The sequence below is a fragment of the Takifugu flavidus genome, chromosome 11 (assembly GCF_003711565.1).
Source record: "Takifugu flavidus isolate HTHZ2018 chromosome 11, ASM371156v2, whole genome shotgun sequence".
NCBI lineage: Eukaryota > Metazoa > Chordata > Actinopteri > Tetraodontiformes > Tetraodontidae > Takifugu > Takifugu flavidus.
The window spans coordinates 14,206,336-14,485,680 of record NC_079530.1 but is presented as its reverse complement, the minus strand read 5'-3'; the positions used below and the strand labels follow the sequence as shown (position 1 = coordinate 14,485,680).

At 46.0% G+C, this 279,345-nt stretch overlaps 20 protein-coding genes and 1 long non-coding RNA gene across 36 annotated transcripts in view; 6 read left to right on the top strand and 15 right to left on the bottom strand.

The window, feature by feature from the left end:
* Window positions 1-6,223, bottom strand: part of marchf8 (membrane-associated ring finger (C3HC4) 8) — a 36,657-nt gene extending 30,434 nt beyond the window's left edge. Inside the window, exon 1 of one of the 2 annotated variants that reach the window (XM_057047187.1) lies at window positions 5,731-6,223. The gene's annotated coding sequence lies outside the window, so the exon portion shown is untranslated. The remainder of the gene's footprint in view (window positions 1-5,730) is intronic. The other variant, XM_057047186.1, reaches the window with a different exon arrangement.
* A 1,087-nt stretch (window positions 6,224-7,310) lies between these two features.
* zfand4 (zinc finger, AN1-type domain 4) lies at window positions 7,311-13,440 on the bottom strand. Of its 2 annotated transcripts, XM_057047169.1 has the most exons (10): window positions 13,083-13,439; window positions 12,143-12,456; window positions 11,825-11,900; window positions 11,450-11,517; window positions 11,173-11,359; window positions 10,921-11,065; window positions 9,648-10,772; window positions 9,443-9,494; window positions 9,011-9,128; window positions 7,311-8,157 (listed from the first exon to the last, which is right to left on the bottom strand). In XM_057047169.1, the coding sequence occupies exons 2-10, from the start codon at window positions 12,324-12,326 to the stop codon at window positions 8,022-8,024; spliced, it is 2,091 nt and encodes a 696-aa protein (XP_056903149.1). In that variant the 5' UTR covers window positions 12,327-12,456; window positions 13,083-13,439; the 3' UTR covers window positions 7,311-8,021. The 2 variants fall into 2 exon arrangements, with proteins under 2 accessions (XP_056903149.1, XP_056903150.1); XM_057047170.1 differs by lacking the exon at window positions 9,011-9,128 and having other exon boundaries at window positions 13,083-13,440.
* Window positions 13,441-13,576: 136 nt separating this feature from the next.
* On the bottom strand, window positions 13,577-23,491 carry washc2c (WASH complex subunit 2C). The gene is given in 32 exon segments (XM_057047641.1): window positions 13,577-14,394; window positions 14,483-14,651; window positions 14,736-15,377; window positions 15,449-15,658; window positions 15,990-16,049; window positions 16,149-16,211; window positions 16,300-16,404; window positions 16,491-16,619; window positions 16,706-17,122; window positions 17,252-17,366; window positions 17,827-18,005; window positions 18,096-18,203; window positions 18,307-18,408; window positions 18,495-18,587; window positions 19,208-19,315; window positions 19,390-19,532; window positions 19,607-19,623; window positions 19,625-19,784; window positions 19,874-19,927; window positions 20,093-20,183; window positions 20,300-20,433; window positions 20,554-20,613; window positions 20,736-20,820; window positions 20,901-21,002; window positions 21,092-21,148; window positions 21,227-21,288; window positions 21,365-21,458; window positions 21,563-21,736; window positions 21,822-21,890; window positions 22,036-22,200; window positions 22,358-22,489; window positions 23,344-23,491. Coding segments are annotated over 31 exon segments (4,227 nt in total). The 5' UTR covers window positions 23,344-23,491; the 3' UTR covers window positions 13,577-14,266.
* A 422-nt stretch (window positions 23,492-23,913) lies between these two features.
* slf2 (SMC5-SMC6 complex localization factor 2) lies at window positions 23,914-32,290 on the bottom strand. Of its 3 annotated transcripts, none has more exons than XM_057047015.1 (19): window positions 32,125-32,290; window positions 31,248-31,276; window positions 30,473-31,005; window positions 30,314-30,353; window positions 28,402-29,860; window positions 28,228-28,326; window positions 27,971-28,138; window positions 26,943-27,048; window positions 26,769-26,856; window positions 26,542-26,683; window positions 26,368-26,452; window positions 26,082-26,258; window positions 25,877-25,971; window positions 25,682-25,781; window positions 25,494-25,604; window positions 25,339-25,419; window positions 25,158-25,244; window positions 24,629-24,697; window positions 23,914-24,525 (listed from the first exon to the last, which is right to left on the bottom strand). In XM_057047015.1, the coding sequence occupies exons 1-19, from the start codon at window positions 32,157-32,159 to the stop codon at window positions 24,190-24,192; spliced, it is 3,840 nt and encodes a 1,279-aa protein (XP_056902995.1). In that variant the 5' UTR covers window positions 32,160-32,290; the 3' UTR covers window positions 23,914-24,189. The 3 variants fall into 3 exon arrangements, with proteins under 3 accessions (XP_056902995.1, XP_056902996.1, XP_056902997.1); XM_057047016.1 differs by having other exon boundaries at window positions 30,314-30,350; XM_057047017.1 differs by having other exon boundaries at window positions 30,473-30,999; window positions 31,251-31,276; window positions 32,125-32,283.
* A 345-nt stretch (window positions 32,291-32,635) lies between these two features.
* On the bottom strand, window positions 32,636-35,387 carry LOC130533524 (phosphoglycerate mutase 1-like). The gene is made up of 4 exons (XM_057047018.1): window positions 35,095-35,387; window positions 34,409-34,683; window positions 33,813-33,993; window positions 32,636-33,646 (listed from the first exon to the last, which is right to left on the bottom strand). The coding sequence occupies exons 1-4, from the start codon at window positions 35,231-35,233 to the stop codon at window positions 33,477-33,479; spliced, it is 765 nt and encodes a 254-aa protein (XP_056902998.1). The 5' UTR covers window positions 35,234-35,387; the 3' UTR covers window positions 32,636-33,476.
* A 2,876-nt stretch (window positions 35,388-38,263) lies between these two features.
* Window positions 38,264-39,847, bottom strand: marveld1 (MARVEL domain containing 1). The gene has a single exon (XM_057047019.1). It carries the CDS (start codon window positions 39,643-39,645, stop codon window positions 38,857-38,859), a length of 789 nt encoding a protein of 262 aa, XP_056902999.1. The 5' UTR covers window positions 39,646-39,847; the 3' UTR covers window positions 38,264-38,856.
* A 315-nt stretch (window positions 39,848-40,162) lies between these two features.
* avpi1 (arginine vasopressin induced 1) lies at window positions 40,163-42,079 on the top strand. The gene is made up of 3 exons (XM_057047020.1): window positions 40,163-40,356; window positions 40,942-41,264; window positions 41,335-42,079. Exons 2-3 carry the CDS (start codon window positions 40,942-40,944, stop codon window positions 41,561-41,563), a joined length of 552 nt encoding a protein of 183 aa, XP_056903000.1. The 5' UTR covers window positions 40,163-40,356; the 3' UTR covers window positions 41,564-42,079.
* A 20,807-nt stretch (window positions 42,080-62,886) lies between these two features.
* zgc:171482 (zinc finger protein) lies at window positions 62,887-93,188 on the bottom strand. Of its 2 annotated transcripts, none has more exons than XM_057047985.1 (7): window positions 92,606-93,188; window positions 85,310-85,426; window positions 82,597-82,617; window positions 77,471-77,645; window positions 74,747-75,001; window positions 70,173-70,269; window positions 62,887-64,363 (listed from the first exon to the last, which is right to left on the bottom strand). In XM_057047985.1, exons 2-7 carry the CDS (start codon window positions 85,418-85,420, stop codon window positions 64,342-64,344), a joined length of 681 nt encoding a protein of 226 aa, XP_056903965.1. In that variant the 5' UTR covers window positions 85,421-85,426; window positions 92,606-93,188; the 3' UTR covers window positions 62,887-64,341. The 2 variants fall into 2 exon arrangements, with proteins under 2 accessions (XP_056903965.1, XP_056903964.1); XM_057047984.1 differs by having other exon boundaries at window positions 82,525-82,617; window positions 92,606-93,181.
* On the top strand, window positions 80,130-80,645 carry LOC130534095 (uncharacterized). The gene is made up of 2 exons (XR_008952795.1): window positions 80,130-80,251; window positions 80,439-80,645. It is a non-coding gene; the product is annotated as an uncharacterized LOC130534095 (long non-coding RNA).
* A 19,714-nt stretch (window positions 93,189-112,902) lies between the features above and the next one.
* Window positions 112,903-122,944, bottom strand: sfrp5 (secreted frizzled-related protein 5). Its single transcript, XM_057047996.1, has 3 exons — window positions 121,909-122,944; window positions 117,042-117,119; window positions 112,903-114,501 (listed from the first exon to the last, which is right to left on the bottom strand). Exons 1-3 carry the CDS (start codon window positions 122,465-122,467, stop codon window positions 114,173-114,175), a joined length of 966 nt encoding a protein of 321 aa, XP_056903976.1. The 5' UTR covers window positions 122,468-122,944; the 3' UTR covers window positions 112,903-114,172.
* Window positions 122,945-137,753: 14,809 nt separating this feature from the next.
* LOC130534053 (golgin subfamily A member 7B-like) lies at window positions 137,754-149,003 on the top strand. Its single transcript, XM_057047926.1, has 5 exons — window positions 137,754-137,912; window positions 142,457-142,582; window positions 142,704-142,856; window positions 145,188-145,289; window positions 146,174-149,003. Exons 1-5 carry the CDS (start codon window positions 137,901-137,903, stop codon window positions 146,258-146,260), a joined length of 480 nt encoding a protein of 159 aa, XP_056903906.1. The 5' UTR covers window positions 137,754-137,900; the 3' UTR covers window positions 146,261-149,003.
* Window positions 149,004-150,591: 1,588 nt separating this feature from the next.
* On the bottom strand, window positions 150,592-164,408 carry crtac1b (cartilage acidic protein 1b). Of its 6 annotated transcripts, none has more exons than XM_057047924.1 (15): window positions 164,055-164,247; window positions 161,251-161,441; window positions 160,377-160,573; window positions 159,926-160,062; window positions 157,919-158,075; window positions 156,641-156,775; window positions 156,418-156,560; window positions 154,646-154,782; window positions 153,809-153,891; window positions 153,512-153,612; window positions 153,258-153,426; window positions 152,756-152,898; window positions 152,452-152,494; window positions 152,224-152,367; window positions 151,688-152,036 (listed from the first exon to the last, which is right to left on the bottom strand). In XM_057047924.1, exons 1-15 carry the CDS (start codon window positions 164,202-164,204, stop codon window positions 151,921-151,923), a joined length of 2,046 nt encoding a protein of 681 aa, XP_056903904.1. In that variant the 5' UTR covers window positions 164,205-164,247; the 3' UTR covers window positions 151,688-151,920. The 6 variants fall into 6 exon arrangements, with proteins under 6 accessions (XP_056903900.1, XP_056903899.1, XP_056903902.1 ...); XM_057047923.1 differs by having other exon boundaries at window positions 153,512-153,622; window positions 153,810-153,891; XM_057047920.1 differs by lacking the exons at window positions 152,452-152,494; window positions 164,055-164,247 and adding an exon at window positions 164,258-164,408 and having other exon boundaries at window positions 150,592-152,036; window positions 153,512-153,622; window positions 153,810-153,891.
* A 9,172-nt stretch (window positions 164,409-173,580) lies between these two features.
* loxl4 (lysyl oxidase-like 4) lies at window positions 173,581-189,764 on the bottom strand. The gene is made up of 15 exons (XM_057048161.1): window positions 189,664-189,764; window positions 188,390-188,725; window positions 187,471-187,772; window positions 187,181-187,395; window positions 183,469-183,507; window positions 183,123-183,336; window positions 182,873-183,050; window positions 179,892-180,046; window positions 179,647-179,814; window positions 179,368-179,530; window positions 179,043-179,286; window positions 177,983-178,098; window positions 177,754-177,890; window positions 175,830-175,941; window positions 173,581-175,748 (listed from the first exon to the last, which is right to left on the bottom strand). Exons 2-15 carry the CDS (start codon window positions 188,706-188,708, stop codon window positions 175,678-175,680), a joined length of 2,433 nt encoding a protein of 810 aa, XP_056904141.1. The 5' UTR covers window positions 188,709-188,725; window positions 189,664-189,764; the 3' UTR covers window positions 173,581-175,677.
* A 2,746-nt stretch (window positions 189,765-192,510) lies between these two features.
* Window positions 192,511-199,638, bottom strand: zgc:123010 (uncharacterized protein LOC641500 homolog). Of its 3 annotated transcripts, none has more exons than XM_057046974.1 (16): window positions 199,390-199,638; window positions 197,162-197,250; window positions 197,003-197,083; window positions 196,835-196,891; window positions 196,564-196,740; window positions 196,377-196,490; window positions 196,147-196,186; window positions 195,855-195,945; window positions 195,643-195,784; window positions 195,461-195,565; window positions 195,169-195,262; window positions 194,996-195,029; window positions 194,829-194,906; window positions 194,630-194,732; window positions 194,374-194,495; window positions 192,511-194,300 (listed from the first exon to the last, which is right to left on the bottom strand). In XM_057046974.1, exons 1-16 carry the CDS (start codon window positions 199,445-199,447, stop codon window positions 194,165-194,167), a joined length of 1,521 nt encoding a protein of 506 aa, XP_056902954.1. In that variant the 5' UTR covers window positions 199,448-199,638; the 3' UTR covers window positions 192,511-194,164. The 3 variants fall into 3 exon arrangements, with proteins under 3 accessions (XP_056902954.1, XP_056902956.1, XP_056902955.1); XM_057046976.1 differs by having other exon boundaries at window positions 197,162-197,233; window positions 199,390-199,562; XM_057046975.1 differs by lacking the exon at window positions 199,390-199,638 and adding an exon at window positions 197,311-199,362 and having other exon boundaries at window positions 197,162-197,233.
* Window positions 199,639-200,484: 846 nt separating this feature from the next.
* pyroxd2 (pyridine nucleotide-disulphide oxidoreductase domain 2) lies at window positions 200,485-204,679 on the bottom strand. 4 transcript variants are annotated; one of them, XM_057046968.1, is made up of 16 exons: window positions 204,404-204,679; window positions 204,186-204,205; window positions 204,019-204,112; window positions 203,828-203,901; window positions 203,574-203,729; window positions 203,346-203,499; window positions 203,191-203,252; window positions 203,023-203,120; window positions 202,774-202,915; window positions 202,563-202,697; window positions 202,403-202,475; window positions 202,090-202,243; window positions 201,504-201,655; window positions 201,273-201,379; window positions 200,783-200,903; window positions 200,485-200,691 (listed from the first exon to the last, which is right to left on the bottom strand). In XM_057046968.1, exons 1-16 carry the CDS (start codon window positions 204,510-204,512, stop codon window positions 200,621-200,623), a joined length of 1,722 nt encoding a protein of 573 aa, XP_056902948.1. In that variant the 5' UTR covers window positions 204,513-204,679; the 3' UTR covers window positions 200,485-200,620. The 4 variants fall into 4 exon arrangements, with proteins under 4 accessions (XP_056902948.1, XP_056902950.1, XP_056902949.1 ...); XM_057046970.1 differs by lacking the exon at window positions 203,828-203,901 and having other exon boundaries at window positions 204,404-204,678; XM_057046969.1 differs by lacking the exon at window positions 204,186-204,205 and having other exon boundaries at window positions 204,404-204,678.
* Window positions 204,680-206,811: 2,132 nt separating this feature from the next.
* On the top strand, window positions 206,812-212,011 carry slc25a28 (solute carrier family 25 member 28). The gene is made up of 4 exons (XM_057046977.1): window positions 206,812-207,301; window positions 209,210-209,438; window positions 210,063-210,119; window positions 210,472-212,011. The coding sequence occupies exons 1-4, from the start codon at window positions 206,957-206,959 to the stop codon at window positions 211,014-211,016; spliced, it is 1,176 nt and encodes a 391-aa protein (XP_056902957.1). The 5' UTR covers window positions 206,812-206,956; the 3' UTR covers window positions 211,017-212,011.
* Window positions 212,012-217,197: 5,186 nt separating this feature from the next.
* Window positions 217,198-218,667, bottom strand: nkx3.3 (NK3 homeobox 3). The gene is made up of 2 exons (XM_057047518.1): window positions 218,237-218,667; window positions 217,198-218,096 (listed from the first exon to the last, which is right to left on the bottom strand). The coding sequence occupies exons 1-2, from the start codon at window positions 218,469-218,471 to the stop codon at window positions 217,642-217,644; spliced, it is 690 nt and encodes a 229-aa protein (XP_056903498.1). The 5' UTR covers window positions 218,472-218,667; the 3' UTR covers window positions 217,198-217,641.
* A 2,282-nt stretch (window positions 218,668-220,949) lies between these two features.
* nkx2.3 (NK2 homeobox 3) lies at window positions 220,950-223,610 on the bottom strand. The gene is made up of 2 exons (XM_057047517.1): window positions 222,950-223,610; window positions 220,950-222,132 (listed from the first exon to the last, which is right to left on the bottom strand). The coding sequence occupies exons 1-2, from the start codon at window positions 223,326-223,328 to the stop codon at window positions 221,510-221,512; spliced, it is 1,002 nt and encodes a 333-aa protein (XP_056903497.1). The 5' UTR covers window positions 223,329-223,610; the 3' UTR covers window positions 220,950-221,509.
* A 5,501-nt stretch (window positions 223,611-229,111) lies between these two features.
* Window positions 229,112-232,837, top strand: got1 (glutamic-oxaloacetic transaminase 1, soluble). Its single transcript, XM_057047516.1, has 9 exons — window positions 229,112-229,455; window positions 230,214-230,395; window positions 230,467-230,590; window positions 230,786-230,898; window positions 230,979-231,083; window positions 231,164-231,314; window positions 231,514-231,679; window positions 231,755-231,897; window positions 231,980-232,837. Exons 1-9 carry the CDS (start codon window positions 229,347-229,349, stop codon window positions 232,117-232,119), a joined length of 1,233 nt encoding a protein of 410 aa, XP_056903496.1. The 5' UTR covers window positions 229,112-229,346; the 3' UTR covers window positions 232,120-232,837.
* Window positions 232,838-232,882: 45 nt separating this feature from the next.
* Window positions 232,883-242,408, bottom strand: LOC130533810 (metal transporter CNNM1). Its single transcript, XM_057047514.1, has 10 exons — window positions 240,968-242,408; window positions 238,627-238,770; window positions 237,900-238,040; window positions 237,640-237,809; window positions 237,455-237,554; window positions 235,927-236,081; window positions 235,264-235,507; window positions 234,656-234,760; window positions 234,463-234,564; window positions 232,883-234,236 (listed from the first exon to the last, which is right to left on the bottom strand). The coding sequence occupies exons 1-10, from the start codon at window positions 242,406-242,408 to the stop codon at window positions 234,157-234,159; spliced, it is 2,682 nt and encodes an 893-aa protein (XP_056903494.1). The 3' UTR covers window positions 232,883-234,156.
* On the top strand, window positions 242,371-277,803 carry hpse2 (heparanase 2). The gene is made up of 15 exons (XM_057047515.1): window positions 242,371-242,508; window positions 243,131-243,229; window positions 245,005-245,226; window positions 245,322-245,596; window positions 247,134-247,288; window positions 247,976-248,137; window positions 263,994-264,167; window positions 264,954-265,125; window positions 266,825-266,872; window positions 270,325-270,418; window positions 270,572-270,678; window positions 270,836-270,950; window positions 273,338-273,483; window positions 275,248-275,394; window positions 276,636-277,803. The coding sequence occupies exons 1-15, from the start codon at window positions 242,371-242,373 to the stop codon at window positions 276,796-276,798; spliced, it is 2,217 nt and encodes a 738-aa protein (XP_056903495.1). The 3' UTR covers window positions 276,799-277,803.
* Window positions 277,804-279,345: the final 1,542 nt, after the last annotated feature.

Here is a 279,345-nt window from a genome sequence, read left to right as displayed (position 1 = left end):
ACTTTGACGTGAAAGAATTCAGGATTCCGGCTGTAATTGCAGAAGACAGAACACACAAAGCAAAAGCTTTCACCCTCAAAGTTCAATTAGTGGATAATTTGACACATAGGAGTGTTTTCATTTCAGTTTAGTTTGCAGATGATTGTTTATCAAGGGAACGGTGCTAAGAAGGAAACAGCAACTGTGACACAGACAAACTTCCTCATTTGGGGAGAAAATACTGCTAATTTGCAGTAAAAGTTCATTCTCAGTTCTGCTGCCCAAGAAGATACAATCCTATTGTTTTTGAGAAACGCCCTGTTGGAGTTAAATAACTCACTGGGTCAGTGATTCCAACCATTCTGAGCGGACTGAGAGGAGCTGCGGGAATCCGAGCCGATAGAGAAAGAGCAAACGATGCGACACATAAAGGAGGCGCACCGTAAAGGCTTCAGAAGCGTCGCTGATGCTGCTAAATGAAGATGTGCAGGCTGAAGCCAAAGCAAATAAATAGAGGAGAATAAAGTAAGAGACCTCCAGAGAGCAGCTTAATTAAAGTCCGTTTTCAATGAGATGAACGACTAATTCAGTAGCAAAACGGCTCAAGCGGCCGACGCACTAAATAAAATTAGAAGCTTATGAAAATGTTTGTTTATCAGTGCAGAAACCCGCTCAGAACCTGGCGTGATGAGCCGCGCCGCCGTCGGCCTTCCCTGCTGGTTTAGTGGGACCCTGGCGGGGGGGGGGGATGTTAAACTGTGTGGCGGACCACAGCCAATTACAGTAGAAAGAGGTCCGGACCCGCCGTATCCGGGTCACTGACCACAGAACACACGAGGCTGGCGGTGCTGAATTCTCCTCCTTTGCATATATGGAAATTCTGCACGGTCCAAGATGGCGTCTATCAGCCGCATGTGTGAATATCGTTGACGATTGTCTTGGCTAAAATCTGCTAGTATCTAATTAATTAATCGCTGTCGTTCATTATAAATACGGCGCATCTTGTAAAACAGGCATTTTTGGAGGAAGAGAACCTGTTTATAAGAGGAACTGTAGAAGTCGGCATATGATTTTTCTCAGAATAGTTTGGTTGGTCTTAGATCACCACCACATAGAAAACTAAAATACAGCAAATTCAGCACATGCTTGAAAAAATGTCTCAGTTTTCATTTAAAGTTACAATGGATTTAAAGTGAAATTTGGGCCAAAGGTCTGGGGAACGCGTCGTGTCCTGACAGAGATAGGAAAACACACGAGTTTCTGCTTCTCATACTTTGCGGCGTGAACAGACCGTCAGACGGTATTGAGAAGGAAATGCTGAGCGAACTACAGTCCCGCAGTCTTTCAAACATCCAGAAACAGGAAGTGGAAGTAAAAAAAACCCAACCCATCAACAGGACAGCGACGCACATCCATTACGGTAACAGTCTGTCAACATAAAAGTGAAGTAAAACACGAGACAAAGAGGAAGCATGAGCCCCCAACACACACACACACACACACACACACACACACACACACACACACACACACACACACACACACACACACACACACACACACACACACACACACACACACACCACACACACACACACACACACACACAGAGTCAGACCGCCCAGCACATCCTGTGAGCATCCAATGCCGAGGCTGGTGGCGTTCCACTTCGGTAGCTAAACACCGAATGCACTCTCGGTCTCACTCTAGACGTCACTTCTGTGAACACTTCTGTCACACACATGCACACACTTGCTCGCTTCACATCTGGGTGGTTTTATTTCCTCGTACGTGCTGTTGCACAAGATGATTAAGTCTTACCCACAGGTTTCGAGGGAGGATTAAGCAGCATATGATGCAGGAGGAGAGAAGTCCCCCCCACATTTTAAACTCGCTTTCTGAGAAACTTCTGCAGCACTCAGCAGAAGAGAACCTCCCGAAGTTTTAACAAGGTCAGGTCACCCTCCGCTCTTATTTCTACACCTCTATCGGGGCCTATGTCTTCATTAGGAAGCTGTCTCTGGGTTCCAAAAGCTGTGGCTTTGGCCCCGGTCCGCTCCAGGTCTCCCTCCGCCCAAAATAAAGTTAACTGTGAAGTCTGGAGTTTCTCTGCAGAGTTTCAACAGATTTTAAAGGCTGCAGTCACATAAAACAGTTCATTTCAGTGGATTTCGCTCGTATTTGCCTTGGCAGTGGTCTACAAATGCCCCCGGGCAAATTTTGGATTTGCGTTTGTCTGTTTGAGGGATTACGGGAAAAAAATTAAATCCCAGGAGAGGAAGCAATGACACTTAGTGGGAGGATGCAAAAAAGGATCCAGGAATTTTAAATTTAGGACCTCGCGGGGCCTTGAAGGAGGTTTGCAATCAATTAATTTCAAGTAATGTTCTTTATCAACTATTGCAACTAAAAGCTGCTTTATTGGAATAAAATACATCAGGTTCCTTCGCCAAAGATTTTAGCTTTAAGCACAGTCTGGGACCAAAAAAAACAATATTATTCAAGGCCAAAAGTGCTTCGCCGTGACTGTACATGCGAGGTTTTCATCGCACATCCTCCGAACACATCAAACCATGTCTGGATTTAGACCCTCATCTTCCTCCTCCTCCTCCTCCTCCTCCTCCTCCTCCTCCTCACAGGAGCTACAGTGCAACAGAACAAAGCCAGATGTCAGGCAGACGCACCAACCTCCACATGTACTCGGGTCTCAGTGCGACGTGGAGGAGCGGATCGAAGGAACCCACTCGTCCGTCGGTGCGTGTGCGTGTTCCACGGCAGACACGACGCCGACGGCCCAGCGGCTTCAAAGACGCTGAGCCAAACAGGTATAAAAGCTGCACTTACACAAGCGTAAGCATGAATTCCCCACCTCGGCTCTGAGAGCGTCAATGCAAAGTTTTAAATTGGCAGCCAGCACCTGCAGGTGGAACGGATGATTATGAAAACGGCGCCGCGCTGGGCCCGCTGGGACTGCCTCCTCGTGTTTCTGATGTCAGACTGGAGATACGGATGGAAATTGTCCATCTGAGGAATCAGTTGCCCTCCGCATCGCTGATTTATTCACCGACATTTACAATCATCCCTTCAGTCAGCTTGACATACGGAAAATACTTCGTTCCGAGAAGCAATTTTCATTTGCAGCGAGCAGCTCTGTTGCTATTAAATACATAATTAGTCCACCCCTGCAGGAAACTCTAATCATTCAGAACTGAACGTTCTGAGCCCTCTCCTGAAAACTTTACCAGTTTTACAGTTACGTTCAGGCCTTTTCAGACCTGATTGGTGGAATCTGCAGAGCTCCACGGAGTTTGCCGTTTTATTATCCTCCATCTAACCCAGGCATGTCCAAACCCAGTCTTCGAGGGCCACAATCCTGAAGGGTTTTTTATCCCACTGAATGCATTTTCAGCCTGGTAGGACAGAAAACCCAGCTGGATTGTGGCCCTCGAGGACTGGGTTTGGACATGCCTGATCTAACCGAAACGCGAGCGGCTAATCCAATAACATGAGCAGGTATCAGCGGTGTCCCATTTCCAATATCTGCACTGTAGACAAAATGGGATCACATGTGCACTTATAGAGTCGTGTGTGTGTGTGTGTGTGTTGGGGGGGGGGGATGATTTGTGGCCCTGAGCGGGCAGAAGCCTTGAGAGACCGTGAGGTCCCTCTAATGACACCATCAAGCACGACCCAGCGGTGCCGTCCCACCGTCGGTTCAGCCGAGTCAGCGCGTTTGCCCCCTGATGCATGGTGGCTGTCCACCCCTCCCCCTCCGCGTGAAAACTTCACCGCGCCCACGTGCACACAAACACTACAAAACAGACGACGCACATCCAGAGGAGGAAGTCATAGGATCCGATCGATACCCTGATGGCTGCAAGGTTGCTCGCCGCGGGACATCAGGCCCAGGTTATTAAGTTATTGCATTAGACCCCAGCCAGGCGCCGAGCCAGCAGGCCCAGCAGTGGACGCCTCCCTCGCATCTCTGCTGGAAGCTCATATGTGGACAGATGCGGAGGCCGGATTCTTTTAAGTGGACGAGCTTCCTGTCCCCGCAGAACGCAATTAATATTATTCGAGTAAGCAAGCGGGACAGAGCGGAACGCAGCCTCGGTCTGAGTCACCCAGCCACGTCTGCAGGTGCCATTTTGGAGCAGACTGACCACAAACATAGAAGATAACGGACTCAGAAGGAAAGCGATTCACTTAAACCACGTCACATCCGACTGGGATGAAACATGAGCCATTAAGGATAGAAATATGCCCTCAGGGTGTTTGTGTGCGAGATAAACAGACCTTAGATCTAAAAAGAAATGCAGAATGTTAAACTAAACTGGCCTTGCTGACAAAAATGTGCGCCGATACGCTAAAACAGGCAGCAAGAGTCAGTTTGTGCGGGGGAAAAACCAGCCTGAGGTCTCGATCACGACAAGCTTAAGCACGAAAACAAAACAGGACAAACTTCAAAAAAACAACAAGCGGAAAAGAGGCTTCTGAGTCTCTTCCACCTTAAGCATCTTTCAAATGCCAGTTTGGTTTAGAAAGGGAGCCCTTGTCTTGTCCCTGCATAAAAGAGGCTGTCAAACTCCTGCAGAAGGCACATTGTCCCGCACAATAATGGCAGTCAACATGCAGAACAATGCCATCGTGCTTCTGACTGCAGTCTCTCCACATGAAAAAGACCGAAGAATCAGTTCAGGGTGACAGCTGCCGTCTCCTCTCGACAGCTTCATTCCGCCCTGCAGTCGTTGACTCCAGGGGTCAGCTGAGGGCTCGGCGGCATCATGGGGAGACCCATAATTTGTCAGATTATGAAGAGCCTCAAGCTGAAGGTGGCAGATGGTGAGGAGCGGGATGTCCATCTCCGACAAGAAAAAGGTGGACAATTCCACAGAAAATTGCTGTGATTGCTGACGGGATGCACTTTAAAATAAAAAACAGGGGGCCTCAATTGCTGCTGGGATGGAGCGACTAAAATATCTGTAGTGCAATTACATATTTTACGAGATGGCTGAGGATGACAGCATGTGGCAGCTCTGGACGCGGCTGGTTGACCTTTCAGCACTAACTGCCAGCTGGATCGTGGAGGAGAGCTGGAGAAAGCGCACGGCGCTGTGGAGCAGACTCTGCTCCACATTGAGCGGGGTTAAACAGGCTGCACCTGCCCGATGTGGCTCAGCAGGACGCGAGGAAAGCTGAGCCTCTGATCACCGTAATGGGAGAGCTGCTGTCACAGAGTTCCAGGTTAACCTGACTGCAAGGAGACCAGAAGCAGAAACCTTAAATGGGCAGCGGGCTGCGTGTAGGGAGCCATGAACGCGCCGAGGCAGAGACCAAGCTGCTGCCGCCACACAGCCAGTCATTGAAGCCATCAGTAGAATCTCTATTCACAGCAGAGCAGCACCAGAATACGCATTTTTGCACAACACCCCCCCCCCCCCCCCCCCCCCCAAAAAAACCAAGTCATATTCCAGAGTGCTAGGAGGGAATTCTAAAAATGCGTTTTAGGAAAAAATGGAAGCACAACAACTGATTCCGTCCCAAACAAAAGGTTTAGAAAGGCGACAGGAAAAGCAACAAAGACGTGCTGGGAGACACGGAACACGGCTCCCACTGAGCCAGGAAGAATGGCCCGACGCACGTAGTGACGGGACTTTTAAAAGCGGACATTTCCGCACTGGAGCGTCGCCGTTCTTCTCCCGTTGTGCTGCAGAGCGCACGACCAACAGACGTTCAGCTGAATTCACATACCTGACTGTTTCGGGGCTCCAGGACACGTAAAATAAAGAAAATTCTGACACATTCAGATCCTAGTGCACATCCGTCCGACCGTCAGCCGCCTCCGTTTGGATCAGACGCGGCGAGAAACGCAGCGCATCCGCTGGAGCCACAGCAAGAATACTTCAGGGGTGTGTGTGTGTGTGTGTGTGTGTGTGAGGGGGGTGCTCTGCTATCACACACATATGCAAATGCACACAAAGAAAACACTCACCAAAAGACGAGGTTTGATGGTTTGATTGCGCCCGCAGATCAGCTGCGCGTCTTGATGCGTCACTGACTTCCGCGTTCGGATGTTGGCTGGAGGAGGATCGGACCAAAACAAAACCACCGAATAGAAGAGAAAGGCCCCGAGAAGCCGAATGACAGGCTCGGGCTTCTGGGGATGAGGAGGTGGATGAAGATGACGGCAGTGGATGCTCGAACACGGTCTTTCAAAGCTGTCAGCAACTGCGCCTACGTGTGTTTCACTGTTGTGTAATTTATAATGCCCTTGGGAAAATTAGCAGCACACACATTACAACAGGAAAAAACCTGTCTGGCAGCATCTGTGGGGCTCAGACATTGTTCCTTTTATTTATCCTGCATGTTTGACTTTGCTCATTTCTTCTATATTTTTCATTTATAGCTTTATTCTTGAATTTCAAACCATGTCTGTGGCCATTTTGCACAGCTCACGCCTGCATTGGAGTCCTGAACTGTGCAGCTCTGGTGAGCCTGGGCCCAGTTTCAGTGTGCTCACTTCCCCAGAAATGTGAGATATTGTGTCAATATCTGGGATGAAAAGTGATGATTTTTAAACACTCCTCTAAACACACACACACACACACACACACACACACACACACACACACACACAGGAGGAGAGCTGGTCGTGCAGCGATCACCACTAGAAACGTTACTGTCTCAACTGAAGTGAATCAGATGAGCAACAGCGTCTTCAGGCCAAAATGAGATTCTTCCTCTGTGAAACCATCATTGTGTTTGGGCTTATTATTCATGCAACTGCATCCTCTGGGCGGGACAAGGCCTCCTCTGTGCTCGCGCATGCGTGTGTGTGTGTGTCAGACAGCTGCAGCCTGTTTGGGTTTGTGGTGGGTTGAGACTGTTTTTTGCAGCCTTCTGCAGAACCAGGAAACTGAATGGAATATAATTGTGTCTATGTCACCTGCTCTCAGGCTCAGCTGAGCCTGAGAACATTTAGTTTTATGTTTTTATGCACTTATTTATAAAACCTGAACCTAATTCTAACATCACACTCAAAATCTTGCCTTCCAACAGCCATTTGAAGTTGACTACCAGTCAAAATGTCCTCACTTCCTAGTAGAATGAGTAGTTTGCTGCTCAGTTTGAGCAAATGCCCGTGCTGAATGACTCACCATCACAGGGCCGGTCTGATTACGGGTGCATCAGGATATTATTAGCAGATGTTTGTGTGTCCGAAAACCTAAAGAATCAAACGGTGAACCGTCCAGGACAAATGCTGCGTTGACACACAACTGGCCTAAATGTGGAGCGATATATCATCTAGTAAATAAAATCAGTTTCGCGCCTTTTGACAATATATATGGAAGGAAACTTTATTAGATCAAACCCCTGTAGATACTGTAACAGCAGTTTTTGCAATAGTTAGGAAATAAAAAAGGACATACAAAAGTTCATTTTATGGCAACCGCCTTAATTGTACACACACATTTTAAATACGAATCCAATTCCTGAAACACTTCACTTAGTTACAGATCACCACTGACATTCACACCAACACACACATCAGAATTTCTATTTCAAAACAAATCTCCACTTTAAATATTCAGGAATAAATACTAAGCATTTTTAATCCGTTTATGGGTGTACTTATTTTTTTGTAGTGTTTGTATTTGAGATAACACTTCCAAAGACGATCATGAAAATAGAAGATATGATAGTTCTAAAGTGCATCTGTCAGAAGCTGAGCATCAGCGGCCCCCACTTCAAAATAAAAGGGTGACAAATGTTCAAACACGGAATGTGCAGCAGATATATTTAGCAAAACCTACCTACATACATGCACTAATGTCTCATCCTCTGGTTAAACAATTGGGGGGGGGAAGTAACAGATTCAATTCATAATCGGTCGTTCTGTGTCCATTCATACCCTCGATTCTCCACATGATCATAATCTAACTTGGCTGAGATTTAAAAAAATAAAAGCACGCAGTGGTGAAGCTTTTTTTTTGTTTGTTCTGATATCAATGACGGGTCCAGGTGACATGTCGCTCTTCGCCTCAGATCTTGGGCAGCTTGGGAGCGCTGATCAGAGGGTTGGCCTCCTGCAGGAGTCGCCTCCCGGCGCTCTTGTAGTCATACGTGCAGTCGTGAGCCTCGGCGTAGCGGTGGGTGGCGCAGAAGTTGTGACCACATCTGAAAGAGAGATTTTCACCACGTCAGATCAGCCGTCAGACCTCGGCCAGATAACCGCCCTCGACAGACCCCAGACCAATGAAAGTGAATGGAAATATAACACTATTAATATTTAAGCAGAAGAGAGCGGGTCATTTCCCCACATATTGGATTGCAGCTGTTGGGAGCGTTGCTGCCGCCCCAAATCTGCAACACGATCCGATTTGATCATGAGCAAACGGCAGCGCAGACACTCGAGCTTCAACATAAGATCTGAGCCACAAAGCGGATTCGCTTTCACAATGAGAGAATGAGCTCCCCGGACCTGCTGGGTAGAGGACACATATGGGGCCGTGAGGGGAATTGGCACTGATAGGAAGTTGGACACGGATGGGTTCATTCCTGAGAAGGCAGCAGGTTTCAGAAAGGAACACGGCTTCAAAGGTTTCTCGAGAACAGCACGTGACGGCTGTTGCTGCCTTTGTGGTCGACATCGCAGCACATCTTCAGGAACTCCATTTAAAGCGGCAGGGCCAGAACAATATGGCGACAACGGTTGGCTCGCTCCAGGAAACGCTGCACAGGCTTAAACAAGATCTGGAAGAATGTAGACACGTCCCAAAAGTAAAGGAGCAGATTCAAGGTGACGTCCCGCTGTAGCTCAGGAGAAACTCTGATGAGCTGAGAAGCTCTGAGGGAGGGGGTAAAGGTCCAGGATGCTGATGTAGGGAAGCTTAGGTACTAAACAGAAGAATGTCTCCACATGAAAAGCTAAAAAAGTAGCATCAGGTCCAGTGAAGGCTTCAGCGCGACCTACTGGGAGCTAAATTTAGGAGTGTGAGCCAGTGGGTGCAGGTGGAAGCGCCGCCTCTACCTGCACTCGTAGCTGCTGGCCAGACCGGTCTTCCTGCCACAGGCGAAGCAGTGCTTTGAGCTCTTCTTCTTGCTGCTGGTGGGAGCCTTGACTGGAGGTAGGTGGTGTAATGGAGCGCCTGTGGACGAGTGTGGGAGATTTACACATGAGAGGTTCTTCAAAGCTGGGTGAAACATATCTGCAAGGTCACCAGTGGCTGGTGTCTTCTGATGTTCTCATAATGATTATTTAAACACCTCGGGGCGCCTTGGAGAGCCCATTCAAGAGTTCTCACATAACGTAGCGCACTGAGAGCTCTCACGTTACCTCCGGAGCAGCTGAATCCTGCTACCGACTGTTGGGAGGGTTGGATAAATTTGGCCGAGTATGATAAACTAAGTCTTTCCCCTCTGGTACGACAGGATCAGCATCGCTATAAAGAATCTGGCTTACCCATTTTGGTAAATGAAGCCACGACTCCATCAGACTCGACGGCGTCGCTGACCTACAAACAACGTCCGAAGTTATTGCAGAGCCTTTCATTTATAGGATTGAAATAAACATTTTAGAGGCTTTAAAGACTCCAATAACGTTGAAACGGTTCAAACAGACACTAAAAGCTGTTTCTTGGAGTCACCACCACAGGTCTGTGTCTCACCATGTAAGAGGCTGCTGCCTGGTGGGACTGGGATATCTGTCGTGAGAGATCGTCCAGAAGGAGCCTGCTGTTTGTGTTGGAAGGCCTCCTGGAACGGAAGGTGTCCTGTCCTAAGGTGATAGATGAGGACAATGAAATGGCGAGCCCCAGATTCTCTCTGAGGTTGTCCCGGTGGCTGCTGCTGCTGTCCGGAGCCCTCGAAGACAAAGAAACTAGGAGGTCAGGGTCACTGACCGACCCCACTGGCTCCTTATAGGCCTGGTTGGCTATGATGGTGATGCTCCTTGCTTCTCTCTGAGAGATGAGCTCAGGCCTCTTGCCGGGCGACTGCACTTTAACGCCACGGCGCTGCGCGGAATGAAGTGAAGGCGTGGTGGAGGAATGAGGAGACACGCTTCCTGCCTTGGTTCGGGGGGAGGACGGAGGCTGGAGACTGGGCTGTAAACACCTGGCAGGCGGTGACAGCGAAGGAGAGGGGGGGCTGATGTGGAAGGATGTGCCGAGTAGTGTCTTATCAGTTCTGCTGGTGAGATTATCACTGGTCCCGAGGGTCCAAGTGCTGATAGCGGGAGGGGAGTGGGACAACTGGTGCTGAGCCCCCACCTCCAGAGAGTGGTGGCCTCCGTCTGGGACGCTGGTTGCGTCTAAGCTCAGCGGGTCTGAAAGCTCCCCAAAAGGAGCTGCAGGCTGGGGTGGCACCACCAGCCCTGAAGCTTCTTCTAACAAACCCAGGCCTACTGCCTCTGCTGCAGGGTCACCCGGGTCAAAGGTCGCTTCTGGTGGACCCCTGATACACAGGGGTGGGAGCTGGGGGTAGACGCAATCCCTAACCAACCTTGTGCTGCCAATGTCCAAACGGGACACTTTGGGAGGGGGTCGGATTTTTGAAAACGGAGGACATGGGGTCGGAGAGGAGGGTGGAGGTCGTCTGGGGACGGAGGGGTGGGCAGACGTCCCGGCCAGGTCGTGAGAATTCCAGTCTGCAATTGGAGGTAGGTGTGCACTTGTCTGCCAGGGGGGGTGGAGGTGGGGCACTGAGCGGAGGAGGCGGTGATGGTGTCGTGTGCTAGACGGTCCCAGAGAGCTGCCGGGGGGGCGGGGCTTAACCTTGGCTGACTTCTTGGGCTGGAAAACAGATGCAATAGGATTTTAAGAGCACTTTGGCTTCAGATGTCGATCTTTTATCACACACAATTGTCTCATAAGCCGATACTGATGTTCCCAGAATTATTTGGTTTGATTTAGTAAAATAAAGATTTATTACGACTTCTACCTTTTTGTTCAGATTCATGTCCTCCATCTTGGCTTTGAGTAGCTTCATTTTGTTCATTGTGATGGAATTTTCCAGACTTTGCTGGGAGGCTGCACAATTTTCTCCATCCTCCTCCTCCGTACACACGTTGTACAGAGAGTTGCCACTGAAAGAAAGGAGAGAACTCTTACTGGTGCTCTCACAAAGCTGCCTGGTTAACTGCAGGCTCTGTGTGGTGTGACTGCATTAAAAAACAAAAAAAGAAAATCTAACCTTATTGACTCAGACAGTGGGGTCAGAGTACCATCTCCTCTGTCTAACACTCTGAAGAAGTTTAATTGGTCACCTTCACGATAAACCACAAAAGTGACCTGCTTGTTGGCCAGGCTTTTCTCCCAACCTTCCTCCTTGGTGTTCTCCATCATGTCAGCTACCTCCTTAATTGGATCCTCCATCGTTACTGAAAATAAAACAAGAGTGCCGTCTGATTAAAAAGAGTCTTTAAAAAAAAAAAAAAGTTTATTCCAGGTCTATATTTTTTCTTTCCTACCTCTCCTGGTGTTTATGGGGCCTCCCCTGAGTGCCAAGACGAGTTTCAGAGTGCATCCTTCTGCAATACTGCAGACAGAGCAATGATTGTCTCATCAGAACATTCATGGAGATACTAAAAGCATGCTGCAGTGTGACAGGAGCCTGCTACGATGACACCTAGCAGCAGGCCCTGCTGTGTCCATCTCATAAACAAGCACAGAGGGGGAGAAGATGTGGTAAATATTAAATGACCAGAAAGTTTCTTGACTCTCGTCTAATCCCCTTTAGACAATATTCTGAATTAAAAATACAGCAGGCTATTTGGTCAAATGAGTTTTTAAAATTTCACTCTCCACACTGGAAGGACAGAAACAGTAGGGAGCAACAGATTTACCCATAGTCGTGCAGACAATGCTCATCATCCAGCTCCAAATTGTTCCAGATAAGGTGTTGCTGGGCAACAGGGATACCTTACAAACAACATGAGAGAGTGGGGCAGAAGATTAACAGACATGAATATGCTTGAATTCCAAGGATGGCGTTCACTGATTAGTTGTGCCAAAATGGAAAATGACTTGAGTTTGCCCCCTACAGGCAGAGGCATGCAACTGACAGGAGAAGTGCGACTTGAGGTCTTCAACATCAAAGAAAACAATGGAAATGGCTTTGATGTAATCAACAAATTCACAAGACACAGTAGCTGACTCTGTACCTTCCAGCCTCTGGATTTTCGCCTTGACTGAAATGACAGCCTCAAAAGGCAGCACCCGCAGCTCAAAGCAGGTCCCGGTCAGGGTCTCTATGAAGAGCTCCATCGTGTCATAAAAAGGCAGCTTATAGTGGAAGGCTCGCATACTCTTGTCATTAAAGAAGGGCGGCTCCTTTTTATTAGACATCCTGGCAAGTTGCAGCTCAGACTATTGGAAGAGATGGTTAAAATGGGCAACCGGCCCAAAATCTGCAAGGGAGGAACGGGCGCTGATCACAGACATCGCAATTTTCAGACATCCTGTAGGGCGACCACAGCTGTAAGAAGAGATACAAGCAAGATATCAGTCTTCCCTGAATTTCCTACAATCTTAAACTCAACATACAGTATCTGCTTGCAGTTATTTGCAATTGAAGACACTGGACTTGAAGGAGATTGTGGAAGATGTCTTATCAAACATTCAGCGGCGCATTAAAGTCAATGGCCAAAGTTCAAGCAGGTCTCCTGTGCCACTGGGCAACTAACCACCACCTGGCAACCTTTACCTTGCATGGAAAGCAGGTTCTCCAGAGGTGACCACGTTACTCCAGTTATAGCAATGCAAATATGAAGAGGGATACTTCACTATGTTAACTAGACAGTAGTAATGTAAGGGCATTATTATTTAAACACCGCCATTGAAGAATACTACGTGGGGGTATGAGAAATATATTTAACTACATATCTGTTTGTTCAAATACATCGTTGATAAATGTCACTTGTTTTCCAGGTTGGCAATTGGACAAGATTAGCAACCGTTAGCTTTCCAAAAAGCTAGAGATGAATGAAGTCAACACTGCCTATTCAATTCACACAGTTAACTAGCAGGAAAGGGTCACACTGAACGCTTATAATCGACTTAAAACGTTGCTTAACCATAGTTTCTAGGCTGAATTCTACATACCTTCCATTATCGTCGGAAAACCCTGCAGTGAAGCCCTCCTAGCCGATGCTGTTAGCATTAGCTTTTGTTGCCATGTTAGCCAAAAACTCAAACAATGACCACCTTTCTCCCAAAAAGCTAGCTAGCGGAATGCTAGGCTACATCCGCCTTCACCCGCCTCCGTTAAGTCCAGTCCTCTGTAGTATTCCGTCACATTATGTGGATAATCCGCCCACCGCCGAGCTGCTTTTCACAGTTTAAAACTATCTTTAGACAAGGAACCGACGGTCGGATACTGACAGTCGTCGTTGTCGTCTTGACGGCGACATCATACCTGTCACAGAGGGCTGAACTGGACCTTTGACACGGGAGCTGATTGACAGACAAAGAGACCAATAGGCTTTGTTGGCACTGGGGTGGGCGGGGCCTGAACGGTCACGTGATGGTGCGTTTCCTGTGACTACGACCGTGAAACCATTAAAAACATAATAAATAGCATCTTCAAACACTAAAAGTAGGCAGCAGAAGATTTTTTGTTTTATTTCAATAATACTGAACTCAACAAAAACACAAATGCTTGATTTTGCAAAAATGAAACGTAAAATAATAATTACAGAACTCAAGACTTGTTTAGGCTTCCTGTGTATCAGACGCTGTTCTAAAGTTTAGTCAAAACATAAAAACAAGACATGAAAAAAAATGCATAAAATGTTCTTTTAGTTATTAAAAAAAATTAATTTCTTTTCCATAGCTGCAAAAGTTAAGAAAACAGATGGATTTCTTAATAAAAACATTGTCAAAATGCCTAAAGGCAGTAGATAAATCAGGATTTTTCTTGCCTAAATTATGGCACACATTCGAAGGCATGGAATTTCAACATGGAAAAGCACAAACATTTTCAAAACAAAAAAATTACTGCAGGCTTTGAGGCTAAGCAAACATTATGCTTATAAAGTGCTATCATGAATTATAAAAGATTTACGGTATATAATAATTGATAGATAATCTGAGCCAATACTGAGAAGAGTTTGGATGAACACAAGTGGAATAATTTAAGATTTTATCTTCCAAAAATATGCCACAATATTTATATGAATCTGTACGAATAAATACTCTCTCCACAGTGTGTTCAGTCCTTCAGGGATCCAAATGACAAAATAATTCATCCATATATGATACAAATCAAGACATTCGGACACAACAGTTCAGTTCCCACCACCAGCATTGAGAGGGTCATCAAATATGCTGCTGGAGTCTGCTGCTGTACTGGTTTTCTTTGCTTTGCTGGAAACCTTTGTGACTGGTTTTATTGTGCTTGAAGAAAAGATGTCATCTTCAGAGGACAGAGAAAGGGACATCAGACTCGTTGATGGCTACATTGAAGCAAAAGAATTACTATGTGTGTTTGTGAGGCAGCTTACCCATGTCATCATCGAATATTGACTTGGGCTCCCCCTTTGTCTTGGACTTCTGTTTTGGTTTGACAGTATCAGTCAGGTCAGCAAATATGTCTACGTTATCATCAAACAAGTTCGCATCCGTGGCCTTTTTGTGCTTCTTTTGAACTTTAGGCACAGCGGTTACTTCGTCCTGCAGACACAGAAAACCACACGGTAAAAACGGGAAACTTTGTGAACACTGCAAAGATCATTAAATAAAAATCTCTCCATATACCTGGAAGATGTCCAGCTTTGAATAACTACTGCTGTTCTTGAATTCTTTACTGCTCGTGGATGTGGGGGTGGAGGCGTTGCTCACTCGAAAGATGTCCTCATCTTCATCCTCTTCCAAAAAGGAAGCGGCCTTGGCCTTCTTATTGGTCAGCCTCGGCTTGGACGTTTGGAAAAGGTCGACAGAATTGTCCTCAAAAATGGACGGAAATGTGCTGCTGTCTTTGTCTTTCTTCTGACCTGCATCACCCACAGCCTGTGTAGTCTTTACGGTCTGTCTGGTGGGGGGTGCGTCTACGGCTGACGTGGACCCAAACAGGCCGTCGGAGGCAAAAAGGTCATCTTCAGACGTCTGCAGCACATTGGTGCTGTTGCTGCCTTTAGAGGACTCGTCAATTCCAGCATTTTTAGTTCCCGGCAGTGTCACTGTAAGAGGAGGGGGGGTCACTTTGGACAGAGAGGAATCTGAGGCAGCAGGCAAATCTGTGGAGACAGCTCGGCTCGATTTATCTTCTGAAGATAAGACGAAACCAGACGGTTGAGAAATTGGCAGCACAGCATTTTCTTTTGCTGCAGATATGTTGGCTGCCTGTTGCCTTGCTGCTCTGGACTGGGGTCTACGCTGTGCAGAGATTTTGGCACGAGTCTGCGGGACAGAAGATTCGCACCAGAAATCTAGGCAATTAAAACGAAAGCACAAAGGAATGTGGACCTCACCTTATGGGCACTCGGTAGTGTTGAGACTTGGACTGGAGCATCAAAGCTCACTCCTTGCTCTGAGCCTGTCTGGGCCCCCACCGGAGGGAAGACAGAGCTCAAGACGCCAGAGGAGGATTTAGAGGCTGTGCCTGGCAATAAACCTACAGCCCCAGGCCGTCCGGGGGCGGCCCCAGGGAGCAATGCAGCAGGGTTGATCGTCAGACTGGCCTGAGTGATAAAAACAAAACAATACAGTCATTTATCAAGAAAGATAAATACAACGATTGAAGATCACCAAGAGGAAAATAAGCCATGACTGCTGCTGGAAATGAAACAGCTGCAAGATATACTGAAACAAAGCCTCCTAGCTTGAAAAGTCTTTAGGCAATACAAGCGAAACTATGCTTGCCATGCTGTGTTGCATTCCAGCTTAAGTGTGAAAAAGCCAAGATTAACGATCGTTAAAAAGGAGCATGCCAGTACAAATAGAAAAGATTTTTCCAGGAAGAGTCAGCATGAAATATCAGGAATGAAGGCATTTAAGTCATTAAAATATTACTTGAAGTTTCCCAATCCTTGTTGAGGACTCTTTAGCTTTTACTGGACTTGATGGGAGTTTCTGCGAGGTTAAATCACAGCAGATCCACATCACATCACACCGTAGTGTTAAATATCAGCTCAAATACAAAAAAAACAGTCGCTTCTACAGCAGCCTCACCTGTGGTAGAGAATCTACACTTGAGCCACTGCTATCAGGTTTATGGGGTTTATCTGATACTTTCTGTGGAGAAAATGAGAGGAAATTCCACTTTCTTGGAAACCAGAAATACAGAATTACAATCATTGCAAATACATATTCAGCTTTCTACCGGAGGAGGAGGTGTAGGCTTGACAGAGCTGAAGAGGTCGTCCTCCTCATCCTCATCTGCAAACAGACTTTGTGCTGCCGGCTTCGCTAGGCTGACCTTGGAGCTCTAGAATTTGAACAACATCCCATTTGCTTAGACTCCAGTGATGCAGACAGAAACGATAAAGGAACACAAACATTGAATCGACTGACTGCGGCTTTCCCTGAGGTGGCAAAGAGGTCAACATCTGGGTCGTTGTCCCTCTGCTGCGTCTGACTGAACAGGAGCTCCTCGTCCTGAAACACCCCTGTGCTCTTGGCCTGTGGTTGCTCCTCTGCAGGCTAACACACGTCAAAAACATCACACAACTTTAAAGGCAGCGTAAACGCCACACCGGTGCAGACAAGCTAAAAAGGTCTTCACAAACCTTCACTGTGGTTTTAGTGTTGGGTTTACTGGGAGTAAATTTTGGTTCATTCCAATCAGACTCATCTTCCTCGTCGTCATCAAACAGACTAAAAGTGTTTCTTGTAAATTTGTCTTCCTTCTTCACGTTTAGCGGTGGGCTGTCCCTGCCGAGGAAACCATCACCATCGTCGACTTCGTCCAACAGCTTTGTCTGCTTGCTGCCGACCACGTCGATCCCTCCAAAAAGGCTAACGCCTCCCACGGGTTTCTTTTTACTTCCACCACTCTCAGACAAAGGTGATGAAGGGACTGTCTTGGCGCTCTTTGTTGTCGGCTCGTTATGTTCTGAAAGCCTCTCCTCTTCAGGAGCCCAAGAAGCTGCAGTTTTTTCAGATTTATCGACCGGGGAAGATGTCTGAGAAGACACAGCAGGGGTCTGAACAAAATCCAGCAAAGTAAAGAAAGAACAAAACAAGTGCGTTAACTTAAATATCATCCCTGTCCTATGTGCAAATAATAAGACATTTTTTATAAATGGTATTTGAAAATAAGTTAGCACACTCACATGAGCAGCAGGAGCAGCGTTTTTGTTGACAGCGGACTTAATCCCAAAAAGGGAGCCGTTATATTCATCATCCTCATCCTCAAACAGCAGAGAGACCCGCTGAGCCTTCTTCTGACTATGATGCACAAGAGAAGAAGACGATGTCAGAGTGAGCTCGATAAATCATTCTGTTCTACATTCAGTGATGTAAAATGAAAGTGAACAAATGAAGGCCAAACTAGCAGTTTGTTGCGGTCTCCAAACCTGAGACTGAAACACAGTGGAACCTAGACAGTAGGTGACCTTTGTGGCTTTTTGCCGTTTCCTGCAAGCAGAAACTCGCAGCCTTGGAAATATCAGTGTGAAGGGGCCAGCGTGTGCTTGCTATGGTAATAATGGACTCTATATGAAGCGAGATTTGTGCCAAAGTTTGTCACTCCGGAGCAGATTTGCTCGGTCCAGTCATGTCCGTAGGCGACTGAACACCCCCAGCTCTGCTTCTTGAGAAGGCAGCTGGCTGAGCAACAGCTTGTGTTTGAAGGCCTTGAGGATGAATATATCAGCGCTGTTGGTTCTAAAAACTGAGGGCCGAATACCTCGACTCTTGTTTTGGAGAAAAGAGGTCGTCATCGTCTTCATCATCAGCATCAACAAAGAGGCTACTGTGAGATGATTTGGCACTGGGCAGACTGGAAGGAGCACTGGCGCTGGGCTTCATCCCCCCTGAATTGACCTCTGGTTTCCCAGCGCTACTTTTGGAGGTCATCCACTGGTCCTGTTGTTCGAGTATTTACAAAAGGAACATATAATTTAATAAGAACTCTGCCTGCAGCAGTAAAAACATCTAACGTTTTGTTCATTGTACCTCGTCATCGCTGAAGAGGGAACTGGACACAGCCTTGGTGGGTTGTGGTGTGGTGGCCTTAGCCTGATTACTTTTTGGATTAGATTTTACTGCGGTTGCAAAAAGATCCTGCAATGTAGGAAAAATCGGTTTGATGCATCTTACGCCGTCATACAGTTGCGTACCAGTGTGGGAGATATTATGATAAGCATTATGATACTGCTATTATTACCTCTTCTTCCTCATCATCAAATAATAAGCTAGCTGCCTTGCTGGTTTTGCCCTGACTTGTAGGTTCTGGTTTAGACAGACTCTTGGGGATGGCAGGAAATCCCTAGAAAACGCAGCACAAATACATAAATATTATTATAAATACCCAGCATATTATTAACTTCTCCCAGTAAAATTTGAGGGCTTCACCTGTGTGTCTTCATCATCAGAGAAAAGGCCTCTTGTCTGTGGTTTTTGAGGCAGCTTAACAGCAGCTTTCCCAACACTTGGAGTGGGACCATTCTGAAATATATACAAACATAGAGCACAGAATTCTACGTTGTGAATGGTGGCGTCTCCTTCGCCTCAGGTCTCGGTGCCCAGCCATGTCTCAGCTTGTCTCGGCTTGTTTGTGTGTGTGGGTGTGTGTGTAAGTGTGTTGTATGCATGTGTGTGTGTGTGTGTCCTTTTTCTTGATTTTCTTGTTCTCTTTGCTGTTTTTATCCTTCATGAGGCACTTTGTGCTACCCAGTGTATGAAAAGTGCCATATAAATAAAGATTGAATTGAATTGAATTGAAGTTGTATTGAAATGAATGTTATAGTGCAAAAAGTAAAGCATTTTTTTGGTGTGAAAGGCCAGAAATCTATAAAGATGTGTCCTCATGGCTGCCTGCATGTACGTATTCTCCGCATACTCTACTTCAGAGCAGAAAAATATTTTCCTACTGTACACTTGATCTAATGATTAAAACAAAAAGTAGTGACACCTATAACATCCAACCACGTGAGTCAGAGCACAATTAGACTTAGTCTGGTCTCCGCAGGCTGTTGTGGTCACATGTGCCCAACAAACCTTCCTGTTAGAATGTAAAAGTACTCTAAATGTGATTTGGTATGTATTAGTGAGTGATGTTTTCAAACCTCTGATTTCTCTGACTCCTCGCTGGTGGACGGGCGACGTTTTTTCAGTCCCTCGCGGAGCAAGCTTTTAGTCCCAGGACCAAACATGGAGATTGCCCCAGCTGGCATCTAAAATCAACCAATAATCAGCATCGGGACTGTTTCCAGACCATCACACTCCCTCAAAACTAAGCTGAATTTACCTTCTTTTCAGGATGTTGGCCCGACTCCGCCGCTATATCTTTCTTGCTCTGAGCTGGTGCGCTGAACTTCTCACTGAAAATGTCACCATCCTCATCATCGTCAGCAAAAAGGTCAATAGGTGTCTTGGTCTTGGCTGGCCCAGCTGAAAGAGAAGGCAACCAACAGGCAGTGAAAGGAGGCGTGAGGATTCCACTACAATGACTTACACACACTCACCAGAGTCAGACTTCTTTGCTGCTCCCACCGAAGAAGTCGTCATCATCTTCATCATCCTCGAACAGCCCACCTCCAGCAAACCCAGCACCGGGGGGATGTGGTCTGGGGGGAGCCGGAGTTCCGTTTTCTTTGCTCCCCACTGAATCGGAGTCATTCCCTGGAATGAAGAGGTTGTTTTCTGATGAGGATAAACAGAGGTTTGATGAGCAGGTTCATAAAGACAGCTTATAAAGTATCAATTTAGTTTTTTATAAATACATGTTATACCTGGGAAAACTGAAATGCCGCCTGCCGGAATCTTCTTTCCAGGTTTGTCAGATTCTTTGAGAAAAAAACAAGTGACTGTAAGCATCATTAAACCAGGACCTTTTTTTTTTTTCTAGAATTATCCTCTGACACAATCCATCCTAATCATCTCTTCGACTGCGGCTGTTTTCATTGTTATAAATTCATCTTCAACTCTCTGCCGCCGAGCGTCGCCGTTACCTGCAGCCTGAGCTGTGCTTTTCACGCTTTCATTCAGCAGGTTCTTGTCCTCGGACGCTGGCGGCTTTGGCGCCTCAGCGAAGAGATCTCCCTGTCACCCATAAGCAGGAAATGACACAATTCACACGCCGTCTACAGAACAGCCTCCGCACAAAGATGACTTAGACTGAACAAGATGGCAATCGGGGGAGATTCCGTTTAAAACACCTCGTCATCGTCGTCAAACAGGCCTCTCCCGCCACTGAAGAGGCCGCCCTTCCCACCAAACGGAGAGAAGTCGTCATCGTTGTCGTCGTCGTCCATCTTCGGAGGCTTGAACATGTCGTCGTCGTCTTCATCAGCTGTGGATCAAGGGCAGTGAGGGGGCATTGGTATGGAGATAGGAAAGGATGCAAACGAAAGACAACAGGCTGACTGTCACTGATGATGATGATGATGATGATGATGAATGAAGTTCATACCCTGCGGCTTCGAAGGCTTTGGCTCTTTCCTGCCTTTACTTTTCTTCTTAGATGCCAACGCTTCCCAGAAAGGACATGGTAGAAACAAAAAAGCATGAGCATGCACATGCACGGATGGCACTCAACATGGGAGGGAAACAGATGTTCATATAACAGGATTATCCATCGCGGCAGTGACTTACAGGCACGATCTCCCTCCGCTTTGATGGCGGCGTCTCCTTTGATCCGGGCTGCCAGTTCCTTGGCAAAAGATGACGAGCGGGTGTTCTGATAAGAGGAAAGTAAAATCAGCTTCTGAAGTCAAGGCCAAAGGGGCAAATATTCAGAAAAAGCCCGAGACGATATACTTCTGTGTTGTCTTCTTCGTCGTCGTCATCATCATCCCTGTCTGATTCTCCAAATATGTCCGAGTCTTCATCCTCTTCATCATAACTCACCATAGAGGATTTCTGTGTCACAGCAGGAGGAAAATTCCAAGAACTGTAACGTTATTCAGTTTAAATGCATTTGATTACGTGTATATTTGCAGACGCGTTACCTTCTTTATATTATTGTGACTTATTTCTTCCTCTTGGTCCAAATCCTCATCTGATTGCTGTTGAAAAATAAAAAGGATATATTTTTTCCCCACAAATAAAAAAACAACACTATATTTGCTAAAAATCCCTCTTACAGTCACTTCTTTGCCATCTTCACTCTCAAGAACGCTGTCTCTGTCACTGTCCACGGACACTTCTGGACAATCAGACATGAACGTGAGGGAGAAAATATAATGTTACAACACCCCGAGAACCCATGATTAAAATTTTACCGTCGCTTGAAAGGTCCCCAAGTCCGACGTCATCTTGTTCCATGAAAGTCCGAGAACCAATCAGGTACGGGAGCGGTCTGTCCACGTAAAGATCCTAAAAGACAACACTTACAACTTACACACATGTTGGTGCATTTAGGTGAAGATATGTCCTCATTTCTGCTATAGATTAAAGCTTCTTCCGCATTCTAGGCACACCTTAGGCTCCAGAATGGCCTCCACTTTGTCTGTGACCTCCTCGTCCTCTGAATCGGAATTTCCAGCTTTAATATCCAGATGCTCAAAGGCAGAGTCCAGTACTTTTAGGCCGTAGTTCACAGCTTCCTGCATCTTGGGGATCAGCTCTGCCTCTTTCTGCTCTCGAGTCTTTTCCTAAGATCCAAACATTACTTGCTGAGGGCAATTAAGGGCTGATTTGTAATGAATGGAAAGGCAGAAAGGCGACACTTCTTCATACCTGCTCAGGCTGCTTCTCTGGCCCATCAGTCTTAGGGATGTTCTCTTCTACCTCTTCATCGTACACTCTCTGCAACAACAAAGACTGTTTGACTTCCCTGCAAAATTATGGGAAAAGTTTTCCGCAGCACAAAAGAGTCGGTTGCAAAGTTGCACAAACAACCAAAACCTCATAGAAATATGAGAATAAAAACACTTTCAGTGGTATACGTTACATTTTCTATAAACTGTGTGTTGGAAAGCATGAGGAAGTCATTAAAGACAGAGTGCAAGCGGCTGTCTGTGGCCTTCGTGTCGCGGATCAGACTGTCCAACTGCTTCTCAATCTCGTGCGTCTTTGACAGCATTCTCTGGGAGAAGTCTTGGAGGGAGAGGAAAAGCTGGAAAAACAATTGGGAAAAAAAATATAGTAGAAAACATACTTGAGGTATACAGATGAATAAACGTACGGCACTTAAGTGGCAGCTTGGAAGAAAAAAATAAGGAAAACTTGCTTAGTGGCCCATTTTAGAGCTAGACGAGGAGGTTCGGACTTACCCCCGAGTCGGCTGCCAGGGACCAGTTTGCACTGTTCTGTCGCATCTCCTCAAGGGTCCAGGGTCTCTCCCACATCTGAGCATCTTTCTGTGAGCTCGGGCCATTTGTGATTCCCTCCGACAACCCGCTCATCTTCAGCCAGATCACAGTTTGGTATTGATGCAAGTTAATAATTCAGAAATGCTTTTGAAAAGTTGTAAACAAATGGTTAAAAAGAAGGCTCTTCTTGAGAAATAGTGCGTTTCTGAATATCTCAACTACATTGGCGATGTTGGAGTGAAAACCCTAAACAGCAGTGGCGGCTTTATCCTCGTGGAACACCTCCAATGTGACACCATAGTTCTGTGATATTACAGCACCATTTTTTTCCATTTACTCCAAGCAAAATAACACAAAAATCAAAAAGAAACCTCGCCGATGGCTGTGATTGAAGCTGGCAGAACAGTGCTGTCGTCTGATCAAGGCTTTAAATCTCCTCACAGTAAAATAAACTAATAGGCCATCGTTTGTTTGACTGCGGGTCTTTGCTCATGTGATCTTTGCCTGCATCTACTTACAAAGCCTCATATAACCCTTCCTGACGACTGTTCGCGGACTTGCAACTTGCATCGATCGCCTGTTTTTCCTCGTAATTTGGGGAGTTTGTGCACATCGTTTGAAGGATCGAAATCGCGCAGAAGCGGTGCGAGTAATCACATTTTTGCTGCACTTCCGACTCATGACTGCCACAGCTGCAGTAGGAGACTCGGGCTTTCGCAACAACAAATTGCGAAAGCGAACTTGCAACGTTTGGGAGCCACAATGAAATTCCTTGAATTTCGTTTCCCCCTCGGCAGCTTTGAATTTCAAACGAGACTTGTCATCTCAGGGAGACAGCGAGGACTGTTTAGTTAGCAGCTACTTTGACTTAGCTAGCTGGCAGCAGCAGCCCTCGGAACCGCGGCTCCTGGCAGCAACAAAACAATTTAAAGTGTTTCCAGGCCTACCCTGAAGTCCTCCGGTCAACCTCCGTCCACAATGGTCACCTGTAGCCCCGAACGGCGTAGAAAACGAGATCGATTATGCTAAATTCGGCCCTTGCCTCATTGGTCTTCTGACAGGTCAGCCATGTTCTGTCTGCAGACAGTCACCTGACTACCGTTGCCATGGAAACCAGTGAAAGGGGGGCGGAGTGGAACGGACCGAATATTCAACCAAAAGAGAAACCTAATCGATTAGATGAGGATTCTCCGATGGATATTTATGTGAAGTATTAAAACCACCGTAATAAGTCTTTTTCTTGACAGCTAACACCGTCCCTAAATATAAAAAGTTATATATTTTTTTAACAATAACCGAACTTTATCCACCCGAGCGGAAGCTTTAAAATGTGATATTGAACTTGGTGAACCGACACTTTCTTCAGATAGACATTTGAATTCTGCATTGATTTCAATCAATGACATTTATAAAAGGAAGGAAAATGACCTTAAGAAAAGCCATTTAGCCTTCCCTGAGAATGCAACAAGTGCAAAAGCATTTTGTTCATTTACGAAAATAAAAATCGAATCGTCACGCATATTTAAGTCAATTTATTTCCAGTGAAAAAAGTACAGGCTTCTTTATTATAAACATCTTTAATTAAAAAACAAATAGAAAATATAAACACTGCAAACAAGTAAAACTCTGATAAACAACATATGTAAATATAGGGTGTTCAGTGGAACAGTTAAAAAAAATATTACCTTTGCCCTGAACAAACCCAAAGGTTCTTCAATTTAAAACCATACAATTAAAATATTCCCCGAGCATCTAACCTAGGGGTGGCAATACACAGGCTGTTGCCCGTTAACTCAGGAATAGGGCAACGGAAAATCACGGTCAGCCTCTTCTGCACTCATCTGCCCCGGAGAATCCTGCCCTGCTGTCCACCCTTTTAAATCTGCTGCTCCATCAGCTTTGTCTGACTTTGTGTCATCCTCTGTCTCTTGACTGTCACTCATGGCGTCTTTTTCTTCATAATTGTCATCCTCAGAGTACACATCTTTCTCTTCACTGCTACTGCTTTCTTCTTCGTTTCCCTCCACGGACACAGGCCCCTCTCCATCGTCACTGCCGTCCACTTCCTGCTCTTCTTGGCTGTTATGTATATCTCCAGGCAAAGGTTTCCAATAATCGTACAGCTTTCCCTGTGGGAGAAAAGGAGAGTATTCAGTCAGGGGACTGCTGAAATGTACATTTTATAGCAAATCTAAAGAATTTTTTCTGAAAGAATCAAAAAGACCACTTTACATCGAGAGGTTTGGTCCTCTGAAGGAGGATCTGCCACTTGGTGTACATTCTGGCAACAAGGTCCTTCACCTGGAGGGAGACCAGAGCGGAAACAGAGGAGAGGACTGTTATGAATACAAATACTGTTAATGAAATATAGATAAATATGTAGCGACCGCTGGGAAATGAGTTTGATGCATTTTATGCAGGTCATGGTGTTTGACTCCACTTGCTTACAAAAAAGCAACTAAAAGAATTGATGTTGAGCCAAAACTCAATCCGTTCACAGAAGTAGCTCCTTTGTAGTAGCTTATTCTGGTTCTGTCTGGTTAACTCAGAAACTGCTGCCGACTACGGATTTCTCCTGTTCATTGTCACTGTTGTATTATGTGATTAATGGGTTTGGAACTTGACTGCGTGACAAAATTCCTTCCGGATAAAAATCACAAAGCTCTGGATTTGTCAAGGCTGCACGACATTTTAACTGAATCTAAATGAAAACACACGATTGCACACAAACACCAGCTGGGCTTCTTGCCGTGGCGCTCACCTTGCTCCGGTAGAGACATTTCCCGCTCTCCCTGATGTTACACTTGACGTGAGTATCCAGCTCGGAGCAGAGGAGCTGGACTTCCATCTATGACCCAGAAAGAAAAGCAACATCACGATGGGACGGATGATTAATCGGCCACACTTCAAACTCCCAGTAGAAAGAGTAAGACCGGGCTGACCTTTTGATTGGCTGAGAAGATTAGCTGAGAATTGGTCGCTTCATTTGCCAAGGTCAAAAGGCTGTAGCAGAGGTAGTAGGCCTAAGATGGTGGATAAACCATTCAGTCATAACAGCGTCCAATGAAACAGGTCAACCCAAAATAAGGACCTTTACCTCCTGGTCGAGGGTGGCCGGATCTTTCTGAGTCCTGCTCGAGGAGTTCTGCAATTGTCTGAGGAGCAAGGAGGGTCGCATCAGGGGCAGATACGGCCTAAGCTCCGAGAGCTGTGTGAGGGAGGGAGAACTAACCATTATTGGTGAACAGAGGAAGCCAAGAAAGCTCTCCTGGTGAAACAACAAACCTTGAACTCTCCCGCTACCGGCCTGTACGTACAGTGTCCTTTCAGTAGCTTGGAGATCATAGACAGACTCAGGTGTTGGCGCAGCTGCAACACCTCATTCCTGACAGAAATGAACACCGTTATTATGTATATGAAAGACGGCGCAGCATAACCGTCCAGAGGGGAAACCCAGAACATAGGAAAATAATGGCGTACTTTCTGCGCACGGTGTGAGGCAGCAGTTGGACTATCAGGCACATGTTGTGGTGGTCATCTGTCAGATTAGTGAGAGCCAGACAGATCCGAGGCAGCTGGAAACATGACACATTTAAAAAGAAATATATAATCAACACTTAATGGAGGATTTTTGCATCGCACCAGAATTTGTTGGAAAAAGGGAATAAGAGATATATGGACTGACCATGGCTCTCCAGTCTCTGATATTATACAAGATTTTGTACTGCAGAGGGTACAGGTCCACGCTAGGTTGCACGATGAGCTGCGTGTCCAGGCTCACTGTGTTCACCACAGTGAGCAGCAGGAGCAGCTCCTCATCACTGTAGGCTCGTGGACAGAGGGTCATACAGTAGGACAGGTACTGCAGAGGGGAACACAGAGCAAAGAGCAGCTGAATGATGCTTTCCTGTCCCGTGTGCATCTCCCAGAGACGCCAGGAAACAATTAATATCACTTATTTTTGTTCATACCTTCAAAATGTTGTCGTAGTTGTATTCAGGGAAAAAGGCCTGGTCCCCGTCAACGGAGCTCTCGGTTGTGATAATATTCTCCTCCCTGCAAACACAGATCAAGTGTTATCGGCCTTAAACTTAATTATAATGGCTCGCACACTGAGGCGTCGCAGAAAGGAATCAGTTACTTACAACAAGTCTCTCTCTGTGAATGAAGGCTGCAAATTCTCCAAAGGGAAAAGAACAACAAAAGCAGCTCCCATATTCATCAGGGCCAGTGCAATATCGGCTAAGGTGGGCATCCATACTTCAAAGTTCTGTCTTCCATTTCTCCCTGAAACAGGAAAACCATGCTGAAATCCCCAAACGGGGAGTGAGGAAAATCCAACAAGCTAATGCGCGTGCTATGGGACACTGACCTATCTGATAAGCAGCAGTGCAGGCAATGTCACACAGAGCCTTTAATGCCTTTTCCGATACCATCCTCTCGTTATGGACCGACATCAGCTGATGAGATCAAGACAGAATCACTGCCAAAGCTTGAGGGAAGGGGAAAAAAAACCTGCCAGCATTTTAAAGGGTTGATGCGGTACCTTGAATAAGAACTGGGAAACCTGTGATGGACAGGGTAAGTGGCTATTGAAGACGTCCTGGAACATACCGACACAAACGTGCATCTTCAGCTGAGCTGGGCTGGATCTGAGGGGAAACAAAAAGACCTGCCATTTGCTGATCTTTAGCTCCAATTCTTATCTGCTCCTCATTCTGTTTAATCAGTGTAATAATGATTCTTTATTTCACTATAGTAATACATGCCATCTGTACAAAGATCCTTTTGTTCTTCATATAAGGGAGTATATCACTCATTGTCACTGCAGTGCTGCAATTATTGTTATATAATTATTAGGGGTTATAGCCTTCACAGCTCAGGGTCACAAAGCCCTTTACAGGATATAAGCAGCAACTCCTGCAGACTCACACTGTGGAAACTTGTTTGCGTTGTAGCTCTTTTATTTCATTTTTATACTCTTACAAAAGAATGAAGTTATCTCTTATTTGGCTTTTCCTCGTTATATTCTTTATTCTTGTTGTATTGTTTCTCATTACTTGTTAATGCTTAATGTTGATGTGTGAGCTTGTAACCCTCTATATTCAGGATGACAGGGTGCAGCTGCTGTAAGGAGTATTAGGAAGTGACATTGACTGGCGACAGCGCTGCAGAGCATGACGCAGGACACAGAAGCAGGAGGATTTATTCTTTTATGTGTCTGTTTATACCATTTATGGAAGAACGTGCAGGATGCGAGCCAAGATAACTAACCGGTGAAGGCCTACTCATATACTCACCACTATGGTTTACATTCTTTGCTTTGTATGGAATCTTGTGTTTCCCCCTCCCCTTAGGCACATTTGAATTCTGTGTAACTAGGGACCTTCTAATCTCAATAAAAGAAGGATGGCGGAAGATGTGTCTCAGGACGTGTTGGAGATCTGTAACTGAGCACATCTCTCCATCCTCCTTGCTGCAAGTAAAAACTTAAAGCTGTTTGTTTCTCTTGTGTTTTAGTTTATTCGAGCCTAACACACTGTTAACCTAACAAGATCTTAACACAGAACTTACATCAGAAGAGCTCTCTGTGTCCACTCCTTTAAGTGACCAATGCACGTTTTGAGCTGCAGCGTTTCCTGGTTGAAGATCCGGCCAAATCTGTCCAGGTTAAACACCTTCTCTCCCGGTGGAACGTCACGGAATGCATTACACGTCAGTGAGTAATGCTGGAGGAATTCTCTGAGAAACAAATTGCAACAGTAAAACACCAAGTGAGGTTCAGGGACAGTGGTTCAGCGACAGGGTCCGCTCGCTTTATTTTGCCTTACTGCTGCTCCGTGTTGATCTCCTCAGGTTTTTCACACTCGGCTATTTTCAACAGGCCCTCTTTACACTCCGTTAGCAGCTGTTCCTCAATCTCTTTAGCTCTAATTTAAAGGGATGAGAAATTTACTCCTCACTTGCAAACACCAAGAAGCACCATGCCTTTTTCAGCAACATACCTCTCAGTGGATTTCTTTTCTTGTAGCATGTGATCAAGGGTATTTTTGTAGATGCCTGGTTGTGTGACAGATGGCAACGGCTGCTGCGGAACATCTAAACAAGGTTTTTTACCTAATAGGGGTGAATGACACATTTGTCCTGAGGAGCTTACAGTCTTTGACTGGCTGGGATGTCCATGTGTACTAGGCTCCGAGGAGATTTCCTTCTCTTGTGTATCAAGTGGCTTTGCAGCACAATTCATCATCTCATCTAAAGACAATAGGACCTCCTCCTCGCTGCTGTTGGAGCTCTGGCTTAGATCCAAACCTAATGCAAACTGCAGGTCTCGGTTCAGCTCCACATCCAGAGGATACTCATTACTCTCTCTGTCTGCTTGGTTCTCCTGGGGTGGAGTCTGAGAACAGTGAGCTGGAGATGCTTCCAAGATGGTGTCAGATTCTGCAGTGCAAGTTGTCACATCCAGATTCGACATCTGTTTCTCTGTAGAATAAACAATCTCCGTGCTTTCCCGCTCAACTGTGTTTTCAACATGCATCTGTTTTAAGCTATCTAACCCTAACCCTACACTGGGAGAGGAGCTTTGGGGTATCAAAGGGGAAGCTTTTTGTCGCGATCCAGTACCTGGGCTCTCTTTTCTGATTTTTAAATTTCCCGTCACTTTGTTACTGGAGATGGACACAGGTTTGGGTGATGTGACAGGACGGGCGACTGTGGAGGAGGATTTATTAATAGTTCCATTCGATTTTGGAGTCGGAGGTATAGCCACATAGGTCAATGGGTCCGGGGTGAACAGGTCCCCTATATCATCAGGGGGCCCAGAAGACCTTCGTGAGGAAACACTTGTCTTCCTTTTTGAAGCTGTTTTGGCAGAGTTACAGCGCGTCTCCCCCACCGCGTCACCCCTGCCCGAGTTCTTTGCAGACACCGATGCATTATGTTGAGGACCAGAACTGTGGCTTCTACTTGACTCCAACTGCTGTGCGCTACCAGTGTCCTTCTGGGAATTCTTGATTGAAAACGACGTGTTTGCTTTTCCAGAATGATCCGTTTCCGGACTATTGAGTTCTGCCATGCATCTGTTATCTGAATTTGGCCCAATCTCCAATAATGATATACATTTATTTGGAGTCAGCCTTATCAAAGCTTGCAGCACACCCACTGCTGGTTGTTGAATTGTGCACGAGTTCGGTAACGCTGACGAGCAAGATGACTCTGTGCTCTTACATTTGGGTGAAGGGTTCAAGTCACAAAGTGGTTCTTTGCGAAGCTGATTACCAGTGGTTCTGGAGGAGAATTTAGGGTGATGCTCTGGTGATGCCACAGATGAGCTGCTGCTTGAGATGCCAGGACTGAGTTTTGGTGCGACAGTTTGCTGGTTTTCACTGCACAATTTTTTGGCACCGGCGTCACAAAGCTCATATTCTCTGTGCCTCTTCTGAGATGAACGGCTGAAGCTGACTGTAAAATAACAGACAAAATAAATTAGCAAATGTAATGCAGGTAGAATATCAATATGCCTTTTTGTAACAAGAAATAAACAATTTGTCTTGCAACAAAAGCATAATATCACTCTCCACCGTGAGCAATATTAATAAAAGTTTTAATTTAAAATTCTCCATTGATCAAAAAATAACGATTCAGTAGGTGTGACCCAAAAAACCCGCAGCAGACATGTCTACTATGCCTCCAGTAAAGACACCGTGATCTCTCAACCCTGAAACAGCCCAGGAACAACTTCAACATCATTCCTTATCTTTTAAAAAAGGACAGAGATGAGTTGTTCAGTTAGGATTCCAACATTTCTTTCATATCCTATTTACAGAGTAAAAGGTGCTTATAAAAAATGTTTTTTTAAAACTTTATTACTGAGAATGATTAATCCAGATCCACTGGCCTGAACATCTTTATTACCTGGACTTTCACTGGAGCGCAACCTCTTATCTCGTATCTGCTAAAAGAAAAGCATACTGGCTTTAGTGAAGTGAAACTATACAAGAATGGATGGTTTTAAGGAAGGAAAATAATGTATACGCAATAAGACAACATATTAAGATTGAAAGAGACAAATACCTTATGTGACTTGTGTCTCTGTTTCTTTACATTTTTGCTTCCAGAATAGGAGAAACTTTCTTTGGATTTGGTCTTTGAGTTGTTCCTGATGTGTGAGGGCATCGAGTGACGTTTTACATCTTTGAATTTAATTTTAGGAGACGTAGAACTCAAAATCACGGACACAGGGGCCTGTGATTTGTGATTTGCATTGTTATTTCTTGGGGAGCCAAGTGTAAATAGTGAGTTATTCCCAGAAGATCCAACAGACTGATGCAGAGGAGTCAGTCTGTGTCTTGGGGTGGAATGGAGCCCATTTATGGAGGGAGAAAAGCTTTCACAGCTGCTTGGACCTGAGGCTGAAGAACATACTGGCTGCTGCTGAAGAAGAAAGTGCACGCTCTTGCTGCACAGCTGAGGGCTCTGAAGAGTCGTCATTGTCCCCGGGGATGGAGGAGGAACCTTATCGGGGACCTGACAGTGCTTCATCGTAGTTTCCCTGAGAGAAGATGTCATATGGGGTCGAGATTGTTTCAGGAGTCCAACATCTTTCACTGGAAGAAAAAAAACCCATCAGCCTTTCCAAAGGTTAAATAGCACTGAAAGCACCAAAGCAAAAAGGTTCATTTTTGTGCTTATGGCTTCCAGACCACTGCTTGTTTTGCACAACAACGGTTATATTATCGCATTATTAACTAATTATACACAATTACTAATCTCCATTTGAAAATGCTATGCGAAATGAGTGATGCAGAATAAATAGACTGTATGTTGACGTGCTGGGGCTCAAACTCACCACTAGTCCTCGGACATTCTTCTTGAGTTCTGAAAGAAAGCAGGACAGAAGCAGAATGACCACCACCATTAACCAAACTCCGTAGCTTATCAGCTACACAATTCTAAATAAGAAAATTCATGATTTGAAGCAGAGGAACGTTCTGGAACTGCCAAGACGAGGAGGAGATCTGCTAATTGGGGCTCGGCTGCGATTCAAAGCATGCAAAGTGAAAATACCGGCTCAACGGCAAATATGTTACACATCAGGCAATAGACTAAATCTTGTTTCATATAATATCAAGGCTGCACAGTGTTAAAATGTCTGCACTAAACGCGGTGTCACCCCCAAATTATCTCATACAAAGATTTGAACTTTATATGGCAACAATAACTGTAGATGCAAGTAAAAACATTGGTGATCCAAGGTCTGTCAACTGGACTGGGTTTCTTCTCTTGAAGACGTTTCGCCTTCTATCCAGAAGGCTTCTTCAGTTCTGAAATCGCTGGGGAGAGAGCTTGAAAATATGGACCATTAGCATGCTAATGGTCCACAGGGGACCATAGAAGAGAGAAGAAACCCAGTCCAGTTGACAGAGAAAACTACCTTGGATACAATGACCTGGATGACTGAGAATTTACACAGACAAACATTGGTGATGTAAACTTGTTCAAAGACTATAACAACTTGCAACTGTTATTCGTTAGAGTCGGGTAGTTCGGAATATCCTCCCTTCTTTGTGAATATATCCTTTAACCCTTGTAGTTTAAATAATTTTTCAGTAAAAACGTTAAAGCTAAAACATAGAAGTTAGCACGGCGCTAATCTAGGAAGCGCTGATACGACTTGCCTCTAAACAAACTCAAACTGATTTTCAAACAAACTTGTGTTTTATTACCGGGTATCGCCTAGATTTTCCGTTTCTCTTATCATGCTGAAGGTATGGTAGGTCGTCCATAAACGGTGACATTAATAATAACGGGGATAGAATCGAAACTACAATCATCTCTCCCGCCTACAACTGGAAGAACATAGCGCTATTAAACGATCAACGAAGAAACGAATAGGGCGCAATGCATCATGGTATTCATTTTCTTCTTCTTTGAGTTTATACTGTGGAAGCAAAGACGCCACCCTGTGGGCTTGATAGTAACTGCAATACCTTACAGTCTGATTTTTAGATAATATACAATAACTTTCGCCCATCAGGGAGTTGGAGATAGAGGTCCAAGTTGTACTTTTAATGGAGGTTGTAATTTTAGTTAAAATGTTCTATTTCTAAATGCACAATGTAATATATATATAAACGAACTTATCTTGGAGATGTTTAAAGTATCTACTTATCTGTCTTTGAATGATCACAACTGATACTCGATGGATGAATGCTCGTTTTTTCACAAAAACATGACTTGCTTTAACACTCCATTTATAGTCTTTATGGTGGAAACAACAGCAAAAGGCACTGAAACACAGATGACAACAGAGCCAAAAAATAACAAAAGTTGACAAAGTTCACGGCACTACAGTAAAACCAGGGGACAGAAATACAGAAAATAGTTTAATTGCTTCATCACAATCCACTCTTTATTACTGTTAACACTGAGCCAAACTGAAGGAACAAACAACAACGATGGCAGTAGGACACTGACAAACAACATTTATGGAAAGTTCCACCTTGTTCTCAGGAGGCTGCTTAATCACATCTCATGGGAATGCATCCTACAGAGGCTAATACGGAAGCATACGCAATACGTTTTCAGAACTACCTATCTTTATCATAAGTAATGGTATATTGGAAAATTTAGGGATTATTTATGAATGTCTTAGACTGTGTCCATATGAAATCAGATTTGAGCAACTGTCTCCTGACACCACTGCCAGGATTTCATCATTTATGACTCTTGCACAGTTGTTTGTAAATTGCACTTTTAATATAAAGTCATATAGAGTTAATGGGTAAATTTGTTTTTCACTTTCTATAATGTATATATATAGATATATATTAAGTTTTAAAATTGAGTGAGCAGATTTGTAGCTAAAATAAAATAGATTTACCCTCTCTTAACATTAACATTAACATTTTGGCCCTCAAATATAAGTGGTCCACCGTCTTCTACCTCCATATGTACTGCAGGTCTTTGACAGTCATGTACAGTGCTCCCAACATGTGTTACAGTGCAAAATAAATCTGCTTTTAGGAAATACTAATCTTGGGCCAGCAACTCTCTCACACGCAGACGGATTTGCTCTCTATTTCTTGGCCTTTCCCTGAGCAGCGACAGCTTCCATGGCTTTGCGCACGGTTTCCTCGTCGCCCAGGAACTGCATCGGCTTCACAGGCTTCAGGTCCTTGTCGAGCTCGTAAAGGATTGGGATACCAGTCGGGAGGTTGAGTTCCATGATTGCTTCATCTGTCATTCCTACACAAGAGAGTGCCGATTATAACGATGCAAATTGTTTCTGTTTTTCCCCATTAGGGCAAGCAAATGAACAACTGGCATGTAAACAGTGGGAGCACTCGTTACTCTCAACACTGAGAAGTCCTCAAACATCCGAACATTTGGGAGATCCTACTGTGCCACCCACCCTCAAGATGCTTCACGATCCCCCTCAAACTGTTTCCATGGGCAGCAATGAGGACCCTCTTCCCCTGTTTGATCTGAGGGGCGATCACATCGTTCCAGTACGGCAACGCCCGGGCGATGGTGTCTTTGAGGCTCTCGCAGGAAGGAAGCTGCTCCTCCGTCAGGTCTGCGTAGCGACGATCCTGCAGCCAAAAACAGCCCCAGCGAGTGAACAGTTGGGCCCGTCATGTCGTTTGAATGTGTGAATAAAACGAGGTACCTCTGAACTTTGAACTTAAGCCCTTGCAGCATACCAGTCATACATTAACTCACCTTGGACGCAGTATTGGGTAATAACAGCGGGTTGCACGCTCCCAAAAAAGTCAAAGCTCTCTCTTCATTGTGCTATGTGCCGTGCAAATATATTTTCATCCTTTCATAATCTGACCCGACTGTGCTGAGAAGAAAAGCACCACCTTAAACGTACACGTTTCACAACCTATGCTGATCTCATTCATTGTGCAGATTGTTGGTCAATGTGTGCAGAAGTGTGTTGTTTTATCCAGAGACCAACAAAGATCTTTGGTTGCATCCTGCCGTACAGATATCTTATCGTACCTTGCTGATGATTGCATAGTAGTCATGTTCCGGACCCATTTGGGGAGGTGGGATGTCAAACGAGCGTCTCCAAATCTTCACTTGGGCCTCCCCGTGCTTGGCGGCGGTTTCAGCCTTGTTTAGCCCGGTCAGGCCTCCGTAGTGACGCTCGTTCAGCCGCCAGGTGCGGTGAACAGGCACCCACATCTGGTCAATGCCGTCCAGGACCAACCACAGCGTCCTGATGGCCCGTTTCAGGACAGAGGTGTGGCAGATGTCAAACTCAAACCCAGCATCTGAGAGAGTTAGAATTATGACAAAAGGAAAGTGTGTGAACATGTCTGCTGCAAAAAGAAACATTAAGCAAAATTAAATATCTAAATTAAGCACAATCCTGAATTGCTTAGTCACTTAGCTTTGACTATTTTTTCCCCATCTGTTGAGTCGTCTATTGTCAGAGAGGAATCACATAGAGAGATCCTCTTACTTTTACAATTAAAACAATAATTCGATTATAGTGCGCTGGAGCTCTGCGGTAGAACTGCCCGACTCTTCGAATTGTAAATGCATCATTTTGCACATCATCCATTCATGACGAGCCCATGCCTGGATGCACACTGGACTCTTGCATAATCATCAGGAAAACGGGGATCCTATTATTGCATTGACATTTCCGTTATTACAATGTAACGCCAGTTCCTTCTGACCTTTCAGAGCCTGTCCTCCCCTCTTGGCCTCTGTGACTCCGGTTTCGCTCAAATCAGCATCGAACCAGCCGCAGAAACGGTTCTCCTGGTTCCAGTTACTCTCTCCATGACGAATCAGCACTAATTTGTAGGCAGCCATGATTGAATACGAGCCGAATTGTCGAGAACTAAGAACTCGCTGCAACAGCTAGCAAAACAGTCCGCTGCTGTCAAACTGATGAAGGGTTTTCAACGCAGTAGGCGGGTTCCTCTTCGATTTCCGGGTTCTCGCATCCAATCAGAGTCTCCAATCTGCGCATGCGCCTTTCTCGACCAATGAGGGCGTGAGGCGTCCCCTGACCTTCAGACTGGACAAGTGCAGGTCTGGTCAGTGCTGCCGGCCTGTTCCTGGGTTACACCATAGCTCCGTCAGAACTCTGAATAAGAAGAGAGACAAAATTAATTTGCAATTCATTTTTTTAGATGTACTTTGTGAAAGACTTCACGTGAATCTTAAATTTGTTAGCGCAAATTTGTGAATGCCTTGAAACAAGCCATTATATATTTAGTCTGCACGGATATATTTATGGGGATCTGCTCTCATCACATACATTTCAGCGTTCGTCTACTGTACTTAATGTTTGACATACTGTATATGAGGTCCAGGTACGCCGCCTAGTGGACAAATGGCGTTGTGACTGGTCGATGCATGCACAATACATCTGGTTTTTTTTTATAACTTCACAAATGCAGTCGCCATATTTCAGCAGAGGAGCAAGTATTTTTTTAAACTCATAAGCTCACCTTATTATTTAAGATGTTTTTAGACATTTTCTTCTCCATCTGAGAGTGTTTCTCCTCAACTTGTGGTGGCCTGAGAGCAGCTATGACGTTTAACATTTTAGTGTTCTGCTTCAAGTGAGGAACAATTATAGCTGATGGAGGAGTTGCTAACCTAAGTGTCTCACTGACTAAACATTCCATAAATGACAGACAGGAAGTGAGTGAGATCATCCAACAAGTGATCTGAGTAACCCTTGTCCCTCCTTTACCTCAGACTGTCCCAAACTTACCCATTCTGCCACGCACACCCACCCTGGTGGACCTGCAGAGTGAAGGAAGCAGTGGTATTTTCACAAGGCTATAAATAGCAGCGTTTCCAACCAGTGCCAGATATCGCCTTCTACATCATCTGCTGGTTCCAGACTGCACATTAAAGCTGCTGTTGACAGATGTGAAATCATTGTGGTGGCATCGCCATATTAGGAAACTATAAACTGTCTCCACGGCTTTTACAGAGATTCCATCCTGCCGCAGTCAGGATACGTGAATCTGAGACTTATCTTCACTTCTTTCCTGTCGCTGTGTCTCCCCCTCTCATAGATCTGACTTCCCAGTCCTCCCTTGGTTCCAGTAAAACCCCGCATCCCTGACTTAGCTCCTTCTTTTGCTCTCCTTTGCATTGGAATGTACATCTCAGCAGTATTTGATGAGAGTGTGGTTAACCGGGCGCTGCGGCACGTCTGCGTTTTCGTGTTTCATGTTCACACAAGTCGCCACCCAAAATGAGTCAGGGTACGAGGGCTCTGAGGGAGGAAGAGGCAGACCTGCCTGGGGACTGGGCATTTCCCACACAGCCTGTGGAGGCAGTTATTACATGTTCAGTACACACCTAGGACAGCAAAAACAAAACACCTTCTCTTGGAAAGTAAAGTACAGCGCTCCCAAAGTGTATCTTCCCTACCCAGTTCCCATCTTCTTAAGTGTGCTTTTAACAAACTACCCTGGGAGTAATCAAATCTTTCATTTCTTGTTTTTGGTTGTCCTTTTGCTTTATTTCCTTTTTAACATATCATAAACATTTGGAAGGATCTTAAATCAGCTCATGGTAAAATCCTGCACTATAAAGAAGGCCCATGGGCCTTTGGAAGGGGCTACAACGTTACATTAGTTAATTGGCCAATATGGTGCTTTGAATGCGTGCGTGTCATTGATGTCACGAAGTGAAGAAATATGATGACGTCAGTCTCCATGTGTCCAAAACAGATCTTTCCTATTTAATTTTGGTATCAGGTCTTATTATCTTCAGGCGCTGACACGTGGACAGGACGGCTTTTCTCCAAAAGGGGGGAAAGCTGTTTGGGAGGGGTCCCGCTCCTTAAGAAGTGTTAAGTTTTAATCTGGATATGCAGCTGCTTTACGTTAACCCTTCTGCTCCTGTACCTCTGGCCGCACATATCAACGCCACAAACATGGGTTCTAATGGTTTCCCACGGCTCAGAGAGGTGGGGAAGCTCTAATATTCACGCGCTCGTGCAGTTTTCTGCTCCTTTGCTCACTTTCTTCTGCCCACACCACCAGTTTCCAGTGTTGCTGTCACTTTAATGGTAAAATCTCAAGCGTTTTCATTGCCACACGTTCATATTCGATTGTGCATCTGGGAACTCTGACAATACATTTTATATTCAGCTGGTGCTTGTAAAAAAATAAAGCAACCTGCAGCCTTTAGCCACACAAGTGCACCGAGTATAGAAACCAGCCGACAGATGTGGAGTTGCTCTGCATCAGCTGTGGTGCTTTGCTGCAGAATGCATGAAGACATCCAGAACTTCATCTATTGAATCATCTTCTTACATTTCCATTGGCTGAACATTAGCCCACCTCCAGCACCCCAACAGACTGTTCCGGTAAGCACAAGCCCCTTCCCTCCCCCCCACATTATAACACACACACACTCTCTGTGGGTGAAGAGGGAATTTTTGTCACACATCCTCATATATCGGCTCCCAGATGCTCGTTTGTTCAACATTGGCCTCATCTGCCTGATTATCCTGGTTCCCAGTGAGCTCGCGTCCAGCCGAGTTTACCATTCATGTCCCCGGTGTGGTCACAATGTGGTGGAAATTGTTCCCAGAGAACCACCTTTTGGATTCTACAGACCGGTTTGAAGAGCTTCTGCGTTAGCTTTTATGTGGTAAAGTGGCATAGCCTCCAAAAGCACCCTGCTGAATTACAGGGGCTCCCCCACCCCGTTTAATCCTCCAACAGGAAGTTCCTGAGGGCTTTCATCGGCGTGTCTATCTAAAGCTGGGATTCATTTGGGAAAAGCCACTGAAAAACAAAATATGTGCACGCGTCCCAGCCCCCCCCTCCCCACCAACCGCTTGACAAAGCCTGTCTGGACACTTCAAACCCTTGAAAACATCTCAGGGTCTTTATTTGTTCGCTCGTGGGGGTTTACAGGAGAGAGACACACACGTTTTAGTCTGGAGCACCATCACATCTGCACCGTGTTGTTGTTGTCACGTCACTACGAAAGCAGCATTCTTGCGCGCTGATCTAATCACAGGTATTTCAGCGGCTCATGCGTTTGGCAACTTCTGAACAGAAACATAAAAATATAGATTTATAAAAGTAGCAAAAAGAATCCACTGTTTAAAAAATATAACTCATGTGGAGTAAAAAATACATGTCAGGCAAACAAAGTACTGAAGTAACACTGATATAGCGTAAGTACACAATATTGGGGATTTTACAAAAGATTACCAAGTGAGGGAAGGTCGAAGGTAAAAGAAGTCATTAACAATATTCATCCTTCCAGTCGAGCCCCCATCCAGGACCTTCTGGGGAAGAGATTTTTCTTTTTTTTAAAGATATTGGGGCGGCAACAAAGAAATGAAAAACGAAATAAAAAGATCAAAACAAAACACAGTGAAATGAACTATTCCTCATCTTGTTGTGGACAACCTTGCAGTCCCTCCCACCCTTTTCTCTTCAGCTTCTTCAGTTGACTGTTTGTTCTCCCCGGCACTTCCTGCACCCCCCGTAAATGACCGACAGGACGTAAGCCAGGCAGCACAGGCAGGCGAACACGGCGGCCGCCAGGTAGACCCTGTACAGGCAGTGGTGCTTGTACCGGTCCACGGTGCAGTACGCGTGGCGATCCGTCTTGTAGATCATGACCCCGATGGCCGGCAGGTAAAGCGTCGCGGCGGCCACGTCGTGCGCCAAGTTGGTGCACAGCCAGCGCTCCCCTCCCAGGAGCGGGACCAGGTCCTGCTTCCCCAGGAGGGTCAGGAAGAAGAGGGCGAGGGTGAGGAGCCAGAACAGGACCGCCACGAACAGGACGAAGTGAATATATCCCTCGTATTTGTTGGCGGCGATGGTGACCCAGAGCCCGGCGCCGAAGACGATCTGCAGGATCCGAACGATCCCCAAAAAGCTCCTGAGGAACCTCACGACATTCCCCCTCACCTGCGGCTGGGTCGGTTGAGGTGGCATCTCTCTCCTCCTCCGGTCACGGTCGGTCCCTTTTCCCGGACAGGGCGGGTGCTTTCTGCCAGCTGCAAACAGCTGGGAAAGACAGATGCAAGGAAACCCCCCGAAAAAAGAGGAGAAAGTGAAGTGAAGGGCCGCGCTCGTTGCTGTGCACTGCTGGACAGAAGAAAGGACTCTCTGTTCTTTCCGCAGCTCCGGGTTTTTGAAATGAAAAACCTTCTTGTAGGCAATGTTTCGTCTTTTCCGTTTCCTCTGTTGAATGTAGCATCTGTTTGGAGGGGCTGGGTGATGCATAGGGGCTGGCCTGTAATTCAAACCCGGGGCCCCTCCTCTGCTGGACTCATCCACGGTCACTCACTCTTATGCTGATGTATATCCACGTACTTTTCCCTCATGGGAGTGTGACCTTTCACCTTCAGTGAACCCCTCCCTTAACTCGGCATTGATCGATGCACTTTAATCCGAGTAAAAGTGGCGTCGTTATACATTGAAACAATCAGAATAATGGTGCAAAACTAAACCCAAAGAAGTCACAGAAAGAATGTTTTATGGAAAATGTGCTTTTGCGCAGTCGTGCTGCGTTCACGGACTCTGATCAACCGCATTCTAGCCTCTAAATACTTACAATTAATCTAACAAAAGAGCCTTTGCCTGTTTATCACCCGGATCGCGTGCGTCACTGCGTGCGCGTGTTTTACGTCTGCCACTCGTCTCGTGCAACTGGGACCCATTGACGTCAGTGGATTTCTGCGTCCACACCCTACGCGGTTGAGGGGCGGGGCGAAACGCTTTGGCCCCTCCCCACGTCCGCCGTGATTGGTCGGAGCGAGGCGCTCTCCAGCGCCGGTCGGGAGCCACCAGCGGGTTTCTGCCGTCTCTGGACGTCTGTCGACATCGATTCACGATCGACAGATGATCCGAGGACACAGCGATCAGAAATAAGGCCTCGTTCCGTCCATCCTGGAGGGAAATGTTGCGGATCTGGGTCAGCTGAAGGCGGATCGGGTAAGCGGGCGTTCTCCGTCTTTCCCACCTGACAATCACAAGGTTCTGGTCCACTGTTCTGGAGCAGAGGGCAGCCGAGCACCGCAGTTTACGCTGCAGCCGGCGGCGTCGCGGTGGTTTTCCAGAGTTCCGTTATTTCTGCCCCGTTTGCTGCAGCGCTTTGTATAACAAGGCGACAAACTGACCCAGTTCTAGTAAACAGCTTTGCAATCCAGGCTGTTTTTTTTTACCATTTTATCTACGTGCACGTACGTCCTCATATAGGACACAGCAGGCTAAGGCTTTAAGATGACGTCACCATTGACGCAACAGCCAGATGAAAGAAAACAAAGGCAGTAGAGGAAATTAAAAATTCTTGGCGTTCTGGTTGGCCTATGACTTCACCTGTTGATTTATTTATTTATTTTTTAAATAAAGATGAAGAAGTGGCTGATCTAGTTTCCTCAGAGATAAAGAGGCCACCTGTAGCTTAATAGGCTTTCACATTTGGCTCGTCACTAACTTCTTCAAACAGGATTAAAGAATTAGGACTGTTTACCAGCTGATTTATGAATGAGGCACACCCGCTCTCTTCTTTCTCCTCAGATGGATACCAGACCGGCCACCCCCCCTGCCTCCGTGGTGGCGGGGCCTTCATCGCTGTGGCGACTGGCTGACCGGCGGGCCAGGAAGGCCGGCTCGGCCAACATTTTCAGCAACGTAAATCTGTGTCAGCTCCAAAGGCTGTTCAGGGCGGCGGGGGACCAGGATGCCGAGCAGAGGGCACAGCTCATTTGGGGCCATAGTGACGAGACGGAGCTGGCACAGGCGCTAATCGGACTGAGGGCGAGGAGTCACAAGAGAGGGCCTCGAGGCAGCAGGAGAGACGCACTGGGCTCACACTGGCTACAAGCATTTAATCACCTCAGGTAGATCAAAACACAACCCAGAACTTTAGAATCGAAATATTTATCATAACAATTTTTATTCGTGTCTCAGGATTGGTGAGAATCTGCCAAACAACCAGAAAAAGGACTCTCTCGAAGACAGTGATTCCGAGGACGGAGCCCAAAACAGGCCGGATCCACACCAACACAACTCCTCGATGGTGTTAGCTGAGAGCCGAGGCCCGGCGGGGACCTCAGAGAGGCCGGGGAGACCCAACTCAGGACTGAGGAGGGGGGGAGAGAACGACCCAGAGAGATACCTCCACAGAATCCTCCACTGAACTGACCAAAAACCACCATCTCTGCACCAAACAGCCTGCTTGTCTCTTCTCAACACACTACCGTAGTGCTCAGAGCTAAAGAATACTAAAACAGACAATCAGAAGACAGCAGGGTGAGATCCACATGTGCAGTGTATTGTGTTAACGGACAAGACAGATGTGTGTGTGTAGAGTAGACACACATCGCTGCAGAGGTAGCTCTCTTTAAGCTGCAGCATTGTGAGTTTAGAGAAAGGCGCAGGTTTATTTTTTGTTCGTAACAAAGGGGCAGGTGCTCATGAGATTAGACATAAAGAAACGACACCAGCCGAGGGCCAAACTCATGGGCATCAGTCCTTTACTGAGAAACTTGAAACACTAACGAGCTTTACAATGTTGATGGTACTGGCGTGAAAACAAACTGTGCCTCTCAAAGCTGCCGTGGAGTTTTTCAGAGTTCTGGAAGATTGTTGCTTGTTTGATACAATGTGTTTTTATAACCCTGTATGTTAATAAAGAAACAAGTCTTTATATTGATCTCATGTTTATTTTGTTTATTTGTCGCACAAGTATTGCTTATGGGAGCCTTTACTCCATGTATTTTATTTTTACCACAGCTAAAATACAGCGTTTAATCGTTGTATTCTCAATATTTTAAACTCTCACCTTACAAAAGAGAAAATGCTTCCACCTAGTGGCCACATGGATCAAGTGCATGTAATTCCATTATTTGACGCTAGGTGGTAGAAACGTTCCGGTAGTGGAAGGAAAAAACATCTCAAGCTCAGATAGTTTATTATCAAATATTATGAGCTGTGTGGCTTGAATTTGACAAATAACGTTTTATTCACTGGTCATTTTATTGTTTTCTTCGTCTTAACCTGTTTTCTTCGTCTTAACCTGTCTTAAACTGATAATAAACTGTCTTAAAAACATTTAAACTAACAAGATCTATTAAAATGACTGATGCTTTGGCTTAGTTATGCCTCTGTTAATGACTGTTTTCCCTCTCTGCTGAGCACTACATGGCTGCTGGTTGAAAGACCAACAAAAGCATTGTCTGAGGCGAATCAGTGACAGATATTTGTCTCTGTCTTCTGTGGCCTGACTTGACTTATATTTATTTTCATCAGTTCCGATGCTGGCATTTGAAACTGGCCTTTACACCCATGTGCAGGACCTCTGGTACCAACAGAAAGGTTATTATTAATAATAACTCTCTGAACCCAGGTTTCGCAACACCAACCAAATGTCAATTTTTCTCCATTGCTTTCACATTTTGAGTCAAAGCACCCCTAAATGTCCCTTCTACTGGGTGATATCAGGTTGGCGCAACAGAAAACTGACTCATGGTAAAGAAGCCTCACTCAGACTGAGCAGCAGCAGCCTGAGATCTTTATGCTGCTCTTCTCACCTTTTTGTGTAAACAAGCTTATTGCACAGCTAAAAGTAATTTTCACACCTGTATTTACTGCACATAGCTCACCTTTGCCTTTCATTCACTCGGTAAATATTGGCACTACCGATGAGAGGGGGGGGTGATCCAAATACTGCTGCAGCTGGAGAGAGCTGTGGAGGGATCCCTCCGTCGTTACACAATTATGGTCCACGGCTGGAAAAGAAGCACAAGCACAAATTTTCCCAAGACTGCAAGAAAGAATTAAAGTGCATTACAAACGTTGCACTGGGGCAAATTCAGGCTGAAGTCTAAACTGCAGCGTTGCAGAAAGACGCCGACTTTTGTACTCGTGGCTGTTCTGTAAACAAGCATGTGCGAAATTCCTTTGTGATGCGTTTGTTGCCTCTGAGGCACCGCACACATCTCCGCCCTGCTTTTAAATTATGTGCATATCAATGAATGTTTTTACACTCTCACAAATTAGCAAAACTGACAGAATTAGACTTTTCTGTGGGGATTTGCATTGGCGAGGTGTTTGTTTGGACATGGATCTCCCGTGTGCCTTAAATTCAGAGAGTGTGTGAAGCCGGCTGGACACGCATTACCATCCCATGACTCTACAGACGCATCCGAAATTTCAATTTGGTTTTCAAAGATGACTTTCCAGACTTTAAAGTGGGGTCAAGACAAAGCAGATGAAGGAGAGAGGAGAGACTTTCAAACAGAGGAAGGAAGAAGTGAACTTGTGTTGGAGGAAGTTTAATTACTGAAGTAATATAAAGGGCACGCACACACGCACACACACACACACACACACACACACACACACACACACACACCACACACACACACACACACACACACACACACACACACACTTTAAAATCAGACCTCAACCCTCAAACAGCCCTTTGAAGTTGTGAAGACCCGAATGTCCTCACACTCCTAGTGAAATGCATATATTGCCCCCACTATGTAGTACAGGAACACACACACACACACACACACACACATACAAGCACACACACACACACACACACACAACACACACACACACACACACACACACACTACATTTGCTGTCTTTGTTGGCAGTGGAATCTCATAACACTGCGGTGCAGCACTCTTTGTTCCCTCCTCTGTATCATTGGCTTTGTTCTTCTCGCCGCTGTGAAGCTCAGACTCTCGCCATCTTCTGCTCTACACACTCGTTGGATCCGGCCAGAGCGGCCCGCTGACCCGGGTCGGTGCCGTCCACGCAGAGAGAACCACCTTTTCTCAAATTGGGGCGGACGAGCGGAACCCCGGCGCCTCCAGTCTGCACTCACAAGGTCAGACTGCCTCCCACATCTCAGGGTGCTCTGCCTTCCTGCCTCCAGGATGCTGAACTGACTTCACATCACATTACATTAACGTTGCTGAGCCCCAGACGGTCTCGGGGGTGGGGACATAAAAAGCCTGCTCCATGGGCTTGGTGAGGGTCCCATGTCAGGTGACCGTGGCTCTCCATTAGTCTCCGTCCTCTCTCTGAACGCCTGCTGCAGATACTTCTGCTCTTTAAATTCCCAATCTTTCGCTGCGTGCGAATATTTTTTATTCTCTTAATTAAACTCTGGTAAAGCGGCTGTGAAAGAGCAGAAGAGGAAATGTCACTTTAGGTTAACTTGGGCAGTTTCCTCGCTGGTTGTTTTTATGCTAATCTGAGAACATTTAACACATCTGATCGTGTGTGCAAACATGCCAGCGAGGACAAACACTGCAACCAGAAACCAGCAGAAAACTCTTCTGCTCTAATTTCCTGATGAGTCATGCGGGTTGGTTTGCTCAGAAATCTGGTTGCAGAAGCTTTTTGATATTATCATCAGGAATAGGAGCTCATCGCCGAATTTAAAGTGGGAATAATTCCACAATAACGATGTGCGCCAGTCAGCTCGGGCCTGGTGCACATATTTATCTTCATCTGACTCTCATCTTAGCATAAGCAAAAAAGGAATCGATAAAAATATAGAGGTCTGAAAATAAATCAGGGCATCCACTTCCTGTGGCCGGTGAGCGTCCTCTCCCTTCCTGATGGAGCTCTTGTGAGGGCGTTTCATATTTACTCACTTAGCCTTCATCACATCCAGCAATCTTAAAGTGTGTTCCACATGCACGTGAGGAGGAGGAGGAGGAGGAGGAGGAAGAGGAGGAGGAGGAGGAGGAGGAGGAGGAGGAGGATGCTGCTGATGGCAGCGGCCCCCAACACCTTCTACCGTGTCACCTTATGACCCGCCAAAAAGATGGAGTCTGCATTTAGAAGATGGAAGAAGATATTTACATCTAAATGCATCACGTAGCAGTAAAATTGCTTTAAAATAAGCGTGCCAGTAGACGTGCACGGTCGGTGTTTTATTCGTATATAATGCATTTTTTTGTGCTTTTATTCTGAAGACGGGACATTCTGTGCATCATGATTGATGGTCGTCGATCCGACTGGTTTTATTCCGTATTAGTTTAGTTTATTTCTGCTGCTGACTACAAAAACAACAGATTTATAGTAATTGCATTTGCAGTCCAGCATTATAGAAATGGATGCATAAAAATAAATGATGTTAAAATAAACAACACAAGTGGGTGGAGCCATAGTTCAGTTCCTCATCTGTAAGTGGTGACTAATTAATTAGATTTCCAACGACCATTTTCTCTCTTCATTTAAACTAATGATCCAAACAACCCTTTTGTTGTTGTTAATGTGCAGTATGCACACCTCCATCCAGGCAGCGATATGAGTAGGACCTTTAATGGAAGTGGGCCCCTGAAGTCCTCTGGTCCTCCCCCGTCCAGACACACGTGCCCGTGGTTGGAACTGAAGGAAAAGGTCACGGGTGGCGGTGCAAAAAAGTGGGCAATTACACCACAGTCTGTCAGAGTGGTGGTTTTACTGGGACTTTAAGGAAAAAGTTCAAGTGCTTCAGAGATGTTGAACCATCTATTTAAATCTGTCTCATTTGGCCAATGCCGATATAAAGAAGTCCTGCTGCCCATCTTACTGCCGTGTGTCTTATTTGTGCTGCTGTGATGCGCAATGGCAGCTGGGGATCGCTCTAATGGATCCTTGCATTAGTCATGGCGATCACTTCATCATCCCAGCTTTCAGCATCAATTATTGGGCTCAGAAATCAAGACGGCAGCGGAGAGAGAAGAGGACGGCGGCGGTGCTTTTAAGGTTAGCGGCTTTGCTGCGGACCGGACGTCAGTCTCGTCGCTCCTCTGACTTCGAACCCGGGGAGGTTTCGCAGCGGCGTTATGAGCTGGCTCCTTTAATTGTGTTTGGGCCAACTAAATCAATGACTGTCACCCTGCCTCACTCCAAGGAGCGCCAAAATGTGTCCCTCCGCTGCCGCCATTTCAAGGCTGTTTAGAAATCGGATTTCATTTTCCCGAACCTGTGAAACTCGGCGCTGTGCTGCTGACGTCCCTCCGATGCTCTGAGCCACAGCGCTGCTGAGAAATGACGCTCGGGGTGATCCCGCCTCAGCGTTATCGTCTCATCCTGACGATAGGAGGCCAGAACGGAGGCATGCGGAGGCCAGAACCGTTTCAGAGTGTTTCGGCCTTCTCCGGTTTCTGGAAATTCTCTCACGATCAAACATCAGCGAGGGTCGGAGCTGCGGTACACGCTCCTATTTTTATGCTCAGCGTGTTGGCCGGGTGTTTCCGGCTCGGTGCTCAAGGGTCGATTATCCTTGACTTCCTGCTCTTTCCTTAAGAGAAGCAAACTGGGACTTTGTGGTCAGAACCCCTGACACGATCTCGGAGTCTGACACCAGGCAGCCGGCAGTAAGACCTGAGGTAAGAGTTGTTGCTGTGTTATAATTTTATAGGGCTGGGACGTGGGACCATGCAGCTCCGGGTGGTTACGGGCGCTGGTGCGGCCACTGACGGAGATCCGGCCCAGCGTGAGGCTCAGGCAGGCCACACTGATCTCTGTGGTCTGGCCCTTCACCTCGGACCGATCTGGCTTGGGAAACCTTTCCAGGGTCAGACCTAAAAACAGCTCCTCAGGTCATTAGGCCGCTCAGAGCCCCCCACCATGATAATGCTGTTGCTATATTTCAACTTACCTTTTAGTCATAAATGCGGCGGGCACCTGACACCTAAAATAAAGGACTTTATTTATTTTTTCTCCGCTCTCCTGCAGCTCCAGCAGCCTGTGGGCTGATGAGATTGTAAATATGGATGAGACTGTTTGCTTTCTCTGGCTTGTGTTGAGCATCAGTCCCCGGCGGCACCCCGACTGCCAGTGATTCCATGGTTCTTCTGTGGACTCTTCAATTATTCAGTCTGCTTCCACACTGACAACGAGCAGACACGAGGCAGGGGGGAGGGGTTCCGTGGAACCCACCACTGTGGTTAGTTTCAGTACAGGAAAGCACAGGTGGCGGGCCCGGAACGGGGCCGACATTTAGCCTCATTTAGCATTCAGAGTCAAAGTTAATGTGGCGGAAATTCCTCTCGCAAAAACTTTGGGCTCAGCTGACGCGTCCTACTTTCACCCTCCTCCCGGTTTGTGTTTCCGTCCACTCTGGACACACAGGAAACACAACACGTGTGGAGCTGGATTGAAGGTCGGCGTTATCCCGGATGGAGACGCCTTGTCACGTTTGAGCGGAGCTAGCAGTGAGTGATGGTCCAGATAGTGGCGCCGCTTCATGCCCAATCTGTGCAGGAACATTTGTGCAGCCCTCGGAGAAGCGCCGATAAAGAGGACTAAACAGATTAAACAAGGTCGACAGCCGAGTGTATTTAGGAACAACGAAGAGCCACAAGGACCGGCTTAAAGCTTTCACTTCACCCTTTGATTTGGAGCTGAAATGGGCAATCTGCTTTAATGCTGCAGTGGCAGCGCTGTTAGGCCGTCCGACAATGACGGACACCCAATACCACCGGTGATTTCCTGCCATTAAGAAACCAGAAATGGTTTGTTCCCCTATCAGCGATTGTGACTGACAGCCGTGTGTGCTGGCAGCGTGATATTGCCTCATAACCCCCCTGGCGTTTGCCACCTTTACAGGTGACGGCCCAGGTGAGCCGAATCAGCCAATCAGACGGGCCGGTGGAAAACAGGAAGTAGCAGGACACAATGTTCTGTGTTCTTGCTGCAGCTTGAGGGCTCAATGTTACCCCGCACGGTGGTGAAACCACAGGACACTGTGTGTGTGTGTGTGCGTGTGTGTGTGTGTGTGTGTGTGTGTGTGTGTGTGTGTGTGTGTGTGTGTGTGTGTGTTGTGCACAGCAGCTCTGTTAAATGTGACGTATCTGCTCTTTCCCCTTTACACTCAAGGCCATCAGATCAAATGTGACGTGCACAGTGCGGCCACGCACATCCGAGCTGGCTTCTCACTTCACGCCGATGTGCACGGGGCTCGTCACAGGGCAAACACTGCTGTCTCCCCGGGCGACGGCGTGACGCGCGGACACACGAGCCTCCTCCGTCGCCACACACCCAACATGAACATGAGTTTTAAGTCTCTGTTTTTATGGTGTGAAGACCGGTAGATACAATATCTTCCCGTTGCTTCCCACCTGACTCTGTCCAGCTCTTCTCGGGGGACCCGGCGGACCTCCGAGTCCAGCTGACTCCTTCAGAGAACCCAATCCTGAGTCCTCCAAACCCGAGATTTCTGAGCTACGTCCTGATGCGACCTCCCTGCTATCATCTCTATCACAGCCCGGGCCGGTTTTTTTGTCTCTTCTATCATGACCACATAGTCGCGGACGTGGATGACCCTTGACCTTTGATTCCAAAAGACAATTCTGGTATGTCGCGAAAGGCTAATCGGCTAATTTAGGTCTATGAGGATGATGCTGAGAGAATGTACGACTGTTTTCTTTAAATTGTTTTCTTTAAATTTCCATTCTTTTTATTTTATTTTATTTTATTTTATTTATAAAATGCTAGTTGGTGTGTGTCTCCTTTGTAAATGGCAGCATTATGAACGTTGGACAGGTTTGACGGGGGAAGGTTGATCCAGAAGGGGAAAAACCAGCACATATTTGGAACATCATCAACTAACTGATGGTGATTGATTCACTCATGCGACGCGGATGCATCTGTTTTAATTGAGCATCCTAATTAAACTGTTTATCAAATTAGCCTCGGTAACAATGCGTTCGTCCATCATTCATCTAATGCGTCTGCCCTTTTTTTACACCACATATATGATGACATCTCCTTTTTAATTGATGTCATTTATTTTTAACGACATATTCAGGATGCTCGTGTCATTTATCGACCCCTTTTTATAAGGCGTGCATGTTGGAACATGAATCATTTAAATGGATTATTATTTAATTAAATACTTTCTCAAGGTTGCCTTATAAGATGATAAAACTTCATTCTGTGGAAAACAGAGTAACACAGAACACATTAGACGATGCATTTTCTATACTTATTTACCATAGACACTTCCACTTTAGTGTGCATTCATTTCATTTTGATGTGATGTCGACTGAAACTGAAAAGTTATTTCCCTTATAGCCATGATCTGACACCATCTTGACAGTTTCTAGCCACTGTGAAATACCCCCCCCCCCCCACCACACCACACACACATACTATAATATAGAGTATAGTATAGAACTCTGCAGTTCAATACATCTGTTTTAAATATATCTTTTTCAGGTCACTCCAGTCTGCAGTGCATAGGAAAGCACATTCCATTAAATCTGTTTCTGAAACGCCACTCTGAAGACTTTTTGGTAAATCTTCTTTGGTACTTACAAGTATGGAGTCAAGGAAATAATTTATTTCTCTGCAAGTGGGTCACTCAGCAGAAGAAGGTGAAATGTTGGAGCTGAATTGAATCCTGGCCAGCAGGTTGGGAGCTTAAAGGAAATGTCTGAGTACACTGTACCTGTACCTGTGTGTGTGTGTGTGTGTGTGTGTGTTGTGTGTGTGTGTGTGTGTGTGTGTGTGTGTGTGTTCATTTGCTTGAGTTACATATTTCAGTTTTTAATAAGTTAGGGAGCCTGGATTCCAAGTTTAATTAAGAGCTAGAGAAAAAATTATGCCTCTCAGCAACCAGCAACATACCACGCGTGCACACACACCCACCCACAACACACACACACCAGTACTTCTATGTTTGTGGGGACATTCATACACATAACACATAGCCCAGTTCCCTACCTCAACCCTAACATCACAACTACGTGTCTGACCTTAACCCTAATCATAATCTTAGGATATACTCATTGTCCTCACCTCCCAAAAATGTCCCCACTTTGCTAGAAAAGTGTGTATTTTGGTCCTTAATATGTAGCACATACAAGAACACACGCGTGTTTAAGAGGGTGGAATCCGTCCTCTACGACTTCTGTCTTTTTTGCAGTTACAATTAAATTGTCATAGTTTTTTATGTCATGGTTGTTTAGTAATTCAGTTTTTCTCACATCAAGAAACTTTATTTGACTGTAGGTGTATAATAGCATCCTCCTCCTCCTCCTCCTCCTCATCATCATCAACAACAATCATGATGTGGGTTATCTTTACACATAGTCACGATACCATATTTAAGTGAACCCTCAGAACCATGATTAGTCCCTGATACATACTCGACCCTCTAAATACTACAGCACATTTACACGGGTGTAAAAATAAGCTGCAGCGATTCTTCTCGTGGACTTTCATCAGTCCACTGTGGGTTAATTCAGGCTCATGGCAATATTAAATACCACCCATGCAGGTCCGGCTTTGCACCTCTGGACCACCAGCAGCTCAGATTCAATGTTTGTGCAGTGAGTATTTACGCGTGGATGCAGCTGTGTTGGAGGTCTCGTGGTCTCAGCACTCTTCACAGAGGGTTGACTTATCGATTAAAATGACACGCTTACCGTAGTCCCGCAGAACTTTTTAACTCTCTCATCAGACATTCTGCGAACCTTTGTCGTTCGGTATGGTTGGATTTTGTTGGCGCCAGCTGCTCAGCCTCATCACCCTTATTCCAGTGTGCAGTTATTTCAGTGGTATTGTTGTGATGAACTCTGCACCTTGACTCTATTTTCAGCAGAAGAGCACACAAGAAATAGATCCAAAGGCAAATTCAATGTCACAGACCTCAATTACGTGTGGGTGCAATCATCAGTTTAGATGGAAATAAAGGAGAAAGGGTCATTTTGTTTTTTATTTTGACCACTCATAACCATCATCCCAGCACATGATATCATATTGGTTTAGTGCTCCTTTGATATTGTTTAATGATGGCTGAGAGGTTTAGAGGACAAACTCTACCGCTGGTCATGCATCTGTGCTTGTAACTACACCGTAATTACCAGAAAAGATCACCACAGTCCTGGGGTGACACAAAAATAAAGGCCTTAATCTTGAGCTAGACAGAGGACTGATAGGATTTACAGACAGCTGCATTGTGAACCCCTGAGATTTACCGTGCTTTGCTAGTGCCGCCTGTTGCTAATCTACCCCTCCCCGCCTGCCCCGTCCTCGCAGGGTTTCCACAAACAATTGAGTTGGAGGATACAAGCTCTAATATTGAGCATAAAAAATGACAATGTGATGTTTGTAGCAGGGGTAATAGCCAAGCCAGGAGTTTAAAACCCCACAATCAGTCGTTACAGCCCCCACATGTTCTCCCCTTTACAAAGCCTTTAATCTTGGGCGGACATGTTTTGGGGAGCTCTGAGCTCTGAGCTCTGAGCGAGTGTGACGAGGCTTTCCCACTCTGCCTGGTGTCAGAGGAAGGTTCTCTAAGGTGCATATGAAATCTTCTGTTTTGACAGGCGCTTGAACGGGGATTAGAGCAGACGTGAGCGCCGCATCAGCGGGAGGATCCATCCGCCGTTGCTGTTCTCACCGCTCTGACTAAATATACGACCAGGAGCCCGAGCGGAATCTAGAGAGGGTCTGTGGTCTCCTGTAAAATATTGAGGGCCATACATGATGCATCTGTGTGTTGTTCATGAAGGTGGGGGTGGGGGGGTGGGGGTGGGGGGGGGGGGCTCGGTGGCGAGTGTGTGAGGACTTCAAACGTCGCTCTCCTTTAGCTCCAAATGCAGCAGCCGAGAGGCAGATGGTATCTCCATCTTTTGTCTACTCATCCATCATCTTGGGTCACCTCTAGTTCTTTTTAGCACCTCCACACCATTCAGTGTGTGTGTGTGTGTGTGTGTGTGTGTGTGTGTGTGTGTGTGTGTTGGAGCTCATCTCACGCTCTAATTCAAATGATATTCCTCCTCTTCAAATTAAATTATTCAGCTCTTTCATTCATTTGTTTTATCATTCCTTTGTTCTCCGTCCAGCGGTCTCTCCCCGGCCAAAAACCTGCGCTGACAAAAGCCCTGACCCAAGAATAGCCCCACCTGTGCGGATCTGCTGGGGGCAACTGTGAGTCCATGAGATCAGGGTGACCTTGAGTCGTCAGAGAGGGATGAGGATAAAAATCATGTAGTCGCAGAGTAAAATAACCCCGAGAGGGAAATGTTGGGTTGCTTCAGAGCTTCTTCTTTGTGTCCCCAGTAAAATAAAAAAGAAGCTTTTCTTTCCTTTACCTATTATTGCTGAGCTTCAAAAAGTCTCTGAGGGAAAGTCTTTATTTTTAAAATCAGTTATCAAACGACAGTCAAATCAACCTTGAAGGAAAAAAAAAAAAAAGAAGCAAAAATCCAATCTCAGTCAGACGACTCACGATAGACATTGGCATTAAAACTCCTCCACTCTGCTCCCCGCAGATATATTTACATAAAGAAATTGCTGAGCGCACATGTGCAGAGACATTGAACGCCCCACGGTTGGAACCACCAAGGGCAGGGATTGTTGATTGGTTTTTGGGGGTGAGAAAAAAAACAGGAAGCAAACTAGATGCGGCACTACGATGGACAAGAATGGAGCCAACTAGCGACCAGCGCTGAAGCTAACCTTACAGAAGGATAGTTTGGGGATGTCTGAGGGTTTGAGGGCTAGTGGTCAGCTTCCGATGTGGACCTTAATGGTCCTCCCTTCCCAGCTCCTTTGATATGCACATGAGACTTAACAAGTTTAATGAATATTTCTGATCGTGCTGTGACGGTGATTCGCATTAATCAGACTTACCATTCCCATTCCCTCAGCAGTTACGGTAAGCTAGCCGAGAGAGACACTGTTGACCCGAAGCAGTCGGGCGTGTTTTTGAGAACTTGATCGGGAGCTGAGATGAGCGTCCAGATCCAGCTTTTTGCCTCCAACTGGGCTTCATTTGTCAAGGCGATCAGCCTGTCGATTAAAACCTAAAGTGTTGGCTTAGTGGGCTGAAGGATCCCCTGGATACATCACTTTTAGCTGTGCTTCACTCGGTACTGCAGGAAGCAATTACTGAAAATCTTGCCAACATCTACCTCTTTTTAAAAAAAGCAGCGGTGGTGCTTTTATATCTCCTGGTGACAGTCATACCCGGTGCTGCGGAGGGCATTTCAGGGATCAGGAGCTTTAATTGACTAATCCAGTCCCGAGCCAGATGAGATTAGCAGCTACTCAAACCGGGGAGCGGGGTGTGATAGCGTTTGACCTGCGCCACCACACCGGCTCTAAACCTCCGACAGGAAGGAAAACATGGGATGGGAATAATGAGAGCTGACCCCTGCAGGACGCTGGCGCTGATGCGGTGGTCTTGACGGGCAGCGCTCCAGTGGCGCCGCCGTCCTCGTCCTGCAGGAACGCTCTTGATCGTGTGCCTCCTCCCTGCTGCCATATGCCACTTTGGGTGTTTTCATTTTAACATGTTCCCAGTAGTGAGTCCGCCTCAACGAGAATATGGATGTGTTGATGCTGTCCTCTTAATCCTGGCAGTAAATTGAAGGGGAGGGGGGGGGGGGTTATTTACTTTGACGCACGCACAGACAAGTGCAGGAAAGTGAGCTCAGACGAACACACTTTGAAAGCCGTGGCAGCGTGTGCGTGACACACTTTTTCTCCTCCTTCAATCCTCCATCTGGCTGATGCTTCATCCTTCTCTTTCTTCTGCTGCCGATGCCTCATCCTTCATCCCTCCATCCCTCCGTCCCTCCATCCCTCTCTGGCCTCTCTTGCCTACACTTACAGACTTTCACACAATGCCTGCTGCTCACAGTGTCTCCATCTGTGCCAGGCGGAGGGCTTTTGGGAGCTCTGTAGCAAATACAAAGATTAGCCCCACACCCACAAGATTTACACCAAAACGTCCCGAGCGAGGACGTCTACCACCGCTAGTTCCCGATAATGAGGGAGGCAGGAAGGGGCTGCGGTGGGGTTAATGCCCTATAATAGTGAAAGCTGCTTTGCTGACAGAATTTCCATTATCACAAACTGGTCAAAGGAGAAAGAATTCAGCTGGCGGCTGGAAGGAGCAGCCCTGCGGATGGTGTCTACCCCCACCTCCGTTCACACATGCTACAGCTACTCATACATGCAAAGGTAATAGTTCAAATCAATGTGTAGCGTGTCGAGACCATATCAGCTCTTGCTCTGCACCACATCACCATAAAAACTCAGATGAGGGTCATTTTCAAGCAACCCATAACAACCTAAAATGACCTTATTACATCATTCTGACCTTTGAGGACAAAGATCCCTACACTCAGAATGGATATACAGTATTTATATTTACTTAAGACTTCAGATCCATGTTTACCTAGCAGACAGAACCTGGAACATACACTCAATATACACTGTGGGGCTCTTCCCCTCCTGCCTCGGTGGTTACTCACAGTTATATTTCACTTATATTCATACATGGCCTCCAAACCACATATGCACATTCAATACGTCACGACGGCTGCTGCCGAGCAATGCGCTTTTGTCTCAGGCTGCTACTGTTTCCGGACAGGAAACCACAACCGCCAAGCGGTTTCAACCTGACAGGACGCGCTGGCCAGAGTTCGTCATCTGGCCCAGATGTTGGACGAGCCAGCAGTCAGATAAGAATTCCGCCTGCAGGAGCCAAACAGCCTCTGCAAAGCTGCTTAATGCACAGCATTACACTTTCAGCCAGCGTGATGACGCCTTCCACTCCCTTCGCTTGGCAAACTTGGCATTTGTTGGCAAAGAGAAGCTACAAAAACTTTTTGCTTTGTGTTGTTATGTTTCAGCTGGAAAATTGAAAAACCAAATCTATGATTCCTATTCATTTTTAAATGTCCATTAATATTAGCATCCTTATTAACGGTTGTATTTCATGGTCATAATTAGCATATGTGGAGTAAAGAAATATCATCACATTTGCAACATGAATATTAATAGATGGCGCAAGTGGAGCCACTTTAATCAGGAGGAAATTCAGATTGCCTGTATTCCGGCTTTACTTTGATTCGAATGTCAGCAGTTTTAATAAACCGAGTCGGATCAAAGCCTGACATTCGTCTCAGCCCCCCCTCGGTTGACAATAGGTGGTTTTATATGTGGGACGCCTGCGAGATAAATGGAAGTGTTCGCCTAGGCTATTACTCCCTCTGTTAGAGCGAAGCAGCATGAGAAGTTCACAGCTCATCTAAATCAGTCTAAATTTACCCCGGGCAGATCGGACCGAGGTCACTGAGGCTTGGCCATGGCGATCACGCCCTCCCCCTTAGTACCAGAATGGCTCCTTTTTAACGTAAATAGTAATTCAACATAAAAGCACAACTTCACAGATGAATGTATCCTTTCCTAAACGACCAGTAATAGATAAATATGTGGGGTGGATTTTAAGCGTTAACTACCCTCCCACTGTTGTCTACCCAAATCTGGTGTCGCTTCCTATTCATTCTCCCCATTGATCCACCTCAGGTCCTCTCTGGCTCATCCATACTGGACACAATGCATTTTCCTCAGGAGGCTTACTGCTCCTTTCCTGACCTATAGAGCTCATAGAGCTCCCAAGCTTCCCAGCTCTTTCACCCGCTCTCCCTCTCTTTCTGTGTGTGTGTGTGTGTGTGTGTGTGTGTGTGTGTGTGTGTGTGTGTGATGTTTTGACATTGAGAGAGCAGTCCACTAATAGAAAGTCTATTGACTGGACCAGTCACTCAGCGCTGCTATAATAGCCGCCGGGCCCCTCCGGATAGTAGTCGATAAAAGTGGCTCCTCTCGGTACGAGACCTTTGTGTCAGCACTGGCAGAAAATTACGTATTTGATCGACCACCCTTAAGATGCAGTTTATAGCCTGTGTGTGTGTGTGTGAGAAAGGCTGAGAAATTGTGCATAAGTGTGCAAGGAAATCAAAGAGAAGGAATGTAGGAGCAGCAGGTTTGACATTGCAGTAAATCCCTTTTTCATCGTCTGTGTGTGTGTGTGTGTGCGTGTGTGTGTGTGTGTGTGTGTGTGTGTGTGTGTATGTGTGTGCTCATGCAAGAAAATGTGTGACCACTAATTCCCAGGAAGCGTCTGTATGCCTGGACTGAAAGCAGCTGGCACGCTGGTCTCCGTGTTGTCACCGTTCCACCAACACACACTCGTGCCAACTCACCCAAAACAGGTTTTGGCAGCGAACATTTGTAAAGGAGGAAATGAAACAAAATTAACATGAAATTTAAAAAAAAAAAAACGGACGCATTAAAAATAGACGAGTGCGTCGGGACCTGCGGCGGAGAGGGAGGGATGAAGTATTAAAAAACTGGGAAGTCTGAGATGACGGAGAATGGTGAGTGTGTGTCAGAGTGTGTTTGTGTGTGTTAACATGTCACCAGTCCACACCTGGGACGGACACCTGCACCCCCGTGTGGTAAAAATAAATCTGTCCAGAGACATTACCAAAAAAAAGGGGTTGAGGCGTACCATCCCAACCGCTGTGTGTGTTGTCACGCGTTCCTGTTACATAGTGAGGACCGACAACTGCAGCTCACTAGCAAAGTGAGGACATTCCCAGAAAGTGGGTGGAATTTGTTGGTCTGGGGTTCAGACTTGGTTTGGTTAGTTGGGTTGAAATCAGCTGAGGATTCAGCATTTAGGAATGATTTTTAGGGTTTGGACCTGGAGATCGGGAAAGTATCAGGTCAATGAAAGTCCTTACAAAGATAGAAGTGCAAGGATGTGTGTGTATGTGTGTGTGTTTTGATTGACAGCACTGGCTGACGTAGGGCAGAGGTGCCAGGCTGGAATAATCACTGCAAGGTCACTGTCAGGGTAAGATAAATATGGCCAGACCCTGGTAATCATATCTCTGCCACATAGTGAGATTTATACTCGTCATGTCCGAGGCCACGAGGCGGAGCGATGGCGAAGTGGAGCCCGCCGTGCACCGTGAGCAAAATGCTTCGCCTTCCCCCTGAGCCACATGATCGTCAGGGGTAGGAAAGCATCGCAGCTCCGTGCAGCCAAATGTCGCTCATTTACCCCTGACCTTTGACACCTTGCTCACGTTGTTACTAAGAGTCCAGTGGGGACGTGTGGTAATCCCATATGCGATGTCAAACGGCGATCCGGTGACGCTGGCTTCTAACAACGCGCTTCAACACACTCGGACAACCTTTAAAAGTGGTCTTGTCAACACTTGAGCTGCTTTGTCAGGAGGATTAATCACTGACATCACCGGGAGGAAACGCGCCTCTAATTCTGTCCCACATTTATGCTCCCGGCACATGAAGGGGGAGAGCGGCTAATGTGATTATGGCTAATTTCTGCCAAACTGCTGGTAATGCAGCTCTGGGATATAAACATGCCCAAATGCGCAGGCATAAAGGACAAACACACACATACACATGGGCGCGAGCGTGCACACACACACGCACACACACACACACACACACCACACACACACACACACACACACACACACACAGAGGAAAGGCAGTTTCCTCACGGAATTAGCATAAATAATTGGCAACTTTGCTAAAGACGCGCTGCCCTCCTGCGGGCAGTAACCAGATTAAGTCCATACCTGACTGGAAACAAAGACGCGGTGACGTGCGGCGCATGTGGCTAGTGCAGATTGTGATGGTGAAGCTGGCACGAGGCAGCTGCCAGATGGAGAGTTGAGGGTGAGTAAGGGTTTCGCTGAGTGATATCTGCAGGGCGGGAAGCGCGGCATCTGTCATCTAATAGAAAATGTGTGCGACCAAACCTGAGACACGACAACGCTCCTCTGCCCTCCTCTGCTGCTGCTTGTACCCACAGCTAATGCGTCTAATCAGCAGCACTTCCTCCGTCCACATCCATTTGCCGCCGTGTCACCTGTCAGCTGTGATGAAATTTCCCACAATCCCGCGCTCTGCTCGGAATCTTAAGTAGGCGCCGGCTGCAGAAGGTTTCCTGGCGGATTGTCGGCAAACATTTATCTTTAAAAGAGCAAATTAAATGCTTCAAGATTTCCGCAATTAGACCTTTTTTTTGACCCAACAAGAGCGCGTAATCATTTAAAATCATCCGCTGACACGCCGAGGACAGTCAGAAATCCGGCGAACCACCCTGGACAGCTGTTGCGTCCAAACCCGCTAACCTCGTACCTCGGCACTCGAGAAGCCCCTGGAGATTTGTCATCTTCGCTCCAAACACCAGCTTCAGGGATGACATCACCCACTCTGGGGGATCCAGGATACGTTGGCATCCTCTTCCAACCCCTCGCAGTTGTTTTCCATCTCGCCGTGGCTGCGCTGACAGCCACCCTCTGCTGGGTGACCTAAAAGATTACGCATCCGTCCTCGCGGGAGCGCGGGCCGCTCACGTCCTCAGACTCTTACACGTGCCGGCACAAACGATGATGAGGCCGCGTTCTGCTCAGACGCTTTGCTCCCTTAATGGATGCAAAGTGCTTTTTAGTGTTGAAATGGCTCTGCATTACAATCCTCCGGTACATTTACGCAACATCGACTGATTAAAGGCAGAGCGGGCAGATATTGCAGGTTAAGTACGAGACATGTTGCATATCATTAGCGAGTGGGCCGCATTGACTCATTGTAGTGATTAAATATTCATTTTGTGGGACTTTTACAGCCTTAAACTTATAAACCGCATGTTTAAGAGCTCCATGCTGGCTTTAATTACTTATTTTAAAGTGAATCTGCTACAGCAGCTCCGGAGGACGGATTCGTTGTGTCTTTAGGTATAAACTCATACAGAAGCTGCAGATAATGTTTTTTATATTAAACTCAACCGGGGCTTCTCTCTGCTGACATTCTCTTTCCTCTTCTCTTCCTGCTGAAACTGAATTTCTAGACATTTTTCTTTCGGCGGGGAGGAGTGAGTATTCCCTTTTTGAATCGATCTTTCCACTTTCTACTTTGCACCAAGTAAAAAAAAAAAGAAAAACCCATTGGATTCTGACCCAATTCTGTCTTTAGTGACTTAAAACTCCAAAAGTCTCATGGTTAAAAGGTATAGCCTGAGATGATTGAAGCTAGCAATGCATTTAGCGGCTAATTAAAGCTATAAGCTGTGGATGAATATGTGCTGAGGAATGAAAAATATTATGCTTAGTGAAAAAAACCATGAAACACGGGTGACACCTTTGTTGTGTGGTGTGGCTGTCGTCCCCGTATCTGGGATGTATTTAAAAAATATGAAAGTCTTGTGCATAATTAATGTTTCTCCGAGCCATTAACACCATTGCAGCATTTCTAGATACTGACAATCAGCCCGCAAAGTCTGACAACCTGATATCAGCCGCAGACACTCCTGATTATGTCTGCCGGTTCCATGGTTCGGCTTGTGCTCTGCTGGCGGAGGGCAGGATGTGGAGATGACAGCAATCGGGGGGGAGGGTGAGGGGGAAGGGGGGTGGTTCATCAGATAGCCGTCAGCTGACAGATATACTTATCTGACTGTCTGCACCCCTCCTGAGTGGAGGCCCAGATACACACAATATTAGACCAAATCTTGCCTCACAACCTAGTTTTTAATACTGTGGGTTGCCACATTCCAACACTTGATGTGTGTGTGTGTGTGTGTGTGTGTGTGTGTGTGTGTGCTACAAATGATATTTAAATCAGTCAAACAGATATATAAATATGTAAATGATGTGTGGGCACATGTTCAAACATCTGCTGCTAATCTCAACACACACCAAAGCAGCTGCCGGTGAGGCAGCAAATTTGTCAGTTGTTTTTTTTTGGTTTGATTTTTTTTTTTAAATTAAAGCCGCTCCGGCCAGCCACAGCATGGGAACAGCGAAAAGCTTTTTAGCACGGGAGCGTTACATCACTCGGCAAAGCCTCGTTTGAAAACCAGCGAGCGACAGATTTGGATTATAGCAAAAGCCAAAAACAATGTCTCAGCTTGACGGGAGCTGCAGCCTTGTTCTCTTTAGCTACAGACAAGGTCAGAAGTAAGCTCTCAGCCAACTCCTGGGACAGTTTTTGTATTGTGCAGCACAAATATATCAGATTTATGCCCCCCCCCCCCCCCCTGTAGGTTCAGAGCCCTGCAGGGGCAACAGGGAGTTCCTCCAGTGTGTGTGTTGGGGTTCCCTCCAGGTACTCTGGCTTCCTCCCACAGTCCAAAGACGTGGACGTTTGGTTGGGGGGAAGGGGGGGGGGGGGGGGGTTCTAAACCAACCTGGGGTGTGAATCTGAGTGTGAATGTTGTCTGTCTTTGTGTGTTTGCCCTGTTTGTCCAGGGTGTATTGCCCAAAGGCAGCTGGGAAGGGCTCCATCCATCTCCCTCAGTGGTAGCAGATGAAGGGACGTATTTGTCTCCTGCATTAAACAAACCAAATTGTAAACAAAGCTCTTCTGGTTCTCCTATTTAGAATAAAGGAGGTAAACAAGCTGAAGGGTGGATGCCTCCTCCCCTGCGCGTCGATGCCAAATTCTGTTTGAGCTGTCATGTCAAATTTGAAGCAAATCCTGAAAATCATAGATTATTAATGACTAAAACATCACCGTCCCGTTGAGCAAATCCTTTCATTTCAGTTCTTTAAAGGGATCCTCCTTTCATGCGACGCGTAGCCTATCAAATATTAAATTTCTGTCAGCTTTCTAATGATAGCGTTTGTCATATAACCAGCCTCGCTCGGCCATTTTCCATCTGCATTCTCACACATTATCCCTGGAAAAGGCCAGTTTATGTCAGCCTGTCGCCTTGAAACAATAAATCATCCTCTTAAAGCAAAGAACTGTGGGGGAACTGAGCACCAGGAGTACACGTGTGTGCCGGTGTCACCTGCCAGCCTGTGATCCGCCGCTGAAGGATGCCAGCAGGGCTGCGCATTGTCGCGCTGATAACGATTTTTGACGGGAAGCCTCTGACAGCCTTGACAACGAACAGCCTGAGAAGCGAGGCGGAGTGGAAACCTGTTCTGGGGCCGTCTGGGGTCACATTATCACAGGCGCTGATGCGGCGCTCCAGTCAGGAGCGAACAGACGCAACACGTGGAAGACGAATCCACTCGGGGGTTGCAGCTATTTCCGATTTCCGACGTGCGCCGAGACGCACCGAACGTGTCCTTGATGTGTCGTAACAGCTGGTGAAAGTGGGACCCTTTCCCACCCTTTGAGCTGCGCGGGGGACGTCATGTTGACGTATATGCAGGACAGCGTCCGGCTGAGGTTTTGATGAGTAATAACGATGAGAAAAACCTCCCAAACGCATCTTTGTCTTGATCCGAGTCCATAGGAGGGGTCACAGGAAGACGAGGATGCGGCGTCCTCAGCAGGAAATGGTGCAAAAGGACGCGTGTTTATGTCGGCGTGATGCTAATAGAGAGACGAGGCAGCGCGGCGGTGAAATCCCCACTTTGTCTCACCGCTCTGACGCGTGCGTTCTTTAAAATGTCACCCGGGTTTACGCCTCGGTGACATTTCCACGAGCTCTTCTCGTGAAGACGCACGGAAGGAAACAGATTCCTCAATTCCTCCTCCTCTGCGGTGACGCGGCGGCTCGTTACACGCGGGGCCCAGTGAACTCAGAAGTGAGGAGAGCTCGCCATTAATGTTTCACACGGAGGAGCTCTGGAATGGGTAGAAGCATGAAACACGGGGGTGAGTGTGGGTCGTGAATGTAGATGCTGCAGTTGGAGCGGTCTTCTGGGGGTCTCCAGTCTCACACCCATTCACTTGTGGTGCATAAAGGTTGGCTGGCAGGCTGGGAGTGATATAATCCAAGCTTTAATGTTTCATTTAGCTCCCGTTTAGCGTCTAAAGTGGACCATTAAGCGGCGTGCTGCTTTCCTGGCTGGAGCTGGTCGCCTCTCCTGTGTCACTTCATCTCCTGTCGCCGTCTCGGCCCATTAAAACATTGTTCTTTGTGGTTTCCACCAACAGCCGGTTGCAAGAACATTTTTTTTGAATGAAAAGGTTGTAACTCTGCGTGTAAAGCCGTCCACAGGTGTTTAATGGAGCTCTTTTGGGCATCTGTCTTTACGGAGCGATGTTATATGAAGTGCTAAACATTTTAATGGAATGGTGCTTTAGAAAAATGCTGCTGAAATGGTTTTGCTTTGTGGTCATGATGGATCTGCTCCTAACTTGCTGACTGGCCGAAGGGATGAGGGGGCTTTATTAGACATCTGCGACTCCAGTCAAACACCTCAGAGATGCTCAAGAGGAACAGATGGTCACCAGAGCTACAGGTCAAGGGTCAGAGAAAGGGTCTGAACACAGAGTTCATGTGATGCTTTCATTCAGGGTTCATTTAGATTAATGAGACGTTGACGAGTCAGAGTTGGTTTTGTTGGAAATGTGATGGATCCAGGCAGGAACGGGAAGAAGGGGAGGAAAAAGGACGCTGGAAATATGGCTCTCATCCTTATCTCAACAAACGTCTCTATCACGTGGCCTAAAAGAGATCACAGGATCCAACAAGATCCAGCAACACAAACACAAACTGCCTTCAAGGTTTTGTCAAGACGTGTCAAATCCTCATAGTTGCCGTCCTGCATCATTGTTGTGGCTGTTTTATGGATCCCAACAGTCTGTCTTTATTTTTTAATCTTCTCCGTCTGGCATAAGAAGATCGGTTCTGTCCATCATGGCCGATTGAATCAATCATCCTCGCTAGATTATCTTTAAAGAAAGACAAGTCAGACGTCATTTCAGTAGCAACGTATTTGTATTTTAAACTCTCTTTCACGTCCCGTATCTCCACATCAATGAACACCGAATACAAAACTCTTGTGCTTCACACAGACAAACGCTTTTTTCTTTTGCTTCTACAAATTCGACTCCGTCTCTAGGATCCCGCATCGATTCACCTTGAAATCTGCGATTGCATAAAAGGTTCCTCATCCACGCGTCCGCAGAAGAAAAGTCATTTTTAATCAGGCCACTTGTTTTCTCTGCGAAATCAGCAGAGCACCAAGTATTTTCCCACAGAAAAACGGAACTTGAACCCACCCGAGCGGAGGGGCGCTTCGCTCCGGGTGCTGTGCTTTTCAGCCCTTTACCCGTCTCACGGAGAATCGACGCCGACCTCATCGGTCTCACGGGGAAAAAACGGAGCGTGCCACATCTCTGCTCACCCGCGGCGCGTTATTGAACCGAGCGGACGAGGAGCTCGCCGTACAGCGGAGGGTGGCGGCACCTCCAGGTATGAGAACTGTTATCCACTGACGGGTGTGTGAGAGTGTGTGTTCTGGACGAGAAGGTGACTAACAAGTGTGTGTTACAAAGCTGTCACTGAGAAAATGCCAAACTCTGCAAGCAGAAGGTTGTAAAGAGACAAGTGGAGGCGCCAGTTTACGTTTTGCATGCAGTGAAGCCCAGGTGGAGCGTTGACTGGCTGCTGCTGCCCGGACTGTTGATCCCCCCCCCCCCCCACCGAAGCTCTTCACACACCAGATTCAAGCCAGCTTGTGGATCAAGCTGGACAGACTTTTCTGTTTACGTCTGCTTCGTTTCTCCTCCGCTAAACCGCCAATCGGAGAGCGTCTGTGTCTCCAGAGGAGGCCCAGGTGGCTGAGACGAAGGACGGGAGGAAAATGACAATCAAGAGGAGGTATTGTGAGTAGATTACTCACGATCTACTCAGCAGCAAACCATTCAAACTTGGACAATATGCACCAGGTCCCTCCAGTGTCTCCAAATCCACCATTCTGAGAACTAAAACCCACCACAAACACAACATATATAGATATTATTGTAGGTACTGTAGTCTGTGTGATCTGTGTGTGTGAGACACTGAGCACTGAGATGGACACGAATCTCTACTGGAGCACTTTTGGGGTGGGGGGGGGGGATGGGGTGGGGGCGGCTGTGACGATCATTGTAGCGGCTCCTCTCTCCTCGCCGGGCCGAGGTGCTGACATCATTGCATCATCGTAAGAATATATATGGCAATATGTAGCTGCAAGTCTTCTCGTGTACGTAGACTTTGGACGCCAGACTGAAGAAACGCACTAGCATCCCCACCGCACACGCTCACACGCACACCTACACACAGGAGTTAGTCCACAGGATTATCACACTCTTCTTTCGGTGACGCAAGTCCTCTGAAATTGCTCGATCCATTAATCTCCTCCTCTCCCCAGCGCAGCCCGTCTCCGTCGCTCACGGCTGGTGTTGCTTCAGGCTGAGAAAAGAAACGACACAAAACACAGGAACATATTAGTCGGCCTCGTGCACGGGCAGATCTGACAGGACGCCGCTCTCCGCCCACAGACATTGGCCTTTCGCCATGGTCGTAATTTAGGAACAGCCTCATCAATACTGATGCAGTGAGTGGACTCAGAGCCGTGTCACCGTCTGACGCCGCGTCACCGCCCGATGCCGCGTCACCGTCCGACGCCGCGTCGCCGTCATATCCTGAGCCGATCGTGGGTTCACCTTCTGGATTCGTCTCTTTTAAATAACAGTTTCCCTCATCACGGCTCACGGGGTGTTTTCTCCCCATTGGAGCTTCTGTCTGGATTTATAATCGGAGCGAAACAGAAATAAAATGTTCACATAACGTTTGTCTCTCCTGGCTGCTCCACTGTGCCCTAATTGGAGAGATTCAACGCACACACACACGCACACACACACACACAACCCTCCTGATGCTGAGAGACACAGGCACCCATGCTGTCAGCACCTATCCCCATAATGGCTGTTAAAACAGTGGCCTCTGCACCCTGTCTGCTCGTTGAGGACTCGTCTAGCATGTTGGATCCTCAGAGGAGGCAGGTGGGGGGGTGCATGAATTCGGGTTGGGCGGGGAGGCGATGCACGGGTGAAAAAGGGTTCGGTGGGATTCAAAAGCGCCGCTTTTTCCAAATGTGGTTTCCATTCGTAAAGCGGACGCCCGTCTGGTGCAGCTGCTGATCAATCTGACGTCCTTGCACTGCCGCGTCAGCAAAAACACGGTCGATCTGAGGTGGCGGTTCGAAACCGTTGCAGTATTCAGCTGTTTTGTCCGGTGTTTCCTCCCCGTATCCCATGCATTGATTCCCAAGGAGCGTGTTCAGGTGCGACGGGCCTGAGCTCGGTAGCATCCGTCCTGAATTAACCTCTGACCTCGGCTTCAGCGGGGGACACGCGGGCCTGTCCTATTAGCAGGTCAATAGCGCAGCCATTTGATTCAGTTATTTTACACTGAGCACTATAATCTGCCGCCCACTCTCTGCGCTGCCGTGGCGTCCTCTGTGGTGCTGATGCTGTATAATACCAGCAGGAGGAGGCTGAATGGATTACCGTCCCCGACCTCTTGCCCCTGGGGCCTGCGATAGCATCAGCATTACCATCACACGCACGTGTGTTTCATAGAAACCCGGTGTCAGAATTATACAGGGAGAAAGCATCCAGAAAACAAAGCGAAGGAGATAAAAAACATCCCAACATTGAGGTGGTCGAAGATACAATGTTGCTGTTCTTCACTGTCTTTCTTTATGGACTCAGTGGGGCTAATTAGCACCTACTTTAGCTCACTTAAAAGAAAATATTGAGCAGAACTTTAAGGCTACAGTGTGTAAGACTCAAAACGCAGGAGGATTCAGATAACAGAGGCCGATAAATCTGCTGGTAACTACGGTCGCAGTGAAATATGCATTGAGGTAATCTGCAGCAGTCCATATAATACCGGTAATGATAATTCTGAGCCTGGCTGCCCTTTTCTGCATGTTTACAGGGGGATGTAAATCTGCCACTCAGTTGTCACGAAGATGCTAACTGAAACAGAAACCCGTCTATCTGATGTCCCCTCATCCTCACCGGCGCCGTGCCTGATAAAATGCAAACTGTCAAAAGTGTTCCGCCAAGCTGATGTAGTCACGCTCGTTTTGTCCGCCGTTATCTTCTCCAATTACTGCTGCCAATCTGGGGATGGGGGGGGGGGGCAGCGTGGCGTCTGCGGCGTTCCCAGTGACCCACACTCGACTGTGTACCGAGCAGATGCACGGAAGAGATAAGGAGAGCTGGCGGACGGACGCATGCAGCTATTTAAGAAACAAAGAAATCTGCTGTTTTATAGCGATGACACATTCATAACACACACACGCGCGCACACACACACACACAACCCTCCTGATGCTGAGAGACACAGGCACCCATGCTGTCAGCACCTATCCCCATAATGGCTGTTAAAACAGTGGCCTCTGCACCCTGTCTGCTCGTTGAGGACTCGTCTAGCATGTTGGATCCTCAGAGGAGGCAGGTGGGGGGGTGCATGAATTCGGGTTGGGCGGGGAGGCGATGCACGGGTGAAAAAGGGTTCGGTGGGATTCAAAAGCGCCGCTTTTTCCAAATGTGGTTTCCATTCGTAAAGCGGACGCCCGTCTGGTGCAGCTGCTGATCAATCTGACGTCCTTGCACTGCCGCGTCAGCAAAAACACGGTCGATCTGAGGTGGCGGTTCGAAACCGTTGCAGTATTCAGCTGTTTTGTCCGGTGTTTCCTCCCCGTATCCCATGCATTGATTCCCAAGGAGCGTGTTCAGGTGCGACGGGCCTGAGCTCGGTAGCATCCGTCCTGAATTAACCTCTGACCTCGGCTTCAGCGGGGGACACGCGGGCCTGTCCTATTAGCAGGTCAATAGCGCAGCCATTTGATTCAGTTATTTTACACTGAGCACTATAATCTGCCGCCCACTCTCTGCGCTGCCGTGGCGTCCTCTGTGGTGCTGATGCTGTATAATACCAGCAGGAGGAGGCTGAATGGATTACCGTCCCCGACCTCTTGCCCCTGGGGCCTGCGGTAGCATCAGCATTACCATCACAGGCACGTGTGTTTCATAGAAACCCGGTGTCAGAATTATACAGGGAGAAAGCATCCAGAAAACAAAGCGAAGGAGATAAAAAACATCCCAACATTGAGGTGGTCGAAGATACAATGTTGCTGTTCTTCACTGTCTTTCTTTATGGACTCAGTGGGGCTAATTAGCACCTACTTTAGCTCACTTAAAAGAAAATATTGAGCAGAACTTTAAGGCTACAGTGTGTAAGACTCAAAACGCAGGAGGATTCAGATAACAGAGGCCGATAAATCTGCTGGTAACTACGGTCGCAGTGAAATATGCATTGAGGTAATCTGCAGCAGTCCATATAATACCGGTAATGATAATTCTGAGCCTGGCTGCCCTTTTCTGCATGTTTACAGGGGGATGTAAATCTGCCACTCAGTTGTCACGAAGATGCTAACTGAAACAGAAACCCGTCTATCTGATGTCCCCTCATCCTCACCGGCGCCGCGCCTGATAAAATGCAAACTGTCAAAAGTGTTCCGCCAAGCTGATGTAGTCACGCTCGTTTTGTCCGCCGTTATCTTCTCCAATTACTGCTGCCAATCTGGGGATGGGGGGGGGGGCAGCGTGGCGTCTGCGGCGTTCCCAGTGACCCACACTCGACTGTGTACCGAGCAGATGCACGGAAGAGATAAGGAGAGCTGGCGGACGGACGCATGCAGCTATTTAAGAAACAAAGAAATCTGCTGTTTTATAGCGATGACACATTCATAACACACACACGCGCGCACACACACACACACACACACACACACACACACACACACACGTGCCAAAAAATAGACCTGAAGTAGACACATACAGTCACTTTTTTCTGGATGACTTTCTGTGAGTGTTAATCTCCGTGCTGCCAGTGGTGCTTTTCAAGCACACACACACACACACACACGCACACACACACACACAGGCAGGTGGAATTTGGCTTTGGTGTAAGCTCATGTCCACCCTGTCCCCCAGACGTCCACCGCGTCTCTTTCGTGTCCACCCTTCTAACCTCCCACACACGCGAACGGGCCACTCTCGTCGTGATTCACACACATTTACATAACGGTGCACGCGTGTGCGCAAAGATCGGCGGAAAATAAAAGAGATTTGCTCGGCTCAGTGCTCCATCAGCCGACAGCTTGTTCTTAAAGGGAGCAGGCTCGGGGGAAATGTCTGAGCTGTGTAGTATGTAAATAAAGCCACGCTAATGCGTACATAAACACAAGCTCATTAATTTCCTCCTGCTTTGAACCGGCCGTATCTCAGAGGTCATCTAGCACACTACACAACAGCCATCTCTCTGAATTTAAAGCAGCACAATACAATCAGACATGCTGCATTATTTTCTCATGATCTAATCATGTTCCCTTTATGTCTTTTGTCGCTAATAAGAATGAGGATTCTATATCGGAGCAGCGTGCAAAGGCGAGACTAACGTGGGCGCTAATGCACATGTTGGTTTCACCACAGTAACGGTGAAGGCGGAGAAAGTGAAGCCGATGAGGTGGAACCTCGTGTTCTTGTTCTGAGTGTCCCACAGGATCGGCGCAGCCGGGTCGACGTGCTCCGGGACCGGGGCTTCATTCTCAACAGCGCGCCGGGAGCGTTTTCAACATGCGAGCCAGGGCTGAGCAGAGCCGCGGCGCGAAATCACCTGGGATTAAAGCGCCGCTCCTGGACTGGGCCAATTATTTTTGCAATGTTTGGGGTTGAACTCTGATGAGAGCTGAGGTTTCAAAAATCAATAAAGGGAAATTTAAAATGTTAAGATACAAATGCCTCCAAATACGGATATGGATGTTGGACTTAGTTACACAGAAATGCCCCTTAAAAAGAAAAAAATAAATACTTCTGCGTGATAGTGGAGCTGATTCTGCTAACCTGAGCGGTTAACCAGCTGTTAATCTCATCCTCATCTCATCCTCTCTGTCTAGTGTCAGTCATATGGATGAGGAGGCCTCCTCATCCATATGCTCCATAGGTCTCTCGCCTTGAGGTCAACACAAGCGTTGCAGCGTTTCTGCCGTCCTTTCCTCTTGAATCTGTCGGGAGGTTCTTACATTCCGCCTCTGTGAGGAGACTTTATCTCTCCCGCCTGTAGCTCCACCTGGAGAACTAATGAAGTGTTCTCCTACGAGCAGGAGCTTCAGGTGACAGTACCTTTTAGGACTAGATGTTAATGTGTTGAAACTGCTGCCGTTGTGTAATTCAACAGGCTTTTTTTCAGTGATAAATGTGTATCCATAGCAACAGGCTGGCAATCTTAGCCAATTCAGGACTTTTTTGTCAGACTATCACAAGGTGTGTGATACAGCCGGTGACTTTTGTCGCTGTCAATGCGACTGTGGCTGTTCTCTGTCCTCCTGGACCCTGGTGTTGATGCTAACTGCTGGGAGAACTGGAAAGCAGCTGGTTCCGGTCCACTCTGGACCCCAACACAAAACACACGACCAGGAACCAGTTTAGAAGGACGGAGCAGTCATCGGCCTGGCCACGAAATGATGTTTACCATAAAGAGACGGTCGCTTGAACGCCAAATGTTGGTCTTCTGTGTCCCACAAACACGGGACATTTCAGAAAGTACATGATCAATAGAACAGCGACCTTTCACGGGGTTCTGACCACACGTATTCCGGCAAACTGGCTCAAAAGCGCTGAGTTTCCTTCTTACTTTGTAATAAATTACCTTTACCGTAACTCTTGTAATGATAAACATAAAAAGTAATTAATTAATTAAGGGGGCCGTAGAGGGCAAATGTAAAATAATTCTAATCAGCGTGCACGTTGTGCGCGGCCCACTGGATCTCTCTGTCCTTGCCTCATTTATCCTTGTTATTGTTGTTGTGTATCACACTACACCCACTGCACGCCTTGTTGGAACTCACCTTTTATATTTTAGGGGAGATAATTGTGTGGAGCTCAGACGAGGCGCGTTCAGGCCTAAAAACCTGTTTTGGTTTTTTAAGAACAATCTTTAGAACAACCTTTTGAATATGCTGACAGTATCCTGCATCTGGCTTCAGACGCATGATAAAAGTTTGTGTGTCGAACGGAAGAATGCGGCTTCCAGTTTACAGGGAAATTGATTTGGAGCCTGTAAACTATGTGAAGAATGTCCTCCAGGACTGCGAACGCACCCCCCTCCCCTCGTCAAGGTCCCTCTCTGGTAGCGATATACTCACTTATTCTGGTGCTTGGAGCCCTGGAGGTGTGCATGGTACTGCTCGATGGAGTTGAGGACCACATTGCAGACGCTGCAGGAGTAACTGCTGCGCAGTCCTGGAGAGACACGGACACGGGTTCAAAGGTCACGGTGAGAACATCCTCCGTACATGCACACAGCCGCTGCAGAAAGCAGCAGCTGCTGCGGCAAAAAGTGCTTCCAACGGTGAAAATTTTGTACCGACTTGCAATAAAAGTCTTATTTTTAACTCTGTATTGCAGGCGGATTCTGCTAATTGGAGTGCATCTGGAAAAGATTTGATTAGTCTCATCATTAGCAGTGAGCCAGGAACATTTTTAGATCCTCAGATCACTGGCATCATCCTGCTAGTGCCTCGCTGTGTGTGTGTGTGTGTGTGTGTGTGTGTGAGAGAGAGAGAGAGAGAGAGAGAGAGAGAGTTCTCACATTTACTACCAAAAAGTACCAAAAAAAAAAAGATTAAAGTTGGACTTGGGTTTAGGTTAGGGAGTTAGTTGGTGTGGTCAGGGTAAGGAACTGGGAAATGAAATGTCCCCACAAAGATAGAAATATGCACGGACATGTGTTCCCGGGAAGGTTTTGAAGCTTGAGAACGAGAAGAATGAGGACACGACGGGTAAGAACGGAGCAGCACAGTAGATTTGGTTAAAAAAAAAAGACTCTTTGTGCATGTGCACGTTTGTGCACGTGTGGTGAATGCGCTGAATGGTCGGACTCAGACACAGATGTGAGTTAATTAGACGGTTTGCAGGTGGTGGAGATGAACCCCCCCCCCCCCCCCCCCTCCTTCCCCCTTCCCCCAAAATAGATGGATAATGTGGGATGGAAATAGCGACGGAGTGGCGGGAAGAGATACGAGCGGAGGATTAGGTAACGAGGGAAAGCAGGAAATTGGTGGAGAAAATGAAGACGTGCACAAAACTCTGAGGAGACGACGCAGGATCCGCGTTCACCGACCCATGTGACCACGCACGGGGCACCTGTGGGGTGTGCTGACTGCGCCCAAGAACCCCCCTGTCCTCCGCTGTCGTCCCGCCCGGAAGATTTATGAGCCGTCTGTGCGTCCCGTCACCTTCTGACCTTCTGGGCCACTAATTGCTGGAGCATATTGGTGGATGCAGCGGCCATTTAGTCCCGGAATATCGACTCCGGCGTCGTTTTCAGAGGGCGTTAAAGACGAACGGTCATCAACGAGTTACCTGCAGCTTAAACTCCGGCGTTGCCCTTATTCGGATCAGGATACCCCCCCCCCGTCTGCCAAATTGCCATTACCTCTGCAGAGGCTGTTCATTTTCCTGCCACATATATTACCCACGTGCACGCGCAGACCTGTTTTTAGCCTGGCTGACGCCGCCTGCAGGCTCGGCGCTTTGTGCCCCTGCCAGGAGGAAGTGCTGCAGAACGCCTGCAAACATATGTGTGCGCTAACACGGGCACGCACGCACGCACGCACGCCGCCTTGCCGAGCGCACCAACATTTGTCCATGCTAATTACATGTCGGGGAAGTGTGTCGGCTATGCAGGCGACAGCCGAAGCGCCGGATTGATCGCGTGCGTGTCTGAGCCGCTTCTTTTTTTTCCTGATTTTTTTTTTAAGCCTTGTTAATTACACATTAAGACATGTCAGTGGGGGGGGGGGGGGGGGACAAAACGCCGGGTGCAGGGGCTGTTTGTGGCTGTTTGTGGCTGTGGCTGACGTTCCAAATGTGTGTCAGAGCATTTAGGAAGACGCTTATCTAAGAGAAGGGAGAATGTCCTGCAGTCTCCGGCTGATATATTTGAACTTCGCCTCAGCTAAAACAACCTTAATGACCCACTAACAGCCCTGACGTTCCTGGCCCGCTCCATTAGGAAGCCTGGCTAAACCGCAGCCTCTTTTATCTGGGAGGCTCAGTTAGCAGTTTTCTGCCGCCCATTTTGTTTCCTGTCCGGTGTGTGAAAAAAAAAAGAGTCTTAAATAAAAGGAAATTAGCGGAAAGGTAACGGAATGTGTGACTACCTGTGGAGAGTTTGGCGGTTCGGATATTTCTGTAAACCCCTCTCCCTGTAAGGTTTGGAGCTAGCATAAACGCTTGGGCGCAGCGGAACACCGTTGAGATTTAAAAAAGACCCGGATCCAAAAAGAACGCAGGCGACAGTTTCACTCGGCCTGACAGCAGATTTCAAAGTATCGTGAGTGACTTCAGAGACGAGATCTGGGGGTGTGGGAGCGAATCCAAGTGAATTTTTCTAAACAACAGTCGTTAAAGGTCTCCGGTGCGACGGCTTCATTTTGGCAGTTAAATAAAAGCAGCATCTGTTGTTCAAATAGACTCAACCTGCGTGGAACAAAACCCTTTTAAAAAATATAACAGTGTAACCTTTCTATAAACTGAATTCAATGCTGGTTTATTTAGAACTATAATTGCAACAACACAACACTTTGATCATTGGAAGACTTTTAATTTGGTTCTGGAGAGAAATCCTGAATTTTAGAGGCGCTAATGAAAAATCGAGTGATTAAATGTGAACTGGTGTCAAGGTTCAGTCATTTCACCTGAACCCTGAGCTGCCAAATGCAGCTGGAAAACGACCTTTACGCTGCTCCGCGAACACAAAAACAGATCTGACGGGGACGAATGAATAAAACACACGCGGAGAAATTCGCTCGGAAACTGGAAGCTGGGATTAAACGGAGCCGCACCAGCCGACATCGGCAGCGTTGGACGACCCACAAAGGACGTTATAAAAACCGGATCTCCGTTTGTAGATGAAAAAGGCCACCGTCAGTTTAAGCTACGCTCCGCGCCGTATATCTCCTCTTAATGTTTGCGCTGACGCCGGCGCGCTAGCGTCTCGCTGCTGTCTCGGGGGAGACGAGGTCAGGCCTGTCTCCCGACTCGGGCACAGTCATCAATTACACACAATTTTCTCGTACTCCGGTAGCTCATCCTCCCTCGGGTTCCCAAACACACACGGATACACACAGACTAGCCAGTCCCTGATGCTTATCTCACTGCCTCCGACTCCCTCCTGAGAGGGGCGACGGCGTCTCGGCTCTGACTTGAGGGGTTTCCGGCCCTGTCTTGATTTATGTAAAGACGCAGCTGAGTCAGACGGGTTCCATCCCTCATCGCCAGCCGCCCCCACCCCCACGCCCGCCTTTGTCCACCTCTGTAATCCTTTCCCAGAGGTTCTGTCTGGCACCTCGCCGCATGAAATAACGACACTCTCCTCCGCGCCCCGTCGGCGCAATTACGGAAGAGCGCTCCAGAAGTTAGCAGCGCCAGAAATGTCAGGGAGACTTTTCGGGCGGCGAGGAGACGTGACCCAAACGGATGCACAAAGGGATGCACGCCTGCATCCAGGCAACAAGACACACACACACCTGAGCTTCATCAGGCGCTAACGAGAATGACAAATGAGCGTCTCTCATTAGCTCCTCACATATTTACACATGAATAATTGTGTAAATGTTGTGCTAGAGTCCTAAAGGAGACACGAGATGGGGTTCGTTCGAGGCAACAGACAGGTCCACATGCTGGAGACCGTGTTCCTAATGTCTCCAGCATGTCTGGAGACATGTCTCCCCTCCCCTCGACGTTCCGAGTTCACACCTGCGGTGGCGAGAAACACAGGAAGACGTCGCAACGCTGCTGACAGGCCCAGCAAGCGAGCGGTTTTATAGTACGCGGTCCGATCTGAACCCCAATCCGACACGTCTTCGCGCCTGTCACTCAATATTCTGTCAGTTTTGAGTCCAATTCGTAGTCACATGCAGATAGTTTGGGCGTAACGCCCCCCCTCCCTCCCAGAACGCAGCTGACGTGGTGGGATGTGGGTCACGGTATCGAGAACACAAACTGTGTTATATCAAATATGACACCTCTCCGGGCCTCCGAGCCAGTGTGGGTGCAATATGACTCACGCTCTTAATATGATTGGCTTTTTGATGTGATGGTTTGTGTCACGGCACCTGGAGCACAGTGTTGGCTCGCACTGAATCTGTGCGTGCAAATACGAGCGCGGCGCTCGCGTGATCGCCGCCACGCTGCCGCGGGAAGAGCCCGGATGATGGGGAGCGAGGAAGGGAACCAGATAAGAAATAATCTCCGACGCCTTGGCCCAATGTCAAAGTTCTGTTTTGCTTTTTTGACTTTAGCAATGAGTAAAATCCCAGATTGGGAAGCAATAAGCCATAACTCCTCCTCCGACCTGTTCCGAAAGACGTCCGGCACGCTCAGACACGCTCGTAAACTTGTCGGATATTTCACCTCTATCCCAATTTATCGGATTTTTATCCTCACTTTCACCCCCTGATTGTTTTATGTCCCCGTTATTATGGAGGTCTTCACCGTGTACTAATGGCTTTAATCTAAACGGGAGCGATTTAATTGCAACATGTGCTCGAAGGTCACGTTACGTTGTAGTTCCACGGCGCTAATTTTATCTAAAGCTAGCTAGAGGTCTATTTCGGTATCGCAGTTGTACTTTGAAGCCGATTAAAACATCCGTCATCATTTCCACCAGCCCCGGCTCCCTGCTGCAGATCTTGACCTCCCCTTATCGTCTGACCTGTGCACTCGGTGGCATCCAGACTGCCCGCTAGCTGCTCCAGGAGGCGCGCCCTGGCGGCGTTCCTGCGATGCTTCTTGCCCTCGTAGTGCTGCTGGGCCATCAGGGGATTGTTGAACCAGGCACCGCACAGGCAGCAGTACTTGCCCGCCTCTCGCCCGCCATTTCCGCCGACCACGGCCACGGGGAAGGGCAGGGCGGGGGACGTGGGGGGGCACGCACTGGGATCCGTGGGAACTGGGGTCTGTGGTGAATCTGGGAGAAAACAGAAAATGACTGATGAAAAAAAAAGGGTCAATGAGGAAGTTATTGCAACAGAAAGTTGCCACTAAAATTTTGGATAATCAGATTGGCCTTAAAACTGAAGGGGGGGCTTTCAGATGGAGGGAGGGGTTTTATGTACAATGTGACCTCTCCTGGAGTGGAAGAGCTCCATCAGATATTAGTGGCACTGGCTCAATTGGTGAAATCATTGAAATGCTAATGGCATTCATTTCTTACAGTGTACCATCAATTTGTGAAACGATCCCAAATCCCGGGAAAGTCTCTGCAGGGTCCGTCGCCTGGCACTGACTGTTTCCCAGATTTCCTAATGAGCTTTTAATCTCTGTGAGTTCCTGACAATTCCCAGCAAAGTGATTTCAGCATGAGCGACAGTGTTTAATCCCATTAGCTAACTCACTAATTCTACACCTGCTTTGCTGTTAATGGAAGACAAAAAAAATAAATGTGCTGCCTGAAACGTGCATCCGCCTCCACCGTCTAGAGGACCCTGGGATGGATGTCGCCCTTTTAACTCGATTTTCATTGACCGAATGACGACCTGAAGCCATTCCAGAGACTTTGAAATGATGCTGCGGCGAGCAAAACAAAATTTATCCTCCTGCAGGTTGATGGATGACGGCGCAGGCGCCGCTCTAGTCGTCTCGCGGCGTCGAGCGCACGATTAGCGAGCGTGTCACGGCGATGCGGAGAGCAGTCTAACGCCCGGCTTCCCGCGGTAATCCTCCTCCTCCCTCGTCTTTTTCCTTTTGCCGTAATCGTCTGGGAGCAAGTGGAAGCAAGAAAAAGGAATGGCAGACTTCCAGGTGACCTGCTACTTGTGACATACACCTGTTACCATGGTGATTGCCCATTAATAGCCGGAGGGCGCTGACAGGTCTGTAGGACAGAGCTGCGGCTCACGTTTGGGTCGATACGTGCATATATATTAGCGATCTTTGCTCAAACAGTTTATCCAAACAGTCTGGGGTGTGTGTGTGTGTGGGGGGGGCTCCTAGTGCCAGATGGCCGCCCAAATGCGCCTGTACACCCACTACAACGTGTCAGTGGGGCCCCGCTCAGCTGACTCTGACCACGCAGCCACAGCGCCGATTAACATTTCATAACCAAAGAAGCCCGCACGCCAAAACCAGTCACGTCACTTATGTCGAAACAGCTTCGCTGATGACAGGCGCGAGCGGCGCCGGCGAGGGCGAGGGCGAGGCGCGTGCTAATTGGCGTTTTCGCCGTGCGGGCGTGTGCGCTCACTTGACTGTTGCACGTGCGGACTGCCTGGCAGCCGAAGCCGCGCCGCTCACATAGTTACTGTATCTATGGCTGCACTTCGGCACCCACTTCCAGTCCCCTCAGCAGGAGGAGCAGCTTTAACTGGAAGGAGCACCTAGCGCGCAGGTTAGCTGTAGCATCCGAGCTATCGCGGCGGATTTGGAGTCGGCCTTTTGACAAGGTCGTCGCTCTGGTCTTTTCCCGTCACCCCTGGAGGTTTCTCTTCCCGCACCCACAGTGTCCGTGCACACTGGAGCAGAAAGTAAATGTTCTTCCCTGGGTGGGGGCGCGCAGTGTGGGGGCCTGATGAGGGATGAGGCAGTTGTGGAGGAACCGCAGGTACGGTCCCTCGCAGCGGCTCCTCCGCCATGCTCAGAGTCTCCCTCTCCTTATTCTAAACGAACAGTTTTGTAAAGATTTGTCCTTAAATGCTTTGGAATAGGAACCCATCAGTCAGGCCGTCCCTGCTGGTCGTGGGTGCACGAGCGCACGCTGAAGCCTGTCAGCTCTGATGTGCGTCCTCCGCGCGGCGCTCATCTCAGAGTGATCATGAAGGCCACATTTGACTTTAATCTTTCCTGAAATCTTTGTCTCTCCCAGGTCACTCCTCTCGCTCCTGTTCAGTTGTTTCTTTTCCTCCAGGTCCCGCTTGTCTCTAAAAAAAAAAAAAAAAAAACGCGCAAAAGCGGCGGCGGCGGCTGCACAGAAGCGACACTTCTCAAAAGTAGGCCAAAGTTTAGCTAAAGTCACCCAGAGGCTTGATTCCAACACTCCCTTTGTGGAGCGACGGGGTGTTTTGGGCACTTTGAATCCGATGTGAATTAGATTATGGAAAGCTCCCCTGGAGAAGAGGCACTGGGGGGGGGGGGCACTTAGAAAGAAAAATACTCTTAAACAATCACGGACCGGGAGAGCAGTCGGTCTGACGTTTCCCTTCAGGGGATGTTTACAAATTGAAGGCCGCTGCTGCCGAGTGCCTCACCTAACTATCATTTTAGCTTCGTACGTTTTTAGAACACGGGAAAACACTCTGAAGAGGTTTTTAAGATAAAAATATGCGCTTTGAACTAAAAAAGAAATACGCGTTTTCTCCAGGGATGCGCCGAACAACAAATATAGGTGCTTTCATTAGATTTGCTTTGAGGCTGTAGCTGCGGAGGGGACCGAGTATGAGACCTGCATCGGTCAGGCTGGCCACGGCAGACAGGCTGGGCGGCTCCCCCAGGACCAGGCGCACCCTCTTGGCGTGGGTTTTCCCCTGGTAGTGGGACTGGGCCACGATGGCAGAGGTGAAGAACATGTTACACAAGGTGCAGCACTTGTTCCTGTCCACCTCTGTCTCTGCGCAGTCCTGGAGGAGAAAAGTGGGGTGGGTGGGGGGGGGGGGGGCAAAAGAGGGTGGCAGAAAGAGAGAAGAGAGAGATTAAAACTGGACCGAGGGACTTTGCAGAGAGAAATCCCCCCTTTTTCTCTCTCACACGCAGCTAATCAAATATTCATCCCTCTCTCTGGGCTCCGTCTGTGGCCGAGCCCTTCGACTGTTGCTGGGTCATTACTAATGATGCGGGGGAGCGAGGCCCCACGGGAGACCGTCAACATAAACAAGCGGTCTACCTGACTGGCAGAAACACCCAGAGACAAACACATGCACGCTCGTTTGTGTAGACGAACGACCTGATTATGTTGCATTCGTTGTGTCTATTTTTCATCAGCCGAGTCTTTTTCCTTCAGAGCGGATTTTTGGCCGTCCCCGACTCGGCTCTGAAAACTGTTTATGACCTTAGAATGCTCTACCAACCACTGTGCACATGTCCTCAGACACGGGGCTTCTGCCCGTCCTCAAACCCAGACTAATAACCAAAGGAGACAGACCCAATACCATCAGGGTTCCAACACTTTGGACGACCTGCCTGAGGACATTCAGACACCCGGGGCCGAGGCTCTCTTCAATCTCATTTAAAGACATATTCATCCGTTTAGCAGTGTGTGTGTGTGTGTGTGTGTGTGTGTGTTCTTGTACATGTTGCATAGAGAGGACCAGAGCACACATTTAATCAACAAAGCGAGGACATTTTGGCTGGTCCTCGCACTTTTGAAGGACCGTTTATAGGTTGAGACTGTTTTATTTTCAAGGTTTGAATCAGGTTTGAATAAAGGAAGAGTGACGGCAGGCGGGGGTAAGAGGGTAGAGACTGCATCTGTGAAAGTCCTACAGAGAGAGAAGTACAAGGATGTATGTGTATGCACATGTGTGTGTGTGTGTGTGTGTGTGCACGTGCGTGCGCGCGTGTGTGGTGTCAGCCCTGGTTAGCGTCACCAACAGTGGGTTTGAGAGTTAAGGACACCTTTACCTTCAAGGCTTTGCTTTGTCTCTCAGCTGTCCCATTCCTCTCCCTCATTCTTCATTTTCTCTCATTTTTCTTCTTTCTCTCTTCATCCTCTCTGCTTTTTATCAGTGTATTTTTGTCCAGCCTTTGCTCCCCCCTCCCTGCATCCTCCCCCCCTCCTGGGCCCTGGTCTCACTGACTCTGTGTGTTGTGGGATGAAATATTTATCTATATTGGCATGCCCGCGCCGCTGCTCCTTCCCCCCTCCGCCTCTCCTCTCTGGTGTCCATCCCTGCTGTGATCATGTTAAAGGCTTTCTCTGCCCCCCCCCCCCCCCCCCCCCCCCCCCTCCCCTCTCTCCACCAATAGCTTTTTATATATGTGGCTCATCTGTTGCTGCAAATGAATTCCTTTGCACTTTATTAGCTGGAGCGTTTGTGTTGTGTTGCCAACAGAAGCGACATATTTGTTTGGGGCGAATCTGCATATAAACCTCTCAATCCTCACACATCACACATTATTATTCGACCGGCCTGAACCCCGGCGCCAATTAGTACGAGCCGAGTCTCCATCGCTGCTCACATATTTCTTTTACACTGCTCTTCTGCTCAGTTACATTAGCCTCTTGCACCCAGAGACTGCACAGCAGAGACCTCTTAGTGTCTTTTTTGGCTCACGCAGCACCCCCACACACACGCTGGCACAGTGTCCCTGCAGGTAATGAAACAACAGCCCTCAATTAAAGTGATGCACGGTGGAGGAAACATGGGTCAGATTTACTGCAGGTCTCCAGGACTGCAGCCCGTCGCTGTCTCCGCCGCTGCTGTGATTCATTGTAGATGTGTTTGGATGTGCCTGAAGTGCCTTTTGTCTCCCTGTCACCGGACGGCGCTCCTGAAATCTCCCCCTGCCTTGTTGTACTATGATGGGGCCACCCAGGGGCCCGCGGACCTGTGTGGTGGGGCAAAGTCCGACGGGACTGTCTGCGTCCGCCTGGCATCGATCTGACCTGTCGTCAGTGGGAAGCGAGAGAGAATCACGCTTGGAACACAACAATAACGGTGCTCGGTGACAGATGTTGCACCAATGCGGGGACACTTTCTAAAAACTCATCTGTCATCGTGTGTGTGTGTGTGTTTGTGGGGACATGGATCATTTTGGTCTCACTGCGCCTGTCCGTCTCCGCGCCGCCGTAAACAAGCGCCCTGTTTTGCTCCATCATGTCTTCCCCGGAGTTCATTAACCTTTCTCTTCATGCTCGTCTGTTTGCTCGCCTCCTCCCGTCGCTCGTCTCCTCGTTCTGCTTTGTAGTTCCTCCACCTGATGAACCGATTTCCACGCGACGCAGCGGCCCTGATTGCTTCTGCTTTCGAGTGCGGCGCGCCGACGAGGTCTGCGCCGCAGAATATTTGGTGCTCGACTCCTAATTAGATGCGTTAATCTCCCGCTGCTGTTTTGCTCCCCCTCGCCTTTCTACGGCTCTGCGTCGAGGCGCGGTGGGAAACGTGGCTAAATATACACACGGAGCAGCGCGGGGAAACAGACGCTCTCATTTGGAGTTGGAGGAAGCGCTCAAAGTGTGAACTGAAAGCAACGGCAAAGCATCTACGGCAGGAGATACGAACAAAAGGTGAGGGGAAAAAAGAGGCATCTGTGGTGGTTTGCACGAGTAAGCAGGCGCTCCGCTCGTGAGACAGAACGGAGGAGGATAGAGGAGGGGGGAGGATCAACTCTCTCCCCTCTCTTTCATCTGGAAGCACCTTTATGACCTACTTTCTCTGGTTTGTTGTGTGACAAACACTTTCACCTTCGCACAGGCCTGGCGGCATTGGAATTTACTGGTGGAGAGTGGCGTTTGATTCACTCAGGAAAAAAGGAAAAGCTCCCATTGGACTGCGCCGTGTCAATCAGCCGGAGCTCGGAGTGGTGAAAAAGATGAAGTGCAAACCATCCCCGGGGAGAGAGAGACAGACAGAGACAGAGGGAGAGAGACAGAGACAGAGAGAGAGAGAGAGAGACAGAGAGAGAGACAGAGACAGAGACAGAGAGAGAAAAGAAACAAATTGAACAGTGAGAATTTCATCTCTGGAGAACTGTCCTACATTACATCAGCTTTCCACACTGTCAGATAATCAATGTCATGTTTTTGTATCAAAGGTAAAGAACAAAGTCCTCACTGTGGCACTCAAGCTGCATTTCAGTGAGAGAGTGTGTGTGTGTGTGTGTGTGTGTGTGTGTGTGTGTGTGTAGTCATCCCATGTGAAATGAAAGCCGGGAGGGGCCGAGTTACATCTCACTCGCTCTGAGAGACAGATGGAAACTCAGGTGCGAGTGCTTTTCCATTAGATCCGATTTTTGTGTACCGGTATTTCAGGAACGTCTACGGATGCATTTCTGCATTTCATGCCTTATTTATCTGTTGGGCTGGGACCGATGGAACGCTCATTTCTCCAGAATTTCAGTTTTAATTCAACGTTCGAGGCTGGAAACTGTTGAATTATAAATCCAATTTTGTGCATCGAAATATATTGAACTTCCTAATGCAGAGATCGATGACGGCATCGTTTGGGGGTTTGTCCACATGTGCGGGGAGGGGGGGCAGGAAGTTCTCTCTTTTCAGTCGTGTGCAGCATGACTGGTAAAACGGGACGTGAAATTCTCCCCAGGAGACTCTTGTGTGCCATTATCATCATTATATTAAAGCAAATATCAGCCCTCACACCCCCACTGCACCTCCTACCGACTGTCAGGGCTCAGCCCTCAGCAGCTCACTGATGTTTGAGAAGTGATGGTGTGTTGATGGAAACCAGGAACACCTTTTGGAGCACTAACGACCTCCACCAGGGAGGTTGTGACAGTCTGTCTGCTGGGAAAATAACTCAAAACCTATCAGCAGCTTTTAAGGACGTTTTCAGGAAATATTGATGATGGGCCAGAATTAAAACTTGGTCATGTTTTAGATTTTGGCGGATCCTTTGGAGGGATCTTTGGAAGAGCAAAGGTCAAAGGGCTTCAGTCATAAAGCCACCTGTTGCATGATATAACCTCCTACTGCCTCTATATATCTCTATACTGTGGGTGTCAGTCACAATGGGGGGACACGACCCGCTTGTTTAGCTCTTACTTCAGGCACGTTTATGTAACTGGAGCTACTGGCGACATAAATGTTTGCAGGTTGACAACGTTTGCGAAACAAATCATCCGTTAAAATGCTCTTAAAACCTCATTATTTTGATTCATTCATCTTCTGGAAATAGAGGGGAATGGCAACCATTGGAAAATCACTGAAGTCTCGGCAATAAAAAGAATTAAGACGCAATTTTGCAGTCACAAGATGAGCCTGATGCACCAGAACGCTCACGGACCGACACGACTGTGACCAGAAAAGCAGGTAATTCTGAAAAATGGAGCTGATTCGCGAGCGCCGGTGCCGAGCACGAGCGACACCCTCCAAAGGCGAGAACCTCTCTTTGATTATCGCTTATTGACTTCACAGTCAAGATCAAGCCGAGCCGGAACGTGAAGACTTTTATCAGGAGGACCGACCTCAAAGTTCCCCCAGATCCACGTGGATCCCGCACATCTGCCCCATCGTGCACGTGGCCTCAGCGCCCGCCGGCACTGGCGGAGCAAAGCGTTCGTTTACATGATATTAGAGCAGTTTTATATGGTTGGTTTTGACACCTATCAGCCGTGCACAAGCCCCCAGAGTGTGAGACAAGCACTTCATTGGTAATCATGTGGAGAAAACGTGCACGTTGTGGCTGAGCTGCCAGCCTGGCGTAAGATACCGCGATACATGTTGGGTATAATTACGATGATTTACTCTACGAGGGTTCAGAGCTGGGGGTGGCGTTCAAAGCCGCTCATCAACACAGAGACACACGGACAGCGGCAGCGTACAGGGTTGTCTGGCCTCAGCCTCTTGGACGGCGGTCCTCCGTCTTTCGGATGCAGCATGTAGAACAGACGTACCTTGTTCGCGTGCTTCTTACTCTGAGAAAGAAAGAGAAGCAAAAGAGTGCGTAAGAAAGCAGCCACATCTGCATTCATGAATAATATAATGACAGAGAAAATATTACATTTCTAATCACTGTTTTGCTCTTAATTATGTAATATAAGTGGCTCCCATGCTGAGCTGCATGAAGATTACACCCCATAATAAGCAGGAATAAATGCGATGCCGCTGCAGTTGCTGTCAATACCAATAAAGACGAGTGCACGTGCACGTGTGCTGAAGTGCTCTGCGGCGTTTTTATCTTTCTCTGACCTTCACATCATCACTACCTCCTCGGTTCCTCTATGACAGAATCTGCTCAGGCAAAGTTTTAGCGTCCACCAACAGTAATGTGTTTCTAATCCAAAGACTAGTTTATGTCCTCTCGTCTGCCCCCGGGACCCCCCCTCCCCCCTCCCCCCTCGTCCTCCTCGTCCTCCTCGTCCTCCTCTTCCTCGTCCACCTCAGACGCATCCTCACTTGTCAGACCGCTTTATCTCTGGCGGATCCTCGCTGATGCACTAACGGTCACGCGGTAGGTTGCTCTGGGATAGAGCGGAAAGTGTGGTCTTGTGTCGCCATGGTTACCCCGCGCTGACCCATGCTCACCGGTCTAATGGACTTTATGTGTCCCTCAGTCCCTGCGTTTTCTCAGGGACAAATCAATTTGGAGGAATCAGAAAGGGGCAGAACTCAAAAAATGTCAGGAATTTGTGACATTTATGTCCTCACGGAATAGTGTCCTTAATTTAAATGTGTTGGGGAATAAATTAAAGTCAAAGCTTTTAAATGATTAATATTTTAAACCTCATTAATCACATAGTCGCTGTGGATGAATCCAATCGTTCACAACTCGAAAATGTGCCTCATAAATATCAGTTTTCTATATTCTTTGTTGTGGGAATGAAACCTTTTAACAATAAATAATAATGAGTGGTATGTTTAGATTTTGCTCTTAATCCAGGACGGGAGGGCTCACTTGATTTTATAAACTTGCTTTTTAAACTCAATTCAATCCTAAAAGTTGTTTTTAAATTGATGTGATGAATGTAAAATGGAATAATTCATTCCTGACCCCAACCAAAAGCGTTTTCTCCTCCATAGGAGCGATTTGAATATTTGAGTGCTTTGGGCGATACTGATATGGAGATGTTCTCTCTTCCACAGATTTGGAGACACTGAGAATATACCATCATCAGTTTCTAAACTTGGGTCTTAGAACACCTGATAAACTGGCCTCAGAACTCCCACAGGAGTGTAAACATCCAAAACCTTGAACAAACAGGAGTCAGCCCAAAAACGGCTTTAAAAACATGTCAAAAAATCTTAAAATTGATCCTTAAAATGAACAGGAAGCCAGTGGATTGAGGCCTAAACTGAAGTGATGCTTTAAATTAGCACATCAGCTCCTAATAATTACTCAGAATTGGTTCACATGCTGATTTTAGCAGTCCAAATTTAAACATTTTAGCTAAGACAAACATTACAGTCAGCTCCCTAAATAGGTCACCACCGAGATTGGCCTCTTTGGATGTCCTGGCCCGGGATTACACTGACTGTTGTCCTCCAGACTGGACGTTTGTCCAACCTCCAACTAGAACACCAGTGGGGACATGCGAACAAGGTGGTCTGGCGTAATCCCAGGTTGGCCTTGGGGATGCACTGCTGCCAAATCAGCAGCACCAGAAGGGACGGCTGTCTTCTCATGACCTCCTGTTCAGACAGAAACTAAGCGGTCCCCCAGGTATGTTGGGCCGCACGAGATTAAAAAGATAATCCTCCATAGTGTTATCAAACTTAAGCTGCCTCCAGCCCTGGAGCTCCGCCCTGCTTTTCATGCCTCTCTTAAAGCCTCTTCCTCTTCCTCTGAGAAATTCCTTAAAAGCCTTGAGATCACAATGCCAACGAATCTTTCAGCTGATGTTTGGAAGTTTAAGCAGCTGTGAAAAACACCCCAGTCGACTTCGGCAGAAACGTTCTGTGCTGCATTGCAGCTGCAAAGACTCAATTATTCTATATTTGAGAGACTGAAAAGGCCACATTGACTTTTCTGCACCTGTTATCCTGCATTTACTGAATAAAATTAACCGAGTCCTCTTGAAATAACTCATTATTTGAATAACTGAATTCTTGCACCGTCCCCGAGGTCTATCTGACCTCTGCAGAGGCTTTTGAAAAGACCGACTGCGAGGCCCGATAACTTATTACCGGGCTTTCGGGGCGGTTTGGGAGGCAGACGGCAAATGAGGCTGGTGCACAAACATCCATAACTGTTGCTGCTTGATTCACTTCCAGTAAGAGCTCTGTGCTCATTAGCCTGCTTGTTAATCCCAATTGTGGTTCTGTAATCAAGGATGACCTGAATGCACACGCCCACACACACACACTCACACACACATTTTGAATAATGCATCCAGCTGATTATATAATAGCTATTTATTCAAATACTCATAGGGAGCGTGTCAAGAGGTATGTCAAATAAAATGTGTGTTTGGGAGCGAGTGTCTGGTATTAGCATGCTGATTTTAGTCGTTGTATAATGGATGAGCGCTGTTTTGGGCAGCACATGCTTAAACTGGTACAAATAAGGCCGATGCTGACGACACGGAGCAGGAATCTGCCTTTCAAATTAGCCCCATTTGAGTCTTCCCGTTCCGTCTGTGAGCTCTGGGTGAGCGCCGGACGACTCACCTCGTAGTGAGCCGTGCGCTGGGACTCAGAGATGAGCTGGGCATTGCAGATGTTACAGTAGCTCTCCGTGAATAAGCCTCCGTCCACCACATCCGCAGACTTCATCTTCATCTGAGACTGCACAGAAACAGGAATGTGATTAAAGCGCGGCCTGGAAGGAAATATCAGAGTCTTACAGTGTGTGTATTTGGTGTGCATGAGCGTGCATGTGTCCCATCTTCATTTTGGATTTTTTCCCCCTTCCCCTTCGCAGTGACTAACTCACGGTGGAAGTTCTGGCCAAAGCGCGTCGATCGTGTCCGTCAGGATTTTGGCTCCGGTGTGGGAACGAAGGGCCCTGAGATTTGGCTGCAGCTTCCTTCACTTTTCTTATCAGTAAACCTTTAAATAACCATTTTTTTATGCTGCTCATCATAACCACAGATGGGAATCCAATCATTTATAGTGCTTATCTGATGAATCACGACACCCCGGTCGGTGTTTATTTCCACTGTTGTAACCATGTAAATGTTCCATAAGTTATGTGTCCGGTGTTTAATAGAAGAGAGGAAACCATCCACAGTTCATCTGCTCATAAACCGAATCTGTAAATCTTGTTACAGCCGACCAGTAAAACCACCCAGACCTGGCTATTCCACACTGAGTGGCATTTTTCTCCTGTGTTTTATACTCTCTACTGTAATGGAAAAATAGTTTAATGATGTGTTGGGGGGAGGGGGGGTTCCTGTGTTCAATTTTCTGTCCTCTTCATTACGTGAGCCCTGCAGGCGCCGCTCTGACAGGATAAGGATGAGTAACTGGTCTGCAGGGAGCGGTCCAAGAACATCGACCGTTAAACTGGATGAGCAACGATTCGCGGGGGCTCGTAGGGCCACGGACGCTAACGAAGTCATTCCGAGTAACTCCGATTCCGCTTCACAAGATTTCCTCAGTATCTTGTAATTACCTCCCCTTCGAAATCACTTAAACACCTTACTGGTAGTGACCCGCTGTCCGGCTCACCTGTTTAGTGGAACTTGCACCCCTTAAAACGACATCAGCATCTACCTGATTGCAAACGATCGCCAGCGTATTTTGGAAGTTAAACAGACTTACTGGAGCACCAAGTGCAAAATGAATTCAATCACATTTAGCACATTATTCATCCTGGAAATATCCCTAATGACAAGCTAGACGTGCAACACATTACTACCTCCACAGTGAGGCATCCCATGAGACAATATGGAACAGACATATTATGCAAAAGAACACATTATGTTTGCTTCAGAAATTGTGCCACTGTCTTTTGTGGCATTAAAAAGACGCCATCTGTCTGCACGGATGGCAGCAAGGTATAATCAAGTCTATCTTTTAATCTTCCGGCTAATTAAAAGTGACTGCAACTCCAGAAATATCCATATATTCATAATATCTCAATTACCTCGGATTATTACATGCAAGATGGGAGATGTAGGCTAATTAATAGAGCCGATCTGTTGGTGAGATTAATTTTACGGCAGTCCCTGTGAAGCAGAAAGATGGGAAGGCTGATAGCGGGTAATAATATGAAAGAGGAAAGGAGAGAGGGAAAGGGAGGGGGGCTTCTCCATGATGTGGATTTAGAATCATGATTTAATGCCGTCACTATTGGGAGTTTGTTCCTTGGACAAGAGTCAGAAATGGTTTTAAAAATTTCAATTTAAAGGATCTGAAAGCCGATTATCTCCCAGACTGATGGGACACTTTGACCACAAAGAAAGTAGGAGCCCGTGTTCACAACACAAGCAACGCGAATGCTCTGGCGGTCCCAAACAGGTTGGATCTCCACTCCTCACCTCTACTGACCACCCTAGTGTGGTGCTGGTCCCAGAGCTTCCAGAGCTTCCACATGTCCAATATTACATTGAACCTGCTCTGACCATATCTTGTGATGAAATAAGTATAAAATTAATGCAATAAAAGGCCAGTTTGTGGTATTTAACTGTAAAATCAGTTTGCTTTCATTTACATAAGGAATATATTTACTACTAAGGCCCAATGTAACACATTTAAGATTCAACAGGGCTCTTGGTTATTAAAAAAGGACGGGAAAAGAGAAAATGGGTCTGGGTGAACTCCTGGTAGACTCGGTGGTGCTCTCACGGATGTGCGTTTGCTTCACAAACCAGTTGTTAAAAAAGGCATCGGGAGCATATTTGCAGCCATCAGACTGACATGAACACTCTGCAACATCGGGAACTGTGATTCAGCACGGATCAGGAGGATGATGTCATCTGTCAGTCACGTAAAGGTCATTTCAAACGCAGCACACCTCCGCCGGCAGTCGGGATTAGCAGATATCTGATCCAAACTGGAGACTGTTTTCTGCATGGGTGCCTTCAAATGAATGGAGTCCGTCACACTCGGCTCAGCATCGAAATGTTGATTCGAAATGTTAGGAGCTCGCTGAGAATACCGCATGATCACCAAGATCAAAAATAGGTGGCTAGAAAGAAGCTAAAAATATGGAAGAGTGGTATAAAACTGTAGCGTAAATTAAAAATACAGAAACTCAATCAGAAAGTCGCCCCACGCGCCTTTGGCACGGAAGCCTGAGGCGTCAGAAGACAGAATGAGCCTTCGGGGGAGTTCCATCTGAGACCGCATCAAGTATTTAACATGGATGTGAACTGTGAGCCGCCCTTTAAATCTCAGTCTCCAACCTGCCCGTTATTATAAAGCCGGCATCCAATCATTTTTGGACTCATCCTGAGAGGAGTGGAGCGCCGTCTCCGCGGGCCTGGGACATGAATTAGTTTGTGATATTAATTAAAGCACACAGGCTTTGAGTGAGTGATAGCCCCGCCGTGCTGACAGAGAGGAGGAGCATTTGGTCCAGGTACAGAGGCAGGCGTTTCCACTCCTCCATCTCTTGCTTGTGCTGTGTTTTGGCTGAGATTTCCCTGCCCTATTATGCATGCAGACGATGAAATATTGAGAGTAGCCTGTGAGCAAATGACCTTTCTCATCAGCCCCTGGTGGCAATAACAAGGAAAAGAGTCTCCCGGGTTAATCATATGGAAGCCTATATCACAAAAGACACTCTGTTCTGTAACTTTGATGTTTCGCCTTTCATTTCTCATTTCTCGCACCTGCTAATCCCACCTCAGCCAACGCTGCCTTCCCATCATGCCCCGCTCCCCCCACACTCAGCCATGCTGTAATATTAACGGCCTTCCCCTTTGTGCGGCAGCAATCAAAGGTAATAGACTGAGGGAATAAAGCCTTTAAAGCAGCCAAATCCACACTGGTTGACACTAAACTGCCTGAGCAGCTCTTTGTGCCGTTCCTGCTCGCCGCCGCCGCCGCCGCCGCCGCCGGCTGCAGGCAGAAACAAATTCAAACACAGACGAAGAGGAGGTTGGTAAACCTCAGCAACACAAACATCTCCGTTCCTGTCTGCGTGCGTTCACCTTCAAGTTACATAAAGACACAACCGTACACCCGTGCCGACCCACACAGGCTCCAGCTCTTCCCTTGATAAAGTCTTTCTGCTCCAAACGTTTGGGCTGACCCCGTCCCCAAAGATCCTTTCTGACATGCAGTCATTTGTTTAAGTGCACCCACGAGGCGAACTGCATCTTTTTAATGGACCTGCCGGAGTGTTTGTGGTCACCAGGTGTGTCGTCTCGGACCACGTGGGTTGTCTCCTCCTCAGAGAAAGGGTACGAGTTGGTGCTGGCGAACCTTCGGCCTCGGCAGTATCCCGACCCTCTGTTTCTCCATCAAATCCAATTTGACTGAAAAAAAATGATCTTTATCTGTGGGGCGGGGGTGGGGGATGGCCACAGATTGAACTCCATAAAAGAGGTCATCGGAAATGTCACTTTGTAATAGCAGATGGAGTTTTTTTCCCCCACATAAATGAGAAATTACTCTCCCATTTTACTGCCATTTAGGGTCGTTAATGACCTGTTTCATCATGACACAGTAATAGATCGGTCCTGGGGAGAATGTCACTTCATGAGGATCTGCTTTGACTGGAGGGCTTCGACTGATTATGAATAAGTATAGCATGCATGAGAGAGAAGAAACCGCTGGGAAACAAGCATCGCTTAGAAACTTGCAGATAAAAAGGAAACGACAATGATCGACTTTCCTTCAAAAAGCTTTATTTTTCCTAAATAAACCATGAAGTCTGTGGTTGTGACAGAGGATGTGGAAGGGGAAACATTATCTTTCTCACTTGATAGTGAAGTTTTACAGATAAACGATTCATCCTCCAGCATCTGCATCATGTTTTCCCCATTTTTGCATATGTACACTTGCCTGAGTACAACCCATCACATCTCTCACTCTGTGTGTGTGTGTGTGTGTGTGTTTGTCAGAGTTGCTCAACCACACACTCTTATAGGCAAACTAAGTTAATGAGCAGAAACAAAAGGCTGACGTTTGTGGGATCTTTATGTCACTGTAACATATGGAAGCCGCCCGGAGACTCTGCAGGGTGGCAGCAAAACTGCTGGGGTATGTCTCTTCAATTAGCCGCTCGTTTTAACACTTTTGTACACTTTGTGCAACTTAGTCCCTCTTAAAAGGGAGTGTTTTCACACTGAACGCTAGCTTTTCTGTCTACGGAGTCAGATTTTCCATGCAGATGCACCTCAAGACAAAAGAAATGAATTATCCAAGAGGCTGAGCTGGAGCAGGACAAAAAAATATTACAAAGGTATCGGCACACTATAAGGTGGGCAACAAATCGGGTGTAAAATTGCACTAAGCTGAACAAGTAAAGTAACAAAGGCGAGAGAAAAGGCCTTTGTAATGGCTTTCCACTCTGCACATCTATCAGTCCTCTCTCACTTCCCTTTGTTTCCACTATCGAGCAGAGAAGACAAAAGGCACTTTTCTCTCTTGTTAATTGGTGAAATAAGCCCCCTGCTATAAAGCAGGTGTATAAATAGTATAATTCGGTACAATACATCTGGGGATTAACGACGCATCGCGCTCCTGAAGGGACACGGACATAAATATCTCGCATGGCCGTCAATCAGTCGGTCTGTGAGCGAGTGTGAGCCACCGTGTCTGCAAGCATCTATAGAGGAGACAACAAATAGAACAAGAAAGCAAAAAAACCCCGAAATCATTAAGCAAAGAAAAATAATTGCCAGAGTTAAGCTGCAAAAAGTGACTTTGAGCTGCTCTTCAGCAGGTTTGCCATCAGTCATATTAGATATTAGATGTGTGTGCGTGTGTGTGGGGGGGTAACCATTAAATGAATCAAGCATCAGAATCAAATCAATGGCTCTGTCCCCGTTTGGGGGACATGTTGTTCGTCTCCTGTGATTCGCACTGGACACTTTCTCCAAATATGCAGTGTGGAGGAAATTGAAAATGTCCCCATTTCATTTCTGCACTGTAGCAGCCAAACCCCACACAGGGCTGCAGCCGTGTGCTGCGAAGATTATTACTTTACATACGTGCGTGCCGAGACATGTGCAGGAGCGCCTGCTGCGAGAGTGGAGTACGGGCGTGCACACGCTGGCCTAGATGGGGTGACCTTGCAGCGCGCAAATAAATGGGATTTAAGGGATGCGTCTCATAAACCTGCAGCTCTTGTTATATTTGTTGTGGGTGTTTGAAAAAGATGTATGAAAGCTATAAAAGGACGCAGCGTCTCACTAACATTAGCAACATTTTCCCTCAAATGCTATGTCGCCTCCCTGCATTCATGTGATTGTCTCCCTTTTTTCTTCCTAAAAACACATAAATCACACTGTGGGGGGAAAAAAGAAAGAAAAAGTACCACTTATTCCAAGCGTGCTAAATCTGATGACACAACTGCGATGGCATCTGCTTTGTTTGAGAGAAAGAAGCTCTGTGGAGGAGGAACAGCACCAATACGGCCACCAGACACAGTTACAATATCTGCATCCTGCAGGGAGGCTCAGTGGGTGGCCCCAAATGAGTTATTATGCAGATATTAATGAATGTACACTCAGAAAGGTCAACTGGCCCACACATTGATGTACACGGGCGCGCGTGCGTGCGGATTAACGCAAATGGACGTGCGCTCACATGAAGACAATCAGCAGAAAGGTCACAGTATATATTGTGTTAGGGGGGATTTTTAAAAGGCGATATGATGCCTGTTGCTAAGGAGATCACAGAGAAGAAAAATACACACACACACACACACACACACACAGGCACACACACCTACACACGATGCCCTATTAATCCTAAAAAACTAGAGCAACCATGTTTTTCCTCGATGAGACAGAAATCAGCTGCTCCTTTTCACGGGCATAGTGAAACATCCAGTGTTTACAGAAACGATGCACCACTCAAGGTCACGGTTCCTTCTGGTGTCGCTTCTCTTTAGAACAGAGTAAGTCGGGTTTCAGGGAGTCAGAATCAAACAAAAATGGCCTCGTACAGTTAGAATGCTGATGCTTTGGAAGACAATCAACTCTCCAGACCAATAAATGAATGGCAAGTTCTATTCTATTCTATTCTATTCTATTCTATTCTATTCTATTCTATTCTATTCAGGGCTCCGCAGCCGTTACCTGAATAAGCTCACAGTAGAAACCAGAGCACACTGATCAATATACAAATGAAATATGAAGCCTCAGAGCAGCTCACATGTGAAATAAAATGTCCTGTTGCAGGTTTAAAAAGATGTGCTGTTTACTAGATTCCAGGGAAATCCACAAAATGAAAAAAACAAACCAAAACAACATCAGTGATGACAGATTCAGAGAAGAAAAGTGGCGCTTCTTCTGATAAACTGCATGTTTGATTATCAGAGTCCAGCAGGTTGGCAGGTGGCTGCTGGTTGGGGGTGTTAAGGCCATTTACAGAAAGTTGCTTCCAGGCTTTTCTCAACCAACATCTGCCACACCTGCAGCGACCTCCAGGCTGACCTAAGAGCTCATGTCAGACACGAAACGCCACTTGGTGCTTCAGCTCTCGCTGGCTTCAGATCTGTTTCAGCCAGCATTTGTCACATGTGAAGAATGTCCAGCCTGTCTTGCACTGGGTGTCAGAGCCAGTATAAAACCAGCTCAGAGTCTTTAAACAGCTCCCCCCTTTGCTCGTCGTGGGGACCGACCCCCACACCCTCACCCACCCAGCGCCCGCTTGCAGGGTCTCACAAAAAAAAAAAAAAAAAAAACAGAAAAGAATTCAGCCAAACTTTGCTCTTGCTGCCGCTTCACTGGCGATCACGGAGAAACTTTGAAAGTGAGGGACGGCTGGTATCACGTCTTAGTGACAGCTGGGGTCAATAAACAAGCCCAGCAGCCAATATTCTCTGCCAGGTCCATCACTCACCTTGCGCGGCGGCTCCGGCTCTCCTCCGAACTGGCAACCATCCGCCAAACGCCTGTTGTAATCCTCCAACACACTTGGACAGGACAGGACCTCCAGGGCGACGAGGGGTCCGGCTGGCCGGCTCTGTCCACCAACGCGCCGCAGTTTAAATCACACAGTTTGGAGGCTTCTGGTTGAGCAGATATGAAGGAGGACCTGCTCCTCTGAGCTCCTCTGCGCGCCGTCGTGATGCGCCGACTCTGCTCCGTAGACTGTGGAGGGAAGAAGGCAACGAAGCTCTGTTGATATCATCCGCCGCTACCGCGACCAGGAGACGCGCAAGAGAGCCAACAAAAGCAAAGTTAATATTCCGGCATGAGAGGAGAAATCAGGAGAGACACAGAGAGGAGGAAGAAGAGTGTGCAGCTTTTCCCGGGATGAATGAAAGACAGCAGCCTCTCTCTCTCTCTCGCTCTCTCTCTCTGTCGATGTGTGCGCGTCCGTGTGTGTGAGAGCACCGAACCTAATGCTGGACTTGTAAAGTGAGTGAGTGGGAGCGCTGGTCGAGTGGGCTCCAGCTCACCCACAGGATTGATCAGTGTCATCCTACGTAAATATGAAGGAAGAGTCACCATTCACTCATCTGTCTGTGCAGCCAGTTGGAGCTGAATGTGCACAGCATGCACGTGCTGGGATTTTCTATGCAAATGGGAGATTTCAATGCATCCCAAATGGGTCGGGTGCAGATTCTCACCCAGGATAAGGCGGCGGTGGAACGGTCTCTTTTGTTGTCCCTGACAACACGCAGCACATGGTAATAGCGTATGACGGTGTTACACATGTAATAAGCAGCCGATGTCACAGCTGAGGCGTTTCTGCTTTGGGCGGCACCACTGACACTTTCAGGTCAAACACAGAGGCGGATAAAATGTGAACATGACCGAGGCTGCATCATCCTGTCCAGTTGACTCTTTGGTTTTAAAGCACAGACTAAAAACACGGAAGCATCTATAAGCAGAGGCAGGAAAAGCCCTCTGGGTAATGCCAGCGTTCCTGTTTTCCTCCTCGGAGATCAGCCGGTCGTCCATGTCCCCACTTCTGGAAGCCGTGCTGTTTGTTGCCTGACGCGTCAGACGTAAACAAAAAGTGAGCGGCCGCAAGGCCTCTTTAAAGGGTTGTGTGAGCGTGTCCTGTCCACGGTTCCCTGTCTCCTCCTCTTTCCGTGCTCTGATTCCCTGGAGCTCAACAACCAGTCAGTTGATCTCTTGCCTCCGCTGGCTCTGACACCAATTCTCTCCACCATTACTCGTCTCGTCACCCTTCAGATGAGTGCAAACTGGTGTCATAGATGTTCTCTTCTTCCTCGGGAAGCAAAGTCTCATCTGAGGGTACAGCAGGGGATTTTGAAAACATGAGAAAGGAGGCAATGCTTCAATTACGGGTGAGGCAGACAGAGTGAGGTTAAAACAAGGGCATTTTCAAGGTTATTTACACATTTTACCAGTTCTAAGGCGTCAAAACATCTTTTCCCCCCACAAGATCTTCTGTAGGATTATGAGCACCCAGATGTCGACGAATTAAGACATTGAAATAACTTAAATTGCCGAGGCTCAAGTCATATGCAATAAAATCCTGCTTCATTATCAAATGACGGGAGACAGAAAACAAATGCAAATGAAGAAAACCTGTGAGTTTGAGTCTGAAACCTGCTGTTGGGCGGCACCACCTGTAACTGCTGTTGAGCAACGTTTAACTCAACGTTTAACTTAACTCAACCCCCCCAAGTCACCATACGCTCCCAATTTAGAGCTCATCTGAGGAGGGTGGCATTGTTATGCCCATTTCTCCCTGTTTGATTATCCCGTCTTTTTTTTTTAAACTGCCATTCTCGCTGGCGTATGGCAGCGTATTCATTCCGACAGAATAGGTCCCTATTACACGCTTTCGGAGGCTGTGACAGCAGCCTTCAGTGAGGCAGCCAAACACATCACGGCTCAGACGACGCACACGACCACACGCACACACACACAGAGTCGTTAGACCGCACACAAACACATTCACACGATGCACATCGACGAGATGAAAGGGCCAATTTATCAAACCAGCAGCTGAGGCGGGCCTGAGGACGTACGGTGCCAGTGCTGGTCTGGAGAAGGACGGCAGGATGTTCGTGCTTGTTTGTGCTCGTGTGTGTGTGTGTGTGTCTGTCTGTTTAGTGTCATACAAAAAAAGGTCCAATTTACAGCCATTCAGCACTGTGGCCTGCTGGCCCGTTATGTTTGCAGGCTAAAATCCATCTGCTTTTCAACCATCAGCTGACTGAGACGCTGAAGTTGGTGTTTAAATAGCTTCTTTCAAACTCCAGAGACAAAGCTGGGAACAGAGAGAACTGCGGGCGGTAAACACGTTTGAGATCAGAGAGTCAAACAATATTGCTGATGAAATCAAACATAAAGGTTAAGATCACCGCCTGAATGAGCTCCACGAGTGTATTATTGACGCCAGAGGGTCGACATCCTGACACCGTCGGTGGTTCAACCGTCCTCAGCTACGGGCTCGGAGCAAATTTTGCTAAGTCATGTAGAAACAGACACTACAAGGTCAAAGCGATCAAATTAGACTAAATTGATATAGCAGGTTTTATTACTCTTCTGCCCTCCCCTCAGAACAGGCCGTGTTTATATTTAGACACTGTTGTGCGAGCGTTTATGTGAAGGGGGACATTGTTAAATGTCAGTCCCCTGAGACTGTGACGTCGGCCTCGGTGTGAGTGCAGGTCTGGGGTCGGGCTGAGCGGGGATCCAGCGGATCCCAGACCAGAGGAAGCGTGCTCCATACAGTACACAGGCTGCTTGGCGACCCTGAGTCAGGGGTGGAGACAGATGACTGGGGCACACAACCTGCCTGGATGTGTCAAGACTGCACGTATGTGATCCTCAGGGGTGTGTGGACGGATGTAGACGAGTGTGTCAAAGCCCACCCCCGGTTAAATAGTTTATTGGTAACAGGTGAGAGGTGACTGGGAGAGATTTAATTTCAGAAGCATCAGCAGCTCTTCCTCCAGCTCAGATCGCTTACAAACAGCCGCTCGGAGAGGGAAGTTGAGCCCTGGGGGCGACTTAATCAAAATTAACATGATCCCGTCAACACCCTGGACGCCTGTCTAGGGGAGACGGGTGACTGATGTGACTCTCTGGCTGATTCACCTTCGTGATCACTGTCTCATTCCTTCTTTCTACAGCAAGTAAAGTGATTAACCCCCCATGATAAATCCAGGAAATTGACGCGACTTCACACGTCGCCGTACAAATGATTTGTAGAAGTGGATAAAACAACACCTGCCGTCAAATGTCAGCAGCTTTTAGGACCTACGAGTCTGGTTACTTATGAGATACTTCTATTTGCGGCAGTGTGACAAAATTATTTGGCAAATGGAGAAATGCTTCTGTTTAGTTCTAAAAATCTACCAGCAGAAATGTTCTTCATTTATCATCATATGATCAATGGGATTGTGCCTCTGGAAAGTAATGCCCTTTATTGACCTTCAAGCACGTTTATTGCCCCCCGCTGTGACCCGCGATCTGCCTTTGCGGCTGTCGCCACCTAGAGGACAATGTGAAACAATGCAGCTCATTTCAGAAGTTGAGACGCATAATCTTAATTATAATGGTTCTCAAATGTTAGCAGCTCCAAAGTGAAATGCCATTTTGTGAAAGCCTGTGAGTGAGCGTTTGTAATCAGGACATGAATGGTAAGAAAGCAAATTTTTAATTATTTAGTGTCATGTACAAGATGAAGTCATTAATAAATCGGATGTTATAATTCATTCAAGTGCTTTCTTCATATTAAAAAAAGCATAAAAAATGAGATCAAAATTTGCCTTGACGTTTTAGAATAATGCTAAATACTATCCCATAATATGCAGCCTTTTCTCCAGTTGTCCTGTAAGACACAATAGTGGACAAAGGGTGGCGCTAGAGCAACACTGAGACCAAAGCTAAGCTCCCCCATGTTTATGACAGTCAGCGGAGTGCTTCCACTTGAAGCCACATTATTTAAATTTATGGCAAACCTGGTTTACATTCTGGGATTGATTGTTCCGTATTGGAATCACTTCTTTTCTACTTGGTTGCCTGTAATTACGTCCAAATGTCTCAGTCCACATTACACACGTCTCCTTGGAATTTAAACACTTGTGTTGACTTGATTTGCATCTGCGTGTGCTTGGGAGTGTTTAAGGGGTTTAATTGCATGCATACATTTGCCGCGTGTGTGTTATGGGATCTGTCTCCTCTCTGCTGGTCGTGCTCATCTCATCCATTTATGGTCCTGCAGGTCTGCGTGAGTCATAACCCGGATCCCCCTGCCTTTTAGACCCCTTGCTCACAATGCTAAGCATCGGATTATGAAGAAGCAACAATAGTTCCCTGCTATACATGATGCACATGTACAGAGTTAACTTTTAACTCTCATATTCAGATTATCCTGCTCTTCAAACTTGATTAATGTATTCTGCCTGAAGTCACCAGTTTCCACGTGTTTCCGTGCTGCTCCAGATGCTGACATGATCCTTGAATGGCTTTATTTACACCCCAGCAGGGCAGCATGAAAGGTCGACCCCTTCCAACAATCTATTACTCTCTTACGTCCAAACAGAATGGGATTCAGATCTCCAGCAAACACAGGTGAACTTGTCATATTCTGTTTAGTGTTGTAAAATAACTTTTTTAACCTCTCTGTGCCTGTTTTTTCTGCGATATTGGAAAAAGAATCCTTCAGTAGAGCAGAAACTGATTGCACATTTAACCAAAAATAACTTTTTAATAGTAAGAAACCTTGAGCAGAACCTTGAAAATCTATCAGCTGGACCCTTTGAGCCTTTTCTCTGGATGTGCAGGTCATCTGAAGCTGAAAATCTACCGCCGGGCCATTAAGAGACTGTATCGGCCCCGAGTAATAAACATTCCTGAAGGCTAAATTCATTTTTCATACTCAGAAATTTTTTAAACCATCGGTCAGGTGAGTGCCGATCCAAAGTTTCCAGAAAAACAACTGTGAACCCGGGACTGAACTGCACATTCATCACAGGTGCTGATAATGGACTGTTTGTGTAATGGTACAGGAGATCCATCATGCAGCAGCCTGCTGATCACATCGTCATATGAGCTCGCTCTGTTCGCTCCTCACATGACCCCCTGAGGTTCCTCTCAATTTATTTCTATACAGTTAAAAAAAACTTTACCTCTGAGGGTTTATCTGTGTAGCAAAGGTTAATAACAAAAAGTGATCGCCGCTACTTTGTTTTCCTGTTAAGGGCACCGAAGGACATTTAGGCGTGCATGTGTGTGTGTGTGTGTGTGTACACAAAGGTGTTTTCGGGACAGCAGGGACAAAGTCGAAGATTGATGACAAGCAGCACACGCGTTACTCATCGCTAACACTAGGTGGTGAAGATTCAATTACAGCCAAGTAATTCCCAGCACGGACCAATCTAGAGTGTGTATTGAAACCCTGCTTGTGAAGATGAATGCCACATATTCATATGCAGTTTTCACTTTAAGAAATCAAGCACCATTGCCAGCCATGACATTTAAATTTAATTAAATCATTATCTGCACTGTCAATGCCTCATTTCCCTCTGACCCGAACCTGGAATAATATCTCCTGCTTCAGGGTTTGACTTGAGTTTCAGTCCCATCATCAACTTGGCCTTTTCACTACATTCTGTAGCTTCCACGGGCTCAATTTAAGCAGCTTTCTGTTTTCTTTCTTAATTTGACTTGAATGGGAGAGAAAATTCCTTCTCTGCCCTCAACAAGGAACCTCTAAATTGTAGAAGTAGACCTGATGTGTCTCCATGTGGATGTGACTCATAACCGCGTCCCCACAGATGTGTTATCTGCACACTAAGGGTGCTCTTAAATCGCGTGCACCTTTGTTTAACTACGACATGGTCTGATTCATAACCTGTTTTTTGTTTATCTGGGGGGGGCAACTGTCCACTTTTATCGTAAGCTCTGAAACATTTAGGGGTAATTTAAAGGAGAAAACCAGACTAAACAGTGAAGAGTGTGAGCCTGTGTACAGTTTATGGTTTATGTCAAGGTGGCGGTTCAATAAACACGAGGAATTCAATCGTGGGTGTATCTGTGATCAAGTATTAAGGGCCACAAGCAACCTCACTAAAATATTTTTAATACACAAACACACATACTTATACTTCTGTTGGTGTGAAGACTTCTATAACTTTATGTCTAATCTTAACCCTAACCACTGGTTAGGTGTGTCCTCGTTTTGCAGTGTATAACTTCTGGTCCTCACTACGAACTGTATATACACACACACACACACACGCCGTATTTCCCCAGGACATTATTTCGCCTCTCTCTTATTTACTCAGGCTAGTCGTGCTGTCATGGTAACCAGCAGTGTTTTGGAGAGTGCTTGTTTAGGTGATGTGCGTCAGTAGACATATGAACTAACACATGGGACCCTCTCTGTCGAATGAGGGAGGGGGCTGATGGACAATCCACAGGACTCAGAGTCCACAAACAGACGAGTGGTTTTATTGTACACCTGAAATATCGGTGATGTAACACGCAGGTGCTGAACACCCACTGCAGCCTGACACGAATATCTGAGCTTTTATTCTTCTCTTTTCAATTTTGCTAAATAAAAGAGGATTTAATTTGAACTTATTTTTGTTCTGTTCTTTAAGACAGCTTAATTCATCAATTAGCCCAAGTGAACTGCAGGTGAACTTTTGCCCTGCGTGAGTTTATTCATGCGTGAAGGCTGAATTTAGCAACTTTTGGCCATGGTCTGGGTCCAGGTTCAGTTTTTATTACCAACATAACTCTAAAAGTTGCACAAAGATTTGGAAGAATCACATAACTATGATCAAAAGGATCAAATAATTGACTTTTGGTCAGACTCCACATTATGATTCGACCTCTGGCTCAGACATAGAAGGAGTTTTATGAATTTTGGTGCGTTGCTACAAGAAAAGCAATTTAGAGAGTGCTTTTTTTTAAAATTTTTATAAATATGCCTTCATAATAATCTCACAATACTATGAAGAGATGCAGTATTAGAGCATTTGGAACATAAATGGTTTCAGTTATTTATTTATTTTTGTTGAACTCACTATTAAAATGAACAATAATTCTTTTACCTTTTGCCGGAACTATCTGTGACAGAAGGAATCTGCTGGAACGCTGAAAATGATGGACCGGCCCCTCAGGTTGAACAAATTTGGGACGAGATTGAAAATAAACTGGACGTTCAGAGGAGAACATTTGAGTCGGTGAAATCATGGGAGAAGATCAGCGCTGAAGTTCTCAGGAAATATTCTGAAACTCTGCCAGAAAGATGTGCTGCTGTCGCTGCTGCAAACAGTGGACGGGACAAATAATCACGTTAGTGGTTAAAACCAGCAGGACTCGCTTCGTCTGATATTTGCTGCACTCGGCCCAAACATCTGCGGATTTCATCAACTTTGTGAAATGACATCATGTGTTGGAGGATAAAAGGGTCTGTATTCTCAGAACCGCCAGGTGTTCTAATGGTTCTGGTCACCAGAAGGGTGAAGAGTGAAGTTTGACTGCCACAGAAATTTTACATAAAATATCAAATTCATGATTAATAGTTAGCGCACATCTGAGCATAAAGTGTGGAACTCGTTTCCACCAGCCATGACCAGAAGGGGGCGGCCATGAGCAGTAGAACAGGACACGCTGGCTAAAGTATTCTGACGTTGAACGTATTCATCATTGGTGGCCGTGTGGCTGCTTCGCTTCGCTGCGAACGTGTGGAGAACAGGCTCGCGGGGGAAGAGGTGAGAGGTGAAGCCCCTCTGATCCATCTCAGCCTGTCAGCGTTGCACACAGACGCACGTTTGTCAGGAGATGAGCAGCAGTTTCACGTCCTGCAGATAAATATGAAGTTAACATGAAGCCCCGGATCAACTTCAAAGGGGGGAGACTCATTCCTACGCCTTCGTATTCAGTGCAAGAATGTTAATGATCGGAGCTGCGAGTTTGACGATAGAACATATATAGACAGACAAGTGACAGCGTGTGAAACAGCTTAAGTGGGTGTATTTTATTATTAAGCCCCCCAGTTAAAGACAGTCATACATGACAGGATCACAGAGATGTGGAACAATGATTGCTGATACAATATCTGACCTCAGGTGCTGACAACAGTCCGTTAAATGTGCTTAAATGGGCCCAAATAATATCATTTACCTGATTCACACTGGGACTGAAATGTGGGCTCAGAGAGAGGTGACAGAGGGGAAAGACAGACAGAAGGCCGTGGAAAGAATCACAGAGAATTTACGATGTCTGAGCCCTCCTGTGAGAGGATCTTTCCTCTGACAGGCAAGGAAATACTTCTCCAATCTGTCTCCCTGCTGACACCGGTGTGTAACAGACACAAACATGCCCGCCCTGCTGAACCCACCCTTGTCCTCCACTTTCACCACGTTGCTTCTCTCTTTAAACGCGCTGGGAGTGATGGAGCTCATTGAGAGTGGTGAAAGCGGGCGGGGGAGAAAGCGAAGTGGAAGAAGTATACGTCCCCGGAGCTTTGGGGATGCCCCTGGCTCTGGAAAATCTGCACTTCTCTGTCTCCTCATCTTCGTCTGGAGAGCACGGTTTCCAGGAAGCACGGAAGTTAAACACACAGTTTGGCACTGACCTCTAACCTCTGATTAGCGTAGCGTAGCCGCTAAGTGGTTCTCTGTGACTCCTCCACTCAGCCTGACAGTTTCTTGAGCAGTTTTCACACAGTAGCGGCTGGTCTGTTGTATTTTTAACGTCAGGGGTCTCCAGCTATTGTGGTTAATGATTAATCAGCGTTGGCGTGTTTAATTTCAGGTGAAGAAAAAAAGCATCCTTCTTATCAGAAATGTACACCTGCTTCTGCTTAAACGGGCCGTCTCTATTGCTTGCGGGCAGTAAGGCAGACGGGCTTGTTTGTGGCTTTGCAAAGTGTGATTTAAAAGCGCTACCGCTGTGCTAACCGCTGGCTCAGGTCTTGTTTTTTCCTCCTCTCCCACAGCTGACCTATTTATGACCCTTTTTTTTCCTCCCCATGCCTGATATTAGAAAAGTTTAATCATTGGTGGGAGACATACAAAGAGGATTAACATTCCTGGGTCTCCTACACTCAGACGTCGGCCTTCTCCCTCCCGTTTTCTCCACTGTTTGGTCTCACATTTTTTGTCCATTTAAAAAAATAATAATTTTCTTGCTCCTTAAGGCTTTCCCTCCATTTCCTATGATCATTTCCTAAAGAGAGGGTCTGGAGAGTGATAAAAGTGTAACAGAAGATGTTTTTGAATCATTCATTATTTTTTTCCTCTTTTGTTTGTTTGCCTCTGTGCAGGAAATGACCAAAGTTGTTTGTGTTGAACTCTGCTTGCAGTACTTCACAATGGAGGCCTATTTTTACTCTCGGCCTGGAGGATAAAGCTTCCCTGAATGTTGCGTGTGGCCTTAATGGTGCCGTGTATTCCACAGTGTAGACAGGATGTGTCTGCTGTCTTTGCACATTGCTGTTCTCACCACTCTGATGAGCACAGTCATATATGTATATAAAAATGGCTGATGTTTACATTTTTAACCGCAACAGATAAGAACTGATATTACAGCAACAAACCGCTCTTATCGGGTGTAACTGGGTGAGAAGCTGATCAGCATTACCACAGGATGTTTGGATGTAGCATCAGTGAGTTGCTACCACACACTCCCGGCTTAAGAGAGGAATGCTGAATGTTTCGCATACTATCATTTCAGAACTGGAACTGAACCACCGTACCACCCCTGAAAGGGAGTTCAAACCAGTATATATGTCATGTGCCAAGGAACTGGTTTAACAGTGAAAGTCCTCTGTTACCGAAGTAATACCCAGAATTGTTAGTGTATTTAAGCATTCCACAGGTTGGTTTCCCAGTGAGGCTTTGTGGGGTTTAAAGCCCGATCGTGTTCCTGCTCGGACGGAGCAGGACGGCTTCCAAACTTTGATATCTGATTCTATCTGCTCGAGGTAGAGCAGCACCTCTGCACTGTTTCCAGATTGATGAGTCCTCCACCCGCGGCCGTTTGAAGTTCCTGCTTGATTATGTCAGCCGCCATCAGTCCCAGCCTCACTTCAGCTGTCTTAAATCATGCCTGAAAACCCTCAACCCTCGAGTGTTTTCTGGCTTACAGCTGTAGGTCCAACAAATTTCAGCCTTCAAGTAAATATTTTCATAGTCTACTCTATGAAAACCAAGTGCTTTACAGGTAGCCAAAAATACAAAGTAAAACAAATATGAGGCTTTATGACCGTGATGGAGCTCTTTTTTCTGTATGAAAGCTGCTGGAAGGATATGACCATGTTGTTCCATGACAGATTATGATATTTGGATTTTGATTTCCGCTTCTTAAAGAGCACAGCATTGGGCCTCGATCCAAAGTGTCCCGTTTAATAATGTTTTTAATGTGTCTGACATGGGCCATGGCGCCTGATTAACATGGCTTGTGTGCTCGTTCTGTGCGAACGTTTGAGTGTCCGCCGAGGCTCCCTGCGTACGGCCAGTCGCATTCAGGCAGCCGCTCTTGTCAGTTTCAGGGGAAATACTGGATCACCCAGGCCTCCTGTGATTTTATTGATATTTTTATGACCTGTAGTAACACTGGTGGATGTTAAGCATGTCGGAAAAATGTCCACCCGCACTTCAAGTAGCTGCCAGAGCCCCTGGATAAATCTTAAAGCTTCAATGTGAGGACACTGGTCTCCCTATTCTGGCAGCCGTGTCTGGTCGGGATCAATCCTGGACTCGGCCTCCCAGAACACCCACCTCATTTTCATTAGACCTTTTCTGTGTAGTTTCAGTTCAGGCCACTGTCTTGACGAAAAGCTAATCTTCTCCAAACTGTAGCTCTCTTGTAATAGAAAAGGGGATTCTCGTCCAGGATTTCCTTCCTTCCACCTTTCAAGGTCTTCCAGGACCTCCTACAAAGAGGCTTTCCTACACCACTGCCATAACTCATGGTCAGGATGGGACTCTGGTCAGGATGTAAGTTCAGTCTCTTCCAATTGTTCTTGTAGTCTTCCAAGTGCATTTGAATGTAGAACTGAAGCTTTTAACACTTTCAGAGTAATCAGAAGTGTCTTGGTGGCCTCCCTGACTGGTCCCCTTCTCACAGGATCACTACACTTACGGGGACATCTTGTAATCGGCAAGTGGTCTCACTGACTACGAAACCAATTAGCGGGAATTTGCCATGAATTTTACAAACCACTCTGTACATAAACAATAATCATGGTATCAGGCCCTATACATTTTGCATTATGTGCAATTTAGTTCACGACACTAAACACATAAATTGATTTTCTTTTTTTCCAAAAAGTAATCCATTAATGCTAATCTAATCTCCTCTAATAGGACCCTGTTAGTGTTTTATGCTGAAGAAACCCCTTGTATTGCCTCTTTGTTTGCCCCTGTTAAATGTTGAAATAGCTGTGTCATTAGCTTTATCTCGGAGGTGCTTGGGTCCAGCTGCCCTCAGCATGAACCACTCCTTCACTCGGTGTCGCAGCAGCTTTCATCAGCGGTTGAAACTATTCTTCTGGGCCTATCATCAGTTGTCATTAGTGCTCTGAGAGGCCCCTGTGCTCACTCACACGCACACATGCACTGGTTTGATGCTACGCAGGCCGCTCGTCAAGGTTGGGCATAAATGCTTGAAAATCCAAAGATCACCTGCAAATATTAAAAATGACAGAGGCTTCACCCCTTTAGTCCTTCAAAACCACTGTTTGTATTATTGTCTGACCTTGCTAAGGTTGTAGAACCTTTGCTCCCAAACATCATCACACACACCCTAGATGATTTGTCATTGACCAAGAAGGGTTGGGACATCCAAGCGTGCTCACATGGTCAAACGCTCCCCCCTGATACCGTATCTCCTCCCAAGGCATTTTTTGACATTTAGCCAATAAAGCCATCATTTTCTGGAAGGTTAGCCTGAATTATAGCAGCCATTCAGTCTCTCTTCCTGAATACACACATCTGTCTCGTCTGCAGTTACTCCGACAAAGACGTGACCCAGTTTTTACTCTCAGGGACGTCTACATGCCTTTATCATTAGCGCCCTCGTGCATTTCCCTCTTAGAAGTTATCGAACACCCATGCTGAGCAACCCGCTTTTATCATGGAGATAAAGAGAGGATAAATGTTTTGGCTTCCTCGGAAGGCCGGAGGATTGCCTTGATTAAATATAGCACAAACCATTACATGGCAATAAAAACAAGGCACATTTGACCTTTCCTGAAAACAAACAGGCATGATAAAAATTGTTCCATTTCTGGTACGTCCAACTGCATTCAGTTATTTATTTATGTCAATAAATGTTGCTGTTTGCTTTGGCAGGGAGCTAAAGGTCTATTCTTAGTGCCTGGAAATTAAATTAAGGAGCTGTTAAGCTGCTCGCTGTGTACTGAGTGACTGTATCACGTTAGTGCTTGGTAAACACCGATAAAACGCACTCACATCAGTGACAGATGGGCATGTTTCAAGGCTAACCGTGAGGTTAATTACAGGCATGTACAAGTGCACATGTGTGTGTCTATATCGGTCTGTGTGTGGAGGAGCCAGTGCAGCACAGTTTGGGGGTTGTTCGATGCATTTGGCTTCGGACGTCGATGATTTGTTGACTCGTCCCTCTGCATCAACAGAGCCGGCAGCAGCGGCTCTACAGTCGGTGAAATCAGAGAGGGGGAGGAGCAGTCGGAGGAGCCTGGCTCCAAACCCAGCACATTCCCTTACAAATACACACATTTACATGATAAATACTTCCACCACTGTGGATTTTTTATGCTCTGCGGCTAATAAAAACTCAGCAAAAGACGTTATTTCTACAGCTTGCTCTACTATACAGGAAGAGCGCAGAGGACAAAGAGACATCTCTCTGCCAGTAATGTCCCCTGAGTCTGTTACAGCTTCGGAATAATTTGGCGGTGAGTGTCTGTGGTTATCAGAACTCAATGCCGCACCTTGCAAACAAAAGGCTCTGTCCCCCTGGGGGAGGTGGCGACGACACACTGAGCACAGACAGCTCATCGGGGGCACAAGGTGATGAGAAATCAAAGACTTACGGGATTTGTGGGGGCTGGCTGATAACTGGGCAATGGCAGTGACACCAGCTTCCAGGAAGAGACAATGAATGAAGGGGGGGGGGACTTCCTGCAACCATTATAATCAGAATCCCCTATTTTCTTCAGTGTAGATTCACAGTCCAGTAATCTCCCTTTTGGTTTTCATCCCCCATCCTGAGGCAGCTGCCCCGCTCCGCCAGGTATTTTCTGTGCGCCTCCACTGAGCGTGCACGCGTCCGTGGGTGAAGACTCTCTTTATAAGCTGGCGTTGACAGGCAGAGACAGAGGTTGTGTCGAGAGCGATGACGGAGCTGCGGGAGCTCTCACCGATAGCTGAAGGTCGAAACTATTAAGAGTGTCATCATCACTCACAACGGTGACCTGAAGATGACTGCGGTCCGCTCGGCCGCACATCTCTGCAAGACCGTGGCCGTAACAAGCGCGGCTATTCACAGTCTGTTGACTCTTCCGATATAAATAAGGCAGGAAGTGTATTTTTAAATTAAAAACAAAAAATGCAGCCCTTTACTTTGACCAGTAAAAGCCTTTTTCTCGCATTCAGGCAACACATGCTGAAAAAGGGAATGTTACTTTACTACACTTAATCTGGATTTATGGCACATTTGTCAAGGGATTATCATACACGACCGTGAGCTGCATGCTGGGCACGCCTGTTCACTTCTTTCCTTGAAACCAGCCCATCTGAATGTATGCGATTTTATTGGTTATAAGCTACGATCCCTGTTGACAATTGTTTCATCCCAACACACCTGAGGACGCCCCGGTGTGGCGTCATCTGGGCTAACAGGACCTGTGGCGCTGCTTCGACTGAAGGATTAGGCCTGAAATGTTTATTAAAACATCCTACGGCGTGGTGACGTCATCACAACCCACGTAGACTGCTCTCAGGTCAGTTTTCTCCCACCACGCTAGTTACTTTTAGCGTGAGTGGCAGTTTGGGTTTTGAGGATTTTATTAAATCGGCGAAGTTGACCGAGGCGCTGTGAATGCCATCCCCAAGCAGCAGACCCCTGAAAGTGACACCCAGACGCAAACACGGTGTCGAGAGATAGCAGATTACTGGCAAGGAAAAAATAGAGTGATGAGGAGAAAAAATAATTAAAGCTTTGGATGGAGGCTCCAAAGACAGTCTGCTGAACCGAGCGACCTTCTGCTTGTCTTGGCCAGCGATCAGTATGCGGAATATGTGGGAAACTTTCTGTGGAGGACAGTGAGCGGGGTTCCTTCATTCCCGTTGTTAGGACGTGTAAAAGCCGATCACAAGTTTCCAGCCCGCCTAAGCTGAGCGGCAAGCGAGTAAATCATTAACATCTGGCTGTCAGGACGGACACATGTGGTCACACACACTCATTTTCTCCATCTCACAAGCTGCTTATTCCTTCTGGCCAGTATCTGTTGCTTACTGGATCATTTGTGTGGTTAATTGAATTCATTTTTATATTTTTTTATTTTTTCCAAAGTGTTGGCTTCCAACCCTTTCTTTTCCCAGCCAACACACAAGCTATTAAAGCTGTTAATTTTAGATTTTTTTAAGCTCAAGAAATGAGTGTTCTATTAAACAGGCAATAATTTATTAAGTAAGTCATTTCTAAAGGGGAAAACCACACTTTTCATAATAACGGCGCCACTGTATGTTTTGGAATGTTGTGCAGAAAACAGAAATGATTCAAAAATGTTACCCCCTGGGTTATTTTCAGTGTTCATTCAGGATTTGAAAAGTCCTTCTGTCAAAATCGTGAAGCCCTCTGCTGAGTTTCACCTGAAGAAGCAGTTCTGGTCCTGACAGCACCAATAACACCAGACATAGTCGCTGGTGTTTGAGATCAGGACTAAGTCAAGGCCAAGTGTTTGAGAGCTTAACACGGAATACCAACCAAGTACCACATAACGTGATCCATTCGCAGGCGTACAGCAACCAGGCACTTGAAGGGACCCCAGGATGTGATTAATACGCACTGACATGGCCAAACCAGAGAAACTCTGAAACCATCAGACTCAAATACCAGCCACATTAAAACTGATTAATATTCAATGGAAAGACGTGTTTTCTAAGTATCACAAACCGGTTGTGGAAAATTTTCAGTAAAAGAGAATCAAAACACTATTTGGCTGAATAACTACATTTCAACTGCTTAAAGGGGTAATTATCCCCACCCAGAAAAAAATAAAATAAAATTCAGGCATTAACTACTCACTGTTTTGGGGGAGACTCCAAGAGCCACTATTTAAACACAGTAATGCAGAACAGTATCCATGCCCTTAGTTGCCTGTTCTGATGTTCTCTGCGGGACCTCGTTCATATATGAGCTACATATGTTGGGTCCTGGGCTACAAATGATACTGCTTTAATCGACCCGTACCTGTACCATTATTGTTAATCACAGTTTAAAAAGTGACCCAAAAAACCATTTTCTATTACATTCTGCGGCCATGAAGGCAAATAAAATTATAACCACTGATTTTTTATTTGCCTGAGGGTAAGAACACAGGGGCAGATTGTAAACTGAACTAACTGCCTCCATAACTTTCCTTTCTTTCCGCTGAACTGGTAAATTAATGCCGCTGACATCGTCGTCCGTGGTGAAAATCATCATAAATAGTTTGGTTTTGGTTTGTACAGGGCCGTTAGTGTGCATAGAATGTAACTTAGAGTGTATAATTTGGACCTGGTTCATGTCCATCGCTCCCCATGTTGGTATAAAACATTAAAACTTTCTTTTAAAACACCTGTTTTTCATCGCCGCTCTTTGTGTCTGTGGCGGGACAGTTGGTGTTATGACATCCCGTGGGTACTCAAACGGAGACCACACAATCCTCAGTAAAACAACACAAGTCTTCATGAAAAGGTTTCCACTCAAACATGCTTTTTCCTCTTGCCCAAATGCTAAATTCTGCCAAACATGTGCTGCTCTTTTGAAATGCTGGCTCATTAATGTCCATAAACACTTCAAACACTGAAGAGCCGTGCCTGGCGTGGCCGGGCTGCATTTGGTGGGGTTATTGTTTTAGGCAGCTGGGCAACGTAGAGACTGGTTTTTTGGTTTTTTTTGGGTGTGGGAGAGGAATCAAGTCATGGGGGGGAATCAAGTGATCCAGCCATACATGTCTGACGGAGGATAAATACCATCAGAGAACTTGAGAGCAATATATTTAGTGCAGGTTTATGGGAATTTTTATAGCAGCAAACTTTATTCCACTTGTTTTTCATCAGCATATTTCTTGCCGTCACCAGGTAGATCTGTATGTTAGCTAATTGTTCTCTTCTCACGCAGCCTCGTTTTACTGAAGAAAGTTAGCGGCAAAGTTGCCAACATCCACCTATAATTGATTCAGTTCGGATTCTTTGCCCTAATAATTTGCAAATTGAATTCTTTTGCACGTCCCAATGCCCAGCCTCCCACAGTTGCTTCCCACAGGAAGGCCTCCAGGCGATGTCACTCCTGATGCTACCAACTCATCCCTGATGTCTAATGGGGGGTTCATAGTTCATGACCTCACGAACAAAACATGGGGGCTGCTGACCCTGCAGGTAGAGCACAGGCCCTTGTTCCACCAGAGTGAACTCACACCCATGCACATTTTCACCTCCCTGTGACCTGAGCCCCGCTCATCCCTGCGTGGCCTTGACCTCTCCTCTTGTGTGTGTGACAGAAAGAGCATGAGGTCAACGGGCCTTTGGAGGGGGTGGGGGGGGGGCTGTATTTATTGGATGATGCTCATCTTTCCAAACTGGTATAAATCACTGCACACGTGGGCAAACTTTTACTTCCACTCGTGTGTTTGTGCTTTGGATTTGTGTCTACTTGTGCATCCTGGCACATGTGTGTATAAATATACTTGTATGGCTGCATATTTAGTAATAATTCTGCATATTCGCTTCAATGGTAGTGTCTGTGCCAGCACGTCAGTTCTCAGGTGTGTGTAGGCGTGTGTGTGTTTGTGTGTGCACACACGCATGCTTTCCATACAGCTGTAAATCTCCGGCCTGACATATTGGTTCAGTGGGGAAACAGCAGGTTTGGGACGCCCTGATGGCCTTCACAGATGGCTTCAGGACCCTGCCCATGGGAGGCCTTCTTCTCCACCTATTAATTTATTCATTTTCCACTGCGGTGGAGACACTGAGGTCAATGTGATTGTTTCCAAGAGCCCGAGCCCCTCCAGAGCCCAGAGGTATTTTCTTATCCGGCCCACGCTCTTCTCTGCCTCCTCTGTCCCCTTGCCCTATTTGGTATGTGCATGTGTGTGCGTGTGTACGTGTGTGTTTTATGTCCCCCAATCTCAACACCCTAACAGGCTGGCTGTCAGGTATTTGTCACAGTGACAGTGTGCCAGTGTGGGACATGGAAGTGCGGATGGAGAAATAAAAGCTTCAGTTCGACCAGTGACTAATCTAAACTGTGTTAATACAGTTCAGAGTGGTACAGTTTACATCTGTTCATATTGGGAAGGATGCCAGAGAAGCGTATCATAGCATGTCCATTAAGTAAGGTACCGCACAGTGCTAGAGGAGTTCGAGGATTGTGCACTGTTGCTCATAAAGAAAAGTTTGCATCAAACCTTTGGAGCTGAATTTATAAGCCATCTATGGTGTAATTCTGCTGTGTGTGAGAATCTACAGCATAAAAATGTCCCAGCAGAACCTTCCCAAGTGTCCCTTGAAGTGCAAACCCCATATTATTTGGCCAACATTAAGATCTAGTGTGGGTTCATTAATACTCTATGACTCATATCTCACAAATGAAGTGACACTGAGATTAACAAAGTGGTCAAAATGATAGATAAAAAAATGAACCCCTCTACTTCCCTCATTTTGATCCATAACCATTTCGGAGTTAGCTGGCACAAAGAATAAATAACGACATGATTTTACTGACACAAAGTAATGAGAAAGGGATGAAATGAGCATTGTTATAGGGCTCTCGCCAGCTGTTTCATGAAACAAAAGCATGAGAAACCACGGCTAAAAAGGATCTGGGGAGATTTATAGTTGTAACTCATTGCTCAGTGAGCCGCAGCTAAAACATGTGCATGCTAATGAGAGCAATGTTGTGTCAAAGCCTCTTCAATGTGCCTTTTTCCATCCAAAGAAAGCTTCAGATTCCATGGAGAAAATGAGTACGGGCCTCACCGGAGGTCTTTCTAAAGGCATGTCGGCACAATTACAAATACCAACAAACACACTCAAGAAAACACACAACCGCACAGAAAAATGGAAACACCCTTTGATTCCTTCCACTAAACCAGGGCATGGGTGGGAGCCAGCACTCCCTCTCTCACTCTTGGTCTTCATGAATGCTCAATTTTCCCCGTTCTCCCTTCCTGCACCCAGGTGGTTTCGTGGTTGGGTCCAGAAGGTCTGGCTGACCGTCTGATGCTGTTTGAATGGGTGAGGAGATGCTGCAAGGACTGCCTGACTCACCGGAATATTATATCAATGGGTTATCAGATCTGATTAAACTTGAGGAGACGTGTGTTTGTGTGCGTCTGCAGTAACTCATTTATAAAAAACTCTATTTTCAAAAGAAATGTTGCAAAACTACAATTGCAAATTTGGGACAACCTGTTGGCCGTCGAGCTTCCCAAACGCCTGCAGGACAGAAGGGTGTGAGTGTGAAACGCCGTTCAACTATAAAATAGCTTCATTATATTGACAAACTGCAATTAAGCGCACAACGGTGCCATTCTTGTTGAGTCCATGTGCACCCGTGTGGATCCAGCCAGTCAATTGTGCGTGCATGCTTAATGGGACTGAGGCTTGTTTCAATCAAGGGCTTCCCTGATGAAAGTCAGCCCTGTCGTCAGAGCGTGTGCATGTTTCTTGGTGTCGCGTGTCCCTCATCAAACCCTTATTAACCGCACACACTAAGTGACCTTTGAGGAGGCGATGATGGACGTCGGTGGGGCCCAGCCAAGTTTTTACCCACTTTTTCACCTTTTTGCTCTCAAGCCTTTCATCACTTTTCAGTTCACGTTCCGCATCTCCTTTTATAAAAGCAGCTTGACATTCTACGTTAGATGAGATTGGATTCTGCTCCAGAGAGTCATTGCACTCCAACAAATACCTCCTCCTTTTCAGAATTCAGGAATCTTTGTGTTTTTAGCGCTTTGATCCACTAACAGGTAATTTGCCAGTTTAGAGGTCGTACATTAAAGAACACCCGGTCCAATATGCTTTAATGCATCAGCCTTGCTCCTTCCAGTTTCTGGTATTCCACAGTTTGGAGCGTACGCACCCCGCTCTCAGATGGAAACTGTCCATCTCTCTGCTGGCATTCACGCTTCAAATGCTTCCAAACGTCTCCACATTTCGGGAAATATGGGTGGAAGACAATAAACATTGTGCAATGTCACAACTGATTCATTCTGCATTCTGGAGAACAAAGATGCCAAAATACTTTAACTGCAGCGAATGTGCGCGTCTGGACGGCCGAAGCTCTGAATGGTTTCGATTTGAGAGCTGGTTGGTCACATCGCGGCCTGCTCTCTCCTTCGGCATCAGTTTCTTTTTTTTTCCTTTAAAATGAAACACCCGACGCATAGCACATGATCTGAAGCGTGCAGCACTTGTGTGTTTCCAAGTATGTCCAAATCTACCGCTGCAGTTTTCATAGTGTAATCGTTTTTGCAGCGCACGGCACGTGGCTTTTATTCATTTTAGGAAGATTGCACATGCAATACCAGGGAGGAAGGAGGTGAAAGAGACATACTGAAGTGACAAACCTGCGTTTGGAAGAAGTTATAGCAAAGATTCACCGCCACGGTTACAAAGTATGTAAAGAATATGAAGCAAAAGTTGCGACTGATAATTAAACTATCTGTTGTTGTCACAAAGAATTTCTGATGATGCGTCCCGACTCAGAAGAAGCGATGGAGATTTTCTGCGCCATAAAGTGTTACTGTCCAATCAGAGGGTTCTTCTAATTCCCTTAAGAGGCCTGTTTGATGGCTGTTATCATGTGGATTTACTGTGCAGAACGAATGCAGGACTAAATGGTCCAAAGTTGACAGCATGCGGGCAGGAAAGAGAGAACAGAGGAAGAGGAGGAGGAGGAAGAGCAGATTTTCTGGTAAATAGTGACAGGAGCAGACAAATATAAAAACCTGCTCACTGTTATCTCAAACCTCGGGGAAAGAAAGAGTTCAAATCTTGTTCAAACATTTTAATCTAGTAAAGGTACATGAAACAATTTTCAATTTTACTAAATAGGAGCAGAGACAAAATCAGAAATAAACTTGAATCGATGACAGAAAAGAGAAAAAGGATGGATGTGGCATTGACCTCATGGTGTTTTAAAAAGGCACATGGCAAACAGTTATTGTATATAATTTTTCAAATATGTTTTATTCATTTTCTTTTTGTAAAACAAGGAAGCATTTCAGTAACAAAGCTACTTACAGGTTATGTGATTAGAAAAATGTTGCCAAGGTTAAACTTTTACCTACTACAGAGAGAGTGGACTTAGATGCCGTGTGTGACTGATGTATTCATACGAGATCACTTTTATTGACGCTCTCAAAATGGAAAGTGGAAAAAAAGTCATTTGAAGTAACAAAGGAAGTATCAGACGAGTCTCCACTACAGCGGGTTCGGTCAAGAGTCTCTTTCTCTTCTTTCTTTCTGTTTCTTCTCACATTTCCTTCTACCTCTTTTCCTCTCTCGTATAAGTAAAATGAATTCAAGTGTCCATCGCTTCTTCTCATCTGTGCTGTTGACAGTCGGTGGCAGCTTCATCATCATCTGGAAGCATCTGTCCATCCTTGACTTCTTTCCCCAGCAGAAAGACAGATTTCTAACATCCCTTTGACTTTCCTAAATCATAAAGTCATACAATATACAGTAAAGCAGATCATTTACATATTTCTGATTTGATGTTGTTCCTGGGAACTCCGTGTACGTGTACACTGGCCCTCAGCACAGCCAAAGTATCTGTTGTTTTTTTACACTAAAATAAACTCAACTTTCACTCTCTTGTCCATTTTACCTTCGCAAACAGGATACGTTAAACGATGTTTCTCTCAAATCCTCCCATTTCTTAACACTACAATCTACATGTTAAAGATGCAGTAAAATATGATAACTGATTGGTTTTTACGATATCAGAAGAGTAAAACAGAATTGGATTGAGCCATTAAATATTTGCGAATCTGGTTTGTTGTGACAAATAAAATAAGGAATACGAGAAATAAAATCTGGATGCTTTGGGAGTTTTTAAATATTTCTTGCCAGGCTGCAATATCCCCCCTTTTATTGATTTTATTCTAATAAAATTAAGATAAGCACCACCCGGCCTGCCTGATTCGCGTTTAAAGCTGCAAATATAAAAGCTTGACCATCTTTGCAAGTATTTGTTATAAAATAGTAACAGGTTTTAAACTGGGGCGGGGTTCAGGTGAAGGCAGCCGTGAGGGGGAGTGTCACTGGAAGACGGTGTGATAGGTGGGACACTGGTGGGACTTCATGTACTTGATGGCAAACTTGAGCTCCTTGCTCTTCTTGTCCCACTTGTGAATAGACATCAGCAGCAGCTGCTGGTCCACTTTGCGGCCCATGATGAGAAAGTTGGACCCGAGGCTGTCCAGCTGGGAACACGGGCAGTTCGCCCCATTCTTGATGTACAAGGTCAGTTTCTTCAGGTCTTTCTTCCTCAGCACCCCCAGCTTCAGCACCTTCTTCTTCTTCTGTGCCGCGATCAGCTTCCGATCACCCTTCTCCTTCTTTACCTCTTTTATTTTCATCTTGAGGGCTGGCGGGGGACAAAGAGATATATTTGGTTTGCATTATTCCACTCTATAAAAGACATATTTATGCCTCCTTTCTGGTCTTTTTTCTGTGCTAAAGAAGCAGCGATTTATGCGCCTCCTGGGTATCATCATTTTACCTCCCCTGCAGTGTAGAATAACTAGATGTTGGTGCATCTTGCAGGGAGCATAAAAAAAGAGACAGGTTTTTTTATTTATGACCAGTTCATAGAAGGTTGTTTATTACAGATCTAAAACATGGATTTTATGTAAACACTGTTTATTTTCAGTGGTAGTGATGAAATGCACCACTAGGTTAGGCTATTGAGGAATTTAAGTATATTGACGTCAGATGAGATTAAGTCTCATGGTCACCTACAAGGATCACTGTGACCTCTATTGTTGTGAGTCTGTCTAAGTTTTCCTGTGCAGGAATGGAATCGGTGGTGTTTAAGGAGGACAACAACAATAAGGACCAAGTAAACACTATAAATGTGTGTTTTCTATGTATTAGGTGGAGAGCAGGAAATAAAAATAAAGATACAGTTTTCTGTGTCCATCTGGGACATGTTTTTTCCTTTTTTTTCATGGTTGCAAGGCAAATGTCAACAAAATTGTGCATGAAAATGACATTCCTGGGTCCCCCATCGGAGCATAACACAGTATGTACTTCTAGGATATGAACTGAATGGAAGCTGAGAGATGATTCCAACGCAGAGCCAAATTCCCACACGGAGCAAAGAAAGCCCTGCACATTAGATCTGTTAACGTAAACTCCAGCTTATCAAGCACAGACTCGAGTTTCCAGTCGAGCTGTTTATACATCCGCACTGGTACATGCAAGCGGTTACATTTACCTGCAAAACATTGCAGAAAGGAATTCTCTGGATGATCATTTTGACAGGTGAAATTAATCACAGGCCAGCCAGAGATTTGGTGAGAAGAATATCTTTGCAGTCAGCTCTGTTGGAAGATGGCCATTTCACAGCTTGACTGCTTGTCAGCATAAACTTATCTTACACAAGCATCGCTTTGTACACACATTTACACCATAAGCTCAGTGATATCAAGTTCTACAAGAAGGAATGTTCACTGAGATGCCTGTTGTCCATGTTTAGTCTCACTTGTTACTCTTTCTGACACCGTGTATGTTTTTATGTGTTGTTTTTATTAGAGTATGTGTATTTTTTTTTGTCAGAATGGGGGCCTTCATTGTTCACCGAAGATGGAAAGATTACATATTTTCCTTCCCGGTGTCACTTTGAGCCCTCCCTTCTAATGTGCGGCCTGGCCAGTATCCTGAAGTTGCACCTTTAATCTTTCATCATCTACAGAGAATAGAGGAGTTATCCATCAATGCTGAGAACAACCAGGTTTTTCTTTGAGCAAGCAACTGCGCTTGGACGCCTGCGATGTGATGGAGTCATTGTTGCACTGGTCTCCAAATCCATTCATCATGGTTATCTCAACTTTTTTTTACTCATCATCATGCCTTATCCAATCACAATCATCAATAACTAAAGGAAACCCGTATGTGTGTGTGTTCTTGTCTATGTTATGTAGTGGGGACAGGAATACAAATTTACTCTGCAAAGTGAGGACTTTGTTGGAAAGTGAGGACATTTTAGCTGGTCCCTGTCCCTCAAAGAGTTGTTTGAGAGTTAAGACTCAGTTTTACGGTTAGTGTTAGAATGGGGTTATGGTTTTGAGTAAGGGCTAGAAAATGCATCGTTCCTCAAAATCCTCACAATAAAAGAACAAATGTGTTTGTGTGATTTTCTGTACCAAAGCAACACTTCGTCAGAGGATTCTTAAGAAATCCTGTAATTATGTTATTAAATGATGATAAATTATTAAATATTAATTTAGCTCATTTCGTTGCTGCAACATGAGTGCACAAATGCATGCAAACAAATGTTTTCTTAAATCGACTAATGCAGATATAATGTTATCAGCATTTTGATGTTTGTGTTTTATTAAACTTCTTTAACCTTATAAAACATTTTAATCATGATATGTTTACTTGATTTTACCATTTATATGCTTGGGGAGTAAATTCAAATTTAGGCTGAATTTAACAAAAAAAAAAGAAAGGAAAACTGTGTAGACTTAGGAAATAGCTTATATTAAATTTGTTGGGGTATTTTAAGTTTATTAAATATTTTACCACAATTTGTTTCAATTTACGGGTTTAATCATCAGAAATCACTTTTTTTCTCACAAATTTCCAACCTTCATTTTAACTAATCATCAAATTCTTGTAAAGTTTCTCATCATTTCAAGTGAAGACAGTTAAAGTCAAACATTTTTTCCCATTCTTTATCACTCTAAAACATCATTATAGGATAAAGAAAATAACCTACTTGAAGCCCATGCCAGTCTACTTTACCGCTCAAAATAAAACCCTCACCTACTTCAGGGTTTTCAAACACTTCATGTTTCAAGATTATAAACAGGCTTAGCAACCGATCTTGTTACCTGCAGCCAAAAAAGGCAATAGTAGCTCTGCTTACGAGAGCCAGTCTTTTGGACTGCTGGTACTCACCAAAGTCACTGGCACAGTAGTGCTCCATGATGTTGTCTGCTTTCAGCTCATTATCACATGGAGGACAAACCTTTGGCACTGAGGAGACAGAACAAATTCATTACAGTATTTTAAAAGGTTACTATCCAACAACTGATCGAATGCGTTGTAATTGCCATTACATATCAGATTAACTGCCATCTACCTGCTGATGTGTGTGCAGCGTCATGGTGCAGAAACTACATATAAACTGTGAAGCTCTATAGCTGCTCTGCTCTGCAGCTCTGGGAGTGTTGTCAGGGCCGGTTTGCTGTACTGTGAATACACAGTCCAGCTGACTGAGTGATGTTTGCCCCGCAGTCACACAGTACAACATGTTTTTATTCTGGCTCTTGTATATTTTGCTGCTGCAGGCTCGGTCTGTGCGATGCAGAAAGGTAAACGCTGCAGCCACCGCAGCTGAACATGGTGAAAAGTGATTCAGTGCCTTCACACAGGCAGCACTTAGAGCACACGGCAAGTCACACATTGTGAAACGGCTCAGGGAAACCAAAGCAACAAGTTACGTTTATTTTAAACTTGCAATTTATGGTCATGCCTGCTTTGCTCTAAAGCATGTTTGGCCTCACTGTCCTTTTACTGACTGTGATGATTAATTGCACGTACATGCTTGGCATGATGCCTTGCTAATTGGTTTGTTGTCCCACTTTTTGTTTACCACAATGGACTGAATGATAAAAAGGATGGTCATGATGTTTTCATCACCAGTGCTGCTCATAAAAGGCTTGTCTTTATTTCTCAGTAGCATGCTTCACAAGTCCCTTTCAATTTTCTTCAAGGACTCTTCACTATAAACTTTATTACTGCAGAATTGTTGGATAAACTCCATGTAATTCCAGAGGCACAGGCTGTAATTCTGCACTTTATAAGTTCAGCCACATACAAAAGAAGGCCTCCAGAAGTGCAAAATTAGGAAGGGTCAGGCCACTGGACCAGCTGGACTACATACACAGCACAGAGGCATCATAAGCAGCTTCTCCTGGGTATATTTTCGGTACATTTTCATCTCCAGGAACATATCCAAAATATTGTCTCATCCGGAAAGCTTGCTCTCTTTGCTTTTCCCTGTTAAAATCCAGGCAGGATTATCCTAGCATGGTCCAGCCCAGACCTCTGGGTTAAAAGTCAGGGTTCAGAGGTTATCACCCCAGCCCAAACCTCAGCGTCTGGGCAGATAATGAGAGGGGTCAGAGTTCGGCATGCTTCACTGGGTAGGCTGTGGGGAGGTGAACCCCTTAACCGCCACCGAGTGAGTACGCTTATGCTCACATGTGTGTGTCGGAGGGAGCTGAACCATGTTCTTGTGGAGTAGCTGCCAGGTTTTTTTTCACCCTCTGACGGTTCCCATGCTTTCACAGGCCGAAGACCAGCGAGGCCTACAGGGGGTCAGGGCTCTAATTGTCTGGTGCTGACATGAAGACTGGATGAAAAAAGAACACACACACACACACACATCGAGAGATGCCAAAACCCCACATTTGTCTATTTTGAATGATTCCCTTGAAGCTGTTATGTCTCATTCAGAGTCCACATTACATTCTGGGTTTGCAGGGGTGGTATGTTGGCAGGAGCCCCAGTTGTATGGGTGCCAGAGCATGTGTCAGGAGAAAATGGTCTCCCTATTTAACTTAGTTGAGCTTGGACACAAAACCGACGTTTAGTTGCTGCTGACGAATCAATTAAATGCTCATCAGAGGCCCATCTCTGTCAAAGGAATGGCTGTCAGTTTCCTCCTGCAACCACTGCTGCATGGTTTGGACTTGTATTTTCCATGTGCACTTTCCTCCCCAGCAAATATTTTGACATTATGTCAGTAGAATGTTTTTCATTTATTTTAAATCCGTTGAAGAATTACACACCGTGCCGTGCAATTAAAGTGTGAGAATAATGTTGCTTTAGTGTCGCTGTGTGCTGCTCTTCATCATTTTCTGGCCATGAAAACATTAATGGTCCCAATCACAGTGACAGATATTGTCTCTTAAAGCTGTTACTGAGAACAAATAGGCTGGAAGGGAAAAGAAATGTTGGAAGCCGGGCATGCAGGGAGGTGGTCTATTGAAGAGGCCTGCTGTTAATCTTCAAACAGCGCACCAAAGTGGGAATGGCATGGGGCAAGAGGCCAGTAACTTTACTGCACTACTTCACTTGGTTATAGCTGTAAAGATCTCTTTGTCCACATTTTGCTGTATGTTTTGCTGTATGTAATGACCTGTTTCCTCTTCTAACCCCCTCATAACCCCAATAACCTTGATTTCCAAATTCTTATCAGTGTTTCAACACAGAAAGTAGTGGAAAAGAGGACATAAATGCAACCCTTAGGGCCGACTCCGGGGCCGGCAGCACACTTGTTGCATTTAAGAGAACTTTATACAGACGTGAAAATAGATCCTCTCAAGTCCAAGGCAGTCTTTCGTGCCTGGAGCACTGGATCAGATTTTCACTTTCATACCGCAGCCAGATCCATATGAGTAGCTCCCATTGTGCTGCTGCCTGTCTCATCTAGCATGGTGTAACTTACACTGGCCGCATCAGTGAGTGCAGCGAAGACAGAAAATATCTTTGACACCCTGTAATTTCAATGTTTTTAACATCTTGAAGATTTAAGTAGCAACAGGCACTTAAGCGAAGAATCCCACCTGCCGTGTGCTCGACATGCCTGTTGATTAGCCAACAGCATCATTAAATTTGATTAGCCTGATTAGCTTTGTTCTTCCTGTCAGATTGAGTCTGATGGTGCGATGTGAATGGATGTGTATTCCAGATAATCACATAAAAGTCCCACACAAGTAAACAACATAAAAATATATATAATTTACATACACAAAAGCTAGAGATTGCAATGGTAACCCATATGGGAGAGAAAGTAAAACTAAATCTATATGACCACAAACCTCATGTGAGAAAAGGATCTTCTGTGTCTTTGACACAGGGTTTTCTGAAAGCTCACTGTGCTTGGCTAAAATTCATTTCCCTTATCATTTATCGTTCTCTCTCCTTCTGCATGTGTTGGCTTTAGGAAAACCAATGAGAACATTAGAATTCCTGAATCTCAACTAAATGGTTTAAGACATCTAATGTTAAATACATATCTTTCATTGTTTGAACCTTTTATTTATTATTATTTATGTTCGTTTTAAGAAATTAAGAGTCTGCAGCCATTTTCCACTAGAATTACAATGTGATTGGCACTGTCCACGACCTACTGTGGCTGCCTTGGATCATTATCATATAGAACAGTTGCTGCATTCAGGAGATGACAAGAAGCCACCTCTTCCTCGTGGAGCATTTGAAAGAATGAGTTATGACACTATAAAGCCAAAATGTCAAAGAGTTGGTACCAGGCCTATAAAAACAGAACATCATTTTTTTTTCTCCTGAATAGAGTTAGTCAGCATGACATGAATTCACAAAGTAATTTTTTAGAAATGTAACTATTCACACCCATAAATTCCTTCTGTCCTGGGAATAGATTTTTCCAGATACACAAATAAGAAATCAACAATTGTTTTGTTAAACGGGAGTTGACTATGACAATAAGTACAAGGGCATTTTTTTCAGTCTTTACTAAAAAGAACACAACATTTTTATTCCACAGGAAGCTGCTTTTCTTCTTTTTCTGTGCTCTGCGTGCCTCTTTCCCACTTCTCTCTCCTTTTGCTTCTCTCAGGGACAATCAGATTTTAGCTGTTTCATTCTCTGCCTTCCTCTCTTGTCCCATCATGTCCACTAATTAGCAGAGGGCTGGCTAATTGGTTGTCTAACTAATTGGCCTGCTGGGCAACCAGAGCTAACAAAAGGCCCGACATTCTGGGACATAGCGGGGACTGTCCCTGTTAAAGTCTCTTATTGACTCCCTCTCTTCCCCTCTCAAGAGCGCCCGCTTTTGTCAAAGAGCTGTTCAAGCCATAAGTGCACACCGAGCCACACACACTGGCCCACACACACACCCTGTTCCTCTGCATTTAGCTTCCACTTGTCCTCTAATTCAAGGATTCTTCTCCACTGAATTAACTTTCACATATGAAAAGCAATGAAAGAAACCCCAATGTGCTGGTCTTTCCCCTTTGCAGACGAGTGGGTCACATGCCTTTCACTTTAGATCAAACCACATCTATTTATCATTGATTAATTAACATGATTGTCTGGATAAAAATCTGTGTCTGTCTGCATGTGCATGTTTCACGTCTGCATTTGAGATGTGTTTGGTGTAGTGGCCCATTAATCTTAACTGAGAGCACAATCTGGTCACTGGAGTCTCTCAGTCTCTCCCGTGTGTCTGCCCCTGAGGCTTCAGAAGACCAAGCTTACTCACTCCACACCTCCATTGCCTGTAGCTTCTTCACTCTGTCTCTCATTGACCCGTCTGAATATTCTCTCAATTAAAATTAAAATTTTCATCACCGAGTGTTGAGGATCTGTAAGAGCCATCTCTAAATTTATTGACCTATGACTCTAAATATGTAGCCCTTTTATTGAGTTCTTTAATTGTGTTGTATCTTTGTAGACCAATGAAGATGTAATTTGGAATGTGACACAACTAAACAAAAAAATGGAATAAAAAAACAGCCACAAACAACTTACTTTTGAATGAGTAACACCTGCCTCGTATACTGGAAAGGTTTTTTTGTGATAGCTAATGGTTTTTTTTGAAGTTCAAGAAAAAACACTCAAATTGACTCTTCAATATTTATTAACATTATAAATAAAAATAAATTTGATCATTTAAGTGGATTTGTTATATAAATACATTTTCTTATTCTAAATTTTTATCTAGCCTAAGAACTGAAAATGTGCAGATCGTGAGTCTAAGAGAAGTTTGATGGCCTACCTGGTGGCTGGGTTGCATGGTTGGCAGTGAACTGCATAGGGATGCAGAGGTCATTATCAATGGGGAACTTATCACAGGTTAGCATCTCTGGCCAGGGAAAGCCGTAGGTTTCCATCACTGGAGCGCAGCTGTCCCTCACGGCCTCGCACAGTGAGCGGCAGGGATAAATGGGCCTGTCCAGGCACACGGGCGCAAACAGCGAACACAGGAAGACCTGGGTATCAGCGTGACAACGTTTGGCCAGGAGGGGTACCCAACTGCCAGCTTGCTGCTTGACTTCTGCCATGGTCTCGTGGTCCAGAAGGTTGGGCAGCCTCATCTTCTTGTAGCCTACATTGTGGCAAAGGCGCAGGTCCACGGGTATGTCCACACACTGGGGCTGCTTGGTGTAGAAGCGGCCATTGGGGAAGTTGTCAGACTGCCAGCTATAGTAGTCATACTCGTCCGCAGCCGAGACGGTGATGAGGAGAAGGAGGAGGGAGAAGACTGACAGGCCTGGTGCCAAACTGAAAGAGCCCTGGCTTAATGCCCAGTGGGGGCTCTTTTGTCCATGCGCCATGTCTCTCGGAACTCGAACCAGCAATTCAAGAAGGTCGTATCCAAAGTCTCCAAAGTGACTCTGTCAAAACTAAAAGTTGAGTGGAGAGAGGAGCAAACAGGCTGTGGTGGAGAAGCTGTAATCCTTATTGTGTCCTGAGTATAGACGCAGTGGCTTTAAAACAAAAGTCCTTAATTCCCTGCTTTTCTGGAGAGTCAGCTCTGTAAGCCTCCTTCAGTCACGTATGTGTGTGTTTGTGTGTTTGTTTGCCTCTGTGTGCGTGTGTGTGTGTGTGTGAGCCTCAGGTAGTGGAGAGGGAATGCAGCTGCCAAGAAAAGGTGTGCACTGACGTTCTCTCCCTATTCACACTCAGTTACTCTGCTCCCATGTCTTCCTCTCTCTCAACACTGTCTCCGACCCTGCCTGGATGTCTGTCTGTCAGTCTGCAGCTGTAATGAGAAGTACCTCAGGCTTTTAAGAGGTGCTGCTGCTGCGCTCTGTGGCTGCCTGCCCCCTAGCAAGCGCTCAGACCACTCACCTTCCCACTGGCCTCCAATGCACTCACTCACAATAACTTCAGCCAATCACAATCCTGGGGGAGGCTCCCACCAGCCTCTGGGACACTCCTCTACCTCTGAGATCCACCCCTCCTTTTAAAATAGAGAGAGAAAGAGGAGCAAAGTGAGGCAAGTCCCTGCGGCTGCATTTTATGATTCTCTACATCGTTTTAATGGAATTACATCAGCAAACACAAAAGTACGCATGCAAATTTCCTTGTCTAGTGTTCATAGAACGTTTTACACTCTTGTCCTCCGTCAATTATCATGGTTGTTACAAGGTTCCTGCACATGAATCATCCATCAACACAAAACTGCAGCATAATACAGGGATATTGTCAGAACCTTTGTTAAAGCCCAAATGAGGTTTTAAAACCTTTCTAACATCATTGCTGTCAAAGACAGGTGACTGTGAGTAAGTGGACCATCTTATTATTCTTACTCATGAACGGAACCGAGTTCATTATCGCCAAACTGTTGACTTCCTGAAGTGTGCAAATGCTGCAGAGGAATTATTCCTGGAGTGAAAAAGTTGCCAACAGAACAAGTAAGCTGAACCACCTCCTGGAGAAATGTTCCTACTGTTTGATGTAAAAGGGTGGTCGATTGCTGAACGCAGTTTTGATTTTATTGACCACACTTCAACTTCTCTGTTCACTCTGTCCACTTCTCTGGTTTCAAATATCAAGAGTTTGGTCTTTGAAGATAGAAACAATCCCTCCTCACCTTTGAACCACAGATAATCAATATTAACTAATAATCGGTGGACTTTACCCACTCTGGGTGGTGCAGTTGTGCACAAATCACCCCCTTATTGTTTGGTCACGACTGCTGGTTGTTGTAGCGGTGACCTATTTTGAGAAAGCTAGCATTTCCTCTTGATACAGGCACAGTACTCTGCCTTCAAGTTGGTAACAAAAGTGTCTTTCATGGTAATCAATCAACAATGGTTGTCTCCTCTTGTTCTCTTTCCCCTTTCTGGCCCCTGTGGCCACCAGCCAATCAATTCCACTCTTCAGTTTTGAGCCCTGTGATTGGCTAAGGGCTTTAAGATTAGGTTCAGTCTGTATTGTTGGGTCTCAAGGTTTAGCATGGATTGAAAGGAGCGTTTCAGCAATTGTGTGTGTTTGCGTGTGTGTTTGGACGATGCGGTGCTAAAAAAGAAGGGAAGGCTTCAGTGGATGAGGTGGCAAACTGCTTGGATATATCCTCCAAGCACGATTTCGATCCAAACCACACGCTTTACATATCAAAGAAACTCTAGAAAGTACATAAAATATTCTCATTACATCAGTGTAAAAACAGCCTACCTTGCACCACCAACACTGAAATTTATAACTTTGTCTCAAGAAAGAGAAAAATACTTTAATGTTTTGCAACTACATTGCATGACAAGAATATGCATCAATCATGGTGATGAAGAGGCATTATCGTCATTGTGAAAGACTTTCTCCTGCAGTATGGCCGCACCCCCGACCACAGTTCCCAACCTTAGCAACAATAGATATTAGCTTTGAGAACTGTCAAAACACAACATCAAAACACAATGTCTCCATTACCACACTCTCGTAACTGTAACGAGTGCATGGGCCCACTGCTCGGGTCTGTTTGGTCTCTGTAGGACCAGAGCAGGAGCTGGGTCACATTGAAAGCAGTAAGTCAGACCTGTTTCTGGTGCATGTTGGACTCTGGCAGGGCTGTCCTTTGTCAAAGGTTCTTTTTATAATTTTTATGGACAGAATTTCTAGGCATAGCCAGGGGCCAACTGGAGTCTAGTGTGGGAACAACATGATTTAATCTCTGCTTTTTGCAGATGATGCTGTCCTGTTGGCTTCATCAAGCCAATGCCTTCAGCATGTACCGGGGTGATTTGCAGCTTAGTGTGATGTGGCTGGGATGAGACTCAGCACCTGCAAATCCGAGGCCATAGTTCTCAACCGGAAAAGGGTGGCCTGATAGAAAGGTCCTGCTTCAAGTGGAAGAGTATCTCCGGGTCTTGTTCAAGACTGGGGGAAAGGTGGAGCATTAGATTGACAGGCAGATTGGTGCAGCCCCTGCAGTTATGTGGTCGGTGTATCAGACCATTGTGCTGACTCAAAAGGCAACAATCTCAATTTACTGGTCAGTCTATGCTCCTATTCTCAGCGGTCATGAACTTTGGGGAGTGACCAGACGTACAAGAATGCAGATACAAGTCGCCAAAATGAGTTTCCTCGGCAGGGTGGATATGCGGTACCCTAGGGATAGGGTGAGAGGTTTAGTCACTTGGGAGGAGTTTGGAGTACAGCCTTTGTTCCTTTGCAGCAAGAGGAGTGAGCAGAGGTGGCTTGGGCACCTGTTTCAAATGCCCCCTGTACACCTCCCTAGGGAGGTGTTTGAGGCATGTCCCACTGGGATTGAGCCTCATCAAAGACTCGGGAAAAACAGAAGAGACTATGTCTCTCAGCTGGCCTAGAGCACCTTGGAATACTCCTGGAAGAACAAGAGGGAATCTTTAGGGTAAAGGAATCTGGGCATCTCTGCTTAGACTGCTGTTCCCACACAATCACAACGGTCAACAACATGGGTCTCTTCTCTTTCGAGAGGGTCAGTCAGGCCACAGTCAAACCCAAATACAACAGCAGCAAAAGTCACAGAGGGCAGAAACCTGGCAGCTTGAGTGACATCAGGAAATTTCAGCCCTGAATGGTCTGAATGGTTTCTGCCCCAAGAGAAGTCACTTCCTTGGGGGGAAACTATAACACATAGATGCTGAAATGTGATGAAATTATGTTGGAAGACTTTAGCACCACACAGTCACATAGTGTTGCACCCATAGGGAAATGCTGACAAGTCTGTAGGCTTGGCACACTGCACAGATTCACTATCAACCAAAATTTTTTCTCTCTGTTTACTTTCCATCTGTAATCCAGTTCCAGCTCCTGGTGCTTCTGCTTTTTAGACGTCAGAGCTAACACATGAGGTCAGAAGGTACATTCACGGTGACACGAATACTCAAACACACGCACACACCCACACACACGAGTGTGCACAAACGCACATCACTCCCAACTTAAATCATTACCACTGGCTCCAGTCTTTGTAAAGGCGCTTTGACCAGATCACCGTCATGGAACCCGATGTAATGCGACAGAGAGGAGAAAAGAACACTGAAATTGGGACACAGGGCTTTTTCAGCGAGCGTGCATGTGCGAGCGTGTGAGAACCGCAGAGAGAATGAGAGAATATGGGACCTCTGAATCTCATATTCTATACTGGCACACAGCAACACACCTCGAGAGGCCTGTTGTTCCTCCGACCTGACAGCTGTCGTCAGCGTTTTGGGTAAAATTTCCTGCTGCAATGTGAGAAATCACACGTTGGTATGTGAGTGTGTACGCATGTGTTTGCTTGTATATTTAGTTCAATACAACTAATATGGAAAAAATGCAACACCCCTCCAACTGCAGTACACGGCGTGCCTACACCTTTTGATCCACAAACCCTGATCTGATGTGTGAGCAGATACGAAAATGACCAGGAGAAGTCAGAAGAGACATGATAGTAGCAGATGATGGGAGCAGAAAGGTTGGTTGGGTGAAAAAAGGGAGAAATTACCACAAGAATCATTGAACCAAAAAAGATGTTAAGAACAATCTTATTGGATGATCTTTCCTAATGCTCTCGGGAGCTGGATGAAGCTTTTTCCTGAAGTTCTGCCACTTGATCATGATTTTCTGGAAAATAGGTAGGAATCACCTAAAAGTGACAATTAAAACAAAAACAAAATGGCCTGACCGTGAATTTAACCAATTTGTGCTTTATATGATTTTTTGTTTTCCTTGGAGAACATTTAGGACAGCATTTATAGAGCAGCTTCATGCGTAGTGTAAACAAATGCGAAGTCTTGATTCATGGGCGTTCAGAGACATCGGCTCCACTTCACAGCACATGAGCTAAACTGTGTAAACTGTTTTATCAGAGCTGGTTGAGGCTAATGCCTCTCTAATTCCCTCACTAGGTGTGATCATACAGCCAGTGTGCGTGAAAGTAAACAGTTTTCCTTTTTATTTTCCAATTTCACTAGGAAACCAAGGCCATTTCTAACAGACATGCAGAGGCGCTTACATGCTTTTGGAGGTATAATAATGACTTTCTTTGCAACATTGCAGCTCTCCAACTCTCCTTCAGTGTCAGATTTGCACATCTAATCAAAGCCTTGCAGCACATGTGTAGCCCAGGTCTCAACACGCTCTCTGGTGACATTGCTCACCGTGTATTTGCACCGTATCTGTGAGATGTGCTGTGATTTATGAGCTCAGGATGTTTGGCAAGTCGCGTTACCGTTACTCCGTCTTCAGACGAGCGTATCCACACATCTGTCAGCGTGAAATGTGAAAAATGCCACCAATGACAGCTCAAACCCATTTTCCTCTCAGCGTTATCTCTTGATCTCTCTTTTTTTTTTCACCGCTCGTCTCTGTAATGGCCGTCATTATCAGTTAAGGATCAGACCCCACCTCTCTTGAGAAATACAGAGATAGGAGTTTAAAACAAACTGGGAAGGATTTTCCTGTATCTCCGTGATCGATGACATGATAACACTTTAGGAGGAACAGTCCTGACATTTTATGCCTCTAGGCGCCATTGTTTTAAAACAGAATCCCCACTCACTGGGGTTATGGGAAGTCAAAGAATTCTTTCATAAGCTGCCTTTTTTTGCGTCAGTGTCGAGTCTCCTGTATCCCAAGAAGGGCATAAGGGATCTTTAAAATAAGTCATTCGAACAGAAGGATAGAAAGAAACTCAAGCGTGGAGCAGCATCACTCTGGAGATTGTTTGACACATTATCCAGGTCAGTGACACATAAATTGCATATTTCTGCTGGAATGGTACATGGATTTATGGCCGTTTTATTATTCTGCTTCTACGTCTGCACAAGGTTAATTTCTCATCCTACCACATTTATCAACCAAGAGGGCAAGTTTTTATGGAGCCATTGCAATAAAGACTCCCCAGTAATCAGTTTTATGGACATTTGCAGAGCTCGCAGATGTGGCCATTCAAGTTTAGAATGGAAATGAAACGAATTAGTGCTCTCCAAACACCCAAATTCAGTTTAATACGAAGAATTTTATCTATCATACTTTTATATTGCCTGCAATAAAGAAAGGGTTTAGCACAGAAAATGTCCATTCATCGCTGTTTTATTTAAAAACCTACACTTGGACTCTAAAACATTCATAAATGATCCCACTGCCAACATAGCACAAACCAATCCATCTTTCATAGACACCGTCGTATACATGAGTTGAGCTAATGTCCTTGAGCTGAGCACATAATTGGTGCATTTACTGGCCATCAGCATCAGGCAGTGAGGAGGTAGAAGTCATTCCTGTACCACTGAAAGAATGTGACAGGTTGCATAACGGCAGAACGAGCGGTGCCTACATAAATGAAGGTAAGAACAGGCTGGTTAATTGTTGGGTACAATGGTGCTTTTCACTCATCTAGCAGGCAGACGCGCTTCTGTATTGAGCCGAGCGGAGGAACTGCAGACTCCCACTGGCGGCGGCGCTGCTCTTCCAAACCACTTCATCTGCTCTCTTGCAGTCTGGTTACCATACACCTCTGCTGGTTTTGGACAAGGCAGACGTTTGAAAAGGAAAAGCATCATTCTCTCCCCTCTGTCCGTCTCATTCATTCCCCATCTGTCTGTGTCGATTTCCCCTACGCGTTACCCCACACAGTCAACATTATGCAAATGAAAAATGTCAAGGCGAGACCACCTGGCTGAACCATGCACGGTCAGAGGAAAATCTCCCCTGTCTGCATCAATGAGGCACAGTGTCCCGCTCAAGTATCACCGCCATTACACAGGCAGGTGTGGGGCTGACTCCGGGGCAGCGCCTCCCGCTCCGCTCACTCAGGTTCCCCTCAGGGTAACCTACACCAAGACGACCAATTTTGCAGGTGCAAAGGGAGTGAGAGAGAGAAACCGAAACATTTTCCTCCGGTGGATTCAGCTGTGTGGAAAGATCTGGATAGGGACTCTAGAGAGGTCCAGCAGGGGTCCTTGGACTCTTCTACCTAATGACCTGGCATCCAGCCTCATTTGTTCCTCAGTCATTTGCCAGAAATGAACACTGAGAAATGAACACACCTTTTGCACCTGCATATCGATTACGATTTTCCTGATGTTTGTAACGAGACCAAAACCATTTCTGTATTATGTATTTATGTAACAAATTTGTTGGTAAAGATTTTACAGGCCAAGTGGACCTGTTAGGTTCCCGTGACTGCTTTTTCAGGCTCATGCACGAACGGCCGCGCTAACATTTTCCTTCCACCGAATCACAGTGGATGATTTACACACAACGCAAATAGTTAGAAGATAATGAAAACAATGTAGCTTGGCAGAGAAGTGCGACCAGGCCCAGATGACGCACGCTGCTTGATGAGTCTATACTGCAGACTTGTAAAAGTGTGTTTGCGGATTAAGAGACAGCGATGTGTGGCAGGTTTGTCTCCGCGAGGTGAGAAAACATCCCAAACAGCTGCACCTCTGGAGGACTGAGGCCTCTTCAGTGGTCCTTTTGTCATTTCCCATAAAGTTTAAGGACTGTTTCTCTCTCTCTCCCTGCTGCGTCGCTGCTGATTGGCGGGCTAACCACAGAACCTTCTGTAAATAATCTAAGTCCATCCAGATGAGGAATGGTTTCAGTTTCATCTACATGGGAGAGTTGTTCCATGCTGTATCCCCTTGGACGCTTTCTGTCCTCGTTCCTTGGTGACAGCACAAGCCTCCGTCTCGTGACGGTGCATTCGAGGACAGGCTGAGATACGAGACAGCTGCTCCCCTCCACAGTGTCATCCGCGGATACACGAGGTGCTGACAGATCGTTTCAGACCCTCTTCTGATCTTCCTCCACACTTCATCCCTGACGCAATCCTCCAGCGATTGTCCCTGTCTCCAAGTTTGTTTCCCTGGTTACCGTGCATTTTTGCTGCAGTCTAGCGGTTAGAATCTCCAACAATACAAGCTCCTCCCACCCTGATCTTGACTGATCTCTGTCTGATTTCGTTATAGCACTAATTTCACTCGTTGGTTGTGGTGTTATATGTATTAGATGCAGTGATCCTGTGACTACATTTTAACAACAATGTCTTGTCAGCACAATTTGTAAGTTTGTTCGCATTTTTTTTTTTTTTGTTGTATTATTGTTTCGTTGCTGGTGAAACTTAGATGATTATCTGGTTCTAGCGAGACGCTGGAAAACAAGGCTTGGATCAATAGCCTGTCCTGGAAACAGAGCGCTCTCCACTCTAAATCCTCTCACTGCAGATCCTCTAAAGTGGAATCTTGGCACACCGTGAACCCCTGCACGGCTACAACCACACGGAATAACTTTATTTCTTATTCTGCACAATTCCAGACAAATTTATTGAGGTCTCCGTGCAGAGGGGAATGTGGTCCCTGAAGAAAAGGTCTTAGCGCTGGCTCCTACGTTCTCCTGTTCCTGTGCGTTCTCCTGCCACTCTTGCAAAGCAGCTTTCGGTCGTCACGCTGCCAAAAGGTTATTGCACAAACATGTCTCCTCAACAGTGGAGTTCCTGTCCTTTCTTCTCACACCCTCTTTCGCCTGCTCTGGTCTTGACTTTCCTTTCTCTTTCTTCGCTGCCTGAAAACAGATTACTGTTGATGTCGGAGGAGAGTGGAACTATTTGTCTCCATTGGTGTTAGGAGGTGATAGGACATGAGGAGGACAGTTGGAGCTCAGACTTCTTTCAGACGGAGAACAGGAGAAGGTGTAATTTCCTGAGCTGAAAACCTAGGTGGGCTCTTAAAATACTTTACACTATGAAAATATTTAGTTAATTAAATGTACCTCGAGCCAAGACAGGGACCACCTCTGGTTTGGCAGGTACTACACCACTCAGTTTGATCAAAGCTACCCAGAACAATAAAATACACATCCAGTGCATGCTGATGCACATTTCCGCAGTGTTCTGTGCAGCAATTCTGCATCCAGGCCCGGAATACAAAACCAGGGCCAGCACTCGGTAAAAAAAGAAACACAAAGCACTTCAAAGCAGCAAAAGGCTGGCAAATACAGCAAGATGGATGAGGAGATAGGGAGAGGCAGCATGTGGAGAAAACGGGAAAAAGAAAACACTCCAGAGACAGGAAGAGAAAATGCAGTGAAAGAGAAGCCATTGTGACTTTATCATATGGTTTTTACTCCATCCACATTACATTAAGATTTAGGTTTATGGCTTTGACAATGCTTGACATTATAAAGTCAAAGTTGTCGTAGTTTAATGTGTTTGACTGCATTTTACTCTTTGATATCCTTTGACTCGAGCTTCCCTGTTGGTCCCGGTGGACATCTGGATTTCTTCCAGTGCATTCCCTCCTTTTACTGAGTACCAGGATGTGTTTCACAGTGTGTTGCCAACATTTGGTGAGTATCAGCTGAATTTCACAATAAATGTATTTGATGTCATAATAAAATAAAATAATGTTTTCATGGTCACGACTGCACACCAGCAGCAGCGCCTCAGGGCAGAGAGGGAGACTATGCACGGTGTGTGTGTGTGTGTGTGTGTGTGTGTGTGTACTGGCTACATACTGAGTACCTAACTCTGCACACTACCAGCAAATTGAGGGGATTTTGGCCGGTCTTCATGACTTCAAAGGACTGTTTTAGGGTTAAAGCATGGTTTTAAAGATGGGGTAGAGTTGGGTTTAGGTCCTAATTAGGGTAAGAGTCAGCTGTTTGAGAGTTGTTCCATTACCCCTATGACCCCTAATAGGAATAAGCGATGGATGGATGGATGGATGGATGGATGGATGGATGGATGGATGGATGGATGGATGGATGGATGGATGGATGGATGGATGGATGGATGATTACATTTTCTATAACACTTTCCATTGATTTAGTGTTTCTAACCTGCTTTCTTTTTTGTCTCAATCTTTAAGTGGTGAATGTCCACTAGAGGGGGACAGTGAGGCCAGTTAATCGTCGCCGCATCTTTCCACCACTGAAATAGATTGTGCTGTGCTATAGTGTTATTTTGTACATGTATTTGTAATCCATGAAAAGCTTCTGATGTGGTCGAGTGAGTGATGGAGCAGGTGCTGTTGACGGGGAGTAGGATGACGCTGTTGCACCGGCCCTCAGGATTCTACCATCTGTTCTGCCATCTGAAACTTCCAGCGTCATATCTGCAGATTCAACTGACCTGCCCCCCCACACTCTCCCCGACACACACACACACACACAACACACAACACACAATCTGGCACCAGAAATAATCCAGAAAGGCTGTCTTGGCTGTAAACTACAGAGGTACCTGAAATCTCTCACTTAAGGTCCTGGTTGCAACAGACGTGATGATGCTCAGGAGAGACTGCGTTCAGTAGGAGCTCGATCATTTACTCTGTAAACGGTAGCATGTATATAACTGCGCTGGTGGTATTCACAGAGAAATGAGTGTATGTTAATGTGCGGCGAGACTTGGCTGAGAAAAGCAGCTGCTTAGCCAAACCTTTCATCAGACCTTCGAAAGGTTTTTTTTGCTTTTCTCCATCCTTTTCTTTCCCCAGACAGACTCATTTTTCATCCCTCAGTGAGACGGATGCGGGCAGCACTACCATTCCTCTCAGTGCGTTACGGAACACTTAATTAAACCGCTTTCACGCTTGCTGCTGTCACTATCACTGACAGACAAGGCTTCACTGTGCAAAGTCCCCAAAGCTCATCAATTCTGCACGTCTGACAAGTCAATCTTTTGAGTTTGGTAAGCCACTGTGAGCCGAGGTAAGTATTACAGCAGAGGGCTCTTTTATTTCACACTTTATGCTTCCTGCTCAGCCCAAAATGCGCTCATTATGAAAGCGAGTCTCATCGCTCACCCGGGACGATTGTGTATTTCTGCTGGGAGTAACAGACTCCCCCCCCCACCCCTGCACTCTTACCTGCCTCTCATCCTAATGCATTATCTAGTACCTCCTGGCAGGATGCATCACTGCTGGACCCTCTGTTCCTGTCATGTCTCACTGCACTGTGGTGTTCCTCATGCGCATGCGTTTAAACCCATAATATGCTGACCATGCTGCAATGATTCCCCTAGTAGAGTATGTAGGACTTGCATATGCATGCCTTTAGATTAGATTTGCTTACTGGCTAATTAATATACTGCAGCTTCGTCAGAGGGTTAAGTTTTGTATTTAGCTGCAGTTGACTGTTATGTAGTCAACTGCACACTGCATTTAAAGAACCATCACATCGATGCTAAACATCCACCTTTTGGCTAATCTTACAGATTATTTAAGATGCTTCAACTATTTAGAACCCCCCAGTTTGGGTCTCTTTTGCCAGTGCACTGTGGGTTCCTCTGGCTGAGCCTGTGTGTCTCTGGACCCCAGAAAGCTGATGTTTTCACTGCTATGCAAGTCTTTCCACATGTGTCCACCTCAGAACTGCAGGAGCCTGACAGACCTGTCAACCATTGTTAGTGTTGTTTTCTGAAGGAAAACCATGGTTACATCCTTCTTATTTTGAAGTTAATGTGGGGAAAGTTTCCTTGTGGGTGTCGTGTTAAGCAAACCCTTAATAAACTAGAGGGAAACACTTGAAAATAATGTGTATCACTGTATAGCAAGGGCTGATGGGTTGTGGAACGGAGAACATAAATGGGACCAAGGCTGGATGTGACTGGCAGGTTGAAGAGAGAATGGCCTTGCAAAGAAAAGAGTCAAAACGGCAGCTGTGCAGTCCGTGATCCAAAATTCTACTGCCCAGAATCAAACGTAAAGTTCTCAAGAGCCCAGTACAAAATGACCACAACAGAGCGGTAAAGACAGAGAGCAGGACCAGGCGTTGACACTGCAGTCGTCTGGAGTTGATGTGGGCCAGGTGTGCAGATGCCTGAGGCAGAGCAGGTGTGTAGAGATCAGGAACCCGAGGAGAGCCAGGCCCAGCCGGGGCAAACCAGGGGAGGCAGAGCTGGAGGAGGGAGCACAGAAAAAATACACACACAACCAGGCCGATTCCTGACAGTCCGGCTCGGCTCCGCTGTGCGCCTGCTCTCTAATCATCTATGTTTCCTTGAGCAAAAGGCAGATTAAGTGTTAGATAAACACTGAAATGCCAAGAGACGGGGCTTGGAATCATTCTGTGACTGTGTTATATGGAATAACATATTCAAAGAAGCTTTTTGAAATCAGGGGGAGTTGAGATGCCTCCTGTCTTTGGCTTTTGGTCCTCAGAATCTCCTTCACCGACAACAGAAACAACATTTCCTCATAAACAAAAAAACACTTCTCATCTTGTTCCATTTGCCTCTAAATTAAAATGATAGTGAAATGACGCCCCCACTCTCTGTCTCTCCATTCTTTTCTCTCCGATGAACTAGGTTCTTCATGGTAATATCTCCTCTCTCGATCTGAAAGTTATTAAAGGAGGATCTGTTTGGCCTCGGGCGGATCAAGAGCTGCTGGTTTGAGATGAATGTTTATCGTCATGCAGCTGGATTAATACGGTTCAGTTAGCTTTGACACTTCCACGAGTTGGTTCTTAGCTGTCATTGAAGCTGTGATTTTAGCTGTCACAAGTTGGTGATGAAGTTGCTTGGTGTTTCGTGCACGCTGGGCCAGCCTCCTCTGGCCCACAGAGAAAATACCTCAGTTCAAATTTAATTGCCAGCGAAAGAGACGGATCAACAGTGGAGCCGACAAACAGACGACCACACAGGCCACACAGATGCACGGGCTGACGTCAAAAAAAAGTCCGCCTTTTTCCTTTTGGGAGACGAAGGATGTGTGGCAGATACAAGGAAGAGATCTGAAACGTATTTAGTTTGACTCCGGAGCTCGGGACGTTGAAGGCGTTTGAGGTGATGTTTATTTACTTTTAAGGATTCCAAGTTAATATACTTGTGGAGTTTGAGAGATCTCATTTCCTGTCATGTTGAAAGAGGAGGCGCTCCCCTGACAGCATCTGTGTATTTGTGCGAGCGCGATCCTCGAGCTGTGGTTCGGTCGACAGGGGAAGGGTGTTTGCTGTGGCCCGGTGCCCGGAAGGCTCAGAGATAGAAAACACCAGAGGGGCGAGGAGGAATGTCATCCGTCGCTCTCTGGTGCAGGTAAGCAGTCACCCCGGTGATGGTGGGAGAAGAGCTCTGGTTTGAGACAGGCGACAGGTCAACATACCATAACAACACAGTCACCACACGATCCCACTAAACCACAAATGAACACAAGAGGCATGAAGTATTTGGAGTTTTTATCACACTAGGGACTGTGAGATCATCATTTCTGAGCATTGAATCACATACCAACGTTCCGAGGCCTGTGGGTCATGAACCACCAGCTCACAACCGAACCCGACAGCAAACAGAACCGCTCACACGTCCACGGATGGGTGCCTTTGGATTCTTGTGTATGTGTGAGAATGGTGTAGGAAGTGATTTGAGAGACCCCAGGGGAGACCAGGGCCACGACATGAGGAGGCCTCAGTCCAGCAGCAGGAGTTTGAACTCACAGTTTCCTCGGCTTCTTTGGTTGGATCGAGTCTGTCTCATCAATATAACCCAAAATGACTGTTTTCTCAGCGGGCTTTACCATCTGGACAGAGGACATCTGTCTTCAGGGCTTCGGACCAAGTGAGGTGAAAAAAAAATTCCTGTAAGGAAGGGAAAAAAAACACAAAACATGGAAGAAACCCCAGAAAGACGCAGAGAGGATGGAGCCCTCGCTCCAGATGGACAGAACAGATGTCACTTGTCCAGACAAATGCACAAACTTCATTCAAATCCGATACCGTAGATCTGATATTGGATTCACGACAGTGACACTAAATGGGACTTTGCTTTTGAAAACACATCATTATCAACACTAGCAGATGTCCAGAACTCCATCACATGAAAGACAACCAGGAGCAAAGGAGGTCCTCTAGGAGAGGAGGGTCAGTGGGTCCAGATAGAAGAAGGGAGGAAGAGCATGGTGGAAGCACAGGAGAATATAAAGATAAGATAGTAGATTCAGACTGTGAAGCTATTTGGGAGGATGGTGGAAGAACAGGAGAAAAGCCTGCAGTCTTTCACGAGGCAGGGCTATAATAATCGAATGCTGTGGTAAAATCATTATTTTCTGCCGGTTGCTGAATGAGATGTAATATGAAGGTTTCTTCTTTTATTATGTCCCCAGTTTGAAGAGGAATGCACATGTTCAGCCATGATGGACGTCTGAACATCAAACTCTGTAATTTTCTTCAGTCGGGCTTTACTGGGAGCCCAAATAAACCATCAATCCAAAACCAAAATCGTTATATTTTTCCCATTTCAGGGAACAAAACGGAGATTTTTCTGAGCTGATCTGTTTGTCACGTTCAGAGGAGACAAATATTTGAGACATTTATACACCTTAAGTGTGACACAGGGTCGTCCTCTGCTTGTTTCATCTGGACATGCAGCTTCAAGTCCAGCCAGCGCTCACAAGGAGACGACAACGCCACGTTTTCTGTTCGATCAGTCGTTTTTAACTCACCACACGGCCTAACAACAGCAATTTACTTGTGTTATTTTCACTCTTTGTTCTATGCTCCACTTACTAACCATGATGCACGTGGTGCACACTCTGATAACCATTCATGACCTCAGAGATGCTTATATGAGCCTGGATTCATGCGTGTGCCTGAAAGCCTTGAGGAAAAGAAATGTACACGTATGCTGCACACACACACACACACACGCCCGCACACACACAAGCCGCACACACAAATAAATGCGCACTCCCCCAAAGGGTCCTTGTTGGTTAATGATGAAAATGTGCATCTTTTCCACATGATCTGGAATAGGCAGCAGGATGCAGACAGATCATATGAATTCTCCCTAACTCTGCTCCACTTTATTCTTATTGGAGCGCCGTTTCATTCCTGCGTTTCAAGCTTCAGGATTGGGTGCCGCTGGGTGTATTTCTGTTTGTGTGTGACCTTCTGTGTACAGAGAGATTTCATGGCTCTTTCGCCAATATGATGCACGCAGACTTTAGGATACAGGTTTTGTAATGCTGTAGGGAGAACTCGTAAGATCTGCCCAGAAACAACCTAATTCCAGTCTTTCCGCTTGCTCTTTTTTTATGATCAAAACCATTTTTCTGGGAACATCAAGATCACACATACTTGAGCTTTCATTTGTTTCCCAGATTTTTCAGTCAACCTTTTGAAAAAAAAAAAATTGAATCAAGTGAGACCTGGATCTGCTTTTCTACTGGAGGAATTTGCCATGAGGAGGAAAAATAAAAGACCCTGGTGCACCCAAGTTGGCTCTGATAAATCTTGAATAGCCTATGAACACCTTCTATAGTGCATTAAACATATGGGCTGCATTATGAGTCACAACAGCGTGACCACTGCGCCTCAGATCCAACCTGCAGGGCTGCAGCCAGGGGATGAATATACACACTGGCCTGAATATAAAACAGGCTGTAATATGAATTTATGTGTGTGTTGTTTCATACAATTCTCCCAGAGTTAATCCATCAACAAAGACTTTTTTTCTGCATTAAAACAGAATGAAAGCTAAGCTAAGCTAGCTGTTATTGCATCTATATGTGAAAAGTGCTGCTAAAAAGACAAGTGGAGCTGAATTATAGACAATCGCGGAAATTATTAATAGTGTGTGTTTGGGGGTGGGGGGTGGGGGGGGGGGGGGGGGGCGTAGCAAAGTCTTCGACTATTTTCCGCGTGACCACAACTGTAGTGTAAATAAATACAAGCGCGCCACTGCGCAGTGTCGCACGTGCACACGCTCGCTCCCGCCGCCGGCTCGGTAGTCGCGTTGTCCCGCGCAGCGACCAACAAACGGTTGTCGATTTCCGCACGGGACAGATCCTGAAGGATCCAAGCAACATGACGACAGAGGTAAGAACATATAAGCCCTTTCACTCCTTTATTCCAGTCTTCTGTGAAAATATAACGGAATTTACTGTCTGTCCGCAAATTATTGCTATTTTTAGAAACGCGGTGAACGTGATTGACTTGCACGTGTTACTCATTTATCGACGATCATGTGCTTGTCTTCGACTCCATGTTCTTGAGCTCTGTTTCTGCACATCATCAGGTGGGGCTTTGGGAAAGTGTTTTTAGATCTGTGTGGTGTGTGTGTGTGTGGGGGGGATTCTTATTTAAGTGGTAACAAACAGAGGTGGGGGACATCCTGTGGATTGAGGATGAGGACTTAGGGGGACTTAAAAGAGCAGTGATGAAGGGGAAGCAGCCAGCACCATGGACAGGGACTCTGTCCTCTCTCTCCTGCAGCTTTCTCATGCCTCATAAAACCCTCCACGTCTGCAGTGTGTCATGATGGACAACTTTACGAGGGGCCGCTAAATAGATGTACAAATCAGCTGAACGGTTTAACACAAGTGTTCAACGGAGAGCATCAACAGCGTCTGCAGGTGTATTTTTAGTCTCGGGAACGCCTGGTGGCTGTCAGACCTGCAGCACATCCTCCCGTCTCTCCTTCGGTGTCCTTGCCGCTGTGGCTATAATGCAGAATACAGCTGCCTTAGTTATCATGCTAATGATCTCAGCAGGAGAGTGGCTGCTGGACAGAACACTCAGTTGTTAGCAGCTCCTATTCCAAAAATAACAATCATTTGCTGGTGCCCAATCTACCTGTGCCTTTATTTTTGTCCTGTGCTTGCGAGACCTGCAGTTATTTCCTCTGGTCCTGCGCCAGTGTCCCTGTCCAAGTCCAACCAATTACACACCAACATACTGAGCAGCAAATGGGGGCAATCATGTCCAACACCCGTCAATTAACCTGCGGCATATTTGATGTGAGGAGGCCACCACGCTTCTTAACAATGGGCGATCTGAGTTTGGGATGAGCTGCTGAGTGCTTCCACGTCTCATTTATTATGGATCATTTCCTGGCCTTTATCGAATGGTGAACGATCAAGTTAACTGACCAAGTAACAACAAGCTCACACACCGTCTGAGTGGATCCGTTAAGTCCTCCACATGCTCCTCTGGACTTCTCTGGCTCAGTATTTGTGTGACAGAGGACAGTTGGCAATGCGACCCTTCACTCTCAGGGTTGTTTCAGATACGTCCAACCCTCTACGCTCTCCTGGCTCACCCAGCTCAGCAGTGAACACCGGAGATGCTGCCCACGTCTGCGGAGATCCCGCTAAAGCCAGAGAATTGACAGTGAGGGAGAAGCTGGAAATGTCTTTTCTCTCCGTGCTTGCGTGCGCGGCCTCAGCCGAGCGTGCCCACTGGCAGCACTAATGCAGGCTGTCGCTGTGCGTTGGTAGACTCAGTGTGACTTAACTGGGAAACACAGAGCAGCAATGGCAGCCGCACAGATTTAAAAGGAACGACAAGACGTTTAGTGTCTCTTCATATTAAAACTGTGCACAAGAGAAGACCTATCATGTTCATTTATAACATTTCACTGTGGATTCAATTCTATATGCAGGCCAGGCATTATTGCATGTAATTTGCTCTTGCTTTGTGTTGAATTAAATGAAAGATACTAGGCATGGGTGTCGAGATCAGACAGCATTTCCTGTTAGCGTCCTGGTTGATCTGCATGACATTCGGTCTGACTGTGCACCATATTTAGCTGGACTGTCAGGCTGGACTGAGAGCACTTTCTCCCACACAGTGAACGTCAGCAGCCTCCCAACAGGAAACATTCATCTTCAGGGCTCAAACGGACAGAGCAGGCAATATTTGATAAGGTCAAGTTTTCGAGTATCAAAGCAGAAGGGCTGCTGGAGGACTTGGCATGGTTTTGCATTATTCATTCTTATTTCAGATTTGTGAGCGATTTTCTCAGGGTGCCTACTTCCTGGTCGTTGCTTTCTCACGCTCTAGTGAGACGTCATCAATCGCCACCCAATTCCAAGTTCGCTCGTTCCAAGTACACTCCAAGTTTTCTGGAAGAGGCCTAGTTTTTCTTGTATGCTTCAGCTCCCTTCTCAATTCACAGGCCTGGTCTTGTGAACTTCTGGAGTATACACATGAACATCTGTACTTTGAAGTACACATTTTACGCAAATTTTACTGCTCCTTCTTGCCAAGGTGAAAGGCATTGTGGGAGATATAGCTGTTCCAAGACCGCATATGCCATGACTGATGTATACAGGGGGACCTCTACTTACGAGCGTCTCTACATGCGGAATTTTCAGGTTACGTCTCAACGGGAAAATATTTCCTCTTGTTACGAAAGAAATTTCAGGATGTGAAAGGCAAAAATACGCTACCGCTGCTACTCGCAGCTCGCGGAGTTTAGCGAACGCAAACATGCTTGTAGCTGCTCTGCCATTGGCTATCGCCTAGCATTTTCCTGTCATCCCATTGGCTAGTTGGGACGTCAATCTGTACAAGTTTGTGTGTATCCTAGCATCACGAAGTTGGGACGGTATCCCATAATACATTTAATCTCAGGCAGCAAGTATACACTCCAGAGGTTCACCAGATGGTGCCTATGTGTACTGAGTATTGAGATATTTGTCTGTTATCCATTATGGCCTAAGAAAACAGGATTCAAATTCATTATTTAACACTAATAATAATAGTCAACATTAATCTTGATATAAATGTACATATATCAACAGAACTTCAAACAGTGTTCCAGAGTTAGACCCTTTACTTAATTTGCCCCTGTAATTTAACAGATTCTTCCCTGCCCTCTCCACCATTCTCACTATCCCACAAAGATTTACTGGCCTCCATCTTTACAGTTTTTTTTCTGCCCACAAAACCGCCAACCATCCAGCCTGATTTGCTGCCACTGGATGTGCAGTATTACCGCTGTTATGACTGAGCCGTCAGATGAAAAAGCTGATAAAGCTCCTTTGACCTTCGAGTTATTTGGATTATCTGGAGGAATTCATTTTTTACAGGGCCTGTTTTTCTTGTGCGGGATCTGTTTTGCGAAACTCTGGAGTTCTGTCAGAGAGGATTACTTTGTTGGTCTGCTTCGCGAGACTCAGGTTGAGCAAGAAAGAGTGAGTTTAAATCATGTAAACTCTACAGGAGCTTACTGGGATGGTCTGTGGGGAGGTCAGGAATTAGCATTTTTAAAACGTACTTGAGGAATCTTTGTTTCAGCCTCAGCCAGTGTTGGTAAAAGGACTTTTGACCTTAAACACTGACCCCACTTAATCAGACCTGTCACGTTCAAACTCTGGTTTCCACTTTCCACTTTCCGCACCAATAAACGGTGGTGGCATTTGAATGGAGGCCTCTTGGCACATGATTCCCAGTCATGTAAAGCCGAGATCTAAGACAGGGGTCAGGAGATCAGCGACAACAGGTCAAAACACAACGTGACCTCCCATAGACGGTACTGTATGTGACTGGTAATACACAAATCCTTCCTTCTTCATTCGCATTTTTCAGACTTTCCTGGGTTTTTTCCCATGATCAAGTCCTCTGTTCTACTACCAATAATTTATACCTCATCCTTTTTTTCTGGAATGCTCCCTAACTACATTACTGCACGATAAAGGACACACGTTCTTGTAATTCTATCTTTGTGTGACTTAGGTCTCTCATGCATTACCCAGCGCCCTACCCTAACTCTAACACCCCAACTAACTTAACTAACAAACTCAACTAACTAAACCCCAATCATAACTCTCAATTTAACCCAATTCTAATCTCAACCTTAAAACCACGTCTTAACCTTCAACCAGTCCCTTGAAGGGCTGGGACACCACTGTGCACAAATGTTCTCACTTTGGTAGTTCGAACATTTGGGTATTTCGGTACTCAAAATGTTGTAAAAACAAAGGACGCGCGCACACACACACACACACACACACACACGCACAAGCACACACACACACCATCACAAGTAAATAACCTGCAGTGATCCTGATTCTTATCCAACTGATTCTAACATGGATAAATGATGCTCAATCGCGCGCCGGTAATTGCTTCTTATAGTGGAAAGGCTTGCTGTTCATTCTGATAGCGTGCAGATGGAGGGGTGGGGGGTGTTAGGATGACGGAGGATATTTAAAGCTCTGAAGACATTTCTGGCTTTTAACAAACAGAAATAGCAGTTTGGGTGCTATTTCTGTCTGAGATCTATCTGAGATCTGTCTGAGATCCTATAGAGAGCTGACAGCCCGGCACTCTTCCCACTCTTCATTTTTCTGCTGCATCCCTTCTCCCTTGTTGAACTTTTCCCAATATTGTGGAGTAAATGCAATTGGCTCCTTTAGTGTTTCTGTGATCTGCAGCCTTTTGCGTCTAATTACCATGCTCTTGAGGGGGCTTATCAACATTCAGGGATGAGCAATATCGGCCTCCTTGGAGCGAGTGTTCGGGTGTTGAGTGCACCACTCAGCACCAAATTAGCTGCAAAGAGTCTGGTGTTTTAAATTACTGCACATTTTATTAAAGCAGGACTGCTGTAATAGTGACTTTTTGGTGTTGTTAAGTTCCACAACCTCCAGGAACTGAGACACAGTGCGTCGCTGGTCACAAAGGTCTTCATCCAGAGAGATTACAGCGAAGGAATCGTCTGCCGCTTCCTGACCAAGTTCCCCTCAGAGCTGGACAACAGGGTGAGCACAAACACAGACACACATGCCCCACTCACACCGCGGGGAAGAGGTGACACAGAGAGTGTTCTGGTTGTAATGTCTTTTCTTTTTTCTCCTGATGTTGGTTTGTGTTTGCAAGTAGATCGAGCGAAGCTTGTTTGATGAGACGGTGAAGACGCTGAATTCCTACTATGTCGAGGCGGAAAAAATCGGAGGCCAGTCGTACCTGGAAGGCTGCCTGGCTTGTTGCACGGCTTACATCGTCTTCCTCTGCATGGAGACGCGCTACGAGAAGGTGATGAAGCAGCAGTCAAACACACCCCCTGACCAGAAACAATCTGGGAAACGAGCTAATCTACTGAGATAATGTCAAATGTCCCAGTTTTAAAGCATCAAAGCTTTGCACTTATCTCTTAATCTGCATGAAAAATCACTTTGGAGAGTTAATTGCTGTAAAAATAGCTGGAAATAAGTTCATCGGAAGCTGCTGCCGGTGTTTATGCTGTTTTATATTTTCTCTTTGAAAAGCTTTTCAGAGCTCGATTTGAATATTTTTAAAGCGTGTTTGTTATGGTTAGGCCCCCTCCTCATAAATAAGTCTCTTTATTAAAAAAACAAGCTCCTTTCTATAGGAAAAAGTCACACCCACGGCCGTATTTTGTAAATCTTATCTTTGGCATAACTACATCAACAGTTATACATACATAAAACATCAAATGTCATGAAGCCAGAGCGTGTGATTAATCCTCTTGTGACTGTCCGCCCGCGTCTCAGACAAGACGAGAGTGGCGAGAAGTCCCAGCATGCCTCTCTGTTGTGTTTGCCGTCACCCACATGATTCTTCTTCCTGTGTTTGTTGCGCTTCATGAACGCACCTTAATGAAAATGCTGCTGCGATGCTGGGAGCTTGACCAAGACACACAAAAGAACTTATTGCAGCGTTGAAACCAGGCAGAAATGGCCCAGTCGGCTCTAATCTCGCTGTCAGCTGGGTGCCGCTCCATTTCTGATGCTGAGACCATATCAGCCCCACAGAGCAGTTGTTTATTTGCTTCTTGAACTTAATCATCTTGGCTGGATGACGGTATGACTGATGATGATCAAATATACCCACCCAGGTCGACGCCGAGCGTGCGCTCACGCATGTGTGCACGCCGATAACAGCGACACACACCAATGAGCATGGATGACCGTGGAGATCCGAGCCCATGGAGCTTCCATCTGCCCCTATCAAAGGGTGCTGATTGCTCCCAGCATGTCAGAACAGCTACACGAGTGCACAAGTATTCATAAACTCCCTCCATCTTTGATCCTTTTTGACACAGGCGGCACACACCATTTCCACTGGCGGTGACATAAATGCGTCTGTTTTACACTCACAACCTGCATGCAAACCAAACTGTGACACCTGATCCACACGTCCCGTTCCCACCACACTTGTGTGACTTCAAAATTGACCCCCATTGAAGCCATTTTCTGCTTTGTTTGCAACCTGATTTGATTTTTAATTCTTAATGCTTCTTGGGAGACAGCATCAGGTATGTCTGGGTGGTGCAGGCCTCAGGGCCGGAGCTCTCACAGCTGCCTGCAGCTGTAGAAGGCTTCTCTGCGGTCTGCAGATCTGTTGTTTTAGCAGAATCCAGGCCAATTTTCTCTCTTCATACGCTTGATTTCTGTGCCAGGTTACTACAATTAGCAGATTTATGCCTAAAGTCCTCTAGTGTTTAGTTCTCATCAGTCACCCTGGTGTATAATTGCCGTATAAGTGTCAAAAAGGTATAGATGCATGAAATGTCTGCAGCTCCAGCGGTACCGAAGAAGCCCTGAATTCAAATCAAAATGTCAGAAAAAAATTCACCGCTGTTCCGCTCGCCAGCACAAGTTGGGATGAACGTTGCCTCTGTGCTGCCTCACAGATGTATTTGACGCCGCCTGATGCACGTTTCGTCCGCCTGACGCGCGCCATGTCTGCTTTAAGGGAAGCGTGGCTCATTAGCTTTGATAGATGATGCTGACTAAAGATGACATGCTAACGATGGCAGCCCGGGCCTGCACGCCCCTGGTTTCAGACTCCAGGTCTTCTCACACATTCCTCCAGTCTGAGGGGCAAAGCTCGGCCTCACTCCGCTGGCTGGAGCTGCAGCTCTGCGGTTGCTGCATTACAGACTTGCACAACTCCGAAACAAATCCAACACGAATTCCATTTGAGTAAACCGTCCGTCTCAGATGGTCCAGTGGTTCCAAATCGTCTCCACAGTCGACCAAGACAGAACACGAAGCTCGAGAGCCACCTGTGGGATTACAGACTAAAACCTCCAAATGGAAACTTCAGGCTCGTCAGCTTCGGTTCTTTAAGTCATGACTTGTCATAAGTGGCTCAGAACTATGGTAAAAGGTCCACAGTACTTAGAGCATAATGGGATTACTCAGAGTTTAAATGCTAACGGAAAAATAAAGACGACTGAAGAAAGTCAGGATTACGTATCGTACACAAGCTCCAACGGCGAAGGAAAACTCTCCCATTTTTCATTTTTTCCATCAGAAGAGGGTTGGAGCTGCCTCATGTTTAGCCTGGTCTAAAGCTGCGCATTCTCTAAACAAACAGATCGAATATGTTTCTTTCCAGGTTCTGAAGAAGATTTCAGGCTACATCCAAGAGCAGAACGAGAAGGTCTATGCCCCAAGAGGTCTGCTCCTCACCGACCCGATAGAAAGAGGAATGAGAGTCGTATCCTTCCGCATTCTGAGCACTGGGGAGAGATGAAGAGAAATCTTTTAGATGTTTTAGACAAAACTGGGAAATGTCTGTGTGTGCATTATGGGTAATATTTCACCACCAGATGGTTTGAGGCCATCTATCACCTCGATGGATTTATTTCCTGATGCTGCATCCAAGGAAATATAGACACGAGAGCTGCAGTGATGCTGCAATGTGGCTTGTTATTTATGCTTTTTCATCAAGCAAAGACAGAATTTTAAAAAAACAAAAACAACAACAAAATATTTGAAAAGCGCAAACGCTGAGGCAGCATGTAATATTTGGCAGTGTGATTTCCAAATGTGCGGAGTGATTAGTGATTAGAGTGGGAATTCAGGCCCATTGCAGCTGAAACATCTGCGTTGGATGAATACCAAGAACTCAAGAACGCTTTGCTCCTTACCAACGATGTGTCCTTGAACGGTTCACCCCAACTCCGTGGACAATTGCTGTTCTAATATGGAACAGTGGGAACAGGGCTGAGCTAAAAAAGAACCATGACATTGTGTAATATGTCTTTAATTATTATCATTGGTTTTTTTCCTTTGCTCGTTACAAAATGTTTTATGCAGTGTTGCTACATCGCTACATTAGTATTTATATGACGCCTCATGTTAGTCCGTAATTAATGGGACGATATGTCCTGCGTGTGAGCCCCCTGCTGCCCATTGTTGTGACAATTTACATGTGGGTTGCTAACCTATTAGCTCAATATTGAAGGTTGTTTGGATGTTGTACGAAGACATTATTTCGGCATTTCTACAACTGCAGCTGCAACCAAAGCCTAAATAACCTCGGCCAATGTGGTTAGCTTTTAATCTGTGTATGTTGACCCTTGACATGTGCGTCCTCAGCTGGAGATCAGTGTGTTTGAAGACCAGGGCTCCGTCAGCTCCAGTCCCAGCAGCGGCATGTCGCTGGCAGGCGGTAGCGCTCGGTGACTGGAGGGGCAGCACCAGGCTTACGGGTACCACCACAGGGGCAGCGGGACGCTTACCAACATCCGCATACTGAAACATGAGAGCACCAGGTTTTAAGGGAAGCGGAGAGAAAAGAACGAGGAGGTGATCCACAGCATTCTAGATCTCCCCGCGTGGGCTTCCAACACACCCCCCTCCTGAGAACAGGAGCTAGCTTACGGGAACACGGCGGAAGCCCAACAGAAAAAAAAAAACACCAGCGCAACAGAATCCGCACTTCAGGGAAAAATCCCTCCCAAACAGCTGTCTAAAGCAATCACACTTTTTCTTCTTTTATTTTATATTTTCCATCCACATTTTCTCTCATTCCATCACATATTTTTCCATGTTTCATAGTATCTAAGTGGCCACTGCAGAGCTGATTCAGTGGGGCTTTTTCTTGATTAGAAGGGGCACCAATTCTTTGGGGACCACAGACTTTGCCTGCTTACTGACTCACCAACTGGCTGTGCAGCACTTCTGAAGTTAAGGTCAAACCACGTTGACCTTTGGCAAATTGGGCTTACGAGACTCCTCAGTTCTCTTCCTTGCTAACATGCGTTTGGCTCCAGTATCAAACAGCTGACTAAGAGCACCTTGGATCACTTATCCCTTCCATTCACTGCAGGGATCCACATCACAGATGTAGGTCCCCTGACCAGAACATGCACCCACACACACTCACACACACACACACACACTGAGTGCTCGTACACTCTGTGGCCAGTGACCAAACATTCCTGCACACACACATTCTGGCAGCCACGGCTTGGTGGATCCAACCCCACCAGACAATATCCTCTGTGGTCTCAGCTCATTGAGAACTCAAGCAAACCCAGACCCGGCAAAGGACTGTTCTGGATTCTGCTTACATGCACTCACATACCTGGTGTGCGCACGTGGCTTCCCATCAGACGCAGGTAAACGCTAACTGTTGCGCAACAAAAACGTATTGTCAGAGTTGCTAAATGCGACTTAACGATGTGGACAGTTGGACATTCTACTTGAAGGGGTTGCTGCGTTGTGGACATGGCAAAATAACTCTATTTAATGTCTGGTTAAAAAAATATTCAACCTAAACATCATCCATCTTCCACTGGACTGGACACCCATTCAGAATCTCTCCAGAACAAACCTGGGCCATGTTGTCTGCAGGCATTTAACTGGTGTCATGGTTTCTGTTTCTCCCCCTCATTTTCCACTTTGTTTTCTTCAACGCTCCCTCCTGAAATTTCTTTTTAACAGGCGCCTCATTTATTCGCATATTTATCCTTCAAGGGTGTCAAACTAAAGTGAAACCAATCGGCGGTTTCGCTTCACTTTAATGGATCTTCAAGTTGGGGGTTTGATACCTGGAAGATCGTCAGGAACCATTCTGGTGGTGTTTTTCTGTCGGGCTGTCGGGTTCAGTTGTGCTCGTGGTCGGCCTTGCGCTTGTTCGGTGCCTTCATGTTTCACCCTGGTGGGATGGACACTCAACCTGGTGCCAATGGACTGAAAGCAACTCTGCCAGTGAAAGCAGAGGAGCTAACTGGTGTACAAAGACTACACAGGAGGAAAATTGCACTCCTAAAGTGGGCGGAGCTTCCGCGATGCTGTTTGCATCCAGATCCTCAGTGTTGTTAAAGACAGTTCACCTATAAGTTTTCATTAGCAGCAACGAGCAATTAGTGGCGACTTCTCCCCAGCACATGCGCAGATAGAGCATCATCAATTCGCTAATGTTAGCCAGCTAACAGGATTATGGCTGCCGTTTATGGTCAGACCCCAGTGTAAATTGTTCAGATTTGTGGTGAGTGGAATTAGAACAGTTGGATAACATCAAAAAACTAATATGGAGACTTAAAGAAGTCCCTGTTTCCAGGGGTTATCTGCAGGGATGTCATCAATGATTAATAGGTGATTAATATAGAGGACACAATTTTCTTCCTAAAGACGAGTTCTTTTATCAAGATATATGTTTTATAAGGTGTTTAATTATGTTGTTCAGGGGTAATTGCATGGTGATTATGTGGGTGTTAAGTGGGAAAGTAATTTATATCGTTAAATCTAAATGATCCTGTTGGATGGAAGCGATATCAGCCATCGCCCTGTCTTCAGGGGCTTAAGATCTCACAGATTAAAGATACTTTAACACAAGTTTCTTCACTGAAAAACGAATAAAAGGGTTGTCGAAACCATAGTTGCTACCAAACTCGGTTATAAAGCATCAGCTTGCAGATGACCCATTCTGCCTCCCCCACTCTGTTTCTGTAGAACGGTAGACGTTGCTACCAGAGTTCAAACTCATTATGAAACAGACGGAAAAGACACGTTTGTGGACCCGTTCATCTTTAGCAAGTCTGTTTATCTTCCCCTGTAGTTCAACCAGAGTGAACCCAGGTACTCTGACTATGTCGTGTGTTGTTCAAAAGTGAAGTCATGCAAAGATGTCTTCCATGTGTGGAACCTCTGGAACACTACCGGTCTGTGGATAACGCTGCATGATGTCATCAAAGATGACAGGAATTCAAATCCTTAGAGGAGAGACTCGCTTTATTCTGTTGTTGGTGCCGTGTGTGTGCGAATTCATGGAGGCATTTACATAATTTATCCACGTTTATTCATGTCATCTATATTTTCTTAAACCTGATGATTATGCAAATATCAAATGTCTTTGAAGGCAGAAAAATGAAATGACTATTTCAGCAAATAAATCGGCTTTAATAAAAGATTTCATAGAAAAGTTTGTTTTGTTTTGAAAGAGCTGAAGGAATCGGTTGATGGTAACAAGTCTGAAGGAAGAAAACTGACAGCAAGATCCTGGACACGTGTGTGTGTGTGTGTGTGCGCGCGCGTGCATGCGTGCGTGCGTGTGTGCGTGTGAACCCTCAAACAGTCTTTTGAAGTTGTGGGGACCAATCAAAATTGTCCCACTTTGATAGTAGTTTGAGTGTGTGTGTGTGTGTGTGTGTGTGTACAGTGGATCCATCATAGCCTTTTCATCAGGCTAATAATTATCAATAATATTCTGGTATTCTGGCAGCAGTTTGGGGGAGATAAAGGGAGTAAAGACAGTGATATTTTGTCTGACAGCAGAGGAGTGAATCCCGTCTCTACACCTGTGGGGGAAAGGTCAGCCTCACACCAGCAACACACTCATCCACAAAGACCTCCTTTGTTCCCTCACTTTAACCTTTCCCTCCCTATATTTAATACTTTAATTTAATCTTATTTAACAAAGAAAAACATGTGGTAACCACTTCTGGAGTGTCTTTTGTTTGTCTTGGTCATGGATGGACAAAGGGGGGGGGGGCTCCTATTGTTTACTCTCTCAAAAGTCTAAAAACTCTGTACTTCATGAGCACCTCTGCAGTTCTGAACATGTTGTGAATGGCAGCGACGTCTGGCTAATCCAGAGCAGCCGAGTTTACAACCACGTGGAGGCCTGCGGAGGAAGCTCTCAGCATGCACGTCACACAATACCAAGAGACACACAACTGGTTCATCTACGGAACAGAAAGTCCGGTGATTACCTCCGCCCTGGTGTCCCTCTGGGGTCTGTTGTTGGCCCCAATCGATCTGCATAGCCGAGATGGTGCATCTATTTAAGCAGGTTTTGTTGGGCTCATTCATTCTTCAGGTGGTGAACACCCTGCAACCTGAACCAGTTTTATGTATTAAACTTGTTTTAGGACTATTTTTAGAGCGGTAATGAATCCCAGAGCAGCTTTACTGGAATCTGGCCCATTTGGTTCCACTGTTCTCTGACAAAGCTGCATCATTTTATTTTTAGGCTGTTCATACTTCTCTTTTTGCCCAATTGCTCTTCAGGGGGCATTTTATAATTAGTGGTCCGAGCCAAAGAGGAAGCCGAATGAATCGTGCAGCCACCATCAAAGACGTGATGTTGACCACATGTATCGGACCACATTCCGAGTCAGCGCGGAGCGTTCCCTATTGCTCTGGTCTTCTTCTTCCAAAGTGTGTTTAAGTTCAGTCATTGTGAAAACACCTCTTTATTTATTATAGCTAATATTCTCTCATGTGACCGAGCTCAATGCTGTAGTTGAAAGGGGAAGGTTTCATATTCTCCTTCTTCTCTTCGTCTCGAAGCTCGTGGCTGTATGGAACTGTTGTTTTAGTGAATGCATGTTACACACAGTATGTATCACACACACACACACACACACACACCCAGGAGGACCCTGCAGGCCAGCGTTGACTCCATGATGAGTCCGTTTCAGGTGCTTCTGTTCCTGTCTGGGTTCAGCTGCGACGGATGTCAGTTTCTGTGAGCGATCACATGACGTCAGCGACTGTGACCTCATCTCTGCCGTCTGTAGTTGTTTATTTTAAGATGATGCGCCACGTTCAATCAATGCAATAAAGTAAAGCAGCGGTGAATCGGTGTTGTTGCATGGAGGTGTACACACAGTCCCAACCCTTCAGGTTTACTCCACACGAGCAAAGCTGCATGGAAAAATCCTTTATTGACAAGATTTTAGCGACTATTTTTTTGTCAATAGATTAAAATCCAACAAACGTAAATGGATTAGTCTGATTCTCCAAATCCTGACATGACGGTGCAATTTACCTCCATTAGCCACATATTTTTAAAACATAAATGCTACTTTTTGACAGTTTAGGTGAATTCTATGGTTACTTTTAAACCACTTCCTGCAGCAGATACACCCAAAGGTCCAAACCTGGCTTGTGTTTCTGGGTAAAACCTTTAGTTGCCCATAAAAAGCCGATTTCTTCAGTTATCAGATGACTCAACTGATCACGTAACGGCATAATGTGCGATGCTTGGTCAGATAACTAGATCTATCCGTGCACATATACCCGTTAATAGGATGTGTTTTGTTCTTTTACATCCATGTGTTAAAAAAAAAAAAAAAACTTTGTAGAAAACGGAAGTGACATATTCCCAATGTGAGTAAAAGACGACAAACAGGACATGCAGCAGCGGGACAGCTGGAAACCTAACGGTCTCAAATTTGTTTAAATGTGGCTTTAGTGTCCTAACAACATTTGTACAGCCTTAAAACGCATTTTAAATAAAAGACGTTCTTTATCTATTTACCTTCTCAGTGAGAAAACTTTACCAACTATCAGGAGTGACATGAGCAGCGACCCTGCCGAGTACCCCAGGAAGGAAAAGCCCTTTTAAAGCTCCACATCCTGTGACTTTTATAAAACTGCAAAGCAATTAGGACTCGTTTGGTTGTGTTTATCTTCTCCACTGCTGTTGTATTTTTCATCCAGGTAACAACATGAAACACACCGTTGGAAACAGATGGTCCGGCATATGCTTCTTCTTCTTCCTACTGCTTCTCTGGACTCACACACACACACACACACAGGTGACCTGGCCCGGCTCCTCGGTATTCTAACATACTGGAAGTGCCAGGTGACGATGTGAGAGCTCTGAACGTGTGACAATGTTCCTTCTGAATCTCCACCTCGCAGCTCCCGGTAAGCCTGCACCTTTGTGGGGTTCTTCGTAGTCCAGAGGGGGATCAGGAGCCGGGAGGTGACCCACAGCGACGGGAGGAATGAGCGAGACTCGTGGGGAAAAAAAAAAATGTGGCAAAAGTTTCTGTACATTTCTCCGTTTAGCCTGGGAGGAAGGACAGAGGGAGGGAGGGACGCTACGACTATGGCAGAACCGCCCGGAGGAGGCCGGGGGTGTGTGGTAAGAGCAGCCAGAAGCAAAGGCCCGACCACTTGCGTTCCGCAGACGACCTCGTCCCTCCGAAGTAAGCCACCCGGGCTGCAGAGACAGAGGAGAAGCCAGAGCAGAGTCAGGAGAAGCTGCAGAGGAGATCGACGTGCTCTAAGCCTTCGCCAGAGTAATTAAGCCAGATCAAGACATCTCATTTAGTTTCACCGCTCCCTTTGTTCTCCTGATCCGGCTAATCAGGATCCGGATCCTCCCCGAGTGCACCCGCACCACTCACCCACGCAGGCCGAGCCGTCGTCGCTGGGCTCGAAGCCCTGGTTGCATCTCCGCTTGGCCCGGCACTTATAGCTGCCGTAGGTGTTGACGCAGACGGGACGGTCGAGGGGGCACACGGAGGGGAAGTGGGTACACTCGTCTTCATCTGGGGGGGGGCGGAGGTGAAGGAGGGAAAGACACTGACTCATTTTCAAAAGAGGATTGGACCAGGGACGGGTTCAGAACTTACCGGTGCAGCGTCCGTTCTCATTCAGAGCAAAGCCGTGGCCACACTGCAGCACAGTCGGTCTGGTTAGTCACAGCTATTTTAATTCAACTACGATTAAACAAAAGTGTTTGGAGTTCCGCACGAGAAGAATAGGAGCCACTAATCAGTACGCAATTATGTCAAGATGTCTAATGATGGCAAAGTTGTTTCACCCTTGGGGAGAGCTCCGATGATCAACAACAAAAGTGGCGTTCAGGGACACCACCATCCAACATCATTCCACTTTTCCAACAAATATGCACGAGAAACATCTGCTACCATGTACCTCTATCTGTGCAGTAGGAGTGACTTCCACATCTCTGGGATACCCGATCTCCAGCACTGAGTTCAGGTCTGATGGCTCCAGCGGTCGGGCCGCTGAGCGACCGTCCGGCCAGTACACCTCTACACTGGTGGCCACATCCTTCCCTACAGGCACGAGCAGTGATTGTGAGCCTCAGAGGCTACAGAATAGACTGTATATTATGTTACCAGGCCCGTCCTGGGTCATCTCTCTTCTCTCTCTGCTGCCTATTTTAATCAGGCAGGTAAATTCCTCTCCGGGGGCCTCTGCAGCACGTTATTAAAGCGGCATATCCAGAGTAAACAGATCTTTAATTATGTTTGCCGGACAGTGATTTATGTAGCAGGTGTGCCGCCTGAGAGCCAAGGAGCAGGAATCACTCTCATTTGGTCAGGAAGAGATGTAACACAACAGCACGGTGTACTAGCTTTAGTCAGCCACCTGTCTTTTTTTAATCAGAAACGCCGTTGAAATAACACCTTACCGAGGCCAAAGTGGGCAACTGGTTCCATCTCACACAGGTACCCTGAGCCGCCGTCAATGATGCGTGTGTGCATGCCACTCTTTTTTGTGTAGACCACCACTTTGGCTCCTCTTGCGAATGCTCCAAATTTGGTCCTGGGAATGACTCTCAGCCAGGAGTTAGTGGAGCCCTGAGGAACAGAGGAAAAGAGACGGTCTGAGTTTAACCTCAGTTTTCTAATGACGGGCCCTTAAAAGCATTCCCCAGACTCTCACCTGAAGGACTTTGTAAACAGAGAGCGGCTGCGCTGCACTTTCGCCGTGGGACACCATGAGTTCCAGACGCCCGTCACCATCAAAGTCTGTGGCTACGGCTCCTGGGGGGCCGTTACGGTGAGATATATAAAACAATTACATAATGTTTATTTTCCTCACGCAATTACACGGTGACTTAATGTTTCATCAGTCAGAAATAATTATGTGGAACTTTTTCGCTGCCGTTGCAGCGATTAATGCGAATCCACAGTGGGGCTCTGGCGCCGCCTCGTGGCGCATTTATGGAACTCCACTCACCAGTTCCTCGACCTTCCTGTTCGGACGCCTCCCCGATATTCAGCTCCTCTATCTGCGGGTCTCCGTGGTCTCTCCTGCTCACCCTATCACATCAACAGTAACAACAACAACAAGGTACCCCTACATGGTTTGTGCTGGACAATATTCAGTCAATAGACATATAGAAAACATATAAAAGATCCATAAAATATGTAAAATCATCTCTCTATAGTAACTAAAAAGCCCTCAGTCGATTACATGTTTATAAATAGACTACCTGTTCTGGTGAATGAGCTTTCACCACCACAGAGTATAAACAGCGTGAATAATTGATCAACTATAATCCTCCAGAGACCTTTAACATGTCCAGCGAGATACATTCATCTCCGCTGACCTGCGAACAAGAAGCGTCTGATCCTGAAAATCCCCCCGGGCTTACGCTGATCATTGAAATTCAATTTGAATAGCTCCAGCAGCTCATGGCAACATGTATTCAGAGCAAGAACAAACCTGCCAGATCAGATGTATATTCAGACAGCGTGGGCTCATTCTCTTATTAATTCCCCAAAATTGATATGTATCATGAAGTGCATTTTGGGTGCTGAGCTAATTAATATTATCTACACAAGAAAGAAGAAATAAGCCAAGAGAAGGAAACGCATCTTAATGAAAGTTCATTCATGTGTGGAGAAGGTGGGAGGCCAGACTAGATAAGTATTCAAGGTTGAAAATTTGAAATTCATCTTATCTTCAAGCCCGGGTTTGGAATATTTATCCACAATAGTTCATTCAACACCTCAATAATCAGCTTTTAAAGCGCTATCACGTGTGTGTGTGTGTGTGTGTGTGTGTGTGTACCTGAAAAGTCTGTTGGCGGAAGGGCCCCTGTAGGCGATGTTGTTGAAGAAAACCTCCAGCTCGTTGTCATTGTCAAAGTCTGCAGCGATGACAGTGCGCACAGGAGACGGCATGGAGAACTTCTGAGACGCAATGTCCTGGAAACAATCACACACCACGGACAATCAGTAACACACACACGTAGGCTTGTTTGTCCTATCTTTGTGAGGACAGGTGTAGCACGCCGCTTAAATGTCCTATTGCATAAAATTCCAATTTGAACGTGTGTCTTGAATGAGGCTAATGCAGCACGTGCTGCCTTTAACTGCTCCGGCTCACATCCCTGCAGGACACCTATAGCACATATCAGCCGGTGCTGCCATGGCGACGAAGTTTGCATTCTGATCTAAAGCTGCCGCAGCAACTTTGCGACCTCCGTCTATGTTAAGCTGACAGCTTTGCAGCACATAAACTGTCCACCAATGAGGCGCTGACACTGACCTGCCGCTGCTCTTTCCTCATCCGACATCATAAAACCCTCCCCTCTGCTAAGAATAGCCACCTTTGGTGACCCCCCCCCCCCCCCCCAGAGCAGCCCTTCACTTTGACCAGAATTCATTCTGTTTTAATTACAAGGGTCATAAAGCTGATGGGGGAGGATGACCTTCTGCTCTCAGGTGAGGAAGAGGGGCTGGTTTAGTGAGGCCAGCAGTGATGGGGGGGTGGGGGGCAAGGCTCTCAATTCACTGCAGTTTTAGTGTTGAGCTGGTAAATGATGATTTATTTTGACAGTTTATTTTAGGTTATTAAGGCAAAGATATTACTATTCTCTAGCCAGCTCTCGTCAAATCTTTTTAAAATACCTTATCTTAAAACAGCAATTTATCCCAGGACCAGACAAATAGAGACACGCGTGTGTGTGTGTGTGGTGTGTGTGTGTGTGTGTGTGTGATGCTTGAAAACCCAGGACCTTAGATTTTTAATTAAAACACAAATAGTTGCAATCAGCACTAATCGCCTGCCCGTGCAAGTCGCTGCTTCAGCCTTATTTAATTAGCGGTTTACTGAAGCGACACAACGGCTTCATTACGGAGGCCAAAGGTCAACGCGAGTGTCAGCCCAGCGCGGAGTGAGGTGGTGTTAAAGCAAGTTGCGGGCTCGTGATTTAACAATCAGGGTTTAACAAAACACTGAGCTGATGGTTCCGCTTGTCTCCTGGTTGGTGTGTGTGCCTGTGTGTGTACGCACGTGTGTGTGTGTGTGTGTGTGTGTGAGTGTTTGTTACATACTGAGCACCAAAGTCTGCATCCTTCCAGCACAAAGGGGACATTTTTGGGAAGTGGGGATATTTGGGCATCAAAGGACTGTTTGAGGGTTAAGATGTGGTTTTTAGGTTGAGGTTAGAAGTTGGAAGAGTTAGGGGCTTGGTTGGGATGGCTCAGGTTAGGGTGAGAGGGTGGGGAATCCATCATGCCTATGAAAGCCCTCACAAAGATAGAACTACCAGGATGCGTGTGTGGCGCTGATGTTCGGCCGGAACAAAGCACCACGCATTAACCCTTTGACTGACCTCTATAAAAGCCTCTTCTGACATTTATGTCTGTGCTAAAATAATGTAGCGGCGGCCCCTGACAGCCCACAGGTCACAGAGCTACCAGAGAGAACACAGTCTATTGATTCAGGACGCCTCTTATTAGCTCTTAAAAGCTCATTTGCTAACCATTCGCTAAGCTAGTTATCGCCCGTTGAGATATGCGTAACCAGAATGGGTGTTCTTCCTGGTCCAGACCCACCTTGAACTTCTGCTTGCGGTTATTCATCTGCATGAACAGGCGATGGGGTCCATTCCAGTTCCCATAAACGATGTCTGTCCTGCCGTCGCGGTTGAAATCCGCCAGAGCGACGCCCCTGCCGTGCTGCATGGGGTCCTCCACCCCTGCGGGGACATTTCCGCCGTTAGGCCCAACTTCAGGTGTCCCCTGAGTCTTCCTCAGAGGGGGGAAGATGGAGTCTCACCTGCCTGCTGAGCCACGTCTGTAAACGTCCCGTCGCCCTTGTTCCTGAACAGGAAGTTGGGTCCGTACTCGTTGACGCACAACACGTCCGACAGGGTTTGGCTGACGATGGGGCCCGCCACTACGCCGCGACCCCCTGCGCAGACGGCAGCGTAAAACAGGAAGAAAACACGTAAAACGGGCAACGTTAGAACACGAAAAAGGAGAAGATGAACAGAGGAGGGCGAGAGAGAGAGAGAGAGAGAGAGAGCCGCTCCATAACAAAGGGGGGAGATCATTACTGTCTTTCCAGGCCATTTCCTCGAAGCAGGACAAGTCTTTCTGCTGACTCTGATGGCTTAGACGCACACAAACACATTAGGCTCATGTGCGAAAAGCACTCAGACTATTTTGCACTGACTGAATGCGCCCCCCCCCCCCCCCCCCCCCCCATCATGGAAGACCAGCGCCACCGCTGGACCGTCGCTCAGGCCCGCTCCGCCAGAACACCTTCCACTGAGTAAAGTTTCATCAAGGACCAGCGGAGTCTAATTAGGGCTCTGAAAGGGTTTTGATTGCCCTTCCAGTGTGCAGAGTCAGTGCAGCGCGTCTGTTTGATTTACTGGGCCGCTCCATCAGCTCAGGCAAATATCACTGCCCGGCCTGTGGCCATAAACCAGCAACGTCCCTCCGGAGATGTGTAACCATCAGATATACAACCTCCCCGACTGTCTCTTTGCCCTGATTGATGGCGGCTTGACGACAAAGCCGCCCAGCGTCCATCATTTACAGCGGTTTTCGGCCAACTCTCTCCCCCTCGGGCCGATTTCGGCGACGTCCTCTGCACAAAAGGATCCACGGATGATGGAGATCGATTCTGTTACACTCAAACACGCCGCGCAGATCTCCAACAGCAGAGTCAAGGACGTTTCGGTGGTTATATTGAAGCGTTTTTGAGTTTTCCCTCACAGTGATCTCTGTTATCGAAGGATGAAATGGTTCATTTTGTCGTACGCCGTCTGGCGCCGAGTGAAGTATTGACGCGCTAGGAGAGCCGAGCTGACACGTGAGCGCGAGTTTCCGAGCAATTTGTGGAGTAAATCATAATAACGGGCTTCCCTTCAACTGAAACCATGAGCAAACTCCACGCCGCCAGTTCTGAAGCTGTTTGGTGAGCTAGCGTAGCCGCGCTCATGTTAGCGAAAACGCCGTTTCTCGTTTTTTAACGCCTTCCAAACTGTCAACCGGAGCCAGGAAAACCTTGAGCAGGACAAGCAGACGCTCCTCTCCTCACACTCACCAGTGAACTTGTTGACTCCGGCCTCTTCGGCCACGTTGGAGAGGGCGATGACGCCCTGCGAAAGGTCACTCGCCGACTCGTCCATTTCTATGAGCGCGTGAGGCCCCACGTTACCGCTGGCGTAGTTGGCTATGTAGATCGCGTAGCGTCCCGTCCCCTGAGGAAACCACAGAAACGAGTCGTTATTAGCATAGTTAACGCAGGGAAACCAGCACAAACATGAGCAGCCATTACGTCATTACGCAACTTTTGCCAACGCTGGGCATCGCTACACTTTTTCCTCAATCAAATCTTTCCTTCCCTTATCTCCCTTTACCTACTCCTACCCCCCCACCCCCACCCCCACCGATCCACCCCCCGCCTCCCTTTGGAGATTAATTTCACACTCCATTATCAGTCAGAGTCCCTGCAGACACGAGCTCACAGACGGAACCACACTAATAGACTACACACTTGATTTCAATGAGCTTTCCCACCAGGCCTCACATATTTCAATCAATAAAAACACACACACACACACTCATACACACACCCACAGACACACACACACACGCATCATACCATGTGTGTTAAATTTATAAAATGGTTACAAGACAAGTAAAATGAATGATTATAGTCGATGTAAATGCCGTGAAGCGTCACATTATGGCCCGCTGAAGAGGGTCGAATGGGCACCGCGCTCGCCAGCGCGCCCACGTGCACAAAATGAGAATTAACCAAGACGAAGAGACCTCGAAGGCCACCGGCAGTTAGTTAACCAACTTAAAAGTCAATGATTTTTCAATAAGTCTTTACCCAAGGCTAATTCCTGTCACTGGGATTAGCTCCGTGAGCACGGCGACGTGCACGGACGTGCGCTTCCCTGTCCTTTGCATCAGATTTACTGTACTGTCCCCAAAGAACAGTGGCTTATCCGTCATGTCGCCGGTTTTACATTCTTATACCACAGATCTGCTTTTTAATCAACTGCTCTTTAATTATCCCGGATGCATGTGGGCGCTCCGTCCTGCCTCCCGAGCGCTAAACAAACCATCCATCAGTTCAGCCGAGACCCCGACTGGATGTCAGCACCATCAGTTTGGATGAGACTAATGATGGGCTGTCACTTTCAAGGAGACTGGGAGGGATGAACGCTCGGATGAGTAACTACGCCACTTTTTTTTTGAGGATAACACTTAATTTACGAGCAAATAAGACCGAACACATTAGCCACCTCTGCCTCCTGTTTTTTTTCCCCTTCTGGGCTCCTGATACCTGGTTCCGTTCCATTTTTTTTTCTAATTTATTTATTTTAATAAAACCCGCTCAGAGGGACCACAATGTTTTTCCTCAGCCTGACAATCTGGCGACTGACATGGAAGAGCACACATCAGGGTCCTGGCTCCGCTTTAAAAAGCATCACACCATTAAAAGAGCGCATCTCTCCAATCTGTCTGGCAGCGACACAACCAGAGCTCGGTCGGACGACTGTGGGGAGAGAATACGTGATAAAAAATAAAAAAAATCCATCGCAATCCCCGCTGCACTCTTCCCGTTATTACTTTGGTACTTTCGTCCCGTGATTGGAAGCGAAAAGTGTACGTGAGCGCGGGAGATAAGAGGGCGGGAAACAATGGGTGTGTGTCAGTCGGAGAGAGAGAAGAGGAAAAGAGGTGGAAATAAGTGAGAACACAATAGGAATGAGCCAGAAAAGGCTGGAGACTGAGAAGAGCGCCGTGCAATCATGCCTTCTCCCCTCGTACAATGTTCTATAAAACAAACGAGCCCTGGCGCCTGTAATTACACTGGTGCGGTGGACAGAGGAGAGGAAATGGGACACCATTCCCCCAAATGAACTGTCATCGTGCACGCTGGGAAGGGCGGCGTAGGCAGGGCATGAGTTATCACTGGTAAACAAACAGGAGCAGCCGTGCACACCCAGAAGACACTCGAGGCGGCTTCTGTGTGGATCTGCATATGCTTTTAATCTGTGTATCCATGGGGGGGTGTGTGTGTGTGAGTGTTTACCTTCCTATCCACGCAGGCCACCGAGCGCCCGGCCATGCGGTTGGCCACGTCTCTGTGTTCGTTGATGTCGTCGCTCAGGAGATCCTCGAAGCGTCCATTACGGAACTTAAACAGCTTGTCAGAGTACGTCGCTCGACCTGGAGGAGGGGCGACGCAGAGTTCAGGGGGAGCGAAGGGGCATCAAGCGACACGAGGACGCGGGCGATTAGCTGCTAACTAGCTCTGGCTGAATCTGACCTCGGTCCTGTTTTTGACTGAACCAGCAGCGCTGAGCTTTGCTGGTTCTGGCTCCACAATGTGATTAATGGCACCTGTTATCTGTTTAGGGTTGAGCTGGGATAACATCTACATCGCGACGCTCCCGCGCCGCCGCCGCACGATGGAGGATGTGCAACAGCACGTCTTTTTAATGACAGTGTAGCCACATGTGAAAATAACAAACCCGCTCTACCAGAAAAAGCATTATTGGTGTTGAGGACATAAATCTCCTCCCGGCCGTCTCCGTCGATGTCGCACGCCGTCACCCCGATGGCGTTGCCTTGGCGGTCTCTCAGGGCGTAGAACGGGGAGCTGCGGTTGTCGACGGCGATGTTGACCAGTCTTTTCTGCTCCTGGTTGTATTTCAGCACCAGGTTTGGGCCGTTGTAGCTGTGGGTGAAACAGAGGGGTTATTAGGGCTTCCATGATGAAGAAATATTAACGACGGAGGTTTAATGAGAGATCTGTGGCTGAGGGACGGGGTGGCGTTCAAGACAGAGCCCTTCAGGCCTCAGCTCAAAGCTGGGACATGTGTTTGTCGTGTGAAGTTGATAAATAAGTGATAAAGAGAGCTTCCAGTTTTAGGGAACGCCTCATTAACCAGGGGGCGGGGCTTGCTTGGGATGATCAGAATGTTTGGAGACGATTATTCTTAATATGACACCATCTGAAAGACTTCTTTTAATAATGCTTTGAAAACAGCGCATCTTTTGAAAGGTTTCCCGATGCCCTGCAGACACGATGCTTCGCTGAAACCTAATTTTTGAAGCAGGGCCATTTTCTTCACTTCACATCCTGCAAAGTGCTGGAAAATCCGTCACTGCTTGGCTGCATTGGCAAAATGTTCCCATTATAGGTGCTTTCTCCTGTCACATCAGTTTTCATCAGCTGAGGGATCCTCAGGACGCCCTCGCCATCACCTTGTACCTTCTTTAGGAAAGAGGCCGGCAGGACACTTTAACCTCAGCCCCTCGTGCGACTTCGGACAAAAATGAACAACTAATAAACTCTTAACGGTCTAAATTAGGGGACAATTGCTCAACTCAATCGTTATTCCTTTTCCTCACCCGGCAACGAACATCTCCAGGTCCCCGTCTCCATCCACGTCGGTGACGGCCACCCCATAGTTGAGCTGCGTGGGGTTGTTTTCTTGGTCGGGCGGAAGGACGCTCTTGGTTATAGCTGAGAAGACGGGCTCCGACCGCTGAGCCGAGGAGACGGGGGGCAGGAACAAAAGCAGCCACGCCAGCATGCTCACCTGGAGGGGGGAAAAGACCTTTGGTGGCACCCCCACTTAAAATGAAACACTTAATAAGGAAATATTTTCAGTAGAAATTAGCTTGTTATTGTAAATGATATTTTCTCTTAACACCCCCCCCCCCCTGCACATTTGACAGGGATGGATTCCAACGCCGTCTCTAAAAGGTTCGGGAGGAAACATCAGCCAATCACAGACATCAGTTTCTCCTCCGCTAAGTCATAAAGTTGAAGCTATACCACCACAATCAGCAGCATTCTGCGGGGCTGGATCCAAATCCACCCGTCACTGGCAGACAGGCCCGAGGAAATAAAGGACAGGAAATCCATACGTGAAGTGTGTGAGCGCCAGCCGGAGGCCGAGCGAGCGGAGAGGAAATACGAGCTGACACCGACCCCGGAGTGCTGCTGCAGAGACGGTGACCAGCTCAATATCGACAAGGTTCTGGGCTGTTAAAAAGCTCTTTTTTAGGGGTCTTAACCTGCGGTGATCAGGGGAAGTGCTACAACTGTGGACGAACTGCAGTGGACGCTGTGCCCTGCCACTGGAGGAGGCGGAAGGTCACCTCTTTAAAGCTAAAATAAAGCACTAATCACCCTCCCACACACACACGCACACCCCCACACACACACACTAAATGCCATTTACAAGCTGACAACTTGATTTGCTTTGCCTGTGGATTTATGACGCAGCCGTTGAGCCTGCATTGCCACTGAGCCCTCCTCATCTCTTACGGCGCTGCCGCAGCTTCTCGCTCCCTGCTGCTCATGTCCAGGTGATGTATGGCCCTTTAACATCTCCCTCGACAATTCAATTTAAGATAAAGCCGCGGAGCCGTTTGAATAACGCTCTCAGAAGCACGCTGGCAGGCAGAGGATGCACCTGCGCTGACACCTGCAGAATATACGTCCACGGCTAATGCTAGCTCCGGCTGCCAGGCAGCGGGCCGATAAGACTGGCAGGTGGTGATGTTGCCTCAGACTGTTAGTGCGAAGGGTTAATTAACAACACTGCGAGCACCGGATGAGGCAGTTTCTCCTCATTAACACAGGATGTAATGACTAATGAGCTCAGCACACCCAGTAGGCATGAGGCAGCTCCACAGACTCTTGTACTCCCTATTTGATGGTGGGCAGTGAGCTGTAAATGTCGAAAAGGGCGACAAAGACACTTCAAAAGAAGATAGAAAAGTATTATTTGGAAAGCATTTGCATATTACACCAGTAAACATTTACAAACCGGACGATTGGTCACGATCGGGATGCTTTTTTGTCATAAAGTAGAGCTGGAAGGTGTTCGCAGCCCTGCTCGGACATTTCTGCATCCGTCTGCAGATTGGGAAGTCATGTGACAAAAAAAATACCATCTTACGGCTCCTTCAACATATTGTAAATTATGTTGAAATGTTTGTCGCTGTATTTTGAAAAACACACTCCCGATTTCAAGAGAAACACAAGGAATGTTTAAGGAAATTCTCACATTTAATTCACAGAAGCTGCCAATGAAATGTTGGCCGCAGCGCCGCGCCAGGACGGCGGACACGTCCCACGTGAACAGTCCTGGCAAAAGAAACGAATCCCAAATAATTCAGTGAAATGAAAACACGGTAGAAGGACGATAAAATGATAGATGAGTGCCTGCAACCTCTGGAGCCCAGCCCGATGAAGTGGTGGGGTCACTATTACCTAGTCAAGGACACGAAGGAGCTGCTGCCCTGCATCCACTGCGGTACGGATTCCTCACTTAGGCCACAACTTCACAAGTTTCAGAGCGATTTCGATTACCCAAAACAACCGCTGCACATGTGGGGGTTTTTATTGTGCGAAACACATCAAGCTGTGCTTAACGATATCCGCAGGAAGCATCAAATAATATTCAAAATAAACATATTTATGCAGCACAATAGTCAAAGCGAATGAAATAGCCCCGGCACATTCGCAGCAGAGATATGTTTTGATGTGGTTGTTTCTATCGGCGGCGAGAGGCCATTACCACAGCGTGCAACATCAGCATGTGTCTTCTGGAGCGTTGAAGCTCCGGTCCTGATAACACTGCGACAAAGAGCCGGCATCGTCACCGACATCTTCAGCATTTAAGGCACTTACTGGACAGAAACTCGTATCTGTGAAGGACGAGCTCATAGCAGAATGCAGGGCACACACACATACACACACACACACGCACGCACGCACACACACACACACAGACGAAGACCAACAGTCGCGCTGGACAGTCAAACTTTAGTCCAGATCACTCATGAATGCAGCCATTATCAGCCAGAAATCCACCTGCATCCAGGTCATCATAAAATGAGGAAATATGCATGATTGTTACATAATGCATGCCATGATAATAAAATGCACAACTGTTAGATTATACAGTGTGACAAAAACATTCAAAATAAACCAATTTTCACACCGATATGGAATAATAATGCATGGTCTTTAATTAGAAAAGTATTTTGCATGATACTAAATAACTTTACCGTCCACGGTTCATACAGATATATAGATTGAAAATAGACAACATGTGTGGATAATCAGGAAAATACTGAAAACAATAAATACAAAGTCCAAAAATAAGGAGTCTACATAGGGAAGAGACGCGCAGCACCTGATCACTGTACCTGCAGAGGATCCAAACCACATACAAGCGTCTTTCGTCTTTAAAAATGCAACATTTCTCTACGCAAACTGAGTGGAAACCTTTGCAGGAATCAACTTTCCGCCTGCTGAGTCTGCAGCAGGTCCGGGCGCGGAGCATCCCGACAGCATCCCGAACCCAGAGGAGCGCGGCGGCCGAACTCGGATACTCACGCTCGGAAACAGTCCCGGCTTAATCCAGCAGCGACCGACGGCGACAAGACACGCAGAGAAAGTGGAGGAGAAGAGGGAGGGAGGCTGATTGTGTCGCGCCGCCGTTAACTCCAGCTTTTTTTTTTTCTCCACTTATCGCCTTCACACAACTTCCAGAAGATTTGCTTTATGGAAGCACTCGTGCAGGTTTGAGCCAATCGCTGCGGGGCTCTTCGGAGAACAGCCAATAAACACAGCCGGAAGGTGCTCGGTGGGCGTGTCCGCAGGTGTTCACCGCGGCGCGAGGCGCAGCTGGGACGGGGCGCGTGGCGGTCCTGCTGGACTTCCGTCCCTCGCGACTTCATTGAAGCGAAAAATGAAACCATCGCGTTTCTTCATTTTTTTAATTCTTCTTTTTTTTTCCTGGGTTTTGTTAACCGAGGACAAAAGTTTACTTAATTTGGCAGTTTATACAAGCAAAGGTTTTCTTTTTAAAAAAAGAAAAGTAATTTATTTAATATTGAACGTTTAAAAAAGTCAGGTGGAAACCAAGAATTGACATTTAAACTCAGAAATAAAGCTGCTGCTCTCTAATTTAAGGAATAAAATAACTGGATCCCAATTTGAGCTTGGTTACAAGTATGGTCCTGGGAAATAATAAATCCTATATACGAATAAACAATGTGTGTGTGAGTGTTTACTTTGACCATATGTATAATGTCATGCCCCAGTGAGCTCAGCCTCCCGGACCCTCAGTGAAAATTACCCATGTGCACGGTTTGCACACGCGTGTTTGAGTGTACGTATGTACACCGTCGGCGTGCATGTCAGTGTGCGTATGTATGGTTGCTTACAGCTATGGTGAAATGAGATGTTCACGTCCCAAGGACGTCTTCTGCCATAATTTAAAGGCTCCGGTGCTGGAAGGCTTCAGAGTGAAGGTGCTGAAGTCATAAAGCAGCACACTTCTGTCTTGGCTGTTATCGCCTGTGACCCGCTGGTGTAAATCTGCAGCCTGGCGTCTGTGACTCAAAACACTGCCAAATCCATGACAGGAATGGTATGTTTCCATGCTCCCATCGGCTGCAGGCTGTGAAAGCGGGCTAAAGAAGCAGCATCGCCGTAGCTTTTATTCATTTTGTTGCAGTTTGTCTGCACCATTTGATTTACAGGCTGCGACGTTCCCCACCAGGACAACCCCAGGGGAAAAGGGGCCTTACACACGCATGCTACCTTTAGCTATTTACTGCCTGATCTAAAGTCTCTCACAACAGGCACAAGCGTGTTTTTATTTATGGGGCCAAAGAGGCATCTATCAACCCTCAGCTGACACCAGCTACAGTGTGTAGTTTGACTTTGAGCTGCAAAGTGACTCGTGTTCCGTCACTCGTGGGACACATCTGGACAACACCGCAGAAAACACAGCGCTAATTGTGACCTCCCTGTCCAACATGTACCCAGAGCCTCTCGCCACTGCACTCCTTTAACCCTCCCATGTATCCAAGGTCATGCCCCCCCCCCCCCCCCCCCCTGCCTCCCCCCCTCTGAGACACAATGGTCTTAAAATAGAGCTTCTGTAAGTGAAGATGAGGAGTGAAGAAGACTCAAGGGAAGCATGGAGAAGGGAGGGGCTTTTAGCAAGCGTCCCAGTTCCTCTTTAAGGGCTATTGAAAGATGTATAGTGTGACAGCATCGTGATGAATCCCTTCAACAGTGGATAAGAGGACACTTCTCATATCATTAAGCTTTAGTAATGGTCCCAGAGCCTCGTCCCCTCGGGTGGGGTTGCCTCCTCAGGGTACCGGGCCTCCTGGAAACCGATCCTGCTGCTGCTCCTGCTGTTGCCTCTGCAGCAACGTTTACCCAAGCTCCTGGATGCAACATTAACTCATCAATATAATTCTCCTTGATTGAATGTGTTTGGTGCTAATTCAAGAATACAAAACAGTAATGTCTGCAGCAGCAGAAAAGGAGTTGGGGTGTGACAATCAGGAAGTGTTCGTTCCGTTTTTAGGGTTTTATCTGTGTGACAACACCGTATAAATGCCACAGAGTCCTTGTATTTGCGGCATGTTAAGTAGGGAAACCCAGATTATTCTCCCTCCAGCTACCTGCCCTTGTTCCTCTGTGAGAGCGCCCTGATGTTCTGCGGTTAGATGGGAATGTTATCGCTGCAGCGTGTCCTGGGTCCAGCCCGGAACACGTCCACGGGGACCCACGAGGGTGTCCTAACCCAACGACTGAACCACTTTACCTTTTCTTCTATAATAATTCATCATTGGTGCAAACTGTAATAAAAAGCACGTTTCCCACATGTAGAAGAGGACGAGAACCCCGAGTGATGGTCAAAATCCCAACGTTTCGTGTTAAAGCCGCGAGTTGACAGACTCCTGGTAACGTGTTCTCTGCAGTGTGTTCAGTTTTTAAAAAATAAAAAACATCTTATTTTGCAGTTGAATGATTTCTCCTATTTTTTTAAATTTCTTTGGTCTTTGTTCCATTTGATGCGCAGAACAGACGGTAAAAACATCAGATCTTCTGTGTGGATGAGCTCCAGTTCTGATCTTTGAACCCGGGCACTCAACCTGTACTCACGCCTAGAGAGGTGTGTGTGATGCATACGTCTCACACACACACACACACACACACACACACACACACACACACACACACACACACACACACACACACACACACACACAGAGGGTTATAGGTTCAGCCAACAGGGTCCTTCATAGATCAGCATCCCCTGACAGCTCTCTTAAATGTCCTTGGCAGCCCTCCAACCCCCTCGCTCCCGTCCCGTCTCTCTTCTCGCACCTTTTTTCTCGCTGGCCAGGCCTCTGATAGATGCTACAATATTTCTGCCTCTCTCCGCTGAAAAGCTCCCATAAGCGCTGGGCCTTGTAATGCATGACACAATCTGTATATATTCCACTAAGTGTCACTTTGGGGATGAACCTGTTTCTCCTCAGGCAGAAGGCAGAGAAGCCAGCGGCCGGCCGACACCTCTAAAGTGAAGCCCAATCTCTCTCGGGCTTGTTCGGGCCTTTGAGTGTTGGATGACAACTTTCCTGCTTCAGTTTCGTATATTTTCCCCTCTGCTTAAATGTCAGCGTCCCCCCCCCCTCCCCCCCTGAACATGGATGTCCTCGCATGACTGGAGATTCCAACTCGGAAAGAAGGGTTTTTTCACTTCACTCTCTGCAGCCCACAAATAATATTTTTCTTGCACCCGGAGGTTTCGCGCACACTCCCTGCATTGCGATCCATCACCTTTTTTAATTTAACGTATGAATATGTGATTTATGTTGCCGGGGCTGAAGATATAAATCTATTTTTGTGAAGAGGAGGGATAACAACGCCAATGTTGTCTTATTGATTGGCCGCCTTAATAGTGTTTATTCTTTATAGCTGATCTCGGGGAAATAAAAGCGAATAAATAGTTGAGAACGAGTTCAGTTACTGTTGACGTTCATGCAGACGAGGGAGAGATGGAGCGAGGAGGAGAGGATGGAAATGGAAAGCGTAATCAGAGGAACGTTAGCAGGGGTTGATTACTGCGTGTCGTCAGCCCAGTTCACCACCAGCCTTGAATTGAATTCATAAAGCCAAACTTTCAGTGTGGAAAATCAATAAAATCCACTTTGCTTTCTGTTATCTCTGCACCTACGACATCATAAAGGATCGAACCCAATGTTCCGTGTGGAGCCAGGGGGCGCTGACCTGTCAGTCGTGGCTCACGTATGTTCGGCTAATGCAGAGAGTCAGGTTTTTATTGCTCTAAGACTGTTTTACAGCTCTGCGGGGAGTTGTCAGATTGATTTGAAAAGCAAGCTGTGCTTGTTGCCCGGCGCCGGGCTCCTCACGTTGACAGATTTGTCCTGACACGTGAAGTTCAGGGACTTTGGGTGAAGCATACGATCATGGTACATAAAGGCATTAAAGTCACAGCGTAATATAAAACTCATATTTCACAGCTTGTCACCGGTAACATTAGAACCCGTGGATGGAAATGATTTCAGATCAGCGATTTCGGGTGCTTATTAGATGCTCCCTGCTGAAAGGAGGAGAGCAGCGCATAAATCCAGCCCATTAGCCCTGAGGCCTCCTGATGACAGTTCCCGCCCCGCGGCTGATGTAAACCAAACTTCCTGTCCGGAGATGAAGGGGCCTGTCAAGCGGGCTGCAGCCACCTCGACCCCTTTGTCAGCCTACCTCTGTGACGCTCCGGCGTTAATAGCAAATCGATGCTAAATGAGGGACAGGAGGAAACGACTGGGGGGGGCTGTCTCCGGCGGAGGGACACGCAGAAGATGTTGGAGGAGCCAGATGTCCTCAACTGCCGTCATCATCTCCGCGTTTGTCCCTCAGAATAAATTGCCATAAGCTTTGGGACAATCCCAAAACCATCAGTGCTGCGTTCCTCTTCCACTAATGGACTTTATTTTTCTTCTTTTCTCACCACACCTGCATCCACAGGGTCTTTCAAACCAGCTTTGACTACAACTTTTAAAGTGAATTTGGCATTTAAACGCATTCTCTGAGCCTGGAGGCTCATCACAGTGACTTGATAGCATATTTTTAATCACATCATGTTTAATAGCATATTGATTGCAGCCTGAAAGAAATGGCACCATTTCTGTCATCATAACCGGCGGAGAATTGTTTCCTTGCACACAAAAGTCACAGATTTTTATTCAAAATCAGTCATCAGGTAGATTCTGATACTGCCAAAGCAGCAAATCCGGTCCAGGACCAGTCAGTAAACAGCCAGTCAATTGATGCATTCAAATATTTTAGTGTAAATTGGACGTGTGAGGACTTGCTCATCTTCTGTGTCATGTGTCTGGGCTCTACCTCTGCCAGTCCAGTGTCTCTCCTTCCCGCTGACTTCTTCTCAGTGGACTAATCAGCCTGCAAGGTAATTCCTGCTCAGGAGTGCATGTGGCCGCGGAAATTCATTTTTTGGTTTAATTTCAGGCCTATTGATCGTGAAGCGCTTTACGGCTGCATGACATCCATAATCACAACAATGGTGTGACAGCGGAGATAAATAATGCGGCACAGGCGCTGCAAGAAGGAGGGATGTACGAATGAAGAATTGGGGGGAAAGGAGGGAAGAGCCGGGTTCCATCTTTTACCGCGTTCTGTATTAATTACTGAACAACACCATTATACACCCACCCAACCTGAAGTCCATCACCAGAATGATCCCAAACACATGAGTTAGTTTCCTTCCAAAACGTGTCAAAAAGGTGTTTGTTTCAGCATTTATTAAAGTATGAGACTGAGAGCCCAGCTGTAATTACCAAGGCTAGTGGAATATCTATGATTATTCTGATTACTGGAGCATGATTAAAGCTCTGCTATGTAAACCACAAGAGACCAAGGCCACAGCTTGATTATGAGCTCCTATATTTATTAATGCTGCGCAGCACAGCGTGCACGAGCAGTGTGGACAGAAAACTTGGAAACTGAGAAGTATCAAGCAAACATTCAAAATGAAAACTGTGGCATGCCCAAGGAAGTGGTCCCTAAGGTGTATCCGCTCACTGATATCTAACGCTGTAGCTTCAAAGTGACACCCTCGTGTTGGTATTTGGAAATATGCACATAAACGGGTTCCTCGGTGAGCATAAACACCTATTTCCGAACCAGATGGGGTTAGTATGGTCAGCAGGTTTAAGCAGTGACTTTCTGCATCAGTATGCTCACATAACCACACTTACGCACAACCTGGGAAGCAGCATCATGCATGCACACCATGTCGCATCAGCCCAGAGTACATTTAACAGAAACCGGTGTTCAGTAAACAGCGGTGCAGCTGAGCAGGAAGTATGCCACTTCCTGTTGGTAGACACTAAGAGAGGATGACAATCCCCACTTGTAAAACGTTGCGAGTAAAAGAGGCAACGAGGGGGAGTTCAAGCAGCTTGGCAGAGCTACGTCATATGTAGGCCTCCTCCTCTGTCCCCTCCTGAGCAAGAGAGCGGAGAACAGGTGGTGCCGGGGAGGATGTTGAGAGATTTTTAATACGTGTATGAGACATCCTGTACGGGGCAGGATCGCTGGGTAGTCATGGCAACATGTTCTCCTTTAATGATTTTCAAAATTATGGGTGGTTGCAGCCCCGGATGGATGGATGGATGGACGGACGGACGGACGGATGGACGGACGGACGGACGGACGGACGGACGGACGGACGGACGGACGGACGGATGGACGGATGGATGGATGGATGGATGGATGGATGGATGGACGGCCCAGGGCCGGTTACATTAAATAACCATTTCCCGTATGTGCAGAAATCATTTTAATGTAACAAACACCGATGAAAGAGCCATAAAAGTGGGGTGATTAGTGTCCAGAGGGATGGATTCTCATTCCTGCTGCCTGCACTCAGGTATAATTTAACTCAGCCTCTTTATGCTGAGCTGCAGAGATTCTCCGCTGCTCCGCGTTCACGTGGCAACAGCAACTCTGTTTTTTTTTTGTTGGTGCTGGGGAGGAGATCCGCTGGGACTGTACCAGTAAAGCTCCACTTCACCCATCAAACACACCCTGTCGTATGTGAGACAGCAACCAGTCGCCCCCTGTCTTTCTTGGGTAGCACCGGTGACCCCCGTCATGGAACCGACCTGTAAAAGAAGCTGAGTTTTCTTATCTGCATGCCCTTGGAGTCTGCGCCCATTGATATGCCACCTTGACTCTATCTTCATGCCAAGATGCTTCCAATTATGCAAGCTGCTGGAGTGAGGCAGAGCGTGGGGCTTCTGCGCGATGAAAAGCGGTCTAGGGGTAATACAATCCTGCCTCTCCCCTCTTGCGGGGCTGCTTTGAATGGAGGGGGCGTTGAAAAATAGCCGTCCCTCCGCTCAACGCTTGCTGGTTCACCCAGTTTCGTGACCTCAACATGAGAGGCCGCTCGTTCCGCGCACGGTTCATCGGCAGGGTCTGAGCTCCGCAGCGGCCCGCCTCTATTCCATGCAGCGCTTCCATACATCATGCAGCGGGGGCTTTTTGCTGCGACATCAGTTCCTGTGTTATTAATCTTCTAAGGTGCCTTTTTTTTAAAAAGCATCTTGATGATGTCACAGCAGCAGAGGCTGAGGCGCCGGCAGAGTGACAGGACCAATTTCGGCCCAGGAAGGTGGTGCGCGTAACCTGGTTTGTGTTGTCGCGTCTGGCTTCCAGACATGTTGTTGGCCAAGCGCGCAGCACACACACGCGTGGGCAGCAACTCCTGCTCTGCCCACTTCTTCTCTGTCCACGCTCCATTTGCTGTCTTTGCCTCACCTCCAGAAGAGGGCAGCACCTCGTTGCCAAATGTTGCTCCGACCTCTGTCACTCTGTCAAATCTCTGCTGTGGAACTTACTGAGGCAGACAGACAGACAGACAGACAGACAGACAGACAGACAGACAGACAGACAGACAGGCAGGCAGGCAGGCAGCAGGCAGGCAGGCAGGCAGACAGACAGACAAGCTGACTCTGCACCCGCTGATTCATGGCGGTCACACAGCTCAGCTTACAACAGGCCTCCATCACCTCTTGTGACACCCGTCACCCTTCTTCTTCTCTTCTTTCTCATTTTCTCCCCTAACTGCCCCTCTCTCTCTCTCTCTCTCTCTCTCTCTTTCTCGCTCTCTCTCTCTCTCTCTCTCTCGCTCTCTCGCTCTCGCTCTCTCTCTCTCTCTCTCTTGCTCTCACCCCTCTCCCTCCTCGCCTCATTGCCTCTGCTCCACCCTATAATCACGCCAGTTCTCGGCTCTCATTTGGAGGGGTATATATAGCAGTAATTGTCAGGGTGCAGAGCACAGACTGGGCAGAGCATGTGTGCTCTCTCACAGGACGGCTTTGCAATAAATCTGGCGGTGGAGAGGACTTGGGGGGGTAGGATTGGGGTTGGGAGGTGCAGGACGCGCACATAAACTCTCACTTACACAATCAGGGCATGGAAGAGGCACACAAGTGATGTCTAAGGGAAGACCTTGTGCTAATCTTTGCTCACATGACTCATTATGAGTAGCTGTTCATTTCCTCTGGCATCAGACTCTTAATGTCTGCTCTGTAATGTTTTTTGCTCGACAGAATTAGGCAATTATGCAAATTCAAACAACAGAAACGCATTATCCTTATCAGCAAATATGAACAACCCCAGGTGATGAGCAAGGGCCTGTGTGCCAGGTGTCGAGCCCATGATCCACGAGCGCGATCTTGCCTTTAAAAAAATACAATTGAACACGCTGAAATCAATTATGAGCGGGGGTAAACGCTAATGAGCCTCGTCGCCGGGCACTCGCAGCTCATCACACCGAAGGCGATGAAGAGCTCGTCCCATTGAAGGCCGCAGAAACCCCCAAACAGCTGCGTTCCCCTTCCGTAATCTCTGAAATCGCTCCAGAAGACCCAACCTGTTATGGAGCCCGCGGGTTTTCTACGTGCGTCCCCCAGTGGGAGGCGGCTGCTCGGAGCGTGCGTGGACAGGTCTGTCATTCAGAGAGCGCACACAGTCTCCATTATGGACCCGTTTGTGGCCTGCGTCAGGTCAGGGCGGGGTGACACCGGGGGCCTCCCAAATAAAAACACGTGCTGCAAACAGGAAGCAGGGCTGCGAGGGGAAAACGAGGACTGCATGTTCGACTTCTTTTTTTCCCTGCCTGTTAACCTCATGTAACGTTCTGGGTCTGAGTCAGGTCGCTTGTTCTTGTGCACTGTAATAAAGTTCTGCCTTCCACAATTATACTCTCCTGCAGCCGCCTCCAGACGTTGGCATTGAGCGTCTGCGAGTGTTATGATGATGCAGATAATAGCTCTTTCCACAGCAACGGCATATTTGCAGGACAGTTGCGCAACTGCACGGTGAGTTGATTCGTCTTCTAAATGCTCCTAAAAGAGAAGCCTGTCTACTCCCAAGAAAAGTAATGAGACTCTGAGTCCACCAGTGATTACGGCGGCCTGTAATGTGCTGCACTGTGCACCAAAGATGCTGAGGTGTGTGTGTGTGTGCGTGTGTGTGTGATCTGCTTTCAAGTCATTCATTTCTGTTTGCCCAGCAGCTGATTCTTCCCAGCCTGTGACCACGTCAGGGCCCCGCTGTTTTCACTCTGGTTGGACTTGTCAGCAGTGATCAAATCAGACTTTTGTTGAAAGTGAATTTCCCTTTTTCCGACTTGGCTGATTTGATATCTTTGAATTCGTCCCATAATTCCAGGACGCCGCTGTAAATTTCTGCCTTCTGCCAAAGGGTCGGCCTTGAAAGGGCAGGAGAGTCACTTGAGGTGAAACCTGGCGGCAAATTCTGCAGCATCGTGAATAAAATGATGAGGCAGAGCAGAGCCGTGTACGTGATGAAGGTTTATTGATTCACAGTAATGATAAATGAATGGCTTTGTGATTTCTTCTATCGGAAAATGAAATTCGCTTGACTCGACCAGTGTCTGTTCCACAGTAATCCTGAACTTCCACTCAGTAAAATTAAAAAAAAAAACAACAGAAAAACAAAAAACACAATGTCATTTATTTTCCCCACAGAAGAAGCGAACGGCTCCGGACCTCAAGTAACAGTATTGATGAAAACGACCCCGGTCGGCACCGAAGCTTCTGCGGCACAAACAAAAGCTACCTGAATGACGCGGAAATGTGTTTCTAACATCGTAGACGAGTCCCTGAGAGCACGGCGGGTTTTTCTTTTTTATAAATGTGACTGTAGAGAAGCACCACAAAGCTCACACTTTAAAGACGAGCTCCAAACGTGACTGGCCGTGGAAAACAGTGTCCCAGCGCTCTGGCTGCATCCTGGGTGTACAGCAAATACAGTAATGTGACAAGAGTGGTGAACAAGAAGCCAAATGATATATAATTCTAAATAACACAGAGACAGACTGAGGAAAGACGTAAAAAGCAACTATACTTATTCTACGGTTCCATAACATGGAAACCAACCATCAAAAAAAAGGGGGGGAAAAAACTTCAGCAAGTTCAGTATGATGGTCTCACTGAGCAGCAGTGTGTTATACAGGCGCAAAAAATAAGGCCACTGTTTACCGTCTCGGTTTATTCTGCCTCTTACAAATATGTTGTTCTCTTTGAGGAGCAGAAAATGCTAGCTTGTGGTCTCCGCATGGCTGCAAACAGAAAGCACAGCAGCCACTGGTAGTAAAAGCTGTACGTCTGCTGGAGACTGTTTCCAAAGATCATCACCCTTCACTGGCTTCAACCCCCCCCCACCAAATCTCCCAGAAACGCTGAATCGCGCTGGGAGTTACGGCTTCTTGCTCTTCTCCAGATCCCATAAGCAACAGTTCCATGGTGTGTCTTTAAAAAGCACAGGCTGTAGTCCTAACCCCAACTCTAACCTTAAGTCTAACCCAAACAGAGATAATTAAAAGGCTTTTATGCGCTCTCCAAACCCAGGCTGCCTGCCCACCACAATACTGTGGTTTTGTCAAGACAGGGTAAAACTGCCTCCCAGCATAAAGGCCGGAGGGATAAAACTCGATTATTAACCAAGAATAAAATAAGTCAACATTTTTCATTTTTCCTCTCAGCATAATTATGTTTAAAAAAGTAGTATTTTTACCTAAACACAAACAAGCTCCTGACTGACATGTTGCCTATGTGTGAAATAAATAAAACTGTATAAATACATCAATCTGTATATGAAACAATGCATTTGTGACTTTCTGAAAGATGCAACTATAGATAGGAAACGTAGATGTGTTGGCTAATATAAAATAGAATACTGATGTTCAAACGATAAAGTGCTTTGTTCCTTTAAAAAATAACTGAGATTTTGACCAGCCAAGAATCAGAAGTTTGTGTTACAGCTTTTTTCAAACCAAAATCACCTTAAAACACCTAAAGGAATGGAAAAGAAAAGCTTGTAGAATGTATATCACACTGTTCACCTGACACGCAGTGAGCTTAATATAACAACAGACATTATTATGGATGAGCACCAGTAAAGGAAATTACACTAAAATGCAATATTAAGATTTAAAAAAATGATTTTCATATCTTCTAGCGTCTGGATGAGACTTCCTGACAAGCGTCCTCGTCCCCGTTGTCCTCCTCACAGATGAGTGACCATGACTTTTACGCGTTCCACTAGCATAGGGTTTGTTTGGAGTAACTAACTTAATTTACTAATCATCCACATTCACAAATATCAGTAATCTTGCCTAACTGGAAAATCAAAAACATGCTGAGCCGCGAGGCCCTCGTCGCTCTCTCGCCGTTGGCGTCTCCTCAGAACGCGTTTCAGGACGCTCTCGTTTCCAACGAGAAGAGCGACGGGCGCCGCCTCGTGAGTTCTCCCTAACCGTAGATCCTAAAGTTCCTGCCTCCTGGAACCATCCAACCTTCCCCCTCAGTCTGAGCAGTCTCTGGGGTCTCCTGCTGTAGGTTCTGGGCCCCCACCCCACCCCCCTCGGTGGGCTACACGAAGTTGTTGGTGATCTGCCTCTGGTGCTCGAACAGGTCTTCTGTCTCAGCGCTGTAGGCATCACCTGTGACGGAGAAAGTACACTGTAACGCCCTGTCGGAAGGGGGGGGGGTAACGGTAAACATGAAAGGCCTTCTCTCCTCACCGGCGTGGCATCCATACATGTACACTCTGTGGCCGTCGTACTTGCACCGGCACCTCATGACGTTGTTCATGAAGTCGGACTCTGCCATGTCCATGGACGGGTTTACTTCCACCTGCCAGGGGAGATGAATACGGTTGACCTCGGCTGCTAGCGCGATTCGCCGGCTCGCGGCAGCGACCCGCCGCCCCCGACCCGCGAGGCGCGGCTGCACACTTCATCACTGTGACAAACAGTTTTCCTTAGGAAAATCTGAGCATTTATCACCTTCTTGTTTTTCATTACAGCCGCGCTGTATCTCCAGCCGGCGCTCTAACAAGGGGTGTCCTCCGTCTACACACAGTTACAGCACTTTTATAGTTATATATAGCTTTTATAGTCCACTGCTTTCTGGTTTCTTTCTGTTCTATTAAAAACATGTAATACTTTTCCATACAGAATCCTTATTCGGAAAGAAAAAATGCACAATTAATTCCCGACGTCGTTTGAAACACAGTGGTTGTTTGCAGCCTATGGAAGGGGAAAGCATGACCCTGTCACACGCTTGCAGTTAAAAACACGCTCAGACATGCGCAAAACACACTCTTTAAAGGGTCGTAAAGTGTTTTACAGCGTGTATGAAAACATCAGCGGGACACTTATGCCCGCTCAAAACATGATAACCCGCCACACGAGAGGCTGCGTAACTTTACAGCCGACCTTCTTGGAATGTGGTTTTTCCATCTTGTGGCCTCCAGGTTCTGCAGAAGAGCACCCTGCTCTGTTCAACACGCCACCAAAAAGCAGCCTGTGTTCCATAAGGCAGCCTGGAACATCCCTGAATCCAAGCCTGTTGGCACTGTCTAATAGGACTTGTGTCTGCGTTTTAAACCGATTTTGCAAAATACTGCTGATTCAGCTGTTTTTTTCCCTCCCTAATCTGGACTGGCGATAATACTGAGCAGTCACGTACTCTAATAGCTGCTCTGCAAACTGCTACACCCTTTCTAAGTACACGCTGCAAACAGCAACGCTTGAAAAAAGCCTTTGTCAGTGTGTCAACAACCTTCTCTTAATTTTTCAGGGTGAAATTACAGCTCCGTGCTATAGTGCACGTACAGAGGTCTGGTTCGATGGCAGAAGGCGTCGGAGGGGGCAGTAAAACTAAAAACAGGGCAGGAGAAATTCCTAAATTAGCCGATCCTAATGGAAGGGGTGGCGTGGTGCTGCTGGGCGAAAGTGAGTTCATTTGGGTAGTTGGAGTCTTTCATTATCAGCGGGGGTGTCGAGGGGGGGCCTTGAAGGCCGTGCTGGCTGTCAGCTGCACTTCACTCTAAAGGAAAACTCAAAAAAAAATACAGAAGAAGAGGTGTAAATCTGTGCTGTCCTGCAGAGGGTGAGTGATGGACTCTCTTGGCTCAGTTTGTGTTGTAGTGCTTGTTATTTTCAGGTAAATGTGTCTCCCAAGTGCCAGTTTCCTTAAATGACCACGACTTTGTCAGCTTCTTCCAAGTCTCCGTATCTGTCTGCCATTCATTCATTTGTGTGCCATCTCCATATTTTGTAAGTCCTCCTTTATAATTACACCCTGCCCGCATCCTCAGAACTCATCCAGCTGGCTCCAACGCTGCAGCCTCATGTTACACGAAGAAATTCAATAAATCCACCTTTGATAGAGAGAAGTGTAATTACAAAGGATGATTGTGACCTTTCAGACGGCGGTAATTATCAGACGCTGTGACCAATCTTCCACAGACGGGTTGTAATTGACCCGGCTGAGATCCAAGCATGCCGTGGATGGAACAGTCTAAAATGGTAATAGTGGAGAATGCTTGTGCATTTTACTGTTCCCAGTTTAGTTTTTCCCTCGATCCGATCGTTCCTTTAAACACAAGGTTTGATTTTTAAGACCTTAACCCTTAAAAAAAGACATAAAATGACTCCTGACCTGGAAAATATAGTCTCCCGGCCGCACGTCCGTCACGTCGACCCACTGGCAGTCGATGTCGTGGCGATAGGTGTCCCAGCAGCCCACGGAGATGCCCTGGTCGCCCATGTTATAGCAGGAGAAGCGCTTCTGGAGGCCTAATGCAAGCAGCAGGAGCAGCGGTCACATACGTTAGCCGGCACGGTTAATATCCAAATATTCAAACGTCAGATTGAACGGTGGCGATTACCGTCCGGGCAGTACGTGTCCTCCAGACAGAAACTGGCCTTGTGTCCCTCTGCGATCCTCGTCCCGTTCAGAGTCAGCAGATCGTAATGTGTGAACACCTCGATGCTGTGATAATGCCTGCGATGACAGGGCGGAAAGTCAAGGTGAGAGAGCGCACGCGTTGTGTGTGTGTGTGTCTCTGCACGGGCGTGCGTTCGCTTGCACCTGAACACTGGCTCCCTGTGGTTCGCAGCCCAATGACCTCACCGCTCAACACGAGCTTGGGTGTCACCGTAACACCTCTCACAGAGGTTTGTTTACCACCCGTCCGCTTTGCCTGTTTACCTGTTCTGAGTGAATGGAGCGCTTTCAAAAAGCGCCGACCCTCCCTTTAAGAGCTCCGGTGTGTTGTTGTAACAAACCGGGTCAGACTCGACAGTGTGTGTCGCCCTGCGCTGATCTGACGTCGCCAGATTGGCCCAAACATCAGTGGAGCGCTGGCACGGCGGCTAATGGCCACAGCACTGTTTCAGGTCAGCCCTAACGCGGTCAGACGCGTCTCACAAAGCCGATACTGTGGCCGTTAAATGGCTCCTTCTCTCATTCCCATCGGCCCAAGAGGTGCTCTCGTCATCCGGCTGGGAAGGAGCCAGCCAAGTGGAGGGTCCTCAGAACGTGCCTCGCAGCATTACACCAAATGGAAATGAATGAAATATGCTCTTGTGTTTAACGCCCGTGTCGCACACTTTACCGTGTTTTCTTTGCCTGGCAGCAATAGAAAGCGACGAAATTAAATAGCACTTAAATTATTCGAAACGACTCGACATGGAGGAAACATAAGTCGTTAACGCAATTCTGCACAAGCAACAGGTGTTTGTCAGTTTCCCTTAGAAGCCAGAGCTCATTAATGTCCAGGAGCCTCCAAACCACAGTCTCCCCCCCACACACACCCCTCACACACACACACACACACACACACACACACACACACACCCCACACCCCTCAAAGGGCAACCGCAACATCCCACGAATAGCAAACAGTTCTTTCCAGTCCAACACATAAGCACATAAATCCTCTCTACCTGTGACACTGGTGCCACGTCCAGCTCTCTTTTGATGCCTTTGGTCGGAAATCGGAGCGGCCGAGGTTCATGATCCGGGAGGAGAAGCGCAGCAGCCGGCGGTGTCCGTAAGGCCAGTTCATCCTGGCTGCGGATGAGGACAGGCAGTTCTCCTCGTTGGCACAGGTCAGCAGGTGGAGGGGTCGGTCCTCCAGGTAGGCCGTCTCCTGGACCAGCTGCGCGTCCAGAACCAGGTCAGGCGCCGCTACAGGAGATTGACAGCGAGGGTTAAAGTGAGGTTTTTCGGAGGGATTCAGAACTCGAGATGATGTGAAGCTGGACTCACTCTCCGAGCAGGTGACTCCGGCTGCTTTGGTTCCACCGCCTCGAGGACAGTGGACGTGGTTGTTACGGCGACACTGCTGGATGGAAAGCTCCGTGCCCACGCAGTGAGTTCCACTGAGAACCACGTCAGCTGCGTTTGAAGCACTGGGCCAGTACCAAGTCTCCTGTGGAACACACAGGAACACACCTGGCTTTACCTCCTATACGCAACTCATCCAGTGAATCCAGCTGGTCTAAAGCCCAACTAGGACACCCTGTCTGTTGGTCGGGGGAGTCATACCTGATGGGCACTCGCAGCAAAGCCCAGGCCGAGCTGTCTGCATACCACCATGGCTTCATTGATGCCCCAGTTCTCACTGCAGACCGCTCCCCAGCGCTTTCGACCTCCGACCTCCATCAACACCTCCACGCGGCCTTCTGCTGGGACTCTGCCGCCAACAAGCCGTACCTGGACGTCCGTTAGATCAGAGGGGTTAAAATGGGCACTTTGGAAAAGGTTATATTGGAACACAAGCCTTAGCTTACTATGCTCTCTGTGCCAGTTTTAGGGACATTGCAGCGCACTGAGGCATCCTGGCTGTGTTTGAAGGTCCAGGGTTGCACTTCCTGGTAGTAGCAGTCCAGGAGGGAGCGCTCGGCTCCCGAGCACTGCACATTATTCATATGGATGAGTCCTGTACCTGCAGAGGGTAAAGCACGCATGGCATGGATTTAAAGCCTTTTCTAACAATAATAAAGAGAAGACAGCACTTCAAGTCACCGCACATGGGTGGCCCCAAACACCGCGCTCTGTTTCAGGCCACCCGGAGACACAGATTAGCAGATTATGTCACACAGAGAGGAACACACACAGACACGCAAGACTGTGTATATTTTCAATTGAATTTTGCCTTTATCTTTAGCGCCACAATGAAAACATGTCTTGGCAAAATGATTTTTTATTTTTTTTTACACCAGAGCAGCAGAAGATCGACGTTGGTGATCTGTCACACCTCAGTACAACTATTCTGCTGCTGGAGGAAGAGCAGCAACGGCACCTCTGTGCGAGCACAGCAGGTAAATGACCCCCCGCTGTTTAAAACAAGACAATCTCCAAATATCACAGACTACGAAATCAGCAGCTGCTGCTGTCGTAAGAAATGTGTGTTTTCCTGAAAGGAGAAGGAGCTAAAACGGCAAACTGAGGTTGAGCTGCAGTAAACTAACCCAAAACCACATGAACTGGAGGAAAGTGTGAAAAACCAAGAGAGGAGTGCATAAAAGATACGACCAGGAATAGGGACAGGAATGAAGCCAAACCCATCTCTCCGTCTCTCTCTCTGTTGGTTTTTGTTGCTGATTGCAGGCCAGCCTCCATTACTGGTCACCCAGTGTGGCTTCACATGTATGAAAAAGATACATATTTACCACACGCTGCTCCCCGTGTTTAAGTTATCAAGTCAGACTGAAGCCAACTGGAGACGTGCTGAATTTGAACCTTTGGTTTGTCCTCTGAAGCCCAAAATAAGTTTCCAAGAAACATAACATTAGCATGCGTACACAGGCATCTGGGGTGTTCTCCCCACTTTATGTGTAGAGCACACTGCATGTTTCAGCGCCGAACATTCCAAATTATATGGTAAAATAACATTCTTGGCTAAAAACAGAAATGGGGACATTGTCCCTGTAATTCGTATCCATGACAGCGATGATAAAAGTACTGATGAGAGCAGACGTCAGAAGGTAAAAGAAGTCGGGTCTTTTTTCTATTCCAGGTCAAGCTAATAATTAAAACTGGCATGAGGGGCTGTGATGGGAGCCAGATTCAAATAATATACCGACATTTATAATGTTGTTTCAAAGAAAATGCTCTTTTGATGAATATTGTCTGTCTGTCTGTCTGTCAGTCAGTCAGTCAGTCAGTCAGTCAGTCAGTCAGTCAGTCAGTCAGTCAGTCAGTCAGTCTGTGGGTTGTTGAGGGGCAGCTGCCAACTGGAGCAGTCGTGGCTTCACCGGCTCACCACGGTAACCAGTCCTGTGTGTGTGCGCGTGCATGTGTGCATATCCCAGACCAAGGAAGCGTCGCATCCATCCACCCCGATGACTCACACCAGGTTACGGACAAAATTCTCCCTCCAGGAGAGTATCAGCCGCACTGTCTTGACGACCGCAGATCTTTCAGATTTCTCTTAATCACGTCTGACCATCTCTGATGATCCAAACGGCTCATTTGGGTCCTGACGCGATGAGATCTGATCGCAAGACCTCACCCTAACAAAACCTCACATCCTAAAAGAGCCTCATTTAGGACTTTTCCAGCAACATATAGGCCTGTACTTATGTGGCCCTCAAGTGTATGGAAAATTATACACCCGTGTAACAGGCAGAAAGTTGTAGAATGGAAGCTGGGAGCGGACTTTGAAGTTGAATAATCCAGAAATGGCAGCATATATGACAGGGTTGAGGAGAGAGGTGTGTCTGTGGGTCTGTTGGTACAGGTGAATATTGATCTGAAGGGTGTATTTATGAATGCTTTGGTTGACTCAAGCTGCAGCCTATGCGCCACATACTGTATCCATGGAGCTAGCAGCTCTCCTCATGCTGCCCCGTTTAAAGCAACCACAATCTCAGGAGGCACGCTAACAACAGAGAACATAAGCGCCTCCGGGAGCTGCAGTCAAATAAAAGTATAGATTAAATCTGCCATTTGTCAAACCAAAAATGAGCCACATGTAATTCCGAGACCGATTTCATTACTTAACCGCAAAGAGGCATGCGATATATACATGCTGGCCTCGGGCTTATAATAGCTAAATGCTCTGTGGGTGGATCAGAAGAAAGCTATTTTAGAGGGAAAATTGAAACAGTGTTGGCCTTTTTCCTCAGAGTTAAACACCTGTGATCCAGACTGCCGGAGCCGAGCTGACCCTGAAAAATGACCCAGAGACTAACGATGCTGACGGACAGATGAGGAGGGTCGAGAAGCTCAATAGAGCAGATTCGGGTTCTGTTAGATTCATCAGATCGACCAAACCGACAGAATCCTGCACATTTCATCTCTCAGTAAGATTAGAGACCACTGGCTCCCGTCAGGCCTCCTCATGCCTCATTAGGGTGCAGCTGGGCACCGGCGGAATCTGTCCATCGCATGGAAGCTGGAAATGTAAAATTGCAGCAACCGCAGCTCTCAGGCAGAATGAGAATGAGCAGCTTTCAGCAGGATCATGTTTGTGGATTCAGCCACCAAATCGCCGTGGCTTATAGCATCGCATTTAGCATGCGAGTGTGCAGGCGCGCATTGTATTTAGGCAGGTGGCGGCCCTGGCACGGGGCTGGCATAATCACAGCTGGAGAAACTGCCAGCTTTCCAAAGTAACAGACAGAAGGACAGACAGACCGGAGCGGTCATTATCTGATCGGCCTGGGCAGACGTGGCGTCTGAGATGAGCAACAGATAAGCAAAACCTCTTTGGAGCTGTGTAATGTACGATAACCAGATATGTCAGAGCAGCACGCTTCTCACCCACCTTGACCCATGAAGGCTCCTTGCAAGGCGTCCTTTGCAGTACCGAAGCCCAGCTCTCTGCACACTACGCTGGCCGCGGTTCTGTCCCACAGGTGGTCCACAATGGTACCCCACTTGCCATCCCGGAGCACCTCCACACGACCCTCCCCCAGCCTGGGACCGGCCTTCAATCTCACTGGCTGTGAAAAGAAGTGATCTCAGCGTCTTCCACCGCCAGTGTGTTAAAGTCACATTAAAAGGCTCCAGCTCACCACAACTGGATACGGAGCCTGAGGTCTTCCCGACGAGATGCGAGCAAACTGGGGTCCCGGGACACACTTGACCACCGCGTGTCTGCCGTTCTTGCAGGGGGTGGGACTCCTGGGGATTGACAGCTGAGCGTGACACTCTGCCAGGGAATTTTCAGTGCCAAGGCAGTGAACCTTCTCGACCCAGAATCCTTTCTTCTTTGACATGAGACTCAGTCTAGAAGGAGGCAAAGGTTTTTGAGTCAGTGTTGAAAAGCTCCTGACATCAGCTAAAGTTGGGGCACTAAACCCGTCTGTTGGCGCTCTAAAGGGATGTGGAGACGTAAGGAGTGTTCTTTTCTTCTATTACCTTGTGGATGGATCTGCGACCTTACTATCCCATATTTTTCTGTAAAAGACAAATAGAGAAAAAAGAGACGGATATAATTCTGATAGATCTGTGTATTCTGTAAGGTTTCCAACACACACATCATCCCTGGAGGTGGACAAATAATCAGAAATTGATGGAGATTCTTCTTGATAGGTTTTAAAAGGTATGTATTCTGTTCTTGTGTTTAACAGCTCCAGTTCCTTTTGTGTTCCTGAGGGGAGGCTACAAAATATGTGTTCACCAGGAATGCAGGAATTAACTTTGCCAGAAGTAAAAAAAAAAACTAGTTCCAGACAGACATTCTGTTTGAATGTCAGAGCCACAGATAAATACAGGATGCAGGAAAAGGGAAAACGAACAAAGGCAACAAATCGGCAGATTTTAGACGATGATGCTGACCTCAGAAGCCACATGCCATGCAAGGGAAAAGTCCTGACATTCAACATCAGCGGTGTAAAACATTTCTCGGGCAAATGGAGCTCCACCGGGCGTGATGCTCGAAGAAAAACTCTGGCGCGGCGCTGCATGTCCGAGAAATGCCAGAGCCAAATAAAGCACCGCGCATCAGCAGCGCAGAGGAAACCCTGTTTCTTGGCAGACCTGTCGGCAGACGTGCCGCACAGACCACAGCTGGACATCCTCCACCCGCAAACCTACCTACAGGAGGGGCAGGAGCCTAAAAAGGTTGCTGCCCGTGCTCCCTGCTGGAGGTTGCAGGAGAAATCCCCGCTGCCATTTATGAGAGAGCGCCAGCCGAGACCCACAGTGCTGCTCTTCCACAGGCTGCAGCGGTTATTGTGCTGGTGTTTATGGGACTCTAAAATGTGAAAACTCCCAAGTGACAAGCATCAAATTGAGCTGGTGAGGTGTTAGTTTCCATCCCGGCAGCAGAGCGCACACACAAGCGGCTCTTTTCTGGATCTCTGGGGTTCTAAAATCACACCACCACCACAAGTGTTGGTATAAAACTCAGTTTAAGGTCAGAATATAAAGATGTTTCTTTTCTGCTTTATTTAACGAGACCTGCTGAAAGATATCTGGAACAAAAATCACACCCGGATCGGTGGAATTTCCTTAAAAAGATGCCGGTGTTGTAATCTAAAGACACACACGTGACAGTGATGTCACGAAATGTGGCAGCTCGGAACTGCAACACATGATATGGACTTGAACAGTTATTCCTTACAGCGTCTTAAAATAATATCTTTATGTAGCCCGACAGTACTGTAGGGAATTTCAAACAATACTGGATATAAATGACCTTTGGAGGTCACACAGCTGTATGGGCGCCTCTGTGTGTAAATGTGTAATTATAACAGCAGCGATCGCTTCATTCATAGCATTCATCGTTGCAAAAGATACGTTTCCAGCCAAGAAAAGTGAGGCTGATGACAGGAAGGCCCACCCACTCGTTACAGAGGGAAAATTTCCAATAATTTACATGGACGGATGTTTTAAGGTTTGATGCTCTAGCAGTCAGAACCCTTTTAGTTCCTGCCTACTCGGCCTTACTCAGCCAAACACAAAGTCAATTGCAGGTTTTTCTGAGTCTCATCCAAGAGATCACAGGAAGCTCCAAGGCCTGATTTGGAATATTAGCTCACAGTTAATCAGCCTGTGTGTGTGTGTGTGTGTGTGTATTGCTGCAGTAGTTGGGCTGGTTGGAGTTGCATCTCCGAGTCTTTGTGTGTTTTGTAATCTAATTACAGCAGCACTTAAGTGTTATTCTTCAACTGCGCATGCTTTCGGGTATTTTTCTACATCGCGTCCAAAGCTTTAGAAGCCAAATGCGGTAAAATAAATAACGTGAACACATCGAGGGCGGCCGAGTTGCTTAGGCGTGTTTGCGCCGGTCCGGAGACGGCAATGGGCACGTTCAGAGCGAACAAATAACCCTCTGTGTGGACAGAAAACGGGGACAGATTTGGAAACAAACACATCGCGGCGGTTCAGACCACTGTAACTTCTGGGGCTGTTGAGAAACATCAGGTCCTATCCAGCCCAGGGCACACCCTGGACCCAAACCTTAGAATTCAACCACACGACCAGGCAAAATATCAGCACAGTGGCAAACGTTCCATTGTTCTTTCAGGCTGGTGCATTTGCTCAACATGTTCCTTTACTCAAAGTTCTTGTGCCACTTTAAAAAAAGGCAGATTCCCTGCAGGCTTCACTTCAGGACCTTCAAGGTACTTTTCAAGGTACAGCAGCTCTGCCCTTCTATGACACGACTCTCCTTTGGTCAGGAGCCAAACCAGCTGTGCTGTCATCATACAAATCGCCCCATCTCTCGCTTTATTGAACTATAAATTGCACTTCTCATCTCGCATTCTCTGCATTCTTAGCGGCCGCAGAGGCGCGGGAAGTCGTCTCGCCTGCAATGCAGCAAAGCCCGGCTTTAATAAATGAGACCGACAGCTCGGTCTGATCAGCCTTTACAGCCGAACACGCCTGACCTGCAGCCGGATCCAGTCACGACATCACTGTTCCAGGAGAGACCGGTGAATTCAAGGAGAAAGAAGAGAGCGTGGAACCATTTTAGCATTCAGGATGACGGAGACACAACCCTTAGTGTCAGGAGGGATTGCGCAATTGGCGCCACGTGATGGAGAGAATAGCTAAACTGTGAATCACCCATAAATGCCAACATGGGTCCCCTTCACACGGAACGCAGCGATGCGGCCAGACGGCCTCGATTCTTAAAATATTAGTAATCCAGTAATTACGTGCTAATGTGTGGTCCACCAGTGGTTCAGGACCAGGACTTCCTCAAGAACCACATTGAGTTTTTGGTTTTTTGGTTTTTTTAGGGGTGGGAAGAACAGTGAAGACATGGCCTCACTGTTCAGGGTGTGCACCAGTAAACACCAGGGCTGGGACTTTCTGCACTGTTAAAATTGGTTCATTTTATAGATGCAAATTAGCATTTGCGACCCGTTGCATTGCTTAGCACTCAATATTTGACAAATCCCAGCTTTGTGGCTGTTATTTTCCCAGTATTAAGACTCGTCCAAGAAGTTCTTTGTGGAAATCGGCTCCGATGTTTGTTTGCTGTTTTCTCATTTTTTTCCCATATTGCTAATTTTTTGATTTTATGGATGTTACGAAAGAAATTTCACTTTGAGTAACGCTTGATGCTAATTAGCAGAGCCATGAGCGCGACACACTCTGCTGCAGACATAAAAGTGAGGACGCGATGCACGTTCGGCTCAACCCTGCAGGGACAACCCCACCAATAAATTGTGTGGCTTCACCGAGACCCTCATGCGGCTCCGCATTAGCTCCCCCCGTCTCCCCCACAGTATCGATGGGCGACTTAAAGCGCCATCAGCAGTGACATTAAACCTTGGCACAAGAATCCCAAAGTTAAAGTGGTGCCGTTTTATTTTTTTTTCCTGAGAACAGCAAGTTGGAGATAGCATCAAAGAGAGGTAATGAGGTGAGCGAAGGTGATTTGACTGGTGGAGGGTGTGGAGAAAGGGCATCCGAGAGGGGACGGCAGTCTTTTTTATCATCGTCTTAAGGCTGAGGAGGAAAGGGGGTGTAAAGGGGGACATGGGAAGAAGTGGCTGGTGGAGGAAGATAAGCCCAAAAAGTGTCTTTACTCTGTGAATGTGACGATGCTGCGATTGTTGTTTTAGTCCAGATGTGCTGCTCTGCTGAGAGAGAAAAAAAAATAAAAGCTACTCACTTGTAAGTTCTGACGTTGTGCATCGTAGCCTCTGGGAAGCCCAGCATCCCGCAAACAACCCGGCTGCTGTTCACGCTCCAACCCAGGTCGCACACCTGTCTCCATCTCCCAGCATGCTTCACTTCCACCGCGCCCTCCGTGACCAGGGTTTTCCTCTTGGTGGCCATGAGGATGGGACGAAGGCGGACCTCTTCGATTTGCACCTTGCTGTGTCCCTTCGGGAGGAGGCGCCACACCGACGGTCACACACTGTTTTAAAATGAAGACGCGGAGGTGCGAGCTGTCGTTACCTGGTAGTGCTGGGGCCGGTGGAACCTGGGGATCTCCTGTGGGTGTCTGTTTCCGTGGTAGCCATATCCTGCGTGCCCGTGAGAGGCCACGTGGCCCCTCCACTGAGGCGCTGGACTGACCTGAGGCCTGGTGGCCGTGGCCTGGCCCCTGCCGGCTGTTTGATCCAGCCGGCGCTCGGTCGTGCACACCACGCCCAAGTCTTCAGAATGCTTACAGTCATTCACCCCCCAGCCGTTGTGCTTGCATTCCTTCAGTGTCTTTTCCGATCCGTCACAGCGAACGTTGTCCATCCATATCGGACCTGGTGAGTCAGGGGATAGTTAGAGCTGATTAGCTACAACATCAACTAAGAGACCCCAAACGGGGCAGACTTTTTTACTGGCACTCTGATTGAAGGTGTCGCTTTGGTTCCATGTTTAGTAGTAGATACACAGTATTTTACAAGGTACAGTACTGTACTGCTTTCCCTGGAATCCTCACAATCCTCTCTTTAATTTGGATTTAAAAGCAGCAGTAAAGAATCCGTATAGACCACAGCAAGTGTTGCACAAGGCAGCCAAGTAAATGCATGTCATTACCCCGAAACAAATGCCCCCTTTGTCCTATATTTGCTCCCCCAGCTTTCCAAGAGGTCTTAATGAGCTGTAGCCTACAATCTCCAGAGTCATCTTATTTTGGATATCATAATTGGCAGACTTTTCCCCCCTGGCTACATGGAATTCTCTGCAGCAGACAGGTAGAGATGAACCGGTTTGAGCCTGCCTCCTCATCTAGCTCGTCTTAAATCAGACTGAATTAACGGAGCTCTTCACAATGTAGCAATAAAACAGATAAAACCTCGTTTAAAAGGCAGCCCTTTTTGATGTTTCCCCAGTAAAACTGAAATGATCCAGAGTAGCCCTCATAAAGTCCTCTCACCTTGTCCTTCTCCATACTTTGCGCTGTGGGCCCACGTGATGCCGCCCTGGAATCCCAGTTCGCGGCACACCACGTTGGCCAGTTTGAGGTCCACCTCGTCGTCGCAGACGGTCCCCCACGTGCTGTTGTGCAGCACCTCCACGCGCCCCTCGTTCGGCTCTCGGGGGTAGTTGCCTGCCAGGCGCACCTTGGCGGCCGGCGCCCGGACGGCCCTTCGCTGGGCGGGAGTGGTGGTCCGCCGGGGTTCAGAGTGGCCGGGACAGCAGAGCGACAGCAGCAGCAGGAGGGGGAGGCTCCAGCAGAGGTGAAAGGTCATCATGACTGCACAGAGGAGGCCTGGGGGAGGAGAGGGCGAGATTGGAAGGCCAAGTTTTCCAGTCCTTCATTTTTCTGTCCAGTCCGCAAAGATCAGTGACGTCATTTAATGCTGTGGGCGGAGACCCAGGCGGGCACGGGGAGGCCAGGCTAACCCCACAAAGAAAGACCCCAGCTGGAATCAGCCTGCTCAGAGCGGACCGTGTCGCCATGAAGGGGTGTTAAACTATACCGAAGCTTCATTTTAGACTGACACTGAGAATCAGAGCATGCGACACTCCAGGGCTTTTTACACACCTTGGTCAACCTTTGCTTATTCATTTAAGACTAATTGTAGATCCACCTCCTGATCCTCCTCCTTGCATCGAGCTACATTTTAGACTTTCGTCCAGCCACCCAAACGAGGCCTTAATGGCAGATCCACAGCGACTTTCTCAACCTAAATAGGTGATATAGTGGCGCTCAGCCATCGGCCGCCTGAGCACTGTTGATAAGACACGAGTGCAAATGAACAGTTTTGTTATAGTGCTGCGCCTGATCTTGGTCACATCTGGAATAGTGCCGGTCAAGGATGAACCAAAGAACCTTATTCACTGGCCTCACAGTCTGCGATTAAAGATGTGGGCTTTCACATCACAATGTCGCAGCCTTTCCGGAGAGAAACACAGAGCAGATCAAAATAAGAGAGGAATCTTAACTCTATTACTCTTCCTCGTACTTCCTCCATCTGATGGTGAAAAAAAAGTGTGCCGAATAAAAAAGAAAATATGAGCCGATTCAATAGATGCTCAAGTTATTTCTGTTAATAGGTCCAGAAAATCCACCTGTGATGACACAACTGATACCATATAAAGCATCTATACTGTAAATGTAAGTGAAAACTAAAAAATAAGGGAGACATCTTTTGAAAAGCAAATGATTTTTAGACACAAGCGTGTAAAAGGTGAAAGTTCACTTACTTGGCAGGCGTCAGCAGGTCGGGCAGAGTGACTGACTGGAGTGAGTTCTGGCTGCTTTAGGCAATGCTCCTTTCTTCCCTCCTTCTCCCTATATCCCTCCCTCCCTCCTTCCATCCCTCCTCCCGCACTCCAGCTTCACTTTAGGCAACTTTCTCGCCTGGGAGGGTGTTAATGAAATGCAGAGACGTAAATACACCACATCAACGCCGTCTTTACCAACCGGTGCTGTAAAATCTAAAAATATCCCAGCAGCTTTTATTTTCTGGTGGAGAATCAAAGCTGCAGCTTTTGATTTGTGCGATTGTGGATAAATGAGTCAAACGTGCGCTGAGAGATTAAACAGGGCATCAGAAACACAAATCTGACAGCCCCAGTTTGAAAAATAAGCCAGCGCCGACCCAAAATCCAATCAATTTCAGGACAGGAAGTGCAGGAGAAACAGGTGCAGTGAATCATGAAACCAGGTTTCATCATTAAAGTCTGTTTCTTGCTGCGATGCCCCCCCCCTCGGGGGGCACAGGTGGCGCTTTACACAAGCCAGCGTTTCACAACCAGGACAGTTTCGAACATCAAGTTCCAAGTGTTTTAAAGGAACGACCACAGGGTAGATGTTTCCTTGTTGAGAGGGCCACAAACCACCGACACCAAAATAGGTCCGGCCTCGCCGTAGCCACGGTGAATGTGACTGATGAGAGGAAGCCATACCACCCACAGAAGCAGGCTGCTCTCCCTGAACCTGTCATCATGGTATAGAGAACATACATCAAGATGGAGAGGTTCTCCTTCACAGCTCTCTGGCCAGGGTCACTTTGGCGCTGGGTCCCGATCCGGTTTCCTCCAGATGTCCCCTCGGGGCCCCCTGCGCGCCTTTGAAACCTGTTTATTTATTTGCTCGTCCCGGCTGATTCCAGAAGGTTTCGGGGACGGATTTAGCAGCAGGGTCCTGTTTGGTCTCAGGGAGCCGCGTCGATGCGCTATATCTGAAACACGGCTCAGTTCGGACCTGTGAGTAAACCTCGGCGGGCACCTTTTCAGGGGCGACGGGGTTTATTCATAGACCTGAAAAATTACAATCATGACAGAGGAAGGAGAAACCCGTGACACCAACCACCACCGTAAAACCAGCTCCTTGTATCCCGAGGTTTAAAAAAATATATCAGGTAATGTGTATTTGTGCGCGCACGTATAAACTTTGAAGCTGTAATTGAGATGTTTGTGTGTGCCACTGATGTGTGACAGGATGGTGGTCCCTCCCTGAGTGGTAAACCCGAACAGGAAGAGCAGACCTCCCTATTAGAGGGGGCCAAATCAGAGGCCAACAAATATATTAAAATCCACCTAAATACCAGCGTCATGGCCTCACATGTCCTGTTCCATATCAGACAGATTCACCTGAACCAGACAGGTGTCTCTGCCTGTGTGTCAGCATCTCATGGCCTGGTGTGTGTGGGTGTCTGGATGTGTGTGTGGGTGTGTTGTGTGCTAGTGAGAGTGTGTTACAAGGTTTAGGAGGGCTTAGAGTATCTGAGCAAAGCAGCTCTCTGTGGCAGACTCTCCCACTCTCTAATTACACCGCCCGAGCCGGCTCTGCCCTTACCCACAATCTGTAGCGGCATGAAATAAATACATGCTCTCCAACAATAAACAAGTGCCTTTTTAAATGCCCCCCCACCCCCCAAAGCCCTCCCTCTGACTTTCATAATGCTTTTACTTTCCTCCTTTTTACTGTATGGAGATATTCAGCCAGAGGGCTGCAGCTCCTGAGAGCTCCAGGTCTTTTTTTTTTTCTCCTGCAGTTCTTCTCATTATGTATGATGACAGCAACGCATTCACGTGCACGCGTGGAACCCGAGCCAGGAGCAGTTTGTTCAGCCGTGACCCCACGGCTTTCCTTTTTCCTTTCAGGCCGCCAGTTTCACTACAGACGCGGTAGAAAAGTTCAATAATTCACTGTCATCATTTCACTTTGAGGTGATTAATATTTACAATGAGGCTTCTAGAGACTTAGATGCAGCAGTGATGCAATGCAAGAAACCCAACTCTTTGTACAGTAACCTAGAAAATCTCTGCACCTGTTTTGGGGTCTGCGGTGCCGGTAATTCAACAGGAAGTCTGTGTGATGAAATCAAACTATACGACAGAATGGCTTTACCACAGCATCAAGAGCTCACCACAGTTCAGAGTGTGTTTGGCCCCTTTGCATTCTCACACCGTACGGTATAGATCATCACGTACTGAAGTTTTACCCCTTTACAAAAGCAAATAAAAAAATCACAACAGACTAAACAGAGACATGATCAAAATGGCGACAAACTAGGATGTTGATGTGAATTACAGACTGCACAATTGTATGATACAACAGGGGAAAAGAATGAATTTATGGCTTTCAGTCAGTGTTCAAATATTGATATTTTGAGCCTCTGTCAGATCTCCTTGAAGGCCGTTCTGGTGGTTTGGAGAGCTGCCCTGAAATGAAGAATCAGCAGACACTTTTGTTCTACTTACAGGAACAGCTAAGAAAAAAGAAAAAAACAGAGTCCTTCCTGTTTGTTCCCTGGTACAAGGTCATACCTTCTGCAAAAGCGTACAAGAAAAAGTACTTGTTGCTATATATTTATAGTTTTTCTTAATTAAATTTGTTCATAGATTAGCCACCAACGCATTGGTGTTGCATCAGGTCACACCAAAATTTTAAACTGTTTGCAAATTCATCATCTCTGCTGACAAAGCATGAACCTAACCTAACCCCCGAACGATCAGCAAGTCCTGTACTGTGTGCAATACCGCCACCGCGTGGTCGAATGGAAGAACGCACCCCTGCGCCATTACTCACGAACAGAGACGGGCCTGCTTCAAATACTTTTATTAAATATAAAACACTCTTGTGCAGTGCAGTAATGCTAAAAATATTTGGAAAATGACAAGGTTACAGTGCTCGATTTATCAATGTGCACATAAATAACTTTTTAATCTTGCATGTCATACAGTTGAAAAACAAGACGGATAAATAAAACCTTGTATCCATCCTTTTTAAAATATCCACAGGAAGAAAAATGATTAATCTACTTAATTAAATGCACAGTGCAGCAGTCAAATACAGGGAGAAGCACATTTGTTAAATTGACAAGCGCAGGCTTTTACTTATTTTTTTTTCTTCTACAAGTTTGAGCCTCAGGTGAAAACAGAAGAAGCCAAGCATGTGACAGTGGTTGCACCAGTGAATCCTGATATTGCCGTTTTTATAATATTAGATCACTGAAAACGGGACACATTAAGGTCCATAAACTGAGGAAATGAATCAAAGAAATTAAATGTGTTATTAACCGGCTCCGACGACGTATAAAAACAGCTATAAATAGGAAAATAAATACTCTCACTATGCCGCTTTAATGTAGTGTGGTCTGGCACCGGCACTGCTGCTGTTAAACCTTTTTGTACTTGATAAACGTGACAGACGTATTGTCTAGTGTTGTTATTCATAAAAATACAAATATTCCCGCTGCAGGCTCGAAGCTATTCTTTGGTTCAACAATACTGAAAAGACCGACCGATCAGACAAAAACACTGTTTTAGAACATTCCAAAGGGGGAGTTTGGGTACCTGTGAATGTGTGTTTTCTACCTGTGACGTCTGCTCTGTACCTGTGTCGGTCTGACAGACTTACAGACAGCGAGGAGGACACTGCCTGACCTGGAAATGCTCATTTGTCCATCAGGCGCGCAGCACTAACTTTCCCTCTCAGTTCAAAACAAACCGAAACATTCATCTGTGGAACCATAACCAGGCATGTCAAGTACGACCGGCGTGTCTCCGTGACAACAGAACAGACGCAAGGTCCAAGAATGTTATTATATGGTTGAAGGCAATTATTTTTTATAGGCTAAGCAAAGTAATCTGAGTATCTGATCCATAAACGTCCCTTCTCAATCATCCAGTCTATCCATGCACGTATCATCAAATTAGGAGGAGACGTGTGAGCCGGCGACTTATTAAAAGCTGCGACAATGAGATGTAAAGTCCGTCTGCTGAAGGACAACCTGTGCTGAAACCCCCAAGCTCACAAACAGCCGCTGACAGCATCGATCAAACGAGGGCATCTGCGGGAGGAACCCTCCTTGTGTTGGAAATTAGGAGCTGGCTGTTCCCCTGATGAACCCTGGCCTGAAATTTTCGTTAAAGGCTTTAGTTACTGCAGCACAGAGCAGGAGCTGCTTCCGGTTTTCAACAGTAAACCAGACAGTTTCACTTCCTTGTTTGGGTACCTCCCTTAAATAGAGACAAGAGAACAGGTCACCCTCTTTGTCACCACTTTCGGCCCGTTCAGTAGAAGCAGGGTGAACGTTGTGAGGCCACATACGGTGCTGACAAACCCCGAACCGGCGTCTGATCCTTCTGACTGCTCTGCTCCATTCTGCTATGGGAATTATTAATGTAGCCCTGACAGAACCTGGTCCCATACGCGCCGAGTCTTTCGGTCCAGTCCGCTGCTCGCAGGCTGATTTTAAGGCTGCCAGGGCTTCCTGTCCTTGCCTTTCTGATCAGGAATGTGTTTGTAGTGGCAGTTGTCCCCAAAATGGCAGCCGGTTGTTCTCCAGAAGTAACACTCATCTCCATTCACCGGGCCACGCCGCCGTGGTCTGAAGACAGAAAAGGATGCAGGATGTCAAAGCACCGTCCTACTGCAGCAATGCTGAATGTCTCGGTTCTTACCCGGCGGCGAGCCCAGCCTGCTGCGTGACGGGGAGACAGGTCTTCAGAGGGACAGGGATGACCCTCTGGGGGCGCCGGTCGGGATACCGCACAACTAAACGTGTGTTCTTAATACAATAACCCTGTGAAACACAATTAAGACTAATTTCTCGGGTGTTTGTGGATCCCCAGTAACGGGTCAAAAACATGTTCGGGTTGCCTCAGGACTTATTGGGCGAGAGAAAAGGCAGGATTCTGAGAGAAAATTGGGACTTACATTCAGTTTCTCCATAGCGTGAGCAGCTGCGTCGGCACTCTTGAAGTTGACAAAAGCGCAGAACCTCTCGTGCAGCACGCGGATGCTCTCAATGTCCCCACACCTGCGACGCAAGCCGAACCACTCAGAAGATGCCTCAATAAGAACCTTCTTTTGCTAAGAGCAGCGACAGCTATTTGATACTGCATCGGGGTCATACGCTTTAAAAAGGTCCCAGAGGTGTTTCTCTGTCAGCTCCGTCGTCACATTTCCCACCCACAAAGATCTGCAGGGGCTCCTGAAAACAACCAAAGCATTAGCACTGTAAAAACAACAAAAACAACCCCGGAACGTTCAGGGGAAACGTATGAGGTCAATCCCACCTACCCAGGTTGCACAAGGGACTGATCTTGACCCCCAGCTGCAAGACAAAAAGGACCTCTTTAAAAACCATACACACACACGGCGGCTGCATCCCATCACACACACATTACTGCTGTGGCAGTGTTAATAGAGAACGCAGATGCTTCGCTCTCGAAGTGGAGAATGTGTGACCTCACCCCTGCCAACATCCGCATACGCTGCCAGAACTGCCGGCACAGTTGAATACTTCTCCAGCAGCAGCAGACTTTGCCCTTCTTCAAAATGCAGCTCCTTATCAAAGAACACACACACACATCCGTGGCAGGTTCCAGCAAAGTCATTAAAGCTTGATAGAAAGTAAACGGGGCTACTTTAATGCGGCGTTTGTTCTGAAACTGGAAAGACGAGATGAAGCCGCTCTAAATAGCGTTCAGAGGAAGCAAATCTAACAGGAAATAACTTTGCCGCTCCGCTTGTGAATGAACTCACCATCAGCTGCAGCACTTTGCAGTTCAGGAGATCCATGGCGGCCTCCTCGCAGTCCGTGTCCAGTTTCAGGACCTGCTCCATGGCCCGCTCCGCCTCGCTGTACCGCTGAGCCACACAAACGAGATCTTTTCGCTCCATTCTGCGGCGAAAACGCTTCTGTTGCCGCGGGAGGTTTCACTCACCCTCAGGCCCATGAGAGCCCTGCCCTGGCGAAAGTGTCCCTTGGGCCAGTCTGGGTCCAGCTGAATGGCCCGCTCGGCGTCCGTCAGGGCCTCGGGGTACTGCTCCAGGCAGTAGTAGCAATAAGACCGGTTCCCAAAGATCCTACAAAACAAGATGCAAAAGGAGCCGTGCGATTCCTCCACAAGTCACGTGCGACTGGTCGGTGATCTACCTGTAATCCTTCGGGTCACATCTGATTGCTTCTGTAAACAAAGCCACGGCTTCCACGTACTGCCCTTGCTGCACCAGCTTTATCCCTTTTTCTAGTTGGGAGAAAATCAAAACCGTGTCGGTAACTTATCCCACGGGGACACGAAACCTCAGGCTGGCCACAGATCTGCATAACAAGATTCTTCCGCCCATGCTGGAGGAACCGCTCTTTTCCCTCAACAACATGTTCCTCCTCCATTGGGCGACTTGTATGGCTGATCACTTGCATTTCTACCAACCGCTGCATTGCTCACCAGTCAGAGATTCACTCTTTTTCCATTCAGTCCCATTTGTCTGTAAAAACACAGTAGATAGTAGTGAGATAGAGACGTGGCTGTTATGCTGCTGAACATGAGGACACCGGTGGGGTGTCTATGATTGGCTGCTGCACACAAAAACACACACCAGGTCCAATGTTCAGTTCCCCAGTCGGGAGGCTGTGCTATACGCTCTCATCATACAGGGTCAATGCTCGTCCACTCACCTCTCTTTTGGACTCGTTCTCCTTGTTTTCTTTGGATCTGCGGCTCGATCCTTTGGGTCTGATATGGCTAGCAGCATTAGCGAAGAAGGCACTGCTTTTATCCCACTCTGGATCCTGCCTCATACACAAAGGGAAGTGAACACACATGGAATCAGATGAGCAGCCGCGGATGACCCGGTGCCCCCACCTCTTCACTGGATTTAATCCGGGTCTTCTGACATTCTCCGATTCCCGAAGGCGCCATGTCTGCAGTGCTGACATAACTGTATGTGCCTGGTGTCGTCTTTAAGTTCTCGGCGCCCACTTCTGCCTCTGACTCGCTCTCGTCCAGCTCAGAGTCGGCACCTGCCCCCTCATCTTCATCCTGGTGCGCGCGACAACGCAGATCTTCAGCGATGCGCAGTTAAAGATAAAAACATATAAAAACATGCACTCGGGCTGGCTAAAGTCAACTTTACCCCTTCGCCACTCTCGTTCAGGACAACCTGCTCCGGTTTTTTACGCTTCCGGCGGCGCTGAAATAAATTCAGGAAGTGATGCGTAAGGAAACGAGCAATTTTAGTTCCCACTTACTAAAAAATAGATTCTACTGAAACTATTCTTGAAGGGTGTCGAGGAGAGCTCACCTTCTTTTTGGCTTTGCGCCGCTCTGCCCTCCGTCTGGCCTTCTCCTCCTCGCTCAACTCCTCCTCTTCTTTGATTGCATCCTAATCGCACAAGAAAACAGTGAAAAAAACAGCACACTGGCCTCTGGATGACCTGTCAATCTGACCCCAGCTGTGTACCTTTGACAGAGCGGTATGGCCGCTCGGGTCAGGGGTGGCAGCGCCGTAGTCCATCTGGTCCTCCTGCTGCTGCTGCTGGACAGAGGGACCTGTTCACAGATGCACACCACTTTAATCTTTAGAAATCTTCATGTCAGTGTCCTACCAACCCAAGCGGTCCTGCAGGGGGAAGTAAACAAAGGGGCCGCCTTTCTTTTCAACGTGAGAGCGAGAGGAAACGGGAAATCATGTTAGAAAATGACACCCGAGTGATTCCTGAAACTGCACAACAAAGCAGTTACAGATCACAAGCGTGCCAGTGATGGCAACTCTTCCCCACATCTGTGCCTCTGCAGCTATTGGAGCACACACTCGAGCTTTAACCCTCAAAGCCCAACTCGGATCTGGTGTTGTATCATTTCCTGCACCTGCAGCTCAAACACAGAAAATCAAAACCTGGAAATGATGAAATCTGATCACTGGAATTTGAAGGGATTATTGCTTCCAGCCCATAATCCTGCATCACTCCTATCCAAAACACCAGCAAGCATAAAGGAGTTGATCCAACCTGTTACGATGTCATCTGGAGACGGAGATTTATTTTTAGAATAAATTTATGTGTAATGAGTTGGCGCCGCTACGGTAATTTGGCTGTCTGGTGCAAATGGACTGAAAGAAGGGATCAGAACTCCACACTGCAGGTTTGGGATTCCCAGAAAGCAAACGAGCTGCTTAAATCCTTTTCTCTTTTCATTTTTTCTCCCTCCTCGGCGTCGTGCCATGACTTGAGCGAGAGCGAGGCCAGGCGACTGCAGCTCCCCTCCCTTTCAGCAACCACCAGATTAGCTCAAGGTCTGCAGGTCTTACGCATCATTTGTTGGGGGTAAAGACGGACGTTCACAACATTCAGTCCCCCTCTTATTCATAAACATTATCAATCAACCCGATTATGTCTCTAGAACAGTATCATCTATGCACGTGTGCACAAGTGCACTCTCTAAACAACATTTGACAGTGTAGTTCCAGTAAAAACACTACTACTATTGGAGAAGTGACTGCATAAAAGCACAACTATTAATGTCCATTCCATCACGTTTATGCAACAGACATAAAGTCTCTTAAACCTGATTTAATCTAAAGCCTAAACACAAACTGAAAGAACACACAAATCTCCTGTGTAAGAGACAAAAGCCGAAGCAGAGCTCCTCCCGTCAGCTGATCCAGCTTCATTTGTACATGTACAGGAATGTCCTCTGGAGAAATAACCGATACAAGCTACAACTCACTAGACTACTCTGCCTCTCCTGCCCCGGCTTTTTTAGGTCCTTGGTTTCCAGAAAAATAATGCTGAGTTAAGGCCAGAGTTGTGTTACCAATCGATGTGTCCTGGAGATTCACAGCTACTTATTTTACTGCTCTCCTGCAAGTCTAGACTCTTGATTTTAACTCTTAAACACCCAAACACTGATAGATAGATAGATAGATAGATAGATAGATAGATAGATAGATAGATAGATAGATATCTTGTATAGGCTATTGGGTTATAATAGGTTGGTTCAATAGACAAAGTACAGTTAGCTAAATAGAACACACACATACAGGCCCTTTTTAATGGAAATATAGGGAAAACCTAACAAATAATAAATATATTGGCCTGTTCAGCTGATCTGAGCGGATTCAATGTCCACAAAGGTAAATCACCACATTCAATTTGAATATTCTGGGAGATTTTGGCCTGTGGCGGTTTTATCTTTTAAAATTAACTACCCTGAACAAGGAAATGGACCAAAAGAGGAAGAATGACTGAGGGAGACTCTGAAATAATCACCAATGACTGTTAGAGACGTTTTTAGACGTTTACGAGCCAAAAAGAAAACCCCAAAAAAATAGACGCTGACAATCTTGAACCATTTTTAGCGTTTAGCGCATATTTGCCGCTATGTGTGGCATTCCTAAAAGTTTACAGTGTGTTTTACTTAGTTTGGCCAACTTTAAGGTGTGTTTGGGGGTCTAAAGTCTGGCACCGACGGTGGGTCAAGCATGGGTGGAACTGAGGAGCCTTTATTGTTTCAGCAACAAGTCAGATTGAGCTGGATGACAAAGGCGAATTCGAAGCACGGCCGCAGAAACACTTTAATGTATAGATTTTATCCGCAGATTGAGCTTGGGATATGTTATCACTTTCATTTCCAGCACCGATCCAACTTCTCGCCGAGTTCGGTAACTTTTGAAAAGTGGTCTTTTCTTACCGTTGCCGAGTCCCAACAGCCTGCATATATGTCTGGTGTATTTCATGAGCGCCACCATCCAGCATTATTGGCTCAAATACCCCGCCTAAGTAAAAACAATGTTTTTTTTAGCGAACGTTTATGTCAGCGTGAGGAGGTTTGAAACATTTGGGAAACCGATAGCGACTCTGCTGGAGTTTTTTTTTTTTTTTTTCAATATGGTTTGGCCCACTTCCGGTAGCGACCCGCGAGCGATGACGCCGGAAACGCCCTCCAGTCTCGTCTTAAAGGCGCAGGTCCCCGATTAATGATCGGCTCACTCTGTTCCATAACCCGCTCCAGGCCGCACACCTCGTCCACAGCAAACTACAGGTCGCGTCAATCAATAAAACAAGCCCGTTTGTTTGAAGAGAGTCGCCATTCATTTACCCCTAAAGTATAAACAGATAAGAAGTTACATGTTTTTGCGGTTACGTTATATAATTATTCTTATTGTTATATTAAGATAAAGATGCAGCGAAGTACAGAGATAGCAGCACACAATGCACACTTACATAGGACTTCAATAAGTACTTGATCCTTAAAGAAAAGAAATATGAATATACAGATTAAATATAGAAGATGACAGAATAAGAATAGGGAAGTAACAAAATACAAAGGCAGTATTTACCAAGGTAATCATGCAAAGTGTAAAGGTCACATTATTGCACATGTAAAGTTATTTCAATACAGAGATAGTGTGTGTGATATTGCACATAGTGTTTATATTATTCATTTTTATTGCCCAGTTACTCTGAGCATGTTTGGTTGTATAGTCCAACTGCAGTAGCGCAGAAGGATCGACAGTATTTCCTGTTGTTGAAGGAGCTGATGTCATAGTCTCCTGCAGGATCTGGGTGTTCCCCATGATGGATCTGAGCTTTGCCCCCATCTTCCACCAACTCCAGGGAGCCAACTGGGCAGCCCAGGGCAGAGCTGCCTTTCTTTCTCTTCCTGTCTGCTGCTGTGACAACGCCACAAAAATGGCTGAAGTCCTTTAAAGAAAAACCAAAAAACTTCCATATCTCTATATTGGCAGCGACTGATTTTGAAATCATTCTCAACAAAATAGAAATATAACTTTTTTCCAAACATTTTATTTCAGTTTGTTTTAGTTTATTTATCCTAAGGAAGTCAGCACCATGTTGCCACAACAGCATTAACATAACATAACACAACTATCTCAACACTTGGAGTTTTTTCACCAAATATTTCATTGATGTTTCAGGTCAGCCATGACGGCCAGTGCCGCGTTCCAGCCTGGTGAGCCCATCACACCACCACCTAACAGAAAAGCAACATTTTGTTGGGTTAAAAAAGCAGCGCTTGTCGTCTTTGTGACGTCACCACGCGGCTGTATGAGTGAAAAGCAGACCTGGGTGACTCCCACTGCCGCACAGATACAACCCTTTAACTGGGGAGCGGTAGTTGGACAGGCAGGGCAAAGGTCGCGCTAGGTAAAGCTGGTCCAACGGCATCGATCCATGAAAAATGTTCTGTCAGGAAAGAAATACAACAGGGGAGGGGTTCTCTCTCTCTCTCGTTGACAGGCTAGCATTAAAATAGACAGGCTTGCCAGTGAGATAACCCCTAACTGTTTGTTAAAGAGCTGCTACATAACGCAACCAGATGACATTTTCCTGTCTGCGATGCCCGATTGGCTTGATTTTGGACTCTGGCTCGGTTTCAGTTAAAAAGTAACAATTGTCTGCTCTTACAAATGTTTCTCTGTGTAAATATGAAGCGGTGGATCACCGCACTGGATGCAAATCATTTCCTCAACCAGGGACCTTCTTCGACGTTGGGCACTTCACCTATGAACTTTTAAAGTTGCTGAAAGTTTGTTATGGTGAATGAGTACAAACCCCTCCGGTGAGCCCAAAGATCTTCTCCAGATCAGGCGGAACCAGGATGTCTCTGCCTATAACTGAAGATTTGAACCCTGGAGCATATTGTTCCACCCAGTCAAATACTAAGGAAACAAACAAAATGCAGGTCTGCCCAAGTTGCACTTCATTTCACATAGATTTGAAACAATATATCAGTAGATTCAAAGATCTAGTTTAAAGGGACTGAGCTCCTGGACAGGGTCGTACCTCTGTCTGCATAAGCCTCTCTGTCTTGATCAGTCCACTCCTTGCCTTCTATGTGGTAGGGAGTGAACTGGGTGAAGAGTGAAATCACATGGCAGCCAGGGGGAGCCAGAGTCGGATCCAACACGGAAGGGACAGTCATCTCTACCATAGGCCTGGAGGAGTTACAAGACTTTAGAATAAACCACAAACCAATATGCCTAAACAAATAGAAGGAGCGTGGGAATGAAAAGCATCACTTATTACATATGGTGACCCCGTAATAGTACAGTGACTGGTAGCTTAGCTCAATACACTTTGCAAATATATTCTGCTAGGCCAGCAAAGATAGGGGAAATAAGCATCAGTTTGTTTTGTTTGCAGAGGGAGATATTGCTTTCCAATTAAAGGCTCCTCTTTATGCTGCAAACACGGGGATCCATTTTTAAATATGTGCTTATGTTAACCATTAACCGAAATGCCTGGAAGTCTTTTCCACATGCAGCACTGTCGCCTTTCAACTGAGGGCCGATGAGCAAAAGCGAAACGTAAATGGTGGAATCTGCAGCAGAGAGCGTGCGTCGGCGATGAGGGGCACGACTGCGCGAACCTCGATGAGGGGCGTCCGTTCAAGGCCTCCTTGTACGCCGTCTCCAGCACGTCGACGCTTTCACAATTGATGTGAATGGAGCACTGATGGTGAGGCCCGGGCTTGCCGTTTGCCGTGGGAGCCGCAAGGAAGTTTGGTAGACTGTCTACTGCCACTGTAGGAGGCCAATATAGATGCAGTCAGGGCTGGTTCTCCAGATTTATTGTAAAAATGTCATTTTTCACAATAGCTTCCCTAATGCCATGAAGCTCAGGCAGTGCTGCACAGATGTGCTGGCATCAGCATCCTGCTTGGCATGACAGAAGGCATTTACCATTGATTTTGGTAACAGGCGAGGTGTAGTCGATCTGCTCCACGGCGCGGATGAACTCGGGAGAAAGGACAGTCTACGACGAGAAGAGAAGGCCAGAGGCAATAAAAATAATAATAATGTTCCTGTTGTCACTGTGCGGGTGCCGTGATCTCGGGAATACCCGCGGAGTGAGTTTCCTGAAGGTAACATCTGGAGTGGCGTTTGATAACACCACTTTGCTGCGGATCTCCGTCCCATCTTTCAGCCCCACTCCCTTCACTGCACCGTCTGAACCGACCAGGACCTGGTCCACGTCCTGTCGTCGGGCGCAAACGCAGATCAAACCTCGACTTCAAATCGACAGAAACACGATAACCTCAGAGCCGAAATACCTTCTCTGTGAAAATGTCTGCACCGTGGGATCGAGCGGAGCTGGCGATGGCCTCCGACACCCGGCCCATGCCTCCCTCCACATAACCCCATGCACCTTTCTCCTTCTCCAGCTCGCCCATCACATGGTGCAGCAGCACATACCTTCAACACAAGACCGTGACATCAGCGCATGTCAGTGGTGCGTTTACTGACACACGGGAAAATAGTTGTTCTGGGTGATTTTTTGTATGATAAGAGACGTGACCCACCCACTGCCAGGGTTACTCGGGCTGGTCATGGCTCCAATCACACCATCGGTAGCCAGAGTGGCCTTCAGAGGCTCGGAATCGAACCATCTATTGAGGATCTGTTTTCCCAAAAAGAGCCGGTCATGATGCAGTCAACAGGAGAAAAGCAACAACTTTGATGCTGCAAACCTTCATTATTGGTGCGGTTAAGATCTCATAAAAGCCTGGAATCTTTGTCCCCAGAGCCAGACCTTCAAATTCAACATAGAGGACACATCAGGACAGAGGCAGAGTCGATTAGCTGTTAGCTAATTTATTTTTCAGTTCTGCATATATAAACACACCACATTTGACCAAGGGAACGGCAGTTCTCGCTGCAGCCAGTCTCTTCCTTAATGATCCAGTAGTAGCACTGGGGATGTCCACAGGAGGAGCATCCAGGAGCGGATGGATGGCTGCTGCTAAGCTGTCCAAGTGTGCGACAAAGTCCGGGTAAACCTGGGAACAACTCATAGGACTCAGGCTAAAATGCAAGTCCCTGCACACTTAGTCAAGGATTTCCATTTACTTGCCTCAGCATCCTTCTGGGAGAACTTGCTGATTTCCTTCTGGTTCATGGCCACATCTGAGCCCAGCGTGAGCGACCTGGGTGGAGCTCCTCTCAGTCCCTCCTCCAGCATGGGGGTAAAAGCATGGGGATCCCTCATGTATACCTTCAGCCCATGTTTCTAAAAATAAACATCACAGACACACACACCAACATTTGATTACATTAAACCAGTAAAAATGATAAATCTCTTACAAACCTCAAACTTGACGTGTTTACCTTGAGCTCCAAATCTGAATATATGTGAGGTCTTAACAGACTCAGCACATAAGAACACCTGGAGAAGCGGAAACCTGTATGCAAAACTACAGTAACTCCCACAGGCGGCGGCTGCATTTCAGAGGTTACATTCAAGTGGCACTTTTGAGCAGATCATTGGGTTTGTAGGTGGGCCACAGAGGCCACCTTACCTGGGATGATTTCCTCTGTGACCGCAGCTCCGCCAAGAACATGTCGACGTTCTAGGACTGCTGTCTTCAGCCCTCCTCTCTGCAGGTAGGCTGCCTGGACAGATGCACACCAACACCGTTACTGTAACGCGGTACCCACTAGTCAACATGCAGGCCTTTGAACTTACTGCCACCAGCCCGTTATGTCCTGCGAACAAAAATAACATTTGTCCATATTACTGCTTATGAAAATGCAGGCTATTATTACTCTTGTGTACTGCACGATGTCGGACACGTTAAAAACGTGAAATAAACCGCAAGAAAGCAAACAATATCCAAAAAAGTATCTTGAACTTGTTGATAACGTCCACGTCAGCGCTTATTGCAAACGCTGCACAAAACCCACCTCCTCCGATGACCAGAGCGTCATACTGGGATTTTATGGTGAAATGGCGGCGCATAAACCTGGTTACTGTCCCGAATGCTGCAGCGTTTTTAGTCCGACTAGTCCACATTATTGCAGGGGTCCCAAATAGAAGTTGACCCTTCGTTTCTGTGCTTAAGGAGGGAAAATACGGCTCAATCCAACTGTCAAGAAATTTCTGCCCCGTTTGCTGAAGTTTTGTAATGAAGAAAACAATTTTTATTTTTCTTTTAAGAGGCGTGTCTGCCTATGACCTGGTAATTATTAAACTGGCCACTTGGTGGCAGACTGCACACGCTTTGCGCAGAGGCTTTCACTACAAAGCACGCGAGTTATGTTGTCTTCAACTGTTATTTTTCATTTCATTTAGCATTTCGTATGTTGCATCTAATTAACCTGTGTGTATCCGAATTTCACATGTTCAGATGGCCGCTCACGTGCTCTGTGCTGGCATCTGAACCGTCGACCTAAAGAAGCTGCACCCAGGTGAATGGATCGTGTTACCTGTTGCATTTCTCTTCTGCGTCGCCCCAGTTAGTTTACAGTGTTTTTTTGCTGCAGGTCTTAACCACACCTGCGGGCTCTGGGGAATTCAAACAGTTTTAAGAGAAAAAGTCTGCACAGAAACATTTAGTTTAGAAACTGAAGATGAAGCTTGGTTTTAATCACGACAATAAATCCCATTTTAATTTTCAAACCGAGCAAACTCTTGTCCACGCTGCTTTTTTTGGATGATGGGAACGTAACGATGCCTCGACTGGGGTGGTGCAGTTTCACTCTGGCTTTAACCGTCACACATCTTCACCAGAGGTTTAAGATGAACTCTCAGCAGCTTGTTCCTTTGCGCTGCTGTTGAAGATGTCGTGTTTCTTTAGTGGTGCTCTCAGCATGATGAAATCGCATCATTCATTGGATCATGACAGTCCAGGGAGTAGCCAGAGCCGGTCCACTGGGACCTGAGCAGGAAGAGTGTTAATGGCACACAAACAACCAAACACAGCAGAATATAACGAAGTTATTGTGTCATATAATCTGTGGTTTTTGTTGGTTGTTTTTTTATTATTATGTTTTGCTTAGACGGTGTAAAATAATTCCTGAGGCTGGCAGAGATCGTGCACTCTCTTGGCAGAGGGAATGAACAGAGGTGTGATGGTGATCTAGAGTTTCCTGCTGGGCCCAACATGCCGCTCCCCTGATGCCTCACTCCTGCATTAGTTTCAGGGAAGAGAGATGATCCTGATGGGCCGTCTGCTTGGTTTTCTTTTAAGAAACGTCTCCAGACAACAGCCAGTCAACCATAACTAGATCAGAAGCAGGCGCTTTTGGTCTTGTAAGCAGAAATTAACACTTCCTTCTCCTTTGTCGGCAGAAATTCAACACTGCGGCCCTTGAAGGCTCTCCCAAGCAATTAAGGGGAAAATTGAATTTTGTTCTTACAGCGCCGCACCTAAACACAATTACCTCATTCTCTAGAAAATGGGACAACCCCCCACCCCCACCCCCACTCACCCATCCCCATTATTGATGATGGATTTGAAATAAACCCTCGCTGAAGTCCTCAAAATGTGTCACTGTGCAAAACAAATCTGTTTGGAGCACGTATTGTGATGCTAGCTGTTAACATTAGATTGTTGATTGCTACTTTACGTGTTTTGTTTTTGCCTCTTTTAGCACAAATCCAAGTTGGCAAAAGCCAACATATGCATGTGTTGTGACCCCTATTTTATTTAAGATCCGCTGTAGATTTATGTAGTGATTAGAGACAGATTATAGACTGTGACTCCCATCAGAGAATCAAGGTCCTTGGAGTGAGAGCTAAACTTTTGTTCCTTTAAGCCCCTTGATTTTAGAAGATCAAAGGTGAAAGTCTCTTCAGACTTCAGAACATTATCAAAATTTAATGAGCTCTTCCTTGGCCCATTATTTCTGAAAAAAATCAATTGAAATACATTTATAACTTTTTGAGCTGCTTTCCTAGAAGAAACACAAACAAATATGGCCTCACTATGAATATTGGCCTCATGAATATATACACACACACTGGGGTTATTGGTTTACATTTTTATGGTTGTTATTCATCACAGTATTTAAATGAATCCGGTTTTGCTTCCCTGTTCCCACTATTTATTGCGTAAAGCTAGCAGATAAAGCAGAGCTTATCATCCTTAGCTTCTTTTACAAGCAGACTTGTTATAAAATAACCTGTTCTGACTTCTGCTCCTGCTTTTACGGCGCCCATAGGCGAACCTGTCGCGTAGCGGCCAAACGTCACACATGTTTTGAAGCCCCATTTGATTGACGTGTGTTTCGACCAATCAGGAGCGTAGGCTTTGCCCGCAGTAGCCAATAGGAGATGACTTCCTCCCAGCGGCCTGTCTGGTGCGTTATCCGCCGGGGCCCGCCTCGTTGCTGTGTTGCGGGGCTGTGAGGGCATGGTGGAGCCGACCCGAAGCTGCCAAAGCCCCCTAAAGGAATGCAAGATTTCAAGACGCTACACCTGCGGGCCTAACCACTTTACACATTACCTGGTTTCTAATGGAAGCAGATGGATTTGTGAGGAGGCGTCGGATGACAAGTGAGACCGCAGGCAATGATTCCGGAGTTGCTGGTGCATCTGCCGGAGCAGAAGTTCGATGGATGGGCGGACGCTTCTGGGGAGTTTCGGAAAGTCTCGTCGGGAGTCTGACACCTAGGATCGGTGGGGAAACTGAGATCCAGACTGTTGAATGTATCCGCAATGCGCAAGATGGACAAGCAGACGACTCCGAGCCGGATTACGAGGGGCTGCCACAGGGAGCGTCCACTTGCACCCACATGTTAGCTGGAGCCGTGGCCGGGATCATGGAACACTGCCTCATGTTCCCCATCGACTGTGTCAAGGTAGCACAATTCAGTGCCTAACAAGTGGCCCAGAGCTGTGCAGGGATATTGTGTTCACAGCAGGTTTCTGTTGTATGTCATTATGACGCCAACACGAGCGTTAGCATAGCCCGCTAGCTAGCTGGCTAATGTAAACACGCCACAGAGGACAAGGTCAGAAGCCTCGTTTAGCGAGTCTGCTTCCCTTCCAGTTAGCCTGTTAGCATGCCAAAACTGTGCTGCTTTCGCTTTAGTTTTCGGCCTCAGTTTTTTTATACCTGAGAAATGAAACTACACACCATTACATCACTCTACTGACTTGTTACGTAACCTTAGTATAAACATTGTAGATATGATCAAAAGAAGGTCGTGGTTGAGTTTTTATTTGCATTTGCACCTATTGTGCCATTATGAGTTGGACTGGAGGTTTCTCGTGACAGTTTAGGCATCTTTAGTTTTTGCACACCATAGCAAATGGACTTCCATCACATGCAAGTCACCAACTTCACTCTCAGCTCTCACCACGTGGTCTCATGACTAATTGATGTTGTGCTTTTCGTGTTCAATACCCTTTTGTAGTAGAGGGTCCAGAAGGTGCCGTGAAGTGGTTTTGATCATTGTGCAACGCTGACCACAGGGATGGGACAGTGATGACAGAGTCTAGTACCGTCAGTTGTCTCTGACACTCTGAAAAGATGTCCATATGGTTCATCCACGTCTTTCACACCTGCAGTCTGCCACAACCTTGAAAAGGCCGGCGATTACAGATAAAGTTCTCGTCCAGGCAGCCCCAAAGACGTCTCTGATGAGCCAATGTAAATGTGCAACATACAGACAGCTGCACGTTATCAGGAGCGACAGCTATTGAAAGGGAACGCTAAAATAACTTAAATGCATCTCCTATTCCATTCTTACAGAGAGATTTTCCCCACTTACCACAAAGACTTCCCGTCTTTGCGTAAGCTCCTGAAAAGCGACTCACTTGCTGTATGCCTGTGTAATGATAGAGTGGAATATCCCTTCATGTAGCCTAAATCCCAGTAATCGGTTACGGGTTTTAGAGACACCTCTTAAATTTGTGCTGGTCTTTTCTGCACAATGCACATTAATTTGCATTGGTTTTCCTAAATAATCAATGGCATGTCTGTTCTAAGTACAAAGGTTTGTTAGCTGTGCTAACATACACAGACAAGCCAGATGCTAACTGTACCTCAGGTTAATGTAAAGTTGCACAGGAGAATTTATTCATCCAGCATTCAGAATACGTTCAACTTCCACTGCCCCTCCAGTAACCGTGTCAGAGGATGTGCCGGCCAAGCATGCGTACTCTCATATCAGCAATCTATCATTAGACTTGCGCTTCTGCTGCTGCAGTATGGACTAAAATGAGGCCATATTTATTCTTTGCCAGAGCGCTACTTTCAGCCTCACAGTGGGGAACGAGTCTGCCCATTCAACTGGAAGGTTGGTATTCGGGGATTATGTTGCAGTTTGTTCCCCCAGAAGGACTCGAATTACAACAACCGCTGAGTGGTCCTCGCGGCCCTTCTTTTAATAATGTAGTAGCGTTTGATTTTGTTTGCAGAGTTTCCCTGTGTGCTCTAATCGTAGGTGTTTCGGGGTCAGTGGGAAAAGAAGCTTACTGGAAGTGAGCTTACGTCCCCATCTGGCCTTGGAGCTTGTAACTCCATGCTTCCTTCCATTGAATTTTACATGAGCGCCAACTCTCCCGCACACAATGCTGAACACCCCATTTCCCTTTTTTTGACCCTCCCCCCCCCCCCCCCCCCCCCCAGCCACAATGGCCAGTGGCCAGATGGATGGCAGAGGTTGCATCCATTTCTTTAATTGTCCAAAGCGCTTCGGAGTCCGGAAAGGAACACAATGCTGATTTTGTGTGGCTTCATTCCCATGATTTCTCTCTCCCAGACACGAATGCAGAGCCTCCAGCCTGAGCCCGCAGCCCGCTACAAGAATGTGATGGATGCCCTCCACCGAATCGTTGCCACGGAGGGAGTTTGGCGGCCAATGAGAGGGCTGAATGCGACAGCAGTGGGGGCAGGACCCGCCCATGCCCTCTATTTTGCCTGCTATGAGAAACTGAAAAAGACGCTCAGTGATGTCATTCACCCAGGGGCTAACAGTCATTTGGCTAATGGTACCACAAAACATGCATATGCACACATCATACAATTACACAGACAGTCGGGAGTGTGCGATCATTCTCATTAACCCATATGTCGGTCCAGCTCCACAGTACACAGCTCCATGTACGCGTTCTGTCTCAGAAGCTGCCGACTCAGCCTAACCTGGATCTAACGGTCCTCCTTCGGGCCCCGGCAGGACGTCAAATTGGCTTTCATAGCAACAATCCTACACAGGATGAAAGATGATTTTTTTCCTTGACAAGTTCACCACATGTGCCTCGACTTTAACATAGATTTGATACGTTTGCACTGAATGTGAAACCATTTCCATAGTCCTTGTTTTTTCAGCTCTCCCCTCCTTTTCCAGGCCAGGTAAGTCCTCTCCCTTCCCCCTTCTGTTGCTCTCTCTCCACATCCATTCGTTTTTTAAACCTCTGTAATGGGGCAGTGACTTGTCGTGACCTCTAGGTGTCGCTCTATGCACAGATTGAACCTATGACTTTGCTCGGTAGCCTGTGAAAGCACAGAAGGAGTGAAGGCTGGGGCGGGAGTCAAGGAAAATCCGCCGCCCTCCTGTAGCCTCTCCCGCTCTGAAACTTTAATGCGGAGTAATTTCCAAAGTTTGTTTGTTCCAGGAACAGCCGGGTGTGTGGCCACACTGCTTCACGACGCCATCATGAACCCGGCGGAAGGTAAAGAGCAATGCGTGATGTCTGTGCTGGATACAGGGCGCTAGTAAATGTACAGGTGCCACATGTCCGCCTGTAACCCTGCGGCCCTGAATATTGACTTTGACAGCTGCCTCTGGTCCACCTGTTGATGCATGTTAGTAGAAGGACACTGTCCCAGTCCTGAAGGTCCCAGTCCTGAAGGTCCCAGTCCTGCTGTGCAGCTGTTGGATGGGACACAGTTGTCTGTCTACATCTTGAAATGTGAACGTTCACGAGCGTCTAATGTAATTTAACGCTAATTTCTTGTTCTCTGTTTCTTTCTGCCCCGTTCCTTCTCCTTGAACGCGTCCCCCTCCCCCCCCCGTGGCTTCAGTTGTGAAGCAGCGCATGCAGATGTATAACTCGCCCTACCGTGGCGTGTTGGACTGTACACGCGCCGTGTGGCAGAGGGAAGGCCCGAGCGCCTTCTACCGCAGCTACACCACCCAGCTCACCATGAACGTGCCCTTCCAGGCGCTCCACTTCATGACCTACGAGTACCTTCAGGAGCTCCTCAATCCCCACAGACAGTACAACCCCTCATCCCACATGTTGTCCGGAGCGTTGGCCGGGGCCATCGCCGCCGCCGCCACCACGCCCCTGGATGTCTGCAAGACCCTGCTCAACACGCAGGAGTCGGGCGCGCTCACTTCCTCCTCCCCCAACAAAGGAGCCCACGGACAGATCTCAGGCCTGGCCCACGCCTTCCGGACAGTTTACAGGCTGGGCGGCCTGAAGGGCTTCTTCAAGGGGGTCCAGGCGAGGGTGATCTACCAGATGCCCTCCACGGCCATCAGCTGGTCAGTCTACGAGTTCTTCAAGTACGGACTCACCAAGCACGAACGCGACAAGAGGAGAGGGCAGCACATGGAGACATAGCTGCAGATGCTCTGAGAGGAGAGTCAGCCATCGATACGCACATAGAATCTGTCTACAACGCACCTCGGTTGGTCATTGAAGTTCAACTTTCGCAGAAATCATAAGAGAATTTCAGTAGGTTGTAGTTTCTGCTACACAAATACAAGCTTATACATGGTTCGAATGACTGAATCTAGCTAGCTTCAAGATATTTCGGCGGGAGGGGGGCGTTTTACTGGCCATTTCTGAGCTGCTGACTACACAAAACGCACAAGTCTAAATCTGGTCAGCAGGGGGCGCTAGTGTTGCTTTTCCCTCCATTAATATCAGTCTGTCCGAGAAGTGGAGGTTTTTCACCGTTCCCAACCCCGAGTTGAATAAACCTGGATGACTCCTGCTTATGTTCACACAGGCATTCAATCCTGTCTCAAAAATGTCTTGATTTGATCCAGATTCAGAATAAAATCGACCCATTTTGTTGTTGATCAGACTTTTCTCTGTAAAAGGTTTAAACCGTTGAGAGCTAAAGTAAAGGCCACCTATTGGGATCAATTGATCTGTGTAAATCTGACATTTGTCTGATATGTCTGCACAAATTGTTTGACCTATATTATTGAGTTAAAATAATGGTGTTCATTCTAGCATCTTTTTTTTTTTTTAAATCAGATTAAATCTGTCTGTTTAAAATTTTCCCTCATGGATGGAAAGAATTCAGCAGCTATGAAAATAATTTATTTTAATCGTATTGATCCCTTAAAATTTATTATATTTTGTCCAACTGTATTAATTTAAAATCAACAATTTGTTCCCCCCCCCTTTTTTTTTCTGTGAAAGTCAGTCCCAAAAGTCACCATTAATGCCTTGTGTAGACGTTTGCTGGGGCAGAAAGACCAGGACAGATTTGTCTGTAGCGAAACCATGTTTTGTTTCCAGATTGGATGCTGCTGCGTTGCTTATCAGCTAATGTTGCCTCCAGTGCACCCTGTCATGAAATAAATTTGGAACATCAAAGGGTTCAGTGTCTCCAGAGATCTGTATCTGTGCACTGTTGAGTACGTAAATATGGACGCTGCCACTCTGGTGGATTGATGTCTGATTGTTTCCAGCACTGGATCGCACTCGCTGAATAAAGAAAGGGTCGCGCTCGTGAACAATCGGAGCCCTCGTCTCAGTTTTTTAGAGATTTTATATAAAGGCATTGCATATTTGATTGTTTTTAGGGGGGTTAACGGTGGGTTGGGATTCTGCTGGCGCATGAAAGAACTGAGGCAGGTAGGCGTGTTTTGTCTTGAGCGCAGGTGCAGATTTCAACTTTGACCCCCAGGTTGAAAACGGTTGCAATTTAGAGCCTGAACGCAGACATTGCACTAACCGTCAGGAACCTGAAACGGTGCCGCTAGTCGACCTACATTACGAAGCAATTAACCCTAGAACACTAACGGGTGACTCTTCTGGTGCGCTCGGGTCGATCTGTTCACGTGTGACCTGCCTGTAGGTACGTGTGGGCTTTATCTTATACACAAACAGGTTTCTCTCTTCTTTTTTTCCCTCCTCTTGTCTGATGGCGCTGTGCACGTGAAGCAGGAGAGCTCAGCAGCTTCAGAAGGTCCAGTCTGGCAGCTCGTGGTCTGGTTCCAGCTGGTTCCGGCACATACGAGCTCTTCTCTCACGCTCTTGAGGGCTGCCGTGGAGGGAAGGAGCTGCCGCCGGGATCAGTTTTCCCACTCCGAGCAGATATTCCAAGACTGAAGGGAGGAGATGAGAGAAACTCCAAAACAGCTTATGAATCCCACTAAAAACTACAGATGTCTGGCTCGTGTCAGCGCCGTCAGATAATCTGTGAATGGGATTCAGGGTTGGCTCTGATTTTTTTAAGACGGGAATGTGCTTTGTGTTTATGCACGTTTGGAGCGGCGCTATCACGCACAGCTGGATTGACCAGCTGTGGTTTGCTCTGATTATTTGATTCTATTTCATTGCCTCCATCATGGAAACTCAATGGAATACTGATACAATGGTGACCACCGGGTAAATAAATGTACGTTGCTTCCACATAGATATAAAAAAAAAATACATACTTTCAGACATTTTGTCATTTTTTTGGGGGGGTGGGTTCTTTTTCTCGACATCTGGATCTTTCATGACCTAGTGCAAACTCCAACATGTCTCCAAACACGACCTCGTCAGACTGAATTATGAAGCACAGAAGCATGTGAATTCAGGATGGGGTCAGTCTAGTAAAATAAACCCCGGATGATCCATCGGCCGCTCCAGATCCAGACGGTGGAGCAGGAAGATGCAGGGCTGATGTTCTCCTGTCATTTAGGAGGAGGGCGGTTTTCTGACAACGTTCCTTATCTGATGTGCTGCAGAATGCATGCAGTTTGGCTGCATCTCAACGGCTGCTGACCCACTGGGTCCGGGGGTAACGCGCCGCTGCTAATGGGACAGATTAAGGGTTCTAAAAGAGCTGGGGGCGTGATCTTTAACTGCTCTGTTACCCGGGAGCAGGCAACGCCAGTTAGGAAACTCAAACTGCCTCTTTTGCCTGAGGACAGCAACAACTGAAAACTTGTTCTGTGACCATGATCAAAGCACGCCCACCAAACACACACACACACACACACATATATCACTTTTGCCTTCAGGAGGGCAGAATCGGCCGTCTCTGATAGACTCGAGCAGTGTTACAGATGGTTGCAGATGTTGATGCAGAACTTTCCTCTGTCCCTCCCCCATATCTGCTAATGTTGTGACAAATTCCTCCAATGGGCAAGCGAGGCCGTTAAATCTTCTTATACACACTTAAACACACTCCCAGCATGTGTATACATTGTATACGTACTATCTTTCTCTCTCTCTCTCAAACACACACACACACACACACACACACACACACACACACACACACACACATATATCACTTTTGCCTTCAGGAGGGCAGAATCGGCCGTCTCTGATAGACTCGAGCAGTGTTACAGATGGTTGCAGATGTTGATGCAGAACTTTCCTCTGTCCCTCCCCCATATCTGCTAATGTTGTGACAAATTCCTCCAATGGGCAAGCGAGGCCGTTAAATCTTCTTATACACACTTAAACACACTCCCAGCATGTGTATACATTGTATACGTACTATCTTTCTCTCTCTCTCTCAAACACACACACACACACACACACACACACATACACACAAAAACACACTAAAGCTAATGTTGTCTGTCAGTGAAGCGGGCAGAATTCTTCACGTGTGTGTGCAGAAGCAACACAGGTGCAGTCAGGGACACCGAGGAAGAAACATGCCTGCTGGCCTTTGAACTTGATCTTGAGAAGAAAGCCGTCTCCCCTTCCTGTCAAATAAGCTTAACTGTTATGCCTCCGAGCTTCGGCGCTCAAACTGGTCTGGCGAAAAACTCCATTCATTTGCTCACTCCCCGCTTTCGCACTTTCGAGTCTGGTATTTTCATTACAAGGGCGTCGGTGACGGGTCCCCTCGGCCGCAGTCCGAGACGACCGTTTTCGGTTCCTGTTCGCTCTCTGGCGCTGTGGTAAAAGTTAACTCATGGAGACATTTGCCTTTGTTGCTTAGCCTTGAATATCTGGCTACTTTACATTGTATCCAGGTCTGTTCGCCACTTTCACGAGGCTCAAATCTGCTTTCACGCCAATAAAATGGAACAAAAGGTTGCGTTTGGGTCCTTAAAAAGGTCCTTATTGTTGCCACCTTTGTAATCACTCAGTAGGAGCCAGAGAAGCAAAGCAACGTAAATAAGTGCGTCCTCCTCAGCTGGGATGTAAAGGGAACATATTTTGCCACTCTCGGATGCGTGCTTCAGCTTGAAATGGGACGAGCGTTGCAGATTTTATCATCAAAAACATTTTTAGGAGAAATGTGTCAAACCAAGCCGGAAGACAGGATGAGTGGGACGTGAGTCCTTCTCAGTGAAGGTGCGGAGAGAGACCAGGAAGAGGGAGGAGGGAAGTTCGAGAGGCCGTAAGTGGGCCTGAGTGGTTCCTTTATCGGCCCACTGATAGGAGACGTCTGTGTGTCGGAGCTGCTCAATGCTCTCCTTGTCTCTGCTTATCACACTTAATTAAAACATTTGGATTCCTCCTGCTCTGGGGGAGTATGTGTCTCTCTGTGCGCGTGCGTGTGTGTGTGTGTGTGTGTGTGTGAGTATGTGTGGGAGACACCAGTGTGAAGAAGACTAGCAGAAGGACATATAACAGCTTGGAGGACTTCCTTCTATGGACAGCAGTCCTAAAAACACATTCACCCCCCACTGATAACCACGTTACAGCTCATAAATGTCTCTTTATGATGAAAACTCTGACGTTTGCTGACGGCTGGCTGGGCCAAAAGATGCAAATATGCAGGCAGATCACACAAAAAGAGGACAAGAATGTGGGTTTTCTGGGTGCTGGTGAGCCTGGCGTGATGGGCTCCCCCAGAACTGAGGTTTTGCTGTCTTCTAAGCTTTACTGTAAATGTTTACATTCCTACATAAACTGATGTTATCTGCTAATAGTTTGTGGAACGAGAGTCAAGAGTCCTCTGGGTGGGATTATTTGGTGTGTGTGTGTGTGTGTGTGACTCCTCTCTCCTCTCCCAGTGTGACATCAGCCATCAGCTTTCATTCGATAGGTTTGGTGGCTCAAACTCAGCCACCGGCCGAGGGTGAATCATGGCATCGTGATTCACCCTCGGCTCCGGTGCTTCGTGCGAGCTCTTAATCCGAGCCGTCTCGGTATCAATTTTGTCAAGACTACATTGTTTAAATGGTGGAGGCCCTCGAGGCGCTGATCCTCGCTACAGTGTGCACATTACAAATATGTGTGTGTGTACTGGCAGCGGCCTCCAAACTTCTGTGCTAATAGATTTGTGTTTTCAAAGCGCGGCCAGGCATGACTGAGGGCCGCCGTTACCGTGCTCCTCGCCCCACCCTCGCTGCATTCCTCTCACCTGAGACATCCTCAGTGGGGCGGAAGACAAAAGAGATGAGTCCGGTAGCGACGCCTCGGTTCTGTGCTCCTTCGCACTGCTGGTTCAGTCTCTCACGCCTGAACTGGTCGACACAGCCGAGCAAGTGAAAACATCTGAACGTTTCATGGGCCTGAACGTTGCAAAACATGACAACAATCGGTGCTGGACGGGCCAGGAAGTCCGGAGATCCAGTAGTAGCCAGTGTTCTGTTTACTGGATGGAGACCTGTCGTCATTAGAATCGCTGCGGGGTCACGTGACTCACCCTCCTCATCGCCCCATTTGCTCTCAGTGGGGATTTTAATCAGCGTGACATCACACTGCGCGCAGGTAAAGACAGACGCTTATCTCGTCACGGCGGGCGCCAGCTATTCGCCGGAACAATGCGAATAATCAGAGCGCGCACAAAGCATACCGCGGAGTCACACACCGGACCCGGGCCCCGACACCGACATCAGACTCGGACCCGCCCTGGCGTTATCGGGTCCTGGAAGTTGTTGTATCAAACGCGTAAAGAGGCTGAAGTGTTGTTTTGATATGAGAGATGAATGAGAAGAGGGCCGGTGTCACAGTGTGCCATCGGTTGTTGTTCTTGGCTCGAAACGGCTGGTGAGGAGTGATATCAACACTCTTGTGTAGGTACACACACTTTTCAGGCAGGTTCACTTTTATTAAGATGTTTTACATGTGTTATCAGTCGTGATTCTTGATACTAACTCATGCGGTTTCTGGCAGCCCCACTGCTGTTTTCATTATCTTCAAGTGTGGTTTTTGTGTGTGTTCTGCTGGGATGAGGGCGTGGACTTTTGAATAAGGTGTGATTAATGTGCTGGGATGGTGAAAGGTCTCCATTAACCCCTCTCTGACTCCTGCACCACCAAGATAGAGTCAGAAAAAGGTCTTCTCACTGTCTGTGTTGAGTCTGGCTGAAACTGAAAGTCAGCCTTTCACACAGCCGACCTGTGTGACACCTGTGCTCTGCCTGTGTGGTGCTGCATGATAAATAAGTCAGACAGCTCCTGTTGCAGATCATCAGATCCTCAGATGGTCCTCTGATCAGCTGCAGTTGCTACTCTTGCCTGAGGTCAGCTAACTGTGTACTCTCCTAAACAGACGATAACCTGTAGATAATGGCTGAAGGGTGGTTCTTTGTTCCCCACATTACAGTAAATGCAACTTTGTTTGACTTCATTATACTTTATATGACACCAATCTCCACATATGGCATGACATTAACATTTTATTGATCACGTTTCACTTCAAAAAAACCTAAAGGTTCATCCATCCTTAGGGCACCCTTTGAAGAAAAACTAAGAAGACATATAAAGAAATGCAAAAATAAATGTCAGTAATAACAATGTCACAAAAGGGATAACAAAAAAGTAACAGCTTACATATTTAAAAGTCCTTTCTCTTGTTTTTCGGTGCCCCTCCCTCAGTATTTGGCTACCATGAGGACACAGCAGCAGGTCAGATGGGACGTTATAGATTCATAAGCCAGATTCAAATCACCAATAGGCTTCCTAATCTATGACAATAATAATCTTTATGCTAACAATATTTGCACCCTTTTAAAAAGGAACTGTAACAATACATTACATAGTGAAAATGCAAATCATTGCATCAACAGATGGGGAATCCTGTCTTTGTGCTGCACAGCTCACCCTCAGAGCATCCCTCTGGACGTCACCATGTTCAAGCTGCACAGCTGGCACCAGTGGTGCATGCAGGGGTAGTGCTGGTACGCCTGGTACAGCGGCGATGTCACTGGGAGGCGCATTCCGCTCGCCTGCGGGCATGTTTGATTGTCCCTCACCAGCACCCTTAAAGCTTTCCTCGGCACAATCGTGAACTCACTCATCATCCGCCGTCGTTTGGTTTTGTACCTACGGTTCTGGAACCAGATTTTCACCTGAGTCTCTGTGAGTTTCAGAGTGTCCGCCAGGTCGGCCCGTTCGGGGCCCGAGAGATACTGCTGCGCGTTAAAGCGGCGCTCCAGTTGGAAGATCTGCGCGTAAGTGAAGGCCGCCCTGGTGCGCCGCTTGGTGACCGGCAGGCACCGCCGTTCCTCCGCTGAAGCGACCGTGTCCTCGCCGGGGTGGTTTGCGGCTTTTGTCGGGTCTGAGAACGAACAAAAATCATAAAACACAGTCTTTTTTCCCCCTCTTTAGGAATTATACGATTATTGTCATCAAATAATATCCTCTTTAAATACGTACAAGAAGAAATAAATAATGAAAAACGTCATATGTGTGGATCACCTTTGATATTCGGAGGTTTGGTTGTGTCCTTGCTGCTGCCGCTCAGATGGTCAGAAAGTCTCCCCAGCTGGAAGTTTCCAAGCGACAAATTGCGCGTTTTTATGTCCGCGCAGAGGGTCCCCGCTGTCGGCTGTGGAGCACTGTGTCCCCCGGTGCTCATTTCGCCGGCAGCTCCGTCAACATCACGTCCGGTGAGAATGTCTTTAATTGAGAAGGACGTGAAGCTCAACGTCATGTTTATTTATTTATTTGTTTAAAAAGCACGGAAGTCGCCTCCACCCTTGCGTGGGCGTTTAAGTAAAGGCATCTGTTCTTCAGTCACTCGAAAGTACACAAAAAAAATCACTACATTTTAATTGCCCTATTCTTTTTATTGAGGTTTACCTGGATGTGTTCTAGTAATCAACACCCGACATCTGGAGCGTTAAGCCTTTTATACAGTTAAACCACAGCAGCAGCCCTCGCAGTCCACCCTCGATAGGCTCTTTATAATATCCGGTCCCTCCTCAAACCGCCCATTTTTAGTCTTTCCACAAACCAAGAATATGACACAGGAACGATTTTAAGGCAATTTCTGACTCTTGGAAGATGCAAAAGAAACTCGGTGTTCCTGAATTTCAAACATCATTTCGCCAAACACCGATCAGATAAATTAGCGTGTAAAGTCAGGTGCGTAAAGTTCAGCGTTCGTGCGTAAAAGTTTGCATTAATGGGTCGAACCACAGCAGAGCGTTGGTCGAATATTTATTATTTGAATTTATTTGTGGTTTAAGTCCACGTCATTGGAATTTGAACGTACTTCACAAGCCTTCATTTGTGCGTGAAGACAGTGGTGACACAGCCAAAGGACCCATAAGTAAAATCATTTCAAGTGGGAATATTACATTTAAATCAATCGAGTAGCGCCGCCACGTGGTTGCAATGGAAGCCTTTCAACTCTTTTTGTTGAAAGGAAATTTTAAAAAAATTAATCAGCAGGCCTGTACTTCCAAAAAACCACACGTGACGACGGATTGAGCTCTCTCCTCTGGTTTGTTTTCGTCCTGTGACAAAACAGGGAAATCTCTCTGTGTGCTGAGCCAAATTATGTTAGAACAGAAGAAGTTTTCGCACTTCAACTTCGTTTACTTTCCACCACATTTCATGGAGTACCGACTGATGTCCAAAAAGGACAGAAAGAGGGTTTGAAAACAATAGGATAAGAATTCATACAGGCTTTAATACAACAAAAGAATTTAAATACGTTTTTTCCTAATTTGTATAAATAAACCTGCATCTCATTAGTATAGCCTGTGAGGTAAATGAAAAAAAAGGTTTTAATATGCTGTAAACATCAAAGAGATTTAAAAAACCCCAGACATTTCAAAATAACATATTTAGTCATTAGTGTCCTTAATCGATGTATTTCTGAATGAAGCAGCCGTTCCAATTTATCAGTATTTTCCCTATAAAATTATGCTGATTATATAGTTAAATGATTTTATGAAGTCCCAGAAATGTTTTGGGTTTTTTTAAAGAATGTTGCTCGCACAATAGAAACACTTAGAATCGGATTATGAAGCGGCTCATGCTGAATTTTAATGTGGACATTCTGCAGAAAGGGCACTCATCATTCACCTATTAATCTGATTGACGCCACATAATGGCAGAGGATTTACTCCAGCTTCTCTGTGCACTTATTCCGTCTCTATATTTGGGCCCCGGTTCTTTTGTGAGCTCCTTGAGTGGTTGCCATTGGAGACTTTGTTTTGGGAAACTCCACGCCTTGCGCCGCGATGAGCCGAGCAGCTATCTTTGGAAGCAGCAGATAGTGATCGCAGCGCCAGTCAGAGCAGCCGCGGCCAGGCCGCGTCCTCAGGCATCGCCGTCCTGTCGCCAGCTCTATTTACACTAGTGACTCTGCAGCACTTAGAGCTGACACCAGGTATGTCTCACCGGCAGTGCGGTAGCCAGGGGAAGTGGCCAGTGGGGCTATCAGATGAGACAAACGCTCTGTTTACGTTGCCATTTATCTCCATTAATAGTGTCAGCGTGTGCGATGCCTCGGAGGTGAAGGTGTGTGTTCCAGTCTCCAATCCAGCCTCAGTGTGTCAAATTGCTGCAATTATTATTATTATTATTATATTATTATTATTATTATTATTATTATTATTATTATTATATTATTATTATTATTATTATTATTATTATTATTATTACTTGGAGGGGAGCCACTTTTATTCAGTGTATTTATTTACACTGGTGAGAAACTTTTGAAGGATATTTATCACCCGCAGCTCTGCGGGTCCCGGGATGTTGGCTGTCTGGTTAATGTCCATCTGTGAATCCTGCCCGGACATTAGTTGGCCTCTAAATTCTCCCTGTTTCTGGTTCTTGTCTCAGTTCGAAGCGCATCGCAAGCTTTCACACAGGAGGGGAAAAAACAAAACAAAACAGGCTTGGCACAAAAAAGTCTTTAGGAAGATGAAAAACTACACGCCCGGAACTTAAAAGTATTTGGAGTTTCATGCGACTGAAAAATGCGGCAGGATTTTGACCAAAAATGGCCAGAGACGTCAGGTTTTACGCATGTCTGCGCTTTGTTTGTTTAATAGTTAGAAAAAAGTGAACATCTCTCTCGTTCCCACACACACACACACACACACACACACACACACACACACACACACACACACACACACACACACACACACAAAAGCACAGTAAAACTCACTCGTGGTTCTTATATCATTTAATTTCATCATCATGTGACCCGAGCGTCACAATAGGCACATTGCGCAATTCACGCAATTAAAAGAAGTTGACCTTCCTCGGTTTCAAAGTAAAAACAGTGGCTTCTGGCCGCAAACAAGTCACAGCGTTGTTATAAAAAGAAAATAATACTTCCTCAAATTGGAGACATTGTGGCTGTCTAAAGAATCGAGGTTTAACGGCGAAATCCATTTGAGCTGTTGGAGCTGAATGTTCGTATTTTAAAGAAAATCTCGTTTGGCTCTTGTTGAATCGGAAATACGTCATCTCTTCTGTATTTGCAATCACAACATACTTAATTGCGCAAAACATGTACATTGAAAACAATCAAACATGGTTACTTAAACCGCAGAGAAAAAGGCAGTGGCGTGGTTCAAATCATTTAAAAAGGCGGTTTCCTCCTAATTTGCGTCACTTCAAATTCTCCCGTCCGGATTGAAATTGTGTTTTTATCGTATTCAGATCATGCTGAGTCCGTCCGCCGTCCATAGCAGCGTCTCCCGGTTATGCGTAAAGCCCGCGCTACCACGCACGGATACCCTGCAGAGTGCCCTGGCAGGCCGAGACCACCGGCGCTTGGGGCACCTGGCTCTGCGGGGTGCCCAGATTCATGTTCATGAACGCGTTGGCCGCGGTGCTGCTGGGCGGCAGAGTGGGCAAACTGGAGTAAGTACACGAGTACGTGTTACTGTAAACCGAGTTACTGTTGTAGGCCTGGTATCCGTAGCCGTACGGGTTCGGGGCTCCGACTGTGTAAGGAGTGTTAAAGTTCTGAGATCCGGTCAGACAAGGCCTTCCGTCCCGCACTAGCACCGGCACGGCCACCCTCCTGGGCGGCGGTGGCGCGTGATGGTGATGATGGTGACCCGCCAGTTCCAGGGTCTTGTCCTGCCGCTGCCTCTTACATTTGTACCTCCGGTTCTGGAACCAGATCTTGACTTGTGTGGAGGTGAGCTTCAGGGAGCTGGCGAGGTGCTCCCTCTCCGGGGCGGACAGGTAGCGCTGCTGCTTGAAGCGCCGCTCCAGCTCGAACACCTGAGCCTGGGAGAAGAGGACGCGGGGTTTTCTGCGGGTTCTCTGCTGCTTCATGGCGGGTTTGTCTGCGTCTTGATCCTCACAGTCGCCGAGCAGCGGCCCGTAGACCTCTGCAGGGAAAGAAAAGACGTTTTAAAATATTTCACTAAGACTGAACGAATATCTGACCTGTCCAGTAAAGGCACACGTGTTTAAAACATATAATTGTATCGAAATCTTTTTTCTTTTTTTTTTAAATTGTGGATCGATTTAATTCCTAATAATATATAATCAATAAAAATATTTTTTAAAGAACAATTTGAGGGAACGTCACTTCTAAATAAAAATAATTTGACAGATTATTAATGTACATTAATCGGTTTCCCAAAGCAAATGAAAGGGTTTAACGTTTTATATTTAGATTTCTCTTTTGAATTTTTTCCCCCTTTGATTAAATTTGGAGATCAGAACCGTCAGTGTCTGCAGCCAACAGCCATTAATCTGCATTAAACAAACATAAAGAATTTAAAGTGTAAAAAAAAAATCGTTTCATAAATAGCGTATGAGTAAAAGTGTAAACAGCAGCTAATGTCCACAAGATTCTGGCACCGCGTGCTTGGCAGTTAATAAACCGCATCTGAAGCACCGAGTTTCAGCCTCAGCTTTCATTATCATATCATTACTTAGAAGTTATTCAATTCCAATACATAATTTAAAATGTCATTAGCTAAACACACTGGGTGGCTGCCAGCATCGAATGCTTCTGTTTGATTTTTGGAGCTTTTCTACACTTCATTATCTGTTGCCACGATCATGCAAATGTATCTCAAAGATGAATTCCTCTGCGTCTGAATATTAGCTAGTATAACTAATGGTAATTTAACTAGTGCCGACTTTGCGCATAAATCTGAATTATTCTCTGGTTTTAGTTGTAGTATTGTCTCTTACTGTGATCCTGCTCCTCTCGCCCGGCTTCCAGCTGCCGCTGCTGCTGCTGCTGTGCAGGCTGCGTCTCCGCGGAGGCGCCGAACACCTCCACGGGCAGCTCGGACTGTGCGTTCATGTAGGACATCCTGTCGTCGCCCTCCGAAACGCCGGAGCTGGTGGGGCTGGGGCTGTCCCTGCCGGCCAGCATGCAGGAGGGCGGCGAGTGGGAGCGCAGCGGCTTGTTTGGGAAGCCCCCCGACTGTGACAGCGGGCCGGAGAATCCCAAGCAGGAGATGAACTGGAGCTGGTGCTGCTGGGACTGCTGCTGCAGCTCCAGCTTCAAAATGTCCTTCACAGAAAAAGGCGTGGTGGGCGAGGATATGAACGGACTGGGGAGCATTATTACCGCGGTCAAAGGTGACAGAAGGGCGCAAAAACCGACTCCGGGCGCTGCGTAAAGTTCGGAGACACCAGGTGAGGCACGGCCGACGTGTTTCTCTTCATGCAGACCGAGGAGGACTGGTTCTCCTTCAGCTGTGACATCACCTGCTTCTGCCGTGTGTCTATAGCTGCGGGGCCGAAAGACAGAGACGGAGAGAGAGAAAGAGGGAGAGGTCTATCCTGTTTGGGTTGCTTACAGTCGTTGAGGAGCGGGGTCAGCCAAGATGCTGTCCTCTCCCCGTCTGTGACGTCCCAGAGGGAGGGACCCTGATCTCCTCCTCTCTCTCTCTCTCCCTTTCTCTCTCTCTCTCTCTCTCGCTGCGCAGAACAGCGAAATAACACAATAAATGTGTTTAAGCACAAGCATAGACGATGTGAGCAAGTTTGAAGTTTCAGCTCATATCTTCTTTACACCGATAACCAGTTGCACCACTTCACAGGTCACCCAGTCATCGCGGAGGGGTTCAGATTAACCATATCTTCCCTTCCTGCGTTTGAAATCCTTGGATAAGATAAAATGTCACCATTGTAGGAAACGAGACCGGAAACAAGGGGGGAAAAGAACATTTTAGTTGTATTTACCGCTCGATTTGAGCTTCAGTGACTTGTTTTGAGTTCAAACGTCGACTGAACAACAGCAACACACAACAAACAACACAATAAAATAAAAATGATAACTACAGAGGCATTAAATGTAAAAATGATGTGTTTAATAAACTACTGATGAACAAACGAAGCTGGTGTTTCATTTCTGTCAAACAGGCTGAAACTGGACACCATCTCCTCGTCTCCCTGTGGCCAAGTGCAGGCGCCAGGCTCTGAGAGCCCGCTGCTGCCGAACCGTGAGGAAAGAAAAGAAGGACGTGCCGACATAATCTCATCCGCTCGCCATCAACAAGGTGCTGTCGAGATTAGTGTTTCCCCTCATCTGCAGTTCTGTCTTTGAAAAAAAAAAAACACAGACTTTGGGGAAATCGGCAAATCGGGGAATTACGGGAGAAACGTGACACCAGACGAATGAATCAAAGGCAGATGTGTGAGCCCGACCGATGACCAACTATTAACCCGGCCTTGTTGTATTTGCTGAAATTAATAATGATTTTTAGACCTATTTTTTTGTCCTTTTCTAAGTAGACATCAGAAACTGCGGCTCGGCCTGAGCCGTTAAGTCCTGGGATGTCGCTGCGGATACAAAGCTTCACGGGTCACAGCCGCGGGTTAACTCTGCGCCCTAATGGCACAATTAGACGCGCAAACCTAAACACTCGCGCACGCACGCACGCCCCTCCCTGACAATCAGCGGCGGGTCTTGGCGTGCCACCGCGCAAAAGTGGCCGAGCAGAGAAGCGTTGTTTACGGAGCGGAAGAGTCTGTTTCCTGTCTGTAACAAAACCCAGACTCCCGGAGAGTGTCAAGGTGCTGCGCGCCTCTCCAATACATCATCTTCATCCCAGAGTTGGCGCGATAAGCTGGGTAAGGTCAGCTGGACACCACTGGACTGTTTTCAGCTCTGGCTCCCTCTTTCTATACAGAAGCAGGTGGATCAGGACTGGAGCCGCCATGCGTAAACCCGGAGAGGTTTTTACGCACGAGGGCCTCAAAAAAGACGCGTGTGCACACCGAGATGTGTGTGATTGGGATTGGACACGTCCTGTAGGGGCTGTTGCTTCAATAGTCCCAAATTTGATTCCCAGTTGGTGGGGGAAGGGGACATCAACTCAAGTGTGTGTGTGTGTGTATGATGCTGTCATATTTGATGCAAGTGTGTTGTACAAATATTGTGACGTGGAAATAATCCCAATAGCTGTGTAATAACGTGGTTTACTGCAATCATGGTTCCAGAATTACAGCCTTTAACTGTTAACTCTTCAGTTTATTTCTTATTTCAGTCGATCCAGTAGACTAAAAACGCACAATGGTCTGATTCCACCTTCATCTGCAGGAATTGCCGAAGCACACAAAGTGTGTGGGGGTGATGGCGTCGCTCCCCTGCAGGAAGGTGAGCCTTATCAGCGGCCTCTGTGATGGTGTCAGTGGGCAGGCCCCAGACCAAGCTATTGTACCCCTGCCTGGGCCCGAGTGACAGATCACAGCGCCTTCACGGGAGAGGAAATGAGGAGCCCAAAGGCGAGAGATCTTTAGGAACGTGTAAACTCTGTTCTTGCGCGCTTGGATGCAGCTCTGAATGTGCCAAATATTCCACAACTGCTGGGAAAGCAGTCGGAATACGGCGACGGTCTTCAGGTATTTGGCGACATAACGGGGAGATGCCTCTGAGAGCCGAAGCCAGGTTACGTGTATCGAGGGCCTAGAGAGGAGGAAGTGAGGTCTTGTTAGTCTGGGTCCCCTGCCCTTTGCCCTCCCTGGGGTCTCATAAATTAGCCCGCTGTAATTCTCTCCCAGACGGCCTTGCCCCAGCAGGTGTGTGTTTGTATACACCAGCGCTAACAGGGGGATGTGGGGCCTGTAGTTTCTGTGATCTACGGTGTTGGGAATGCAGATTGGAAGGAAATCGGGTGACCTAAAAATGCTTATCCTCCCCACGGCCACACGGGCGGGGCAGATAAAGTCTTGGGAGGGAGGTGGGCTACAGAGAAGGACACGAGGACCCAGCTGCTTTTACTGAACGCTCTGTGGCACCGGAGTTTGTTCTAAAATGTCCAGAGGTCACACCGAGTTCAGAATGCTACTGAAGGACTTTCTCTTACTTGAGCAGGCAGCAACGGCTCTCTCGGGGGGAAAAAATACAAGTAAACATCCATGAGAATTCTTTTTTGTAGCCTGAGTGTCAATGCGCATCAAAATGGTGGTCTGTTTTAGGACAACCGAGTTTTAGAGCATGTGAGGGATCACCTGGTGTTCAGAAATGAGGATAAATCCTAATTAAAAGTCAGGACATGACGCTGCCTTTTGTTATGCTGTTATTGCGGCAGAATGTTCAATGCAGAAGGAGGGGGGGGGGACTCTTCGTGCTCGGTTTCAAAATCAGACATCAGGCTTCTACTTCCTGTCTTTGTTTCTTTGCATGATTATTTGTATATAGTGGACGACGGTAGAGCCAAAACTGACCAAAAGACAGCATCAATCAAGTCCATGAGCACACTGTGGAGCTTGTGTTTGAGGTTCCACCCAGGTTCATGGTAAAAAGGGTTCAGGGGAAATGTCATAGCCCCCACCGTTGGTCAATAGGCCAAAAGGAAAACTTGTTGTTTTATTAGAAATATTTATTAGAAACAATTTCCTGAACCGCCTCAGTGTTTAAACACGATTCAAAAAGTCGAGTCATTTTCACTCTGATCTAAAACAGTGTTGGTGTCACCAACTTTTCCATCAATTTCTCTGTGAGCTGCTTCCACTGAGCGACGGTCACCAGTTTAACAACTCCAAATCTGTTTAAGAGCCTCTCAGACAAGTCAGATGGAAGTCTGGCTCCTGTCATGTCCAGGACTCCATCACTAGTCAGAAGTGGTATGTTAGCTAAAGTTTCTCCGTCAATACAGCCACATCAAATCAAATGCTTTATTTGTTTCAACTGTCTGAAATGAACATTTCCTATTTTAGCCCCGAAGCGAATGCAAGCTAGCTAACTCCATTATTAAAACAGACACCTTCATAAATCAAGATGTTTCCAGACTCCGTTTATAGCCTTTTCTGGGCAAAGCTAATCTGCTGCTGAACCCATATTTTTGTGTTAATATAAAAATGCATTGGGCCAGTTCAAGAGTGACAACTCCAAAGCAACAGTGGTGTCATCAAGCATAATAAATAGCATGATTACCAGAAATCTCCCTTTCATTTTAATTGAAAAGCCCTTTTTGGTGGTTCATCCACACGGAAAATGTTTGTGTTTCAGATGTTTGCACAGACCAGAGGAAAAGTATTGCCACGAGCAAACAAAATGCACAAAGGTACACAAACGTCGGCATGCGCACGTTAGCTGGAATGTCGTGCAGCACGGAGCCGTCTGTTCTTACATGCGCGCTCCATCAGTCATTGGACGAGCGACGGGGAGGTCCCGAGCCCTCTGTTGTTGCTGTGTCTAGGCCCATGTTAGAGAATTGATGACACTGTCTTTGGAAAACAAACACGGCGGGAAGCTAAAAAGGTGGTCACTCACCACAGACCCGTGACCCAGAGAAACAGAGGCCATCGACACATGTGAGCAACATCCCTCTTGGAATGTGCAGCCGTGTGTGTGTACACACAATTCTGTTTGTGTTTCAGTGATACCACGGGTGGAATGCGACTGCCTTGCGCCTCAAAATCTGTCCCGCAGTGTCTCCGTACGGCGGTGGCAACGTTTTCCTGCTCGCAAACACGAGAGAGGCATTCGTTTTCCTGTTTTATTTGCATTGCACCGCGAGGTGCCAGAATAAATATGCCGCACATGGTGTCTGAATGTTTGACTCGCTCATTATTCTGGTGTGACACACTAACCCCGTGGGCACGGCCAGAGGCGGCTGCTGTCACTTCATGCTCTGACACACACTTCACAGCCTGCACCGTCGTCCTGAGGCCTCCTTGGCACTTAAACAACCAAACCTTGCTCGGGGCCCCCGAGCCTTGTTCTGAGAGCTCAAATCCCATAATTGCAGGGCTGACAGTGATAGTGTAGGAGACACCCTCACCTGGTCGGAAAGAATGAAAACATCTACTGTCAGGGTGACGGGAGGAGAGGCATGAAAGTGAGGTTTTGTTGTTTTTTTTCTTTAAAAAAAGAGAGTTGCTGAGATAAACAATATAGCTACAGTTAATATTTATCAGCCAGATGATGTGTGAACAGTAATAGCCGCAGGAGCCATTATGAAGTACCAATTAATTAAATATGTATTAGTCAAATTGAAAATATACTTTTAATGTAACCTAAGCAATTACTGTACACAGTCAAATTTTTTCCACCTCGGGCGATTAAACAACGTGCAGCTCGCTGCCAACTCGGATCGTTTGTATTCATCTGCAGTTGCACCGTGTGTGGTTACACCTCAACGTATTTATGGTTAAGTACAAGGCTGAGCAATTAGCAGCCAAATGATAAGCATATTGGTGTAGAGCGTCCCACATTAACAGTGTTAATTGTCCAGCTGCACGCCATTAAAAAAGTCAAAATTAAATGTTAAGAACCATTTGCTATGAGCACAACAAAGTCACCCAAATCTATTTTACCATAAATGAAGTTTTTTCCCGGCTTCCACGTTGCAGAGTCCTCACTCCTGTGTGGCCCAATGCTTTTTAACTATTCGAGTCACACTCCTGGGAAGAAAGCTCATACTGGAGTGGGTCCCATTTATCAACCACTTCAGTCCCAGCAGAGAGCTGTGGGAGCAGCAGAGCAGCCGGCATGTTTACACCGCAAGCCTTCAGGAAAGAACAGATGGAAATACCATCGAAAACAACCCTGACATGAATTTGCTTAGTCCAGGGCAGAAACATTATACATTTGACATTATTAAAGAGACTGTCAAAGGTGAGGGTTTGCTTGTCTTTGACTGAATGGTTGTCGGATTTGGTGGAAAATTTTTTAAATATCAGTCGGGCCTGCAGGAATAAAAAGGAATGCATAACCATCTCGGTTATGTAAAGCTGCCGCTGTGCATGTCATGAAGCGCCAATATTGCATGAATCCTTCGGATTTAAAGACCTTTATAGACATATGATTGTATTTATGTGTTATTGGCGACGTTTTAAGCAACGCTGCTCCTTCCCGACGTGGCAGGAATAAACGGAGATTTGGCACCACCCTGTGGCCGTGTGGTGAACTGCAACACCGGGGATGACGTCACAGCGCTCGCCGGGTTGATCCTCTCTGCGCCCGAACTTTCACCTGCAGCGGATCCGGCTTCATTTCCATTGGTAAATCCGACAACTCCCACCGGTCCTTTGCCGAATCAAATCGGGCGACCGAGCGCTTGTGTCGTCCTCGGAGCTCATCCCTTCGTCGCCAGCAGCGCAGCCTCCTCCTGTCCCAGCTCCTGCGGCCATGTCGGTGTTCTGCGAGGTGCCCCAGGCCACCCCAGTGGCGGTGTTCAAGCTCACCCAGGACTTCAACAACGACCAGTGCCCCCGAAAGGTCAACCTGGGGGTGGGAGGTAAGAACGAGGAATCAGCCGGGTGGAGATGATGCTGCGCGGCGCTAGCCAACAGCACCAGTCGGATAATTAGCATGATAAACATGTCAATTAAAACTAAATGACAGCGCGCAGATTTACAACCTTCAGATGTGTTTGTTTAGTGTAACCTGTGAAGTAATAGGGACATCCGACGAGCCCGTCGTGAATTAAAGTCCTGTAATTATCTCGTAAATCCCCGATTACGTCACACCGGGCGGCGTGGTTACGCAACCGCTGAAACGCTCGATTGGATTATTCTTCTTCTTCCCTGGAACATGCACAGCCTTGCTCGAAGCAAATGGCACGTTTGAATGTTCACTGCGACTCTGCTTCTGTTTTAATCTGATTATAATAAGTAATCCTCGCTTGCTGAGCAAACCGCAAAGAACACTGCGTGGAAAAAGTAATTAGTTGCTTTGTGCCGCGTAGCAGCATTCCCATGATTACTCCATGAGGATGAGGCCTGATAATCCCCTCTTTCTCTGTTACTGGCCAGCAGGGATATATGAGCCACTCATGAACCCATTTAGCCAGTGCACGGAACACAAAGCACGTTAATGATCTCTATAGATAAAGAGCTGATGTTTGCTTTCCACCTTATCTGGTCGGGTCCCCTTAAATCCAGACCAAACAAAGCAGCTAATGGATAAAGCTTTTCTACTGCTTTGTTTTAATGCACCCGAAGAAAAGGTTGCTGTGATTTCTGCTTTTTTATGATGCATTTCCTTTGCCTGCAGCCTACCGGACAGACGAGAGCAAACCCTGGGTGTTGCCCGTGGTGAAAAAGGTGGAAAAACTCATCGTGCACGATGACACGCTGAACCACGAGTACCTTCCCATCCTGGGGCTGCCTGAGTTTAGGTCCTCCGCCTCCAAGATCGTCCTGGGAGATGACAGCCCGGCCATTGGAGAGAACAGGGTTTGTGGTGGGGGGTGGGTCTGGCACTTCCTGTTCACTGATGGTCACACTGAGCTGTTGGTCTCCGTCAGGTGGGGGCCGTGCAGTGTTTGGGTGGCACCGGTGCTCTGAAGATAGGCGCAGAGTTCCTCAGGCGCTTCTACAATGGAAGCAACAACACCAAGACACCCGTCTACGTGTCTGCACCAACATGGGGTACACACACACACACACACACACACACACGCATGGGAGGGTGGAACAGGGCTTTTACAACGTAGATCCTCACTCAGATTCTAAAATCTCTCCAATGTTTATATCAGCTGTAGACTTCAGACATTGTCGTTATTATTGGAATCACTACATCTCTTTTATTCTGAGGAGCCGTAAAACGAGTGCCGTCTCTTTCAGAAAATCACAATGCTGTATTTAGCAATGCCGGCTTTGAGGACGTCCGTCCTTACAAGTACTGGGACGCGGAGAAGAGGGGCCTTGATTTGGCTGGTTTCCTCGGTGATTTGGAGGTAAATGTCGCACGGTTGAGAGCCTCTGGTTTCAGATTAGGAGAAATCTACCTGTTCTGCTCCCTATTCTTTCTGCTCAGAGCTGTCCAGGGGGCTCCATCTTTGTTCTGCACGCCTGCGCCCATAATCCCACCGGTACTGACCCCACGCCAGAGCAGTGGAAGCGGATCGCCGACGTCATGAAGGTATCACGCGGACGGGCGCTCTTCCCCTTCGGTCTGAGCCGGGTCAGAACTGACGACCGTGTGCGGCTGCTGTTTTGCAGAGGAGGAAGCTGTTCGTGTTCTTCGACTCGGCTTACCAGGGCTTCGCCTCGGGCAGTCTGGACAAGGATGCCTGGGCCGTCCGCTACTTTGTCTCAATGGGCTTTGAATTATTCTGCGCCCAGTCCTTCTCCAAAAACTTTGGTCTTTACAGTGAGTGTCCTGTCAGTGATGAGTGCCACTGTTAGTGTTGTCTTACATTCACTAAAGAAGATCCAAAATGCGCCTCGAGCTGAAGAATGGCCCGAATCGTCCATCCTTTTGCTAACTGCTGAGATGTTTGTACCTTTGTAAATGTCGCCACCTTGAGGCGGTTGGTGTAACTGCCGCTCCAATGTGTTCGCTCCGTCAGATGAGCGCGTGGGGAACCTGACCGTCGTGGCTCGTGATGCGGACAACCTGAAGAGGACTCTGTCCCAGATGGAGAAGATTGTCAGAACCACGTGGTCCAACCCCCCATCCCAGGGAGCTCGGGTCGTCGCCGTCACGCTGAACTCGCCGCAGCTGTTTGCCGAATGGTCCGAAAGCGCCGCGGCAGGAGCTCCGCGTGCCCCGGGGAGCCTTCTGATGTGAGTTTGTCTGTGTGGCTGCAGGAAGGACAACGTGAAGACCATGGCAGACAGAGTGCTGCTGATGAGGGCTCAGCTGAAGGAGAAGCTCCAAAGCCTGGGCACGCCGGGAACCTGGGACCACATCACCGATCAGATCGGCATGTTCAGCTTCACAGGACTCAACCGTGAGTCCAGCGAGCACAGCCCAGCGCACGGCTCTCGGTGTGTCGGGACGGCCCATTTGATGTCTTTCTGTGTTTTCCGCAGCCAAACAAGTGGAGTTCATGGTGAAGGAGAAACACATCTACTTGATGGCCAGCGGCCGCATCAACATGTGCGGTCTGACCACCAAGAACATCGACTACGTGGCGGCGTCCATCCACGAGGCCGTCACCACGGTCCAGTAGAGGACGCACTCGCCCACTCTTCTTAGCACTTGCACATCTCAGAGCCCCCTCTTTTTAAAAAAAGAAGTGTTTTTAACCTGTTGCTTTCCTGACGACACAAACTCGTTTGCACACAAACACGCGCTGCCTCGCTCGCCGTCCTCCCGTCCTCCCTCTCTCCTGTAGGTCCAGCCTTCATTCATCTCGTCCTTTATGACGAGCGCTTTGGTGATGTTTACCATCAGGAAGTGTAGCAGTTACCTCAGCAGTCTAACAAATCTGTCGTTGTGATTCTTCCAGTCCAAGTGTTTAAGCAATGCCCCCATGTTAGCTAATAGGTAGATGTTGAATTATGACATCATAAATGGAGAGTGTACATTTAATCTAAAGATTATAGGGCCAGTTGTTGTACTTTATCACCGTTTACCTCCATTGGTGTAGTAATGGATGTGTGTTAGCAACAGATTAACATTCTTATCATTTCAACGTTCTTGTCGACGTTCTTGCGTCACAATGATGGTGCAAAACGCACTAAAGAGAACCTCAATGTTCTAATTTATGCTCTTAAACAGAGGCCATGCCCCTGTCCTCTTCCCAATTTTGTGACCTCACCGTTCTTTCCGACGCAGCAGGAAGGTCTGCAGCCATGAGCCGTCCTGCAGCGCTCAGCGGTTCCAGCTCGACGGTCGTACGTGCACGTGAGATGGATCCAGTGCTGAAATAAACGTTTGCAATCGTGGCTCTGTGGCATGTTTGAGTGGCAGTTAGATGAACAACAGGCGCGTTACTGCAGTCACTTTAATAATGAACGTCATATGGCCTATCTGCTTATATCTCTGGGTAAATATCATCTAAATTCAACATTACAAAAGCTTTACAACCCCTGATAAAAAACAAACGGCAGCTTTTAAAAATGAGTCAGCATTGATCAACAGTAAAATGACTTCAGGTTGTCGTGGTTCCGGTTCGGAGCAAAAGGCTTCCTCTGCTCTATAGACGGGTCGGTTCAGTGACCTTTGAACCTCACACTCATCAGCAGCTTCTGTCCTCGTGTGTGTGTGTGTGTGCAGAGAGAAGGCGGATTGACGTCAGACCTGCCTCTTTTAATCTCTCTTTTATGGCTCAGGCACAACACATATTAGCTTAACCCAGCCATCGCGTGGCTGTTGTGATAAATAATTTCCAGTACGTCCTCAACTCCAGGGGTAGAATGTGCGCGGCACCCCTGGAGGAGTTCTTGTAAACTAGGTCCCTCTACTTGTCCTCTGACTGGTACATGCAGGGGTCTCTAACGAGGATAACTACAGCAAAAGCAGCATTAACCAAACATGCAGTGGGCAGCTATTGTTGCACTAGAGCCCTCTTCAGACCCCTTAGATCCAAAGACCAAAGCTCCCTTTAGCTTATCTAGAATAATAAATCTGCAGCTTTAGCGATAAGTGGGGAGCACGCAGCTAATGTGGTTTGGTTTAAAGTAAGATCGGGAGAAAAGGTTGATGGATTTAAACGCTTACAGAGTTTTACTTAGGAAACTCAGCACACTTTGTGAGTGGGACGCATGCGATGTGTGTGTGTATTGTGTATTGCTTTGTTCAAAGGTCTTTTGGTAATTCTGGCACCTTCTTTCTATAAAATGACTTTGAAATGCTGTTATTTTTTAATCATATACCTCCAAAACCTCTGGATGGCTGAAGATATCATTTATGGCTTTTCCATCAGGGTCTCCTTTTAATCTGGTGGGAAGATTGTGCTTTATTTCCCGGTTGCTGGCTGGTTCTGCTGCCACCATTAAAACACTTCCCTGTGCAAAGTGTGAAGTGTCTCAGGATCAGTCGTGGCTGTGTTGGGTTGTGCTGTCGACTGCAATGACTCGGTCATCACCACGGTGGGGCCAACGCTCCGGGTTGTTACAGGTGTGAGACGCCAGTTTCGGGAGGGAGGGTGGGCTCCTGAGGGTGGGGCGGTTGATTAACACGGTGGTGGTGATGGAGCAGGGGGAGGCGCATCAGGAGGAGGAGGAGGGCCTGTGCGTCAGTGCTCTTCCTCTCAGCCACAATGCTAGCTGGTCAGCGGGAGATGGTCCGAGCCCTCCTCCAAGTTCCTCTCTCCGTCCTGGGACTTTTTTCTCCTCTTGTTACCTGGAAACAAAAGAAGGTTTCTGGGTGAAAGACCCCGCCTCTGCTCCTCCTCCTTGAAACTAGCCCACAAACAAACCATAAACAGCAAAATGAGTCACGCCGTGTCGGTGCCAAGGGGGAGGGCGGCAGCTGGCGGATTTGCTGAGAGCGTTGCTAAGATACCCGGCGCATCCTGTCCTCGGCTAAAGCTCTGCACACATCTGACGGCATGCGGAGGCTCACTCACTCAGTTTGCGCAGCAGCCTCTTTCCGAGGTTCTCCTCGGAACCGGCCAGAGACAGAGAGCTGATGAAGGGAGAGGTGGAGGGCCGAGAGTCCGCAGGCACGTCTGGTTCACGACAGCGAGACGGGCGTCAAGATTACCGGCCTGCACCAAATATGCACGCGCAACAAAGGTCTCCTCAAAGTCTCATCCTCACCATCTTCTCCGTAGCTTTCCGGCCGGTCCTCGTGGATATAGGGAATGTCGTCCATGCGGAGGAAGACGGTGTCGTTGGGACTCCTCTGGCCATCAGATTTGCTGCCTACACACACAGAGAGTCACACTTAGTCACAGGTCTGCACTTCAGCGGAGGGAGGGAACCTCACATCTTCCAGAATGTCATTATCTCAGGAACTTGGACCATCTACACCCAGATTTTTCTTACGTGACTATATGAACACACACACACAGAGGTGGGGTTGTTGCCACACACATCAGGGGACAGATGGTCCGTGGGAAATCTTTTAAGCCTGCAAACTGGTGCAGATCCGTTGATGCCTCATTTGCACAACACTGTCAGCAAATCAACACGGCGGCTCGACTTAAAGGATTATTACAGTTGAAATTAATTATTTAAACAGAAAAAACAAACCTTTGCGGTTCGACTAGTTTAGTCTCCCGGGTATTTATAGAGCGAGTCGGACAAAACGTCGCCACACAAAGCCGACTAAACCAACTCAATTAGTGTTAATGCAGCTCATTTGAATGCTCGTTGAGAAGCAGCACGTTTGAACTGAGCAGTTCGCATGAATCAACACGACTCACGGACGATGCGGTTCCTCTCGTTCAGCTGGTAGGTGTTGCGAAGGCCACCGTGGGGGTGGAGGCGTGCGAGGCGGGCCAGCCCCATTCGGGTGTGCGCGTGCGTGAGCGGGAGGGCGATGCTGTGCGAGCGGGCCTCTGGGACAGGTGGCCTCCCTTTGATGTCGGGGTCCACTGGGTCGGGAGTCTGAGGGCAACTGTCCATCCTGGTGGCCGTCAGGGCGTTTTGGTAGTGACCCCTGGTGATCTGTAGAAGCACGGACACCAGCGTGAAACACACAAACACACACGCGCTCCCACGTGGGCGGGAGTGAGAGATCACATGTGACGCCCAAGGATAAAATATTCATGATGCAAACGGAGATTGTTGTCGTGAGTCTTTAAAGGAGTGAGGGAGACCTCAGGGGCGAGCGAGAGGCCGGATGCCTGCGTTCAGTCAGAATCGGGGATTGGGGCATATCAAAGGCAAAGGCTGCAGCACAGGAAGAGTCTGCCTGTTCTGGAATTCCAAGATTAAACGCAGGGATCTTGGAATGATGCAGTCGCCCCCCCCCCCCGCCTCCACTTTTTCAAAGGAAATATGTTTCAATAAACTTTGTGCTGTATGTGAAGGAAAACAAGCTCACAAAGTTCCACATATGTGGTGTGAGGGTTTATTTTTGTGACCTTGAGGACTTGCAGGTCGGTGAGCTGTCGGACCGAATAGTCTGGTAAATAGACCCCTCCGCCCCCTCCTCCTATAGGGAGCTGACCCACGCTGCCTCCGCTCAGCAGTAGATCTGATTGGTTCAGACCGCTGGCCCGGGAGCTGTAGCCTTTACCTGAACACAGAGGAAACAATAGCTCAAAAAAGTGTGTTCCAACACACACGAGCAGCATTTGTGACGGGGTTACTGTCAGTGTCGTGCAGATGTGACAGATGTGCTTCTATTGGCATGTTTCTGTTCGATTCTGGCTGTTTTCACAAGCACTCGGGCGTATTTGTGGCAGAGTTGGGTGGAAAATGCTTAAGGTGGCCTCCTATTTTGGATTTTAAACGTTTAGATTCGGCATTTTTTTGTATGAGGAGTGTTTTTAATGATAGAGTAAGGGCAATGTTGAGTCTTGCCCAATTCACTTTGGCATTTTCCTGATTACTATTGCAAAAATAGATATATCAAAAGCATAAACTAGTTTCCTACTGAGAACAATGTGTTATCTCATAGCCAAGATCTTGTATTCATAAATGTCTTATCACAAATTATTTTAAATTTATAACTGTCTCGTTCTGTTGAATCCTAACTTAATATTTGTTAAAATTAGAGCTTCCTAATGTCTGTTGGGGGGAGGGGCTACTGGCGAACAAACTGAAAGACAGTAATTATGTATTTATTATTCAAAATGAGCCCGACAGATCTGCATCGCTGTGGTTTCTCTTATTTCCATAATGAGCCTTTCTCCCTGAAGTCAAGCAGCAGCGGCATTAAGTGCATAAATAATAAGCATGGACGTATTATGAGCTAATGTGAGCCGTCTTACATCTTTACAGGATGTTGTTTTCTCTTTAAAAGAAATATGGACGGAAATACCTGCAGCTCTAGATGGTCTGGTAATAACTAAATATGCATCAGTGCGTGGGGGAATGTTTGACAGACAGTTTGAACCGCGCCGGCACCTAAATGTGTCACCATAAAAGCTCCCGTCACATGTTATGTCATTTAACCATAATTTAACGGTGTTTGACGTGTTGCTTTTGGAATCTATGAGTCAGGCAGAGACGCAGCGAGGGCGTCTTCTGCAGCTTTAGCATAAATCTGGTTTCTATAATGTCAGAAGCCTTTTTACCTAAAGCCACACACACACACACACACACACACACACACACCACACACACACACACACACGGAGCATTAAAGAAAGTGCTTTCTGCTCGCTCTGCAGTCTTAGCTGGATATCATCTAATCCTGAGCAGGTCATGTCCCTCTGCTGGGACATTCTCTGAAATTACTTCTTTTAATTACTGACTTCCCACCGCCGCTGCTGCCTCTGACGTTGCCCAGGCGATGTAGAGAACTCAGGCAGTCCACCAGCACAGGTCCACTTCTGCACCGCACTGATTTTCCCATGTTTATGGCTGACCTCTCACTGTTGTCACATTCATCATAATTATTGTAATCGCTCAGGTGTTTTTCTCCTTCTTCATGTCTGCACTCACCAATCGGCAGGGGCGGAACAAGCGAAGGCAGGCCGTAATAGGAAAAGGCTCCATTTTCAAAACGGAGAGCCTCTTTTCCTATTTCCACCTCCACACGACCCTGCAGCACAAACATTTACATGCATTAGACATTCCCCTAGGAGGTCTGTTTGGATGAACATCCTGCAGCGGAGTCGTGGAGTCACCTGCAGAATGAGGACAAAGTAGTCCACGGGTTTGTTTCTCTGGAAGAGGTAGTGCTGAGGAGCGTGTTTGCTCTTGGGGTTGAACTTGAGCTCCTGGATGACGCTGGGGTGTTTGATGAGACGGAGCAGAATCTTCTCTGACAGGTAACTCGACCGGAAGAGCTCCACCTCTGCAGCACACACCAATAAGGGAACATTAAGAACAAATGCTGCATACCTAGTACACACACACACACACACACACCACACACACATGCTACCTGTGGCCAAAAAGCGGTGCGTTGCAAGCAGCAGCTGCGGCGACATTTTCACCTTCACCTCATTTTCTGCTAGTTTGAAGATGGAGAAGTCCTGCTGCTTCCTCTCGTGGTTGGACACTCTCCTTTTGTTTCTGTTATCAGCTATTAACACACAGATCACAAAAATACTGCTATTATGCTTTGATTTAATGTCTGGCGGGTAAATTAGCTCCTTTCTCTCCATGAACATCATCTAATACTGCATTAAACTGTGACATCAAGCCCTAAAGCTGCTGTGGCTGGATTCTGTTGTGCATCCAGAGAGATGAAATGCTCTGTTCTATATATACACGCACAGACAGACTAAAGGGAGAAGACTTTATGAACACCTACACAAGTGCGCCCCTGACAGAGATTCAAATTCTGGCTGTAATTAAAATGTATGTGAATACATTTTCCTGGGAGCAGGAGCTTCCGCAGAAAGATGCTGTTGAGCACTTATCTGCAGGGGAGCTGTTCTGCCAATTAATACTGAGCGGCTTATGACGATTATCTCCGAGACGGTGCCGTTTATTGCCGTCATTAAATTAAGCGGCAGCAAGAGGCTGAGAGCAACAGGGGGAAGCTCACAAGGTTAATGAGAAAGTAAACTCAGGTGGGCGCGAAAGAGAAAACCGCCAACAGCTTTTACAAAGTGCTGGAAAGCCGCTGCAAGGTTGGAGCGGTCTCATGTTGGAAGCATGCGTACTGTACAGGTCCGTCTCGTCCACAATCTCGGACTTGATGATCTCTTCGATGACGTCCTCCAACGTGACGATGCCCATCACTTCATAGAAGGGATCTCCCTCCCCTTCGCTGTTCACCCTCTGCACCACGGCCAGGTGAGATTTCCCTGCAGACACAAGGAATTTAAAAACGAAGGAGGGTGAGTGCGAAAGGTGAGCTTGTGAGGAAAGGCCTGTGCATAAAAATAACTGGAGTCAACAGCCTCCAACTGGATCTTTGAGTGAGGATGAGAATCAGCCGGTCTGAGAGCTGAATATGAAAGGGTTCCTATGTCAGGATGGACCGGTGTCTCGTGTGTGTGTGTGTGTGTTGTGTGTGTGTGTGTGGTGGTAGGTTGGCCGTGGTCGGGAGCAAGGGGGGATTAGTCTGGAGACACTTTGACAGTTTGGAATACTTTGTCCTTACGTAAACAAGGGGATTACGCAATCGGTCTGGGGATGCCTGCATCTGCTGTCTGAACTGGCCGCGCCGCTGCCTCCTCTGCCAGCACGCCAACGTGCACGCCCCAGCCTCTCCTACTCAGCTTTGGGATGAAAGAGACGCACGCGTGGGGTGACGCAGCTATCCGACGGGGAGGAAGAGGCGGAAAAGCAAATGTGACACGATCCGCGCACTGGTAAAGGTTGAACGTGTGTGTGTGTGTGTGTGTGTTTGGTTTGTTTTGTCTTCTAAGAAATGACTCTTATTCTCTCGCTGCCACAGAGGTGCTGACGTCCGCCTGGTGACACCGGCACAGTCAGCAGCATATAAGCTGTCTGCCTGGCCTACCAGGCAAAACCAGCAGCTCATATCAGAGGGGCTGATTTTGGGATCAAATGCTTTAATCCCATGGGGCAAGAAGAACAAAATCTCTCTGCCTGAACGATGGTGGGGCGTGCATTTGGGGCGAGAGACTGAGCCGCGCTGCAGGAGAGCATTTGGAACCTGGGTGGGCCTGTCTGAAGACCTCAGGTGAGACGGAGGTGGATTCTACCATCCGTGTGCATGTGCCGGGGCACTGCATTACATCATTCAGGCGTTACGTAATACTCTTGCAGCAGACTCACTACTCACACGCACAGAGGCACACATGCCCGAGGCGAAACTGGGTCTGCCAAGGATGCCCCCTTCAAGAGTATTTCTGCTCCATCAGTTCCCCCTTCATTCTTTCTCCTGCTCCCAGTTTATTGTGTCGCGGGGGAATCACGAGGGCCGAGCCTCATTGTGTGCAGACCTGTCCCTCTTTATGACATCACCACTGACATTTTCCGTCGTTTCAATCCGCCCTTCTCGGTCTGACAGCGTCATAGCCAGCAGCCACCCTTCTGCAACAGCAGGGGCTTCTAATCCATCGAGCCAAAGCAGGAAGGAAGCGCCCGAGCTCGGCAAAGGTTGGGGCTGAATTTTTCATGGTCGCTCTGCAGGCCCTCAGCGCGACGACCTTACAGACGGCAGGAAGACCGAAAGTCACCGCGGGGGTGACAATTAGGTGCAAACAAGCATTCTAAATGGAAGCTTTGCTTTGACCTTATTTCAGAACACTGCTGTATGAAACAGCAGGAGATTGGATGTGAGCAGAGGGATCAGTGGTGTCTGCCAGCCTTCATAATCCTGCATGAACTTATAGGAAGTTCCTGACCTGTAGGTAGGAACTGAAGTTAGTCCCAATGTCTCTCTACAAACGGTCTGTCATTCACCCCAACATCTTCTCAAATTTATCAGAGAAGCATTTCGAGCGCTGCTCACGGTTGTATTTAATATTCTAGCTGTCTGTGCCTGCTGAGAGAAGCTCTTGCTCAGCAGCAGAGGAGAGTGCTGTAGTACAGCGAGCCCTCGCAGCTGCTGAGATTCCTATCAGGCAGAAGAGGAGCCAGGGGGACGGCGACTCCTCATCGGTTCCAAATAAAGCCAACCGTGTCTCCTTCTGGTCGTGGAGGTGACCACACAAAAGGTCAAGAGGGGAGAGGCGCGTGGAGATACGGGATGAAAACATGTTGTTGTCATGGGAAATTCATTACATTAACTCTTCAGGTAATCCAATGCTGCTCTTTCTTAACCTTTAACCCCTGACTGAACCACACTCTGTGGGACGCTATCACATTTCACATGTGGCTCCCACTACCACGGGGATCAAAGAGCTTTACTTGCAGGCCTACTGTGAGCCAGTGGACTGATGTATGCACTGATTTTGCACTAAGTGCACAGTCACTTCAAAGGGGAATTTCGCTGCTAGGAGTTAGTAGGTAGCCTTGAAACGGTTCCAATATATACACATGGCGCCACCGAGGTCTGCAGCATGCGCATGGTAAGTTTTGCATGTGTACCTCTCTTAAACTCCTCCAGCATCACATCCAGCTTGGTGTCACTGAACACGCAGTGCATGGGGTGCTTGTAGAACTGCGTGATGGTTTTCAGAGGAGTGCAATCGTCCGGATCCACGAAGGCCAAGTCCTTGACGAAGAGGATGTCCACAATATTGGACCTGTCGTTCTCGTAGACCGGAATGCGGGTGAAGCCGCTCTGCATCACGTCCGACATGGTGCAAAAGTCCAACACGGCATCCGAGGACAGCATGTAGCAGTCTGAGAGTGGGGTCAGCACGTCCTCTACGGTCTTGGTTCTCAGCTCCAGGGCCCCCTGGATAATGTTGAGCTCTTCTTTTACCAGGTCGTGGTAGGGGTCCGTGACATGCAGCATGGCCACCAACTTCTCCCTGGTGTAAAAGTTGCTGATCTCTTGGTGGAGCATGATGTCCAGAATCTTGGAGACTGGATAAGCAATTGGGAAAAACAGCAACATCAGCAGCCGGGTGGCGCAGAGGGTCTTGGAAGCGATGGCAAGACTGTGCCGGGAGGCGACAGAGTGAGGTAAAATCTCACCAATAAAGAATATTCCCAGAGTACAGGAGGCGGTGGAGAGAGCGGTCATTCCTAAAATCTGGCACATCCACACCACAAAACACGTATTCGTGAGTACATTGCCCAACACTACTGTGCAGAGGATGTAGTTTCCATGTTTGCGCACCGATTCAATCTTCCGTGCGTATTTTTGCTCTTTTTCTGTGCCGCTGTTCTGCAGGACGCGCAACTCCACGGGGTCCAGTGCCAGCATGCTGATGTTCAGACCGCTGCAGAGCGCAGAGAGTCCCAACAGGAGCATCGAAACCCCCGCCTGGAGCCACGCATCTGCCTCTGGTGGTCTCTCTGCCACCGCTAGCCAAAAGTCTTTAGTACTGAAATGCTCCCATTTCACTCCATCGAACGCGCACATGGAGTAGTACTTGATCGCCTCGCCTCTCCGCAGGTCTTTGGCCAATAACTCGACCAAAACTGAGTTCTGACTCGAAGTGGATCTGAAAGAACCCAAGAGTTCGATGTCTGTGGTACGGGCGTTCTCGTCCTCACACGGGTTTCCCTTCGAGCGGTGCTGCCTCTCCGCATTCGCGCCGTCCTCACCTGATTCCTCCAGAAACGCGATCCATGGAGCAGCATCGGGTCTGCCGCTGAGGTTCAGGCTGTTGGGATACTCCGCGGCCGGTGATGCAGAGTAGTAAACCCTCAGTATGAAGCGGGTCCCCTCGGTCGCCCTCAGTATCCCACCCTGCACGGACAGATCCCCGCTCTGTGTGTCCTCAGGTCGGACGCCGAGCAGCCCCGCTGATGGAGCCGGCAGGAGGAAGACTGCTGCGATGGCGAGGAAGAGGAAAGAAACCCGGCGCGGATGCAGGATGCTGCAGAGAGCATCCGCAGCATCCACAGCCATCATGCTGACTGAACTATTGAAGGACACGGGAGAACTGGGTCACGTGGTGCGGCGGAATGGATGGAACAGCTGGGTGGCCATATCCACGAAGAGGCGAGGATGGGTATGACAGAGAAAGCGAGAATGAGAGAGTACATGACAGTCTGTGACGTAGGCATGTCTTGTTTGTTTTCCTCCAGATCTAAAAATAGAAGGCAGGAAATGCCCAGTCATGAATGATTAATGTGACTCACGCGAGCTCCAACATCACCCAATATAAAACGAGTATTACACCGAAGCTAATGTAATCAATCGTAGGGGAGAAATATGAAGTCCTGGACCATTCTCAACACCTAATAGATTAAACTACAGGGGTTTGTGTAATACCTGGGTATAGCAGTTATTTGCGTGTTCAGTGTGTCCACTAGATGGCGGCATTGCCACCTTTTCTGTGCGTTGACAGATTATGTGCGGGTGTCAAAGATTTGAGACCTTGATGCGGGATAATCCTTTTGTGGATTTTTTTTCTTTTTTAAATTCAGTGTCTCTTGAAAACAACGACGACAAGAAATCTCCCCGCACGAACTTCTTAACGCTTCATTACATTTACAAGAAAGGCTTTGTTGATACAAAATTGTCTATTTAAAAATAAACTCCTTTGTAAACAACTACCAACCTTAGTCCGTATAGAAGTTGCCATTTTAAATATTATAACTCGCAATATGAGCAGAATTTGTTTCTTTCAGCTATTTCCAGGCCTGGTAAACTGGTCTTCACTACCCAAGGAAGAGCCCCGAGTTGAAGCTCCCCATGGCGTGAAATTTATGACGCAAAAGAAGTTCAAGGTGAGAAAAGACTCTTCCGTCAAGACTCTGACACTTGACCGCTCTTTCTGCTTTTCATCAGTCACACTGAGAGTCCACTTCTATTCCATAAAACGCAGCACACCTTCGGACAAAGCGGGTCTGCAAACTCAGTTAAAAATTGAACTTTATATATGAAAATTCGTGGTGGAATAAAAATAGCGGTCCGTTTTCGTTATGACTGAGCCTTTTCTACAACATTTTTTTTCCAAAGTGGAAGGGGGGAAACGTCTGAAATAACAAAAGTTAATTAAACCAGCTGAATAACGACCCTAATTTCCCGTGTTTTCAAAACGTCGATACGGGTTTTGTAGACAGTTGAACTAAATTATCCATAATACAAGATGATAAATATACGTGGGACAAAGAGGATTTCAATCAGCCCAAATTCGTATTCATAAACGTACACATTTTGAAACCAATATAAAAACACACACGTCATTTTAATTTACAAAACTCTCTTCATTTACAAACTCTCTTCATAATAGAGTTTTGTAAATATACAATAATATGTAATATACAATTTCTCCGTACTGATTATTTTTGATCGTAAAACCTTAATTTACCTTTAAGTTAAGCACGTTACAAACATCATTATTTATTAACCGAATAAATCATTTATACAGAACATTCGATTTTGTCTTTCAAGCAGTCTTTTTTTTAAAATATTGCAGTTAATCCCGGCAGTAGTAATGCGTTTAAAATCCACGGGTGAGGATAACGCACATCTTTCATGTTTTTATTGAAATATCCCGCTGGCCAGTCTATGTCGAATGTCACATGTGCTATTTTGATTTACTTTTAATTTGGGCCAGATTTTTCATAAAGAGGGAAAAACAGTCACGTTCCTTTCAACAGTTCTATCATAGATCAATAAGAACATCAATAAGGACTTAATCGCTGAGGCAGGTGAAGGATTTCTTCATATTTCTCTTCTAATCCTGTTAAATGTACGTTTCCATGGTATTTGCAGGGTAAAGTTTATTTTCACGATTTTGTAAGACACTTTACAAAGATTACCTACTTTCAAATGGAAAAGCTTAATGTTAAATATGGTTTAAATCAATTTTAGTAAATGCACAAATCTCCTAGGACGCTATAACTTTAAAGAGAGAAACGATGAAAACACGAAAGAACGCAGAGGTTCTATGAATAATGTTTGTCGGTTCTAAAGTCTATCTGGCCTTCAGCGTTGGCTCCAGTGGCTTTTGCTTCCAATTGAAAAAGAACAGAAATTCTCCAGTGGTGCACCCTGGTGTGCCTAAACCAGAAACAAGCTCGGCAGCGTGAATAGGTGCTTTAAACGGACGGGAAAAGAAGGATTCTCCTCATCTGCGAGCCAGCGTTGACCTTAAACGACCAGCCCCTTTCTTCTCCACTCATAGCCTACATGTTGCAATCTCCAAATGCCATCAGAATTAAAAATGTGCAGTCAATCAGTTGTTTATCAAAACGCAGCGAGGTCTCTGGTGCTCAGATACATGAAGTACCCCGCTGACAGAATCCCAACTGTTGTTCTTTTCCAGCAATCCTTTGTTCTTTGGAACTCCAGACTCCCACTTTAAACTTCTTCTGCTGGAACTTTCCCGTTTAATGCACAGTCTACAATTGGTTTTTTTAAAACCGGAAATCGATGTGGTTAAATGGACACCTATCCCCTCTCACGTGGCTTTCTATTCTGCTTGGATTGGAACTGATCTTTTTATTTACTGACGCCATGTCATTTCTCTCTGAAAACACTTTATGCTCCCTCACAGGATAGATTACAAAACTACTATGGTGGCTTTGGTGGGCCTAAACGTCCCCTCTTTAAACCAGAGAGGGGCGGCGCTGCCTTTCCTCCCCCTCCCAGCTCCTGGCTCCCACAGCCGCGAAGGCTGGCTCAGGGCGTGCGCTCTTGTGAGCAGCTCCCAAAAATACTTAGATACAGAAGGGGTGAGACAACCAGACGAGAAGACGTTCATATCGATGAGACCGAGGTACAAGAACACTGTCGATCAGCCAGAGGAGCATATTTACATTATTTTACGACTCGTTCTTCTTTTTAAAATTCTTTTTTACCATCTGCTCCAAGATGTCCCAATCCTCACCTTGCGGGTTCCAGTGGTCCCTCTTATGGCTGGCATCTTTGGCTGCTTTAGTGGTGCAGTTGGTACTTTCTTCTCCATATTCTTCTCCCTCCACGTACCAAAGACCGGCAACCAGCGGAAAGCGACCGGGTTTCATGGAGAGGACGCTGATTCTCCTGGATGTCAACACTCGCAGCCCGATCAGAGTCCTAAACGACAACTTCCTTTCGTTGCAGCTGGATCCCTCCATAATCAAAGATGGGTGGCTGGACTTTCTCAGGTACTTTTTTCCATGCACCAGTGAGATGTGTCCAACAACGTTTGGCGGCTGTTAAATTCTTTACGCACGCAGCCACGTTGTCTGGACAGCACACGTTTCTCTCTCCAAGTCTCTCTCTATGTCTCTCTGTCTCTCTGTCTCTCTCTCTCCCTCTCTCTCTCTCTCTCTCTCTCACACACACACACACACACACACGAAAGGTCTTGTGCTCTATAACACAACTTTTAAAGGATACGTGATCCAAAATATGAAAACTTAGTAACGTTAAGAATCAACCAGTTGCTATGGAGGCGTTTGATTTTACATTGTGATGACACACTTATAGGTGCAGAATCTAAAATCCTTGAAATCTAATCTATTTATTAGAAATAAAAAACAACACTGAACGTAGGTCTTGAGCCCAAGTGGTTTCTAATTTATGAGTTTTAAATAATTATGAACCAAATTACATTGCATCAGTTTTGAGGGGTTTTAATTTTTTTTCATAATAGTTACAGTGTCATTTCCAAAATGTGCGTTCTGGTTGAAGATAACAGTTTAACATAAATTCATAAATTCACCTCCATGTTCATCCTTTGAAAGGCGTGAGTTCATTTAATGTAGTGTTGTTGGTGTCATGTTGCAAAACAAATAAACAAACAAACAAAAAACCACAAACAGACTTACAGCTATTGCCGTCAACGTTTTATCAGGTTATTAATTTACTTCGCGTAATCAATACCGGACTGTCTTAAATAATAAAACGAGGGCAACACAATCGCGTTTTACTGTTTTGGTAGGTTCATTTTAATTCAGCACAAATTTGACACTGACAGTTGCCCATTTTTGGCCACTTTACGCAGTAACAAAACTTTTTAGTTGAGTTGTAGAGCAACATAATTAAATTAAACTGTTCCTGAGCGTGTAGGTCGCCACTGTGATAATCTCCGTCATCCATTATTTTTTGTTATTCGACTTCCACATCTTACGTTGCAACAAATCGTAAACATAAACACGCACACGAAAAAGTACCTACTTAAAAAGTCATCAATCCAAATCACCATTTTCGCTGCTATTACAACTCTTCGTGTTACTTTATCAATAGCCTATTATTTGAATGGGTAATTACCACCTAATTACAGGTTTACCAAAAGCACCTGTAGGGCTTCAATACCTATAGAAACATGTAATCATGCAAAACATCTTTAAATGGGCCTGTGTGTGTTATTCTAACAGCAGGTACGGCACTGAGAGTTAATAACTTGTGCAGCTGCGCGTCCACGGGGTGAAGCGAGTCTATTTCACGGTCCACGCAACCAAGAAGTCGGCCCGTCTCCATTTTACACCCTCTGGTTTGCATGCGAGAAAATACTAAAAAACACAATACATTCTAATCAATAATAAGTTTGGGCCGCACCCCGACCTACACTGTTACAAGGAAGTGGCCACTTCAGAGCCTCTGCGGGTAGTTTAAAAAGTGTAGTTTTAAAAAGACATAAACGTTGAAAACATATATCACAATTTATTTGTGCGTCATCGTTTGTCTCTGCGTTGGCAGCTCGAGGCGGCTCGTGACCCTGGCGCGCGGCCTGTCGCCTGCCTTCCTGCGTTTCGGGGGAAAACGGACCGACTTCCTGCAGTTCAACAACCAGAAGAACCTGGCCAAGTTCAGGGGCCCGGGGCCAGATTACTACCTGAAGAACTACGAAGACGGTGATTCGAGAAGACAAGTTTCTCTTTTGTTTTGTTTTACTCTTCGCATAAACGCGCGCCTTTAAATCGTCCGCCATTCTTTCCAACAGTGTTTTAATTTAATACAGAGTTTGACACGAACGAACGTGACGCAGTTTATTTTATACATCATCCATTGTTGCTGAGCAGGTTTCCGCTGTGGTTATTACGGGCACCCAGCTAAAACAATCGCTTCGACCAGTTTAGATGAAGAATTTAATAATCCCAACAATGTTTATTTCACTTATAGCCTATTTTATTGGGAAATAGTTGCGCGTTGGTTGTTGGCGGCCAGCTAAAATTCAGCTCATAAAATAAATCCTATAATTCAATTAACCAACATTACTGTTGAACTTAGGATAATAGTTTGTTATTCATCCCGCTGTCTTTACGATAAAGTTCGTCTTTCTTTTTTCTTTATCTAAATTAATTAAACCAGGAGCTAAGGCTTCGACCTATAGAACGATTTCTAACAAATGTGATGGTTTATAACATGCTTAAAAGTCACAAACTTGTAGGATGATGCACGGTAATCTATGTTAAATACAGTTAAACCGATATTCATATTGTGCAGATCGCATTTAAAGACTCGGTGCACAAATTTAATTTGCATCCTGTAATTTTTCTCAACGCTTCATTATGATTTCATCCATCCATCTATGCTCGCAGACATAATTCGCAGTGACGTCGCACTGGACAAACAGAAGGGCTGTAGGCTGGCCAGCCATCCGGATATCATGCTGGAGCTGCAGCGGGAGAAGGCTGCCTCCACACAGCTTGTCCTGCTGAAAGAGCAGCTGTCCGACATATACAGCAACATAACATTTACAGGTAGGAGATTACACACACAAAAACCCAGTACACAGAGCACAGTCTGGAGACCGGTAGGCCACATGTGTGCATGCACAGACACACATGTGCGTGAACCAGGGTTAATATATGTCAATGAAAACGATCAGCTTTCAGAATGACAGACACCGCCTCCATCGGAGGAATGCGGGGATGGATCGAGCTGTGCAGCAGCTGAGGCTAGTAAAAAAAAGGGCAGTGACATTTTCACTGGTTAACACGAGCTGACCACAAAAACGACCCTGGAGTCCTTCCTCTGGGTGGGCTTCTTCTTATCTGTTGCTGTGATTGATTTAGATGGAAAAAGAGGAACTTCGCAAGAACAACAACAATGTGGGAATTTGTCTGTGTTAAACCTGGATGGTCCACTGACTTGTGCTCTGCAGTGATTTGCCTAATAAGACAGGGGCTTGTTAATAGGATGAGTTAACATTCCTTGTGTTGTTTTACACCTCAGAATTCCAACTAAAATGTCTGTGGCTTTTTAAGATGGGAAAGTTCTCAGGATAATTTGGCATTCGGAGACTGAGGTGAAGTAAGACAATGTAATAAACCATAGTTAAACCACCAAAATGGTTTTAACTCCCCAGCATAATTCAGGATAACACATGCTACTTTGTTTCCAACCTTTACAGATGGAAGATATACACAACTCCAAACTTTTGTGGCATTTAATTAAAAAAAAACTTTGAGCAAGAGGTTTGTGGGTGGGCAAGGTGCTTATATTAGTGATTAATCTATATAAAGATCTACAACAATTGGAAATATTTGGCTTGTAAAACAAAGATTGTATATCTGAAGTGAACCACTGATTACACAGAGGCCTTGAGTTAACAGGTTTACGATGTGTTTTTCCAAGTTTTGGGAAGGTCCCCCTGACAGGAACAAAGCAGCCCTCTCTGTGTTGCTTTCTGAAAGATGGGGCGGTCATGAACAAGATTCATTTACTATGTATTTTCAGTCTCAAATGCAACAATGAAAACACAGCCTCTGTGCATTTATCAGCGTAAGCAAATATTAAGAATTAGAAGCTACAGGTGTGAGCAGAGAGTTCACAAGTTCAGTTTCAGCAAGTATTTAATATTATCCCAGCAGGAAGGTTATTCTGTCTACAGAATATGCACAACATAGCTCAGTAGGCAGGGAATTATGTAAAAAATAAACTAATAATTTAAAGAAAGGCAACATACGTGTTCATACATACTTGTACGTGTTCTGAAAAATGATGTCTTTTATGATATACAAAGAGAGCCCCCAAACATTAAGGTTATTGCCTCTTCTTTATGGAATGACTTCATTAATTGTAGAATATTCTATTACATTGGTAACAAGATTCACATAAGAAAACCAGGTCAAACCCAAGTTGTTAAGGCTGAAAACCTGGAAACAAATCTCATTACGTTAAACAACTTATGGGATTTATTACTGTCATCCAATATATTGTTAATTTTAAGTCAGCGATTGTTGCTTTTTGTGTTCCTCTTGAAACTTTTATTCCTCCTGCTGTCATCACTCAGCAACACCTTTGAAACATAGTCATTGTGCAGAATGAGCCAAAGCTGAGGTGCTGTCAATGCTTTTGGGGCAATTTACACGCTTGTAAGTCTGTCATGAGATGCTAACGAAGTTAAAAAGTGTTTCTTCATGTAACATTTGCAGAGCATTTACACAATATAAAATCTGATTGAGACAGATAATGGCACAACTTGTACTTTTAGTACCCCGTCCATTCCTCGTCCACAATGTAATTACTTTTTATACGGGCCTAAAATTTTAATGTACACCCTGATTTAGGTTAGTGTGTAGTGGAAAAGGTCATTACAGTTTAAGCTGGACATAGCAGAAAACTGTAATTACAATGTGAAAACCATTTTAGATTTGAACTCCTGGTGTGAAGGTTTATATAAATAGGTGTAGAAGTATGAGACAGAGTGCAGCACTTAGCTTTTATGTGCAGGTGCCACAGTGGTTGAGCCAACACAAGGCTTTTATTTGGCTAGAGTTGATTTAATCTGAAGTGTTCTCACAGAAGACGCGTTGCAGGTCTGCACATGAGAAACGCTCAAAGCTCCACGCGATACGCTCTCACTGTTTTTTTGCCTTTTTGTGCTACAATTATTTGTTGCTATTGTAACATTATTCCATCTTGGCATGGAAATAATGCAAAATAAAGGGGCTGAAATGTAATAACGATTACACTGTAAAACACTGCGTGCCACTGAAGGTCAGGCATAATACAGAATTTGTGCTTAAACCCCTTGTCTTTATACTAAAAGGTAACAGGCTATTAGAGGTAGGCCTGTTTGTGATGTGTTTAAACATGCTAATAATCAGCCGAGACTGCGCGCGTGTGCATGAGAACGTAGGTGATGTTTAAAAAAAATACCTTTGACAGTCTTGCTGCTGCACCCTTTTCCACACATCACTGTCTGACCTTTGACCTCGGCTTGTTAGGACCATCAATAACGGGGCCGCCCTGAGCTCACACACACGTATACGTGCACGTAAACATCCAGTGAAGCAATTCATTTGAGGAAAATAGCTCAAAGTCAGGCAAGGTCATAGTCAGGATCATCTCATGTCTCCCAACTTATCTGGCTCAGCTGGACTAAAACAAACTGGGCAAAGAGCACGATTTTAATGTCAACAGTCAAGTGTTGGCTTGGTGATAAGGCGCAGGGCATCCGTTGACATCATGGTTTCTATTGGTTTCTCTCTGTATCGTAGTCTGATCTTAAGTGTGAAGCATTAAGTGGCACAGGTGTTTACAGTGTCCAAACCGTTGCTGGGGTTTGCTTGACAGTTCCGTGCATACATCAGGCATTAATAGCAGAACGTTGTCTTTGAACCGACGCTGAGGTGCAGCAGTTTCAGACAGAAATGTCTCAGGCAGAACTGCAGGAGTCCATTAAAATGAAACCCAAGAAGGGGGAAGTGTTTACAGCCGTACTAGTGTAAGCTTGATGAGAGCATGTGCATTATCTTTCACTTATTTTACACCTGCTATTCTGTCTTTATCTTTATATACTGGTCCGTTTGGCTGCCAGTACCTGTGACATGGTTGCACATGATGCTCTCAATAGCTTGGATAGGTGTATGTTCAGGAAAGCAAGCCAAGATATTTATTTAAAGCATTTAAAGCTCTGGCAGGATAGACACAAAGCGCAGGCAGAGGGAGAATTTTCTAAACATCTGTAAATGGCTTGAAAATATTTTCATCAGAATAAACTGGTACAGCTGTGTATAGTCACAGAGGTTCTAGTTACAACTTTCCTTTTATTCATTTGAAAATCTAAATATGTTTTCTTTGAACAGTAGGAATTATCCCATCAACCATTAGCCTTACTATAAGATCCCTTTCAGGTTTGTAGCTGTTGCATCTTTCTTTAATTTACCTACTATGTTTGGGTTACATAAACAGCTCAGCATTTGTTTATTGTATTCTATCAATGCAAATATACAATGCTAGAATGAAAAGGATTCTGTAAGCTGTTTATGCCCTTTATTCTATGCAATATATCTCATTTTCAGATGTCTTCCTGTGTGTTTATCTAGGTAAACGTGTGCATCCACAGACACAATCTGTAGGTCTAGTTTTTTGTGTGGTGTTCTGCCTTTCAATTCTCTGTCAACATGGATTTATGGTAGTTTATGTTCCACTGTCACTCACTAGTACTGCACTGATGCCAAAGAATTGATATAAGCTGCTGTCATTTGTTGATATTAAATAATAATTCTATTCCATGTAAGCAGTTGCAGACCTTGAAAACACACTTGTGCAGTTATTATGGGAGCACACCTTGCTGTGTTGTAGCCTTTGACTGAGAAAAGTGAAAGAACATTAGTCTTAAACGTCTTTATTTTTTCATTGATGCTCTAATCTTGGCAGTATAATTGAATACATGAGTGACCTTGAACATGTTCTCCAGCAACACTGGTCTGTTTCATCTTCCTTTGAATTTGCCAGTGGCTAAAATTTTTTTTGGAAATAGCTGTTTTATACATTGACCATAAGCATTTTTATTTTCTTTTGCCTGAAAGATGTTATTCTAACATATAATGGTATACTAATTAAACATGTAGTACAGCATGTAATCATCTCTTTCAGTATGCCACTAAGAAAGGCTTTACATTACTTGTACATATGTTTAATTTACATGTCAAATACTTCTGCAAAACACGCTCAATCATAAAGTTTAATCAAGTTAATGGTCTGTTCATTTGGTCTCTGCACACTGGAGGTTAAATCCCCTTTTGCAGTCAGTCCCTTCTATTTTCTATTACTTCCTGAGAATTGCCAGATGAGGACCGAGGACACAGTCAGTATGCAGGAATGCTAACTACTACAGTTAGCCAGACTCTGCTATTTACAATTGCAGGAACTGCTCCCACTTATTGAAAGATAAAGTCGTAAATGAGGTAAACCTCTTATTGCAGTTGAATCTTACAGCTTAGCTTAGCTTTGGAACAGATTGTGTGTGACCGCAGCGTAAATGATACCAACAAACAAAAGACATTTGATGACGCAGCCAGTCAGGGGAAGACCAATAGTACTGTAAGGAGTACTTTATCAATACTTTACAATCATCATTGGAATGTAAAGTCAGCAACAGGTTTTACTTTCTCTACTCTGTCTCCACAGATTTTTTTCCTAATCAAAAGAATACCTTATGTGTTTAAAACACAGTTGGACACCGCATCTAATTCCATGTGTTTGCAACATGCCTGGAGACAAGTGCCAACAACCTGCAAAATGGATGTAATTTTAATAGCCTGATGAAGTGGAAATGTTTGAAAGCAGTCCTTCCTCTCCCGTGATTGTTTGGCATGACATCCACCCCCATCGCCCTCCTTTTCCTCTGAACTTTATCAAACATACATTATGATTTACAGATCATGCCTCTATTCGCGTCAATGGAATGGACCTGTGTGTGTGTGTGCGTGTGTGTGTGTGAGAGAGAGAGAGTCGGTACTTCAGCTCTGTAGTCCAGAGGTCCAGATGAAGTTGTTATCCTCTGGGGAAACATGCCTACTTCATTACCAGCAAGGCACATTTTATTTCCATAATTTGACTCTCAGGCTGTCATCCTTTATTTATGAGATCACTCGATGTGGGTGTTTGTGTCAGTGTGTGTCCATGTGTTCACTGCATGTGTGCTCTGAGTGGGTCCTAACAAGGTACTAGCATTATGTATATTATATAAATACTCTACACATGCACACATCTAAATTAAAATCAGAATCTAGTGTAGCACTACAGTTTGTATTATTTTATCGTTTTTAAGGCTCTTTTCTAGCAGCATTTCTTGTATATCTGCTTTATTAGTCCAGTATTGGTCAACTTTCAGTTTAAACTTCAAAAATGTTGCTTTCACAAGAATTTGGCCTGATTTTCTGGCCACTTGTGACTACTCTAATACTTTTTTCCCTCAGAGCATATGGCTGGTTGTATTTTTTGTCAGGAGCGATCTATCACTCCGTGGCGTCCTGCTGAGCTTGAGAATCACAGCCCAGTCCAGAGGCCTTTTAAATGGAGAAAACAAGACCGAGGTGGAAAATAGTTCAGCTAAGACAAAGAAGGTGTGAATAAGTTCACCTACTCACTTCCTGTTACTTACACCTTTCAAGAGAAGAACTGCAAAACTGTTTTTTTTAGTAAGCAGTGATTCAGAGTACCGATACCATTACCTAGTACATTTGATGTGTGTGTGTGTGTGTGTGTGTGTGTGTGTGTGTGTGTGGTGTGTGTGTGTGTGTGTGTGTGTGTGTGTAGAGAAAGAGAGGGACGGAGAGTGAGGGACTTTTACTGACTTACTAATATTAAATAAACTATGGTTTAAATGATCAGGCCTTTTGGGATGATCACCAATTAGTGAGTCTAAATAAACTGATTGCGTGATGGAGAAATGTGTCTATTTAAATAACTTGTTTATTTACTGTTTACACTTGTGTACTGTTGAGTATCAAAACAACATTTTTTATCAGTGTTTGGCCAATTTTTACCCCAAAACTGACTGAGATGAAATGGTTAACCATCAATGACCTCTAGAGGGCATTCAAGACTGTGGATATAAATCTAATTACTTTAAATTACTTTAATGTATATTCAACAAACTTGTTCATCACATGGAGACAGAGCTCAAAACATAAAAGCTGGAAATACATAAAAAAAAAACCCAACACATTTAAACCAATGAGAGATGTCTTTGGCTTTGCTTGTTCAAAGCAATAACAATCTCATATTAGATTAGATTAAATGTGGGTTGGTTTATTTACAACTCTGTGGTGTTTGTTTTCAACCTGTCACTCTGTGGCGGACAGTATATTTTTTGAAACTTGAAACATTACCTAGCAGCATTGTCAACAACATGTTGGTCCAGTTGTGTGGTGTGGTGTGACACCTCCATCTTCTGGCTCACAGCACTACTCAGCATAAGGGTTTTGTCTTTGGTGGTTGGTACTGATAGCTTTTACAAGAACCGATACTTAAAATAAGGTCCGATAGGATACCTGGTATCGGTACTCGCCCACCCTTACTCTAGAAGGACCCAGCATTTCCCAGGATGCAATAGTTGTGAGGAAAACTCAGTTGGGTAGTTGTCTGCCTTGCCTGGGCTTGTTGAGAGGGAGAGACAGGGAGACACAGTAAACACTTGGAATAAACAGGTTAAATGTATTCAGTACGGTCTGCATGGGGTCGTTTTTAGATTAAATGGAGTAAACTTAATGAGTCTGAGATGGGTTAAAGGTTGGACCGAGAACTGTCACGAGCTGGATGTTGCTCACTTTGATGGTAGAAATGTAGTAGACATCCTCTGACCACGTCAGATGGGTTTTACCACCATAAATCAAACCAAGCGTGCCAAAACTAAAGGGCAATAAACTTTGAGTTTTGCACCATTGATTCATCAACTCAGAGAGCTAAAAATCTTAAAAACATTTCTATTCGAATAAAATTTATTCAACTAAATACAAAAACACAATAAACGGTGATAATCACATTTTAGTGTCATTGCACTGAAATGCTGTTTAGTATTCGCTGTTTATTTATCTTTATATTATATTTATCTATATTTCCTCTCATCCAGTCTTTAATATATAATACTGTGTGTATATATATGTACTGTAGATGTTTTAACGTTGTGAAGCAGCTGTGTAAGGGCACAGAGTTTAGTAGCTTCACACTTATTCGAATCCCGAAAAGCCTCCGACCACAAAAAACTTCCCGTAAGAAAACATCTTGAATTACTTGAGACACTCAAAAAGAACAGATTTCTTAACAGACACATATGATTTATGCTGTCTTTTCTATTTTCCACTGCATTAATATTATTTTGATTATAATTTTTGAACAACCGTCAAATTGCTTTCTACTTTAAATAAAAATAAAAGAGCAGAATTGAGAAAACATGTCCCTCCCTGTGAGAACAAGGGTTGAGAATGAGACTTTAGCTGCACCAGGGGCATTACTCTTGGCTGTGACTGACCTTTAGCCCTCAGATGAAACAGGAACATGTATGTGCCCCAGAGGGATATGTGAATAAGCGACTTCCTAATTATTCTTTGTAAGATGGTGTCTAAAGAGCCTTGAAAGCATCCATCTGTTGCTTGTTAAAATAAATGGAAGTAAATAATAGCAAAATAGAGAGCCTCTTACAGTCAGTAGACTCTCCTGGACTGCAAGTGTCATTTGAAATAATAAATATTGTGTTTCTGTGTCTTTTACATGGACACGAGCCTTCAAATGCTGCAACAGACTAACTTTTGCAGATAATGCAGCAAGTAGGTAGTGTGAATGGTGTTATTTTAAAAGCCAAACAAAACAGTGATGAAACAACGAACCCCCAAAAATATGTGCAGTCATTTAAATGCAAGTGACAACAGTTAGCTGATTAACTCATTATTATTAGTTATTATTATTAGTGCTACTTCCGCCAGTGTGAACCTGAGGGAAACTTGAAGGTCTAATATGAATCAATCAACCCTGACCTTAGGAATAAACTGTCATGGGTTGCGTAAGCGCCGATTTCTCTTACATTTCATTATTTTGATTATCCACGGTAGTTATAGTGTACACTGAAACAACCAAACACATATTCCACTTTAAAACCCTAAGGGATGAGTTGTTCCCTTGGCTGTTTTGGCCATTCTTCTCAGGATTAAAAACCTCACAAAGAAATATTTGAACATCTTTGTTGAACTGCCTTGAAAAAATTAACATGTGTTGGGGAAGATATGCTAAACAGATGTAATAAATGACAGTGTGTCTTTGTGTTTACACTTGTCACACTCGCTGTAGAGTGAAACAAGAGTGTGTTTTTGGTGAGAGAGGATTTGGAAATTGTCTCATCCACATAACTGGGAAAAGGGACCTTTATAAAACCCTTAAACTAACTCAGACACACATGGAAAAGCCCTTTAGACTTAATTATTTAAGTGGTAAATTTCTAGAATCATTGTTTGTTGCCTCATTAGGAGGCAAAATGGAAGCTCAGTTAGATGTGTGACCAAATATTTTCATTTTTATTTGCCAAATCTTTTTTTTTTCCTACTCTTTTGACTAAATGGATGAAATTATATTTGGTACCCTGGGGGAATTATTTACACATTTTATTTGGTATCAGATCATCTGTGGTTGCAACAAGACAGAGAAAATATGCAGACCATTTTATGAGATTTCATCACTTTCATCGTAAAATATAGTTAATTTGAAATCTGAGCGCTATAAACAGCTGTTTGGGAGAAGGAATTCTGCATGGAATAAATATGGTCTGTTGTATGTGGGTGCCCTCTGAGCCTTCCTCCAGACACTCTTTAAATCAAAATAAACTGCTTTCCAGGGCAGTACTGCTATTGAAGACATTTTGTGGATCAGTTATCAGATTTGCATATCGGTTCAAGCGTGACAGTTTCCAGTTTTTAGTGTTATTTTCATCAGACATCCAGCACTGGTGGTACTGGCCTTAGCATAGAGAGGCTAATTTAACCACATCCAGAGAATTTGAACCTCTGCTCTGAATGGCAGCGCTTAGCACATCTAACCAGGAGCAGATGTTTGGCTTCATCTCTCCACTGGCACTGGAGGAAATCAGGGGTATCGTCAGTTTTATTATTGTTGCTGTTATTATTTTATGTAACCAAAAACGTTGTAGAAGTAGTAGTTTGCTATTAATAGTACTAAGTAATGCTGTAAAAATAGCCTTTTAATAATTGATGCTTTTTAAAAAGTATGTTTCTTTTAATTGTGATATGGCATGTTGGGAACAATAATGATAAAGTTAGTAATTATGACACTTAAATATATCCAAACATTGCCATCGAGTTGGCTTTAATAATAATAAATAATAATAATAATTACCTGCAAGTGATTAATTTAGAAATATTTTCAACAAGAAAAAAGTTCTTTCTTAGTTATAAGTGCTGACAAAATTATACACTATAATTTGAATGATGTGAATAAAAGTAAAATATGAATTTCTATTATTGTGTAGTTATAGAAGCCTGTCGCGCTGGTGTAAAATTGGCAATTCTGTAACTATCAGGCTGTTCAATCACCGGAACATACGTAAAGTGTGCTGATATAGTTTTATAGTGTTTAATCTCTAGTTTTATAGAGATTATTCTAAAGTGATTATTCTAAAATGAAGTGTGGGACGTTGTGTGTTTGCTTTGCTTTGCTGCCCTGATCTGGTCCTCATCCATCACACAGCCTGGATCAAAGATAGCCTCCGTGAGCTGGGAATGTAGCAGATGTCCTTAATGCCCCCTAAACCAATGTTTTGTTTGTCCCTGGTTCGCCAGTCTTATGATTTAGAAGGATGATTTAGAATGATGGATTCTGTGCTGTGAGGAGCAGGCCTCTACTCATTTCTCTGTGTTTCCAGCCTGAACTGGTGGTTCATGGGAAAAGTCGCAGACATTTCTGCAATTCTTTAAAGCTGAAGAGTCAGTAAAGCTCAGGGCTGCTCTGCTTCTTGTTGTTTGGTTTTTTTTGCCTGCAGTGTTTCTGTGCAATTACTGAGCAATCAGAGCTAATCAGCACAGGTGTGTGAGGAGATAAGACTCATAGATTCTTTGCATTTTCCCTCTTTGAAGCTCACAGTTTTGCTAATCTCTGCTGGTGAACATGTCAGGTGGAGTCATCACACCTGGATCACACACAAATTAAAACAATGGAAGTCTGGCGTTGCAGTCAGCATTTTAAGCCTGATTTCGCAAATGCCAAAGACAGAAATATAAAAATAAGGACTTTAGGGCTGCCTCAAATTTGTCCTTACAGTGTAGCAACTCTAGGTTTTGGCTTATATGCCTTTAGGCTGCCATTTAAAAAAAAAAAAAAGTTAATAAACCCCTAGAAACTCTGCAATAGCTCATGAGCTAACCACGAGTGGTTAGCTGCAGCAGGCAGCCGCCGGTGCTGTGAAGATTGACAGGTGCTCATCTACTCTTCATAGGAGGGCAAAAAGTGGTGCTTCGTGATGAAAGCTGCCTCCAAAACATCATGGGCTTGCATCTCAGCCAATAGCAAAATTTGATTGTAGTGGCCAGGTTTGGACATATAGAGGACAGTAGCTCAGACATGTGTAGCAGAGTTCATCAGCACCAAAGAGCACCCAAAATGATCTTGTGAAGCACCTCAGAGGCACATATTAAACATCTAAACTGACTCAGGCGCTGCTCTATGAGCCAACACAACTCTCTTTATTTGCACTAAAAGTAACACCCTGGCAATGATGTGCTTATGACATATAGTATCAATATGAAATAAGGTGTGCAGTGTTGTCTTTGAATCCTCTCTCACTCTCAGAATTAACCCCCACCTCCCCTTTGTTTCTTTCTGTCCAGAAAAGAGCTTGTTAGCTTAAATAATGCAATCTGTCATGAGGTGTCTGGGCTGTAGGTTGTTTGAGAATGAAAACAAACAGAAGAGACACGTTGAGTGCGTATCTCTCTCCTGGGAACTCCGCAGCGCTATTAATACACCATGGGCTTTTTCATTACACACTTTCCTCGCATCTCGTGTCATCGCCATGAGATTTCTAACTCAGTGCAACCTTAAATCGCTGCTGTTTCTTTGCTGTGTGGATGTTGAGGGACAGTAAGTGAATACAGATTTTTAAAGCATCGGTCGGTCAAGATAGCGAGCAGAGGTTGTCATTAACACAGCAGATTTCCAGCATTCGCTTTGCAGCTTTCTTAAATTTGCACCTGGGAAAAATGAAACCAGTGTTTTAACATCTAGTAGAGCATTTCGTCGTAGTAATTATTGCTCTAAAATGTCGAGCAGTATTTAATGTTTACTCTCAATTAGAATGGTTAATGGTTATTTGTTCTCTTGCTTCATTTAAGTTTTTAGCAAGAAACATGTTGCTAAATTGCATCTTTATGACACATATGCTAATCTCTACCTTGTTGTCTTAATGCTAAATGTTATCTCTTATATATTACACAGTGATTCAGGGTAATAAGTAATAGGTAACACTTGTAATTGATGATTTGGCTCAGTATTGATTCTAGCCATTTGTTACTGGTCAAAGTGCTGCTCGTATTACTTGAAGCTCTTGGTGCTTCTTATTAGACGTGACGGAGGGTCACACGTGATGTAGTAACAAATTGACAGACTGGTAGAATCCCTCTCACACTTCAGTCTGCACACAGGCACTGGAACCCTGTGCTGACACAATTGAAAACAGGTGCCTTCCACATACCTTACATATTTCCAAAATACAAATGTGGCCTGTTAGAATTAAGCTTCCCCGTATGAAAGAAGAATGCACGTGGAGTAAACACATATCCAGACATGGCGGTTGGTGTCAGGTTTACAGCAGAGGCTCGGTATCATGTCCTTTTCGCTACGCAGCCCAAACATGCACGTTCAAGTTAAAGTTAACACTTTAAACGCAAATGGCAGCCAGCAGACTAAATTGTATTTTTAGATTCATTTTAAAAGAGGAAAAACTGCCATATAAATGAATTTAAGGGTAATGAGACGTAAATGGGACTTGACTGGAAAGCAATTGTAGTAGTTATAGAAATACTGGCGCACTTTAACAGTAGTGTGTTTTGGTTTTGTTGTAGTGATTACATGATTGCCAAATAGATAGAAAATAAAAATCCTCATTAGTTTAATGATCTACACTTGTAAACCTTTATCATCACATTCTCGGAGCACTGATTCGCGGTCAGAACAGAAGCAGCAGTGATGGGGCAGATCCCACGGTACAACGTTACTGCTCAGATCTCCTCAGAAAACCTTTGTTCCATTTGGTTTCTGTCTGTGTAGTCAAAGAGCTGGTTAGTAGAGGAGCGGGTCCAATGAGAAACAGAAGGCAGACAGTTACTTACAGAAAATGTGGAGCTGGTGAAGAGAAGAAAAGGGATGTCAGGATCATGGAGCACAGACTAAATGTGCTGTGTGCCTAGATATCTACCACATTCTCATTCATAAAGGATTACGATCTTTGGCCACAACTGGCTCGATGTAAGATGATGATATGAATTCAAACTAATGTGCAGAGCGTTTCACTCGTCTCCCCTTGTCTGTCTAATTTGTGTTTTTACAGCGAAGCATCTCCGATCCTCTATTTGTTTAAAGAATAATGTGACCTTAAAAAAGACGTTTTCAGTCTTGAAGACATTCACATTCAGTGTGAGGTGGATTTCTGGAGGTTTGGGAGGCTTGAGAATCCATAGATGTTTACCAATACGTTGTTTGCATGAACAAAACAGAAAGATTCATAATTAATTTATCAAAACAATCCTCTCTCTTCCTGCTGAGAAAGCCCGCGTGTGTGTCTGTGTCTCCCAGATTAACTTTGATGAGGCCTAACATTCAACATTGACATTTGCTGGGGCAGTAAGCTGTTTGGCAGTAGGTCTGGCTTAATTGAAACCATGGAGGCAACAGAAAAAGAAACCTTTTTCCTGCATTCCTAATTTGTTCTCCTCGAGTAAAAATGAATGTGAAAAGAGGAATAAATTGTATCAGCATTTCTTACATCAAATTTTAAAGCCTTGAACCACGGTCCAGAATTCAGCTGATTTTCGTTGCAACAAAGCTTCAACCATCCACACAGTGACACATTTGAAACAGAATCCTAAGGATATATATATAAAGGATTTGTTTTAACAGCTCATTTAATCCTTACTGTCCCCATATCATGGATTCTAAAATATATTTGTCACTTGCTGACATGTTTTGGAAACAGCCTAGAATTGTTCGTCGGCTATCACATACAATTCCTTTATATGGGCAGAAGGTGGGCCAGCAAATGATTGGCAGTCTTGTGTGTATGTATGTATATATAGAACATACCATATAACGTAGTTCTGCAGAAATGAGCAGTGGCTCTGACGGATCCCGGCAGCCTCGCGGCTCCACTGGCCTCTCCATTGTGCGATAATATCCAGGCCGTGCACCAACACACTCGCATTCTGATTGTAAAGTTTGCAGCTAAGTGATCTTAGTCTGACCTCCTTCACACAGGTGTTCGCTCCTTTTGGTGTAAAAGGACATTTCTGTTGTACATTTAACCATAACCTGACAAAAATGAAAAATAAATGACTCAAAAAGCCTGTGACTAATGGCACCGAGATGAGCTCCATTTGTTACTACCCTGATTGTTGTAACAGAAGGTTATTTCATGTTGAGTTTGATTAATTGTCTGTCCGCCTGTGAAACAATAGATCATTTGTACTGCTGCCTTTGGAGGTAGAGGTATGGTCCAGTCTGTCATGCTCTTTTTGCTCTAAATTCACCATTTGTTTCCATAATTCATTGAATCCTCAGATATTTTTGTTTCAGAATTCCACATGTGATCATCACCCTTAACAGCTTGGACAAACATTAATACCACATGTGAGCGTAGTGCACTCATCCTGATTCACAGTGCTAAAGTCACTGCCTTCATTTATCACGCAGGTCTGGGAGGCTTTTTTTGGTCATTCTTTTTGTAATCAGTCTATATAGCAGCTCGTTGTTGGTTGACATCACTGATTTATAGAAAGCTGAATTCTCCAAATATCATTTAATCATTAATAATCATTCATTCATCAACAGTCATTTTAAATTGATTGCTTAGTTGATTAGACCAAAAACAGTCAAAACAAGGACAAAGATGTCTGAAAATGGAAAACTGTAAACAATGACGTAACTAAGAACCCACTCAGAATATCTGATGTGTGTATCATATTTATAAATGTTCGGCTGGAGCTCTTGCAAACTCTTCCAATGCATATCTGCAAATGGCAAATCTGACCATTTTGTGTCTATGGGTCTATAAATCTGCCCTGCAGCCTCTTTCAGGATGTAATCGTTGAGGTCGGTCGCCTTACACTGTTGCTGCTCAACAGTGTTCTTCTTCACGATCGTAATGTTTGTAGAATTTAATCATTTTTGCTCATTTTTGCTTTACTCGCCCTGGCTGTTGTTCCTTTACTTTTCTTCCTACGTCATGGTGCTCATTGCTTTTAAACTTCTTTTTATTTCATTTTCTTTAGCCTTACTCTTTCACATCATTTGTTTGTGTAGTAAATGCTTCTGCATATATACATATGTGTGTATGTGTACATTCCCCACCCCTGACGTACATATTTATTTCTTCATAATGTGTATTGTACGCAGCAGGCTACCAGCCGTGCTTCAAGGCTGGTACCCTGCAGCTCAGATCTCAGGTGAGGAAAAGCCTGGAATCACTCATCCTGACAGCCACATCTGGCGCTACTTTCTCTGTCCTCTTTGTCTCCGCTCTGCTCCTGAAAATAGACCCGCTCAGTTTTAACCGCAGAGGGAATGAGTTATGCTAATAGCAGTTTTGATAATGTAGTTATTGGTACTAATAAGATGGCGGAAAAATCTGTTTATTCAAAATAAATAATTTTTCCTGAAGGATATCTTATTTAATAAAATCTTAATTAAGCTAGCATGCTCTGGTTTTGTCCTTCCAATGCCTAAAAGATGAATTAATACCAGCTGCAGTGTGTGTTTCTCTTCATAATGCATATTAACGTCTCCTTAACTGCAACTATTGGCTAACAATAAATGCCTTTATTAAATTTCCAATTGTTTAAGGATACTTTGATTCTGGCTTAAATCGTTTGTATCTCACACTTGTGTTAATTAAACTTAGAGTGTCTGACACCTCTAACATGCTTGTAACAGCGCAACATGTGTCCAAACTAATAACCTCACATGCACCTTGGTTCTGCTCTGTTCTTGTCACGTTTCCATATTGGATAATCAGTTGGCAAGCTCAGCTGGTGCCAAACCCACAACTCGGGCCAAATTTTTTTTAGGTAGCCCCAGACCATCAGACAGTCCTCATCTGTTTCCTGTTGAACTTAGGAAATAAGGGTCAAAGTTCAGGGTAATATTTACCTTAATGGAATTACTCTAAACAGTTTCAGTTTCAAAACAAGAGCCTGAGGTATCCAGGAGCAGTCCGAGGTTGCACGTTAGAATATAAGCAAACACCGTCTTGCATTCGCACCAAAATGCCTACATCTGTTGGAGGATATCGTCCTTTGGCCCCGTAAGAACACAATACTTCTTTGCACGCTGCTTTGAGGCATACATCACCACAGGAGTCCATGATGAGAAAATCAGTCTGGCTCCACTGGATCCTCACAAACGGCTGTTGCAGTACCTGACTCACAACGACCAACATTACAGTAAATTTTTAAAGGACATGATGCAAACTTATGCTACAAGTTTGATTACGATGATGATTTAGTCAAGCTGTTTAAAGAAAAATAAAAACAAGCTGCAATGTTGAGAGTCATTTTACTCCGCCTGCATAAATAGAATCAAAGTTACAACTGCTTTGTGGGTTTCTCCCAGCCAGGTCTTTAGACAAATTGTACAACTTTGCCGATTGTGCTGGTCTGCATCTCATCCTGGGGCTCAACGCTCTACACAGAAACCCAGACCACTCCTGGAACACCTCCTCCACCCTCAGCCTACTTAAGTACAGCGCTGGCAAGAAGTACAACATCTCCTGGGAGTTGGGCAATGGTCAGTACAACATCACCACCAGACTTTACATGATCAAGATTGTTGGAGACAAACACCGATTAGTGAGTTTATATAAACCAATAAACGATAACTATGCAATCAGATGAGGGATCAATATGTCTATTTCAATGTATACACTTGTGTACTGTTTACTGAGTAACACAAAAAAATCTTTAACCTTTTTTGCCAATGTTTGACAAACTACACATGTTAGTTTGTATCCGGCATATTCAAGATCCAACAAACTTTATTGTCTATCAAATAGTGACACCTCAAAACATAAATGTCACAAAGACATTAAAAAGCAGGCTTAAACCAATGGGTTGTGTCTACTTTGCTTAAAGCATTTAGTTTCAATCAAAAACAATCATCATTTGTCTCATTAGCTTGAATGTGCTTTTTTTTAAATGTCTTGTTATGTTTTGATCCAGTCACTATGTGACGGACAAGGTTTTTGAAATTTGAATCATTAGCTAGCAAATGACAAACAAACATGGTCAGCAAAACGATGCAATCTATGCAAAGGCAGCATCTGCAAAAAGCTTCAAAACGAAAGCGACCCCGTTGATCGGATTATTGAATAAAGACATTGCGGCCAATCATATCAAATGCACAAAATACCAAACATCGGCTAATCCAATATAGCCAATCAGATTGGCTGAAAGCCTGATTACAACACATCCTGCAGGCGCCCACATAATTTACACTACAGTACTTTCAGCTGTTATAACTCCCTGTAACTTGTGTAAACTTACTGGCTCGATGAATTTCCTTTTCTCCTACCAGAACCCAATGCCTATCGTAGCATGGTGGGCCATACAGGCAACAGCACCCAGTTAGCCCAGGACTACACCAAACTACGAACTCTGCTGCAGTCTGTGCGCTACTACAGCCGAGCTCAACTCTACGGTCCCAACACAGGACGACCGAGGAAGAATGCCCTCCTGCTGCTTGATGAGTGAGTGAGCCAGTCACAAGTGATTGGGAAGGGTTCTTGTCCAGCTGTCCTGCTTAAGGAAGGTGGTGGATGGGCAGCATGTGTGTGTGTGTGTGTGTGTGTGTGTGTGTGAGAGAGAGAGAGAGAGAGAGAGAGGTTGTTAATGGAAAATATGCTGGACTGGCCTGATAGTTTAACTAGTGTTTAATGCATGCTTACACATTTTTCACTGGTGTGTTTATGGGTTTCAGCATTGCAGATTTTAAGGCCTCAGCTCCACTTATGCCATGCTAACCTAAATAAAATGTCATCTGATTGATAAGGTGGCAGCACAATGTCCCACCTGCTGACAGCCTTCGCTGGTTTGGTCTGGCTCAGATGGCATATAAAGTTGCATAGGAACTTTTGGGATGGCTGCCACTTCTAGATATTTAGGCTCTCCCCAATAAAGTACGGTACTCAATACTGGCCAGGTTTATCTTTCAGTCTTTAATTGCCAATAATATTACAATGTTTGTACCCAATTATTATAAAATTGGTATCAGAAAAGCTGCTGATAACCAAGTGTTTTCAATAATGGCAAAAAAGACTTCTGACCATTTGATAAATATATTTTGCCACAGTGACTGAAGATGAAAGTGTCAACCTTTGAAGTCATCTTCTAATAGTTGATGAACGCAGAGCCAATTGAACACAGAGTGAATGGAAAAATTCATGTAACAAGGACACAACAGGGTACATGTGCCAGCTGGCTTGGTGCTTTAGGACAGGATGTTTTTAAATATCAGGAAATGAGGGATGATTTAAAGCTCAAATTTCACCAGAAGAAAATCGTACTTTTCTCTTAAAAAAACCCCCAAACATTAGAATTAATTTTCGATTAAAGACATATTACAAAGAACAATCATTTATTGATCATCTTTCCGTATAAGCTATGTGCGTAACTGTGTACGTGTGCTTTTAATTCTGCTTAATGAGCAGTGGACTGGAGGAAATGGGGGAGGGAGAGGATGAATTTTCAAAAGAAGGATTAGCATTTTCTGTTAAATCAAGGTTTAGTTGTTAGTTTATTTTTTAAGATCAGGATTAGCTTTTTTTTTTAACAACAAACACTATTTTCTGCCCAATAATTGGTCACAGCAGATTGAACTGGGGAAAACAACGTGACCACAACAGCCCCGAGGGGCAGATAAAGAGATGCAGAGGAGAGCACCTGGAGTATCTGCAGGTCACATTTGACACATTAAATGATGGGGTGATCCTTGTGTGTTTGACAATATTATGAGGAGGTGGCCCTCGTGTTTGACAGCCACGCTGCTCTGCTGCTCTGCTGCTCTGCAGCAATAAGACGAGCGAGACACTGAGCTGCTTAACAGTCCAAATATCGGTGCCGAACAGACTAAACAAGCGAGAGCAGAGAAAGTTTAGAGACGGGCTTTTTGTCACACTGCTTCTCCCAAATATGGAGTGATTTAGATCTGAAAGGAAACGCTGATATTTCAGCGGTTAACAGGTCCTTGAAGCTGTTTTCATCTTTTTATACCAGCTTCCTTGAAGACACTTTCATTTTTTACCTGGTCTGTTTCAACATCTTTGTGTCTAAAGTGTTGTGTTCTCATTTTTATAGTAATATATTGGACAATGGTCGACTGACAACAGTCATGACTGCAGCTGTGAAGATAATGTAAACTGACTTTGACCATCTTTTTCTGGCTTTCAGGTTCATGAAGACTGTGGGCACTGTTGTAGATGCAGTTACGTGGCAACAGTAGGTATTTTAACCTTTTTTCTATTTTCTCATTTTAATCAGCAATACACTACCTGCTAAAATTGCTGTTTATCAACAGACAGAAGGACGTTTTCTGTTGTGAAATCATTCTTCAATGTTGTGCATGTGAAACAGCCAGTAATAACTATGATTAACACAGTTACCGACGCACAAAGTGGAAAATCTGTTTATCTTGAAAATGGAACAGGGGGGGAAGGAACCTTGTTTGAGTGTGGGTTAAATTAGCAACACCTGTTTTTTGTCTATTGCCTACTGAATCCCGTAGGAATGCATTCAGGCATGTTGTGTTTGATCCCCCCCCCCCATGTTTTACCTACACGTCTTTACACTTTTGCCAAATCTGTACACAAAGATGCACCTTCGCTGAGTTCAGACAGATCTTGTTGACTTGAGCGAATCATCGTGAAGTTGAAGGTCAGGTCTAATTAGGAAATATTAGAAGAAACAGAAGAAGGCAGGGCCTGTCAGTAAGGTTCAGAAAAACACCACCCACACTGTTAAAGTCAAACCATCTGCTCTGGCTCATTCCCTCTGTCAATTAGACCCTTTTTACACTAGAGATCCAGATTCCACTCCAACTATGCTGCGTGACAGACTCTGACCTCCTTCAAGCACATCAAACTAATGGAAATGGAGGACACTAATTAACATGTCTAGGTTTTATTTCTTTGTGGCCAGCTAAAGTTTTCAATCAAATGTTCTATGTTGGGAAGGAAGCATACATCATAAACAAAGGGAATCATATTTGTTAGAGATTTGGTTTGTGGTTCATGTCATGTGGCTTTTCTGGTGGAGCTTGTGAGCGTTCATGAAACATGTTGTCTATAGAGTAAATTGTTTGTTTTCTTCCAGTTTAGAGAACATTGATGTCTTCATTTCATTGCGTCATGACTTTTTCTGCATGTAAATACTCACGTTTGTGGCTTGGTTACTGCTTATCTGTTTTTGTAAAGCTTTACAGTTATCATGCTTCAAAAATGATTCCAGTGGAGTAGAGAACAAAATCATCAGGACAGAACGGATTGATTCATTACCTTTAAATTTATCTCCTTTCCTTAGTTTTTCATTCGCATCAAGTATCTTTTCACATGAGCTTGATGAGGTTTCATTCAGTTCTATATCCACTGGTGCACAACTCAACTGTGACACCTTTTTAATTAGAAATGTAACTGTTGTGTCTGAGGTGTGTGTCTTATTTTGAGCTAGCACATCAGGGCTGTTCACAGCCACTATAAACATGTGTCCAAAGTGATCCCGTCATAAACGACTATGTCTGAGTCGGTCAGTTCACACCTGGCTTTACAATACTTCTCCACATGTGTCCCGACTGTGCGTTTGTGTTTGGTTCACACTTCCCTGCTCTGTGTGCAAATAAGCACGTCTAGAGTTTCTGTCTTAAAAGTCCTCGTGCCGTTTTTACCCAGTTGTGCCATATGTGGCCCCAATGACCTTTGAACATGGTTTGAGTGATCACATCACAGATACATGCTGAATGCAGTCAGAGCTGTACACTTATGATCTGATTATTCAGACCGCATGTTCGTACCAGTTCTGAACTGGGCCTTAGAGATCCATGTCAAAGCAGATACAGTAAGTGACAACAGGATTTGTTTCTCTCTTCTCCTTGAGAAGTTTTCTAAATACTGTCACTTTTGATTCTAATTTCTTTATGGAATTTCTGCTTGTGTGCAGGTGAGGCAAAGGGGGACTTGATTTGGCCCAGCCAGAGAAGGTTTGCGTGTTCCCCTTGTGCCCACTCTCTTCCCAACTCCTCAAATAATAGAGCTTTGTTCAGACATCGAGTGATAAGAAAGGTACCTGCTTTGCCTCAGTTTTAACAGTTCAGGAGGGTGTGGCGGGGATGATCGGCACTTTGAGGATTGTTGAACATTGTTTGATGCCTTGGTTTTGGATAAACATCATCTGACAAACAGGTCATTGTTTGATGAGTTGGGAGTCAGACAGCGTTGGATGGGCTTTATTTCGCTTTATTTAGTGATGTGAAAGGTGGACTGCAACTTTTTGTGGCAGTGCCGGAGGTTGCCTGTACTTTACCGTACGCGCTATTGACAGAGTCCTTTTATTAGCTCATCATTTAATAGACGGCATTGTACTGATGAGCAAAACAGATTTTAACTATAATAACATGGCCTGTTCTTTTCTCTGTGTCCATATATGAGCTGGAATTTCTTTCCCCTTGGATCCTGCCCAAGGAACTGCTATAATGCTCAGCAAAGATGACAGGATAGGCAAATAATTTGTGTCAAACTATGACTTAATCCTTATATAATAAAGAATTTGAGGCCAGATGAAGAAGATAACGAAATGCTGATGTTATAGTCCCACAAAGATGTTAAAATGCAGCTGGTGTTGTCCTTCAACGATAAAATAATAAAAAAGTGCACTGGGAATATCACGTTCTCAAACTAAACTCCAGCAGAGGAATTAGTTGCTTAATATATTATTTTTCTGGTGTCTTTCTAAGGGAAAAGAAATTAGGTATGCAGTAAAACTGTGTATTTCAAAGATCATGTGAATAGGCCAGTTTCTTTAGATGATGGATATTTATCCTTGCGGCTAGACTTTTACTTTATCTGGTCATGGAATGTGGCTTTGGAGGTTAGAGATGTGGTATAAATGCAATGGCTTCACATAGTTATTTTACTTTTTTCTAAATAATTTTACTTGGCTGTGCTGTAAATGGAATTTTGAGAGAGTCGGCTTCACAAAATTGCACACGGGTTACCTAATCATGACACAGCCAGCATCACTAGATGCCTATCAATGAAGGATTGTTATGAATTAGCAATAACATAGCCTGAAATTTCATAAATGAGACGATATGATAAATATGTATTTTAATAACAGCCTTGTTGTTGGTTTTGTTGTGGAAATAAGTTTGTGTTCCTCCTTGTTTTCGTTCAGTACCTATTTCAGGTCACCTTGGAGAGGTTTCCTGGTTGCCCAAGCTGATGTTCCTCATGATTTTGGCTTCAACTTGAACCCTTAAACTGTCCTTTATTCAATCAGTCTCTCTTAACATCATCTCTAAATATTGGCAATCACAAGCATGCACAGAATCAACATGTCAACAGATGTCTGGTTGTGTAACTTGTATTCTTGAATTAAACAAAGAGGGAATGGGCTGCTTTTATTCCAATGCAAATTCACTTTTTATATTGTTTGAATTTTTGTCTTGAGGGTCATTTTTCTATTTCTATATTTTAGCAGTTAAAAGTCATCTCACGGTTTAATGTCTTTTACTATGATGTCTTACGTAGTTACTGTATGGATGCGAGAATAGATGGATGCATAGGTGATCCTGTTCAAAATTTCATCCATGTAGTGAAACTCAGTCAGGTGTAAAGCCTGTAGAGAAAGTAGCGCGCGATCCCCTCACAGAGTGTTTGTTTTCTTGTGTTTTATTTCAGTTACTACATGGATGGGCGAATCAAAAAAGTAGAGGACTTCCTGAAAACTCGTCTCTTGGACACACTGACAGAGCAGCTCACCAAAGTCACAAAGGTGCCCGATTACATCTGCGTTACACTTAAATCGTGTTGTAAATGTAAATGAAATAGATTCACTTTAAAGAATTGGAAAAATCAACGCACCTTTTCAAAGCTGAGTGCCTTGAGGAGCTTGCTGAAGTAGATTTATTATTATATCTGACTGCAGGTTGTGAACAAACACACTCCCGGTAAAAAGGTGTGGCTGGGCGGATTGGGGCCAGCCTGGACGGGGGGGATGAGCAATCTCTCAGACACATTTGCTGCTGGATTTCTGTAAGCACCGTGACACATTTTGATCTACACTTTAATAAAATGATGTAAAATATCGTGCATCTGTAGCCTGCCAGAAAGGATTCATACTACTGTAATAGCAATCTACTGGTATATTTGTAACATATTGTCTATTTTGTGTATATTTTCTGTTTTCCAGGTGGGTGAACTCTCTGGGCATGGCAGCTATGCAAGGGATTGACGTTGTCTTGCGTCACTCATTCTTTGACTATGGATACACGCGTCTGGTTGACCAGTACTTTAACCCTTTACCTGTAAGTCACCTTCAGGATTAGAATATGTGTGTGTAGGTCTCAGGTTAAGGAATGGATCTGTGTATTCCTGTTATATCCAGGACATTTTCTGTACCAGAACCAGAGCTTCAGTGGCACCTCTTGCCCTTTCCCGTGGGAGTTATTAGGTGAGATGAAAGGCATTTAGTGGTGATGAGTGGATGGAACGGGGTGAAATAGCACGTAACCTTAGACTTTTGTCAGTATCTCAGAAGAGTGTCACTGGTCCCCTCAACCCCCGTCATAACTGCACGGTTCTCAGTGCAGGACGGTCGGCTGGTGAAAGATCTGCAACCTGAGACGTAGTTATACAGACAAGTTAGAAAAATATGAAATGTCCATTCCCCAGTTTTAATGATCGTGCAGGGATCGGAGCAAGTTGAAGTGAAGCGTAGTTCGCAGCATGAATCATCCGAAAAAGAGTTTTTAAAATTCATTCGTGTGACTTAATTCTGAAGTGAAATGTTTATATTTTGTAAGAATTAGTGTTGAAGTGATGTCATTTCTCTGCCAGAATATTTAGTAAATATAGAGGTGATAAAATGCTCTGAAGTGCCAAGTTTATAAAATGGTTTATATTATAAATCAAGAAACAGAGAGGTGGAGAATATTATGGACAGTAAAAAGAAGCTGATTTTTTTTACATAATTTTTCCAAGTATCAAATATTGCTTCTTTTTTTTTTACTTTGCTAAGACACAACTGGCTAGAATGACAATTTAAAAAATGCAACAATGAAAATTTGTTTTATTCGCTAGTGATTCTGTAGTAAGTTTTGTCTTATCTTTATGGAAGGGATTCCCTACAGCTTACAACATGACTGGATGTGTAAAGTTTGCCTCCACCTACCTGAGCGTGGGCTACAGGACTGTCCTGTCTTCTGAAATTTATGACTTTTCCTCAAACCTCTAAAAGATAACTGCTCCATTTGTAGAATCCAAAGGCCCTCACTTATAATGACTCGTACTTGCTCTCCTGTCCACACTTAACCTCTCTTTTCCTGTTTTTTTTTCACACGTGCATGCCTGGTGTCTCCCTAAAGAGTGAATCGGGGCAATGGTGTTATTTCTTTCATTTCAGCAGCCTTTGTCTCCAAATTGAATGTGTAATGCCTTTGCTTATTCTGGGCTTACCTGGATATTTTGGTATTTCATTGATGACTGTCTTTTTATGAATTCACGAGGAGCATTATGAGAGCACGTTCGGTGTTTTCATAAATCTATTTAAATTAGAAACTCCTATACTACATCCTGTTAGAGGTAGTATACTGTACATTATGATATATTCAGTTTTCTTGTGGGTAAGCAGTAAATGTCATTTGTTACTGTGCTATGATTTCCCCTGGTTTTCCTGGATTATGATTTTTCTTTTGCAGGGTTTACTTTTGCCTGCTTGCTAGATTGCAATTATACAGTTTAACCCCACTGTATATAACGAGGCGGGGCTGCATCATGCAACAACAGGGAGACAAACAGTGCAGGAACACACAAACAAAGCGTTGCTATTTTCAAATATTCATGCCATCCTGTCCTGTTTTGTTCTGGGACTTTATCTGACTAAACTTTGTTGATTGTTTGATTTTGCCTGAACGAAATCCAACGGCATACTGTAGCCCAATTCGAGCTAATTAAAGACATGAAATTTATAGCTATTTGGTTGTATTAAAATTAGATCACAGACCTGTTCATCCATTCATCCACCCATCCGTCTGCTTGCGGCCAAGACAACGCAGCTCCATACTGTGCTCTGCAATGCCTGGGCAGCAAATTAAGTTAAAGTCTGCATGGAAAAAAAGAAGCCCTTAAATGTTGCCATATGCAGGATTGCATGGGAACTTCCTGAGGAACACATGTTGTTCTTGGGCTCTTGGAGAGGTGTTGAGTCTGTAGTCATAAAGTAAGACCTAGTGGACAACTCAGAAATGATAATTGAGAACAATGATTCATGATAAAACATTACATTTCAGCAAATTGTTCAAATCTGAACAGGGCACCAGTCACAAATTACATAAGCCCACAATTCATTGGCTTTAAAGTAATGATAAATTTAGGCTTGCCAGATATCTTGACCATATATTTGACTTATATGTTACTAACAGTAATGATACTCTTTTTATCAATATTTCCTTTCCTGGATATCTAAAATCAGCACTTGTGTAAAAGAAATCTCCACAGATTCAAATATTTACCTGAGACTGGTTGGTCATGCTTTTTAGTCATTTCTGCATAACTTCATCATTTCCCATCCCTCCTCTCCTGGCTGAGCTCATACAGGTCAGGCGGTCTTTGACATTCTTGAACATGGTGACGATAAAACCATTCATTTAGCGACGCTAAATGTGTGTCTGCATTTCTGATGTTGTCATCACAGGATTACTGGTTCTCTCTGGTCTACAAGCGCCTAGTTGGGCCAAAGGTTTTAGCTGTGCGGGTGGCTGGACTGCAGCGGAAGCCCCAGCCAGGACGGGTCATCAGAGACAAACTGCGTATCTACGCTCACTGTACCAGCTACTCTAAGTATGTACAGCAAATGAACACTTTTTTAATTAGCCTAGAACCTCCATTTAAACTAGTGCTATGATGTTGATTTTTTATTATGTTATGTGAGGCTGAAAGATTAAAGCAAACACATCCTCACATTCTCCCGCTGGTGTCTACTTTTACTTTGGGAATTCCCTTGAAGACATAGATTGAAAACAGACCACTCAGGTTTTAAAGTATTCTGTAGTGTGTCCTCTTGCAAACACCTGAGGCTCCGTGCCTTTGGAAGAACTATGTCTCTCTCCCATAAATAAGGAGGTTGCAGACACCCACACATTTACAGCTCAGAGCCTATAAAACTTAATGGGTATCACTTATCAGGTGCGTAGCTTCTTTCTCGATGCTGTCAAAGAGCTGCTGAAAGCTGTGCTGGTCCTTTATCCCATCTCAGACTGGCTGGAGGGGGTATTCCATGGGGAGGGACAATAAGATGGTCTGTGTTGGGAGGAGAAAGAGTACCAGCTTGGCCTGTTCAAGGTTATCATTTAACCCAGGGCAGTGGCTGTCAGCAGCAGGCTAGACTTACTGCCTCGATGGGGCTCGTTTACAGGTGGAGCACCTCCTAACAGACAGGCGGTCGGTGGCCTGGCCGGAGTTGCATAACATCCCGATGACACTCAAACAAATATATGAAATAGATTTCATCGAGTGGACTTACTCTGTCATCTCAGAAAATCGTATGAAATTCGGAATAAAGAGATGCCACACTGCTCCACTCAAGATACCCATCAGCCCCTCATAGGAACAGACACTGGAACATTAAAGCATTCCCTCTGGAATCCACTCCAGCTTGCTCTTATTTCTGCCACTTTGTGGTTTTACACAGTCAGTGCTTAAGTGGGCAGCCATTGTAGTTTTAGTGGTTTGACTGCGCAGCGTAAAACAGCAAGACTGTAAATGTGCTCTTTTCAGGGTTTGGAAATCAGCTTAGATGAGTGACTTCCTTTCTACTCATTATGTCATTATATCTCATTTATTTAAATATTGGATTTATTGCTACACATATATTTTATGATTGTTTTGTCGTTAATAATAGTCTCAATTGAATAAATGGCACTGGGTAAAAATTCCAAGAATGTTTTGAGAATTTTTGGAGGTGTCTGGGGAGGGTTGTTCACTGTTCAACACCACTCTGACCCTAACCACTGAGGCTGGTGCGTCTGTGTCTTCATACTGGGGCCTTATTAGTTTTGATCACAACTGTCTCGTCTGTGTCAGTCGTCTGTACCATCCCAGTCCCCAGAGGTCCGCTCTCATAAGAGAGACAGTTTTCTGTGCAACTTAAGACCATTCTGCAGTGTAAACTGGGTATCAGTACTGGCTTATGCAATTTTGATTATGATCATGATTTTAGTGTCAGATAGCACTGACCAAGTCTCCATTTATGGTTCAGACTAAACCAAAATTATAGTTCTTCAGCCGTGAAGAAGGCTCCATGAGTGAATCCCACTGTGGGGAAGGCTTATCTTACTTTTAGTATTTTATGCAGGCCTTTTGATCCAGATTAGATCAAAGGGTTGTGGTTTGATTCTAGTATACATATGTGATAAAAAAAAGAACTGTATCAAAGACAATCTTCTCTTTGTAGTCAGCTTCAATTACAGAGAAATTTACTCAACTTGGCATTGTAATATATAATCATCCTTATTAACAGATGTGAAAAGGAATTTGGTTTTGTCCCACTTGTCCCCACTTGAGGTAAAATAATATTAATGTTGGTCTTTTCCTCCGTGATACCAGTCACAACTATGTGAGAGGGTCCATAACAATCTACATCATCAACCTGCACCGGTCGAGGAAGAAAATCAAGTTAGCCGGGACGCTACGGAACAACATTGTTCATCAGTATTTGCTCCAACCCCACGGTGCTGATGGACTCAGAGCTAAGTCAGTATCTCTCTCTCTCTCTCTCTCTGACTGTCTCTCTCTCACCCGTATGGCTGGACTGATTATTTTATATCCAAATATTTCACAAGCTTGTCCACAGTCCAAGGTCATTCATTCAGAAGGATCAAACAGGAGACCACACTGGTGAGACACCCAGATAAATGGCTGTACAAGCTTTATGCTGCTCTAAATTAAAGAAAGAGCAGAAATCTTTTGAAGCCGTTGTTGTTTTTTCACAGATCTGAAAATGCTGATGTAGTCAAAGCAATATAATTTAGTAGCAAAATCACAAGTGATCCCAGTATATTTATTTATGTAAGAAGATGATTTTTTTTCATCTTTTAAAGTGTGTAAATCTAGCAGTGTAATTTCCTCCTCACTACAAACGCCTGGTATGTTTTTCTGGCTCAGATATAAAGCTGAGATAACAGCCTAATGGCCAAAATGAGCTTTTTTGTTTTATTCTCTGTTTTTCTTACATGGAAACTGCCTCTAATTTAACCTCAGGGGTTAATCGTCAGTAGCTGAATAAGGGAGGTTTGAGGCATTCAGAAATTCATAATAATAAATATAATAATAATAAATTAAAGACAAAGGTGGACCTTCTTCACAATTCTGTCTCACCACCATGGAGACATTATCTTTAATCAAAATACTCTTATTTAGCTCTCTAGAATAACATTTATATATTATTAAATTAAATGATTTTTCATAAGATATGTAGTCAGTACCTTGACGCATCTGTCCGGGGCTTTTATTAGTCATAAATCCACGTGAGGACCAGCTCAGGCTTTATGACAGACAATTTGATTTAAGCTCCTACACAAATCTAACAATATAGAACTGTGACAGCACTTATACAACTATGCCTGCAAGCACAAATGTAAGTGAGACTGAGCTACAGGAATAACTGTTGCTACGGCTTTTAATTTCCACCACTTCTCCAACATGCCTTTAGAATGTACTTGTGTAGATTACTGTAATTTTACAGAATGTAACATTCTTAATTATACCTACATGAAACTGTTCTTACTAAATAATTTTTAAATTAAACAATATTGGCTGTAACACTATATATTTTATTTTTTCCTTACATTTGCCCATAACATTTCAGAGCTTGTGTTGCATGACGACATAACTGACAAAAACAAACTGACAAAAACACTTCAATTGAGTAACAACAGCTCCCCCAAGTGTACACGCGGACAGCCTGAACGCGCGTCTGTATTTCTCTTTTCCAGGCACGTGCAGCTGAACGGGGAGAAGCTTCACATGGTGGATAACGAAACATTTCCAGAGTTGAAGCCGAAGACGTTAAGGGCCGGGCGGACTATAGTGATGCCACCCATGACCATCGGCTTTTACGTCATCAAAAACATTAACGCGTACGCCTGTCGGAGATAACGGCACCCTCAACGCTCCAAAGTCTCCAGCCTCTGCCAGCTCCAGCCACGACATTAACTGATCGGCGCTCACGCATTCGTGGAAAAACCCTGCGTAGTCGAAGGTTAATGTCAAACAGTACCCAGGTCAAATGGCATTTGACGTATTATGTTCCACACACAGAAACTGTTTCAGGTCTGCCAAGTGTTGCATGTTCACAGGTGTGTATCCATATTAGTGAGGAAGCTACTGATGTCTAGGTCTGTGAAGTACCTCCCAAACTTGGCTTCTGTCTCATTAGGTGGCTAAAAGGGGAAACCGCGCTGTTATTCCACATGTGGTGTGTCTCAGCTCGTCTTCCGCCACTTAAAAACAGCGGTTTCGCTTCATCGTGAAAGACTCTCAGTATCTTCAGCGTGAGCTCGTGTTTTATGCTCAACTTAAGCTGCTGGGATTTAGCACATTTATGTGCATGTTTGTGTAAATATGTAGAACCGGACCGACACAAATCCATTGAACAATGTTTTGTCAGTCTTGCTCATGAAACCATTCTAACTGTCACATATTTGCAGCGACCTCTTCAAGTTAGACCACAGATGTTCCCTTTTTCTCTTGGATCTGGACTTAACTGGGTCATTCCAGAACCTTTAAACCTCAGCTTTGTGAATGAGTCCATTCATCAGCTGAGTGTCGCGTCACACTGAAATTCCTCCTCCACCTAAAGCGTTGCCAGTTAAGTGCCTCTAACCAGATTACTAGTGCTCCCTCTCCCCAGCTCCAGCTGAAGAAAAGCACCACCCCCAGCATGGGGGGGGGGGGATGGTTGACATGAGCAGCTTTTACTATCTGAGCACATCACAGTGTAAAGAACCTGTTTAATGTAGAGATGTTTATATTCTTGCAGAGAGCATTTATTTTAATATGTAAAGTGTGTATAATATTTTATTAATAAATGTTTACATTGATAATAAACCTACAAACATTAAGCTAAATGCCTCTTTATAAGAAAGAGGTAAATGACTTCCATGTCGGTGGTATTATTAATGGTATTCTACTGTTAATTGCCTGTAAACATTTGGCAGTGCGGCCAAATATCCCACCTCAGGTTGTGACAGTTCGGATCTTCACAGGAGCCTAAGATGGTCTGAAATACCCTCATACAGACGGAACCTATCCATAAAAGCTGCCACAGTGTAGCATCTTTAAAACAAAGATCCTGCACTATTAAAGTCATGGCCGCGGCTATTACTCACTCCTTCTTGCTCGCATGCTGTTGCACTTTGAGGCTCCAGATGTGGAAGCAGCTGGAGCGAGTCTTTGTAGTGGAGAGGTGCTGTCTTGTCATTGCATGAGGCAGCTGATGGGAAACATGAAGCCGCGATGCTCCAAACGTCCAGACTGAGTAAACCTGGGCCAGGCCTGCTTCATCATCTACTGATGCATGAAGACATCTTGGATCTGCTCAGTGTGATCACGCAGAGGAGAGGTGAGCTTTCAATAAAACTCCTTCATACTGGTGACCTTCACAGAGAGGCAGATGTGCTGGACCTGAAGCTTCGTGACACCAGTGGAGGCCCGGGCAGACCTTCAGAACTCTTATTCAAAACACTTTAATTACATCTTTTAGGGTCCAGTCATGGGAAACAACCCTCTGTTGTCTGACAGTCCCATTTCTGCATGTGGTTCTTTTCAAGCAGTCCAACATTGTTGACAGGGACACAAAACACACCAGAGTCACACGCACAACACACACCTGGTGCAGCGTGAGAAGAAGCCCGCCGGTCACCTCAACGCCGAGGCCTCATGTTTCGAAAGCAAAACCACTCAAGCCCGCGACTGCTGATATCAACAGTTACTGCGAACTGCATAAGCGAAACTCAAACCGTCCAGATGTTCAGCAGCAGGATCCGATCAGCCCCTGGAAGCGCTTTTGTTGGCCATGCTGGCGACAACCTGTGTGTTGTGATAGCGAGTGCTGAACGTCACTTCCGCTGACAAGATCTAATTGAGTTGCCATTTGGGGAGACTGCGCCATGTCTGGGCACTTCTGCGTGACAGTGCCTCCTTAGTGGAGGTAACTGCTACCCAGGCCTGCCTTACACTGTTTATACTCTCAGATCCATTTTGAGGCATGCAAGGCCCCCTCTCGCCCTGTTAGCGTACACTCAGGATTTCATGATGTTTACTCTGTATATACAGGAGTCAGCTTAAATAAGTCTTCCATGAATAGTGGATCCCCAGAAAACCGATGGATTAGATTAGACTTTGGCCCGTGACATAGAACTCTTGGCATTTTTTGGACAATTTTGACCCAAGCAAGGTTAATAAAACATAAATATTTATGTTACTATGAGGCTCTTTGCTCTGCTCAGAAGCCAAGCACACAGCCCAGGCTGAATATTATGATATAACACAGATTTGTTGTAGCCAGCAAAACATTCTGAAAGAAGCAGTCTGCTCTTTGGTAAGTACATGTTTACGTATATGTGGCATACATGCTGAGGAAAATATGAAATTATTGCACGTGGGGCATTTATGTATGCACTGTTGAAAAATATACCCCATTCA

What these genes read in the sequence shown, in the direction of transcription:
- got1 (XM_057047516.1), top strand. Translation starts at nt 229,347, where the DNA reads ATGTCGGTGTTCTGCGAGGTGCCCCAGGCCACCCCAGTGGCGGTGTTC. An exon ending in CAAAAACTTTGGTCTTTACA is followed by an intron (nt 231,315 to 231,513) that starts GTGAGTGTCCTG and finishes TCGCTCCGTCAG; the next exon opens with ATGAGCGCGTGGGGAACCTG. An exon ending in CCGCAGCTGTTTGCCGAATG is followed by an intron (nt 231,680 to 231,754) that starts GTCCGAAAGCGC and finishes GTGTGGCTGCAG; the next exon opens with GAAGGACAACGTGAAGACCA.
- crtac1b (XM_057047919.1), bottom strand. Translation starts at nt 164,204, where the DNA reads ATGCTCCGCGCCCGGACCTGCTGCAGACTCAGCAGGCGGAAAGTTGAT. An exon ending in TCTGCAGGTACAGTGATCAG is followed by an intron (nt 161,442 to 164,054) that starts GTGCTGCGCGTC and finishes TCCCCCCTCCAG; the next exon opens with GTGAGCATGCTGGCGTGGCT. An exon ending in CTGGAGATGTTCGTTGCCGG is followed by an intron (nt 160,574 to 161,250) that starts GTGAGGAAAAGG and finishes TTTCACCCACAG; the next exon opens with CTACAACGGCCCAAACCTGG.
- slc25a28 (XM_057046977.1), top strand. Translation starts at nt 206,957, where the DNA reads ATGGAAGCAGATGGATTTGTGAGGAGGCGTCGGATGACAAGTGAGACC. An exon ending in TAACAGTCATTTGGCTAATG is followed by an intron (nt 209,439 to 210,062) that starts GTACCACAAAAC and finishes TGTTTGTTCCAG; the next exon opens with GAACAGCCGGGTGTGTGGCC. An exon ending in CATCATGAACCCGGCGGAAG is followed by an intron (nt 210,120 to 210,471) that starts GTAAAGAGCAAT and finishes CCGTGGCTTCAG; the next exon opens with TTGTGAAGCAGCGCATGCAG.
- hpse2 (XM_057047515.1), top strand. Translation starts at nt 242,371, where the DNA reads ATGCTGCAGAGAGCATCCGCAGCATCCACAGCCATCATGCTGACTGAA. An exon ending in CCACGAAGAGGCGAGGATGG is followed by an intron (nt 242,509 to 243,130) that starts GTATGACAGAGA and finishes TGTTTCTTTCAG; the next exon opens with CTATTTCCAGGCCTGGTAAA. An exon ending in GCTGATGGACTCAGAGCTAA is followed by an intron (nt 275,395 to 276,635) that starts GTCAGTATCTCT and finishes TCTCTTTTCCAG; the next exon opens with GCACGTGCAGCTGAACGGGG.
- sfrp5 (XM_057047996.1), bottom strand. Translation starts at nt 122,467, where the DNA reads ATGGCGCATGGACAAAAGAGCCCCCACTGGGCATTAAGCCAGGGCTCT. An exon ending in CCATGCAACCCAGCCACCAG is followed by an intron (nt 117,120 to 121,908) that starts GTAGGCCATCAA and finishes CTGTCTCCTCAG; the next exon opens with TGCCAAAGGTTTGTCCTCCA. An exon ending in CTACTGTGCCAGTGACTTTG is followed by an intron (nt 114,502 to 117,041) that starts GTGAGTACCAGC and finishes GTCCCCCGCCAG; the next exon opens with CCCTCAAGATGAAAATAAAA.
- LOC130534053 (XM_057047926.1), top strand. An exon ending in TGGAGACGCGCTACGAGAAG is followed by an intron (nt 142,857 to 145,187) that starts GTGATGAAGCAG and finishes GTTTCTTTCCAG; the next exon opens with GTTCTGAAGAAGATTTCAGG. An exon ending in TAGAAAGAGGAATGAGAGTC is followed by an intron (nt 145,290 to 146,173) that starts GTATCCTTCCGC and finishes GTGCGTCCTCAG; the next exon opens with CTGGAGATCAGTGTGTTTGA.
- marveld1 (XM_057047019.1), bottom strand. Translation starts at nt 39,645, where the DNA reads ATGCATCACCCAGCCCCTCCAAACAGATGCTACATTCAACAGAGGAAA.
- nkx2.3 (XM_057047517.1), bottom strand. Translation starts at nt 223,328, where the DNA reads ATGCTCCCCAGTCCGTTCATATCCTCGCCCACCACGCCTTTTTCTGTG. An exon ending in GCGAGAGGAGCAGGATCACA is followed by an intron (nt 222,133 to 222,949) that starts GTAAGAGACAAT and finishes CTTTCCCTGCAG; the next exon opens with AGGTCTACGGGCCGCTGCTC.
- zgc:123010 (XM_057046974.1), bottom strand. Translation starts at nt 199,447, where the DNA reads ATGGTGGCGCTCATGAAATACACCAGACATATATGCAGGCTGTTGGGA. An exon ending in GGGCTCTCATGGGCCTGAGG is followed by an intron (nt 195,566 to 195,642) that starts GTGAGTGAAACC and finishes TGTGTGGCTCAG; the next exon opens with CGGTACAGCGAGGCGGAGCG. An exon ending in CAGGCTGGGCTCGCCGCCGG is followed by an intron (nt 194,301 to 194,373) that starts GTAAGAACCGAG and finishes TTCTGTCTTCAG; the next exon opens with ACCACGGCGGCGTGGCCCGG.
- zfand4 (XM_057047169.1), bottom strand. Translation starts at nt 12,326, where the DNA reads ATGTCTAATAAAAAGGAGCCGCCCTTCTTTAATGACAAGAGTATGCGA. An exon ending in ACATGAATCTGAACAAAAAG is followed by an intron (nt 10,773 to 10,920) that starts GTAGAAGTCGTA and finishes TCTGTTTTCCAG; the next exon opens with CCCAAGAAGTCAGCCAAGGT. An exon ending in GGCTTCATTTACCAAAATGG is followed by an intron (nt 9,129 to 9,442) that starts GTAAGCCAGATT and finishes ACTCGTCCACAG; the next exon opens with GCGCTCCATTACACCACCTA.
- LOC130533524 (XM_057047018.1), bottom strand. Translation starts at nt 35,233, where the DNA reads ATGGCTGCCTACAAATTAGTGCTGATTCGTCATGGAGAGAGTAACTGG. An exon ending in ACTATGCAATCATCAGCAAG is followed by an intron (nt 33,994 to 34,408) that starts GTACGATAAGAT and finishes TTTTGGCTGCAG; the next exon opens with GATCGTCGCTACGCAGACCT. An exon ending in GATCGTGAAGCATCTTGAGG is followed by an intron (nt 33,647 to 33,812) that starts GTGGGTGGCACA and finishes TCTCTTGTGTAG; the next exon opens with GAATGACAGATGAAGCAATC.
- LOC130533810 (XM_057047514.1), bottom strand. Translation starts at nt 242,408, where the DNA reads ATGATGGCTGTGGATGCTGCGGATGCTCTCTGCAGCATCCTGCATCCG. An exon ending in ACTTTGTCCTCATTCTGCAG is followed by an intron (nt 237,555 to 237,639) that starts GTGACTCCACGA and finishes TTTGTGCTGCAG; the next exon opens with GGTCGTGTGGAGGTGGAAAT. An exon ending in CCGACCTGCAAGTCCTCAAG is followed by an intron (nt 235,508 to 235,926) that starts GTCACAAAAATA and finishes GTGCTTCTACAG; the next exon opens with ATCACCAGGGGTCACTACCA.
- nkx3.3 (XM_057047518.1), bottom strand. Translation starts at nt 218,471, where the DNA reads ATGACGTTGAGCTTCACGTCCTTCTCAATTAAAGACATTCTCACCGGA. An exon ending in CAAACCTCCGAATATCAAAG is followed by an intron (nt 218,097 to 218,236) that starts GTGATCCACACA and finishes GTTCGTTCTCAG; the next exon opens with ACCCGACAAAAGCCGCAAAC.
- slf2 (XM_057047015.1), bottom strand. Translation starts at nt 32,159, where the DNA reads ATGATAAGAGAAACGGAAAATCTAGGCGATACCCG. An exon ending in AGAATGTCCGAGGACTAGTG is followed by an intron (nt 31,006 to 31,247) that starts GTGAGTTTGAGC and finishes TTTTTCTTCCAG; the next exon opens with TGAAAGATGTTGGACTCCTG. An exon ending in TTTCCCAGTTCTTATTCAAG is followed by an intron (nt 26,857 to 26,942) that starts GTACCGCATCAA and finishes TGATCTCATCAG; the next exon opens with CTGATGTCGGTCCATAACGA.
- loxl4 (XM_057048161.1), bottom strand. Translation starts at nt 188,708, where the DNA reads ATGATGACCTTTCACCTCTGCTGGAGCCTCCCCCTCCTGCTGCTGCTG. An exon ending in AAAGTATGGAGAAGGACAAG is followed by an intron (nt 187,773 to 188,389) that starts GTGAGAGGACTT and finishes CTGACTCACCAG; the next exon opens with GTCCGATATGGATGGACAAC. An exon ending in AGGCTCCGTATCCAGTTGTG is followed by an intron (nt 183,051 to 183,122) that starts GTGAGCTGGAGC and finishes TTCTTTTCACAG; the next exon opens with CCAGTGAGATTGAAGGCCGG.
- zgc:171482 (XM_057047984.1), bottom strand. Translation starts at nt 85,420, where the DNA reads ATGAAGATGAAGTCTGCGGATGTGGTGGACGGAGGCTTATTCACGGAG. An exon ending in GGCTGAGGCCAGACAACCCT is followed by an intron (nt 77,646 to 82,524) that starts GTACGCTGCCGC and finishes TTTCTCCTCCAG; the next exon opens with GACTGCGCAGAGACAGAGGT. An exon ending in GGCTCCAAGCACCAGAATAA is followed by an intron (nt 64,364 to 70,172) that starts GTGAGTATATCG and finishes TTCTTTTCTCAG; the next exon opens with CCTGAAGCAACACCAGCCGT.
- pyroxd2 (XM_057046968.1), bottom strand. Translation starts at nt 204,512, where the DNA reads ATGTGGACTAGTCGGACTAAAAACGCTGCAGCATTCGGGACAGTAACC. An exon ending in CGCTCTGGTCATCGGAGGAG is followed by an intron (nt 204,206 to 204,403) that starts GTGGGTTTTGTG and finishes TTTTGTTCGCAG; the next exon opens with GACATAACGGGCTGGTGGCA. An exon ending in TCAGGAAACTCACTCCGCGG is followed by an intron (nt 202,476 to 202,562) that starts GTATTCCCGAGA and finishes TTCTCGTCGTAG; the next exon opens with ACTGTCCTTTCTCCCGAGTT.
- avpi1 (XM_057047020.1), top strand. Translation starts at nt 40,942, where the DNA reads ATGGATACCAGACCGGCCACCCCCCCTGCCTCCGTGGTGGCGGGGCCT. An exon ending in CAAGCATTTAATCACCTCAG is followed by an intron (nt 41,265 to 41,334) that starts GTAGATCAAAAC and finishes TTCGTGTCTCAG; the next exon opens with GATTGGTGAGAATCTGCCAA.